General features: G+C 45.2%; 10 protein-coding genes and 4 long non-coding RNA genes across 31 annotated transcripts in view; 8 read left to right on the top strand and 6 right to left on the bottom strand.

Annotated features, from left to right (window-relative positions):
- PRKAR2A (protein kinase cAMP-dependent type II regulatory subunit alpha) overlaps nt 1-65,000 on the bottom strand; it is an 80,043-nt gene extending 15,043 nt beyond the window's left edge. The window contains exons 1-6 of the mRNA XM_083426340.1: nt 64,223-65,000; nt 40,007-40,042; nt 14,342-14,394; nt 13,130-13,213; nt 4,882-4,988; nt 129-282 (exon numbers count right to left, since the gene is read on the bottom strand). Of these exons, the coding sequence (XP_083282466.1) occupies nt 129-282; nt 4,882-4,988; nt 13,130-13,213; nt 14,342-14,394; nt 40,007-40,042; nt 64,223-64,487 (699 nt within the window). The 5' untranslated portion in view covers nt 64,488-65,000. The remainder of the gene's footprint in view (nt 1-128; nt 283-4,881; nt 4,989-13,129; nt 13,214-14,341; nt 14,395-40,006; nt 40,043-64,222) is intronic.
- Nucleotides 65,001-65,108: 108 nt separating this feature from the next.
- Nucleotides 65,109-69,533, top strand: LOC310671024. 3 transcript variants are annotated; one of them, XR_014507681.1, is made up of 5 exons: nt 65,109-65,328; nt 66,952-67,064; nt 67,985-68,142; nt 68,855-68,897; nt 69,272-69,533. It is a non-coding gene; the product is annotated as an uncharacterized lncRNA (long non-coding RNA). The 3 variants fall into 3 exon arrangements; XR_014507682.1 differs by having other exon boundaries at nt 68,855-69,242; nt 69,276-69,533; XR_014507680.1 differs by lacking the exon at nt 68,855-68,897.
- Nucleotides 69,534-86,641: 17,108 nt separating this feature from the next.
- Nucleotides 86,642-107,112, bottom strand: SLC25A20 (solute carrier family 25 member 20). Of its 2 annotated transcripts, XR_014507634.1 has the most exons (10): nt 106,822-107,053; nt 100,405-100,497; nt 98,457-98,584; nt 94,420-94,510; nt 92,627-92,744; nt 91,942-92,014; nt 90,577-90,979; nt 89,919-90,328; nt 88,617-89,566; nt 86,642-88,518 (listed from the first exon to the last, which is right to left on the bottom strand). XR_014507634.1 is itself a non-coding variant. In XM_083426558.1 (9 exons), exons 1-9 carry the CDS (start codon nt 106,936-106,938, stop codon nt 88,456-88,458), a joined length of 918 nt encoding a protein of 305 aa, XP_083282684.1. In that variant the 5' UTR covers nt 106,939-107,112; the 3' UTR covers nt 86,642-88,455. The 2 variants fall into 2 exon arrangements, 1 of the variants encoding a protein (XP_083282684.1); XM_083426558.1 differs by lacking the exon at nt 89,919-90,328 and having other exon boundaries at nt 88,617-88,741; nt 90,870-90,979; nt 106,822-107,112.
- Nucleotides 107,113-118,308: 11,196 nt separating this feature from the next.
- ARIH2 (ariadne RBR E3 ubiquitin protein ligase 2) lies at nt 118,309-164,735 on the top strand. 4 transcript variants are annotated; one of them, XM_083426091.1, is made up of 15 exons: nt 118,309-118,399; nt 129,070-129,415; nt 139,710-139,777; nt 141,670-141,733; nt 144,007-144,154; nt 144,841-144,962; nt 145,949-146,058; nt 152,320-152,437; nt 153,566-153,616; nt 153,735-153,756; nt 154,670-154,821; nt 155,679-155,822; nt 157,088-157,156; nt 159,281-159,364; nt 160,527-164,735. In XM_083426091.1, the coding sequence occupies exons 2-15, from the start codon at nt 129,167-129,169 to the stop codon at nt 160,596-160,598; spliced, it is 1,473 nt and encodes a 490-aa protein (XP_083282217.1). In that variant the 5' UTR covers nt 118,309-118,399; nt 129,070-129,166; the 3' UTR covers nt 160,599-164,735. The 4 variants fall into 4 exon arrangements, with proteins under 4 accessions (XP_083282217.1, XP_083282218.1, XP_083282220.1 ...); XM_083426092.1 differs by having other exon boundaries at nt 118,339-118,562; XM_083426094.1 differs by having other exon boundaries at nt 118,346-118,399; nt 129,070-129,507.
- Nucleotides 164,736-165,832: 1,097 nt separating this feature from the next.
- Nucleotides 165,833-192,030, top strand: P4HTM (prolyl 4-hydroxylase, transmembrane). 2 transcript variants are annotated; one of them, XM_083426118.1, is made up of 11 exons: nt 165,833-166,522; nt 168,424-168,505; nt 181,073-181,263; nt 181,857-181,953; nt 184,480-184,642; nt 186,141-186,326; nt 187,028-187,118; nt 188,954-189,077; nt 189,493-190,261; nt 190,673-191,618; nt 191,979-192,030. In XM_083426118.1, the coding sequence occupies exons 1-9, from the start codon at nt 166,208-166,210 to the stop codon at nt 189,708-189,710; spliced, it is 1,467 nt and encodes a 488-aa protein (XP_083282244.1). In that variant the 5' UTR covers nt 165,833-166,207; the 3' UTR covers nt 189,711-190,261; nt 190,673-191,618; nt 191,979-192,030. The 2 variants fall into 2 exon arrangements, with proteins under 2 accessions (XP_083282244.1, XP_083282243.1); XM_083426117.1 differs by having other exon boundaries at nt 189,493-191,618.
- LOC310671004 (secreted frizzled-related protein 5-like) lies at nt 170,090-177,454 on the bottom strand. Its single transcript, XM_083426900.1, has 4 exons — nt 177,059-177,454; nt 173,234-173,403; nt 172,376-172,465; nt 170,090-170,689 (listed from the first exon to the last, which is right to left on the bottom strand). The coding sequence occupies exons 1-4, from the start codon at nt 177,400-177,402 to the stop codon at nt 170,373-170,375; spliced, it is 921 nt and encodes a 306-aa protein (XP_083283026.1). The 5' UTR covers nt 177,403-177,454; the 3' UTR covers nt 170,090-170,372.
- Nucleotides 192,031-197,949: 5,919 nt separating the features above from the next.
- WDR6 (WD repeat domain 6) lies at nt 197,950-212,096 on the top strand. 4 transcript variants are annotated; one of them, XM_083424751.1, is made up of 8 exons: nt 198,009-198,517; nt 198,747-198,816; nt 199,489-199,600; nt 200,301-202,698; nt 203,633-203,728; nt 204,272-204,388; nt 204,504-204,622; nt 205,766-206,930. In XM_083424751.1, the coding sequence occupies exons 3-8, from the start codon at nt 199,489-199,491 to the stop codon at nt 206,251-206,253; spliced, it is 3,330 nt and encodes a 1,109-aa protein (XP_083280877.1). In that variant the 5' UTR covers nt 198,009-198,517; nt 198,747-198,816; the 3' UTR covers nt 206,254-206,930. The 4 variants fall into 4 exon arrangements, with proteins under 4 accessions (XP_083280876.1, XP_083280877.1, XP_083280878.1 ...); XM_083424750.1 differs by lacking the exons at nt 198,009-198,517; nt 198,747-198,816 and adding an exon at nt 197,950-197,977; XM_083424752.1 differs by lacking the exons at nt 198,009-198,517; nt 205,766-206,930 and adding an exon at nt 210,571-212,096 and having other exon boundaries at nt 198,746-199,600; nt 200,301-202,204; nt 202,343-202,698; nt 204,504-204,626.
- Nucleotides 208,955-212,096, top strand: LOC310670832 (uncharacterized protein; the record flags this gene model as incomplete). Its single annotated transcript, XM_083426616.1, has 3 exons — nt 208,955-209,218; nt 210,567-210,675; nt 211,030-212,096. The coding sequence occupies 3 exons, from the start codon at nt 208,955-208,957 to the stop codon at nt 211,506-211,508; spliced, it is 852 nt and encodes a 283-aa protein (XP_083282742.1). The 3' UTR covers nt 211,509-212,096.
- On the bottom strand, nt 210,499-224,016 carry DALRD3 (DALR anticodon binding domain containing 3). The gene is made up of 13 exons (XM_083425653.1): nt 223,764-224,016; nt 222,558-222,856; nt 221,576-221,844; nt 220,587-220,645; nt 220,370-220,492; nt 220,007-220,077; nt 218,965-219,023; nt 217,857-217,939; nt 216,918-217,041; nt 215,510-215,568; nt 214,422-214,535; nt 214,231-214,299; nt 210,499-212,682 (listed from the first exon to the last, which is right to left on the bottom strand). The coding sequence occupies exons 1-13, from the start codon at nt 223,950-223,952 to the stop codon at nt 212,563-212,565; spliced, it is 1,638 nt and encodes a 545-aa protein (XP_083281779.1). The 5' UTR covers nt 223,953-224,016; the 3' UTR covers nt 210,499-212,562.
- Nucleotides 224,017-228,999: 4,983 nt separating this feature from the next.
- On the top strand, nt 229,000-233,828 carry LOC310671126. Its single transcript, XR_014507809.1, has 3 exons — nt 229,000-229,273; nt 229,588-232,578; nt 233,687-233,828. It is a non-coding gene; the product is annotated as an uncharacterized lncRNA (long non-coding RNA).
- Nucleotides 229,886-244,905, bottom strand: LOC310671045. Of its 4 annotated transcripts, none has more exons than XR_014507707.1 (5): nt 244,682-244,905; nt 236,963-237,391; nt 234,903-236,734; nt 232,482-232,589; nt 229,886-230,943 (listed from the first exon to the last, which is right to left on the bottom strand). It is a non-coding gene; the product is annotated as an uncharacterized lncRNA (long non-coding RNA). The 4 variants fall into 4 exon arrangements; XR_014507708.1 differs by lacking the exon at nt 229,886-230,943 and adding an exon at nt 231,220-232,049; XR_014507709.1 differs by lacking the exon at nt 229,886-230,943 and having other exon boundaries at nt 231,220-232,589; nt 244,682-244,904.
- On the top strand, nt 244,158-259,581 carry NDUFAF3 (NADH:ubiquinone oxidoreductase complex assembly factor 3). Of its 2 annotated transcripts, XM_083426810.1 has the most exons (7): nt 244,158-244,173; nt 248,226-248,339; nt 252,254-252,427; nt 254,350-254,542; nt 254,778-254,844; nt 256,815-256,915; nt 258,017-259,581. In XM_083426810.1, the coding sequence occupies exons 3-7, from the start codon at nt 252,351-252,353 to the stop codon at nt 258,107-258,109; spliced, it is 531 nt and encodes a 176-aa protein (XP_083282936.1). In that variant the 5' UTR covers nt 244,158-244,173; nt 248,226-248,339; nt 252,254-252,350; the 3' UTR covers nt 258,110-259,581. The 2 variants fall into 2 exon arrangements, with proteins under 2 accessions (XP_083282936.1, XP_083282937.1); XM_083426811.1 differs by lacking the exons at nt 244,158-244,173; nt 248,226-248,339 and having other exon boundaries at nt 252,298-252,427; nt 258,017-258,119; nt 259,393-259,581.
- A 1,766-nt stretch (nt 259,582-261,347) lies between these two features.
- Nucleotides 261,348-281,669, bottom strand: IMPDH2 (inosine monophosphate dehydrogenase 2). 4 transcript variants are annotated; one of them, XM_083425781.1, is made up of 16 exons: nt 281,325-281,544; nt 280,130-280,183; nt 277,114-277,162; nt 276,759-276,860; nt 275,578-275,652; nt 274,305-274,511; nt 272,576-272,663; nt 271,205-271,404; nt 270,902-270,992; nt 270,046-270,141; nt 269,524-269,595; nt 265,003-265,146; nt 264,325-264,469; nt 263,832-263,975; nt 263,025-263,108; nt 261,348-261,665 (listed from the first exon to the last, which is right to left on the bottom strand). In XM_083425781.1, exons 1-16 carry the CDS (start codon nt 281,420-281,422, stop codon nt 261,644-261,646), a joined length of 1,671 nt encoding a protein of 556 aa, XP_083281907.1. In that variant the 5' UTR covers nt 281,423-281,544; the 3' UTR covers nt 261,348-261,643. The 4 variants fall into 4 exon arrangements, with proteins under 4 accessions (XP_083281907.1, XP_083281908.1, XP_083281909.1 ...); XM_083425782.1 differs by lacking the exon at nt 280,130-280,183 and having other exon boundaries at nt 281,325-281,601; XM_083425783.1 differs by lacking the exon at nt 269,524-269,595.
- LOC310671057 lies at nt 265,153-267,927 on the top strand. The gene is made up of 2 exons (XR_014507724.1): nt 265,153-267,177; nt 267,530-267,927. It is a non-coding gene; the product is annotated as an uncharacterized lncRNA (long non-coding RNA).
- Nucleotides 281,670-284,509: the final 2,840 nt, after the last annotated feature.

The following is a 284,509-nucleotide window of genomic DNA, read 5'->3' as shown; positions in this document are numbered from 1 at the left end:
TAATAGATAGCAAGCCCTGCCAAAACCAGGAATAGCATAAAGCCATTGGAGGGGGACAAACATAATGCCTATAATAGTACAACAAACAAATGGGAGTAATTTTCCCACCACGCCCCAAATAAACTTACCAATCCCCAAAGGGATCCTTCTGTTGTGGCAACAATTGTCGCAGCTCTAGGAGTGTTGTACATCAGCGCCAGTTCCCCAAAACTGCCATGATTATCGTAGCGGCCAACACAGCGAGTTTGGCCATCTCGTGTTACAAAAATATCATACAATCCCCTAGAATGATGGGAAAACAAACACCATGGGCATTAGACCAAATATAACACTGCTAAAAAAACTCATCTTTGGCAAGAACACAAGGAATAAAATAAGATGGTTTCTGAATCTCTCCTCTGTGGTTTGGAGAGAATATACCCTGCCAACATGTATCCTGATCTGCCCTCAAAATAACTTGGCTATTTCCTTTTCACTGTGTTAGGTCTTTATTTGGAATTCCTTTTCTCTTGCAAGTGCTATATATATATTTATAATTTGCAAAATATTGTACATTTTTTATTTACTGCTTTCGGAATAATATTTTGAAGTGGGTGACTGTTATTTCTGTTTTACAGATGAGAAATTTAAGCAAATAAAAAAATTACCGTATTTTTCGCCCTATAGAGCACACCGCTCCATAGGGCGTACCTGGTTTTTTTTCTGGGGGGGGGGGATAAAGAAAAAAAAATTATTTCCCCCCCAGGCGCGGGGCTGGGGCAAGGGAAGCCCAAGCTTCCCCTGACCCCAACCCCCAGAACAGGCTGCTATCCGCAAGCCTAGAGAGCCCGGCGGGAACTCCTGCCGGGGTCTCCAGGCTTGCGGATATCTGCCCGAAGCCCGGGGCGCACTGCTCAGTGCGCCCCAGGCTTCGGGATGCAGGCTGCTATCCGCAAGGCTTGCGGATAGCTTCCTGAAGCCTGGAGAGCGAGAGGGGTCGGTGTGACCCCTCTCGCTCTCCAGGCTTCAGCAAAAGCCTGCATTCGCCCCATAGGACGCACACACATTTCCCCCTTCATTTTTGGAGGGGAAAAAGTGTGTCCTATAGGGCGAAAAATAGGGTACTTCCTCAGAAGGCACACATTAAGTGAACAGTTGAGATGGGATAGTGATATATGCTTTAGAAGGAAAGTGTTAACATATCTCAGTGTCTATCAGTGATGCAGAGACTTTATTTTTTCATGGAAATACTTCTGTTTCATAAAGTATGAATGCCAACTACAAATGGCAGTTTCAAAGCTTTTAGTTTTTTGAAATAATACAGATATGCAAAATTAGATCACAATCTATGCTACTAGAGAAATTTCTGATGCAAACTGAAAACTACCCTAAGCAAATTACCCTGTACTCAAATGACTGCAGTCGTCCATGAGACTTAATTTTGACCCCTAATGGTTAAATTTTCCAGTTACTTAATCATTCAAAATACTACTAATTATGATAAGGTGTTCTCTTTATCTCAAGTGCCAGTCTAGTCAACCTCTGTATGTACCATTTGAAAAAACCTGCACTGGGAGCCAATTATTTATATCCTGCTATCACTCCAACTGCCAGGCTTACACACACACACACACACACACACACACACAGTTACAATGTCTTGAGATATACTGAAGAACATTTTGTAATCTGACAACCTTAAATCTGACCTGTTCCCCAAGGTACCATGCTATCCTAATAAAATGCACTAGCACAGAAAGGATTATGATCTATTGCTACAAAAAGAGCACTGTTACTACTGAGCCCCTAGAGGATTTTGTGTCTTCAAAGGGTTCTGGGCTTAAATGAGCATGAAGTTGTCAGAGTTTATTTATTAACTAAAACTTTATTTTAGAACAGCAGTGTTCTAAACTTTAGTTGAAGCCATGTTGCAACTTCCAAGACACCTACAACAGTTTTATAGCTGGTCTAGTTCAGTGCGGCTGCTACTGGATAATACAGATCTTACGTGCAACTCTCACAACTCCAAGTTAGGATTGTTGATTTCTATGTATTAAACTATAGAATAGAGGGAAGAAAGCATGCTATCCAACTAAGTTCAACTTGGAGTAGACACACTGAAATTAATGTCTCTGCACGACTAATGTTGGATACAACCTTGATACTACAATATTGCCTTATGCTAATTGCTGAAGCTTTAATGCCAAAGACATTAACATTTTGGGAGAGCTCTACTTTAAAAGGCTATTTCGTAAGTGACAATCTAAACAATACCAACTGGTTACATTTTGCCCACAATTTTTATTCCATAAGAATATGAGAACAGTGGTGCCTCGCAAGACGAAATTAATTCGTTCTGCGAGTCTCTTCGTCTAGCGGTTTTTTCGTCTTGCGAAGCAACCCCATTAGCGGTTTAGCGGCTATTAGCGGCTATTAGCGGCTATTAAAGGCCTAAGGGATTAGCAGATTAGCTGCTAAAAGGCTATTAGCGGTTTAGCGGCTTAGAAAAAGGGGGTGGGGAGCGAAAAAAAATCTCAAGACTCGCAAGACATTTTCGTCTTGCGAAGCAAGCCCATAGGGAAATTCGTCCTGCGAAGCGCATCGAAAAACGGAAAACCCTTTCGTCTAGCGGGTTTTCCGTCTTGCGAGGCATTCGTCTTGCGGGGCACCACTGTATGCAACGTTTTCCCTTCATAACAAAGTTAAATTATCACATATTTTCAGCAAAATGCAAGAAAAGGAAACACGTGAAAGTTGTCATCACTGGAGAACAATACATAAATTGGCTCTTGAGAAACATGTCTTAAATATATCACTGATTACATTTGTACATCATGCTCAACCATAACTTAGCAAGACATGCAAACCTAGAGGTTACCAGAGCAGAGACAACAGGCTATCCCTGTCCAGATAGGAGTGCAGCTGGGCCACCATCTGAAGTTGATGGAAGGCGTTCCATGCCACTGAGGCCACTTGAGCCTCAAGCAACAGCTTATTTAATTAAAACTAACCATAGTTAATTAAGGTTAGCCACAGTTTCAGTTCCAGATGACTGGCAAGCTGTGACTAATCAAACATCGAAGCAAAAGCTTCTGAGCTCCTCCTTCTGGTCACGCAAGGGGAAGAAACCCAAGGCTCACTGTGATTTCTTTCCACTTGTGCATGTTGCACTGAACTATGGTTTAGTGTGGCATGCATAGACACTGTGTACTTATGATACAAAAAGCGAATCTCTATGTGGAACAAATTCTAAAACCCAGTGGCATGTGAACTAGCCAAGCAGTATTTGAGATTGATGGGACATACTGAAGTACAAGTTAATATCTTTCCAGTTTATTCAATCCAGTTACAGTCATACCTCGTGTTTAAGTTGCTTCACGTTGAGCATTTTCGGGTTTTGCTCCACAGCGACCCAGAAGTAACGGAACGTGTTCCTTCTGGGTTTCACCGCTCACGCATGCGCAGACGCTCAAAATGACGTCATGCGCATGCGCAGAAGCAGTGAATCACGACCTGTGCATGTGCAGATGCGGGTTGCGTTCTCTTCAGGATGCAGATGGGGCTCCGGTATGGATCCCGTTCGCATCCAGAGGTACCACTGCACTAGAACTCATTTTTTCAAAACGACCATATTTTTCCATGTATGACAATGTTTTTTGCTAAAAAAATATTTAGTCAAAAACTGGGGGTCGTTTTATACACTGATGGTGAAAGCACAGCGGTTTGGGCTCTGGCGTGGGCAGCCTGGGCTTGCATTCAGGCTCTGGCCCGATTTCTTAATTTGGGGTTCAAAAAAATAGGGGACATCTTATACACGGAAAATTATGGTACATTTTTATCTGCAAAACTCCAAAGAGGTACATCTTCAAAGTTGTTTCAAATATCTTATTCAATCTTTCAAATATCTTATTAAATAGCTGTCCTATCTGAGATTCTTATGTGCTCTTTTTAGATTTCAGATCCTCCCTTTTAACATTTTAAACTTTAAACTTTTAGCTTTTAAACATTTTATTGTATCTTTGATTTGTGCTGTAATACACTTGCAGATTCACTTGAATATATATATATATATATATATATATATTCCTATAGAAATGAATAAATAGATAATGCATATGCAAGTCCCTGTTAAAAATCTTGTGCCATCTTAAGACTGTAGCTGAGCTGAGCTCTTAAGAGACTTTATTCCCACAGCCATTTATCCATTGGTTCATCAGTCTTATTATCATCCTCATTCCACAGGAAACCATAAATGTTCATATTTCACTATTATCTGTAGAAGAATTAAGTAGGTGTTCATCAGTAAAACTGTCAGGATAATAATATTTAAGAGGGAACATTACATGACAGTTTTAGACACTTCAAAAATGATATAAACATATTTCATGACTAATGCACAAGCTTCACAAAAAGACCATTCTTCTTACTTGGAGATAATGTCAACATAGTTAGAGAGATAATGTACAAAATCAACTTAAGAGTTACTATAACTCTGACAAGACAACTGCCCCAAAGCTTCAATGAAGAATCAGGCTATGCACAATTAAAGCTGCTGGTGTTTTACAGTAGAAGCATTATAAATCCTATGAGTATTGTTGATGGTTAGCTAATGTAATGCGCATTTTGTGCACCTACACTCAAAGGGATCTTTTGACTGCATCTGCCATTGACAATTAATGAATGAGCCATACAATGAAGGCTGAAGTATTAGCCAGGTATCATGTGTGCTTTCCACCATATCATGTTTGTAGAACCCTCTTCTCCAGTATGCACCCTGCTTAGAAAATTCCATTTCCTAGCAAGGCACTCCTAGGTACTAAATTACATTTCAGAATACCATTTTCTACTCAGATAAAAAACCAAGTCCTAAACCCATGAGAAAGCAATGCTTTGGCATCTTACCGTTCAATTACATAAAAGTTGTCTCCATCATCTCCTTGGTCGATTACATGATCCTGAGGTTGAACTTTCATTTCAAACATGGCATCAAGAACCTGTGATAGTTGCTCCTGAAAGGACAATAACGCTTGGGTGAATACATTGGCTTATTTTTATGCCCCAAATCGTCCTGTTTGTGCCTACAGTCCCATGTTCCATGTGAGGAGAAAGGTCAAGTAGCCATTGTAAATAATGGCTCCTTGGAAAAATTCAAGCTTATTTGCACTTTCCAACATGGCAACTATCTCCATGAAGGGAAAATCTATCTTATGAAGCAATCCAGCTATTTAACTCTGAAAGCAGACATTTATCTTAAACATTTGCTCTGGGGATCAAGCAAGCAACCAACCAACTCAAGGCACTTGTACTAATGCAGTTCTTATATAGAAGTTCATTTTGCACGTGACCACCAATGCACAGGTCCCTTTGGACCCACAAGAGGGCAGCGCAGGGGCAGAGGGGCAGGAACAGAGCCTGTTGCTGCCTGTATTTTCACTCACTTTGCAACACACATGTGAGGATAAGAAGTAATCAAAGCACCTGCACACCAAATGCTTTATTATTAAATAGGAGTAAGTCTCAACAGACAAAGCCAGAAATGCTTTGTTACAAAAACCTGCTTCAAAAACCTGCTTCAAACATTATAGCGTAAATAGCACATGAAAAAGAATGAGAGCCTAGATGGTGGGCTTCATTAACACAGAGTACTTTTTTACCAAGGGACATGGAGTGGTGCTGTGGGTTAAATCACAGAGCCCAGGACTTGCCGATCAGAAGGTCAGCGGTTCGAATCCCCGCAACGGGGTGAGCTCCCGTTGCTCAGTCCCTGCTCCTGCCAACCTAGCAGTTTGAAAGCATGTCAAAGTGCAAGTAGATAAATAGGTACCACTCTGGCAGGAAGGTAAACGGCGTTTCCGTGCGCTGCTCTGGTTTGCCAGAAGCGGCTTAGTCATGCTGGCCACATGACCCGGAAGCTGTACGCCGGCTCCCTCGGCCAGTAAAGCGAGATGAGCGCCGCAACCCCAGAGTCGGTCAGGACTGGACCTAACGGTCAGGGGTCCCTTTACCTTTACCTTACTTTTTTACCACAGCTTGTATCTGTATTGATTCTGAAATTGTTTTAATTGGGTTGTATCCAACTAAATCATTGTACATGCAGCACTACTTTTGTGAGTGCAACAAAACTCCCCCCCCCCCAAAAAAAGAACTGTTTTAGGAGCTCCTGAAGCCAATTTGCAGATGGCTTGGGGGCTGCACAGGGAGCAGAGAGGGAGGAGAAATTCCAGTGCACTCATGGTAGACATTCAGTTGGCTAGAACCCATTGGTTTTATATATTGTTTTAATTGTTGATGTTTTTACAGTTGAATCACTTTAAGATAGGAAGCAATTCATAAAGTGAAATAAATAATTTCTACACATTTTAATCAGCTCTGAGTAGCAAGAAAGAAGTGGGATTGAGGACATTACTGAAAGGATTTTTGATTCAGAGGAAGGGATTCCCTTAACCGAAAAAAGGCTCCAGAGCAATATAACTTTCATTTAGTAGCTGTTATCTGGAAGTACTTCACAATATTGTGAATTACAAAATGAAATGGCACAAACTGTTTGGCAATTACAAAATGTAATTGCCAAACAATTACAAAAATAGTTACCGTATTTTTTGCACCATAACACTCACTTTTTTCCTCCTAGAAAGTAAGGGGAAATGTCTGTGCGTGTTATGGAGGGAATGCCTACGGGTGGCATGCTACGGATTTTCCCCTAAAAACTACATGCGTGTTATGGTCGTGTGCGTGTTATAGAGCGAAAAATACGGTAAGTAAAAATAAAGCATCTCTATGAAAAATCAATTAAAATCAATGCAGTTATTATTTCTATCACAGACACGAAACAGTTGTAAGAAACTATATTTTCAACCCATAATTTTATTTAATTCATGTGAGAAACATAATCATCCATTCACAACTTGCAAAAGTGTTTAACTGTAGAGAATTAAAATACTGTGATGACACTGAGGCCAATTTTGTATTACATTTTATGTTCTCACAGTTGTCATCTTATTCATCAAATAGGACACACAAATTTCTTATCATTAACATGCAGAAGCAAATCTGTTTATGTCCCAATGCAACCTTTCAACTTTGAATGATGCTTGCTAGGCAGTGAGCCTGCAAATACATCCTTTATTATCTTAGTGTTGACCAGCCTACTTAATAACACATATTTTCCTTTCTTCTATAGCAAGTGCTGTTTAGCGACTAAGAACCACTTTTCAGCCTGAAGGCCCCGCAAGCAGTTCGCTGTTACACATACTCCTAAGTCTGTACTATCAGTTACTAAAATTTTGTTTGATACTGACACATATGAACTCTGTTCTCAGTTGTAGCTTGTTTGCAGTATTACTGCTTTTTGAATGATTAAAGCTGAAAGTGCTACAGTAAACATTTTGAAAGCACAAGGGATTATCTCAGAGCTGCTGAAAAACCGCAAAACAAACTCTGGACCACCTTCAGTGCGAAGAGGGGGTGGGATTTGAAAAGGTTTCAGACTACAGCAGTTTGGGGAGTTGACATTCAGACAAAAGGTTGTTCCTCCCTGTTCAAATCCTATCAAAGGACGTTCTAGGGCTTTCATCATACCAGGATTCCCGGTTCATGCAGCGTTTCTGAATCATCATTAAAAGGATGCAGATAGTAGCTAAGCAACCTATTAACAAAGCAAAGAAAACCTAGAGAAATAAAGGTTTCAAAAGGTTTTACAATGCCTCTATAATCATACTTTCTAATAGCGGGCCAACAGATGGGGCAAATCAAGCTGGGTCACAGGATGGAATGAATATCTCAAGGGCTTCCATAGGTTTGCGCAAGAGAATAAACTCCTCTACTTCTGATTCACCACTCTGCTCATCACCACCACCATCATCCTCTGGCAGATGATCAGAGTCAAGGTCTTCAGGGGAAGCAAAGTGTCTGGGCAGGCACAGTGTTCCCCTATCCTGAAGTGCAGGGGCAGCAGAAACCCTGGGTTGGGAGTGAGGAGCCCTGTGTGAAGGTCACACTCTAGGCCAGGGGTAGGCAACCTAAGGCCCAGGGGCCGGATGCGACCCAATCGCCTTCTCAATCCGGCCCGCGGACGGTCTGGGAATCCATTTGTTTTTACATGAGTAGGATGCATGCTTTTATTTAAAATGCACCTCTGGGTTATTTGTGGGGCATGGGAATTCATTCATCCCCCCCCAAAAAAAATATAGCTTGGCCTACCACATGGTCTGAGGGACGGTGGACCGGCTCACTGCTGAAAAAGGTTGCTGACCCCTGCTCTAGACTGCCTGTTGGAGCTGGAGGGAGGAGCAGGAGCAGCAGATAAATATAGTTGATGAAGATTTAGAGGCTGAGATGGCATTGAGGGCAAAACTACTTCTGTAGCTAGATCTGCTAGTAGAGCCTCCTTAAGGTGGTGCAGATCTGGATGAAATTCAGGAGTTAATAATGCTGTATTCTGAAGCAGAGACTGCTGCTTGATTGTTATGGAATGATGCTGAAACATTTGATTCATGTTAGGCCAAACTGCATGAACACCTTGACTCAGAGAGGTTTCCAGGGAATGAGGAAATTCCACTAAGTTCAGCTGAGGAAGAGCTTCCCTGTTAAGTGATCTAACTTGTGAACTGCATGCTCTCCTTCACCAGGAATAGATTGTGTTGCCCTCCTCTCTTTGCCTTGTGCGTGCTCCTAAACCAAAGCAGAGGTACAGTCATCCCCCTAATAATTGCAGAAGGACCTGATCTCTCCCCACCCCGCCAAGAGGGAGAAGGAGAGGCTGGCAAACCAGGAAGATCTGCCATAACTGAGCTGAAAGTGGTAAATACTGCTACTGGATGGCAGCTAGAGCTAAAACTTGAGTAGAAGCAGAGCTAGCTGTAATCATGTCTAGTTCCTTTATCGCGTGTGGATTTCTTCTGTGTCTTGATCGTTAGCAAAAAAATGCAAAGAAACTGGCTAGCCCCCCACTGAGCTAAGGTGTAGTGGTTTGAAAAGCCTTAGCTGTACTGAGCAAAAGGCTGGAAGCAGGAAGGAGGCTAACTAAAAGCAGCAAAAATGCAATAAAGAGTCTGAAGAGATTGTAGATAAGGAAACCAACAACTGAATTGGCCTTAAAAAATGAGTGGGGAAACACCAGAGTGCTGGATGGAGCGCTGAGAAGAACCAAAATGAGGCTAAACAGAGAGAAATTCAACAAGAGGTAGAAGAAACAAGGAAAGAGCCAGCCTGAAAGAAGTTTCAGGAAGAAAGAACCGCTTTCTGTGACGCAAAGTAAAAAACCAAAGGAGGAAATTGCGGGGAGGAGCTAAAACAGCAACTTCCTGTTTGAATTCTTTATTTTTATAAGCTTGCAATGTTACCTATTGCCCACCAGGCAGTTCCAAACCTAAATCTCAATCTAGCCACAGCTTTTGTGGGATTCTCCAGAGTACACATCCATACTCTCAGCTAACTAGTGGAACTGCTCAATTATGTAGGGTTGACATACGTCTGGAATTTCCCCGACATACCCGGAATACTGCAGTCGAAAGCAGTGTCCGGCGGAAATCGGCTAAATGTCTGGACATATGGCAACCGCTGTCAACAGTGACGTTTTTCCCAATATTCCTCAAAAATAGCTCTAAAACATCCAATTTCTTTGCGGTTTTGCAAAAAAAAACCCTCAATAATATGGCACTCCTAAATTATGGAACAGCTTGGATAGGTGCTACCAGGTTTGTTCCAACCACCAGTACACTTGGTTTGGTTTCTGACTTCCATGATTAAGACTTGCAAAAACACATCAGCCCGAACATTTTCAACAGGTGAAGGAATGTGCCCCAGGCAGTACTATTTCTTGTTCCTTCTCCCAGCAAAACTACCACTCAGGCATTCTGCTGCTCAGGAAGGGAGAAGAAATCTGACAGCACCATAAATACAGCCTCTGGTGAGAGCTCACTTGTCTCCCTTCGTTCAGCCTCACTTCTGCAAACATCTGACTATGAATTCCCCTTGTTAGAATTTAATGAATAAAGAGCAGTCACATGTAATTTATGAATAACCTTGAAATTATGGCTACGCTTATAAGAAGTTCAGCACAATTAAGGCGACTGAATTAAAAGACAGCTTGTTCCAGTTAGGTTAAAAAGCTGTTTCACAAAGTTGAAGCTAGAATGACAATCATTCTTCTTGGGTGCATCACAGAACAGAGTGGCAAGAAATGGTGAAGAACATTATAGACCAAGACTGAATTGCTGTATAAACAGTAATGCCAGGGCAATATATTATCCAAACTTAAATGGCAATTAAGAGCGGATTGAACTGTGTGATTGCACAAAATGACGGAGAGATAACCGATGCCGCCTGGATTCTTCATTTTGGAATGGTGAAGCAGAAAAAAAGCTGTCATGGCATGCTAACCTTGAAACAGGAAACTATGTTTTCGCCTTTTATCACTGCACCATCCCAAAGAATACCTACAGATGGGTTTGCTATCTTATTGAATTCTAAACTGTCACTGCTCACTGACACTTGCTGATCCTGGACTGCCTCTATAAGTAGCACAGGCCAACCTTTCATAACCTGCCCAAGTATCAGGTTCTATACTGACTGCACTCATAGCTTCCTTGCACTCTCTTCAAGGACTGTCAGGATGTTGCGGAAAATCTGAAGTGCCCAAAGTGGGTCCCCATGTAACAGAGCAAAGCAAACGTGAGTGTTATGGCACTGATGGAAAATCACTAGTGTTATAGAACAGCCCTTTTTTGGAGCCTGTGGTGCATCACTGAGAGCACAGGGGGAGAATCTCTTCATCTCTCTATCATTCTCAGGCTGAAGAAAGAGGGATATGTCAAAATCCCTCTCCCAGGCAGAGAAAACAGGAAGAGAATACTAGGGAAGAACAGATCATAAATTTTTAAAAAACTTTTAAAGCAGCTCTTTCCTTTTCTTATTTATGTCACTTAAGACACCAGTACAAATGACAACTTAAATACTACCATAAATATCACTTTCCTGATGCCTTATAAGGTTATTTGTTAGTAGATGCACTGGATGAGCATCAACGCTTTTGCAAGAGCTTCAGCTTTGTTCACTGTTTATCCTAGGCATAAATATCCTTCTTTGGTTGCCTGATGTGTGCAGAGTAACAAATATTTTCTCCAAAAAAAGCCAACTGAAAAAATGTTTTGTGACAGAATAATGCATCAGTAATTGACTAGCAAAAATTAGCTGGTTTGCATAGTAATTTGGTCATTTGACTGGAGTGCTTTAACCTAAGGATTGATTTGCTTTTTTATTCTTTTCAATTAGTGTCCCATTATCCTATCCATTAAAAACTCTGGGAGTTCCTTAGTTAATTTATATTCAATATTTGTAAATTCCCTTAGATGACAGTGTTCAGAAAGTAGAACGATATAATATTTCTCCCTCTGCCATAAACTAGAACTTCCAGTGGAATCAATTAGCAGTAGGCTCAAGACATAAAACAAAGGACTTTGTAAGACAGTGCATAATTTAAGAAATTCACTTTCACAAAATGTCCCCAAAGACTGAACCAAGTGCTATTAGCCATGGAACCACTATGCTGTGAGGCACCATGGTACCTACAAGCCCACAGTGGACAAGAGTAAGAAGGACTAAATAGACCTGGTCTGATCTGGCATAAAATTATAGAGTTGTAGAGTTGGAAGGGACCACAAGGGTCATGTTCTCATATACTTGGTCTAAGGCTGAAGTTCTATGTACAATTTACTAGTGATTAAGTCTACTGGACTCAAGGGGCTTACTTCTGAGTAAACAGGAACAGGGACTGGGCTGTGGCATTCCATTTTTTTTCTTTCCAACTAATCTATAGCAGGTGTGGGGGATCTTTCATTCTCCAAATGTTGCTGAACTGTAATGCCCATTATCCCTGACCATTGACCATGCCTTCAAGGACTGATGGGAGTTGTAGTTCAGCAAATATCTAGAGGGCCAAAGTTTCCCACTTCTGCTCTATGTGGAAAAGCACGGACAGTCATATGCTAACTGATTACTTAAAAAAAAATACTGCATTTGATGGGTAAGAGAAGAGCAGTTCACATTAGCTGACTTCAGGCGGATTCTCTGCATTGTGAGGTTAAAGCCAGAGGATCAATTTCGAAAGTTTTCTTACAGATTTGTGGAGAATACCTCTTAAGACTGCAGCACCAGAGTGGTTACTTCCTGCTAGCAGACCAACTATTTAAAAATGTCAAAAAGAATAACAGAGTTTTGGTCTTTAACAGCTTTTGAGCAGTTTGCTAAACCTTAGAGTTGAATTTTTAGGGCAGCTGGCAGTACAGTGGTACCTTGGGTTACAAACACTTTGGGTTACAGACTCCGCTAACCCGGAAGTAGTACCTCAGGTTAAGAACCTTGCCCCAGGATGAGAACAGAAATCACGCGGCGGCAGCACAGCGCCCCATTAGCTAAAGTGGTATCTCAAGTTAAGAATAGTTTCAGGTTAAGAACGGACCTCCGGAACAAATTAAGCTCATAACCAGAGGTACCACTGTAGCTTGAAATTACAGCAAAAAAGACCATTGGCAATGCTGCTGATAGTTGGGCTGAAATGGCTTCACTGTGCCACGTTTTGTGGAATAAGTAATAAACCAATTTTATAGTACACCTACTTATACCAGATGAAAGTACAAGTTTCTAGCAGCACCAATAGAATGAACAATGCCTGAAAAGTGATTTTTCCTCTTCCCAATCTCACTTGCCAAGGAAGGACTGATACTGACCTTCAGTGAGAGTTCAAGCTGGGCCCAGGGGTAGCAACTCATACCAAAGTAAGTGAGCAGAGGCATTTAGAGTTACTGTAGGAAGGTCCAGCTTTCCAGAACACAAGCTACGCACTCCTCCTTTCAAATACTGACAATAGACAAGGCAACAGAATACAGCACAAGGCCTTAATACAGCAAGGGGAAAGAAGGCACGAAGGTAGCTGAGGCAGGTACATCCCCAAGTGGTACCAACATGAAGCACTAGGCTATCGCTATTGCCAAGGTCATTCACCTAACGACAAAGGCGCAAGAATTCTTGTGAATATGCTGCTCTTGAGGAGGAAGAACAAGGTGAACCTCTGAGTCAACAATGATTATGTTGCAAAGAACTAACAAGACAAGACATCAAATAAAAGTAGTAAACACAACAAAAGCAATGCTACCTGATCTAGATTTTTGAAGAGGAGGATATCTTTGCACGCTTCTTGCAATCTGCATCTCTGCTCATCTGTTTTGGGATTTACTACCTGCAAAACATAACAAAGGGAAAGAATTATAGGGGAATAACCCAGTTTAAACTTAGAATATACCATCTTACTTTAAATCTGAACAGTGAAAATTCAAACATGTGTACAGAAATAGGTACCAAATTTGATCGATAGATGGGTGTGTGGAAATTCCACTTGTGGAACAGGGCTTCCCAATACAAACATGTGGGACCACCACCCCCGCCAAAAAACCCCAAACTCATCCAAGTGTCAAAGGACCTTCTGGAATGAGTAAAATGGGAGAATTTGGCAGGGTTCCCTTGTACAAGTGGAACTGTATTTCTGTTCACACAAAACATCTCTGTTTGGTATCCAATGATTAAATGGATACCTTTAAGTGCACCTCAGAAAATTTCATGCTCTATGTTTGTTGGAGAGTACTCTGAAAATACCTGTGCTAGGGAGCAAGTTTTCCCATTGCTATCTAGTTTGCTATTCATTTTAAAAAACTTTAAATAACTTGAGAAAATGAATGAAAGAGAATGCTTGTTTACAAGTGTAACTACGGTATATTTGCTCTAGAGATGTTTTCCCTATGTGAAAATATGGACTTATCCCATGAAAGATACGAACATTTGAGAGTATGAACGGTTTGTTAAGTAATATTGAGCATTCTCTAAAAATAACTGCATCTGAAATCCCAAACAAGCCTATCCATACTTTTAAAAATGGTATAAAACAAATGTCTCTGCTTTTTACAGCATGTGGAATAATGCTGGAAGTTTTTAGGGGGGATGATAGGTATCTCCTACTATTAGTCAAATTCTTGAAAAAGTAATGCAAAGAGGCATTAAGAGACGTGAGGAAATCTGGGTATCAATTTTACTAATTTTTACATGCCACCACAAGTAGTATGATCAAAGTCTCACAGATAAAAGGCCTTCAAGTATAATTGTGAAAACTCTTTGCTCTTCAGTCTGTAACACAGCTGCAATGCCCTACAGAACAAAGTGTCGCTGCATCACTTATGACTTTACTTTGTAAACACACAGATCCATGTTATAAGGAAGGCAGGTAGCACACACAGAACTGCTTATTGCAGAACCAACAGTATCTGTCCCATTAATCTGTGCAAAAATCAGATACGATTTGTTCATTCTCCCTTACCCTTGGTTCTGTGTCTTCCTCTTCTTCATCTGGGTTGAATGCCTCTGCACAGACTTGAAAGAGAAGAAAATATATTTTAAAAATTATAAACATGCAGAGAACAAGGAACTCTGTGTGTGTGTGTGCGCGCGCGCATGTAAGCTTGCCATGCTGCATTGCAACCTATTTATTGTGTATGAGGAAGATGTACTGGTATCTTCAATTATGTTATCGCTCCCAGTTCTGGCTAACTGTTCAGTAGAAAACACACTATTGCCATTGTCTAAGTCAGGCATGTCCAAAGTCCATTTCGGGGCCCTAATCCGGCTTGCCAGTCAATTTAATCCGGCCCCCGTGGCAGTATATGTCCTGGGGTAAAATCCTAAAAAAAAGTTCAGCAACTTCAATCCTTGATCAGTTCACTTCATCAAATCAGGCCCTCTTTGAAAAACGTTTGGACACCCCTGGTCTAAGTAAAGCAAAGGCTTCTTCCTCAATTGCATAACCCCCAATGGCTGGCTTGGTTTAGCCCATTAAGTCAAAGTCACTCAGCAGAAAGCTAGGAGGGGGGAACTGAAAGCTTTTTCTGTTGAGGAGCTGAATAATATTTCTGTGACCTTATCACCTTCCATAGGGTAAATTCAAATTATATATATGCATGGGAATTAACAGGAGGATGAGGAATTAGTTCTTGTATATCTGTCACTGTTATATTTGTATGGTGACTGCAGGGCTATGCCGTTCAAGCTATAAATTATAAAAGTGTCATTTACTGTAGTTGTCTTGTTGCTTTGGGACTAAAGCTGTTTGCAAAGAAGCAACTTTGCAATATCTAGCACCTTGGCACATTAGAAGAACATTTGGACTGGTTGACTCTACAGTTTGCAAACCAGAAATGTCTAATATTCTGTCAGACTATTGTGTTGTTCACGTGTTAAAAACGAATTACTTATGCATTAAACTCCTTTTTTGTAAATAATTTTTTATTGATTTTACAATTTCAACTTCAACAATTATTTTCCATCCAAAGAGAAAAAAAAGAATGAGAAATACAAAATATCCAACATGAAGTATAAGAACTAAAATAAAAAAAAAAACATCTTTTTGGGGGTTCTCTTTAAGGTCCTGACTTCCCTCCATTTCCTTTCCTGGTTCATTGAATATATATATTTTCTGCATAATTATACTTAAACCTCTTTTTTCTTATCCTTATTATTTTATTCTAATTACATACCATCAGTTTTTATTGTTTCAGTTCAAATTTCCTTCCATAAACTTTATCTTATTTTAACTACTTGCAAGTGTTTGATCAAAGCCTGCCAATGTTTCTACTTGTTTACAATATTTTTGTACATATACAATAAATTCCTCCTATTTTTGCATTAAACTCTTTTTAAGCATCTGCTGTATTGCATAAATATGGCTGCATCTAAAGAATTTTCCCCCACTTTAACTATTCACAAGCTTTATGCCACCTAAGTCCCACAGCCAGAAGTTACAAACAAAGCAAGTGTGCAAACACAGATTACTGCAATGAATGTTACATAAAATTGGGATTTGGTCTATATAGAATTATTTCATTAAGTGATGTTGATGCTGGAGATCTATGAAGAGGTTTAAAATGTTGTGGAACTGAATGGTACAATAGTTAAAATCCAAAAAATAAAGGGAAACGGTCCGGACTCCTGGTGCTGTTTGGAGAATAGGAAAGCAGCGCAGGAAGCAGAGGCTGCATGGAAAGTGGGACATATATATGTCTGTGGATGAAGAGGTCACAACATTCCTTTGGGTGGAAGCAGATACTATTGCTCAGGGTTACACTTACACCATCCTATACTGCCCCCATATAACAACTGGGCTTACAGGTACGTATCATGATTAAATCTTTGGTTAGCAGGATTGCCTGTGGGCCTGCTTAAAGGGGAAAGGAACTAGAGATACAAAAATCCTGTTTTGAGAGAGAGAGAGAGAGAGAGAGAGAGAGAGAGAGAGAGAGAAACTTCATCCACACTGAACATGAATGGGTACACTCTGCATCAATATAACCACCAATACTAACAAAATGATATTGTGGATCTGTATTTGCTATCCAGAAAGAATAAGGGTTCCATATACTGTGAAACTAAATATTTAAACTGAAGCATGTGAGATTTTATCAACCCAATCTGTATTAAAAGAAGCAAATAAATTTTATAGCTAAATTAACTCATATGCAGAAAGATTACTTGAACAGGATACATTAAGTCAATGATGCCTCATTTTCTGGTGTAGCATAAAGCTCCTAGGGAAGTCAATAACCAACTCTAAACACAAATTAGTAATCCATGTATCCCCTAAAGCAGGCATGTCCAAAGTCTGTTTTGGGGGCCTAATGCAGCCCGCTGGACGGCTTAATCTGGCTCCTGTGGCAGTTTATTTCCTGGGCTAAAATCCTAAAAGAACTCAACAACTTCAACCCTAAAAGAAGCTCAACAACTTCAATCCTTAAAAAAAAGTAAACAACTTTGGTCGGCCTCCACGGCCCTTCACTTCATCAAATCTGACCCTCTTTGAAAAACGTTTGGACACCACTGCCCTAAAGCCTTCCAAAGACTTAGAACAGTCATTTCAACTTTGAAGGGTCATTTTATTCTACTACACCATTATACTGAAACAGAAAAGCAACTCAAATTTGTATTCAGAGCAATTAAATGTTGTTCCCAGCTATTCTGAATATACAGTTTAGCATTTTAAAAACTGGTGTGACTGTCTGCAAACACTGGGCTGTAATCATCTAAATCCTTTATCATTCTCTACAAACAAAGCCAAGTGCTTTAACTCTCCAACGGTTTGACTTTACCCCCTTAGGCGCACGCTTCCACAAACAGACGGGTGCCAGCATTAACTTCAATAGGTCTACTCTGAGTAGGACTAGCATTAAATGCCACCTAAGGGGTTTCATCCAATGCCAGTCCTACTCAGAGTAGATCTAGTCAACTTAATGAACCTGACTTTGCGCTCAATGCACCCAACCAGCCCGGTCTGTAGAAGACCTGTGCAAGAACTTCCGCTCGCGCAACAGGGCTTTCCCCCTACTCTACTCCCGCTGTGAGCCCCCCAAAACCACGGGGGGGTCATTTCAGCTAGGAATCAGGAATATTTGCACAGACTGGAAGAAGCTGTTACAGCTTCAAACAAAACAGTTGTCTTTTTCTATCTAATTTTATCTCTCCTTGCTTATTCTAAAAATTTTATGTAAACGGGTTTGTGAGGCCCACCTGAAAAGCAATATATACCACATTTCACTGCGTAATGGTCGCCACTGCGTAATAGTCACACCCCCTTTCTTTGGTCCCTAAAATCGGTCCCCAAAGCATTCATCACACAATAGTCACAAGGTGTAACTCTCATCGTGTGCATTCTCAGTACCAAAAACAAGTACCGTATTTTTTGCTCTATAAGACTCACTTTTTCCCTCCTAAAAAGTAAGGGGAAATGTGTGTGCGTCTTATGGAGCGAATGCAGGCTGCGCAGCTATCCCAGAAGCCAGAACAGCAAGAGGGATTGCTGCTTTCACTGTGCAGCGATCCCTCTTGCTGTTCTGGCTTCTGGGATTCAGAATATATTTTTTTCTTGTTTTCCTCCTCCAAAAACTAGGTGCGTCTTATGGTCTGGTGTGTCTTATAGAGCGAAAAATACAGTACACCTATACTGAAATACTACTGTAGTAGAATCTCAAATTACAACTAGGAGAAATGCATCTTTTCTTACCTTACAGTTACAAACAGCTGAGAGAATTGAGATCCTATGTCACCTGTCACATGGCAAGGTTGGAATGGTGTTGAGTCCTCCCTTCCTTGCCATCCTGCAATTCATTTTACTGTAAGAGATTCACCTGCTACTTCTTCCTTTCTAGCTGGAATCTATGTGTTTGGAGCCAAGCCAATCCCATTAGTTCCTTGTTCAGATCTGAACTTTAATTAAGGCTCCATTAAAAGATGAATCTATAACTTCTACTTTGCTTTGATTGCAAGACTAAAGAGAACAAGTCTGAAGGGTGGGGGATTCTCCTATGCGAGAACCAGTTGTAAGGTTGTTTTGAATGAGCTGATATGCGGTGAGTGAAATTTAACTGCCCCTCCCCCACCCTACCACTCATCCTGAAACCATTCACAAAATTTAAAAAAGTCCTGGAGGCAGTGAAAGGCTCCATGCAGCCCTAAGCAAGAACAATAAATTATTTATAAAAAGAAATTATGACCAGTATTGACAGCAAATACTCTTTCAAGAAAATATATTATGGTATGCTCAAGTCATTCAGTGAAATTGATCAGGAGAGGGTTCTTGCCCAAACAATTCATTCAACACATTATGTGGAATGCACTGCTGAAAGGTGGGGTCGTAATCACCAGCTTAGACAGCTTTTTAAAAAGATATGTCCTCTGTGGATTTGTCTGAATAGATATTTAAACATGACAGCTGAAGGTGCTGTTCCATATTTGAAGGCGATATACCTCCAATTACCAGCTACTGAAGACAAATTGGCACAGGATGCTTATCACTGCACCATGCTGTGTGTTTCCCAGGAGCACACAGCTAGCTACTCCAAGAGACAGTGCTGGCCTAGATGGTTCATTGGTTGGATCCAGAAAGGCAGGTATTGTAGAACTGACCTGGAAAGTGCCCTCAACTTTATTTATAATTTGTCCCCTTCTCACCTTTCTATAGCAACACTCAGGTCAGTATACAATTAAAAGAAGCACAACAAAATATACACTCAATTATCCTTCAAGGACAAGATGTTTCTGGTCTTTTTTTATTCTTCTCTTTTGTAAGTATGGTTGCTTTCCAACCAGAAATTTCTTGCCTTTTTTTGGAGTCCGCTTACATAGTGAAAGTAAAGATGCCTAACAGCAAAAGATTAGGAGTCAGAATTGTTTTAACCTTACTTTGTTCCTCTTCTGTTTATGTTTTGCTGGAGTCTACACCATTAAGAATTTTACAGAGACACTCATTTGTACTCTATTCACTAGCCTGACAGTACAAAACTCTTGGAACATTGCCCAGCTTATTGAAGTGAATAAACCTGAGCAGAGAGAGAAAAGCAAGCCTTTTATAAAATCTGAAAGGAACCCCAGAAGCCTGCAAGTCACTGGAGATCAAAGGTTTATGCAGTTTCCTAGCCACATTATGCATAAATGCAGCATTAGCTGAGATACTTATTTGTACTCTCCTACAGAGAAAAAGTACTGTGTAAGTAAAGCATTGTCACTCTGCTAGTTAAGCATTCATTCAGGAATTAACACAACGCATTCTAACATTAACAAACATTAAGTTGAGATGAACAGCACTACAAATATCATGTCTTCTTTTTTTCTATTTCCCCCCACAATTAAGCAAAAATCAAACAGATGAAAATGTGCTGTTTTATATATAATGTCAGGCAGGATTTGAGATAAAAGTGCTCTTAGACAAAAAGTCACAGCATCTAGTCTTGTAGAAATACATTCCACGTTTTACTTTGCATTTGAGTGAAGGAAAGACACAGAATGCTAGACAGAAGCAGCGTTATCCTCATCTGAAGAGAAACTCATTAAAAAGTGGAACAAGGGTTTAAAATCTCCTTAACAGTGGTAAAACAGTAAATGAAACAAAAGAGTACCCTCCACTCAGAAATGAGTTGCTACTGTATTTTGCTTTCTTTATAGTCTTCCTAGATGATACAACAAGGTCTGAACTGAACTACAATGACCGTTTCGTGGGGGGGGGGTTTCTATTCCCGGCCCCCTGCATGCATCGGTGGAGCACACATGAGCACACCACACCCCGTTACACTCTTTTAGTGACATGTTTAATGATGCTTTCATGTCACTTCCAGGTTCAGCTCTGTGCACGCAATCGCGCATCATTCTGACGCACGTTAATCGGTCCTTGCCAGTACTTTACATTATTGCTCACATGACAGCTGTGGTAAATGAGTTCAATAACTGAGGGGAATTGATGATATGAAGGAAGGGACACAGGTGGCGCTGTGGTCTAAACCACAGAGCCTAGGACTTGCCAATCAGAAGGTCGGCGGTTCAAATCCCCGCAACGGGGTGAGCTCCTGTTGTTCAGTCCCAGCTCCTGCCAACCTAGCAGTTCGAAAGCACATCCAAGTGGAAGTAGATAAATAGGTACTGCTCTGGCGGGAAGGTAAATGGCATTTCCGTGCGCTGCTCTGGTTCGCTAGAAGCGGCTTAGTCATGCGGGCCACGTGACCTGGAAGCTGTCTGCGGACAAACGTCGGCTCCCTCGGCCAGTAAAGCGAGATGAGCTCCGCAACCCCAGAGTTGTCTGCAACTGGACCTAACGGTCAGGAGTACCGTTGTCAACCAGAGTTGTCTGCAACTGGACCTAATGGTCAGGAGTACCTTTACCTTTACTGATATGGAGATTAATGTTCTTGAGCTTCAGTTGCAAGTTCCTGTAAGTTACTTGTCATTTCTCTAGTTGGTTACATGAAAATAAAGCTTGGAGGCCTATTCCTTCTCTGTTGCTTGTATTGGTGTTTCATGCAAGATTGCATTATCAGTATTACAGCTATGGTTATTGTTACCAACCATTGATATCAGCTTTGAAGTCAGTTCACATGATCAAACAACAAGAAATCTGGGTTCCAGAACATATCCCTACAAACTGCTATGCATTCAAAGTGACATGTTCGACAGCCACATTTTTGTAATTCTACCTCACCAGTACGGCAGAATAGTAAGGAATTGGTTATTGTACACTGACCTGCTGAATACACTGGGCAAGTTCACAAATCACAATAAACCACAGTTAAAAACAAAGTATGGTGTAATGTCAACAAGCAGTATGCTACTCAAAAGTGTACTCGTTCTCCATTTGTCCTACTGCTGACATGTCATGGTTAAAAGAAGCCCAAGCATCTGGTGGGCTGTATGATCCAGAACTAGACTTACATTTTATTGAGCATATGGGATTTCTGTTTGGTCAACCGTGGGCATCAGACTTCCAGACAGAGTAATGAGACCCACCAAAATGGTATCTCAACTTAATTCCCTTGGTGTCTAAAATAATCTAGTTAAGTCACTAATGAGATACTAAGATACTACAGCAGTAGCATGATTAAAGCTGCACAGCCTCAAATTCCAACCCTTTTCACTGCATTTAATGTTTTAATTCCCTTGTGTAGCCTCCAAGACTAAATGTTTTCCCCCAAGCTCTACAATAGTTATTTTCCACCCATAATTGGAAACACACTCCTAAGTATCTTAACAGTCAACATAAATATAATTTTATGAGCAATGAAATGAAGCTTTTAAATCATTCTGGTCAATATTTTAAATTTTCATTATATTTTCATTGGGTTCTTCTTTCAACAGCTTCCCTCACTCCCAGGGAAGTATTTCAAAAACTTCCAAATTAAAAAGCACCACCAGAGTCTGGTGATTCAGAGAACAGAGCATGAGATGCTGATAACAACTGGAATAAAAAGCTGGTGTTAATGTGACCTTGCAAACTGCAGGATCAAACAGGTTGCAGATTGCATATTTCATCAATATGTTTCCAAGCAAAGTATTCTGAGTCTACACTTAGAATCTCTCATTATTATTTTTTAAGAATATATATGTTGCTGCAGAAAAAGCAGAGCGTTGAATACTACATTAAGGAAATAGTAGTTGGCTCTCCATGGGAACACAGAGAGAGAAAAGACTCAGTATAGGACAGCACATTCAGCTGAGGCTGAAAGCAAAGTCATTGCTCACCATTGTTTCTAGACAGAATGAAAGCTGGAAAAAGCAAGTCCTGTTCCTCCCACTAACCTTGTAACGCTTGCAGTCAGATAAAGCACCCTGACAGCTACCCATATGGCTTGGATACATGGGCATAGCCAAGGGGGGGAGCCAGGCCCCCTAAATCAAGCAAATCAATAAAAATACTTAACTGAGGTTCTGCCCACCCCACTCCCCGCAACATAAAACCTGCCCCCCCCCAAACTAATCCAGGCTACGCCCACGCTTGGATATTTACTTTACTACCCATTCTTAAGGTGGTTTACTGTTACTGCAGAATTTAAGTGTTATTTTTAAGGGGGGAAATGTGCAATGAAACCCCTACATCTATACTGCAGCCTTAGGCTCTTTCCAGACAGCAGTATGTCTACTAAATAAAATAAACATCAGGACATCTTTCCTCAATGAAATGCTTCTCTTCCAGATCTGTCATATTTTCCTCAGCACTCAGTTTTATTTTCTCAAAGGGAAACATGTGCAATCTCATCTCTCTCTAATGCACCCACTGCTACTGAAAATATTTGGTTTTATCCAACTAAAACATGTGTGAACAGAGCGACTTCCACAAGTGCTACAGAACTAGCCCCCCCCCCCCCACTTTTCTCCCCTTGCACACCTCCCAAATCTGCTCTGGGCATTCAAATTCTCCAAAAATTTGGGTATGGTGCAGGCAGTGCACAGGTGGGAGGAAATTCTGTTCTGTTCATGAAAGTTCTTCCATGCACACAATGATTTAGCTGGATACAATTCCAAGTAAAATCTATGCAAATAGCATTGACCTTATTGCACAACTTCTGTTACATCACTTGTGGCAATGCGTGATGCCCACAACACTTTGGGGTCTTCAAGTTTTAGGTTAAGAAGATTCCCACAAAGCAGAACCTACCCACAAAGCAGAACCTACTGCTGCAGAGATTTCATGAGCCTTGAGGTGTTTTAGTTTTGAAGACTCTGCCCTTTTTAACCTCAGTATAGGAGAACACATCAGCTCTTTTCCCCCTCTGTATTTAAATATTAGTACACTCTTGTCAAAATTAAATAAAAAATACCATTTTTTTAAAGCAAGAATGGGGAACCTGTGGCCTGTTACTATACTACAATTCCCAGCAGCCCCAGCAGCATGGCCAATGGTCAGAGTTGAGAACTGTAGTCCAAGAATATCTAGAGAACCACAGGTTCACCACTATCCTTTTAAAGCAGCTACTGATTGTCCCTGGGTGGCACTGTGATCTAAACCACTGGCCTAGGGCTTGCCGATCCGAAGGTCGGCAGTTTGAATCCCCACAACGGGGTGAGCTCCCGTTGCTCAGTCCCTGCTCCTGCCAACCTAGCAGTTCAAAAGCACCTCAAAGTGCAAGTAGATAAACAGATCTACGGGATCTGGCGGGAAGGTAAATGGCATTTCCATGCGCTACTCTGGTTTGCCAGAAGTGGCTTAGTCATGCTGGCCACATGACCCGGAAGCTGTACGCCAGCTCCCTCGGCCAGTAAAGCAAGATGAGTGCCGCAACCCCAGAGTCGTCCACGACTGGACCTATCGGTCAGGGGTCCCTATTTCAACAACACAGATAACCTATTATTTTGTGGAGCCAGGGTATCAGATCTTACATAAGTTTAGCATATATTTTTTAGAATAAAAGGCAGCTTTATTTTTACCAGCGAGAAATGCCCTTATTCTAAAATACAAGCATACTGGCTCTGTAAGGTCCCCATGTTCAGAGCTACAAATCTCCTAATAGGAATGTTCTATCAGCACCAGTATCCTCAAATCAATTAGAACAGCTGAAGCACAAACATTCATTCATTTATTCATTCATTTCACTTTAAAAAAACGCTTGCCTTTGGTATTGCGTGGCATGTTACAGGCAAAGCCTTAATCTCGGGCACGTCTGGGTATGTCAGAGCCGTGCACCTGACGAAAAAAAGCTGATACAAATATAGAACACACAATGGCTGTTGCACTGACTATAAAGAACACATAGTCTTTGGTCACAGAATTTTAGAGTTCAAAAAGACCCAAGGGTTATCGAGTCCAACCCCCTGCAATGCAGGAATCTCAGCTAAAGCATCCATGACAGATGGCCATCCTACCTTAGCATAAAAACCACCAAGAAAGGAGTCTACCACCTCATGAGAGTCTGTTTGCCTGTTAGGTATTTTGACAGTTTCCTTTTCTTACAATTGCTATTTTATCCAAACTCTCAGATTGTCCTTTATATTTTCAGACATGCACTCATGAAGCAGTCACTAAGATTTATCACTAGATTGTTTCCAATGGAAAATTGCACAAAAGCATTGCACTGTTTTCTCCCACTTTCCCCTTGGAACAAGTTCCCATATCAAATCCCCAAATTTTGAACATTTTACTTCACATGTATTTAAGCTGCTTTCTGTTAACACCTTTAACACAGAGACGTGACAGTCAGAACTAGTTGTTTGAACTTCATGTTCCTCAAAATATAACAAGGAAAGAACAGTGGAAGGTAAACATGTGAGTTGAGCCTATGCCAAGTCACTGCACAGAAGGAGAATTTCTGAAGAGGCTTTTGGATAAGATACCTGCCCTAAAAAAGATCCACTGGAAAATATGAGTCATTCACAGCCACTACTTTACAATTCAAGGCAAGGCCCCCACTTTTAGGAATATCCAATGTTTTCACATTGTTTACTTACATAATAGTTTTAAAATATCAGCTCTGTGTAACTAAGGCAAATTTAGCAAGGCACTGAGCACCAAATTATGTCACTGTCTCAAAAATAAGCAGTAGCGTTTGTCATGCTAAGAGCAGGGGTGGAGAGAAAAAGGATATATGAATTTTACTTTAAGCCTTTTTTGGTACAATGCTTCAGGACTCCCAGCAAGTTCTAACAAATGACTCAGGCTGTATTGCCACAATCAGTATGCAGTTTTTACAAAGGTTGTTAATCGCAAGTACTTGGCAGGAAAATACTCTTGAAAATAGACACACACAGGGAGAGAATTATATTCTACAAATAGGGAATCTTGTTTGAAATACAGTTTCAAATTAAGCTGTTCCTGTTTCATTTAAAAAAGAATTCACTGAGTGGTTTATTTCAGTTATGAATGGAGCAGAAAGAAAACCATACTCCTTGTTCTGTGATGACCAGCCAAAAGCATACTTTTGTGCACCTATTACCCAACAGATTTCCCCAACCAGTGGAAAATGAGAGGTTGTTCCAACAGCCTCCGGAGAGGCATCTGTCATATAAGTACTGGTGCTTTGCATCCCCCACCTGTTAAGAGTGTTTGGGACTGGAGGAAATCAGGATCCAAATGGCTATCACCATGCTAATTCATAGTTATTAACATCACACAAAATTATTATTTCTGTCATGAAAGAATTATGATCACACATGTGAGCTATATTTTAGGAGGCTGCCCTGGAAGGCATATTTCACGTGCTCTACGAACTTGTAGTCTTATAAAGATTATGCGTATTTCATTCTATTGAAAGAGCAAAAAGTAATATAGTCGTACCTTGGAAGCCGAACAGAATCCGTTCCGGAAGTCTGTTCGATTTCCAAAATGTTCTAAGGGGCAGCTTCCGAAGAACGTTCACAAACCGGAACACTTACTTCCAGGTTTGCAGCGTTTTGGGAGCCCATGCATTCAACTGCTAAGGCGTTCATCAACCAAGGTATGACGGTACGTACTGGGAACACAAACCAATTTGCAATCAGAACCCACCACTAATGAAATCTGCAATGAAAATAGTCACTTGCAAACAAAAAATACAGTTCTGCATTTGCCCTCTGGCCTGTAAGGGATGCCACTAAAACATCAGGATATATTGAGACTTCCCCCAGCCACACTACGGAAGGAGACAGGAAGCCTGGTCACACATAAATCAACTTGATGAATTACTGAATATATTCAGTCGCCATTGAACGTCTGGGTTGGTTTGCTGTGAGCAAGTGATTAATAGAAGAATGTTGGTTAGTGGTTTATGAAACAACGCATTAGCAGTTTAGACACAGCTTGTTCTGTATAGGTAGCTAGAACAAAGTCTATCTTTGTTGCAGCAATGTTCATTGTTAATGGTCCTTGAAACTCAGAATAAAAATTAGACACAAGCTGAAGCTGTGTAATATATGGGTCATAAAACCCTCAGGCAAAAATTATCTATACTGGATTTTAGAAAAAAAAATGAGCTGGTCAGGTTAAGCAGGTCAAGCCATTTTGTTTTTTTAAAGCCTCATCCATCCTCTTCTCCAACAGCCTGTTTACTGATGTGTATATGGTTTATTACCTTATGTGCATTGTATACCACAGTGAGCATGCAGCAGTTGCACCTTGTTAGAACTTGTCAAGAAATGCATATTCTGATAATCTGTATTACCATCTTAAAATCCTCCAACCCAAAAACTGAAATATTAGAAAAAATCCCTGACTATAGGCATAACCTCATTCATGCTTTATCCTTTTCTGATGTGTTTTAAATGAGCCATTCTTTTCACAACCTCTGTCAACTATTCATCAATACCCGTTGCCAATAGTGGTGGTTTCTCCAAAGAGATGTCTCCCAAGTTCAATTCTCCATCTCATCAGTCACTTTTAGAGGGCCAGATGTTGCATTTAACTGGAGCTCCAAGAACCCAGGTAATATGCAGCCAACTCCATTTTGAAACCCTTCACATTGGCTTAAGGCAAACATTTCTTGAAGTCTTAGATCCTAACTGCTATTCCAACATCTTCAAGCAATATAGAAACAACTTGCCAATGGAAACTTGTATTTTACTATTTGGTACTGTTCGGCCAGCTTAAAATATTTGTTCTTCACTTCTAGGTTTAAATAAATACAATAAATTTATTTCAGATTTTGTGGCAGGGGGTGGTGGGGGAGAACCCTGCTTTACCCCACAATGATGCAACACATGATTGCCATGGTTATTTATTCTTTAATATTTCTAAGTTGCTTAATATTTAAAAAAAAAATTCAAGTAGTGTATGCAAATAAAACCACAAAACCAATATCATACATGAAAATGCCATACAAAAATCCAGTGGTACATGGTCCATTCTTATGGAACAGGGAAAGCCTACACAGGAGTTTAGTTTGAAAACATAATGGCAAAGGAATCATAGAATCATAGAGTTGGAAGAGACCACAAGGGCCATCGAGTCCAACCCCCTGCCAAGCAGGAAACACCATCAGAGCACTCCTGACATATGGTTGTCAAGCCTCTGCTTAAAGACCTCCAAAGAAGGAGACTCCACCACACTCCTTGGCAGCAAATTCCACTCTCGAACAGCTCTTACTGTCAGGAAGTTCTTCCTAATGTTTAGGTGGAATCTTCTTTCTTGTAGTTTGGATCCATTGCTCCGTGTCCGCTTCTCTGGAGCAGCAGAAAACAACCTTTCTCCCTCCTCTATGTGACATCCTTTTATATATTTGAACATGGCTATCATATCACCCCTTAACCTACTCTTCTCCAGGCTAAACATGCCCAGCTCCCTTAGCCGTTCCTTAGGAGTTAAAAGGAACAGAAGATGAGACAGGGAAGAAACCCAAAGACTTTAAAAGCTATTGTAATTATTTTAAAAGATAATATTTTTAAGAGCTGACTCAAGTTCCACATTTGAGGTTAACAAGTATGATGTATACACTAGCTGTCATTTGGCCCCCACCAAGCTCATTGAAATGCTGTGCAAAACATAATTAGATGCAGGCAGATATGCAAGTTTCAAGCTGCTCCTTAGTCCATGAACCTATCAATGGGGGCCCTCACAACTGAAAGAGTTACCCACTCCCATTTTGCAGTGACTTTTCCAAGTAGGTATTAGAACAAGATGCAGCTTTAAAACTGTCAGAGGAAGAGTTGTTCCTTTGTGAAGCTTCCCAAGCTGTTAATCTATTACAGCCTGAAAACAAGCACTTGCTATAGCTCAGCTAAACATCCATTTGTCTTTCGAACTGGAGCAGGTCACAGTGTACCATCTGACCCAGCCCACTTCTGCTAAACTCTACAGAAGTAATTGTGAAAAGGAGAACCACCCCCACCCCCCCAAATGGGTGCATAGGACAACACGGATCAACTGGGGTGACTGGGTAGCAGGAAGAGCTCTCTTTAATTATTATTAACCTCTGCATGGTTATATACATGATCTACATACTAAAAACTGAAATGCTTTTGTTTGTTCCTCCGTAACTGTCATAAATCTTTGCTTAGGTTACCATGACATTTAGAGCAGCCCTGGCAAGCCAGTGACAGGTACAATAATACACTGCTTTTATTCTTTGAATGCATACCAACTGCTAGTCGAGATATAAATTTGTTTCAGTCTTATGTATGTGAAAACCAACTGACTCATCACATGCCTTTCTGGAATGAAAGGTCATCTTATCGCTGCAACAGGATTGCCTACAGTATAGTGAGTGTATCCACATTTACATAACCTTGGCCTTAACAATGGAAAAGAATGTCAGTATACCAATATGTGAAGCAGAAATTACAGTGGTACCTCGGGTTACATACGCTTCAGGTTACATACGCTTCAGGTTACAGACTCTACTAACCCAGAAATAGTGCTTCAGGTTAAGAACTTTGCTTCAGGTTGAGAACAGAAATTGTGCTCCAGCAGCACGGCGGCAGCAGGAAGCCCCATTAGCTAAAGTGGTGCTTCAGGTAAAGAACAGTTTCAGGTTAAGTATGGACCTCCGGAACGAATTAAGTACTTAACTCGAGGTACCACTGTATTCTGATTTGTGAACAGCTAAACTTGAATTTGACATGCAAAACAAACCATTCTTACACTTGATGAAGGATCTTCCTACAGATGTACAGGTCCAAATCTATAGACATACCTCTGGAGCCCTAACTAGGCACATTCTATCTGCTCCCCCAAATAAACACATGAGGCAACCCAGGGTACACTGCAGCTTCAGGCATCAGCAGTGTCAGGGAGCCTAATTATGAACTCTATTCTCAGACAAAATATCATGAACACTCCAACTTATATACAGGACACCACTGACTGTCTGAAGAAGAAACTACAATATATACTACTGTATATTATTTGTACTTCTACCCCACCCTACACCACATGGGTCCAAGGGCAGATTATAAAAGTAGTACAATAAATCAGAAATAACTACAAAACAACCAATGACAAAGCAGCATCACAGAACAGCAATGAAGGAGGAAAGCCATCCACTTAAGTAAAGACAAAGAACCGTATTAAGAAGAGGTAGATGGAGAAACATCCGGGTCTCCCCATAATTCAAGAACTACTCTTATGGTGAGTGGAGTACCTGTGCATACTGTGAGCTGATCTGTGTATAATACTAAGCTAAACCATGACTTAGCATACATACATAATGAATCCCAGTGAAGAGATTGCAGCCGCTGTGCTCTTCCCCTAGCTCTCCTGCTGCAAGCTAAGACATGGTTTGGTTTGGGCCAGGGTGAATTTGCCTGTGCATCGTCTCTGCTTCCCCTCAGATGACCCAATGAAGCAGCTTTATTCCAGTAGGTCCTATATAAGGAGGATAGTATGAAGGGGGGGGTGAGGGGGAAGGCTATGTACACGGGTATTCTCCTGTAGCTTAAATCCGGGGGGGGGGGGGGCCTTATTGAAACTCATCTACATTTTGAAACTAACTTTAACAAGCCCCTGAAGTTCCTTGCATAGTTTAAGCCAGATTTCAAAGGTAATAAAATACAATACTATATGCAATTATACAATGCTCCTTGATCATCACATTTTGCCAAAAAATACACTGCTAGAGTTGGCCAATCAAGGAGCACACAACAGTGGCTGGCATAATTATGTTTTCTTCCAGACAAGACTTTCATCAAGCCATCTTTTGCTTAAGCATCCCACTGGCCAGGCCGGAATGCAGATGTTGACAGAGTCTGGAGTGTTCAGCAAAATACAGCCATAATATTCAACATCAAGTGTTGTTCAAAGCTGCCCACTCTACCAAGACCAACTTTTTGATCTATGTAGTTAATGCTTCACTTCAAAAGACATTAGCACTTGATGAAGTGTCCTAATGCTATAAAGAAAGACCACATGTGCTCTCTAGAAGTTCAAGTTGAACAATAAGGCCATCATACCTGAGCAAACACAGGGGAAATGTCACGTCTCAGTCCACTTCATTTAAAATGCACAATTAACCTTTTGTTCAAGAAATGCCGGAAGCAAGTTCTCTTCATCGTGTAGCTATGTAACTAAGAAATTTTGCAGGGCAATTATTAATGGCTTCAACCCTTCCTTCATGAAGAAAATACCCAAGTACCATTTGACAGTTTTTAGTCTACTAACCCACTAGACTGATTTTTGTAAGCTTGCTATAATAAAACTATGTTTATTGGATCCTAAGCCTAAAATCCGTTCTCTTACAAGACTGTATGTACTATGCATTCTAACACAGTTGTCTAAGATACTGACAAGTCTATTCTTTCTATACAAAAACAGGAGCTATTTTCCCTTTATGCTACTACTACAATTCACTTACAATATCATGGTAAGGATACAAAAGTAGCATATGGAGAACTGTGAAGAGCCTTGCATCCTTTGGTGTGAGGGGCAGAGAATATAACCCTTTTCGATAATTATGGCTGCTTCCTTTATTTCTTTACAAGTCAGTGGAAAGATGAAATACGTAAGTTTGAAACGGTGGGCGTCTGCTGCACAGCATGGGCAGTCTCTGCACTGCCTTGAGACCAGCAGGCCTAAACAAAACACACGCAACCTCTGTGTGTAGCAGAGTAGATGGGGAACTACGCACACTACAAAGCAATGGGCTCAAAACCTGTTGCTTCAGATATATAATGCAGATGAAGAAAGAACTCTTTGTGACCTGTGCCCATTGCAACATATGCAACAGATCTGGACTACGGAGCAATGTGTAAAGATCCTCAGCTTTTTGTTAAAATTTCAAGAATGGAGGATTATTCAACATTTGTGGCAAAAGCTGCACCCTGGTGGCCTTCAACAAAATATTTGCTGAAAGGTCTAGAAAAACTATTTCTACAAACAGCAATTACCTTAAGAAGGCTCAGTTACACTCTTATCCTGACTGCATTGGGTGGACGTACCATTAGAAAACTGAAACTGGTTAAGCATGGATGGGTTGGCTCTTTGCTACGAAGGGCCACTGGCTACAGAGGAAAGTCAATCAAGTCCCAAGGGAAAGGCTAGACCATAGGTAGGCAAACTAAGGCCCGGGGGCCGAATCTGGCCCAATCGCCTTCTCAATCCAGCCCACGGACAGTCTGGGAATCAGTGTGTTGTACATGACTAGAATGTGTCCTTTTATTTAAAACGCATCTCTGGGTGATTTGTGGGGCATAGGAATTCGTTCGTTTTATTTATTTATTTTTCAAAATACAGTCTGGCCTCCCACAAGGTCTGAGGGACAGTGGACCAGCCCCCTGCTGAAAAAGTTTGCTGACCCCTGGGCTAGATCAAGGGGAGCATGTGCTGTTAGGTGCTTTCAGGCAGCTCCCAGCACTATGGTCCCATGCAGTGTTTTTTTGTTAGGAAGACTGGTATATGCACTAAACATGGTTAGCCAGATGAAATTCTGCTATGGACCCCCCCCCCTCCCACAGACCAAAGGTTCTCCCCTCTCAGTGGTAAATGATTTCAAGATCTACCACAGGGCATTTCGCACGCTGAGGAAAAAGTAAGCTTGGAAAATCTTTGGAAATTTAAATTTTAGGTTTGCCAAAATGAAAATGATGGAAAAGTTATTCAAGGAAGTAGATGATTTATTAGTTATTACTTATTATAAAGGATGTTTTGTTTTAATTATGTGAATTTCATACTTTTATCTTGATTTTAGTAATTTCAAATAATGTTTATGGATAGATTTGTAATTTCCAGAGATTATAAAAATTTTGTTTCACATTCTAGTAAAGTGGGTTAGATAAAGTAGATAAATGTATTAACATCACTAAACAGATGAAAAATATAATCACTTTTCATCAATAAGTAAAACATATTGAACTATAAAAAGGTAAAGGTAAAGGTACCCCTGCCCGTACGGGCCAGTCTTGACAGACTCTAGGGTTGTGCGCTCATCTCACTCTAGAGGCCGGGAGCCAGCGCTGTCCGGAGACACTTCCGGGTCACGTGGCCAGCGTGACAAGCTGCATCTGGCGAGCCAGCGCAGCACACGGAACGCCGTTTACCTTCCCGCTAGTAAGCGGTCCCTATTTATCTACTTGCACACGAGGGTGCTTTCGAACTGCTAGGTTGGCAGGCGCTGGGACCGAACAACGGGAGCGCACCCCGCCGCGGGGATTCGAACCGCCGACCTTTCGATCGGCAAGTCCTAGGCGCTGAGGCTTTAAACCACAGCGCCACCCGCGTCCCGGCATATTGAACTATATAATACACTTAATATGTCAGTATGACAGGTACTTAAATATGCTATGTTACTACTAACAGTATTTGGGGCATGTGCAACAGGAGAGCCGCAGAGACGCTGCCTGCATATGCAAGGAAATTCACTGTTGAGCATAAACATTTACGGTAAGTTGTCCTTTGGATCAAAGGTTTGAACAAAAATGGTCTCAATAGCAATTTTAACAGCTTTAAAGATTATCTTAGACTAAAGACAGCATAGAAGACTGAAGAAATCCACAATGTACTGACTCCCCCCCAAAGTACTGGTTTCATATGCGTAACGTTCATTCTGACTTAGGTCAGTACTGAACACAAACAATGGCAGGATTCTTCAATTAGCCTAAAATATAGATTTAGTCTAGGCGGAAATTCTGGCTCAACTTAACTCCCTACTTTTATGACACCAGCACACCTTGTTTAATTCAATTTTGTCCCAATTTAGTGTTTCTCAATTCATCTTTGTTCCAGCAATGCATACAATCAGGTTTGAAAACACTCTGTTCCCTTGAACTATTTTAAAAATAGTGTGCATCTGAAAATAGACTTCACCATAAGTAAGTGTGATAGTTTGGGGCAATGAAGTAGTTAACATCAATTTTTAGCAGGAAAATGGGAAAAGTAAAAGCTACATAGATATTCACAAGAACTAGTAGTGCAATGTCTCATCTCCACCAGATTTATGCAAATACAGTGTGACCACACTTAGAATACTGTGACATTTCTGCCCCACATCTAAAAAATATATTGTACAGTTGGAAATTGTTCAGAAAATTTCAATGAAAATTATCAGGAGGCTGCAGCTACTCCCGTACGATGAATAGTCTTGTTGTGTCGACTTTTCAATTTTCCATTTGTGTCCTGTCTTTCTAGATTGTCAGCCTGAGGGCAGGGATTGTATTTTTTGTGACTTTCATGCTGCTCTGAAAGTCTTTTTTGGCTGAAGAGAATTAAAAAAAAAAATTATGTAAAAAATCACATGAAAATTAGCTGGTCCAGACATAGCAAGTAGTATTCAACTACTGCATCTCGTCAATGCAAGGATTTTCCTTGCGAAATGGGTATATGTGCACTCTCCCCTAATCTGCTCCAAAGAGCTGGGGGAACCCTTAGGACAGTTTTTGGGACGCACAGGGGGGGAAAGGAGAGGAGACGGGGAGCATGTTTCATTGTACAAGAGCAAATCCTTGCACTGATGCAACTAGAGTCTTAGTGCTATGTTGATTCCTCCCACCCTGTCCAAGACAACCCTGCAGATTTTCTCAACTACAATAAGTTACCCTTCATTCTATTTATTTATTCTATTTATTGTTAGCTTAAATAAGGAAATACAAATTGTGGAGGTATGTAGCCACAGGTATTGCTATTGCTGTACAGTATTATTGCATCTTTGCAAACACAGAACTGCAAAGTTTACCTGAAACAGACTGCAAAGATGGAAATCTCTTTTAAAAGAAGTCAATTTAAGTACCAAAGAGGAATACATTAAATCAATTTATCTTCCTTGAGTTGTGCCCTATTTTACCTTTACTGTGCGGGGGGGGGGGGGGTCATGTTTTTAGAAGACACAGATTAAAAGATAACATGATTTTTTACTGCATGTTTAACAAAAGGCAAGCATCTTTGTAAGAAAGTGAAACGATCCTAATCCTAAACACTATTGACGAAAGGCAGCCAAATTAGGCGTTCAAATCCCAGAAAGCAATTAACTTGACAGCTGAGGTCTTCTTACACAGCAGGGAGACACGCACAAAAAACTGAGGGAGGTTTCTGAAAATTTCTAAGCATTGCAAGAAGAAGAAAAGGCGCTGTGCCTTCGTGACTGCTGGCAGCCTACCCAGCCTAAAAGATTGTCTGATAATTATGCTATATACAAGACATGCAAATACAGCAAGGATGGAGAGCGTTTACCTTATGAAAGCATACAACATAAAAAGAGTTCACATTCTGGTGCCAAACTCATTATAATGCTACACTAGTTCTGTTTAAACCACTGTCATGTTGAATAGATATATAAAAACAATATTTGATTCCCTCCCCCTCTTTCTTTTTTCCTTTCTCCTTCTGTGATGGAACTCCTATTTGGGGACTTCCCAGGCTTTTTTCTGGCCCATGTAGGACCAGTCTGGATAATTAGTCTTGGTGAAGACTTGACGTTTTCATCCCCCCAAAAGTTTTTGATTTGAGTTTCCATTGAAATGAGGGTGTATTTTAATGTTGTATTTTAATCTTGTTTTTAAGTTGTATTTTAATCAATTGTTTTTATATCGAGTGTTAGCCGCCCTGAGCCCGGTCTTGGCTGGGGAGGGCGGGGTATAAGTAAAAAATTATGATGATGATGATGATGATGATGATGATGATGCAACTTGTCTTGATGGTGTCACAAAATGAACTTTCAAGGCTGAAAAGAGAAGCCAATTCAACCAGGATAGTACCAGTATTGGTCATGTAATGACCCTGACCTAGCTTTGACATAGCTACTTGACACTTTCATAAAATGTTCCAGTTCCATTTGGGAAATGAAAACTTGCAAAGCAAGCAACCAGTTCAATCTGAAGTATGTGTATGCTTAATATCCTGTATCTGAAACCTGTTCTGCCCCCTCCCCCATACTTGTGCCATTTTGCAGACTGTCTACTGGACCCTCATTTCTCAGCTTAAATGTTAATAAGGCCTCATCTACACATGCAGCAGAGTAAGTTGACCCATAATAGTACCAATTCAGATGGCAGATGGGAGAATGACAGTGCTGAATGTTTTCCCATGCAGAACAGTCCCTGCAAATAAAAACCTAGCATATTTGGAGGAGGGATGCTAGCCTAATCATTATCTTCTATGCTATTACTATATATTATTATTATTATTATTATTATTATTATTATTATTATTTTACATAAGTAAAAAGTGACCTTCCCCATATGGCATGATACAAGCCCATTCTTACAACTCAGAATTTTTTCAACTCTTTCAGCTACATATGTAGAATATGCCTTCATTTGTTACTAGGCAGAGATGTAATTACCCATTTCTGATGCATGCTACAGTTCCCTGTTGTTTGCTGGCACTTACTGACCTGGAGGCACAGAGAATTGATCCTGTTATAAAATGTAGGAGAAGTGTTGTTTTAAAGAGAAAGAGGCAGGAGCATTAGCTTTCTCCTACTGCTGAACTGGAATGCAGTACTTAGCTGGAGTTACTTCAGGCTAAAAGCCCGATTCTGAACCCAGATTTTATTAAAATATCTGCCAATGTTGTTTACATACTTTTCTAAAAAGGGTTTCATGCCCTTTAGAAAGAGGAACCCAGAATTTGCCTGGGGAAAACAGAATGCCCTTTTCAAGCACTTGTTCCCAGCAGCTTGTAATTGTTTACAGTAGTCTTCTGGTGTCTGGTAGCAGGCACCAGGTTGGGGGAAGCTGGTTTAGGGGTATGCCCAAGCAGGCTTGATAGCAAAAACTGTTTCTCACGAACTTAACAGCGTATACAGCCATTAAGTGACAGTGGCCTTATTAGGCAAATCACTGCCAGCCCTTACAATTACAATTTGGGGACAAAATATTGAACTTTGGCAGCGTCAGTCAAATTGTTCTCTCTGAATTATCCTAGCACCACGCCTCAGTAAGAGCTTGATAGTCCAAGAGCAAGGACAAAAAAATCTTACCATGTGTGAAGAATAATGCTGACTGTGATTTCTGCATGTTAATATTGAACTACCTTACAGGGTTATTCTAAAGTGTACATGAAGTGCTTTGAACTCTCAAAAGTCTTATGCAAATGCTAAGTATTACTAATACTATAAGGGTGTATGGGGTGTTAAAGGAGGGGTAGTACCTCTGGTGAGGGACACATTGTGCTCCTTCTGGGGTTGTTTGCCCATCTTTGGTCTCCACCCTGCACTCCAATCTCACCTGTGGCTCCTAAAAGCTGCCAGCATACGACAGCAGCCACACCTCGTGAAACGGCTTTGATGGCTGGCTAAACCAGGTGAGGGTAGCCAATGGGTCTCAAACCCTCAGTGAGTTAGGGATGCGAAGACAGACTCTGGCAGATTGAGTGGATAAGACCAATAGTGGGTCCAACGGTCAAGAAGGCAGTTACTGCACATGCTGTAGAGGGAAATGAGGGGCAGACAGGACTCATAACCTGGGAAGGTAGCTCTTCTGGGAGAAGGAAAACTTAAGACTCCACTGCCTTGTGGCTATACTCATTCACAAGAAAGTCTTCAGAAGTAAACTCTGAGGAAAAATCCATACCCACTGCCATTCAGGACATCTTTGGCGGGGGGGGGGGGGGAGGCTAAGGAGCAAAACCTAAACAAATCTGAAGTGGAGTCCCTAGGGAGGGTAGGTGGGTGGGATCTCATACACCACCTTCTGGCAACTCCTGCAGCCAAGCTGGTGCCAGATGTATTGCTCTGCTTTCCTCTGGAACACAGTAGTAAGGCCAAGGGGGGCGGATCTTGTTGTCTGGGCAGCCCAGGACCTCCATACACACTGCCCAGGCTTGTGCCCCAGAGAGGTCACTTGAGTGCTGCTAATGCAGCAATAGCAACATGGGAAACAACAGTTAAGAGTTACTGGTGTCTGCAACCATAACAGGTGCTGTGATTCTCCAGCGCTTTAACAATGTAACATACAAAATCATAAAGAAATATGGCAAACTAATCCAACTATAACTAATATAAGGTTACATCATGATATACATAAAAAGTTAAACAAAACCAGAAGATACTGTAAAATCTTAAATAATGCTTTGAGATTGACTGAAGTAATAAATATAATTAAACTTTAACTTTGGAATATTTATATATCTATAGCATCACCTAGTGGTATAAGAGGTGTTATTTTTTCCACAGGTGAGCCTAGTTCACCAAAGAAGAGAGGGTTAGCAAAGTTATGTCAACCATACAATACAAAGAGTTGGTGACAGAAGATTACATTGTTCAGCTATACTCATCAAATCTATAAAGTCAACTCATTCTGCAGTGAATTTGTCTTTTTTAATTTGTCTGCATGCAGGTCTCAATTTATTTGTCAATTTTCCAAATACTTTTTCAAAATTGTTTAGGGCAGTCAAATATGAACATTTACTTACTTTCTCTCTTGTGAGAAACATAATGAGGCCAATAACTACAGTCCACTGCCTCTGGAAATGTGAGTAAAATAGAGGTTTCCTGCACCTTCTAAAGAATCTGTGGCATAGATGGTATCTAAAGAACTGTATGTTGAATGTTCCTACATCAGAACTCCTTGCTTGGGGAAGGGGAAGCATGCCCGGGAACAGGATCAGAGTCAACCATTCTGTTTAACTTATGTGTTCAAATCTTTCTATTCAAATAATATTCATCAACTGCATTTCTGAAGATTCCTAGATTTTAAATGTTCAATATAACTGAGTATTCTAAGCAAATTTATGTTTTGCTAGGCCACTGTGACTCTAACAGTTAAAAACATTCCAAACACTCACATACGCTATCACAGATAAGAGATTAAAATAGTTTAGAGGACAGGTTTTGCCCCATAAAACTTGGTGTAAAAGTTTTATCACTTACAGCAATACAAACAACAGCTGTAGTAAAAGAAATTCAAGGCTGCAGAGTGTGGTTTATTTTGGAACATGAACATAATAATCCCATGAAACCAAGACCATCCACTCACTGCAGCTTAGATCCTAAGAGACAGGCTTGTGAAAAGCCAATCCAGGATGCTTATACAAATAAGGGTTTCCATTCTGCATGTTAAATGTTAACTACATGCTCTTAACTGCACTAAATCCCTGTACAGACATACATACACCATATTGGGAACAGCAGAGCTGCCTTACTGCATGTCCCCTGCTGACTGTGTCTTCTATGCTTTGGGACGGAAGGTCTGAAACAGGGAACTTGCTCTACACAAGTACTCTCCCGATATAGTTTAGAGCCCTGATTGCACACATCACTGTAAACAGTCCCCCTCCCCATAAACGCATGGCCACTTTGGGGGTGGGGAGAGAGCCAGCAAAGACACGAAGGCAGAAGGACACTATAACAGCAAGCATCACCTGTTCTTTGCTCCATATGATGGTGAACATTAGTGCAGGCAGCAACAGCATACATACTGTTGGTCTCCAGATAATATTTAACTCCCCCAAACCCAAAGAAAAGCAATAGGCATTGAAAAGCCACCAGCTAGGGGAGACAAGCACATTTCTACAGTGAAGGAAGTCCATATAGTACATACTCTCTTGGGAGTTGGATGTCCCTGCTATACACCATGAAGTAGTCTGGATATGGCTTCCAAACACTTTTCTAGAGCACATATAAGACATTCAGAATAAATGACCAATAACCAACTGAATTGGTGTTATATGAGTGTTGCTCCATGACATAATTTTAGACTGCCCTTTGAACAGTTCATATCTATTGGATTGGGCCTTTTTGGTTTTTGCATTTCATTTATGTATGTAAAGTGCTTCAGTAGAATTCTGCCCTGAAAGATAGCACAATTTATTTATTTTTAGATAATTAGGTAGATACAAGCCTATTTTGCTGGCATTCCATCATGGATTCAACAGCCCTCACTGAGCTATACTGAAGGAAGCTAGGCAGCAAGCAATTTCTCAGCTGCATTATAAGATGCTAGTTTCTATGTCTGCTAGTCCATACAGCCATTCAACTCAGCCCTCTCAAGGCCACTCCGCTGCTTCATAACATTAAATATCCCCCTCCAAGAGCTCAGTGACATATTGCAAAAAATATGCTACTTTTAATTCTATTTTGAATTGATTTTTTAAATTAAAAAACAAAGTATAAAAGCCAACTAACAGACTCCCTGATCAAAACCTCCAAGTCGCAAGCACTCCAAAGTTCATCTGCCCTGCTATCTGCACTCACAGAACATTTAACATTTTTACTAGGAGCTCATATTCTAATTGGCCCTTTTCCTTATTCTCCCTCCATGCCACATGATACCAGTTCCTATTAAAACTGTAAGCTAAGCATCCAGAACAGAGAATTTGAGTTTTTATAGAAAGATGGTACATGCATATGCTGCCCTTAAGCTGGCAACTTTTCCCCCCTAATTTTTACAATAGTTAAAGCTGCCTATTAAAGAGGGAGGAGGGTACAGCTTAGTGATGGAGAACATGTTGTGTATTCTAAAAGGTGCTGTTTAATTCTTTCAGTTTAAAAAAAAAAAAAACCTGTCCTGGACAGCACTCTCATAAATTTTGCCTGGTTTGAATGAGAAACATTCAGTATAAAAACCCTTAATTACTTGGATAAATAGTGTAAAATACAATATTGGTAGGGTATAAAAATAGAGAGCAACAATACAGCACTACACATATGGTTGCTGCAGTAAGATTGTAAGACATTAAGACCAAACTATTAAAAATATTACCTTTTTAGGATGGCATATAAAGACATCACTGCTCTCAAAGCATGCCCACAGAATTTGCCAACACAATATAAACATATATGCACACTGAGCTGTTTTTTAAAACAATTGACAATTGTTTTGAGTTGCGTTAAAATATGGAAAATCTTACCTGATACTCTTCTGTTGAATCTGTTGATAACAGGAGCTGCAAAAAGAGAGAAAAAGTCCAATAAGCTAGGAAATACTTGGTTGCTGAAACTACTAAGAACACAATACCATACTCCAGTGGTTTTCAACCAGTGTGCAGTGACACCCTGGGGTACCTTAAATCAGGCTTCCTCAAACTCTGCCTTCCAGATGTTTTGAGACTACACTTTGCATCATCCCTGACCACTGGTCCTGCTAGCTAGGGATCATGGGAGCTATAGGCTAAAAACATCTGGAAGGCAGAGTTTGAGGAAGCCTGCCTTAAATGGTGGTGAGGGGTGCCATGATCAACATGGGCCTCTGCCCCTCTTCTTTTCCCTCCCTCCTCTGATGCCCTCTTGCGTCTCTGCCTCCCAAAGGCTTGCACTGCTGTTTATTGCAGCACCCCTGGCTATAAGCTCCACAGGCAAATAGTGCCTGGGAGGTACCTCTCTTTGGGGCTGGGGGGAATGGCAGCTCAGAGACCAGGGATGGTAGCAGCAGCTGCCCGGAGGACTCCCAAGGAGAGGAGGCTGAGGGAACTCCTCAAGGGAGGGTGTTTGAAAAAGGGTGAGAGGCTGCTAGCTCTGCAGACAAGGGGGGGACATAACAGGGCTCCTGAATGAGCCCCACAGGGGTGCTGCCAAAAGAATGTAGTTGCTTAAGGAAGACCTGGACTCAAAAAGGTTGAAAACCTCTGCCAAGCTCTGAAAATGGCATGCTGAGAACAGGAAAAGGGAAGGGTGCATAAGCCTTTCCCTGTTCACCACTTTTCTGCTCAAAACTGAACATCACATAGGACTGCTTTTTCTCATGCAGGATACAAAGCTTCCGTTTCCCTCACAAATACATGAGCAGCTCAGAGAAAAGAAATGCCATGGTGCAGCAGCACAACCGGACACCTTCATCTGCACCAGCTGCAACAAAACATGTCTCTCCTGTATCAGTATCTACAGCCATAGCCGGCACTGTAATTCTCCAACAGTTTGACTTCACTCGCAATGGCACATTCCTCTATTGTATCCTGAGACAGACAGATGCCAACAACTGACATGCTTAGATCCCCAAAAGGGAAAAAAAGTGCCTAAGGGACTCTTGAGTATAATCATTATTTAATCCATAGCCCCTTGATCATTTTTCTTTTGTCAAGATTTCCGTATGCGTAATGGAACTTAAATGCTTTGCAAAGTGCTAGAAGTTATTTTTTGTTAAAAGGTAATCAGATGTGCACACCCGACTCTGCAACAGAAATATGAGAACCTGTTAGTAACTAGGGTTGAAGGCATATTTATCCCTTCTGTTAATTAACACACTAATGGGGTGTTCTTTGTAAATTTTGATGTCCGTGTTCTAAACATCCCAATCAACATCCCATACAAGCACATATTAATGGTATTTATAGAAATTCTAATTATAGATTTCAGTTGTTAAAAATGGGCTCTCAGTGAAGTAACTGAACGTATCTGTTATTACATGTTACTCTTCCAATCAGGCATCCAAGCAAGCATTTGATCCTTCCTCAGCATTCTCAGAACTTAATGCCTTGTTTCCATAGCTTCGGAATTTACATCGTATATCAGTGGCAAACAAACCCGTATTTTCAGGAAGACGTGTGCAACAGCTCGCACTTCTCAGTGCAACTGCACTAAAGCTACTACCATCAAGCACAACCTTAAATACTCACAAACCCTCCAACCAATATATAGTGGATGCACAATTTAGAGTGATCCAAAGCTTATAATGGGACACACTTCCCCAGTCCTTTATTCATTTCTACATATATTGAGTATTCACATGGGGATGCCATGCTTGAAAGCATCTTGGTCTCAGTGTTGGACTTCATGCAATACTATGATATGTGGTAGACACAACTCCTGGAAGTTTGGGAATTATATTGGGTGGCTCAAAGCATATTGTGGGGTCCACACCCTATTTTGTCCCAACTGGGCATTGTGTTATTTGTTACACTGCCCCTTAGTCTCTGCATTTAGAATGATCAGGCTTTGTTGTCTGCTATTATGCATTTATAGGTTGTTCTTATGTAGACTCCTGCTTAAACTCAATTCCCTCAGAAAAGGAAGTCTCTCCTCTGGGCTTGTTGCCTGACATTCTGAATTGCAGCCTGGAAGGCCTGACATTTATTTATTTATCTATCTATCTATCTATCTATCTATCTATCTATCTTTGCTTCACCTCAACCATACACTCTCTTTACGTTAGATTCAACCTTCCTTTAATCCTCCTCCTACAGCTACGTATTTGATCTTTTACATTTGCTAGCTGTTTGCTATTCAAGCTGCATTAGCAATAAAGTTGAAGATAAGATCAATGTACTTGAAACGGTGAACTGGATCCAAGTTTAGTTGCCTGGATAGATATACAGTACAATATAATGTGTGTTGTAGGAAAGAACATACCGTTGTTCATTGGGTGTTACTGGCATGAATGTGTTATGCTTGTGAAGTGTCTTGTGCCCCAATGAAGCACTTAACTAAAAACAACATTTCAGTAACTTTTACAAGACACAACTCTGGAAGTGTGAGTGACAACACAAAGCACCCTCTGTCTTGGTGAGGTCATAAGCAAGTCACTTCTCCTTGCTGCATGGCAGAGTTAGATTTATATAAACCATAACAACACACAAAAATAATTTAAGTGCTGTAGATCTATAACCAATTTTCCTTGCCCAAAATCACATTCAGCATTATTATTCACATATGGTAAGATGTTTTTGTCCTTGCTTTTACTGCAGCACAGTCAGAGGACAATTCAGAGAGGCAAACTACAATCTGACTGAAGCTGCCAAAGCAAATGTTAGCGATACTGTTCTAAATCTTGCATGTTTAACAACACAAAACCACTACAGAAGATAGTAATGAGGAGAAATGCATAGATCTCATCTCAAGAAGAAAAAGAATAACCATCGACAGATCAAGAACTGCCAGCTTTCTGGGGGAGGGGGGTCTGCAATAGCTCAGAAGCAGCCACCACTCTCTTCCCAAGTGGTAGTAAATGAATGTAATAACCTTTTCCACCAGACATATTTAGAGGTATGACTGACTTGCAGAAGCAGTCCCACGTCAAAGAACTGGAGTGCAAAACTGCCATTATGACTGACAGCTCAGAACAACAAACAAGTTAATGAACAGCTATAACACACTAAGGCCGTTCCGAGAAAATTTTACTCAGCAAAGTGAGCTACGCCTGCTTTCAAAAAAGGGGGGAGGGCAAGCAACTTACAATATTCCTTAAGAAATTATATTCTATTTTTAAAACTGAATATTATAAGAATAGGAATCAGAAACAAATGGAATATGAATGCACTGATATATATTTGAGGCTTACATTCTTAATTCCTCATGCAAATACTTCTAATCTATGCAATCAGGATTTTTTTCCTAATCTATACAATCAGGATTTTTCCAAATGACATAGGGTAGCACAGAGCACAAAACTTGACAGCATCTCTGTCAAATCAAATGCCCTCAGTGTGCTTGTGGTAGAGGGTGAATGGAGCCAAGTGAAATGGCAATGCTACAAATTTTAACATGTAATACAGTGGAACCTCATGTTATGGACGGGATCCGTTCTGGAGACCCGTCCATAACATAGAACTGACGCAAGCTGAAGTGCCATGTCTGCGCACGTGCATGGCACGATTTAGCACTTCTGAGCATGCGCAAGCGGTGAAACTCAGAAGTAACCCATTCCGGCACTTCCAGGTTGCCGCGGGACGCAACACGAAAACAAGTAACCTGAAGCTGACGCATCATGAGGTATGACTGTATAGTCCCAGTGGATCAGAGAGAAGATTAATCTAGTCCAGCATCATGCTTCCCATACTGACCAGCTAAATGCCTCCAAAATACCAACAAGCAGGGCAAGAAAGCCAGGAACAGAGGTATACCACCTCAACATGGAGGATACCCAGAGATTTTCATGCCTGCACAGGGATATAAACATGGTTTCCCACTACAGCAGGCATAGGCAAACTCGGCCCTCCAGATGTTTTGGGACTACAACTCCCATCATCCCTGACCACTGGTCCTGTTAGCTAGGGATGATGGGAGTTGTAGTCCCAAAACATCTGGAGGGCCAAGTTTGCCTATGCCTGCACTTCGGCATACCTGTTTTCGTGATGTCTGTGAACCAACCAGAATTTAATAATAATAAGAATTTAGAGGGTAAGTACACATTTGGCTGCCTCTAATATGCCAGCAAAAGTTCAATCAAACCTTGAATAAAATAATTGAACTGGAGTACCCATAATGAAGAGGGAAGGGGCTGACTTGTTGAGAAGGAATAAAGGAATTGTCAAATAAGGAAAAATTAATAATTTTCATTTTAGACATGTAAATTCAAGTGATATTTCTGAAAAGCTGCAACCATTCTATTCATGCTGCTGTTTGTTTCCTTCAAAAATGTTGCTCAAGAACAATACCAAAGGAGGAACAGTGTGAGGAGAATACTAAATTATGGTTGAATGAAGTACATGAATAACACATTTGCAAATCAGCTGGTACTGTCAAAGAAGAAAGACAAAACATCTCCACTTTACCATACTGTCAAATTTCCTTAAGTGCTCCTTTACATGAAAACATGCTAAACTGTGAAGCAAAAAAAATTAAACTGCAAATTTATTTCAATACCTACTTTTTATGATATCTAACAGTGCCAACTTTAAAGCAGTCATATTCATTTAACTTTTCTATTACTGTCTTGGGTCGTTGTGTGTGTTTATTTCTTTGCTTTTGGTTCACAAGTAAAACTGGAAAGGAAATTTCTGAAGAATTAGACATTAGTCTGAAAATCCTATCAGTGATTAAGGAATAAAATGCCACTCTAAGCTGGACAGGGGAGAATTATTTAGCAGGGAATAAAAACACTTCAGTGGCTGTCACCACTTGATTTCACCATCTTCTGATGTCTTATATACTTCACTTTAGCTAATTCAGGCAAGAAAGGCATGACATGCAGAACAGGCTTTGTCAGTAATCCTCTCACTTGAGAAATGCCCTCTCAAAGCTCAGTGCCACAGTACAAAAAGACTGCTTCATATATGAAGCTTCATATATGCTATTCTGTAGCTGTGGAGAATGGTCAAGGACTGCAGGTAGAATCAGGAATCTGAATATATTTTCAACAAACTGTGCTGCAATTTCTTTCTGACTTCATTCATTTCTTGAACAAGGCTATGTTGCCCACAGTTTTTGTTATTAGCTCTAGTGCTTTATTGTGAAGTCATTACATATCCCAAAGTGTGTCACATTTCTCTTAGTGTGGAAATCAATCAACACTCTGCAAAATTGACAGTTTGTTTGCCTCACCATCTCATTGTATCCCTTCTTTCCTACACACTAACCAGAACTACGCCATGGTTTGACTTACATTAAAAACTAACAAACCACAAACTAACTAATGTTTCTTCTTGGTTTACCATTCATGGTTTATTTGGGGGAGACAAACCATGAGCCAAATTTGTTTTGATAATTGAGGGAACTGCCATACTGAACGATGCATCGGTAAGTGATAAGAAAGTGAGAGTGAACTATGACTGTCAAATGATTTCCACATTCCAACAGGATGATAAACGTCCAACTGCACACACTGAAGAGGGTGAGAAAATCTGACAGAGAAGTTAAGCAGCTCCCAGATACCAAATGAACAGTCCAGCCAGTTCACACCATTTCCTTTCAGAACACACAGCTCTGCCAAGAAGAGCAATGAAATCTCGCTGAAGAGCTCTTCCAATCAAGTGCAATGTATAAACAATCCACGTTCAGTTTTAAGAACAGCCCACAATATAGACAGAAAAAGACCATTCAAATTAGCAGCCTGCAGTTCAGGTGAAGACCTTTGTTGCAGTAATGACAAATGTTGCAATACCAAGCTACGGTTGCACGCAGTACTCAGGGTGAAAGTATCAAGACAACCAAATTCAAGCAGTGTTATTCAGTTCAATGTCATATCCTGTCTTGTGCACCCTTCAGAGATCTCTCCTTAACATTCTCCTCAGAATCTACAAGAAATACCGGTACATACATTTATTTGTATACTGCACTGCTACAAAGTTGCTGAACTTCTGCAGTTTGGAGATCATGTTTAGATAATTTTTGCCTGACCTTACTGTTTCGTTATCAATGTTTTAAATATATTTGGAGTTTCTTAAAAAGCAGGAAGGAGCTGCCGTGAGCCTTTCGTTTGCATGTTCCCTTCCCTTTCCTCCTCCCACATGACCAGAATGATAATTGGCATGGTTTAGTTTCACTTTTCATGAAGCCCCACTAGTTGTTACATAAAACAAACTCTGGTTAGTTTCTATATAAGCAAATGTCAACCACAGGTTATGAAGCTGGTTTGTTAAATTAATCCCAGTATGTTTCGGAGCACAATTCCAAGTGTTGGTGCTGACCTTTAAAGCCCTAAACGGCCTCAGCCCAGTATACCTGAAGGAGCGTCTCCACCCCCATCGTTCTGCCCAGACGCTGAGGTCCAGCGCCGAGGGCCTTCTGACGGTTCCCTCACTGTGAGAAGCAAAGTTACAGGGAACCAGGCAGAGGGCCTTCTCAATAGTGGCTCCCGCCCTGTGGAATGCCCTCCCATCAGATGTCAAAGGAATAAACAATTATCTGACGTTCAGAAGACATCTGAAGGCAGCCCTGTATGGGGAAGTTTTTGTTGTTTTTTAAATGACTGATGTTTTAATGTATTTTTAATTTCCTGTTGGAAGCTGCCCACAGTGGCTGGGGAAACCCAGCCAGATGGGCGGGGTATAAGTAATAAATTGTTCTTGTTGCTGTTGTTGTTATCAGAGTTCATTTTAAACCACATCTATGGTTAGACAAGCCACATTTTGTGTCAAAATCTTTCCTCTGGCCACAAAGGAAGAGAAGGGAATGCATGCAAGCTTCTTTTCTGCATTTGCACATAGCATTAAATCATGGTTTAGAGTTACATGCAAACTGTAGTTTCTTGTAGTTTCCTTCAAGCCATTTTTCAAATGTAAAACAGTATGCAGCTTCCAGCATGCTTTGTATGCTTTGTATGCTTGCCACTCCTGCACACGTTAAGAAAATTGCTTTCACTGAACTGTCGAAGATTCTGGAAATGTCACACTGTCAACTTTCTAATTACCAACTATTACAAATAGCAAAGACATTCTCCTGCACACTTTCAAATCTTTCATAAGCCATGTTTATTTAGTGAGTTTAGCATCCATTTTACAAGTGCCCTACTCACTTTTACAGCATGTCATGAAACAAAATGTACATACAGAAAGGAAAATTATTGTAGACAATTATATGCAAGGTTTACATTTCTTATTTACACAACAGGGCAAAAATCCAGTTCAATGCTGAACGTAACATTTTCCTAACCCACCACCAACACTGTGTTAACACTGCTGAGCATGCTATGTTTATGGCAGGGTTGTAACATTTAACTTATTAACTCAATTAAAAAACACTTTTAATCAGCTAAGGCATCCCCAATTAGCTGGGCAGCATACTTTTTTAAAGTGCTAGCACCATCTGAAAAGGCATTCTTCCTTCTCTCAAAACAGAGGGAAATCTCTCCTGATCATGCCTCCTAAGACACACACATGTACACCCCTATAATATATGCTTTGTTTCAATCACACATGATCAACTGAAACTCTCATGATTAATCAATTAAAGTTCTTTCAGATTAATTGTGGTCCTAAGGTTAAAGGAATCCACAGTTTGAATGTTGTGTGCATCAGTATTCAAAAGAAGTCTGCAATGTAACTTTGGAATGATGCCATAGCCATCACTACACAGCAGTGTGAGTGTGAATACTAGACACTAGCTGTTGGCATTTACTCAAGTGGCTTTGTAATAAATGTCCAGCTGAAAAATTGATGATCTATTTAAATAATATAATGTGAGGATCCAGAGGGCAGGCAGAAAATTAAACTTTTAATATCCTGGAGCAGTTCTGATCCCATCTGCTTCTAACATGCTGTTTGCCAGTGCTCAGTGGTTACAAGTAGTCAATTTTATATTGTATTTCCAAAGCAAGCAGGATGATGCAATGACTCAGTACATAGCCTCCATATTTACGTGGACAATTAATACCTATTGTAATTTTTATATGAACACCCTGTGATTCCAATGAAAGACAGTATATTAATATTTCACAAAAACAAATAAAAATAAATATTTAAGGAAACAGGTTCAGCTATCAGAAGAGTAGAGCTGCACTATAGCAAAACCCAACTATATTTTTAAAATCTTAATACAGAGCTACATACTGCAAACACAATGACCATTTATGTATTTATGAAAGTATCCATATACTGCCCTATCATGCAAAGCGACTAATGTTGGTGGGCATGAAAATGACATCTGCACTGTCAGAACACACAAGGAAAATTAAAGCTAGTTTCAACAGCTTTTGTACTGTGGAGGATATTGATACGTTTAAAGAAAACTATTTAGGTGATTATAATACTTTGCTTCTTAACTCAATTCTTTCCATTGTTTTCCTTACAACAATGGTTAAACAAGTGCCAGGCAGTTTTTCTGCAGCACAAAGCAGGAGTTTGATGCAAGGTTTGGTTGCGATGTGAATGAGGAACTTGCCCCACTCACATAAGTGATAGCCATGAGAGAGGCCCCTCGAAGATTCTGAACATTGCTCTGCATAGGTGCAGAACCTATAAATGACACCAAACAGAGGCCATGAAGAACATTAAGCCTACTGGGTGACCTTTGGTGAGTCACTACATCTTAGCTTAATTCACCTCACAGGATTGCTGCGAAGATAAAGCAGATAAACTAGGTATGGCGCCCTGAGAGAGTGGGAGGAAGGGTGAGATAAAAGTGAAATGAGTAAATAAATATCCAAGCAGCAATAAAAAGACTCTTTCCAATTAATCCCTATGCCTCAAGACAGACCAGCTGTTTTAAATCTCAGCTAAAGCATCCATGACAGATGACCATCCAACCTCTGCTTGAAAACCTCCAAGGAAAGAGTCCACCACCTCTCATGGGAGTCTGTTCCACTGCCAAACTGCTTTTACGGTCAGAAAGTTTTTACGAATGTTTAGTCAGAATCTCCTTTCTTGCAACTTGAGGTTCAAGTCCCACCCTCCAGAGTAGGAGAAAACAAGCTTGCTCCCTTTTGCTAGTCTACTAGAAGTTAGAAATCGCATGTTGCTGGTGCCATGTGGTGGAAAATGCTCCCAGCAGAGGTTCTGGATTCTGACTTTCTGAAATCTCTTGAAGATCTCTTTATGCTGACAGGCCTTTGCAGCTGTTGAGTGGTCAGTCGGTTTAGTGATTCTCAGTATTGTTTCTTCTCGTGCTTCACATTTTATTGTGAAAAGCTACATAGACATTTTATGATATGATATAGAAATATTTTTATAAATAAGTAACTGCCAGGAAAAATCTAACTATACCCACACATTACCTGCTATCATTCTAAGAAAACGTTGGTGCCAGCCTATTCATCCACTAAGTAAGGCCTACTGGTCGATCGTGGGACCCTCAGCTAATTACTCCCCCCCCCCAAAAAAAAAAAGGTCAACATCTCTGCATCTCTGGCCTAAAAAAAGCTCAACAACTCAACAACTTTGGTCAATCCAATGGGTAGTTCACTGAAGTTTTTATACAGCAGGAGTAGATCACAGTGTCTTGGAAGTTGGACGGCCTGAACTAAGTCATCAATATAATACACAAGGAAAATTACAGTGTGTGAAATAAGCCATCCTGTTTTACATTCAAAGATCCAGGGTAGCTTTTGATCACATAAATTGCAATGGGGAACACTGATGATGGCAAATGGCCATGGCTCAATAAAGACAACCTGTTGCAGAGGTCAGTATGGTTAAGCAGCTGCCAAAAGCTTGAGAGCTTGAAAGGGCCCATCATCAGGGGTTCTCATCTGGTATCCCCAGTGCCAATGAGTCTCTGACCATGGATCAGATCCAGGTAGCAGCTCATCTTCCTTCTATTCAGAAGAGTCGCTGTCTGCATGTAAAACACATCTAGAGTACACAGGTGTTTGATGGCTACAAATGTTGGTACCGGCAAACCAGATTAAAAACAAAGGATTTTTGACCAGCAGTGTGGAGATTTCCCACAAGCCAGTATTTTGATCAAGAGCAAAAATTTTACTTTAATGAAGAAAACAATGTTATTAATTTCTGCATTTAATTTAAAATTTAGTTAGACTTTCAAAGTCATAAACAGAGGAGACTGGGAGAAACAGACTGCTTGCTAACAAGGGCCTGATGGTTTCCCTAAGCAACAATCGTGTTCAAGTGGAATGCATTGGGGGGGGGGGGAGAAAAGAGAAAAGAGAACAGACTCTGCTTGCTATCAAACAGAAGCTGACTACACTTCCTTTTCCAAAACTGAATACGATAGTGTAATTGATATGTGATCAAATAACCAATCAGAAAATTCTGTTGAATGTTGCTTTGCTAGCTGACATGATTCACTCAGCTTGGTGAAGTACCAAAATGACCGAGGAAAAAGCAGTCACAAATGTCTCTCCAGCAGGCTGCAAACTCACATAAATCAGCCATGGTTTGGCCTAATGTGGTATGAAAATGGTACAAATTCCAGAATAAGGAGTAAAAGGAAAGGAAGAGGTTTCCATTTGCAAAGAACTCACATATGAGGGAAAGTGTGTTTGGGGCTTGTGACTATGGGAGAACTTGCTAGAAATGCTCTGAGTCTGAAACAGTGAAGAGAGGGGAAATGTTTCTTTGTCTGAACACCACATTATTGCCCTGCAATAAATCTGATAGGTATTAGAACAAAATACTTCTTTTATTTTCACTTGAAATTCATAATTTACAGGGAATTCCACTGCAACTAGATGTAACAGCAACTTCTTTAGATGGCCTTACCAAGAGGATTAGACAAATTTATTAAGAAATGATCAATCAATGGATAATAACCACCAAAGGGTGTGTATCTATAAACTCTTTCTTCAGAAAACTATAGCCCAGCGACCAGATGCTGAGGACGAATCACATGGGATCAATTATATACAGCACAAATGCATATTAGACAGTTTATAAATAATACATGATGATGGTCATTGCTAGAGACAGAATGCTGGCCTAGATGGATCTTTAGTCTGACCCTGAACACATTTCCTCAGGATCTCTTGGGAAGAAAACAAAAGAAACCACCTCATGTATAACTAGCATACCATGCGGCCTGATGAAGTGGCATAGACAGAAAAAGGCAACAAGCTCAAAACACTAGGGAACAGTTTAAGCAAGTTTTAAAATCTCTTTAGCTTGTCTACACCACACAATAGTACAAGATAAATCTCAAGCAACAACTGCTGTCATACGAAGCACTTATTCATGGCACAAATGCTAGAGCAGCTTTCTAGTGAGATGTATGTGGTCACCACCAATCTCATTCCCAGCAACCTCTGGGATGCACAAAGGGCTTGGGGGTTGGATAGGGTTTTCTTCCTTTTGTGTGGGATATGGAGAAAGTAAGAAACAGTGGCAGTTTCTACTGGACAGGACTTCTGGTTCTTACTTGTTCAAAATCTGTTCTGGAGAAGAGAATTTGTGGGCTGCTGGGTTTCATAGCAATGGTGGAGATGCATTCTCATGCCTGATTCTGAATGCTCCATTTTATTTTTGAAAAATAAAATTTCTTGCCATTTTGACTTTATAGAGAATGAAACACAAATAAGCAGTGTACTACCCAAGTGCATAGTATGTAGGAAACCTACTCCTACCTTCTAATATTCTGAACAAAAAGGAAATGTGGACTTGGTAGTATTTTAAAAATTACATACTCCATTACAAGTACAGTGGTACCTCGGGTTACATACGCTTCAGGTTACAGACTCCGCTAACCCAGAAATAGTACCTCAGTTTAAGAACTTTGCTTCAGGATGAGAACAGAAATCGCACAGCAGTGGAGCGGCAGCAGCAGGAGGCCCCATTAGCCAAAGTGGTGCTTCAGGTTAAGAACAGTTTCAGGTTAAGAACGGACCTCCGGAACAAATTAAGTACGTAACCTGAGGTACCACTGTATTTAGGTTTTCAATGCAATGGGTTTATGATTTTAACTCTTCAGTCCTCCCCCCACTCCAAATCCTAACTCCGCTATCACCACACAAAAGGCCTGCCAAGCTGTCTGCCTACACAAATTTAACTGACAGGATAGTTTTAATAACTGGCCTAAACTACTTACTGAGAAGGAATTGCTACTTGCCCTACTCACATGACAAACCCTGACTGACAAATTGTAGGGAAGGTTGTGTTGGGGCGCTTAGAGCTCTTGGAGACAGAAGGGCAAAATCCTGAAGTGGTTTCTCTGCCCCATAACAGAAGATCCTGTCATTCCCCTGCAAAGTGATTTGAAAAGAATAAAAAACCAAAGATGATTTCTTCTTGTGTTTCTCTGAACAAGGTTGGGGGGCGGGCAGCTGCAACCTCATTACATGCAGCACCAGGCTGTCTGTACACAACTACATGCAAGGTTCTCTGCACTTTCAGCTGTGGAACACATGACTGGTGATGCATTGGGGGGTGGGTCAGGGAGTAAGCTTGGGGTGGAGGCATCCAGGTTCAAAACATGTAAAGAAGCATTGGGCTAAATGCAAAGTTGGTATAACACAAACTTACAAGTATAATTCATAGGGCTAAAAACATCGGTGAACAAATGCAGGCAGGGAAAACCAAAGCCCGTCAATTCTGGCATTAAGACAGAAGAATAAGCAAGGCCAAGGAGGATTTTGAGGAATAGCTATTTTAAAACCTTTAGAAACTGGACGATTGCCAGCTGCTTCAGTAATAGGGAGCAGCATGCATAATAAGTATCGCGTATATTGTTGGTGCAGCAAGCACACATTCAGAGCCACTTTGCTATAAAAGAACCCAGAATATTGGTGTAACAATATTTGTCTTTTATATTTCAAAATCAAAAGTTAAGAAAATCTTCATCTAGTGCTCCAAAATAAAAGGTGACAGTAAATGTGGTACAGATCAGGGGGATCTAAACTGATTACTTATATTCAATCATACCTGTAGTTGGAAAGCAAGATGGTTTTAATCGAAGTTTCAACATTTTGCTCGTGAGTCACCAAGTTCTCCCAGCAACAACCCAGCTTTAACAGAACATTTTGTCCCAGATTTCCTATAGGTTCTATGAAACTTTGGGTGCTTTGAAACAAGCAGTAAAAAACCAAACAGAACTTGATTCTGAAGGGAAGAAAAGAAACACTGATCTCCCAACTTTCCATCACAAAAACATAGTACACTTACTTTTCTAAACACTGCGCTTTAGGAGTCAAAATACTAGATCACACATATATGTATATGGATTTAAGATGTTATTCCTCTCCCCTCTCCTTTTCAGCTCTGGTTAACAGTGTCTTTATTCTTGTGTAGACAGAATTTTATAAAACTGGTTGGTATGCAAGAACTGACTAGTCATGTATATTTAACCAGCAAGCCAAAAAAAATCCCTCTTCAGCTAACAACAGCTATTATTTCTTGGTAATTAAGCAGCTTTGTATTCTAGGAAGATAGCACCTATCTTGCATAAAACTACAGAGGTCAGCTCTTCTAATGAGATGAGAGATTAGGACAGAATACTGCCATGCAAAAACAGCTGGGTATCTCGTGTACTTCAGGAAGCTTGTATATTCCAAAAGAAACAAAACAAAACAAAAATCCCACAATTTTGAATACTTTCCCAGATCAGTATTATAGAAAATATTTAAGAACCAGGAGAAAGGTATCTGAATAGTCAAAGAAAAAGACAAGTGGTGCCCTTATCACAGGCCGTTTGGCATAATGCAAAGATATATAGCCTTCAAAAAGAACATTACAAAGAGCCTTGTGATGCCCTAAAGACCAACAAATTTATTTTGACATAAGCTTTCTTGGGTCAGAAGCAACTTTGTCACACTTCTGGCAAAGTACACTTTAATCCTTCACAATCTGTATACCCTCACTGCATCAGGCTATCAGAAATATGTTGTAGTTAGCAAACACACATAATTGTGTAGAAAAAATACATACAAATGCCAATGTATGTAAATAACATTCTAGGCATATGAAAATGACCTGTTGTCTTCAAACTAAAAATACAGATATAAATAATTATTATTCAGAAGGAAAGAAAACTATCTTTCATGTATGATCTGAGACCGTATTTATCCAATTATTTTTTTAAGTCTCACTTTTGTTTATAGTCACACAAAAAACCTAACTTGGACATTCATATTTTCATTATACAATTTATTTTTTAAATAAATACCTATAACAGTTTCATATGCCGCAGGGAACACTGATAAAATTGAGAGAGTAGTTCCATACAAACATAGAAGCAAGTGCCCATTTTGTGCATGACTCTGGTAGTTTAGAACCACAGGAGAAAGTCTCAGCAAGCCTTTGCTTTGTGCACTTCTCCCACCTGGCTTTTTAAAAACATTATTTGAACTTTAAACCAGCCTTTCCCAACCTTAAGACCCCATATGCTGTTGGACAAAAATATCATTACCACCAGCCAGTATGATAGTCAAACAACATCTGGGAATACAAGGTTAGGGTATCCTCCCCAAAATTTTTGATCGGCTTAACAATCCCTGCTCTCTGCAGCTGTTTGGCCTGCAGGTAATTGAAAGGAAAGGGGAGCACACAGGAGAAAGTAGTAGTACTTAATCTGCCACACTAAAGGTTTTTCACAGGGCACTGAATTAATGGGAAGTGCCGATAAAAGAATGAGAGCAAGTCATAAGAAAGTATGAATCAAACTGAAGCTTTAGGCCAGGCATGTCCAACGTCCGTTTCAGGGGCCTAATCTGGCCCACCGGTCGGTTTAATCCGGCTCCTGTGGATCTTGGGGTAAAATCCCAAAAAAAGCTAAACAACTTCAATCCTAAAAAAAGGTCAACTTCATCAAATCTGGCCCTCTTTGAAAAAAGTTTGGGCACCTCTGTCAAAATGGGAAGAAGAACTTGCATTCACTGTTAAGATGCAAATACCAGTGTCTTATCTGCAATGCATCACTCACAACAAAGGAAACTATTTGAAACACTGTTAGGAAAGAATCACAAAGCATATTTAATCAGAATACCAGAATTAAGGAAAAATAAATTAAACTACATTAAAGCAGTCAAACACACTACTTTCAGCAGTCACTAAAGAAGATGACTCAAAGACTAAAGCCTGTGTTGCTATTACATGGAACATCACTCATGCTAAACAAATTCTGATTGAAAAATTGTCAACAAAATACTGCAGAAATGTTGTGATTTTAGATTCAAACACAGCAAATTCCAATACGGCGCCACGCTACAGAGACGAATCTTCCAAATCAGTGCTAATCTTGCTGACATGATGCATAATTATCTGAAGAATTCTCTAGCAACCAGGAAACAAGCCACAGTAGTGAAGCAAATAACGCTCATGAAAAGCACTGACAATGACAATGTACTACAGGATAAACTTCAGAGTATTGCAGCACGTGGAAGACCTGTAAGAGTAGAAAGAAAGGAAAGTTCCTATTGCTATAGTTGGCATCCATATGTCTGAAGAGAGACAATGGAAGAGTGCACCATCAAGGGTAAAGTCAAACAGTTGGGAGTTACAGTGCCTGCTGTGGCTCTAGAGACCAATATAGGCTTGGGAGAGCATATCTTTGCTTGAGACTCTGTTCTGCCCTGTGGTGCCCAAAATCTTCCTGATGCAGTGCACATGGAAGGTGTTGTGGCATCGCTCCTGGTGGGTATAAGCTGCCCATGACTCACTTACATAAAGCAGTATACTCAACATGCAAGTCTGACAAACCCTCGTCTTGGTATTGGTTGCTAGCATCACATTCTCCCAGACCCTCTTGGAGAGGTGAGCCATTGCCATAGCTGCCTTACCAGTACATTTGCCTAGCTCAGCATCAATGGAAAGGTTGCTGGTTATGGTAGAGCCCACATAGGCAAAATTGTCTACCACCTCCAGCGTGTGGTCACCAAAGCTGATACATGGAGTGCTGGCAAAGTCATGACCCAAGATGTCTTAATGTACTCCTGAAAAGTGGTCCAGTTTCCAGATTTTTCCCATGTTGGTTGCATCATCCACCATGAAGATCTCATTTGTGGATATATAAAGTAGGAAAACAGTGCTGGAAAATGTCAGTTTTATCCATATGATTGGGAGCACTCATCCCTAGTTCACTTAAGAGGTGGCTCCAGAAGACAAACCTAGTTATGTTTCTTTCCACTGTGTTGGGACATACAGATCAGTCAGCAATGCCTTAAATAAATTTGTTGAACTGCTGAAGCCTAGCAGTACCTTTATTTTTTTAAAGGAAAAGTCATTATCAGCTAGAGGGTAAAGAAGAAACACAGGATCTGACGTTAACTCAGTATTTGCAGAATCTCCATTTCGCATTCCATGGTAAAGACAGAATTATTTCTGTCCTTGCACTGACACACTTCATGCTTAAAGCTTTGGCTCAGAGCCACAACATCAAAAGGCTTCAAACACTTTCCTTTTTCCCCTGAAGTGGAAGTGAAAAATCACAAAATTTAGGAAAGTGAGATCCTGATTTGCCTTTCCTGTAAATCTATTTATGAATGATATAATCAGTGGTGGCTGTCAGATTCACAAAACCATGGCCATAGAAACATGAATGGAACTGCTGGAACATCAGGAGGACCAGGCTCTATGATGCATAAATCAGTGTCAACAATCATGTTCTGGGAGCAAGTGCCAAGAGTTAAGTATCATCTAATTAAGAATGCTAAACCGTGGTTTACCATTATGTGCAAATGCAGCCATGGCTGGCCTTGGGCATCTCTCAGTCTCCATGATCCTCACCTATAAAATACAAAATTTTAATTGACTGCCTTTGAGCCGTTGTTGAGCTCTGCCATCATGTTGCGTAGTGTGATTTGATGCTAGAATCCCCTTATTTGGATTAATTCTAGATTAATGTTTTCAAATAACCTATCATCACAAAAGGATCTAGTGATTTTGTATAATTTAATTTTGGGGAAGGTTCATCATATGTGGTAGAAGTAAAAAATAATCATATTTTGAGTGTACCACCAGCATTGAGAGCTATTGTTCTAAGCAGTCAGTCTCGGTTCAAATATCAATTACACATTATTTTATAATTATTCTCCCTTAGGTTTTGACAGATTCCTCAGGCTTCACCTTTTATAAATATGCAATACATTTAAATGATTATTTAATTTATGTTACACTTTGCCATTGTCAGTGAATTATCTTGAAATGTTGCTATGTTTTATTATGTGCAGTTTTCTGATGTGATGAGCCACTTTCAGCATTGTTTACCATGTTAATGGGACATTCAAATAAAAATGATGATCGGATATATGAGGAAATCATTTCCCGCCACCCACAAGCTTTTAAAAAAACACTATCACAACTGTCATCAACATTTAATAGTAGACTATAAATTTTGACAAATTCTTTAAATTAATCTGAAAAAGGAAATACTTAGGAGGGATGATAATGTTGGGTAACTTAGAGGTGTGGGCAGGTTTTTCAGTTCTGAATGAATTGAATTATGGTTCTCCTTGAACCATAGGTAGATCACACAAGCCTGAAGTCTGCCCATCCCTGATGTATGATGAAATACTTGCCAGGGACATAGGGGCAATGTTTTCTACTTTTGAAGACACATGCAGGGACTCATGTCTTCTCCTCTATAGGTCATTCTCATAAATTCTGTGTGGGAAAGGTGGGACAGTTTTCTACTTGCACTGCACTGTTGAAAGGGGAAAAAATTCTGCATGTGCTCAGAGAAAATTTTACTACTTAGCGTATAATGGAGATAATTATTGGCTATGAAGCCTGGTCACAACTTGGCAACTTAAAAGCATGACTTGAACAGCAGAAGATGACTGAACAATATTTCAGCAGTACACATGCTTAAATAAGTCTATAAAAGTACATGCCTGTGCTAGTTTGCTCAGAAGTGAGCCACACTGGGCTCAACAGAGCTTACTCCCAGGTGAATGCATAAAAGATGGTATCCTTCATACTGTTTGCCTTTTCTCCCTATATCGAGTTTGGATAGATTCTGAAGTTTAGATTTGTGTGATATCGAACCAAAGCTACATCATTTGACACTGCCAATTACCAGAGGCTGTGCTCAACATCTTTGGCTGGGTGCTCCCCTCTAAAAAAAAGGCAACAAATTCTGGCACCTCTTTTTCTAGAAAAAAAATGAATACACCACTCAATTGTAAATACAATTGTATACAAAGCAAATAAGCCTTTAAAGAGAAATAGAGTGTATAGCAAGTTATCACCAAATGAATATTTAGGGGGAAGGGAAATAATGCATACTGAGTAACTGGCAAACCCTAGAGCGGAATGCCCACACAGATAAACTCTGACATGTAAATGGGACATTCTATGGCATCATAATGGCATCAGATGATTGACATCTGTCAAAGTTCAAAGAAAGTTGCTGTAACAGCTGACATTGACAGATATAGTAATCACCTTTGGTGCTAAAAGTGTATCTTTAATCAGTTAATTAGCAATGAGAACACACTTTCAAAGAAGCTCCCTGTAACCGCTGGGTTATAAAAAAAAAGATAGGTGCCAAATGGCTTCTGGGACCTGGGTTGTGGGCACCAAAACAGAATGTCTAGTCACCACTGGGGGGGGGGGGTGTCGGCAACACTTTTTATTTATTATTTTGAAACGCATGAACTCATACGCAATTCATGTAAGTGACACATTGTTAATATCACATTTTTTAGCAGAAACTGTTAATACATGTTTAATTGGGTGCAATAAAAAATTGTACCATACTTCAAGTTTTCAAAACACCCTAATCTTTATTTTTAAACTCCTTAAAATATTGTCTATCCTTAACATACACTTCGAGGCTTCAAAGCATATACATTTAAGTAATCCTCGAGTATCAGCCAGGCAGAAAAATAGCACCCAGAGTTTTTGAGGTGCTCACAAATGGAGAATCTTTAGATGCAAAATGTGCCTGGCACCCTGCTAATTTTGAACCCTGATTGGGGATACAGAACCTTGGGCCCATAGGCCTGTCTTGGCCCTGCCATGATTCCCCATTTGGCCTGCAAGGCCTTTTTGGGAAAGGCACTTCCCTCAATACAACTAATGCCATACAGGTAAGGACAGGGCTTGTCAAAAGCCTATTTTCTGTAGTTCCCAAAGCACTTGACAACCAGCTGGTTGTCATGAGCCTTTGAAGCACTGCACAAAGCAGGAACTCAAGAGTGCATGAGAGAACAAGGCTGCTTGAGTTCAGGTGCACCAGAAAACTCCCTGAAAACTTATTTCACACTGCATATTTAGTTATAAGACTAACCTATTCCACATTTCCATATATGTAGTGCCTTTAAGGTGGGTAATGAAGTCATATGGCCACAAAAAAGATTTAAAAGATTAAGAAATACCTATGTGGGGGACTAGGAGGTCAAAATTGATTATTTCGTCTGTCCAGATATGGTGGTATCTTTGTTACCTATTCTCTCGTACTTTAGGATTTTGTTATGTATTGTAGTTGCTCACTCTGTAATTTAAACTATTTCTGATTTTATAGACTTTCCACGGCCTCTGGCTAGTACAATAAACTTATGAACTAAAAAAAGTGGTAAAATAAGATGTTTCACACACAAAATAAAATTGTAGTGACAATTCATTTTGGGCTGAGCCAGACTTACCTTCAGTTGGAGGATAAAATATGTTGTGTTAACATGACTATATCTCCTTTCAGCCAAAAGGCCCCCAGTAATTAAACCACTGATGAAAAAACAGTAATCACTATATTATACATGGAAGAACAACACAGAAACTAACCTTAGAAAAGGTGGTATGGGGAATCAATCAAACCCCACCATTGGAAAATACAGTATTCATGAGAAAATGAAAAAACCAAAGGAGCCAAATACATCTCCCACAGCCTAGGTACCACCACCAAAACAAGCCCCACCCCTGTCCCACTAAATCATCAAGACAGTAGTGAAACAAAGAACACGCCCTCATCTCAATAGAACAGGCTACATTAAGTGTCTTGGAGAAAACCAAAGCACAAACTATTAAGAGTTCTAAAAGGTAACAAACTGGGTTCTGAAACAAACCAGGAGACTGACTGAATAATACTCAGTAATATATTCTGAGTAACCAGCCTCAGGTAAAACCTTGATGGCAATATTGTAAACCATTTGTGATTCCCAAGGTGTCTTCAAAGTTGGTCCCACATAGTCTCAAATATATTCGCTCACAGTTTGGTCACAACTGCTCTGAAGATGGGGAAACTTGATTGCAGTTACAACATTAACTGCTATATAAACCAAAGACCACCACAGTGACCCCAATACAAAACAGATTAGCAGAAAATTATTTATAATAAATCTATACTTACTACATAAACAAATCTAACTGCTTATTTTATTACAGTTGTATTTCACCCTTCCCTGAAGGAGCTCTGACCACTACACATATGGATTATCCATTTTATCCACACAGCTCTTGAGATTGTGACTGACAAGGTCACCAAATAAGCTTTGTGGCTCAGTCAGGATTTGAAATGGAATCTTTCTGGTCCAAAACTGTAGCCATTAAACTCTCAGTCTTAAGCAGATCGTTGGCTCAAATAGGAACTTGGGAGACAAAACACATTAGCTTGGAACCTAAATTACTCTGCCATTAAAGTGGGGGGGGGGGAGTTTTAGCCAAAAACCCTACATGTCCTTGTACCACATTGTACCTCATTTCCAAAGGTCCACCAATCCCCTGGAACAGATTTTCAAGGGACAGCAAAGGGAAGGGGGAAGCTAGAAATCCCTTTCCCGTTAATGTTAAGTCTGGTCCGTTCATAGAAGGAAAGTTAGGAACCAAGTTACTGAGTATTAACTCAAAATTCACGATTTAGTGTTAAGGAGTATTACATACAAGGACAGAAGAGCTTGGGCTGACTAGAAACATCTAACTATGATGAAAGAAAGGTAAATTATATATAAAATTTAAATAAGCTTACGCAATGTTCAAAATTAGCTGGGCGCCAGTCACATTTTGCAACTGGCAACCAGCCTTTTATGACTGGATGGAGATATCCAGGTGCCAACTTTTTGTGCTTAGCATCTCCACCTGCTTGGTTGCAGTCAGTTGGCAGGGCACTGTGTGCTGCCCTGATTTGCCCAGCAACGAACCAGCAAAAGATGCATCTTAAAAAAAAAAAATAAATGCTTCCAGGTGAATCACCTGGTCTGGTACCATGGCAAGGGGGGGGAGGCACCTGGACATGGCTCCTCTCTTTCCTATCCCAGTTTCTAACACAATGCTAGAGGTGAAAGTGCAACCTGACAAAGCAAATGGATCACTTGAGAACCCCTTCTTACCTCCACAGCTTGCACTGCATCTTCTGGGGGAAAGGGAATGAAATTTATTTGAAGAGATATTTAGCTCAGGAAGTTAAAGGAATTAATTTAAGAGATACTTAACTTAAACTTACTTGCATTTTTAAAATTTCAACAGCATATGTCACGCTAAGAAATAAATCCTACATCATTTCAAGTCTTCACCATGAAAACTGGTTAAGCTTTACTACTGGTTTCTGTAACACCTAATTAACTGATCTAAAACTCAACAGAAAACAATTTTCCCACAACCCCAGCATTCCATTCAACCCTATTTTCTCTTACAGCTACCTCATGCATATTCCCTCGTTCATCCCCACAATGCAATACAACCCTTCTTTGCTCACAACACTCCCTTGCTTCTTAATCCAGAAACTGAATCTATATTTAAACTCACCATTTCATGATCCCTAAACTTCAGAATGTCAATTCCCTGTAAGATTTCCCTTTCCTGCCTGCCTTTTATCATACAGTATTCTGAAATTAAGAACAGAGCGACTCACATACAAAGAAGGTAAAGTATCTGTCATGGGAATAAGGCACTCCAAGGCTGCACTCATACCAGCGTTCATAATTATTGGGGGAAATGAAGTGTGTGTATGTGGTAGGTAAAGTATATGAGAAATGATCAAATTGGGTATTCACTTACATAGGAAAGCCACCTTCAACTATGCAACTGGTAGAATGGTTGAGGGATTAACTGCTTAGATCAAGGTTTAATATTCAAGTACAGTGGACGCTCAGGTTGCGATTTGGCGCTTCTGCAAATGCTTTATTTTTTATTAGGAGACACTTGGTATTTAAGAGTAATCACACACAGTCTTAACAAATTTAGTCCTGGAAAACCATAGTAATTTGTTAGCTTTTAAGGTAGCACAAGCTCTTTGCTGTATTTGCTGCAACAAATATCCTCTCGGAATTTTCTATTTAAAAAAAAATAAAATACCTGATTTTAAAATCTGTAATCACTGACTGCTTTTGATCCAGCTAGATATCATTGTAAAGGGATGAGGGAGCTCTCATGATAGCATGACAGTCCTGGCCCAGACTCGTACATAATCTTAACAAACACAAGCCTTATACAGCCCAAACTCTCACCCCCAGCAAAAGTGTATCACAATTCAGGAAGTTACAGTACCTTCTATGAATGTTTAAAAAAAAAAAAAAAAAAAAGGAGACTAGGGAGGGAAGAAACCTTCCTTACTTTTTCCCTCCTCTCAAGCATGGCAAATTCTTCTCCAACATATCCAGAGTGTGTCCAGTCTAAATGCTATTGTGGGAATCTCCAAAACGTTACCTACATCTACACAAAGAGAAAGCCTTTTACCTCACTCCAAAAGTTAGGGTCATCTCCAGGGGTTCTGCCTTCTCATACCTCACGAAAGAACCTACTACTTGCACAAACAGCTCTGCTCCAAGAATGATGGATTCACTTCATGCTCTTCTCGTCCTTCCAGAAACATAGCTGAAAGGCTAGGATCACACTACCACACACACAAAAATGGGTGCTGTAAATCCTCTCCACTCCACCTCACATCCCAGAATGGAGAGGAGACTCCTTCAAGCCCCTCCCTCCACCCTCCTGAGATTTCCTTGAAAGCTTTCTTCCTTTCCAGCCGTAAATCCCTCCCTCCCCCTGCTCACAAGAAGGCTCTCATTCATTTAAGACTGACTCAAGCAAGGCAAATTACTCCCACCCATGCAAAATGCTTTTATAAAAATGTTTATATACCACAAACTTAAATAGAAGGCATGGCATAGTAACATCAGGACTCCACAAGCTTTGCTTTCACATGCCTTATCTCTTTGCCAGGGGGCTAAGATTCAACTGCAGACATTCTAAAGCAACTGGCACGTCTTCTGAACAATTAACTTCAGTTCCAGTTGTGTGCAAGTACCCTGGTACTAGGGCAGACAATGCAATGGCTGGGGACAAGATTAAGCTGCTATTGCAACCGCACTGTCAACAAACCCATAATAATTAATAACCCACTTTGGCAGGCGGAAAAGAATAAAGACAGAAAGGCTCTGTATCTTATACACTGCACCTTCTTTCACTACACACGCAAGGTCACACCTACTCCGTGTACGAGAGAGCCACGCACACCCTTGTGCACTCGCTGTTATCTGCAGATCCTTTCTGGCATGTTTATCTGTCGGGCACGTTTTTATGTCTCGCCTTTCTCCCGTCGTGGAACTCAATAAACCTGCGCTGAGGATCCTACCCACCCCCTTGGCGCAGAAACAAGCCGTGTAAAGCAGCGAGGGAGAGAGAGGATTAAGCCCATCTTTCGCTGATCAGACTAACAAGGGCTGTAATGCGAGCTGAAAAGCGCAACCAGTCCCGTGTTAAGCGACCCTTTTGCTGAAGCCGCAGGCGCATGGAAGGGCAACTATAATAATAATAATAATAATAATAATAATAATAATAATAGATGGGCGGGGTACAAATAAATAATAATTATTTATAAGAATTATTATTATTATTATTTATTGATTATTAATTATTATTATTATTTATTTGTACCCCGCCCATCTGACTGGGTTTCCCCAGCCACCCTGGGCAGCTTCCACAAAGACCAAAAATACACTAAGGTATCACACATTAAAAACTTCCCTGAACAGGGCTGCCCCTATTGTTTCCTACAGTTCCTGGAGTCTGGGGGCAGTAATAATAATAATAATCTTTAGAGCCTTTAAAACACAACCCCCCAACCCACCCCCACTTGCAGGCCAGGCAGAGGACGGGGTGGAGGGCCACCCCCCCACCACCACCAGCACGCCCCCTGACCCCGCCCCGCCCCTCACTCACGCTCGAAGTCGGAGTCGGAGTCTTCGTCCCTGCGCTCTTCCTCGCCGTTGGACTCTGTCTGCATGGGCTCCGCGCCGAAGTTGACCCCTTTGCCCCTGGCCCCCACGCCAGCCTGAAGCTCCCTCTGCTGCTGGTCGCGGGTTTCCCTCAGGCGGCCGAAATATTCGGCGGCGAAGGCCAGCAGGTCCGGCGGCCGGTGCCGCAGCACCTCCACCGTGTAGCCCTGCAGCAGCTCCGTCAGACCCGGCGGGATCTCGATGCTCATTTTGCCGCCGAGGCGCGCGGGAGACTCAACGGAAGGGCCCGGGAGACAGAGAGAGAGAGCGGGAGTCCCTGCTCGGCGCCGCCGCTACAACTACTACTGTGGCGGTGGTCGTGATCGTAGCCGCCGCCGCCGCCCACCTCTATCTCTCCACCTCAGCTTTCTACGCGGGCCTGGAGCCGGAGGTGGGGGGTGGCCGCCGCCGCCGCCGCTTTCTCCGCCTCCACGTCCTGCCTCCTCCTCCTCCTCCTCCTCGAGCCCTCCGTCAGCCCTGAGGGAACCGCCGCGCTCGCGCTGCCGCCGCCGCTCTCTGACACGCGAGAAAGAGAAAGGAACGGAGCGGCGGGGTAGTCGGGGGAAGGAGGGGCCGGAACGGAAGCGCGAGGCGAGCTGCGCATGCCCAGCAGGAAGCGGCGGAGAGCGCCACAGAAAGAGAGAGAAGCAAGGGAGGGCGGGGAGTGGGCGGGAACACGCTTCATGCGTCACAATAACGGACAAGAGGCGCTCGAGGGATAGATTAGGTGGATAGATAGAAATCCCCCCACACCTCCGCCCGAGGTGGGCGGGGTGGGAGAAAAACGAATGGGGCGCGTGCATAGAAGGGGGCGGAGACTAAGGTTCGTCCTCGCGCTCTCCCCTCTCCATATTTGGCATGAGGGCTTCGAGGGAAGGGGGCGAAATGGGCGCGAGTTCGCCATCATTCCCTCACATTGACTTTTTTTTTTTACTTAGAGAAATATAATAACACTGAAAGTTTCCCTCCCATCTGGGTTTCGTGTGGAAAACATGGCTCTGAATGCCGGCTGCTGGGGCCCACGCAGGTGTGGAGCAGTGGCATAGCAAGGTCAGGTGGTACCCGTTGGGGAAAATTTCGTGCACCCCCCCACACACACACACAACATTGAAATTATTAAAAGAAGGAAAAATAGGATACAGTTGCAAGTGTTATTTTCTGGTTTATTTACTTAACATTGTGAGCATAAGCACTTAAAACCTACCCCCCCTAACTTTGTTCTCTGCAAATTTTGAAATTACATAGTCAAAATCAATTCCTTTCGCTACTTTCTTTTCAGTCGACAAGATGGCTAAGCCAGAGAGCAGAGCTTGACTCATAGCAGCCACATTTTGTTGCGTTTGTTGACTGAACTAAAAAGTTTCGATTCGTATTATGTTGACTTGTTGAGGTTAATTAATTGTCGGATGAAGTTATTAAACTCATTTTAAATAATATTTAATAATAATAAATATTTTTTTAAAAAAAGTGTTGCAAGCCCAAAATTTTTCTTGAAAACAAAACATATTTTTACCAATTTGTCACACACACCCTCAGTGATGACACCCAGGGCATCCCGCACCCACCGCACCACCCTTCCTACGCCACCGGTGTGGAGAAGGCTGTTAGGCTCATGTCCTTCAACACAGATTATTGCACCGCTAAAAACACAGTATTTAAAACAGAAGCATAGCGGGTCCTGAAAATAGGCAGCTCAAGCGTCAAAAGCCTGGGGCAAAGAGGTGCATCTTCAGCATTCTGTGTAATGAAGGCGTCAGGCTACCTCTGTATCCCACAGCTTAGGGGGCCCTCCATGGGGAAGGCCCCCTTCCAGGCCACTATCCCCTCAGCCTCTGAGGGCAGAGGAACAACCACAGGGAATCCCCTCTGCCGATCTCAGCACCCAAGAGTGTCTGTGGAGAAAGAGACAGCCTTCCAGATATTTGGGCCAGATACCTGGTTGGCAGCTCATACAGATAGGCCTTTGGCCTGATCCAACTGCATAGTTGCAATCATAGAATAGTAGAGTTGGAAGGGAACCCAAGGGCCATTTAGTCCAACCCCCTGCAATGCAGGAATCCCAGCTAAGGCTTCCATGACAGGTGGCCAACCTCTGCTTAAAAACCTCCAAGGAAAGAGAGTCCACTGCCTCCTGAGGGCGATTGTTCCTCTGCTGAACAGCTCTTACTGTCAGTTTTTCCTGATGTTTAGTTGGAATCTCTTTTCTTGTAACTTGAAGCCATTGGTTCGAGTCCTACCCTCCAGAGCAGGAGAAAACAAGCTTGCTTCATCTTCCACAATTCAGGGGTAGGCAACCTAAGGCCCGTGGGCTGGATGCGGCCCAATCGCCTTCTCAATCCGGCCCACGGACGGTCCGGGAATCAGCGTGTTTTTATATGAGTAGAATGTGTCCTTTTATTTAAAATGCATTTTTGGGTTGTTTGTGGGGTCTGCCTGATGTTTTTACATGAGTAGAATGTGTGCTTTTATTTAAAATGCATCTCTGGGTTATTTGTGGGGCATAGGAATTTGTTCATGTTTTCCCCTTCAAAATATAGTCTGGCCCACCACATGGTCTGAGGGACGGTGGACCGGCCCATGGCTGAAAAAGGTTGCTGACCCCTGTTCCAAATGGTGGCCCTTGAGATCCTTGAAGATGGCTATCATATCTCCTCTCAATCTTCTCTTTTCCAGGCTAAACATACTCAGCTCCTTCAACCGTTCCTCATAAGGCTTGTTTTCCAAGCTCGTCTCTGTGTCCATGAGCATGCCCTCTTCAAAATTACCAAGACAACAGTTCAGCAATTGTAAGTGAGTCTGTCTGTTGTTGTTGCTTTAATTACCTGTTACTACAGTTGCGTGAAACTTCCAGTGTTTTCTGGGGCAGGGCAAAGGAATGTATTTCCACCTCAGTTGTTGTCCTAAGGTAGCCTACTTTTGGGAATCTGTGTTCAGTGAAATAAATTCAGCACAGGACTTATTACTAATGCCCTCATTGGCACTACTAAGTATCTGGGACAACCAGAACAAGGATAGAAAAAGTAGAACGTCAATCATATTTTGGGGGCGGGGGGAGGGAGTAATGTCTGCAAGGCTATAAATCCCTAGACATTGGTGGGCATCCCTACAGAGGCATTGTAATCATAATGAGAAGGTGTGGTTCCTGACTGTCTTGGAGAAGTGTAACTATTTAGGGGACATAAAAAACAAAAACACAAATTACTGTATACAATTTGGTTTGACTTTTTTGAATATATCCAGGATCGGCAAGTATGCACTTATTTGAAACCAATGTCAGCCACCTCCTCTCTTCAGAGTTCAAATGCACTGGATGGGCACAATGAGTCATGATTTATCAGACATTTCTATAAAGCAACAGACAGATAATAATTATACTTTTTAATTTTAAACAATTTCATGAGGTTTTCTTACATAGCCTTGAAAGCGGAAATTACCTTTCTAACTAAAATTAAAGTTATAATTGTGGACATTTTAAAAAATCGTTTTGTAATGTCATGCTGGTGTGTGTAGATAAATGCTAAAGTCAGTTTGTATTGTCCTAATAAGAGATGGACATTTCTATCACTGCTTAGTAACCAACAACTCATTATTGCACATGGAATAATACTTAGAGAAATTAGAATTATTATTTTAACCTTCACCCCACTTTTCCTCCAAAATGCTGAGGACAGCCTATATAGGTCCTCCCTCCTATTTTTTCCCACAGAAAACCCATCATCCTTGACATGCTAGCTGAGGCCGAAAAGAGTTGGAAGCCAACAACCCCCGGAGAACCACAGCTTTCCTTATCCCTGCATTAAAGCAACATTTCATAGCCTTGTAAATAGAATTATGAAGCATATTAGACCACTTATGTTTTACAAGGTCAGTTATTCATACACCTATTTCATTCATTTGTGATACAGTTGAGTGATACAATTGTATCCCAGTTAGCAGAATCTCAGTTTGGTTGCCTGGAGACAACTCTGGCTACCACATTATAAGTACCCTAAAACCTGAGATTCAATAGGTAGGACTTGGTGATGTCACAATATTCAAGACTTGTGATGACACATAGTGCCAACTATTTTTTCCCCTCCTTTTTATACTCATACTTGACATTACTTAGGAAACCTAGTAGCATATTGTGTATTATTATAGTGATGTTTTCCCCCTAATTAGATAACTTTAAAATGCAGTATGTAACATATGTAGATTTCTTTCCCTAGGAGTTAATATTTTCTATACAGGCAAGCAGAGAGGCAGGTATTTAAGTATTTACAGCTCATGGGTAAATGGGAGTGAATGTGCATTTGCACAATCTGTGGCTTGTGTCCTCAAGTCTTGTTTTTAGTGCAAGATCTTATTCCTGTGCACAGCATTAGAAATTAATATCTAATATTTCTAAATTTGAATACAAAAGTCTAGCAAACAAGCACTTGGCACCGGCCTTCCTATAAGACGTTAAATCACCAGGTGACGTACAGGCTGTGGGTTTGGTGACGTCACTCTGTGTTGCCAGTGTAAATGTTTATGTGCTGTTACTCTGGTTTCAACAATAGAAAGAGGAAGAAATCAATATTTATTTGAATTGCAGGTTCTACTCACTATTATGGCTTGGGCTGAGCTTGTCAGATACAGCATGTTTTTTATTCCTTGCTTAATGAAGTTTTCAACTGCTTCTCCATTCCCATTTCCCAGTCATTTCCCTAAAATAAATACTTAACTCTTTTATGCATATTGATTGAGAACAATAAGTTCCCTCATTAATAATATTTGTTGAGATTGTATGTTTCTGCTGCAAGAGGGGCTGACTAAACGTTTTCTTGGTTTTATTGAAAATGAAAAGGGAATGGCTATGTGTATTACTGTAAGCTTTAACATGGAGGTTTTCCAAGGTACTATATCAATGCCAAGAAGTGCTCTCTGAACTCTTTAATGAGTTGATAATTAACTATTGTTGTTTCCTGCTGGCTAACACATGAGTATTGAATTGCTAATCATAATTTTGAAGGGAGTTGCTTTTGGTTCTTTTGCTCCCAGGCTCCATGAAATAAGGACGTAAATGAAGCTCTCTAGGAAAACAGCTCCAGGCAAAAATGGATGCTATAGGAGAGAGACCTTTGCTTATAGATCTGTTTGGGTTATTTCATATTTTGTAAGGTGCTGAGCCTATGCCTTGGACTGGCATATGTCTTGTGGAGCTGTTTAGATGACTCATTTGATGTTTTCACTCTGTTATGAAGAAAGTTCTGCAAGTAAAGTTTTGAATAATATCTAATGGGTCTGAACAATGCTTCATTCCAAACAGACTCAGTTTTCATGCATCCAGTCACTTCAAACTGCACACTATTAATATCTGCAATAGCACCACTATCTCTTGGCATTATGTTCACTAGCAGCGTTACTTTCAGAGGTCTATGTGCAGTACATTTTCTGCTGGTGTACTTTGGAGGCTTAAAATTGACTTCTACTGGCAGCATACACATCCTCAAAACCCATTGGCTTAGTTGTTGTTATGTCATGGAATGTTTACAAACACTGTAGCAATTGAGAGAGATGGATCAATATAATACCACCAGACAGTGAAACTGCAGTCTGGGTATGTCATGAATCACTGAAGGAAACTATTTATATGGGACCAAGCTCATATGGTTTATTTTTATACTGTTGGTGAAGAGGTCAACAATCAAGGGAGCTTGGAGAGCCAATCGAAATGTGAGTCATGGGGCCAAGAGGCCAGAAAGCCACATGAAATATTTACATTTTGATTGGATATAATCAGCCATATATTTGGCTACTGTACATCATTGATTAAAAGAAGCATAAACACAAGATAAAAATAAACTTTTAGAAAATATAGTAAGTACCTTGGAGGATGCAATTTATAAAGCAGAGGGAATTGCTTTGCCTTTGTACCATTCTGAATGTTTTACTATCCCACTGAAAATGGAAGATGTGGGGAGACAATTTAAGAAACTGAAGAAAAGGCAGGTTCTTTACATTCCGCCACCCACCTCACTGTAGCCATGTTTTTCCGCTGTGCAGGTAAGCTCATATCAAACACAGAACTTCACGGCTGAAGGGGTCAATGTGTGATACAGAGCCAGCCCACTCATGTTGTGGGGTGAAGCCAGCAGTGAAGAAGCCACCTTAGGCAGATGAAACACCTCTGGCCACCCGCCCCACCACTTCTGCCACTAGCGGAGAAGCAACCCAGGTAAGGGAGCAGTGGCATAGTGTGGGGGGTGCAGGGGGGGCCGGCCGCACCGGGCGCAAATCTGGGGGTTAGGGGGCGCAAATCTGGGGGTTAGGGGGTGCAAATTGCTTGCCTTGCCCCGGGTGCTGACAACCCACGCTACGCCACTGTAAGGGAGACAGTGGTCGCAGAGCAGCACAGTGTTCTGCTGGTCTCTGGAACACCACCTTCTAACCAACTTTCAGCAAGAGGGAGGTCTCCCATCACTCCACTTGGCCACTGGTCTCCCCCTGTCCCTACCTTACACAGAGTTAGACCATCTAGCTCAATGTTGTGTGCACTGACTGGCAGAAGCTCTCCAGGGGATGTGGGGGACTGCTCTTATATATGTCCATGGCTGGCTATAGAAAGGGCATATGGGATTCTACCCAAATGGTTGCAGGGAGAAAAGGAACAGCCAAACCAGACCCAACCACTTTAAGCTTCAGTGAATTCCTCTGCCCTGTTTCTCAAGAGAGAGAGAATCAGTTGACATAAAGATTTGAAAGCACTTGTGTTTATCCAGCCATGCTGCAGTAGTGTTGGGGATGAGGTTGATTATCCGTGGGTCTGAGGCAAGGATTTCCCAGCTCTCCCATAATGAGATCCCCTAAGTCCCCCTAAGACCCTGTGCCCACTAAATGCCTGGCAGATAAGCACAGAGCTTGCACATAGTATACATGTTTGTCCTCAGTTTGAAGGAAAGGAGGTTTAAATAAAAGAGAGAGAGCGCGCACATTTTGGGAGGAGTGTTTTGTAATCATTGCTACAACTCTGAAGCCTGTGCTGTCACCTTACTAAGCCCCTGATGATGATAAAACACTCTCTGAGAAGTCTGATGAACACACACACAAAACAAAGCATCAGAGCCAAAGAAAACAATTTAGAAAGGTGGGGGAGGTCAGGGTACAAGCTCTGTTCTCTTGACATCGTCTTTGAATTCATATATTATGTTTGTGACCAGGGGTGTTGCTAAGGCAGCTGACATGCTGCCTTGCATATACTTTTGGACTCCAACTCCTATCATCCCTGACCACTGGCCATGCTGGCTGGGGCTGATGGGAGTTGCTTGGTTGGGGATGGCTAAAAGCAGCAGCAGCAGAGAAGTTCTACAATGATGAAGATGCTTAGGTTCTCCCTCTGGGACCAGAGAGAGGAGAGTTTACTGAACAAAGGACTGAACCCCATTGCTTGCTTGCTTGCTTGCTTGCTTGCTTGCTTGCTTGCTTGCTTGCAATGTATTGTAACATTTATCTTATTGTAACTAGTATGTAAAGTTGTTCTGCAGTAAAGCTTTGAAGCACATTCTTGTGGTGGAGAGAATTCATTCCCACACAAGGTCTTGATCAGGGATTCTGCTGGACAACTCTTAACAGTCCCCAACCTGAGTCCTTTGCACTGGGCCCTAATCCTGCTGCCCCTTCCCTCTTTTTAATCAAAGAATAAATACATTTTCCTTGCCTGGCATCTGTCTGTCAACCACAATGCCAGTGACCAAACTACTGTCCATCTTCATTTGCGGGGGTGGGTGAGAGAGTGATGATGGTGAAACTTTTTGGGGAACCATAGGTCAATATAGGTCCTGTACCCTAAGTCCACAGCAATGCTCCTGTTTGTAACTAGTTTGCTGCTGACATTTTAATCCTAAACATCTTAATACTGCTTGTTCCGTGTAACAGCATCGTCAGGCGCTTATCTGTAATATTTGATATCTTGTGGAAATTCAACAAAAATACTCCTTGTGAAATAATAATAATAATAATAATAATAATAATAATACTGCTTGCTCAGAAGCCTTCGGGGAAGTACCCTGGAGTTTTCAACCTGAGCTTGCTGGAAGCATTTTAGTCTGCAGCCTCGGGGAAAAAGCAGAGGTTTTCATTCTAAAGAGAGCAAATTGCTTTCTCCATCCAAGTCTCTTACACAGCAGCCAGACACTTGGCCAACTCTAGTGCTTGGCACCGGCCCCGTCTTGGTCCAGTTTTGCATGTTTGTTGATTATTTCTATTTGTATTTTGTATATAAATCTGGTTATTTATACAGGGAAATAGACATGTTGCCAGTAAATATGAGAAAGGCTCTGAAGAACTCTGCAGTGTGCTCTTTCTGTGTATATGTCCATACATGGAGAACAATGAGGTGCGCTAAAGCAAAAGGCTAGAGCATAAACATCACTTTTTCTGTTGTGTCCTTGAAGGTCATTTAAACACAAAGCCAAGCCCACATTTTATTCCTCTCCTTTGGTCCCCTTGTTAACAAGCATTACTGCAAGGGTGCTAGTGATGTGCTGAACTCTGTCCTCCAGTTTCTCGTAAGTTTTCCCCCCGGGGAATAAAAGACTATTTTTTTTCTGCCACATTCTCAGAGCACTTTAGAATGTCTTCAGAATTTTACTGAGTGCAGAAGTTTGAGCTTAGCTTATCCTTGTGTAATGGCCGTGGGCAATTTTTTTCTTTCCAGTTAAAAAAATTAATAAAAATCCTTGGCTGCCCATGCTTCCTGGTTTGAAAAAGTTCCACTTGAGGAACTATCTTATGATATATTCACCTAAGTATTATTGAAGCACAAGCCCCCTGGAAGGCTCTAGAGTGTAGACCACTGGTGAGATGATTTGCAAAATGCAAGAAAGGATGCTTGCAAACACCTTTCAGACTCCCCAGAAGTAAGGTAGGCATGAGATGAGATTTTGATCAAAGTTTTCTCTCCACTTTTGTAATTTTTGGATGTGATTTCTTTTATCGATAGACACGCACAGAGAGAGAGAAAGAGAGATGAGTAAAGGAGGGAAGGAGAATAATTTTTTTTAAAAAAGGTTTTATTACATATTTTCTTGGGTTACAAAAGTACATACAGCGTCTCTATTTTCAGATCGTAAAGTCCATTCAACAAATCAGTTATATTAGATGTGAGTCACTAATGTTATAGACAATATAAGGTTGGGGAAGAAGAGAGGTGGGGAGAGAGAAGGGGAGATAGTAAACTTTCATTCTTTTACATAGTGTAGTAGTGTCAGGTTTTTGAGTCAGCGTAGGTTCTATTTCTATTCATTTATTAGTTTTCCTTGGTGGTGAGAGAGATTGGGGGCCCCAGAGCATGGTTGGTTGACTTCAGTTGGCTGCAATGAATTTTGTTTCCCTGTGTGAGATGGAAGGGTTGTTATGTCAAGTTAGCCATACCCTCCAACTTTTCTCCGATGAAAATAGGGATGGCCCATCCCATAATGAAAATTTTACTATTTATACCCCACACATCTTATTCGGTTGCCCCAGCACTCTGGTCAGCTTCCAAAATATAAAAACAGAATAAAACATTAACATTTAAAAAAAAAAATATCTTCGCTATACAGGATTGCCTTCAGACGGCTCGGGTTGGATAACTCCATACCCTCTAGCATTTCTCCAATGAAAATAGGAACATCCCAATGAAAAGTGGGACATTCTGGGATCAAATCAGAAACCAGGACAGCTTCTCTAAATCAGGGATGGCCTTGGAAAATAGGGACAATTGGAGGGTCTAAAATTAGCCATATCAATTCATATGCTCTTGGTGGGTTCTTCTTGTTGTTGGGCTGTGTATATAATGAAGGGAAACATGGGTGAAAGTGTCCTCTTTTGTATGTCCCCATGATAGTTTCAGTTTGTTGCCCAGGAGCAGTCAAAGCAGCTTAACCCCAGGCAAATCTCCCATCCCAGCAATTTATGGGACTCAACTTCCTTAGCTTCAGCAACAGAAATGGGTGTACTGTTATGCCACATGCACAAAAATTACACCTTTGCTTGCCAGAATAACTGTCACTTGATTTCATACTCAAGTCACATATGCAACCAAGCATCCTCACCTATGTATTCTATTGGGGGGGGGGGATATACGTTTTTTAAAACACTGATTTTATAACAGTAGCAAAAAGCCATTATGGGGTAATGAATCCCTGTGTCCCTGTGTATGGATTCCTGGAAATGTAATTCTTAAATCTCCAGGCAGGCCTTGGTTTTAGCTCCAGGACAGGCTGCCTCTGCAGTGCAAGCAGGTGATGATCTGAAGAGCAATAAGCATTGTCAAAATCAAGATCAGGTAACTGATCTGGCAGGCAAAGAGCCAAGGGCCAGAAGCAACAGAGATGGTCATAGATGAGCTTCAGATCGGGCAGACAAAGAGCAAAGGGCCAGGAGCAATGTAGTCAGAGTCATACAGGTTAAGCTCCAAGACAGCAAGAGCAGGCTGAAGAGGAAAACCTTCATACTCAAGACAAATTGGTCAAGCTGGTAAGCTGGCTTGGCTGCAAGGGCTTTATAGGGCCTGTTGTGTCTCAAATGGGTTAGAAAGCTGATTATCCGGCTGCAGCCTTGAGGGCACTGTTCCCCTCAAGACCTTGTCTGAAAGTCCAGAATCGTGGGAGTGGAAGAGGTGAAGTGCTGGAGACAATCTGCTGGAGGCCTTGATTCAATCCCCTTAGCATGTGGTTAGAATGTTGACCTTGAACCTTTGAGAACAGGCTTATTATCTCAGCTGAGTGACAAGGCACTACGATGCTATGCAGTCAGTTCTACACAAGGTCAAAGACGGAGGCATACTTCCCTCAGGGCTATGTGGAGTCTATTAAGAGGACTCTCTCTCTCACTCACTCACTCACACACACACACACACACACAGAGGGGGGGGGAGTGTATATAAATGTTCCTGTTGTATCAGCTGAGGAAAGAGCAGAGACAACAGTCTAATTGGAAGGGATCCACTAGTGGGAGGACCCAGATAGAAAGAGTTGTTGTACAGTCAAACGCTAAATGAACCAACCACTGTAGCCCAGGCAAATGTGAGAATGGGGAACAAGAATGGAGATGCACATGCAAGAGTGGAAAAAGTCAAGTATCCTGTCTTGCTCTCCCAACCATAAGGGATGGCTGGCAAACATGTTGTACCATCTTCTGAGTGCTCCTCCTCCATGATCTGCCTATGACTAGCCTCCATTTCCACCCATGTTGTTATGTACTGAAGTTCTCACCCTGGGCCAGCAGGGGGATACTGTGGATAGTTTTCACTCAGGTCCACATATGCAAATAAGGGATTGAAAGTGACGTTCAGTGATTGGATAGTTACAGAAAGTTGTTACAGTTGTGTTGTACTGGAGCTCTATATAAGCAGGCTGGCTGAACCCTTCAGTTCAGTTCTGTTCTGGCCTGTGATTAAACAAGAGCTGTTTGAAGAATCACTGTGTCGTTTGATATGTTCACCGACAACTTAACACATGTGCTCTATTATTTTGTTGGTTGATTTAAGTTATCCAAGCTCTGGTCTCATTCAGACTTTATTTCTCCCGTGTTGCCCGTAATCACTTTGCTATTTACTACTTTCTGCTTGCACTTCATCAGTTTGCAAGAGCAGCCTTGAACTCCCTCTTCCATTTCTAATCTGTAGCACATCAACTGGCAATGACAGTAATCTTGGACAAAGTTAGCCTGCTAAAATCCCCTTGAGTCCACTGGAATTTCATTTGCCTAACTATGTGAAGGGTTATAAACAGACACCCCAACACAGCAAAGGAATTCTGCCCACAGAAGCAGACTTTCACACATGCATGTATGTCAGTATGAATATATGGATAGGAATTAACCGTGATTTCTGCATTGCAAGATGTTGGACTAGATGGCTCTTTAGTTCCCTTCCAACTCTGCTGTTTTATGATACTATGCATACTGAGTCAGACCATATAGTCCAGTACTGTCTATTCTAATTGGTAGTAGCTCTCCAGGGTTTCAGACAGAATGCATTCCCACGCCTATTTGGAAATACCAGGGATTGAACCTGGGACCTTCTGCTTGCAAGGCAAATGCTCTACCACTGAGCTGAAGTCCTTCCCCACCATCTGATCAACATTCAAAATTGCAGTTCTGTATGCCTCACTAAATTATTGCTTATATCCTTTAATTCGTTGGGAGGTTTTCAGCTGGAGATTATGCATTGCAAAATTCCAAAAAGCACAAATTTCAAAGGATAGCTGAATTTTGGTTCAGAAAGAGTGCATTAGGTAGGTATATTTAGCATTATTTCCAGGTCCATATTTCCCGTCTACTCTGCCTTTTGGTTCCCATGCTTTAATCATGAAGCAGGAGACACTGACTCATTTCTAAGAGGGAAACATTAATAACCTCTCAATAGCCAATGGAAAATTGGCAAACATGAAGCAGACTCAGTATAAAGCGCATTCTGGGTGTTGTGTGGAGATTGTGTCAGATCAGGAAGAAGAAGAAGAAGAAGAGGAGGAGGAGGAGGAGGAGGAGGAGGAGTGTGGACTTGATATCCTGCCTTTCACTCCCCTTAAGGCAGGCATATCCAAAGTCTGTTTTGGGGCCCAATCCAGTCCATTGTCAGTTTAATCTGGCCCCTGTGGCAGTCTATCTCCTGGGGTAAAATCCTAAAAAAAGCTCAACAAGTTCAATCCTTAAAAAAAGTCAACAACTTTGGTCGGCCCTCACGCATGTTCACTTCATCAAATCCGGCCCTCTTTGAAAAAGTTTGGGCACCCCTGCTAAGGAGTCTCAAAGCAGCTCACAATCTCCTTTCCCTTCCTCCGCCACAACAAACACTGTGAGGTGAGTGAGGCTGAGAGAAGTGTGACTAGCCCAATGTCACTCAGAAGCTGCATGTGGAGGAGCAGGGAAGTGAACCCGCTTCACCAGATTACGAGTCCACCATTCTTAACCACTACACCATGCTGGCATGTGAGGAGTTGTTGATTTGTCAGCAGTTCTGTCCCCACTATTTCCTTTGAGCCATAGCCCCCTGGGAAGCTCAGTAGGAAATCCCACAGAGAGTACCAGGGTAAGACAGATGAGGGCGGAAGCATCTGCCAGCAGCAATTCTCTCTTTTCTGAGACACAAAACAAGCCCTCCCTTCTTTAGCTTGCTCACAGCCTATGCATGCAGCATGTGAAATAGGCAGCCTAGCACATGAGCGGACAGTTCCCCTGTGCAAAGTCCACCCCAATTAAGGAAGATTGATTTAGGATCAGAAAAGAGGAGTTGCATCCAGTTTAAACAGGTAATAAGCAAAAATAAAACAGCATAAAGGCTTAAATTCCTTTTTTTATTTGTTGCTGTTTGTAAAATGTTTATTCATCTTTAAACTGTTTAACAGTTGCATTGATATATATATTTGTTTACATTAGAGCATATGACATGCAGCAATTACATAAAAATAAAAATAAAACAGTAAACATAAAATCTTAAATCCTAACTAGCCCAGAAGAGTTACAAGCAGCATCTAGATCCCCATAATACTCACACACATGCTGTCAGGCAGGGTTCCCAAAGGGGTTCAGTTAGATGATCCTCAGGGTCCCTTCCAACTCTACAATTCTATGATTCTATGATTCATGTGGGTGGTATTTTAAAATACAATTTTAAAAATCATACATGTGGCACAGTGCATTACCATTGCTACAACAGGCAGAAAAAATCCTTAGGTGGTCCTCCAAGACACTCAAAAAATTTCAACTGGTCCATTGGTAGGGGTGGAGTTTGGGAACCAGTGATGTAAGGGAAAGCTTCAGGTATTCAGGAAAGTTGAGAGTCTGAATGTGGGAATATTCCAAAAATTGGAAGAAGTTATAGGGCCAGTTGAGGGGGAAATTGATGGGATGGAGGAAGGACCTATCATCGCATATTGAATGGGAGGCAGCTTACCCATGATCATGTGGCTTCTTAAAGGTTTGACTCCTCCTCTGAGTTGGAAGGTAAGGTCAAACAAGAACAAGCTGGAATTGTTGTTGAGCCTGAAGGGGATGGAACCTCCCACTACTTTTGACTCTGCCTTCAGGGACAGAGTGAGAGTCAGGTTTAAGGTGCTGGTTTTAACCTTTAAAGCCCTATACGGCCTAGGACCCTCGTACCTACGGGACCGCCTCTCCTGGTATGCCCCACAGAGAAACCTACGGTCTGCAAATAAAAACATCCTGAAGGTCCCAGGCCTCAGAGAGGTTAGGCTGGCCTCAACTAGAGCCAGGGCCTTCTCGGCCCCAGCTCCAATCTGGTGGAACGCTCTGTCACAAGAGACTAGGGCCCTGCGGGACCTGACATCTTTCCGCAGGGCCTGTAAGACAGAGCTGTTCCACCAGGCCTTTGGTGGCCTGGTGGCCTTTGGGCGCAGCCTGACCCCCTCCTCTGGCAATCTGCACAGAATCTTGCTTAATGATTGCCATCAATTTGATTTTAATTAATTTTTATAATGAAAGGTTTTTAGAATGTTGGATTATTTTGATTGTTGTTAGCCACCCTGAGCCCAGCTTTGGCCGGGGAGGGCGGGGTATAAACAAAATTTATTATTATTATTATTATTATTATTATTATTATTATTATTAATTCCGGTTATGGTATGTCACTCCTGTGGGTGCAAGGTTAATTTTTTGTTTTTTAATGCAGGCAAAAGTGGCTTCTTTTATCCTCAGTCATCAGCTGGATTTTCAACTAGGCTTAATATTTCTTAAAATTCTTCAGCTAGTCCCCCCTCTATTCCTTATGTTGTTTTTCAGAATTTTCCAGCCAGTTAAGTGATTTAAGTACCTGCTTTTCTTCTCCATGCTTCAGCTACATTTCTTAACGTTGTTTTCTATACTTTAAAACAAATGTCGATAAAATGGATGTTTGTTTGCTTAAAGCAACTTCAGCCACCGAATTTCGTGCACTTCTCCTTTGATTTTGGAGGGGCACATATCCAGTTCCAAGCATCAATTCCAGTATACCTGTTAGTACTTACTTTAATTACGCTTGTGGCACAGCATGCTGTTCTATTTAATGATAATTTAGGAAGCACTTTTCTATCATTATAGCCATCCCCACCCTACCCCGAGAATATTAGCAAGTGTTCCCTGGAGCTTTGCTTCCAATAGCCACCACCTGCTGCGTTTTTAGCATACATAATAAATTAGGAGTATCTGTAGGTAAATGAATGGCTCAGAGGTTTTATAATGGAGCATGGAGCATGGAGCTTCTACTCCTTTGAATGCAGCTCAGGTCCCTAGCTAACAAACATCATTTCCATCCATCTATTATTCAAAGAAATGTGTTTAGAATCTAATTAAGTTACCTAATGAAGGAGGTAAAATATCAGTAACTACTGCTGATTGGCCACAATAGTCTGGAAACAGAAGCACAGGCTCGGAGCATCTCCAAAGCCATGAAAAGCCGGGAGAAAAGAACAGGGAGATGAATGAACTCATTTATATCCTTCCTCGTGTTCTGAACAGGCTTGCCATTATTAAGATGCAGAATACTGAATTAGACAGACAGTAGAAGTGATACTCAGGGACTGTCCTAGTGTTGGAAGCATCAGTCAAAAGAAAATGATGTTCACACAGAGCACAGTAGGACCGGTTCGTCCATTGGATAAGCTGGTATTGGGGTTTGCAAGTACCACGCAAAGCCTGGTGTTCTTGTTGTCTTCAACAGCCATAGGTGATCCATTGGCCTTTTCAAGGTTCACAGGATAAGGTTTCTTGTGGCTGTTACGTAAGTGTAGAGCATGTCCCCAAACATTTCAGGTAGAGTGTAGGGTGAAAGAGGAGAGCACAAAATATGGTTTGAAGCTCAACATCAAAAAAACGAAGATCATGGCCACTGGTCCCATCACCTCCTGGCAAATAGAAGGGGAAGAAATGGAGGCAGTGAGAGATTTTACTTTCTTGGGCTCCATGATCACTGCAGATGGTGACAGCAGCCACGAAATTAAAAGACGCCTGCTTCTTGGGAGAAAAGCAATGACAAACCTAGACAGCATCTTAAAAAGCAGAGACATCACCTTGCCAACAAAGGTCCGTATAGTTAAAACTATGGTTTTCCCAGTAGTGATGTATGGAAGTGAGAGCTGGACCATAAAGGAGGCTGATCGTTGAAGAATTGATGCTTTTGAATTATGGTCTGGAGGAGACTCTTGAGAGTCCCATGGACTGCAAGAAGATAAAACCTATCCATTCTTAAGGAAATCAGCCCTGAGTGCTCACTGGAAGGACAGATCCTGAAGCTGAGACTCCAATACTTTGGCCACCTCATGAGAAGAGAAGACTCCCTGGAAAAGACCCTGATGTTGGGAAAGATGGAGGGCACAAGGAGAAGGGGACGACAGAGGACGAGATGGTTGGATAGTGTTCGCGAAGCTACCAGCACGAGTTTGACCAAACTGCGGGAGGCAGTGGAAGACAGAAGTGCCTGGCATGCTCTGGTCCATGGGGTCACAAAGAGTCGGACACGACTAAACGACTAAACAACAACAACAACAACAGAGTGTAGGTACAGCCTGGAAAATCAACTCTCATCAACCCTTGCTAGCATAGACAATGGTCAGAAATGATGGGTTGTAGTCCAACGGGAGGCTCAGGATAGTGCCACCTTGCACTGGAGCATACCAAGGTTTTTTCTCCCTGTTCTTGCATGTTCTTCCCTGAGAGCTAGGCTTCCAGAGAACTGGGTGAGTAACTGGAGCAATAAAGTGAAACATCAGTGTAAATAAAAGTGGAAAACATGGGACAGTGATGCTGTTGTGTGGTGTGTCTGCTTTGCCACATTCCCCAGATGTGACCTAAGCAAATGAGTTCAGCCTCTCCAGCTTTTTAAGCGTTAACAAATAAACCAAAATCGTGACATATGAATGTCCCCCTCGGAACAGAAAGCTTTTGTTACCTTGATGATGTCTGGGTGGCGCCTCTCCTTAGATTTAATAAGGAACTCCAGTCTCCAGGCTTATCGGCCAAGTACGCTCTGCTGCCACAGAAACAAATACAAATAAATCCCTGTTTCTTCTTCTTCTCTTCTTAATGGTGTTGTGCGCAACCTTTAGTGATGCAGTTTCAGTTTGTCTCTCTGTTGACATCTAGTGCCCTGTGCTGAAAGAGCTTCATTGAGGCATGTCACCCAAAGGCATTCCATTGCATTTGGCTTGGTTGTAATTTACTTTTGCAAGTCTTAGTCAACAACTTTCCTTCTCTGTCACCTTCTATAGGTTTTTGTCACCAACAGTATAACAAAGGGTTATCTGTATAACCCTTCTTGTATGGTTGGCTAAAAATTATAGATAATCCACTAACACAGGAGTAATGTAATAGGAGTAATAGAAATAGGAGTAATGTAATAGGAGTAATAGAAATGTCAGCTGAATTGGAGTTCTAAATTCAGGAAGTTCTAAGTTCAGGAGTTCTAAACTCTGGAGTTCTAAATTCAGGAAGGGGAGAAGGCTTCGGTTTAGCAGGAGTTTCAATGCAAACCCCTTGGCTTGATCATGAACTGAATTCATGCACTGAATTAAATCAAGCTGAGCAGGATCGAACTCCCTGCTCTTCAGCAGATGAGTGCCAGTTAAATTCTGCCGCATTGACAGCATGCATCAGTTCCCTGTGAGGAACTGCTGCATACAATCAACACAAAAATTATTCCCGCCTTGCCCATTAGTTGACGTCACCTGCCCATTGGAGTATTATCAGCTGATTGGCAGGTGGGCCTGGTGTTGGGGGAAATGGCCTAATGGGCCAAATTGGAACCTCTGGTAGCCAAAATTAGCCTGTGGGCAGGAGGTTCCTTACCCATGTACTAATGCAGGGATGTCCAACCAGTAGATCGCGATCTACCGGTAGATCTCCGGCTGATCCTGGTAGATCACGGGATCCTTATCATGTACAAAAAGTTATGGGGGGAAAGCTAAAAAACTCTGTGCAATCCTCTCCCCAAAAAGCTTAACAACTCTGGGCAATCCACCCACCTCATGCATGCTCCTCCCCCCCCCCAATGACAATGGGTAGATCACTGCCAGTTTTCTTATACTGGGAGTAGATCACAGTCTCTTGGGAGTTGGACATGCCTGGTAATGGATTGCATAATGGCTGAACCTAATACATGTCCCAATCTACTTTGTGCATTAGGGGGGTTGTTTTCCTTTCTGCCACTCAGAATATATACCGGTCTAACTACAGTGTCCTCTGACGTAGGCTTGGTTGTTTGGAGAAGCATTTCGCAACACCTTCAATCTGTCCTGCCCCAGTCTTTCCTTAAGCAAGCTTTTCCTGTTTTATTTAAGATTAAAGCCAAACTAGATACTAGTTAGACCTTACACTAGGGATGGACAATTTTCTCTCTCTCTCTCATTTTGCTAAGATTAAATTCAGTTTCCCACATCTTCACATCAGTTCAAATTTGTACGTGTTTGCAGGCACCTTTCTCCTAATACAGGCCTACACATTTTTTTTCTTCATAAATGCCTTTCTGCAAGGAAACTCCCAAATACACTTTTTCATTGTTTCCACAATATACCAATATACACATTTTTTTCTGTGCACTTTCTTGTAATATACACTTTTGTGCATGCAGCTGATCCACAGATGTTTAGTGGAGATAGGTGAATAACAAGAAAGCTGAAATCTGAATAGCCAATTGGATCGTTCTGAACTCTGGGTGACTTCCTTGTCATTAAAGTCCTATGAACACAAGTCCTCACCACATTTTTCCAGACTGGCGCTACCTCTCGTTTTTCTCCACCCCACATTCCAATATAGAACCGAAAGATCCCAGCAGACACTTATTCAATTGACTGTAGCAGCAAATAGTCAAGTACATCGTGTTGCCATGCAACTTGTCTCGGCTTCCCTGTGGATGGGTTTGGTTTTTTTGGTTGTTGTTACCTTGGTGACAACCAGCTGAATAGTCGTGGCACACGGAAATTGTCTCTTTCCTCCCTAAGAGTGAGCATGGGCTAATTCTGTTCTTCAGGGGGGTTCTAGAAGTAGCAAAGGTGGATGGGATTTCCAGCACAAGATGATAGCTAGGTACTTTGCTTCCCAAGTCAAGGATGTCTGTGAGCCCTTCACTCTCCCCTCCCGCCCTTTGAAATTGCGTGTGGAAGCAGCATTTGGTGGAAAGAAAACTCTGCAAATCTTTTGAGCTACCGGAATCTTTCTCAAGGTCTGGAACGAACAACTGCACTGGAGAGCAAATTTCCCAGAGGCTATGGATGATGTAATACACGTCTGAGTGGAAAGAGCAGGCCTTTGCAAACCATTCCATCTGTATCACTGACCTACTTGGGCTCAGCCGAGTTCTCAGTGACCTGGGAGGAAATAAACTAGATGTAATGAATGCGCAATCACACCTGACTGGAGGAACCAGATGGTGTGAGGTGCTTTAAATTATTCACATCCATGCTACAGAAATGTGGGCTAAGTGACTGCCCTGGTCTTTCCTTGTTTTATCATCTAGGGCTGCTCTACCAGCGTTTTTCCTTTGTGGCAGCTGTCTGCCGCACAGCACAGTGCTCGCTAATGGTGCTGGGACTTCAGCCATCAGGGCCACAATCTTATTATGGACTTTTGTGAGCCTGCTATGCGGGCATCCTAATGCTTACTGGCAGATGATGCATCATAAATGGCGCTTGGGGTCTTGGGCATCCGTTGAACAGAGCAGCCGAAACCCAGAACACATGTCCCTCAGGCTCTGCACATCACATCGCTGAGCCGGCAAGACTGCAGACAGTACCTTGTTTTAACTCTGCCTGGCAGTCTGAAGGAACAAAATGTTTACAGCGTGGAAACAGGACCTTGTTCTCAGAAGGCATTTGCTCCTCCCACATGCAAAAATAGGAGCAGCACCATGTTTCCTGGCAGAGCCGCAGGCAGAAACCAGCCAGGTAAAGCTTACCTTCATCTTTGTTTCTCAGTTGCATCTCACAACTTCTCCACCAGAGGCAAGGTTTTTAAAAAGGAAAGGAATCTCTATGCGATTTGTACTTTCATTCTGTACTTTCCTCATTGAAAATCACTTTCATCCATCTCCAATTTTAGTATGAACATATGACTATAGGAAGAACCCTGGTGGATCTGGCTAAAGTCCTATCTTGTCCAAAATACTGTTCCTACAGTGACCAGCTATATGCTTCTGAGAAAACCCCAGGCAGGACAGGAGTGCAATAGTTCTCTCCTACTGTTGTTCCCTGGCAACTGCTGTACAAGAACACACTGCCTGTAACCCTGGAAAGAGTACAATAGCCATTCTGGCTAGTAGCCATTGGCAGCCTTATTCTCCATGAATTTGTCAAAACCCCATTTAAAGCCATCCAGTTTGGTGGCCATCACCAAGTCTTCTGAAAGCAAACTCTGTAGTTTTAAAGTTGCATTTAAGGGGGGGGAAACATAATTTGACTGGTGGATATGAAAATTAAACTGTAATGTCAATTCCAATGCATTTGTTCATATCCTTTACAATTCCTTTCTCAACTGCAGCATTAAGGAAAGACTACAATTTCAGCAAAACAAGAAGACTGAACCAAGAAACCATAATTTCTATTAGACATTTGGAGAGAGGTCCTGCTGTCCAAGCTTGCAAATGATTTCGAGCACGTCTTAAGAGACTGTACTAACAGGCACAAAAACCTTATTAACAGGTGCAAACCAGTTAACAGTATGCCTGTACTGCAAACTGTTTATTTCTCCACCCGCCCGCAGTGGTGAACTAGTACGGAGTTACTAAAATGGCATGTAAGAAATGGATGTAATTGTAATGAATGAAGCCTTAATGGGTTAATTTCATCAAAACAGAAGTTTTATATTCATTCATTCACCCAGAGTGCGACACCAACAGCTCTGCCATAAAGTGAGTGAGGCGACAACAGCAGACTATTTAGAGAGAGGGCTGGAGGTTAGCACTAGACAACCTGTTATCGGGAGCTAATTATGCACAGTTGGTTAATTTACATGCCTTTCTGGTTGATGTGCTTCCCACTTCCTTTTCCAGAATTCTAGAAATGGCTATTAGACTAATACTACATACAAAATGATGGGATCAGAATGATCTGTTGTCACAGTGGACAGTTCTTTAAAACCATAAGGGTGGGGAGCATATTAAATGCCAGGAGAGAGAGAAAATAAAACAGCAAGCACCATTATGCCACCGTATAATAAATCTATAGCATGGCTACATTTGAAGCACCTTATACAGCAAGGGGTGGCTTTACACTTGTCATTAAACTCCCAATTCTTATCAGCCCCAGCCAAGATGAGAGTCCAGGCATAATGGGAGTTCTGGTTCAGCAACATATGGAAGGCGACAGGTTAGGCACTTTTGGTATACGATACTGGTCACCCAACTTGAAACGAGCACAGAGCCGGAAAAAATAAACTAAAATTATCAATGGAAATGAAAAGCTTCACTATAAACATTTGGGGCTTTCCATTTTTGGGGGGGGGGGGCGGGGAAGAAACTTAATGAAGATTATGAATGGAGTAGAGTGAGAGAATCCTTCCCACCACCATCACTTGTAATCCTAGGAATTTAGGGTCACTCAATGTGGTTGACTGGCAGTAGATTCAGGACAAACAATGTTGCCTTCATGTTCTGCTTGGGAGCTTGCAGGAAACTGTGACTGAGTGCTTGCTGTCAATAGCAAGGCTGGTGTCAACACCTAGCATCCTTGGGCAGGTGTGCCAGGGCCATGGCTTGCCATCAAGGCCCACAACCAATGCCTGCTCTAATCCCACATTAAAAAGAAAATCCTCCTGGTGCTCCAAGCAGCCATTTTAATCCCTTCAATGCCATATTCCAGAGCAACAGCGCTAGTAGAAAATTCAAATGGCAGCTCAGCTCTCGATGTCTGCAGTTGTTTCCTGCTGCTGCAAGGTTACCGGTAAGTGCATTAAGGCCTGCCAGGGAGCATTTTGAACAGGGCTTCCTCAACCCTGAAGCCTGCTTTAGTTGGAGCTTTGGTTTGATGCAGCAGGGCACAGAATCATAAAATGGTAAAGTTGGAAGGGACCCAAGGGTCATCTAGTCCAACCCCCTTGCAAGGCAGGAATCTCAGCTAAACCATCCACAACAGATGGCCATGTATTGTTTTAATTAGTAAGGCTGGTTCAAGGACTAGCAACCCTGAAGAGGGGTTGCGTTTTGCAAATGTTCTGAGAAAACTCGCCCCTTAAAGCCCCCACCCCCCGAAAAGTACTGTTCCGGGGACAATGAATTACTAATATTTAACCAGATGACCTAAGCACTGAATGATGCAATATACTGCAAAGGAAAGCAATCCTTTGTCTTAGATACGAAGGAAATGACCAGCTTAATGTGTTAATGATAGGCATCATGAAGTAATTTATTAATGTTTTACATGAGATGAAACCACCATCATGAAACTATGCACATGATCTTTATTTTTTTAAGGGAGCAGTTACTTTTTCAAAAGCTCATAGGCAGCTTGTGCAGGCTTAATTATCTTACTTTGGTAGAGGAGTATATTCCAGAGAGAGGATTTCTCTTTGGAATGCCTCAAATATACAAGACGCAATGAGAAATGAGCAGAACGACTGACAGCCAGACAGCCAATTTTTAGTTAAAGCAGGATCTCAACTGTCCTGAGGGAGACCTTCAGTCCCAGCAGAGTTAAAGTTCAATTTGTGTGTTTAACAACAGATTCTCACAGACAGCAACAGATACAAAACTATACACCAAGAGAACACGAGCAGCCTTTTGGGGTTCCCTGGAGAAGCTAGCATAGGATTTGCATTCCAAAAGAATCTCAGCCCTTAGAACAAGACTCTGGTGCTCATGATGGCAGAGGCTATTTTTAAAATAGCCTGGCTGATATCTATGAAAAGGAAGACACATCTCTGCCAATGGTGTAGTAACTCCAAAACGGAAAGTAAACAAGAACCACCAAGACCAAATTCCGGCTGAGACTCAGCAAATGTATAGTCCTGAACAGGATAATTTTATCCCACTGAAACACTTTACAGATCAATAGTCCTGCCTTTACTGCCTGAGCATGGGATGTGCTTCAGCTAAAACACACCAGGCATGCAATAAAGTCCTCTTGAGGAAAAACGGCAGTGGAAACAGTCACTCTGAAGTTGTCCTATTTCGGGCTCTTTCAACTTCCAGTTTTAAAACCTCTCTTGACTTTGAAACCACCACAATACAAGCACAGGTACCATATGTACCAGAATTCATCATTTGGCACCTCAGATATAACCATGAGGTTGGCAGTTGTGAAGCTGGTATCACCGGTTACCAGAAAGCACCTATTGAAAGAGTATTTTAGGGGGAAAGGGGGCTTGAAACGCCTGTGTTTCTGTGCTGACTGTGACAGGATCTCTGAAGAAACCTGGAGATTACTCCCTTATACCTGTAATTTATCAGTTTGAGTTTATTAGACATTCATACAAGATTCTGATGCTCTGTTAATTTTATATCTGTTGCGTCCAGTTCTTGAGCTTTCAGTGTGTCAACTAGTTCAAACCAGCATGCCGCGCCACAGTGTGGGTCATACACCTCAAGGTAACAAACAAGAGACTTAAAACCAGTACCTGCCATGACTAAGTAATGCACAAGCCCCACTGAAGTTCCTGGGACTGCTGAAGTAACATCTGTGTTCATGTGCAAGCCTCATTCATTTCCATGCTGCTTACACAGGAACTTTAGTGGCAGACTGTGTAGTGTCTGTAAACCAAAGCTAAACAATCTTCTTACGTGCTTGCATGCACTTAAGTGTGAAGTTTATCCTGAGAATAAAATGCACAGTGGCTAGATCTCCAACCCCACCCTCCACCTGGTACTATCGCCACCATCCACGCAGTTCTTTACTAAGATCAAAAAATGGGAAATTAAAATATTCCTTCTTTATTTCCAAAAGAGGCAAATAAGAAGAAATTTGACACCTATTAATAGCAGTAAGGTTTTCTACGAGCAGCTTTACCCCTATGGTAACTTTGGGTTCAGAAGGCAGGTATGCATCTCAAACTCCCAACGGGGATGAGAATTGGCTCGAGATTCCGAATGGCAACAACAGCCTCCTCCAGAGGGAGCGAGTAAGGCAAAAACCAGTTATTAAAAAAATAAGTCATTTATACAGCTTATTTTGCTTCATCGTTCCATTTTGCTCTTCTAATGTGATTGCCTCCTTCCTCTTGTCCTCAGGTTCCCTTAGGGCCACGTCCTTCCGGTCTTCATAGACTTGGGGCAAGCCAGTTAAGGAACTTCATGGCGACTTCAAAACCAAGGAAGCAGGCCTGGAGGAAAACACACAGAAAAGAATGAAATGATCCAAATGGAAACAGGACTAAAAAAAAAAACCTACCATCTGCCGATGAGCCCACTGTTCACTTACTGCGTTGGCTGGGAAAGCCCTGATCATCACAGCGGTAAATCCCTTGTAGAGTGACGCCACTCCTTCCTCTCGAATCAGCTCCCGCAAAACGTCTCTGAAGCCATTGGGATACTTGCCCGGAGGAGCTGTTGAGAAAGGTAAAAGCATGCACGTTATGGTTTAAGTCATCTCATGAGCCCCAGTCACTGAGAAGCCCTGGCCTGCTAAGGCAGCCTTGTGCTCCACCTTCCTCCCTGTTTGCCCAGCAAGCACTCTCTCTGATTTCTGCACACCCTCAAATGGTAACTACTGCTGTGGGAGCACATTTTCTGCAGTGATAAGTACTGCATGGAGTTGAGGGTTAGGGAACCTGGCTCCTCCAGCATGGCCAGGAATGACGGAAGCTGTAATCTAGCAACTCAACATCTAAAGGTTCCCCATCTCTCATTAGAGACCGTGATGCGAGCGACAATGTCCTTGCCTTGTGGGGTGGAGAGAAAGGGAGCTGTTCCTTGAAATCAGCCTTGAAATTAACCACTTGCCACTCACTCAAGGGCGAGTAACTTGCCAGATCCACTATACAAGCCACACTGTGACAGAGAGGCTCAGGCAGGCAAAACTTTCAGAACTTATCTGAATGGCTTGTTGAGAAGGCATGGCTGCTGTGAAGATGCTGAACCAGCTTTACAAAGGAGTCCAGGAACATTCTGGCCCACTTCCCACCTGTCCCACTGACTAACCCAATCTAATGAGAAATCATTAGAGGCATACCAATGGCCTGAAAATATCAACTTCCTTTATCAAACAGGGATGGGGAAACTTGCGTGATGCAGCACTACAACTCCCAGAAACCACACTGGCTGGGGCTGATGGGAGCTGTAGTCCCCAAAGTGCCACAGGTTCCCCTCTCTTTGGATCCCTGCTCTTTGTTTGCGGGCAATTATATTCACCACAGATGACCAGGCAAGCAGCTACAGTGGTGCCCCGCAAGACAAATGCCTCGCAAGACGGAAAACCCGCTAGACGAAAGGGTTTTCCGTTTTGAAGGTGCTTCACAGGACGAATTTGCTATGGGACGAAAATGTCTTGCGATTCCTGGGGGTTTTTTTCCGCTCCCCACCCCCTTTTTCTAAGGCACGAAGCTGCTAATAGCCTTTGAGCAGCTAATCCACTAATCCCTTAAGCCTTTAATAGCCGCTATAAGCTGCTAATAGCCGCTAAACCGCTAATCGCGCTAATCCGCTAATGGGCTTGCTTCGCAAGACGAAAAAACCGCTAGACGAAGAGACTCGCGGAACGGATTCTTTTTGTCTTGCGAGGCACCACTGTATTTGCCTCACCAGAAAGCCAGCACAAAAGTTTCCTCTGGAAAAAACTTAACAGAAAGCCTCGAGGAGGCTGCAAAATGGGACCATACCCCATTTTGGTTCCAATTCCCATAGTGAATAGAGTTGCAGCTGCAAAGCCAACAATTAGGAGGGGAGAAAAGTGAGAATTTGTGCCGCACCAGCACCCCAATGGCCACAGTGGGAAAGGGCAGTCATTGCACAGTGAAGAAAGATGCAAATGTCTCATCAAGCTCCGGATTAAACCAGAGAGTGTGGCACGGGCTGTTGCCCAGGAATGATGCTCAGAGGAACTCACTGAAGAAGACAATGTGCAAATGATACCTGAAAGAGCTAATCCTTCAATGTGCATTCTTATCCTAAGAATATTGGGGAACTACAGTGGAACTGAGAAGAAGAAGAAGAGTTTGGATTTGATATCCCGCTTTATCACTACCCTAGGGAGTCTCAAAGCGGCTAACATTCTCCTTTCCTTTCCTCCCCCACAACAAAAACGCTGTGAGGTGAGTGGGGCTGAGAGACTTCAAAGAAGTGTGACTAGCCCAAGGTCACCCAGCAGCTGCATGTGGAGGAGTGGAGACGCGAACCCGGTTCCCCAGATTATGAGTCTATCGCTCTTAACCACTACACCACACTGGCTCTCAGGGTCGGGAGAGCCATGGATAGTGTTAGCCACACCTCCATGTTTTCTCTAATTACTCTAAGGTGAAATTAGCAATGAGTCACTCAAGATGCACACAATTTTACTGAGCGCTCATTGTTCCAATTTGGTTTCCCTGCTTCATTCTCAGGCAGCCACCTGCCCAAAACAATTCTGACAGGGGGAAGGAGTGGATCTCTTTGAATCATGCATTTCAAAAAGTAATGGAAGACAAAAACAGCAATCTCCCAAGAGCCCACCTTTAGGTTAGAGACCAAGCTGACTCACCCGTCTGGAAACGAGACTTCAACACATCTGGAGGGATCGCAACAGCCCAGTTAAAAATCCCTGCCATGCCACCTGCAAACAGAATCCTGGGTACACTGAGGTCACGGACACTGCAGAAAAGATTAAAAAGAGGAAGGGAGAAAGAGAGAGAGAGAGAGAGATTCTTCAGTGTCTTCCATCACCAATTACTTCTGTTGTGAATGATCACAAGGTGCTTATTCTGCATAAATTTAAGCTTTATCTGCATTGGCAAAGATTTATTTATTTATTGCATTTTATCATTATTTGACACTACTGTTCACAGGGTGGTGGTTGTTCTATGTTTCTGCATTCCGAGGGCAACATTTCACATATCTGTAACCCCTGAAAGTGCAAACCGTAGACTTCAGGGTGCCACAAGACCTACTTTTCTTTTCAGTTCCTATTTATGAAGATCACAACTTCTTGGGACCAGAAATGCAACAGACACCAAGGCAGAGGGGACAGGAGGCGGGGAAGTTGGCACAGTGCAAGGGCACCAGCAGGGCCAATTCGGACTTTTCCGTTGGTGCAGCTGCACCGCACCAGGCTCCCCACTGCTTCACCCCCTGCAGTATCACAGCTCTGCTCCACCCAGCAAGCTGCTTTTGTTGTTGAGTTCCTGCAGTGCACTGAAAAAAGGGAAAGTTTCCTGCTACAACTCAGGTCAGAGAAAGACGTTCTGTCATAATTATTATGTGGATTCCTGCACTCTGCCCCTGTGTCATACTACAAGGCACATACGACGACAAAGCCACTTAGGCTTACTTTACAGTAAAGTTTACTGTAACAGAACATGTTAAGGGCTTTGATCACTTCAAATCCTTGATAGAAATGTAATCTTCTTATTAGCAGTAGTGCATTTTTTTAAAAAAAATGGCTTTCCTGTAAACAAATGCAACAAAACTAAAGAACACATAACCAAGAATTTGAGTATTTCCCTGGAAACACTTGTCACTGGTGTTTTTGATAATTAAGCACACAAGATTATCCTTACTCAGCCTCAGGAAGAATTTCTTAGATGTACTGGTGGGAAACGTAGGGTTTTACTCACCTCTGCCCTTCAGGTGTCAGAATATATTTAAGCCACTCATAGGTCATGAAGTACATCCCACTGGCTGGAACATCTGGTAAAACAAACACAAATTCAGACTTAGAGAAACCAGAGGCGCAACTGGGGCCTGACTTGCAAGGAACGTTCTGCAAGGAAGGAAATGGCACAGAACATTCCGCCAGGCCCCAAAGCAGAACAAAAGGGGCTTGACTCCTTGATTGAGACAGGGGCAGAGCTGGGGAGAAGGGGTGGGGAGAGGATGGAAAGACAATAAAATCTGTGATTATAAATCAGATTATAAACCAGGCAGAGGGCCTTCTCGGTAGTGGCGCCCGCCCTGTGGAACGCCCTCCTATTAGATGTCAAGGAAATAAGCAGCTATCTTATTTTTCAAAGGCATCTGAAAACTTCAGGGAAGTTTTTAATATTTAATGCTGCATTGTTTTTAACACTTGATTGGAAGCTGCCCAGAGTGGCTGGGGAAACTCAGTCAGATGGGCAGGTATAAATAATAAATTATTATTTATTATTATTATTTACAAAAGGAGCCATTCGGTCCCAACCTCCCCTCTCCCCCTTTAAAAATCTAGCTACTTTTATTATTATTTTAACAAAACTTTAAGAAAAAAATAACATTTACAACATTCCACAAACAGGGCTTTAGGGGCGCTTGACCAGCAATTACCTCTCATGAGGGTGAGCACCGTTCCTTTGTAAACACCTCGAATGCCAGCCTCACGATAAAGCTGTTTGGCACAGTCCAAAGGGCCTCCATATTTAATTTCACCAGAGGCCGCCTGGATCTAAGGGAATTAAAGAATGGTTTTCTCATCAGCTATAACTACATGGTTGCACAAATGTCCCTAAATCTAGTACTCCTGAAAGGCAGCTCTGCAAATTTGATTCCTTCCTCAGAAGTCGACTGTGAGATGTGAGCCACAGGATGTCAAGGGATGACTGCGCACTGAAGTGGCAGAAATTGAAATCCACTTGATATACGGTAAATATTTATTCCATATATTTATTCCATAGGCCATCACAATTGCATAAAAATACACAAACGGGAAGGATAAGACAAAGTCAGAATGAAAATCAACTTCAAAACTTCTTGTGGTTGCTCTTAATTTTAGCTTGCTCAAATTAACGAGTCGCTTCTGCAAGCCTGGTGTGAACATTCTGTTCAAAAATTCACACTCAAATTGAAATTGAACAAACTATCAGCTGCTCTGCCTGTATCCTTCTTCCCCTTCCAGCTCTTTAACATCTAATTTCCTTACCTTGTCCAAAAAGAGCCTGCAAAAACTTCCGCAAAGCATATCATTCAAAACAGTAATCAAATGCAACATTTAGTGACTTCGCCTTGGGGGGGTAGTCAAGCTGTAAACGGATGTATACATGGAAATAAACAGGCAGGGGAATGAGAAATGAACCTGCACATTCAATATGTTCAGATAACCACAGGCTGGATAATGGGCGTGTTACTATGGGGAGCTTTCAATAAGGTCTGGAGGTCCAGGGCTCTTGGAAAGCCAAGAGCAGATATGCCTGGTGTGAGCTACCCCCATTTCCCTCCCTGATCCAGGGAAACTGATCTTGGGGGAAGGGGAAGAGACTATTCTGGTCTACAAGATAGGGCCCACCAGAAGTGAGAAGTCCTCTGGAGAGTGTTACTTGACAGCCAGGAAAGTGTCAGGGTGCACAGCAGTTCCCTGACTGTTGCCTCTCCAAGAAGAGAGTTCAGATGTAAGAGAATTTCACCGCAAGGAACTCCAGCAGGGGGGAAGGGGGCTGTAATAAAGTTGAAAAAGTGCTGTCACTGACACAGAGGCAGGTTGCGTCTTTAAGAAAGGCCACAGGCCAAAGCTGAAGCCTGAGGACCAAGGAGAGAATTACGTATCAGTGTCAAATAGGACAGCAGTAAGTAGAGGACCCTTGCAAATATTGTAACAGGCCCGTCAACCCTATTGGGAGAACACTGTCCTAACCAGTTCAGCGTAAACATGCTAGGAACCTCCTGCAAGCTATTGCAGGATGCACAAGCCTCTGGCCAGATGACTGGACCTCTGTTCCACCCGTCACTCTCCTCCTGCTCCTGCACTCGTCACTGCACCCCACTTGTAGCACTCATATGAGCAGTATCATTAAGAAAACAATGCTGGTGGGAATGTGATGTGCCAACGGTTAGTAGTTAAAGGCAGGGCATAGTTTCCTGGCAATTTTAGCATCCCCTCTCGTTCATATCTATACGCACTTCCGCACATATGTCTTTTTACACACACACACACAAGTGGACTGGGGAACATCCAAAACATTTAGAAAACTTTATATTTACATGGTGTCCTGCTAAGCTCAGACTGCAGGCTAGAGGAGGACACCCAGTGATAAGAAGGAAATATAAGGATGCAAAGCTTTTGCTAGGGTGCAATGGCCACACAAGCTTCCTGAAAAGGTTGGGTGGCTTCCTGAAGCCCCTCTTACCTGTAAAAGGCACTTGATTCTCTCTCCCGGAGCCATGATTACGGTGGTGAACACCCCAGAAAGCATGCCTGCAGCAAAAAGCTGGGGGTATCTGCATAGGGATGAAAGGACATTAATCACGGGATTTGCATTTTCCTAAACACAGAGTCAGGGAGAGATGTAGTGATGACTCCCAACGTGGATGGTTTTTTAAAGTGAATTAGACCAGTTAATGGGGGTAAAGGCTAATAAATTAATTTATCAGACTACTGGTCATGATGGCTGTATCTAACCTCCAGGATTAGCGTCAGTAGGCCTCTGAACATCAGTTGCTGGGGGTCAGAAGTGGGAGAGGGCTACTGTGCTCATCTCCGGCTTGTGTGCGTCCCAGAGACATCTGCTTGGCCACTGGTCAGCCACCCGTAGGGTTCTTGAGTCCTTACTAGGCCTTGCCATGCCACCGTATTAAATCAACAACTGCTCAGCATCACGACATTTTAGACTCTGCTCTTTCAAAGCCCCTTCCATTTCCAGAACAAAAGAACTAAAAATGCCAGCCAACTATTAAAAATACCTGTGCATATTATTGAAGGGGTACAGTTAGGGTTACCCCAGAAAGCCCTAAAAACTGTTTGTGAATCCCCCCCCCAGCCAGGCCTCGGCGTACGCATTTTAAAAACTGCAATTTCCTCTAAGACAAAAAGCACAAGCTAAGCAGTCCTCTTTGTAACAAAAACGCTGTAACAAACCTAGAGCTGAGAACAGAAAACCTTTCGGTTCCCAGATCTAAGCAATCTTGTCCTGGTACATTGATTTGCAACATACTTCCGGGAACAGAACCAGGGAACGAAAAAAGCAACATTCTATGTAAGAATGTGTGAAGGGGGAGAGGGGAAAAGGGGTTTGGAAAAAGGATAAAACCTGCTTGTAAAATGTTTTCGGTGCGGCCTGTCTTTTGTGAACTGAATCACACAGGTGCCTCTGCCCTTCCGGATGGCAGAATAAAACGCTCTTTCTCTGGATTAACCCCTTGGTGTGGTTTGGCTCCTTTTGTCTCTGCTCGGGTGCAACAATTATTCCTACCCATGGATTAAAATCAGACTCCAGGCAGTGGTAGAGATTGTTGCTAACACAACAGCCACGGCCCTTAGGCTAATTGCCACGCAATTGGATGAGACACGCAATGCGTTTCTCTCAGTCCGATTAGCGTTGGACTTTCTCCTGGCGCAACATGGCGGCTTTTGTGCAGCCTTAAATCTCACAGGTGGGGCCTGTTGCTTTAACATCTCTGATCATGGTGAGGCCATTCGCAATTTGGCAGCAGGACTTGAAACAGTGGCCCATATTCCTACCCAAACTTGGGAGGGATGGGACATGTCATGGCTTGACTGGTTGCCAAAACTAGGATGGGTAAAAGGCCTGTTTTTGCTGCTGCTTGGCCCACTTTTCATTTTGCTAATTTTTTGCTTTTCTGTACCTTGCTTGCTGCAGTGCTTGCATACAATGACACGCAATATGATTTCTCGCATGCTTCGCCCCCAGATTATAGCTCTGACCCGAGAATATCAGCCTGTGTCTTCCTGGGACGAGCCTTTTTGAGAAAAAGGCTGTCCAAAATTGAGAGGTATGGAATGAAGGGGTACAGTTAGGGTTACCCCAGAAAGCCCTAAAAACTGTTTGTGAATCCCCCCCCCCAGCCAGGCCTCGGCGTACGCATTTTAAAAACTGCAATTTCCTCTAAGACAAAAAGCACAAGCTAAGCAGTCCTCTTTGTAACAAAAACGCTGTAACAAACCTAGAGCTGAGAACAGAAAACCTTTCGGTTCCCAGATCTAAGCAATCTTGTCCTGGTACATTGATTTGCAACATACTTCCGGGAACAGAACCAGGGAACGAAAAAAGCAACATTCTATGTAAGAATGTGTGAAGGGGGAGAGGGGAAAAGGGGTTTGGAAAAAGGATAAAACCTGCTTGTAAAATGTTTTCGGTGCGGCCTGTCTTTTGTGAACTGAATCACACAGGTGCCTCTGCCCTTCCGGATGGCAGAATAAAACGCTCTTTCTCTGGATTAACCCCTTGGTGTGGTTTGGCTCCTTTTGTCTCTGCTCGGGTGCAACAATTATTCCTACCCATGGATTAAAAAGGCTACATTATCAGGGCTGTTCCCTGTCAACGTTAAAAATTCCAATTATGTGCCAAGAAAACCAACGTTCTGAGCAAAATGTAATCATGCAATTAAATGATAATTTCGTCGTCTTTATTCCCCCTCCCCCCAATTTACATCTCACCAGGTGCTTCAGAAAGAACCTCAGAGCAGCTAACAACAATTTTAAAAAATAACAAAAGCCAATTAAAAATATAAAGGCAGCATGAGCAGTCATTACAGAACCATAGTAGCAGCAGATTCAGATAGATCGCTACAAATTTGGAACAATATTTGCATATTCTCCCACTTTAACGCAGGGGTGGGGGAGCTGCAGGCCTCATGCAGGCCTCAGTCCAGCCCTTGGGACTCTATCATGGTCACATCTTCTCTCTCAAGATCACATACAGTGGTACCTCAGGTTAAGAACTTAATTCGTTCTGGAGGTCCGTTCTTAACCTGACACTGTTCTTAACCTGAAGCACCTCTTTAGCTAATGGGGCCTTCCGCTGCTGCACCGCCGTGTGATTTCTGTTCTCATCATGAAGCAAAGTTCTTAACCTGAGGTACTATTTCTGGTTTAGCAGAGTCCGTAACCTGAAGCAGTGTATAAATAAATATGGGCAAGGGTATAAATAAATTATTATTATTATTTGGGTGGGGTTAAGTCCTGCAGGGAATGTGCTAGTGAAGGAGACCTCTTTCCCCCGCCCCTGTGAGTCCACTATGAAGAAGAAGAGGAAGAGTTTGGATTTGATATCCCGCTTTATCACTATCCTAAGGAGTCTCAAAGCGGCTCACAATCTCCTTTCCCTTCCTCCCCCACAACAAACACTCTGTGAGGTGAGTGAGGATGAGAGACTTCAAAGAAGTGTGACTAGCCCAAGGTCACCCAGCAGCTGCATGTGGAGGAGCGGGGAAGCGAACCCGGTTCCCCAGATTACGAGAATACCGCTCTTAACCACAACACCGCACTGGCTCCCCAGAAGGCTAGAACCTCCTGCCTATCCATCACCTGATATCATCATGACACCAGAGGATTAACAGGTGGGCAGCTGCACCCAGCTATCAAAACTGGCCCATGGGAAGCAGGGAGAGAGAAAAGATCTGGCCCACCAGGCCCAAAAGGTTCCCCACCCCTGGACTGGACAAACTCATGGAGGAGAAAATTTACCAATGGCTACAAGCCATGATGTTACCTCCAGGGTCAAATGATCCTGTGTCAGAAGACCAGTCGTTGGGTAACAACTATAGAGGAGGGCAACTGCCCTCACATCCTGCTTGTGGGTTTCTCATGGTCATCTGACAGACCACTGTGGGAAACAGGTGCTGGACCAGGTGGGCCTTTAGCAGGGCTGTTCTTACGTAAGTCTGCAAAGAGCTGAAGTATGAGACAAATTCTGGGAATCCAGCATGATCCGGATGCACTTAGCTATTTGAAGAACTGAGGGCGTACCAGAAAGATGTATACGTCGTGGGAAGGTCGGGTTATATACATCACCAAGTGTAGGCTCAGTGAAACAGTCGTCTCGGCATATAAATGGGGTTTATGTGCTCAGGCCCACTATTACGAGGTGTTACGAGCCTGCCATTATGTAACACACACCACACTAATCTAAAATATAATCCTTCCTAAATAGATGCAAGTTTTGCCTGGGAAGGAAACTATGCAGCAACAGCCCACACAGTGTCTGTTTTCAGCCGGTGCAATCAATCCCACGCTTCCAGGAGCCTTAAAGCTTGCCAGATTTATTCATTTCGCAAAAAAAACCACAAAAAACCCTATGTATATTTATAACGGGGAGGGAAAAAATAACACGGTTCTTGGCTGCAGTGGCGGAATGTGCAACTGTATACGTCACAGTAGCCTGGGATGCCTCGACAGCCTGTTGCTAGATTATCGGAAGTCACTCACGTCAGAACGTCATCGGGTGTCCTCTGCTGGAGTTTTTTCCCCAAGCCAAATCCAAAGAAACACACAGCAAACATGGGGGTCACGCCAACAATCGGAGCTGCCATCCCTTTGTACAAACCACGGACTCCCTGCAAGACACAGCAAGGCAGCGGATTACTTTAGCTTTTCTGCAGCACTTCACAGGCGATGCTATTTCACCATCGGATATCAGCGGCAGACCCTATTCAAGACAGCACAAGTAGCTGCTGGGTTATTGTGAGGATGAAGAGAAGCCGAATTCATCTGCAGCCATACTTTCTTAAGAAATGTGTCAGAGGCTCTGTCCACGCATCATGGTAAGACATAAACCATGGTTTTTCATGCATGAGCCGATTACATCCGCTTTGTCCTGGGCTGAACAAACCGCACTATATCTGAGCCAGGGGTGGTGGTTCCTTTCACTCAAACAAATCACAATGGCGACCTAAGAACAAGGTTTGGCAGAAACAACTTCTCCCATTCCCAGTCTTAATCAGAACTTGGCATCCATCTTAACAAGGATTTGAAACAGATTAAGAGGGAATCTAGTTGGCATTAACCACGGCTAGAGGTGGTGCAGATTTAACATTCAACCACTGTTAAAGAGGACAGGGGAAAAGAAGGGAAAATTTGCCGCAGAAATTGGAAGAGGGAAGAGGAGGAAGTAGAGCACGGAGCTATAGATTTCAGAACTATAATTAATAACAATGCAGTAATGTAAGGGTTACGATATTCTTCCCTGCTTTCTTTAAGGTAAATGAATGGCAAAAGGATCCTGGGATATCATCCAGAAAGCCCCTAAAAGCACTAGTATAAATTACACATAAATAACCACACATGGCTACAGAATAACCATTATGTGTACACAGATTGTGTTGAATGTAGCAGCCATATTCACACATCAAATAAACCATAGTTTATCATGATGTGCACCAGCTGCAGTGAGCTTTAGATTTCTGCACTCCTCCTTCCACCTTCTGTGTTGCTGGAAAGAAGCATTCAGGAGCATTTCATTTCACTTTTAGGAAGCCATAACTTCCCATTCCAGCCAAACCTGGGATTGTAGATGGACACTACTGTTTCAAAACAAGCCAAATCCATAGGCTATGAAGCTGGTTGGTTTAATCAAACCAGAGTTAGCATAATCCATGATCCCCCGTTTGGACAAAAAGAGGAAGTTGTGTTTTACCAAAAGCAAAATCCTTGTTCCAGTCACGGAAGACAAGGGGAGCAGGGAGGAGCCTAAGGGTCACTATGGTTTGGGCACAACACAATAAACCTTATCATGAAGTGCAAACCAGGCCACTATGCAAACAGCCCCCAAATGTCAGGTATCACATCTTCACAATTATATGTGCTTAGGAGTTGGACAGAGGGACGCGGGTGGCGCTGTGGGTAAAGGCCTCAGCGCCTAGGGCTTGCCGATCGAAAGGTCGGCAGTTCGAATCCCCGTGGCGGGCTGCGCTCCCGTTGTTCGGTCCCAGCGCCTGCCAACCTAGCAGTTCGAAAGCACTCCCGGGTGCAAGTAGATAAATAGGGACCGCTTACTAGCGGGAAGGTAAACGGCGTTTCCGTGTGCGGTTCTGGCTCGCCAGAGCAGCGATGTCACGCTGGCCACGTGACCCGGAAGTGTCTTCGGACAGCGCTGGCCCCCGGCCTCTTTGAGTGAGATGGGCGCACAACCCTAGAGTCTGTCAGGGGTACCTTTACCTTTACCTTTAGGAGTTGGACAATTACCTTTTACCTTTACAGTATAGCTAACTAGTTCTCCTGTCAAAAATAATTTCCCACTGAGTCACTTGAGCATGAGTCATTTGGTCTGATAACCCAAGAAGCTCTCCATCTTCAGCAAGACATCATTCTGACACAATTTGATTTGGAGAAGCAAGGGATGTTTCTGACAGGCATCACAACTGAACTGACACAATACCTCAGCGACGAGGGTCTTTCTGAAGCAGTCAAAGGTCCCAGAGTAGAGTGGAGGCTGTCCAGGCAAAGGTTTCGGTTGAGTCTGTAGCCTGACCTGCAAAACAAGTTGAAGGGGGGAGGGAATGCAGTGAATCCAAACATTCTCTCTTATTACTGGGCCCTTTTTATTAGGAAATTGGTTTCTAATAGAGACGGCTAGCCACCCACCCAAAGCTCCGATTCCCTCAAGCACCTTTCTCCTAACCCATCACAATCCTCGTGTTTTCCATCTTCAAATCCACCCCTAACCTGATGAAATAAGAGTGCTGTGTAATGGGACTGAGGGGTGGCAGGCCTAATAAATTGGGACTGACAGGCATTCGGCTAATTATATGGCCGAATAAGAGCTGCAGAGATAACGTACAAAATAAGCAAAAGTAACAGCCTTCCTCTGTCAAGGTTGGGCCAGAGCCTAAGGGCAGAATCTCCTGAAACTCAGACCTGGGAGATTAAGGATTCATGTAGATTTATTTCTGGATGAGGCGGCTAACATGCTCTGTTTTACTGAGTCCTAAGGTGGGATGAGCTGGAAGGAGATGATCTTTCTCAGCTGTGCTCACTTGGGCAGTCAGTTCAATACCAAAACAGGCTCAATGGTCAGTGAGAACCTAGACTCCCATCTGTCTCGCTCAGCTTCCTGTCAAGATGAGCGCCATCTTTGAATGTCTGATGCAGGGTAATCAGGGCAAATTAGGATTTCCACTGCTGTACAGCGGTACCTCGGGTTAAGTACTTAATTCGTTCCAGAGGTCTGTTCTTAACCTGAAACTGTTCTTAACCTGAAGACCACTTTAGCTAATGGGGCCTCCTGCTGCTGCCACGCCGCTGGAGCACGATTTCTGTTCTCATCCTGAAGCAAAGTTCTTAACCTGAGGTACTATTTCTGGGTTAGCGGAGTCTGTTACCTGAAGCGTATGTAACCCGAGGTACCACTGTACCAACAATCACTACAGGTTCTGAGTCTCCCAGCCTGACCTGATGCGGGTTAGTGCTGAGGACCCTAGGAAGATTAATCATCTTCATCATTATCATCAGGGCCTTTTTCTGGGGGGTACGCATACCCCTAAACAGAGCTGTTCCACCAGGCCTTTGGTCAGGGCGCAGCCTGACCCCCTCCTCTGGCAATCTGCACAGAATTTTGCTTAATGGTTGCCATCAATTTGATTTTAATTAATTTTATAATGAATGATTTTAGAATGTTGGATTATTTTGATTGTTGTTAGCCGCCCTGAGCCCAGCTTCGGCTGGGGAGGGCGGGATATAAATAAAATTTATTATTATTATTATTATTTGTGAATCTAAGTTTGGCCTCATTGAGGGGCAGTATTTCAATATGAGTAGGAAAATGAGAGTACCCCTAAACATTTTTTTAAGAAAAAGAAAAGCACTGATAATAATAATTTTATTATTTATACCCTGGCCATCTGGCTGAGTTTCCTCGGGTTGTCATGGGCAAGCTTGACATCCTCGTCCAGGCTGCCTTAACTTGGTTTTTGGAATCCCCACAATGCTTTCTGTTCCTTGCAACCATTGTAAGAAATTAGCTCATTAAAATGCCTGACTACAGTGGAACCTCGGGCGGAGGCACGTCTGCAACCCGCAACATTCACATCTTGAAGTGCCGCGTCTGCACAGGAGCGATTTGGCGCTTCTGCGCATGTGGCGAACCCAGAAGTAACCCGTTCCAGTACTTCCGGGTTTCCCGTGGTCTGCAACCCGAAAACACATAACCTGAAGCGGCCGTAACATGAGGGATGACTGTACTTTTGACCCGTCTGTTGAAGGAGCGTCTCCACCCCCATCGTTCTGCCCGGACACTGAGGTCCAGCGCCGAGGGCCTTCTGGCGGTTCCCTCACTGCGAGAGGCCAAGTTACAGGGAACCAGGCAGAGGGCCTTCTCGGTAGTGGCGCCCGCCCTGTGGAACGCCCTCCCCTCAGATGTCAAAGCGATGAACAACTACCTGACATTCAGAAGACATCTTAAGGCAGCCCTGTTCAGGGATGTTTTTAATGTGTGACATTTTAGTGTATTTTTGGTCTTTGTGGGCGGATGGGCGGGGTACAAATAATAAATTATTATTATTATTATTATTATTATTATTATTATTATTATTAATGAAACCCCCCAGAGAAAAACTTCTTGAGAAAACAAGAGCTGAGGTTTTACACTTTCACTGGCCAACCGCACTGGGGTTCCTGAGACTCATCCGCCACCCACCTGACGAGGTTATGTTGGGCAAATTCCAGTGCTACTACTAATCACTACTCTCAGCAAAAGGACTTGCAGCTCAATGCTTTGATTGCAAAAGGCCCCACGTTTAATCCTTGGCATCTCTGGGTAGGGCTGGAGAAAAACTCGTGCCAGAAAAGCAATTAATTAAGAAGCCTGCAAATGCACTGATAAAGCAGCATGTTAAGATTCTGTAAACCCAATTATCAATGCTAATAAACCAGGAAGTTGAGTGGAAAATAAAATTGATAAAACAGGAAAGCTTTGAATTTGCTAACAAATCAGGGAAAATAATGTTGTGGTAATTAAAGAAGCAGAAAGGTCTAATTTACTTAAAAGACCACTGTAAACATACGCTTTACATACGATTCAGGTTACATACGTTTCAGGTTACAGACTCCGCTAACCCAGAAATAGTGCTTCAGGTTAAGAACTTTGCTTCAGGATGAGAACAGAAATCGTGCTCCGGCGGCGCAGCAGCAGCAGGAGGCCCCATTAGCTAAAGTGGTGCTTCCGGATAACAACAGTTTCAGGTTAAGAATGGACCTCCGGAACGAATTAAGTACTTAACCTGAGGTACCACTGTAAAATCTTTGGCAGGGATGTAAGGACACTTGTAATGTGGGATCGTTTTAATGATAATTATGGTTATATAATAGCTAGATAAGGGTAAAAGATGCAGTAAACTTAATCTTAAAGAAGGAACCTATGGAAGGAGGGAAGGTGGTCAAAGGGTTTGAAAGAACTCGGTATTTTAATGTTTAAAATCATTATGTTTTATATGTACAAAAATTTCTTTTTAAAAAATTTAATACATATATTTTTTGAAAAAAAGAGAAAGTCTCGTGCCAGAAACCCTGGACAGCTGCTACCAATGGTCTGATTCAGTATAATGAAGCTTCCTTTGTATTAAAATTCTTGATTTTGCCTGGGCTAGGGCAATGTATCAGTTCAGTTTGTGGAAGTTCTGGGGTACAAGAACTCCTCCACTGATCACATTCGTCTCAATTCTGTGTGTGACCAAGCCAGCATACAAAGGGCAAGTTCTCCACGCTCCTTTTGATATCTGCCCTGTTTAAAACAGTATGCTAGAATCTCCTGGTCTAATGATTAGCAGGAGGGCGCATACAAAGGCAAAGTCCATTGTCCTTGGTTTCACAAGAACTTCCAACTCATCCGACTAAGACATAAGATACATTGGAAACGGGACTATCAAAAACAGGATTAAAGAGGTTTCATCCAGGTTGCAAACCTGCGAGGAGGAGAGACAGAACGTTATAAACTGGTAGATGAGAAGACATCGTGACATTGCAAGCAGAAATATACTGTATAACAATTCTGCTGTCAACACAAATCTGGACTAAAAAAAGCTGGAAAAACCCATTTGCACATATTTGCTTTGTGCACACAGCTCATGGGGAAGGATGCCGGGAAGCTATGGAGAGCACAGCCTGAAAATCCTACTTATTAACCACTCATACATTTATCTCCTCTAGAGACCTCAAGGCTGTATGTGCAGCTCTTCCCTGCCCCATCCATTGTATCTTCACAACAATTAGGCAAGGTTGTATGGCTGAATGGGGATTTAAACCTGGGTATCTCCAGGTTTGTGGGACGCAGGTGGCGCTGTGGGTTAAACCATAGAGCCTAGGACGTGCCGATCAGAAGGTTGGTGATTCGAATCCCTGTGACGGGGTGAGCTCCCGTTGCTCAGTCCCTGCTCCTGCCAACCTAGCAGTTCGAAAGCACGTCAAAGTGCAAGTAGATAAATAGGTACCGCTCCGGCGGAAAGGTAAACGATGTTTCCATGCGCTGCTCTGGTTCGCCAGAAGCGATTTAGTCATGCTGGCCACATGACCCGGAAGCTGTATGCCGGCTCCCTCGGCCAATAAAGCGAGATGAGCGCCGCAACCCCAGAGTCGGCCACGACTGGACCTAATGGTCAGGGGTCCCTTTACCTTTATCTCCAGATTTAATCCTGCACAAACCATTATATTAGTCTTCAGCTGCCCTCTCCCAGTTTCTGTGATGTCACCAAGCATTAGTCATATACTTTCAAAAGCTATTTTCACAGCTGTAAGGGTTAGAACTTTGCTTTAAAAAAGAAAGTGAACTAAAATTCTTAGAAGATGCTGCATTCAGTACCCTGTACCAAACTCTCCTCTAGTGTAGAAATCCCAAGGGCTTGCAAAATGACTGGCAACAAATATCTTTATCAAGATTGGCCTCCCTAATGCTTCTCCTCCCAAGGCAGGTCATGGTATAACCCATGACCACATTTCAGAGAACAGGTATATCTTGTTCTACTTCCATGGTTTGGAAAATAACTAGAACCAAGCTGAAAGATTCTGTGACCCAAAACAATTCCACCATATGCCCCATGCACCCAGGCTACATGGTTAAGAGACCTCTAGGGACGCGGGTGGCGCTGTGGGTAAAACCTCAGCACCTAGGACTTGCCGAACGCATGGTCGGTGGTTTGAATCCCCGCGGCGGGGTGCGCTCCCGTCGTTCGGTCCCAGCACCTGCCCACCTAGCAGTTCGAAAGCACCCCCGGGTGCAAGTAGATAAATAGGGACCGCTTACTAGCGGGAAGGTAAATGGCATTCCGTGTGCTGCGCTGGCTCGCCAGATGCAGCTTGTCACGCTGGCCACGTGACCCGGAAGTGTCTGCGGACAGCGCTGGCTCCCGGCCTATAGAGTGAGATGAGCGCACAACCCTAGAGTCTGGCAAGACTGGCCCGTACGGCCCGTACCTTTACCTATTTAGTGCAATGCTATGTTGAGCCATGCAAAACAGTTGGTAGGGTATTTTTTACTAATTTTTATTGATCTGCCATAAAATTATGTACACACTAACACATAAACATGTGAACAGAAACAGAACCACACACGAAGCAGATTCAGTGTGTGTGTATATTAATAGATAGCAAAGTTTTCAAGATCAGTCTGCATAACCCAACCACTTAACCTCTGGTGTTGCTGTTGCCAGTTCACAGTTGCAGTGTTCAGCAGTATTATTATTATCTATTGAATCTGTATACCACTCTTTATCCAAATATTACAACATAAAAATACAAAATGAGAATACAAAACGCACAATAAAAACTCATGCTGTATCTGCTGGGAAGTAAGGGCCCATGAATTCATTGGAACTTACTCCCAGGTCATTGGGGGAAAAACTGCAGCCTAAATGAGGGAGGAAGAAAATTAACTATGAATATGGACCAGAGATCTTTACTAGTTGCCATTTTTATCGCTTTTTATGACTCAGGCTTTCACAACGTTGCCACCCGTCCTATCACAAATAACCAGCTTGCAACATTACAACTGGCATGTAGACAAGGCCCTACCTGTGTGCAATTAAGCTGGTACTCCTAGCAGAGGCCAAGACCCATCTTCCCTCCCCCTTGCAAAGGGCACAGCAACACAAACATTTCCACTGCAGTTCCCAACACCAGCAATGCTCCATTACTCTTCTAACACTTTATGAACTTTAGGAAACGTCAGCAGCAGCAGCAGCAGCTCATACTGTCCATGTTGCTTTCATAACTTTTTATTTAGGTACTTTTGCATTTTAGTTACTGAATGCACGAGTTTTGTAAGCCGCTTAGAGGACTTGTTTGGTGGTACAAAAAGTAGTCATACATTTAAAAAATAAATTTTGCATTGCGAGGAGGCGAGCCCGAAAGCCAGCACATTGCAACATCCAACATTCCCCTAAGAACTCCCTGTAACATCAGTGCAGGGCTCTCTGAGCGAAATTCGAAACTTCTCCGCGGTGCATGCTGGGAGTTGCTTCCAAGTCTTTCCCCCCCTTCTGCTTCGCGCGATGCATGACGGGGGCTGGAGTTCTTTTGAGCCCGCGCCATTCGAAATGCCATTCATCCTTGGGGTGGGGGTGCAATACCGGGGGTGGTAGTCCATGGACCAGTCTATCCGAGCCTTTCTCCAACTTGCATCCCTAGACGTTGTTGTTTTTTATGGACTACAACTCCCATCATTCCCAGCCAGGACGTCCAGCGGCCAAGGATGATGGGAGTTGTAGTTCAAGGGCACGGGGTTTCCCCTCCCGCGCGAGCCTCAACCCGCGCGGTGCGCCCTGGGGCTTGTAGTCCCCAGGTCCCTCTCCTTCGCCCCGCTCCTCACCTTGATGGTGTCCAGCGGGTGTCCCACGAAGACCAAGCAGACGCCCCCGAAGCCGCCTGCGAAGAAGTTCTTCAGGGGGCTGATGGGCGCCTGGGAGGGCCCCTTCTTCTCCGCCATGGCTGCTCCGGAGGCGAGCTCGCCTGTCCTGCCCCGTCCTGCCCTGCCTCTTGCTTAACTACTCCGAGCGACCTTTACCCTCCTTTTTCCTCCCGCAACCCGTCCGGACTCAGAGTACAGAGAGAAGCCTCCGGCGCGCCTAGAGAGGCCGCAACTTTTGGCTTCCGTCGCCAAAAGCAGCAGCAGTTGAACGTAGAGATAGCAAATGTAGAGTAGGCGGCCTTCCCCCCACCCTGCTTACTGGCGTTGTTTTGAACGCCCTTTTATCCCTGTGGCGGTTTCGATTCTGTATTTTGTAGAATTGCTATAGAGTTCAGTAGGATTACTGCTACTACCACAGAGCCCAGGGCTTGCTGATCAGAAGGTCGGCGGTTCAAATCCTGTCCCAGCTCCTGCCAACCTAGCAGTTCGAAAGCACATCCAAGTGCAAGTAGATAAATAGGTACCGCTCTGGCAGGAAGGTTAACGGTGTTTCCGTGCGCTGCTCTGGTTCACCAGAAGCAGCTTAGTCATGCTGGCCACATGACCCAGAAGCTGTATGCCAGCCAATAAAGCGAGATGAGCACCGCAACCCCAGAGTCGTCCACGACTGTACCTAACGGTCAGGGGTCCCTTTACCTTTACTACTACTACAACAGCCCTGTTTAGGGAAGTTTTTAATGACTGATGTATTAATGTATTTTAAAATTTTTGTTGAAAGCCACCCAGAGTGGCTGGGAAACCCAGCCAGATGGGCGGGGTAGAAATAAGAAATTATTATTATTATTATTATTATTACATTTATGTATCCCACCTTTCGATTGCCACCTGTCCTGTGTAATACAGGATTGTCCTGTATTTCAATGTAAAATGCTGCATCCTGTATTGATAGAGTTTGTCCTGTATTTCAGGTCTTCTCTCTCTCCCTCCTCCAAGTTAGGGGTCCTCTCCGAATGCATGGGTTTGAAAGGATGTGTAAAAGATCATGTATTTCTTTTTATTTGGTTTTATAAACAAGAATAGTGTTATACAAATAAGTATACCAGAGAGCCAGTGTGGTGTAGTGGTGAAGAGCGGTGGACTCATAATCTGGTGAACCACACTGCAGTGGCCTGTAATTTTGCCAGAATAAAGGTGGCGCCCTGGCATGCATAGTTCCCCTCATCCCTCTTTCAAACACACCACAACCCTGTGAGGTAGATTTAGGCTGAGAAACAGTGACTGTCCCCAAGGCACCCAGCAAGTTTCATGGACAAGCCGGGATTCAAACCCTCGTCTCTCGAGCCGTAGTACAAAACTTTAACCACCGCAGCACACTGGCTCTCAGTATTCTGTAGGTATACATAGGACTGCAACTTTGTAGCAGGACAGCACAACACAACACACACTTACCACCCTCAAAAACATAAGGGTTGCTGAGAAATGTAAATGTTGTGAAGGGTAAACTAGAGTGCCAAAAATTATTTGAGTAAAATAAATGTACTTTAAAGGCATAATGTGTACGTAACCTTTTGCATGGTAAGAATATGCAAACTGTATCATGTATAGAAGTGGCTGGGGCGCAGTTCCCATGAATCACTCTACCTCTGTCCTAAGCTTTCTCCTCCCACTCCCTGCACAACCACACCCCACAATATGAACATAATAACAGACAACTTTGCAAGGAAACCCATTCACTCCCGGCTCCAGGCCCACTTCCCACAGTTTAAAATGTGGAGACAGTCCAGTGGTGCCTTGCAAGACGAAAAGAATCCGTTCTGCGAGTCTTTTCGTCTTGCAGTTTTTTCGTCTTGCGAAGCAAGCCAATTAGCGGATTAGCGCTATTAGCGCTATTGACAGTTTAAGGGCTATTAACGCCTATTAAAGGCTTAAGGGATTAGCGGTTTTGCTGCTAAAATGCTTTTAGCAGCTTAGCGCTTCAGAAAAAGGGGTTTTGGAGCGGGAAAAAAACTCATAATTTTTCGTCAATTTTCGTCTTGCGAAGCAAGCCCATAGGGAAATTCGTCTTGCGAAGCGCCTCTGCAAACGGAAAACCCTTTCGTCTTGCGGGTTTTCCGTCTTGCGGGGCACCACTGTAACACCTAACAACATTACAGAGTTGTCGTAAAACATATCAGTCTTGTCACTCCTCCAATTTTGGGGAAAGGCCGTCATGGTTCCACACATACGGTAAATTTCCTCCGCATTTTCTTTAGCACAGTCCACACTTTAAATCTCCATGTCCAAGTGCTTTTCTTCTTCTTCTTCTTCTTCATTTTTGCTCTGGAGCTTTTCAAACCTGTTATTTGCTGCTGAATCAGAGCAAATGACAATCTACAGAAATCCCAAATTGCCGTTTGTTGTGCTTCAGCTTTAAACAGCAGGTGTTTGTAGAAAAAGCTCTGGGGCAGGGGTCAGCAACGTTTTTCAGCCGTGGGCCAGTCCACCGTCCCTCAGACCATGTGGTGGGCCAGACTATGTTTTGAAGAAAATTTTAAAAAAGAACAAATTCCTATGCCCCACAAATAAGCCAGAGATGCATTTTAAATAAAAGCACACATTCTGCTCATGTAAAAACACCAGGCAGGCCCCACAAATAACCCAGAGATGCATTTTAAATAAAAGCACACATTCTACTCAGGTAAAAACACACTGATTCCCAGACCATCAGTGGGCTGGATTGAGAAGGCGATTGGGCTGCATCCGGCCCCCAGGCCTTAGGTTGCCTACCCCTGCTCTGGGAAGAAGAAGAAGAAGAAGAAGAAGAAGAAGATACAATACGATACGATAGCTTTATTGTCATTGTCCCTTGCGGAACAATGAAATTGAAAAACTACATAAAACTACATAAAAACTACATAAAACTACCACAAAACTACATAAAACTACATAAAAACTACATAAAACATTCAAAAACCCCTAAAAAAACTCTAAAACCCCATTTTAAAATACACTATACTACAGAGACCCCTTATGCTGCGTTTAGAACCAGAATTGCATTAGAGAAGAAGAAGAAGAAGAAGAAGAAGAAGAAGAAGAAGAAGAAAGCAATAGGACTCGAAGCAGATCAGTTCCTGGAAAGTGTGGGGCAAAAGGTAAATGTGGATAAGCCCTCAGTTGCAGAGCACATGCTTTTGCATGCAGGAAGTACCAGGTCTGATTGAAGAGGAAGCTGCTCCTTCTCTTCTTTGCTCCTGCCATGGCTTGTTCACTTGGACAGGGCAATGAACAGGCAACAGTGGCAAGTGGGCATAGCAAGTTGAAGGGGCTCAAGAGGTCACCCTTAAGACTTTGGCAAGTGCCCAACAATGCATTGTAATCTCTGGAAAATTGGGAACTGTTTTCCTTATACTCCCAATATTTGTTTTATTTTATTTGGAAAGCATATACCCTCCCCAACCCTTCCAGGGCATCTGAGTTACTCAGAACAGCTTACCATAACTAAAAACAAAGTAATCCCATAAAATAAACGAAACAGCATAAAAATGGAGGCTCCAGAAATGAAGCTGCAAGGCAAATGTTTGCTGGAACGGGAAACTTTTAAAGAGTTGGCGGAAAACAGGAATTTTTCAGGCTGCACAGCAAGGTTCTGGTTTGTAAAGCTGACTGCATATTTTATCTCCTCCAGGGAGTCTTTCCCTTCCTCATTTCCATGGGTGCCAGCTGTCCCTGCACCACAAAATACTCCTATAATATTTTATGCAACTTTAATTTGCACGGCTTAACAGAACACATGCAAATCATTTGCCTGTTGCATTTATTGTGTTGGTATCTGCCGTTCCACAAAGGAGTTTAGGACGACAAAAAATCTGTTCCTTCAAAAATGGGGTAGATTAGAGATACTAGACAGCATCTTAAAAAGCAGAGACATCACCTTGCCGACAAAGGTCCGTATAGTTAAAGCTATGGTTTTCCCGGTAGTAATGTATGGAAGTGAGAGCTGGACTATAAAGAAGGCTGATCGCTGAAGAATGGATGCTTTTGAATTATGGTGCTGGAGGAGACTCTTGAGAGTCCCATGGACTGCAAGAAGATCAAACCTATCCATTCTGAAGGAAATCAGCCCTGAGTGCTCACTGGAAGGACAGATCGTGAAGCTGAGGCTCCAATACTTTGGCCACCTCATGAGAAGAGAAGACTCCCTGGAAAAGACCCTGATGTTGGGAAAGATTGAGGGCACAAGGAGAAGGGGATGACAGAGGACGAGATGGTTGGGCAGTATTCTCGAAGCTACCAGCATGAGTTTGACCAAACTGCGGGAGGCAGTGAAAGACAGGAGTGCCTGGCGTGCTCTGGTCCAGGGGGTCACGAAGAGTCGGACACGACTAAACGACTAAACAACAACAGAGATACTAGCTAGGCTAGCATTCCCTCCAGGTGCCCTCCAGATGTTCTGGACTCCAATTCCCATCAGCCCCTGCTACATGGCTAGCAGTCATGAATGATGGGAGTTGTAGTCCAACTACAGCTGGAAAGCACCATGCTGTGGAAGGCTGATAAAAGGCAACTTTAATTTAGATAAATGTAAATGCAAAAAAAGAGGACACTGACTCCATTTCTGTTAGATTATCATGCATCTAGTTTTCATTTCAGTTTTATGTTCTGACAATGCTCTGCTTTAACTTCTGATGTAAATTGCCAGTTGTGCGGAAATACAGTTCATAAATGTTGTAACAAGAATGATTGAAGATAAATATATTTTCCTCTGGGATCATAGCTATAGCCATGCTAGGAGGATGTGGCAAGTCTATGAACTATGTAATTTTGGCTAGAAGAGGTACATAGGAAATATGTTTATGTGGGTACTTATGCTGAAGGGCCTCTTATTGGCAGATAAGAAACATTGTAGTTGGCACCTGTAGGGGAATAAATTATAGAGTGGGAACCAAGGCCAGCCCGAAACTTTTTGCTGGATGCTAGCAGAGCAGTGAATTTTCTGGTTCAATGCATCTCCAGCTAAAATGATCAGGTGCCGGTGGTAGGAGAGGCTTCTCTGTCTCTAGAGAACCACTGCTACTCTGGGCGTATAGCCCTGGGAGGTCTTTCTCTACATTGCTCTATGAGGAATCATATGCATAGAACGGGCCTTTTTTGTGTTGGCCCCCTGGCTTTGGAACTCCCTGCCCTAGTCTGCAATGTTGTCATTTTGATGGCAGACCAAAACATGGTATGTGTTTTTTCTTTACACAGGTTTACAGATATTGAATCTGTTGCTGGTGTTCGGTGGAGATATGAAGAAGAAGAAGAAGAGTTTGGATTTGATATCCCGCCTTTCACTCCCTTTAAGGAGTCTCAAAGCGGCTAACATTCTCCTTTCCCTTCCTCCCCCACAACAAACACTCTGTGAGGTGAGTGGGGCTGAGAGACTTCAGAGAAGTGTGACTAGCCCAAGGTCACCCAGCAGCTGCATGTGGAGGAGCGGAGACGCGAACCCGGTTCCCCAGATTACGAGACTACCGCCCTTAACCACTACACCACACTGGCTCACTACGCTGTAGTTTTTATGTTTTTTAATTGTGATTTTTTTTAATTACTGCCCTATTTTAATGACAATGTTGTTCCCTTGTCTGTGATCTTCAGATTAAGGGATTAAGGGATATAAATAATAATAAACAAACAGACAGACACCACTGCCTAGATCAGCCTTAACCAACTTGGGGCCATCCAGATGATTTAGACGGCAATTCCCTGCAGCTCCAGCTGACTAGGATTGATGGACATTGTAGTCCAAAATATCTGGAGGCCTAGACAGACAGATAGTGGGACCTGGTTGGCAGAAAGCAGCGCTCGATGTTCTCTGTTTTAACTTTTTCAAAGGTGCGAGTGCTTCGTTTCAGCATGGCCCCAACTCCAGAACTTACAAAACATGCTTGGCCATGAAACGTCTGCACAGAGAAATGCACTTAATTTCTAAGATTGGTCTCATGGACATTTATCACTTTATAACAAGTGAAATGCCAGGCCTCAAGCTGAAAGCCACAAACTTAGACCTGGAGGTTCTATGCCTCAATAAATCACACAGAGATGTGTTGTTCAACAGTAAGGGAAAAGCACTTCGTACGTGCTTAGAAATTTACTGTATTTTTCGCTCTATAAGACGCACCAGACCACAAGATGCACCTAGTTTTTGGAGGAGGAAAACAAGGGGGGGAAATTCTGAATCCCAGAAGCCAGAACAGCAAGAGGGATCGCTGCGCAGCGAAAGCAGCGATCCCTCTTGCTGTTCTGGCTTCTGGGATAGTTGCACAGCCTGCATTTGCTCCATAAGACACACACACATTTCCCCTTACTTTTTAGGAGGGAAAAAGTGAGTCTTATAGAGCAAAAAATACGGTATTTATTTTATCCCCCGCCCCGTTGAAAAATGCAGGAAGAGACACAATACTCTTTAAGCCTTGCTTCCAAAAACAAGATTAGCAGCTGTAGGGCTCTCCACTAGCTGTTCTAAAATTTATCTCCTCCCAGTCACATTGGGAGCTGGTAGCAGCAGGAGGAATCTACATGTGGGCAAGGCCCCTTCTGCTTTCTCCACTTTAGGTGGATTTCCAGGAAATGCTCTTCCAAGCAGCTAATGCTGTTGCAACTCACAGCCTACAAGTCAGGGGGGGAAAGTTCCTTTCCAAGCACCAAGTTGAGCCTCTTACTAATGGTGGCTTTCCCCACCTGTTTAGTAAACTGCTGCAACCAAAAGGCAACCGAGAAATATTTTCAAAACACCACGCTTTGAACAGATTGGTTAGACACAAGAGGATAGAAACTCTGGAATCTTTTATAGTTTGTTTCTTAAAAGCTTCTTTAAAAAAAAAAAAGTTAAATATATTTCAAAAAAATATTATACAGTTGAGGGTTGGTTGTTTCTTTTCTTTCCTTTTCTGCTGAGATTCCTTCTTCCTGCACCCATTAAAAGGTGCAAGAGTCCCGTTAGCCTTTCAGGGCCAGTCCTACCATTAGGAAGGTGGCAATAATGGCAGCCTCCCCGGCAGTTTTTCCACAACTAATTCACCACTTCCCTAGTTCTAGTCAACGTTACCCCAAAATTGTCATTTTCCTAACCGCAAAGTCTTTTTCTCTTTTTAAGGTTTGTTGCACTAGAGCAATGAGGTAAATCGGTAAGAGTTACAAGATGGTTGAGGAATTCAGTTTCACGAGTCAAAAGTGTGGGAATGGTGCACCCAAAATACAGTGGTACCTCGGGTTACATACGCTTCAGGTTACAGACTCCGCTAACCAAGAAATATTACCTCAGGTTAAGAACTTTGCTTTCGGATAAGAACAGAAATTGCGCAGTGGCAGCAGGAGGCCCCATTAGCTAAAGTGGTGCTTCAGGTTAAGAACAGTTTCAGCTTAAGAACGGACCTCCGGAACAAATTAAGTACTTAACCCGTGGTACCACTGTACTATGCAAACAGTTAATGCTGTAGCATAGAATCATGTCATATACTGAGGCAGTCCCCCCCCCCCTTATTTGAGTTTTCAACTGTGAGTGAGTTTTAACCGTGAGAGCAGCGAGTGTTAGGTGTTGTGCTGCTGCCTGCCTCAGAGCCAGTCTGTAAATATTAGTTGGATACAAATTCATGTAGATATGCTTCAGTAACATAAGTATTACATACCTTTCTTGTACATTCAATCTGACAAGAGCAAGTACGGCCCATAAAAGTCATATGTTATTATTAAACTTTACAAGCAAGTGTTGTGTGGTTTTTCTAGGGGGAAAAGAACTATTAAAAGGGGGCAACTTCTGCACAACTCTTTGAAGTACAGTGGTACCTCGGGTTAAGAACTTAATTCGTTCTGGAGGTCCGTTCTTAACCTGGAACTGTTCTTAACCTGAGGTACCACTTTAGCTAATGGGGCCTCCCGCTGCTGCCGCGCTGCCGGAGCACAATTTCTGTTCTCATCCTGAAGCAAAGTTCTTAACCCGAGGTACTATTTCTGGGTTAGCGGAGTCTGTAACCTGAAGCGTATGTAACCTGAAGCGTATGTAACCTGAGGTACCACTGTATAATTACCACACACACACACACAAACTCCCAACACTGTCCAGCTGACCGACTTCCCTTGGGCATCTGGTTGACCACTGTGAGAACAGGATACTAAATAGACACCAACATGAGCCAGCAGGGCTCTTTTTATGTATTTTAAAAAATTGATACACTCCACCATGTGGCGGAAGCAGAAAGTGCAGAGAAAATGTGGTATCTGAACCCGGCAGACTGCCTTCATTTCCATGTTGGATAGAATCACACTTTATGGGGAGGAAATAAACGTAGCTCTATGGAGATCCTTCCATTGCCGCTTATTTAATGGAGTGATTGCCTCTCTCCTTTGTATGCTTTTCTGGGGGGTGGGGTGTCTCTAGACTCCCCCACCAAGGTGGTTGTGGGGCAGAGCAGAAGGAAGTGGAAGCCCCATGGCGCTAGCAAAGGTCCTTGCACAGGCTCCCACTAGTGCAGGCATAGGCAAACCCGGCCCTCCAAATGTTTTGGGACTACGACTCCCATCATCCCTTGCTAACAAGACCAATGGTCAGGGATGATGGGAATTGTAGTCCCAAAAAACATCTGGAGGGCCGAGTTTGCCTATGCCTGCACTAGGGGGACCAGTTAGTTGAATCTGGGCCTATGTTTTACTATTAACTGTTGGAATAAGTTAAGGAACAGACGGTTGCCTGGGCTGTACTTTTTTGCCAGCTAGTTACCCTCAGTAAATGCTAGATGCTGGTTTTCCCCAAACACAAGTGGCCTCAGAGCAGTGGTCAATATATGCAGTCAGGGAGAAGGATTCCTTTTCTCTTCGCAAACAGGGGAGAAGACTGGAGAGCTGAACTTTTTCTGCAGAATGCTTGAAAAGGGCAAATGGCATATTCTCGCCTTTCCACCCTTTGGCTATTAGTGAATATACCAACGAAATTGGAATGGCAGGCGAAATTATCGGATCACGTAGAATTGGCAAAAAATGACAGGGAGAATCAGGAATCAATCTGATCAAAGGTTCAAAAGAGAATGGGATAAATACAGATTATAATTAAAAGAACATTGTAATCATATGAAATCTTTGGCAGGCTTGGAATGACTCCTGCAAAGTTATATAAATTGTGGATATTGTGGATAAACGTAAGGTAGATAATAAATAATATGCAGTTGATAAAGAAAACTTGGAACCCGTGATGGGGAGAGTGGAAGTCATTATAGGTGGAAGGAATATTTTATGTATAGAAATGTTTTCTTTCATGTATGTTATTTGTTTTGTTATACTCTTGACTGCTGATATTAAAATCAATTTAAAAGAAAAAGAAAATAACAAATAGCCAAAGCACGGGTGGCTAAAATCACACCTAGAAGGAGAAGTGTCGGGCTTCCCATAGGACCTTAGACTTGTCCAAGTACAGTGGTACCTCCTGTTAAGAACTTAATTCGTTCTGGAGGTCTGTTCTTAACCTGAAACTGTTCTTAACCTGAAGCACCACTTTAGCTAATGGGGCCTCCCGCTGCCGCTGCGCTGCTGGAGCACGATTTCGGTTCTCATTCTGAAGCAAAGTTCTTAACCCGAGGTAATATTTCTGGGTTAGCAGAGTCTGTAACCTGAAGTGTCTGTAACCTGAACCGAGGTACCACTGTAATTTGCATTGGCTTAGAGCTGCAGAGCCACAGTAGCCTCTCTGCTGCCACCTGCTGGAGTTTGCTCTTGCAACGCACCAACTGTTGCCGCTGCAGCCTCTCTGCTGTCACCTGCCTGGGGTTTATGTATACTTCAAATCACTCAAGAGAGCTGCCAGTTAATCCTGATCTGCCACCTGCTACCTATGTTAGAGAGAGAGAAAGGAAGGGTGCAAATGAGTGACAATTCGAAATAAGCTTGGTAAGGAAAGTGCAGCAGGTAGCCAAGAGCTCACCAACAAGGCTGTTGTACCAGCTCAGTGTTAATGCAAAAAAGGTAAAGGTAAAGGTGCCCCTGCCCGTACGGGCCAGTCTTGCCATACTCTAGGGTTGTGCGCTCATCTCACTCTAAAGGCCGGGAGCCAGCGCTGTCCGCAGACACTTCCGGGTCATGTGGCCAGCGTGACAAGCTGCATCTGGCGAGCCAGCGCAGCACACGGAAATGCCGTTTACCTTCCCGGTGGTAAGCGCTCCCTATTTATCTACTTGCACCCGAGGGTGATTTCGAACTGCTAGGTTGGCAGGCGCTGGGACCGAATGACGGGAGCGCATCCCGCCGCGGGGATTCGAACCGCCGACCTTTCAATCGGCAAGTCCTAGGTGCTGAGAAGTACAGTGTGGATATTATAATATTCTGGGTTGCTGGGTAAGTATCTAGGGTGAGATCTGGGGGGGACAGGCATGGGATACAGTCCTTTGTACACGTTCTTGGGAGAGGGGTTGGCAACTTCTTAACAGCCCCTGTTCCTGTGCCAGTAAAGGCCTTATACCAAGTCAGACTATCTAGCTAAGCGTTGTATAAACCAGTGGCAGTCAATGTTGCGTGTGCTCCAGATGTTGTTGGATTACAATTCCCATCAATCCTAGCCAGCCAATGGCTCAGAATGATGGGTGTTGTAGTCCAGCGACAGAAAGGCACCAAGTTGGCTGCTCCTGGCCTATTGTGACTGGTGGTGGTTCTCCAGAATTTCAGACACAGAATTCTTCTAGCCCAGGGGTCAGTCAGCAAACTTTTTCAGCAGGGGGCCGGTTCACTGTCCCTCAGACCTTGTGGGGGGCCGGACTATATTTTGAAAAAAATATATATGAATGAATTCCTATGCCCCACAAATAACCCAGAGATGCATTTTAAATAAGAGCACATATTCTACTCATGTAAAAACACCAGGTAGGCCCCACAAATAACTCAGAGATGCATTTTAAATAAAAGGACACATTCTACTCATGTAAAAAACATGTTGATTCCAGTACTGTTTGCGGGCCGGATTTAGAAGGTGGTTGGGCCGGATCCAGCCCCTGAGCCTTCGTTTGCCTACCCATGTAGCCCTATCTGGAACCTTCTGCACGTGAACAGATCCTTAGCTATTGAGCTGGCCATCCCCATTCCCCTCCCACGCAAGTCAAATAAAGATGCATAAATTTCAGGGATCTATCTATCATTCATATATATATAGTGTCTCCCAGAGCAGCTTACAAATCACTAAAACAGAAAGTGGCAGCGGTGGGAATTGCAGAACTGGTGACCCTCCCATGTTTGCAATTCGTGGAGGATGAGACCAATTTATCACGAGGAAAAATTGGGCGAGAGTGGAGAAAGCGCCCTCCCCCACAGCCACCCACTCTAATGGTTCAGCCCGCGGACAACCCCCCCTCCTGACTTCGCACAATGGCTCGTTCCCGCCTTTAGTTTTTTTAAATCCCCTGAGGGACGCTCCTACGTCACGGACGCTCGGCTCCGCCCCCGCCCCCTTCTTCCCCGGCGGCGGAAGTGACGCCAGGCCGGAGGCCGGGGCTTCCGGTGCGCAGGCCACAGTGGCCCGGCTACCAATGGAGGAGCCCGCGGGGAGGTGATTTTCCTTCTTCTTCTTTTGCTTCTCCTCCCCATTTCCCTCTCCCTCCCCGGCTCTCTTCCGGCGCCCCCCCCCCGCCTCGCTCGCTGCCGCTGCGGGAGCTGCTTTCCCCCGAGTCCGCGGCCGCTGCGGCCTCTACGCCGCCCTCCCCGCACTCTGGGTGAGCGCAGAGGAGGAGGAGGAGCGGGGGGGGGGGTGAGCCGGGCCTTGTTTACATGGAAGGGGAGGGCGAGCGGGGAGAGGTTCCGCCTTCCTTTGGGCGGGGGGGGGGACTAAGGGTGAGTTTCAGGGCTTGGGGTGCGGGTTTTTTTTGGGGGGGGTCCTTTCCCGTTAGACCCACAAGGGGTGGGAACCAGCGAGGGGGTCCCGGCGCTCTCCCCACTCCCACAGGCAGGCGGGTGGGTGGTTGGGGGGCAATGTTGTGGGCGATACCTTCTCCCACCCCCGCCTTTGGGACCAGCCCACTTGGCCCTGCCAGCTTCATCATATTTTAATGTTGTATTTTAATCTTGTTTTTAAGTTGTATTCATTCAACTTTTTTATTATTGCTTCTTAGCCGCCCTGAGCCCGGCCTTGGCTGGGGAGGGTCGGGCTATAAATCAAAATTATTATTATTATTACTATCCAAAGAATGTCGGCTATGCGCTCGGGCGCTTCCTGAGCCTCCCTAGAGAAAGGGAAAATGGGGAGGGGGGTGGTGGGAGAGGTCCGTTGTAGGTTATTGGTGCCGGAGCTGCTTCTTTGTCCATGCACTGTGTTCCTTCCCACCACCACCACTCGCATGCGAATTGATTTACACACCCCCTCCCTGCACCTGCCTCAGCATCAGAGTGGCTGCTCTAGCGTTAGGTATTACTGCAAGTGGGTGCTAAACGTTTTAAGTTGGCCTCCCTCAACCTACCGTAGTCACCCACGTGTGTCCAAAACATCTGGGATGGCAGTAGGCTGAAGCTTAAGTAGTGCCACCTGCGTGTGAGTCTGCGTACAGGTTATGCAAATACAGTGGTACCTCGGGTTAAGTAATTAATTCGTTCCGGAGGTCCGTTGTTAACCTGAAACTGTTCTTAACCTGAAGCACCACTTTAGCTAATGGGGCCTCCTGCTGCTGCCGCGCCGCCGGAGCATGATTTCTGTTCTCATCCTGAAGCAAAGTTCTTAACCTGAGGTAATATTTCTGGGTTAGCGGAGTCTGTAACCTAAAGCGTATGTAACCTGAAATGTATGTAACCCGAGGTACCACTGTAATATCTTTTGGAAGGAAGCAAAATGTGTGTATTGCAGTAGACATACAGTCTACATTTAACTGTTCATAAGACGGGGGAAGGGTATCACCACAGAGTATTTAGCAGCAGATGAGGTCTGTGGGGAAAATTATTTAACTTTTATCTTTTGTGTGTACAGGTAGCATTTGCAATGTGGTACAGAAGGCACTTCTAGGTGGAAGCTTTTGCCTAGGCAGGTTTGAATGTGTGAGCTTCGCTTCTTGAGCATAGTTAACTGCCATACAGGCGAGACGTCTTTGTCAACTTCAACTAAGTCTGTGGTCCCAGCCATATTTGCATAATTTGCTGGGACTTGGGTAGTTAAGGGATAGGTTGCTACAGAGCAGGCTACTTTGCTTTTGTTATGTTAGGTGGTCCCTATTATGAAAGGAATACTCTTGATTTAGTGAGGAGTTACTTTACAGAGCGGGGGTGGGGTGGGAGAGAATCTGTGGGTTTCCAGGTGTTACTGGTCTGCTACTCCCATAATCCCTGCCCTTTGGCCATGCTGGCTGGAAATGATGGGAGCTGAAGTCCAGCATCATTTGGAGAGTCACAGGTTCACTGTTTATTCTCAAGAGTTATGTAATTATTTGCTTCTGATTGAAATTTTCCCTTGTGTGTGGATATTACTTAAAGTAGCTTTGGACTAAGGCTCATAATTGTAGCAAATTATTTCTGGATATATATAGTATTCATGGGTAGTTCTGTCTCCTGAAGGCATTGTATAATCTTCTTTTAAAACTGGGCATTTCATACTGTAGATAAGTGCTCAACACAAATTTCTTACATTCTCCATGATACATTGAGCTGATCTTGTATGTATCTTGTAAGGACCAGTCACCTTTCAAAAAACGAAGTTTCTCTGTAGTTGTTTCACTATCCGAGTCAAGTTGTTGTAGCAAAATAATTGCAGTAGTCTTAATGTCCTAATCTGGCATACCTAGGTTTGGGAACAGATATTGAACTACTGTTACCCATGTGGATAATAGAATTCCTTGGTCCAATTCATGTCCCACTACAGTTTGCCTAAGACAACTGAATCTAGTACAGAGTTAATCAGTTCCTAGCGGCTACTGTTGACAGTAATGAAAACAAACAGGTGCAGGACAAGAGACTGATTTGGAGCAGGGGGAAGTGTCTGATCCCAGAATTCAGGTGTGAATGTATTGGGCATCCTTCTCCAATCTGGTGCCCGCCAGATGTTTAGTATCACATCAGGTTGGAGAATGCTGGTACAAGCAACCCCTGATTTGAGTGGGAGTTGTGTTCCTGGCCCCTGTGTGCATCAGGGGAGTGCACATAAGCCTGTTCTGCCCTCTTCTGGGTCCAAAACAACCCCTGTGCCAGTGGTCACACATCAATTGAATGTGTGCTAAATAGTTGCCACCTGTATTGGGCATCTGTGTCCCCTTACACTCTGTTGACTGTCTCTCACGTAAATAAACATTGGATGTAATTTTTAGTAGAATCCCGTGGAATCTACAAAATCTGTAGAATCCTGGAAATTGACCAGTTAATTCTTATTTTATTTACTTGAGACATTTATTCACTTCCCTTTAGCCACAAAGGCTCTTAGAGCAACTGACTTAACCAATGATAAGATGATGCCTTCCCTAAGGCTTGCAATCTAAAAAGACATGGCATAGAAGGAAAAAAGAATGTGAGAGAGCAGGGAAAGCAGACTCAGGCACAAGCTCTTATAATTCACTTACATGGTTCTGTCTGTGAAGATTCTGGATGTCCAGAAGAGCAGCAACTTCTTGCCTATGCCAGCTGTCTTGCCCTTGATAAAGAGGAGTCCTTCCCTTTTCCTCACCCAGCTCAGATGTGGGAGCAGAGCAGGCGACAGTGTCCACGCCAAAAGATATGGATGGCGCACAGTTCCTCAAGCAGCTGACTTAATGGCATTGGAATCTTCACATGAGAGGGCTTGATGGAGCCACCATCCTCGCTTGCCAAAGGCGGTGGCAGTTCTGGCTGTCTTGGCCTCAACAAACAACAATCCCACCTTGGCAGTACCTGCCTCCCAGATCAGATCTGGAAGCAGAGCAGCAGGAGACAGTGTCCAGGCCAAGAGGACGGGGGCTGTTCCTGCCACACCATCCCAAAGACTACAAAGACAACGTGGTTGCTGTAGTCATGTATGGGTAGCACTCTGCAGTACTTCAGCCATCTTAAATGTATTACCATTCCAAGGATCAGGGCACTATATGAACTAAAGAGTGTGGCATAATGAGTTTTTATACAACAGACTTTTATTCACCAACAAAGGATTGAAAGAGGCTTGGATTCTGAAGGGAGAAAGCATCCAAATATTCTTTTACTAGAAAATGAGGATTGTTGAGGATTGTATTAAATACTTGTTCTCCCATGTAACTGACCTTCCCACATAATGTTTCCATGTTGACTAGTTCCTCTGGCAGTTGCTCTAATTTTTTTCAGAGTGCCTGCCTCTGGAAAGCATATGTAAGTTGGCCTTTTTAGTAGTGTGTTAAAATTTCAGGTATAGTATTGCCGTTGTTGTATGCTCTAGACAAAAAAAATAAATCAATATTCTACAGCAGCATGAAGCCTGAATAGAAATTTCTCTCATGTTTCCCCTTTATATTCCATTAGTTTATACCAGGGGTGGCCAACTCCCAAGAGACTGCGATCTACTTGCAGGATTAAAAACTGGCAGTGATCAGGGCGAAGTTGTTGAGCTTTTTTTTTTTTAGGGAGGAAGAAAGCCCCGTGCTTTTGGGAGGAAGAAAGAGGAACAGCCACTCGCCAACAGATCGCTTGGGAGTACAGTGGTACCTCGGGTTACATACGCTTCAGGTTACAGACTCAGCTAACCCAGAAATAGTACCTCGGTTTAATAACTTTGCTTCAGGATGAGAACAGAAATCATGCTCTGGCGGCAGCAGGAAACCCCTAAAGTGGTGCTTCAGGTTAAGAACAGTTTCAGGTTAAGGACAGACCTCCGGAATGAATTAAGTTCTTAACCCGAGGTACCACTGTATATTCTTTCTGTGGCTCCCCTCTGGGAAAATGTGCTCTGAGCCTCAGAAGCCCAGTTATGTCACCCCTTGCCTGCAGAGCTGGCAGCCCCATACCCATTTCCAAACCCTTCCCCTTGTGGAGTGTTCCCTCAGCCTCCCCATCTCTCCTCACCCTTGGCCAGCCCTGGGGGCACCATTTGTCTGGGGACCTTGTAGCCAGGGCTGCTGCAACAAGCAGCCACTCCAGCCTTTGGAAGGCAGAGATGCGAGAAGGCATCAGAGGAGGGATGGGAGGAAAGAGGGATGGAGGCCAGTGTTGCCTGCGGCACCCCTGACCATCATTCAAGGCACCCCTGGGCGCCACAACACACTGGTTGAAAACCACTGCTGTAACTAATGATTGCGAGTGATACTAAAAGCTAGTGATTATCCATTTTCTTCTGCTTTCTGACAAATATCTACTGCCACAGAGAAAGAGTAACATATGCGCTTGATGTAATGCTGCTCTCCGATGTGTAGTTCTTACCTATGTGTAGTTCTTTAGCCTTAAACCACGGGTGGGGAACTAGCAGTGGGTAGAACAACAAGTGTAAATGTGAGGTCTGTACAGTAGGCCATGCTCTCCCTCTGCCTGGGGGGAGTCCTGAGGACCAGATAGGGAGGCTTGGAGGGCTGCATTTGTTCCCTGAGCCTGAGGTTCCCCACCCCTGCCTTTAAACAGAACTACCGTATTTTCCGCTCTATAAGACGCACCAGACCACCAGACACACCTAGTTTTTGGAGGAGGAAAACAAGAAAAAAAATATTCTGAATCTCAGAAGCCAGAAGAGCAAGAGGGATCGCTGCACAGTGAAAGCAGCAATCCCTCTTGCTGTTCTGGCTTCTGGGATAGCTGCGCAGCCTGCATTCGCTCCATAAGACGCACACACTTTTCCCCTTATTTTTTAGGAGGGAAAAAGTGAGTCTTATAGAGCAAAAAATACGGTAGTTATTCCTTAAAGTCTAGGCGAGAAACAGATCTGTGCTTTTAAAAAAGAATATTGTAGAGCTGGGGAAAGTTCAGAAGAGGACAACCAAGATCAAGGGGCTGGCGCAACACTACTATAACGAAAGGCTACATACAACCTTTGGGGCGGCTTTAGGAAAGAGGTGTACAAATCAGACACAATGCGTAGTCTTCCCCCCCACTTTCATTACGCTAGAGTCCCCAGATTAATCTCGGCAGCTAAATGGTGGAAGATTCCAGGCAGGCAAAAGGAAAAACGACATCACACCACGCGGTTGAACTGTGGAATCAGCTGCCACAAGATATAGTGAAAGGGGGAAAGCTTTAAAGGGGGATTAAACAAATTTATGGAAGATAAGGCTATCTGTGGCTACTAAGGATGATGGCGGTGCACTGCCTCCAGTCTTGAAGGCAGTACAGTGGTACCTCGGGTTAAGTACTTAATTCGTTCCAGAGGTCCGTTCTTAACCTGAAACTGTTCCTAACCTGAAGCACCACTTTAGCTAATGGGGCCTCTCGCTGCCGCCACTGCCACCGGAGCACGATTCCTGTTCTCATCCTGAAACAAAGTTCTTAATCTGAGGTACTATTTCTGGGTTAGCGGAGTCTGTAACCTGAAGCGTATGTGACCCGAGGTACCATTCTATGCCTTTGAACACCATTTGCTGGGCTCACAAGCAGTGGAGTGCTTTTGCACTAATGTGCTGGCTATGAGCTTCCCATAGGTGCCTGGCTGGTCATGCTGAGAACAAAGCTAGGCTAGATGGGCCTTTTGACCTAATCCTCCAAGGCTGTTCTTAGGTCGTTATAGGGTATGTGTGTGGACTTTTCCCTCTTCACCTTTCTCACATGGAGTAAGTCCACAGTTTTATTCCTAGGCAGGTATATGGGGATAACCCCATAGGGAATGGGTAGGCGAACTAAGGCCCGGGGGCTGGATGCGGCCCAGCCGCCTTCTAAATCCGGCTCCCGGATGGTCCAGGAATCAATGTGTTTTTACGTGAGTAGAATGTGTCCTTTTATTTAAAATGCATCTCTGGGTTATTTGTGGGGCGTAGGAATTTGTTCGTATTTTTTTTTCAAAATAATAATAATAATAATAATAATAATTTTTTATTTATACCCTGCCCTCCCCAGCCAAGGCTGGGCTCAAAATATAGTCCAGCCCCCCCCCAAGTTCTGAGGGACAGTGGACTGGCCCCCTGCTGAAAAAGTTTGCTGACTCCTGCCATGGGGAATTGATTAATGGCGGTTGTAATAATGGTGTGAAAAAGAGAAGGAACTTGGATGAGTGGGAGTGAGGAAGGGGACTGATAATCTCCTTAGTACTGTTTGCAAGACTGATATAAAGGATTTGGCTGTGGCACATTTTGAGGGTACTTGAACAAATTTGTGGTCGTTTAGCATTTATCTTTTGATCTTCATTCTCTTAAGCTGAAGGAAGCTGGCGGAGCTCAGGACAGGGCAAATCAAAATGCATGTTGGAGTGACCGCAATACCTACCTAACATACCGGTACTATAAAATTAAGGGATGGGAAATACTATGAGTTAACTGAGATTTTTCTCCCCATGATTTTTGTATTCTGGAATTTTATAGTTATATTTCTCACCGTTACTGGCTAATTTACAGTTGTGAATTTAAAAGAATCATTAAAATAGAGGTGCAGGTTCTAATGTGTGTGTGATGGACTAGCTTTTATTTAGGCAAATATAATAGAATCTTACTGCCTTGTATAGGAAAGTCCCTGCTATGGTTTTATAGTCAGATGGGTGCATTATGTTCTCCAGTGTAACTTGTTAAGTTGCCTTGAGGATTATTGGGGATCAGAAGCCAAGAAGTAATATGGAGTTTAGAGAGTCTCTGGAAGCAATCATAAGGACATTTTCCTGGTCTGATTGAAATAGCTGATATTTATTTCCAAATAAACATGCATAGAATCAGATTATGTTTGATATTTGACTGTGTTTTCCTGCATTTAAATGGTTTATTTTTTTATGGATGTAAACCAACTCTGAGGCTGGAGCTGAGTGTATACTCCACTAGACCAGTGTGAGAGAAGTGTATGTAGTATTTAATTCTGGCCTATTTTATGCACCTTAATCAGTAATTCTGATTTACTTATTGTGTTGATTAGAAGATGTAAGTTGCAGCTTGCTAAAGCCGTGATTTGCTCATTTTGCTGATGAGCTCTTTAGAGAATGCTTCTAGTCATGGTTGCTAGCAGTAATCAAATGTAAATAGACAAGTAAGTAAATATAGGTATAGATAGAATTCTGCCTTCAGCTATTCTGATAAGGATTAGTGTGCTTTTAAATAGATAATATTAGGGGCTAAGCCTGTGTCTTCATTAGTTGCTTTGCTAATAATTTCCTGCCTTCTGAGCTTGGAATATTTGATGTGTTAATGTGATAACTTTTGGTATGCTTATCTTTCAGTCCTTGGGCAATAGGCAGGCATATCTCTCCATTTCACCATTCAGCTATTAATTCAGCCAGCTTGCTTTTCGGCTGTGAAGCAAGGGGATGGTGACACTTTAAAAGGTCATGGGAACCTGAGTTATGTACTGTCACTGCTTCTGCGTAGAATTTAGTACCATTAGTTATACAGAGGTGCAGTTTTTGCCAAGAAAGGTTATCATCCGGATGAGGCAAGTATATGGCAGATGCAAAAGTTTGGGGAGGGTAAACGGGGCGGTACTTCGGAGAGGCCTTTGCAGAAAAGTGACTTTTGGAAGCAGGAGGTAGAGAACAGACGTATGTGTACAGAACACCATGGAGTGGAGGTGCAAAGAAAGTAAAAATGAATTTTATTTGAACAATTGTGAGATATTGGAATCCTTACATATAGCAATATAGAAAGGTGGTATACAAATTAAAAGTGAAATTTAAAAAATGAAAAATAAATCCTGGATCCAGCCCTGTGGTCACATCCAGTTTCCCAATGCTGCATCAAACTGAAGTTCCGGCCATATGGATAGGGGTGTAACCAGTCGACTTGGAAGCATGTGGACAACCTGTCCTGGGTAGAGTTGCCTTCCTCCTAAAGTACAAGCCATCTTTGACTGGTTCCCTTATCTCCTCTCAAGTAGGCATCAACAGGTTTTCAGCTTGGAGGAGCTCCTTGGAGTCTGCGTTTCTACTTGATGCACACTTGGCAGCTGTCATCAGGATTTCCTTATTCAGCTACACCAGCTCTGCCCCCTAGGAAGAGTCAGCCTGGCAGACTGTAATGGACTTGACGCAGGGCTGTCTTTGAAGGCTGTTGAGGAACTTCGACTACTCCAGCATGCAGTGGCTAGTTTGTTAACGAGATTGAGCCAAATGTGCCATATTGCACTGATTGTCAGTGAGCTGCACCACTTATTTTTGAAGCACTACTCAAAGTGTTAAGGGACGCGGGTGGCGCTGTGGGTTAAACCACAGAGCCTAGGACTTGCCGATCAGAAGGTCTGCGGTTCGAATCCCTACAACGGGGTGAGCTCCCGTTGCTCGGTCCCAGCTCCTGCCAACCTAGCAGTTCGAAAGCACATCAAAGTGCAAGTAGATAAATAGGTACCGCTCCAGCGGGAAGGTAAACGGCGTTTCCGTGCGCTGCTCTGGTTCGCCAGAAGCGGCTTAGTCATGCTGGCCACATGACCCGGAAGCTGTATGCCGGCTCTGTCGGCCAATAAAGCGGGATGAGTGCCGCAACCCCAGAGCCGGTCACGACTGGACCTAATGGTCAGGGGTCCCTTTACCTTTAACTTTACTCAAAGTGTTAATTTTGATCCATAAAGTTATGCATGCATGGCCTGAAGGAATGCTTTCTCCGTTGTGTTCTCGCCCCATTTTTGCAGGCCTTTTGATGAGAGAGGGACGCGGGTGGCGCTGTGGGTAAAAGCCTCAGCGCCTAGGGCTTGCCGATCGAAAGGTCGGCGGTTCGAATCCCCGCGGTGGGGTGCGCTCCCGTTGTTCGGTCCCAGCGCCTGCCAACCTAGCAGTTCGAAAGCACTCCCGGGTGCAAGTAGATAAATAGGGACCGCTTACTAGCGGGAAGGTAAACGGCGTTTCCGTGTGCGGCTCTGGCTCGCCAGAGCACTGATGTCACGCTGGCCACGTGACCCGGAAGTGTCTCCGGACAGCGCTGGCCCCTGGCCTCTTGAGTGAGATGGGCGCACAACCCTAGAGTCTGTCAAGACTGGCCCGTACGGGCAGGGGTACCTTTACCTTTTGATGAGAGACAGCTGAGGGTGCTGCTACCTTCAGACGCATGGCCCCCATTGTGCCTCTGGTCATCCCTCTCCACTCCTTTAGAAGGATCAGAAGTGGAGTTAGGTTTAGAAGACCTTTAGAAAGACTTTTTGTGCTTTGTGAAATAATTTAATGAGAGCTGAAATACTGGAAACCCATAACACTTCTAGGTGGGCAATTTGAATGTCTGCTGCTAAGATTTGTTATGTTTTGATTATTTTAAATTGGGCTCTTTGCATCTGTATGGTGTAGTGTACGGTTTTTAGTTTTCGTAAGCTGATTTTCTCTCTCTCTGTTAGAAAACAAGGTACAGGCTGAAACAAATACAAATTAGCACAATTAAAACAGAAGATGGATATATTTCTGTGGCACATTTCAGAGTACAAAGTCTGTTGCAGTTCTTTTCCCACTCAGATTTGCAGCAGCAGGAGCCCTGTGAGGTAGACTGAACAGGGGGAGTGAGGCATGGAGCAGGAATCTGAACATGACTCCTGAAGCGACCTGGGCATAGGAATAATAAGCATTCAGTGTCTTACAAAAAAAGTAGTCTGCCTTCATTGCGTATGAACATTGCTACTTACTATTTTAACTTTCTTGAATTCCCGCCCTGCCCCCCATATGAATTCTTTTTTTAAAAATAATATTTATTACTTTTTGAACAATTTAAACATTACAAAACCAAACAAAAACAGAAAAATAAAAACCAATACAATACAATATAAAGACACTACATAACACTAAACACATTAAACTAAACAAAATCAAACAAAACAATTTAAAACACTCAAACAATTTCAATATCATATCTTTCATTCACTTGTTTCACCGACCTCCTCACACCTCCCTTTTTGTATTCCACTTCTGTCAAATGTTTCAGCAATTCCTTTCCATCTTCCTCTGTTATCCGTCAAATAATTAGCTTAACACATTCTAACCTTATTTTACTTTTAAAATTCAATTAATCTATTTATACTTAAAGCCTTATAACATTTCTACTAAAGCCATATAACTTCATTCCAACATTTTAACATTCATTAATTTTGCAGTATTTCTGTAAATAATCTTCAAACTTTTTCCATATGAATTCTGTTGTTCTTGTCAGGCTATTTGCAGGCATTTTGTGGGCATTAAACTTACTCATATATTTTCCTTTCCCCCCTCTTCCCCTGCCCCAAATTCAGGAGGCAGAGAAGTCAAATGAAGTCAAAAGAGCGATAAGAGTTGCTGAAAAAGAAACGGACGTTACTCTCCTGCTCCGCAGTTTGGCTGAGCACTAAAATGTCTGTGGACATGAACAGCCAGGGCTCTGACAGCAACGAAGAGGACTATGATCCAAACTGTGATGAGGAGGAAGAGGATGAAGAGCCCGGGGACATTGAGGATTACTATGAGGGGGTGGCAAATGACGTGGAGCAGCAGGGAGCAGATGCCTTTGACCCTGAGGAATATCAGTTTACCTGCCTGACTTACAAGGAATCGGAGAGTACCCTGAACGAGCACATGGTCAGCTTGGCCTCTGCATTAAAGGTGAGCAGCACTGTGGCATGCGATGAAGGTGCACCTTTAAGGCTGCAAAACGGACAAGGAAAACTTGAACCGCTTGGTCTGCCATCAGAGCTGTAAGTGAAACACGACCAAAACTGCTGTGGATCTGGGGTGGCTGTGTTTCCAGTTTCGCTTTGTGTGTGTGTGCCCCTTTTCACAGAGCACAAGTGCTTTAATACTCGTAGGCACCAAATATGGCCGAACTCTCCTTTACTGACTTCCTAGTACTTAACACAGGCATAGGCAAACTCGGCCCTTCAGGTGTTTTGGGACTACCACTGGTCCTGTTAGCCAGGGATGATGGGAGTTGTAGTCCCAAAACATATGGCGGGCCGAGTTTGCCTATGCCTGACTTAACACTTCTTGTCTAAAAAAGTTTCTAGTGCTCAGTGGTGTATATTTTTGTGGTGGTGACTGTTCCAGGCTTAAGGTCAAATGGGATTTGGGGTAGGATTTCTCTCCCTTTTAGTCACTGTTCATACTGTGGCTCCCCTTTCTTCCCATGATCTTTTAATGCTAATCTCCTTATCTGTAGTAACATCTTTGCAAATGCATCTCCTCTTCACTTGCCACTGCCGTTTCAGTCCTTTCAAGTATGACTGCTGTAAAATGCAATATTGCAAACTCTGGTGAACAATATGCAATATTAAAATGCAATATTATAAGCTCTGGTGAACTGCTTATCTCTTTCATAGACCCTTTTCTTTTGCAAAGCATCTCAAAGGATAAAGAAAGTCAATTGCACCTGTCCTAAGAGATCAGTCAAACCAGGCTCCCACATTCGCCATATTGCATGGAGAAGCTGGGGCCAAACCAGACTGAGAAATCATTTATAGGGGCATTAGGAAAATGGAAGGATGATGTGTAGCTTGTGAGCCTGAAGTTACTGGCTGTTTTCTTCTTCTTCTTTGGTGATCACTCATAGCCGAGTAAGATTGTCTTCCATAAACACGGTTTTAACAGTGAGTCCATAAGTGACTGTGGAAGCCAGTTCTGGATCAACGTGTCAGGGATGCCCATGCTGCTTCCCCCGGGATGAAATCTAGAATAAATAAGGCAAAGTGTTTTACTGTGCTAGCTTGCATTAAGCAAAATGGTAGCTCTTGATCTGAGCTTCATTTTGGGTTGCTTAAGACTTCTCAGTGCAAGTGGAATTTGCACTGTATTTGTAATTCTTTGTTGCATCATAATTGGGTCTTACTTCTGCAATGCACATTTGGCCCCAGAAGTTATTGCAAAAGAGGAAGCCCAAGATGATATGCAAATAACTGAGGAGCTAAAATAGATTCCAAGTGAGTACATGGAGAAAAGACACATTAAAAGTTCCAGTTCAGCAATTTGATAATGTGTTGTGCATCTAAAGGAGAAATAATCATAGACTTCAGGAGAAGCAGACTGGGTCTCCTGAAATCCTATAATTACCATGACAAATGGATTGTTAGAGGTAGGCGCTGTTGCCTGCTGCTGTGCCAGTGACTAATTGCTCCTGGGGGGGGGGGGGCAATCTCTATGCGTTTTGAAGGGAAGAGAACAATAATCTGTAAGTATTTGGTTAATAATGCTTGGGCAGTAGCCTTAATCTAGAAGCTCTCAAGCCCTTTTGCAGATGCTCAGAGCTCAATTTCTGAGCAGAAGCCAGCATTTGACACTTGATGCAAGCCATCTGGCATAATCGTGACACAGTAATGGACTGCCGTGAACTTAAAGCCACTAACAACTCTTATCACCAAGAAAGTAATGCACAGAATAGGTTTCTGTTGCACATCTTTTAACAGCATTATAGACACTTGAAACCTCACCTAATATTCACCAGGCTAAGAGTTATGAACCAGATGAAACTCTGGACACAATAAATTCTGTGAAGCTTAAAGGTAAAGGTACCCCTGACGGTTAGGTCCAGTTGCGGATGAATCTGGGGTTGTGGCACTCATCTCGCTCTATAGGCCGAGGGAGCCATCAAGACGTAATTGAGAACGGCGGTCTTGTTCTATATGCGCACATTAAGTGCCTGATGTTCCTGGAAAGGACAGTGGAGCTCTGAATTCTCTGAAGGTGTGCTAATAGATGCATGGCCCACTTCCACACTTAAAGTTCATAGCTTCATTGTGGAATCTTACTTGCTCTTTAGAAGCTGTTTTTTCCAGGGGTCTCCTTCCTCAATTTTTGAACTGCCATCTAGATTTGGCAGCGGAAATAACCTAGATTCTTAATTGGCATTGTGCTCTTTAAATGCATTGTCAAGCTGCATTCCCTTCGGCAGGAAAGAGGATATATTTCTCGGCTAAGCCAAGTTTGAGGCAGTTCACGGTGAAGAAATCAAGCAGTTGTAACTCTGGGAATGGTTTTAGTGTGCTGTCTTGCTTTTCTCCAGCCTGCCCAAAAGAGGTGAAGGCAAAGCCCCTATTAATTGGAGTTGGTGCTTTTTAGCCAGGCTCACTTCCCATTTTGGTTAAATCATATTCTGGATATCATTATATGAGCAGCCTCCACTGAACCCAGGGAGCCTTCTAATTACAAACGTGTCATGCTTTGCAATTACCGCTATGTCACCTTAGATACCTTGAGCAATTATTCTTAGCAGTGCTTAAACCGTGCTGTGATTATGGCCACCTAAACAGCTTTGATAATCCTGAGCTAATCCTTTTGTGACTGCTTCTAGTGTGTTGTGCTGCCAAATTGGTCCTTCAGAGACCTGCCGTGGTTAGCTGCCGTATTTGTCACGTTGGAAACAGGGTCTGCATCAGCATCTTGGCAGGTCTGGCCAGCGGCTGCCACCAATGCTTCGCTGCTGCTGCTGCTGCTGCTCAATGCCCTCCCTATCTTTCTCTTTGCAGCGACAGAGCCAGCTCATTATTCCCCCCAACACTGCATCCCAATTCCTTTTGCTCTCCCCCCCCCCCTTACTTAAAGCAACGTGATTTGTCACTGCAATTGTGGTAGCCATGCTGGTGGCTTTTCCTGCCTCTTCCTCATAACCTGGACTCTGAGAAAAGGCCAAATAAGTTTTCCTTCATAGCAAGGTGTTCTGGGATAGGTGACCACAAGAATGTTTACTTGGGGACTAGGAAGACTTTTTAACCTGGAACTTTTAAAGCACAGAATGCAGAGCCCAGGCAAGGCAGCAGGAGAGAAGGTCGATGGCCACCCAGGCTCTGCCAGGCTTCCCTCACAAGCAGTGAGCACATATTGGAGCTGGAGACACTGTGTTTCACTATACTTTTTAGGCAGAAATCAAGTTAGATAAAGTTGCTTAAGGGTCCTTGTCTAGTTGGCCTCCCCTAAGGTCTTTCCTTTTTCCATTATCTTAGCCCTTGTTTTGGTATGCTGTGGTCATTCTGCATAAAGGAAAAATTAATGTCTCGTAAAGCAAAGTATCAGGATGTCCTGGTCTGTTTCCTTGGCAGCCTGAATATAGTGCTATCGGGAAGACCTGAGCCTCTTCCCCGGGGTCACCACTTACCGGGCAATCTTGTGTAGCTTTATTTGCACAAAGGCTACTTTGATACCTTTCACTTCCTCCTTGTTTGACTGGGGAAATGAGCCACAAGTGTACAGAGGCAGCTCAAAATCCATCCTACTTCTCTTTTGATTCATGGATCCCTAAGGCGGCTACTCTTGTGGATTTGCAAGAAGTAAAAATCTTGTCTCACAGCAGTTGGATCTTTGCAGAATGTGGAGAGCGGGAGAAGCACAGGAACATATTTTTTGACAAACCTGGGAATTTAACTTGATTTTATGGCTAGGTAAATGGAGTATTGATAACTGTGTAACACAGTTTCCAGAGGGGTAGCTATTTTGGTCTCTTGCAGCACTACCATAACAGTCTTATGGCACCTTTAAAGTCTAAAGGGGTGAGATCAGAAGGCAGTGGATTCAGTTCTTCCTCCTCCCCCTGTAGCTTCCACAACTGGCTCTGAGCATCTCTACAGAGCATGTTGGGGGGGCTGCAGGAGGAAAAGGAAGGGGAAATCCTCCATGCACAAGCAGAATGCCAGCCTTAGACTGTATTGCCCTAGCTTTCGTAATGGCACAAGCTTTCTTACACACACACACACACACACGCCTGGGGGTTTTTGTAGTGGAATGCAGAAAATGACAGTGTTAATTGTGTTATTAATAGCTGCCATTCACAGAAAGCAGCGTTTAACAACAGGCATCTTTGGCATTGGTAAGCCAATTAACACATGCAGTGTGGTTTCAGTCCACAAGTGACAGGGTTGAACCTCTTGATGTGTTGAATTCAGTGGTTTCACATTGCAGTTTCCTTTTGAAGTTCCTTTGTTCAGCGCTGGCCACCTTAAAGTTACCGAAGCTGAAATGTTCCTCTGTTGGGTTTTTAAAAAGTATTTCTGTTTAAAGATTTGTGCCCATTCATGCTTTTACATAAAGTGGCCTGGTTGTCCTATGTAGAATACAGAGAGCCATTGTCAGCAGTTGACATATTTCATGTCATTTTTATTTTATTTATTAAATTTATATTCTGCCCTTTCTCCCAAAGAAGCCCAGGGCAGTAAACAGATCCACAATTAAAAAACTAAAGCATTCTCAAAAAAACACATATTTTTCCTGCTGTGTGTCAAGTTGGGGTGTACAATTACATTAAATACATACACTTCAAAGGCAGCAGACCTTTTGTGCATGAAGCAAAACTGGACAGAATGGACCTATGATTGAATGCTGATGAGACTGAAACGAGAACCCATCTCTACTCTGAATTAATAGGCTGATGAGCATTTGTGCCCAAGTGGTCAAACTGCAGAAATGGTTGTCATGCTGACATTTAATTTGTTCCATGACGTATGGACTTGGGCTCAGGAAGAGTTACACTGGAGTAAAAGCATCTCCATCCCTGTTTGTGGAGACCAAGTGATCACTTCATTTTTTGCATTTTTACTATAGTACTATACTCAAATACGGTTTACAACCCATAGAAATAGGCTGTACTGCCTTTAAAGTTTATTTTAAAAATACTGTTGTGATGTTTTGTGAGAGGGTGATGTAAATACTCCCGTAAGTTAAAATTATAAAATTGCATTTTGTTTATTTGTTTGTTTAATATCCCACCTTCCCCCAGGGCAGGACTCAAAAGCAAGGCAGCTCACAGCATACATTAGTTTAAAACCAGGCACAACTGAAAACATGCAAGAAATATAAATGTTTAAAAGCAGGTAAATAATTAACCCTGCATAATAAAATACATGGGACGCGGGTGGCGCTGTGGGTAAAACCTCAGCACCTAGGACTTGCCGATCGCTAGGTCGGCGGTTTGAATCCCCGCAGCGGGGTGCCCTCCCGTTGCTCGGTCCCAGCGCCTGCCAACCTAGCAGTTCGAAAGCACCCCCGGGTGCAAGTAGATAAATAGGGACCGCTTACCAGCGGGAAGGTAAACGGCGTTCTGTGTGCTGCGCGGGCTCGCCAGATGCAGCTTGTCACGCTGGCCACGTGACCCGGAAGTGTCTGCGGACAGCGCTGGCTCCCGGCCTATAGAGTGAGATGAGCGCACAACCCTAGAGTCTGTCAAGACTGGCCCGTATGGGCAGGGGTAGCTTTACCTTTAATAAAATACATAATACAAATGTTGCCATCTTTTTTAACAATTCAGAATGGATCTAAAAACAAGCTAACAAAATTTTGCCGTTCACTTATAAATAGTATTTGCAGATATGTTGCTGATTTTATCCTCTAACAAGAAAACAAAGCCAACTGCTATCAACTGCAAGAAACCCAAGACAATCTCAGCAAAAATATCATGCACAAATGCCACGGAAGCCGTGCAAAAAGTGCAACTGCTGAATCCTGCCCTATGGAACCTGTCTCTGCACAAGAGCACCCAACCACCAGACGAAGACATTTCTATTTACCCAGATTTTTGGTAGTTAAGGTAGCCTCTAGGGTGGGGTAGAACATGCCCTCCTTTTATGTTGTTGCATGAGCATTTTAGGAGTTTTGTTATTGAACATTGTGTTTAAATTCTTCCAGCTTTTAACTGATTTTATCTATTTTATCTAACTGATTTTATCTTAAGTTGCTTTGAGCATTTATTTTGTATAAAGCAACTGACAAATGCTGATAGTAGTAGTAGTAGTAGTAATAATAATAATAATAATAATAATAATACCAACATGTGTCCAGTCCCTCAGCTGCTGCTCATCTTTATTGCTGCCCTTTTGCCACATGGTCAACAGTTTGCAAGTTAATCTCTAGTTTTGAATTGTGAATTGCTGGTGATAGTGGTTACAAGTAAAAAAAACAATTCATACCATTGGGTTGTATTAAATGGAGTAATTTTTAGTTACTCATTCTTCTGAATGTTGCAACATCCGGAGAAACAGGGAGGAATGGCTTTGAGAGTGAAATTGAGGTGCAAGTTGTGGGGTGCTTTTCTGTAAGGAGCCTGAGGAACTAAAAGAAGCCACAGTGACGTTTCTCAGGGCCCTGTTCCTGTTTCAGTGCATGAGGAAGAACCTGAAGAAGCAAAAACTTCCTCCATTGCCTATTAATTCCTGCTAATCGGTTTTGCAGGCACCTACCTCCTATAAGAGGAGCTGGTTCCCAAATCTGTGCAGATACAACCCTGCAGGTACACTTCGATATGAAGCCTGTTTAAAACCACCCATTGCAGAGTACTTAATTCTCCCTTGAATGTCACTGGAATCAATGGAGTCTTGGGCAGAGCTATTAAGCTTGCTTGGCACAGTCAACCTTATGAAATGCATTCTTCTGCTTGCATAATTCTTCCAATATTTCAGTTATCAAATCTGGAGTAAGGATTTCCCAAACTTGGGTTTCCAGCTGTTTTTGGACTACAACTCCCATCATCCCTAGCTAGCAGGATTGGTTGTCAGGAATGATGGGAACTGTAGTCCACAATCAGCTGGAGACCCAGGTTTGAGAAACCTTGCGCTAGTGGGACCCGTTAGTTGAATCCCTCCCATGCTTTTGTTCGTGGTCTTGAGACATACCGTATTTTTCGCTCTATAATACGCACATAGTTTTTAGAGGAGGAAAACAAGAAAAAAATATTCTAAATGAAACAGTGGGTGTATGATTTTTGTGCTTCATGCTGTGGCCACAGACGTGATCTGACGGTGAGTTTGGGGTAGCCCAATGCAAAAATCCTGAGGATCGATGTGGATCCATGCTTTGTAACCACGATTTTGCGCCATTGCAGCCCCATGAAACAGTGGGTGCGTGTGTGTTTTTTGGTGCAGGCTGTAGCCATGGATATGCTATGTGATCTGATGGTGAACTTGGGGTGACCCAGTGCAAAAATCCTGAGGATCCATGTGGATCCGTGCTTTGTAACCACGTTTTAAGTGGGGAGGGAAGGAAAAGCATTCAAGGCACAAGGAGCACGTGCGGGGTGTGTGGAGAAGGATGCTGCTAATAACGCAGGCGAGGGGTCTAAGGGGAGAAGGAACACGCGTGGGGTGTGTGGAGAAGGATGCTGCTAATAATACAGGAGAGGGGTTTCAGGGGAGAAGGAACACGCATGGGGTGGGTGGAGAAGGATGCTGGTAATAATACAGGAGAGGGGTTTAAGGGGAGAAGGAACACGCATGGGGTGGGTGGAGAAGGATGCTGCTAATAATACAGGAGAGGGGTTTCAGGGGAGAAGGAACACGCATGGGGTGGGTGGAGAAGGATGCTGCTAATAATACAGGAGAGGGGTTTAAGGGGAGAAGGAACACGCATGGGGTGTGTAGAGAAGGATGCTGCTAATAATACAGGAGAGGGGTTTAAGGGGAGAAGGAACACGCATGGGGTGTGTGGAGAAGGATGCTGCTAATAATACAGGCGAGGGGTCTAAGGGGAGAAGGAACATGCATGGGGTGTGTGGAGAAGGATGCTGCTAATAATACAGGAGAGGGGTTTAAGGGAAGAAGGAACACGCATGGGGTGTGTAGAGAAGGATGCTGCTAATAATACAGGAGAGGGGTTTAAGGGGAGAAGGAACACGCATGGGGTGTGTAGAGAAGGATGCTGCTAATAATACAGGAGAGGGGTTTAAGGGGAGAAGGAACACGCATGGGGTGTGTAGAGAAGGATGCTGCTAATAACGCAGGCGAGGGGTCTAAGGGGAGAAGGAACATGCATGGGGTGTGTGGAGAAGGATGCTGCTAATAATACAGGAGAGGGGTTTAAGGGGAGAAGGAACACGCATGGGGTGGGTGGAGAAGGATGCTGCTAATAATACAGGAGAGGGGTTTAAGGGGAGAAGGAACACGCATGGGGTGTGTAGAGAAGGATGCTGCTAATAATACAGGAGAGGGGTTTAAGGGGAGAAGGAACACGCATGGGGTGTGTAGAGAAGGATGCTGCTAATAATACAGGAGAGGGGTTTAAGGGGAGAAGGAACACGCATGGGGTGTGTAGAGAAGGATGCTGCTAATAACGCAGGCGAGGGGTCTAAGGGGAGAAGGAACATGCATGGGGTGTGTGGAGAAGGATGCTGCTAATAATACAGGAGAGGGGTTTAAGGGGAGAAGGAACACGCATGGGGTGGGTGGAGAAGGATGCTGCTAATAATACAGGAGAGGGGTTTAAGGGGAGAAGGAACACGCATGGGGTGTGTAGAGAAGGATGCTGCTAATAATACAGGAGAGGGGTTTAAGGGGAGAAGGAACACCCACGGGGTGTGTGGAGAAGGATGCTGCTAATGATGCAGGCGAGGGGTTTAAGGGAAGAAGGAACACCCACGGGGTGTGTGGAGAAGGATGCTGCTAATAATGCAGAAGAGGGGTTTAAGGGGAGAAGGAACGCGTGGGGTGTGTGGAGAAGGATGCTGCTAATAATGCAGAAGAGGGGTTTAAGGGAAGAAGGAACACGCGTGGGGTGTGTGGAGAAGGATGCTGCTAATAATGCAGAAGAGGGGTTTAAGGGGAGAAGGAACACGCGTGGGGTGTGTGGAGAAGGATGCTGCTAATAATGCAGAAGAGGGGTTTAAGGGGAGAAGGAACACCCGTGGGGTGTGTGGAGAAGGATGCGGCTAATAATGCAGGCGAGGGGTTTAAGGGGAGAAGGAACACCCGTGGGGTGTGTGGAGAAGGATGCGGCTAATAATGCAGGTGAGGGGTTTAAGGGGAGAAGGAGCTCGCGTGGGGTGTGTGGAGAAGGATGCTGCTAATAATGCAGAAGAGGGGTTTAAGGGGAGAAGGAACACCCGTGGGGTGTGTGGAGAAGGATGCGGCTAATAATGCAGGCGAGGGGTTTAAGGGGAGAAGGAACACCCGTGGGGTGTGTGGAGAAGGATGCGGCTAATAATGCAGGTGAGGGGTTTAAGGGGAGAAGGAGCTCGCGTGGGGTGTGTGGAGAAGGATGCGGCTAATAATGCAGGTGAGGGGTTTAAGGGGAGAAGGAGCTCGCGTGGGGTGTGTGGAAAAGGAGCTTTTCGGCGAGCTGAGGGGGGAGGGAAAGAGTACTGTTGCTTTAAAGGAGCCAACCGGACAGCAGCCACTTACAGCAGTGTAAGCAGCTCTTTTCCTCTCCCCCTTTGCTCCTTCTCTCCCGCTTTACGCAGCTAATGGCGAATCCCCTGCAACCCAAGTCCTGCTCAGCGGATCAGCTGAGACGCTGGGAGAATCGTAATTTCCCCCTCTCCCTCATCCCGTGCCCTCCTGTCCCCAGCAGCCTTTTAAAAAACTTTTTTACTGGTTTTCACTGCGCTCGTGGCTCAGAGCCCTCCTGTGTCCTGCTGCCCCTCTGCAGCCTCATTGCTCCGTTTAGAGAGCGCATGGACTTTTGCTAGCTGAGGCTGCAGCAGCTGTTGCTGGCTACAAGGCGCTTTTTGCAGCTCGCTATGGCTCCCTTCTGTCCCTCCTCCCATGTAAGCGGCTGCTGCCCGCTTTGCTCCATGGCTCTCCTTCCATCCCTCCTCCTCGGCTCCTCCCCCTTCTCCTGGCTGTAAAGCAAGCAAAGCTAGAGCCGTGCAAAGCCCTGCAAGCGGCTCCCGCTTTGCTTGACTGACGGCCGCCATGGATCCGGTCGAGTGCATTCGCTCCGTAACACGCACAGGCATTTCCCCTTACTTTCTAGGAGCAAAAAAGTGCGTGTTTTGGAGCGAAAATTACGGTAAGTGGAAAACTAAGTAACATGGTGGCTAAGGGGAAGAACATTTGAGAGAGGTAGTTATTTGCTTTTCCTGGAGAATGTTGGTAGCATTGTGAAAATACAAATTGGCCTTGTTTTGTAGATATGGGAGGTAGATAGGTCCTTTCAGCAGGTATGTTTGACATGTTAATTTAATCTGGTTTCTCCCCTTCCTTTCCTTCTTTAGGTGTCCCATGCAGTTGCTAAGCTTGTATTAGTTAGCTTCCACTGGCAAATCTCAGAAATTTTGGAAAGGTAAGCACATCTTCAAGCTGTGGAGCATTACTACTGTGGTTTTCTTTTCACTGCCCTTGGAGTATCATATTTTCTTTTTCTTTGAGCCATTTTCAGAGTTGCAATCCTATGACCACTTGGTATTGCACACTGGGGTTTAATTTTCAAGCAAGCAGATGTTGGCTACTTTGAAAATTGAAAAAAAGGGATAATGATCCATGGCTGATGAAGAATATGGTTCATTGGCTGGCCTTGGTTTGGACAAAAAACAAGGGGCCCATGTGTAGGCTAAAGCAAAAAAATCAAAAAGGTGCACAAAAACGCTGATTTGAAAATTCAATTTCTGTGGATAGTAAGGTAAAGGTAAAGGTACCCCTGCCCGTACGGGCCAGCCGTGTCCGACTCTAGAGTTGTGCGCCCATCTCACTTAAGAGGCCGGGGGCCAGCGCTGTCCAGAGACACTTCCGGGTCATGTGGCCAGCGTGACAAAGCTGCATCTGGCGAGCCAGCGCAGCACACGGAAACGCCGTTTACCTTCCCGCCAGTAAGCGGTCCCTATTTATCTACTTGCACCCGGGGGTGCTTTCGAACTGCTAGGTTGGCAGGCGCTGGGACTGAGCAACGGGAGCGCACCCCGCCGCGGGGATTCGAACCGCCGACCTTTTGATCGGCAAGTCCTAGGCACTGAGGCTTTTACCCACAGCGCCACCCGCGTCCCCTAAAACACCCATTTCCAAATATATCCTTCATCAGTGTATATAGATTTTGCTGTAAGGCCAAACATACAAAACAATTAACATCTGTTCAGTATGCCACCTATAAACATTTTAAAACCACAAGGCCCTGCTGATATAAATAATAAATTTCATTAATACAATAAAAGTTATATAAAAATACTCCAAAAGCTACTACAGCCATAATATAATCACTTCGCCTAATAAAGCACATAAATAATTGTTGCTTACCAATCTTACGATCATACAAGCCTCACTGGGGGAAAAACAACTTCCCTGGTGCCCTGGTCTTAATGCCAAATCCTTTTGTATCTCAAGCTATACTTCTACACAGATTTAATTGGCTGCAACTCTGTCTGTTTTTGCGCATTAGCATTTGATGCTGAATACACTACTATACACATAAATTTTTCAAATCAGCCTTTTCGTGCATAGCCTTGGTTTGGGACAGGATTTCCCCCCAACCTTATACTTTGTTTATCATAATGGCCTGCCTTCCTTGGTGGCTGTGATGCTGAATAAAATAATGAATGTTATAATAATAATAAATTTTATTTATACCTCACCCTCCCCGGCCAGAGCCGGGCTCAGGGCAGCTAACACCAATAAAATCACAGTATTAAAATACAAGTTAAAATGCAGCCTCATTTTAAAGTAGCCGATAAATCAAGACCACAAGGGTAGGGAAACATAAGAGTCAGACTGAGTCCAAACCAAAAGCCAGGCGGAACAGCTCTGTCTTGCAGGCCCTGCGGAAAGATGTCAAGTCCCGCAGGGCCCTAGTCTCTTGTGACAGAGCGTTCCACCAAGTTGGGGCCAGTACTGAAAAGGCCCTGGCCCTAGTTGAGACCAGTCTAACCACCTTTTGACCCAGGACCTCCAAAATGTTGTCATTTGTGGACCTTAAGGTCCTCCGCGGGGCATACCAGGAGAGGCGGTCCCGTAGGTACAAGGGTCCTAGGCCGCATAGGGCTTTAAAGGTCAAAACCAGCACCTTAAACCTGACCCTGTACTCCACCGGGAGCCAGTGCAGTTGGTAAAGCACTGGATGAATGTGATCCCGTGGCAAGGACCCCGTAAGGGCATTCTGCATGTTTCCCGCTGAAATCTGTAGCTCTTCTTTCATCAGCTCTGCAGCTGTGGTTCTGTGCTGATTTGAAGTTTTAACTCTTCCTTCAGGCACAAGTCCAATTCTGTCCAGTTGCTAGTGGAAGCACGAGTTCAGCCTGCCTCATCCAAACACGTGAGTAACGGACTGTTCCGGCATGCTTGATGCTAAAACTCCTTGTATTGTTCCCCAGAGACTGGTTCTTGCCTCCTTGCCTGCTCTCTGCTGGATCATGCAGTGCTGCTCTTGTGGGTTCAGTAATAAAATTCTGGCGTAAAGCTATGATCCTGACCTTTTGGATCTGGTCGGATCTCTCAGATTTTGCCGCAGAAAGCAGTCAGATGCACTTCAGCTGCCGGTTGTTGTATAGCAGTGCTGGTCAGGATCTGTAGGGTTTAATCTGCATAGTAAAGGATTAGTTCTGTGGTATCATCAACAATTCTTGAAAGTTACCCTGAGCTGTGTTGTTTTAAGAGTATGGCTAACCAAGCTACCAGCTCTGGAAAGAGGTTGCTTTTTCACTTTCAAGCAGAAAGGTCTTGTGTATCCAGAAAGCTCTCTCTGATTAGGAAAAACCTTGCCTAGTTGACTTGGAAAATGGATTAGATAAGCTTCTGGTTCATAGATTTAACCTTTTTACAAGTGTGGTTGGGACATTTGCACATCTTTGGGATCTCTGTGAGCAGAAAGGTATCTCTCTTACGCTCTAAACAGGATGTGCAAGTTGGAGGGTTCTTTTGAGCTACATTCCAAACCATAAATGAGTTTGCTGGTAATGTATGTAATTGCCCTGAGATCAAAACCACCCTCGCTGCCCTACTGTCTCACAGAAAGCACCCAATACTGTGCTGAGCAGCTTGCTATCCAAAAGATCAGGCCTTCTATTGCTTCTCCCCTTTTACTTGAAATATATTTAGTTGCCCTCAACATGTCTTACCCTGTAGAGATGGGGGGGGGGGACCTGTGAACCTGCATATGTTGCTGTACTACAACTCCCATCATCCCTGAACATTGTCTGTGCTGGCTGGAGTCGGTGGGAACTGGAGTCCAAAATCAGGGAGGGCCAAAGGTTCCCCAACCCTGATGTAGAGCAATATATATATATATATATATATATATATATATATATATATATATATATTTTAGAATAGGGTGGTATATAGTTATTGCAATAGCTGATCTATTGTCCACTTGCTACCCTGCAGTGTTGATGTAATTAAGGTAACTGCTGAAAACTGCAAATCCAGAGACTCTTGAGAGGAACAGCTTCTTTTGCCATTGGCAGATAAGTGGGCCTAACTTGTCCAAGTGTCTCCACGGATCACAATTAGATTCCATATACTTAAGCTCACTTAACATACATTGCTATCAATAAAAGTGTATCAATATGTAGAACCCCATGTATATTATCCAATGCTGGAGATTTGTTAACGTTGTTGGTAGATCAACAAGATATAACTGGGCACAAAGTGTCTCAAACGTGAGCTGGAGTTGTGTGGCTAATAAACATGCATTTAATATAATATAGGCCACATAACTTTAATGAATGAGTTGTCAAATGAATGAGTTGGTGGCTCTGTTGATATGCTTGCTTACAACTGTTTCTCCACTGTTTTTATCTGATCCAATTATCACTGCTGCAATATTCACTCTTTGATGACCAAGTCTGAGTTTGAGAATTAGCTAATACAGTGGTACCTCGCAAGACGAATGCCTCGCAAGACGAAAAACTTGCAAGACGAAAGAGTTTTTCGTTTTCTGAGTTGCTTCGCAAGACGAATTTCCCTATGGGCTTGCTTTGCAAGACGAAAACATCTTGCGCCTTTTTTTTTAAACCGTCAATGCATTCCTATAGGAAACTGTCAATACACAGTGGTGCTTCGCAAGACGAAAAAAATCACAAGACGAAAAAACTCGCAGAACGAATTAATTTCGTCTTGCGAGGCGCCACTGTAAAGGAATACCCCCTTCTAATCATTCTTGCTGCTGATTTATTCTGTAATATGAGCAGCGTAAAGAAATGGCTCCCTCTTTGATCTGGCCACAGAGTGAAACCTAGTTTGTCCTCCTCCCTGGTTTTAATCCATCCTCCCATTTGGCCAAGGCCTTGGGGGATAGCCGTTAAATCGATTCTGAAAAGAACAGTGAGAAGCAGTTGTCAGAAGCTCAAAGTGACATGTGAACAGCATAAATTAAATGGTTGCAGTAATCTATGAGCCAGCGAAGTGCGAATGCATCCCAAGAAACTACAAGGTGTTGCATTGCGTTCCATTCTTGCTGCCAGTTCCCACGTAGGATGAAACGAGAGACGTCGCAACTCATCCAGACTGTTTGCTGCAAACTGCAGTTTGGGCTCTTGTCAGTAATTTTAGCTTTCTCTCCCTCCCTTCCCCCTTTTTGAATCCCAGGCCATGGTACATTCCTCCCAGCACTGCGCGGTGTGTATGCAGTTTGTCCGAAAGGAAAATTTGTTGTCTCTGGCTTGTCAGCACCAGTTCTGCCGCAGCTGCTGGGAGCAGCACTGTACAGTTCTCGTCAAGGATGGAGTTGGAGTTGGTGAGCTCAGAGCAATGTACCCCTTCTGTACCCCTTCACGTGTCTCTTCCCTCCTATCTTCTTTCAACTTTAAAATGTTTTCATAATCTTACGTGAGCAGAGGTGGGGAGCCTGCTACCCTCCAATCCCCGATACATGGAGCGTGGCTGATCCAATGCCTTAAGTTGCATTTATTTAAGTTTTTCACCCCAGCAGTTACAGAACTTGTTGTGGGACATCGGTCAGTCCCACGCAGCCTTTTCTGTAACTTCCTGGTCTCCACCCACAGATTCAGTCATACAGTCAGCTGTCTCAGTCTTCTCTGTTCTCTTGGTTCAATACTTCTGGTGACAGAGAGATAGAGAGAGAGAATATAAACATAAGCCAGTATGGTGTGGTGGTTAAGAGCGGTGGACTCGTAATCTGGTGAACTGGGTTCGCTTCCCCGCTCCTCCACATGCAGCTGCTGGGTGACCTTGGGCCAGTCACACTTCTCTGAAGTCTCTCAGCCCCACTCACCTCACAGAGTGTTTGTTGTGGGGGAGGAAGGGAAAGGAGAATGTTAGCTGCTTGGAGACTCCTTCGGGTAGTGATAAAGCGGGATATCAAATCCCAACTCTTCTTCTTCATCATCATCTTCTTCTTTGTCGCTGGTGACACAGTAATGAGGTCGTCACATGCAATAGCTCCTCTGGCTTTTTAAACAGGTGTCTCCTGCATGGCTCAGGACTGCCTGCTCCGGACTCCAGAAGATTTTGTGTTTCCATTGCTACCTAGCGAGGAGCTGAAAGACAAATACAGACGCTACCTCTTCAGGGATTACATTGAGGTATGGTTTGCTCTTTTACCATCAGGGTGTTCTGCGTGTTCTTCAATGCCATGGAAATGCACGTACAGTGGTACCTCGGGTTAAGAACTTAATTCGTTCTGGAGGTCCGTTCTTAACCTGAAACTGTTCTTAACCTGAGGTACCACTTTAGCTAATGGGGCCTCCTGCTGCCGCCGCACGATTTCTGTTCTCATCCTGAGGTAAAGTTCTTAACCCGAGGTACTGTTTCTGGGTTAGCAGAGTCTTTAACCTGAAGCGTATGTAACCCGAGGTCCCACTGTAATACATTTCTGTGAATTAGCATCATTTCACTAAAACTCATTGTCCTCTATCCTGACAGATTCACTTAGCTGCCAAATGCTCCAGTTTTACTCAATCACTATATAAAGTTAAATAAATATACAATAAGATATAAAGTTATCCAATCTTTTTATTTTATCAAGGCTTCCTTATATTTTAAAAAAAATCCTTGTTTTTTTTCTTAAAAAACCCAAACCACTGATATACATGAAAAAAGCAAATACAGTTGATCTATACCCCCACAAGAGATTTAAATACGATTTCTTGATTATTTCTTCCACTTGATAAAGAGAAGAATTGCAGTTGTTTAAATCAGTTTAATTTCTTGAATGAATTTACAACTGACCTGAAGAGATGCTATTTAAACAACTGTAGCAAGAAATAAGGGCATAATATCAGTTTCATAAAGCAGTTAGAAGAAAACAGTGAAAAAATAATGTATGGATCAGACTGGCTGCCAGGGCACATTAAAAAGCTTTTTATCTTTCTTGGAAGTCTGCAGGAGAATTTTCCATCCTTTTTTTTCTCACAAGGATACGAAAGACCTACATTGGGTCTTCCATAGGTTAGATTTCCAATATGATATGATATGATGGGCCTTTTTACACGCGATAAATCAGAAGTAATGTTCTTTCCCTCTCGCTGGGCCAGTTTCTAACACAGGCTTGTGGTGGGTTTCTTTGCAGAGCCATTTCCAGCTGCAGCTCTGTCCCGGCGCAGACTGCCCTATGGTCATACAGGTACAGGAGCCCAAAGCTCGCAGAGTGCAGTGCAATCGATGCAATGAAGTTTTCTGGTAAGAAAATTAAACTTGAGTTGTGAGCAGAGGACAACAAGGCATGAGTTTTCCTTAGTCAAGGGACCGGAATAGTCCAGAGAGGGAGACTTCAAAAAAGCTGCTTAGGCCATCCAATGCAAAGTATATGAAAATAAACCTTGGTGAGATCAAATTACCCATGCCAAATTGCTTCTCCAGTCGAGCTTTGGAAGTGTCCCTCGTGGCTGAAGAAGCTTGCAAACACAGCTATACACAGCTACCTCTAAGGCAGAATTGTCAATGGTTGGCCAAATTAATTTATTAGGGTTACAGGAAACTGCCTTACACCAAGTTGGACCGGTGGTCCTTCTAACTCTGTTATTGTTGACACTGACCGGCAGCGGCTCTCCAGAATGGAGTCCTCCTCAGCCCTCCCTGGAGATCCGTGGATCGAACCTGGATCCTTTTTCATGCCAAGTATGTGCTCTGCCACTGAACTACAGACAATCCCCATTAAAGTTGTGAGCGTTGAATGAACACCCAAAGGAGATGCTATGGACCTTTTCTCAGCTCAAGGGCCACATTCCCTCATGGTAAACCTCCTGGGCAGGGCCAGGAGCAAAAGTGGATGTGTCTCCTGCCTTTTGTACCACATCGACTACGTTCCAGCCCCGAAAACTCCACACATCTTGTCAGCCTCCATCCAGACAAACCGGAGGCATTATTGCAGCTCAGTAACACATTGTAAGCAGGCAAAAGCACTCAGAAAAAGCAGGCAGAAGCCATGGAGCAGGGCTGCTGAGGGGTGTAACCTGGGAGAGTCTTGAGGACCAGGTAGGGCTGTGTTTGGTTCTCCAGGTCTGAGGTTCCCCATGCCTCGGCTACAGTAGAAATAATTTGCCAGGAGTGCATGATGGCTATTCACAATCAAGCCTCCCTGATTGGATGGCACAGTCTGCAAATAACCTATCCTGAGTGAACTGTCACCAGAGGGATGGAATAAGGTAGGGAAAAGAAGTGCTTATAAGGACTTTGAGGAACACACAGTGGCATAGCGTGGGGGGTGCAGGGGGGGCCGGCCGCACCGGGCGCAACATCTGGGGGGGGCGCGCGCTCGCACTCGCAGCTCTCTGCCCCTACCTGGCTCGCTCACTCTCACTGCAGTGCTGGCTGTGCGAATCCGATCCGAGCTGCCGGGTCGCCACCCACTGTGGAGGGAGGGTGCCAGGCGTGCGGTGCGGTGCGGAGAGAGAGCGAGGGACTATCTAGGGGAGGGATAGTGCAGCGGGGGGGGGCGCAAATTACTTGCCTTGCCCCGGGTGCTGACAACCCACGCTACGCCACTGGGAACACAGCAGTATTTTACTACAATACAGTCGTACCTTGGATCCCAAATGCCTTTTTGCTTGGATGTTTTGGCTCCCAAGCGCCGCAAACCCCGAAGTGAGTGTTCTGGTTTGAGAACGTTCTTTGGAACCCAAATGTCTGACGGGGCTTCCGTGGCTTCTGATTGGCTGCAGGAGCTTCCTGCAGCCAATCAGAAACAGCGCTTTGGTTTCCGACCGTTTTGGAAGTTGAACGGACTTCCGGAACGGATTCCGTTTGACTTCCTGTACGTAGTGACAAATGGGTAAGGCTGTGAATACACTGCAGAAAAAAACCAGAACACTGCCGTCAGAGGATGGGGTAGGGGTGAAAGGACTTCTGCTATAATAATAATAATAATAATTTATTATTTGTACCCCGCCCATCTGGCTGGGTTTCCCCAGCCACTCTGGGCGGCTTCCATAGAAACAAAAAATACAATAAAATATCACAGATTAAAAACTTCCCTGAACAGGGCTGCCTTAAGATGTCTTCTGAATGTCAGGTAGTTATTTATCGCTTTGACATCTGCTGGGAGGGCGTTCCACAGGGCGGGCGCCACTACCGAGAAGGTCCTCTGCCTGGTTCCCTGTAGCTTTACTTCTCGCAATGAGGGAACCGCCAGGAGGCCCTCGGAGCTGGACCTCAGTGTCCGGGCAGAACGATGGGGGTGGAGACGCTCCTTCAGGTATACTGGGCCGAGGCCATTTAGGGCTTTAAACATCAAGACCAACACTTTGAATTGTGCTCGGAAACGTACTGGGAGCCAATGTAGGTCTTTCAAGACCGGTGTTATGTGGTCTCGGCGGCCGCCCCCAGTCACCAGTCTAGCTGCCGCATTCTGGATTAGTTGTAGTTTCCGAGTCACCTTCAAAGGTAGCCCCACGTAGAGCGCATTGCAGTAGTCCAAGCGGGAGATAACCAGAGCATGCACCACTCTGGCGAGACAGTCTGCGGGCAGGTAGGGTCTCAGCCTGCGTACCAGGTGGAGTTGGTAGACAGCTGCCCTGGATACAGAATTGACCTGTGCCTCCATGGACAGCTGTGAGTCCAAAATGACTCCCAGGCTGCGCACCTGGTCCTTCAGGGGCACAGTTACCCTATTCAGGACCAGGGAGTCCTCCACACCAGCCCGCCTCCTGTCCCCCCAAAACAGTACTTCTGTCTTGTCAGGATTCAACTTCAATCCATTAGCCGCCATCCATCCTCCAACCGCCTCCAGGCACTCACACAGGACCTTCACTGCCTTCACTGGTTCTGATTTGAAAGAGAGGTAGAGCTGGGTATCATCTGCATATTGATGGACACCCAGTCCAAACCCCCTGATGATCTCTCCCAGCGGCTTCATATAGATGTTAAAAAGCATGGGGGAGAGGACGGAACCCTGAGGCACCCCACAAGTGAGGGCCCAGGGGTCTGAACACTCATCCCCCACCACCACTTTCTGAACACGGCCCAGGAGGAAGGAGCGAAACCACTGTATAACAGTGCCCCCAGCTCCCAGCCCCTCTAGACGGTCCAGAAGGATGTTATGGTCGATTGTATCAAAGGCCGCTGAGAGATCCAGCAGAACCAGGAAACAACTCTCACCTTTGTCCCTAGCTCGCCGGAGATCATCAACCAGCGCGACCAAGGCAGTTTCAGTCCCATGGTGAGGCCTGAATCCCGATTGGAAGGGATCCAAATGGTCCGCATCCTCCAGGCGTGCCTGGAGTTGTTCAGCAACCACGCGCTCAATCACCTTGCCCAAGAATGGAAGATTTGAGACTGGGCGATAGTTGGCCATACTGGCCGGGTCTAAAGATGGTTTTTTAAGAAGCGGTTTAATGACCGCCTCTTTCAGCGGATCTGGGAATGTTCCCTCACAGAGGGAAGCATTCACCACCCCGCAGAGCCCATCGCCCAGCCCTTCCCGGCTTGCTTTTATTAGCCAGGATGGGCAAGGATCAAGGAGACAGGTGGTTGGTTTCACGCGTCCAAGCAGCCTGTCCACATCCTCGGGGGTAACGGATTGAAATTGATTCCATGCAACTTGACCAGACAGAGCTCTAGCACTCTCCCGCCCCGGCCCTGCTCCCACGGTGGTGTCTAGCTCCTTCCGAATATGAGTGATTTTATCTGCAAAAAACTTTGCAAAATCGTTGCAGGAGATCTTGGGGTCTTTACAAGGCCCCGGTGGTAAAGGTGGTTCTGTTAAATTGCGAACCACCTGAAAGAGTCTCCTGCTACTATTTTCTGCAGATGCAATAGAGGCGGTGAAGAAAGTCTTCTTCGCCGTCGCTATCGCCACTTGGTAGGCTCGACGTTGAGCTCTAACCTGTGTCCGGTCAGATTCGGAGTGAGTTTTCTGCCACCGACGCTCTAACCGTCTCAACGATTGTTTCATCGCCCTCAGCTCCGAAGAAAACCACGGGGCTGTTCGGGCTCCATGCAATCGGAGAGGGCGCTTCGGAGCCAGACAGTCGATAGCCCTGGTTAACTCCGCATTCCAGCGGGCCACCAGGGAATCAGCTGAAAGGCCATCAACATGGGCTAAAGCATCCCCTACCACTCTCTGGAAACCATTTGGATCCATTAAGTGGCGGGGGCGGACCATCCGAATTGGTCCCACCTCCCTGCAGAGGGGAAGGGTCGCGGAGAAGTCCAGTTGCACCAGGAAGTGATCTGACCATGGCACTTCTTTTGTTTCACTTTTACTTAGTGTCAGATCACCCACGTCACTAGAGGTGAACACCAGGTCTAAGGCATGTCCATGACTATGAGTTGGGCCAAACTTATTCAGGGACAGCCCCATGGAGGCCATGCTTTCCACGAAGTCCCGAGCAGCCCCTTGTAAGGTCGTGTCGGCATGGATGTTAAAATCCCCTAGGACAACCAAACTAGGTGTCTCCAGGAGAAAATCCGCCACGACCTGAAGCAGCTCGGACAGGGAATCCTTGGTGCAGCGGGGAGGTCGGTACACCAAAAGGAATCCTGTACTGCCCCTATTGCCCAACTTCCAGAACATGCACTCAGAGAGCTGGATCTTCCCAGTAGGACGCCTGGTGCAAGCTAGTGACTTCCTAAAAATCACTGCAACCCCCCCTCCCCGCCCACATGACCTGGGTTGCTGTGCGTAAGAGAAACCTGGTGGGCAAGCAGCGGCAAGGACAGGCCCATCTGCTTCCTCCAGCCAGGTCTCCGTCACACATGCCAGGTCAAATCCTCCATCCACAATCAAGTCGTGGATGGCAGTGGTTTTATTCATCATTGACCTGGCATTGCACAGCAACACTTTCAGGTCATGTGGGTTTCCCCTGTTGATTCCAGTATCCATCCGGTCAAGGCCAGACCCGGAGGCAGGGATAGTCCTCAGACAACGACTAAACCTGCCTCCTCGGTAATGACATGGTCTGGTCTTAGCGTAACTCCGCCTCCTGCCCATGATCACCGAGATCGGATGTCCCAGTGCTTTCCCCCCTGTGAAACTTGTCCCAGCCATTATGTTGGCTGGGGAGCCACTCCCAGGCAGCCCTGATCCCACCCCTTAAAAAAAAAACACAAACTATACAGAACCAATAAAACAACAACAAAAGGAACAGAACAATTGTACTAAAATTAATCCCCAACCAACTATCCATCCCACCCACCCACCCCCAACAAAGGAAAAAAGAAAAAAAGGAATAAAAACCTAAATTGCCACCGACTGCTTGAGGACATTTTAAAGCACAATGACCACCTGGAACAGGGAAGCAATGGCAGAACACTTCCCACACTTCCCCAAAAGTTTGTTCCAGATAAGGGCCTGGGCCACGCCCCCTGGGCCAGTTGGAAAAGGCCCTGGAAGGGAGCAGGCCCTGCAGTCCTCACCCAGCCGATGGTCCGAGGCTTTCCTGCAGCAGGAGTCCCTTTATAGCCGGGAGAGAGGGCCTGGGCCACGCCCCCTGGGCCAGTTGGAGAAGGCCCTGGAAGGCAGCAGGCCCTGCAGTCCTCACCCAGCCGATGGTCCGAGGCCTCACTGCAGCAGGAGTCCCTTTATAGCCGGGAGAGAGGGCCTGGGCCACGCCCCCTGGGCCAGTTGGAAAAGGCCCTGGAAGGCAGCAGGCCCTGCAGTCCTCACCCAGCCGATGGTCCGAGGCCTCACTGCAGCAGGAGTCCCTTTATAGCCGGGAGAGAGGGCCTGGGCCACGCCCCCTGGGCCAGTTGGAGAAGGCCCTGGAAGGCAGCAGGCCCTGCAGTCCTCACCCAGCCGATGGTCCAAGGATTCCCCGCAGCAGGAGTCCCTTTATAGCCGGGAGAGAGGGCCTGGGCCACGCCCCCTGGGCCAGTTGGAAAAGGCCCTGGAAGGGAGCAGGCCCTGCAGTCCTCACCCAGCTAGTGCGACAGGGCTTCCCTTCCCCCCCCCACAAAAAAATTCCTTGATGGGGGCTGCAGGTGAACCCCTTGAACAGTGCTCAGAGTGAAGCGAGGTGGAATTGTTCCATCTGGCAAGCTGAAATGCTTGCACAGACTATATGATTGCCATAGCGCTGCAATGAATTCCTCCCACTGTTTTTTCCTAATTGGTCAGGGTGGAGTGAAGAGGGTCATTGCAGCCCTGTTGTCTGGCTCCTGGAAATTTCACTCAGCCCTTCCCCAAAGCTTACATGATACTGCTCACATAACCTGCCCCAAGCTTACCTTGCCATAAACAAGAGCTAAAGATGTGTTTTGAGTTTAGAATCTTTCATTTTTTTAAATGGAGATTTGCAAGATGCTAAGTTTTGTTGCATTGCCAAATACAGGTCTTTCATGGGATATGTGTGTGTTTGCATGCACCCTACCAGGAGTCCGAACAGTGCTTGTGCAGCATTACAGAGAAAACATAACGCTGTGTATGAGTCCCTTCTCTGCTATTTTTTTTCCCGTTGCAATATGATTTCTGGAAAGTGGACATGCCTTTCTCTTTGTTTTAAGTTTCAAGTGTCGGCAGATGTACCATGCTCCCACAGATTGTGCCACCATTCGAAAATGGCTCACCAAGTGTGCAGATGACTCTGAAACAGCCAACTATATCAGTGCTCACACTAAAGATGTAAGTGTGTGTGGGAGTGACCTTTCCGTTTATAACTTTGCTCCTTTTGAGGTTTTTTCGGTGGGGGGTCGCAGCAAGCTGCTCTTACATGCTGGATGTTTGTTTATAGTTTTCTCTCAAACTGTTTTCAAACCAGTTTCTATAGCTAATGTGTGCTGTGTTCTAAACAGAGAATGATGAGTATAGAACATTTCACCCCCTATCTAGTGCTGTCCCTTCTTTTATTCTCATCTCCATCTCCTCCTAATACATGACTCACCAGTGCCCACCAAGCAGACTAAAGGCACAGTTACACAAAATGGAAAGAAGGTGAAAGGGGTGGGTGTAAAGTATTGGTCTAAACTTCCTGTTGGCATACCTGATGCCTATCACTTCGATCTCCCAGAAAGGAGAACCAGATCTTATTTACGTGTTTCAGATCACACCAGAGAGGAGTTGGACAAGTTAGAACAGGATTTTCCAAACTTGGGTCGCCACCTATTTTTGGACTACAATTCCCATCATCCCAGATCACTGGTCCTGCTAGCTAGGGATGATGGGAGTTGTAGTCCAACAACAGCTGGAGACCCAGGTTTGAGAAACTCTGAACTCTAGAAGAAAGGAAGTGTGAGCAGAAGGTAAAAGGAACCTGAAGGCATCTTAATTGTAGTGCTGGTGAAGAATGTGTGAAGTGAATCGAATGTAAGGAGAAACTAATGAAGAAATATTGGGCAGCATGGGATAGCACTGAAAAGCTGCAAAGTAAAGAGATGTTTTATAGTCTATCCATTGGTCCAGCTGGGACCGAGCAGCGGGAGCTCACCCCGTCGCGGGGATTCGAACCGCCGACCTTCTGATCAGCAAGTCCTAGGCTCTGTGGTTTAACCCACAGCGCCACCCGTGTCCCTCAAACCCTAATACCTGCAGGCAAAGCTTGGTTTAAGGCAGCTTCCTATGTTCCCAAGAAGAACAAGACTGAAATATAATTGCGTCCAAGCAAAGAGAGGGGAAAGGGATTGACGACATAGGCAGGCCTGAGAATTCTTGTGCAAGAGAGGAGTACGAAGAGTTGTCAAAGACCAGACTCCTGATTGTTGAAACACATGGGACAATCTAAGGTGTGTTCTCTCTTTTCCTCTCTCCCTCCAGTGTCCCAAGTGCAATATCTGTATTGAAAAGAATGGAGGCTGCAATCACATGGTGAGCAGATTGTGGACAAGATCAGAAATCCTATACTGCTTAATTATAGGCGAAATTTTGCCTGCTTCTTATTAATGCCTTCTCTCTCCCCCCCCCCCCACCTCTCTCTCTCCTCCAGCAATGCTCCAAATGCAAACATGGTAAGTAGACAGCACCAGTTTTTTTGTGTTAAAATTGGGAGAAATGTTTATCCTTCTGATTTGACTATTATCCCAAACTACCGTATTTTTTGCTCCATAAGATGCACTTTTTTTCCTCCTGTAAAGTAAGGGGAAATGTGAGTGCGTCTTATGGAGTGAATGGCCTGCGCAGAGAGGTAGAGCTGCGCAGTGCCCCTTCAGCGAAGTGGCAGGAGGAATGGAGCCCCTTCTGTTCCTCCTCCAGCTTCATGCAGGAGAGGCGCTGCGCAGAGAGGGAGAGCTGCGCAGTGCCCTTCAGCGACGCGCCTGTCCTGGGAGCCGGAGGAGGAACAGAAGGGACTCCTTTGCAGGAGAGGCGCTGTGCAGAGAGGGAGAACTGCGCAGCGCCCCTGTCCTGGCTTCTGCCTTAGCCGCACGCAGCCTCTTCGGGCAGGGGGTGCCTTCATCCCGCTGCCCGAGAGAGGCTGCGTGCAGCTATCCTATAAGCCAGGACAGCAAGAGGGATCGCTACGCAGTGATCCCACTTGCCGTCCTGGCTTCTGCCTTAGCCATGCGCAGCCTATTCCGGGCAGGGGGGAGCCTTCATCCCGCTGCCCTTGAAGAGGCTTGGCACAGATATCCCAGAAGCCCGGACAGCCACACGGTATCCCAGAAGCCAGATCCCTCTTACTGTTCTGGCTTCTGCGATTCAAAATATATTTTTTTCTTGTTTTCCTCCTGCCCAAAACTAGGTGCGTCTTATCGTCTGGTGTGTCCTATAGAGCAAAAAATACGGTAGCTCTTCTAGTTAATGTGCAAGCTCTTTGGTAGCATCTTTGCCCCTTAGGGGAAGAGGTGTCGATCTTGTTCCTCAAAGAAGCATTGCTTTATTCATTGCCTTGTGCAATAACGTTTTCTCTCCTGTCCTCTGCAGACTTCTGCTGGATGTGTCTAGGGGATTGGAAGACTCACGGCAGCGAGTACTATGAATGCAGTCGGTACAAAGAGAATCCTGATATTGTAAACCAGAGTCAGCAAGCACAGGCCAGGGAGGCCCTTAAGAAGTACTTGTTCTATTTTGAAAGGGTAAGAGACACCTCCTTGGCTGGAGCTAACCGTAGTCTTTTTCGTGAGCCCCACCTTCTGCAAAGGGCAATGCTAATGATGACTGTGAGAAAGCCCTCATTGAACAAAACATTCTGTAGCCACAGATCAAGATCATTCCTCAAGGTTATTCTTCCGGAAGCAAGCTCCTTTTCAGTGATAATCTCTGCCAGTCCTGTAATGAGAGTGCACTTTCCTTGAAGCCAACAGCAATAGGTTGCTTTAAATTTTCTGGTGCCGAACGGTGCTCTGCAGTGGAATCTTCCTACAAGTGCACAGTTTGCCTTCTGTAAATCTGCATAACTCTGCACCAAAACTGCTTAAAGCTGCCTCTTGGCTTGTAATTCTTAATCTCTATATAATAAAGTATGTGCATTGTGTAAACACCTAGATTGTCCCCTCCAAAATACATTTTGGAAATAAGATTTTTGCATATATGTGTGTGTTCCACATAACTTATTAAAAAAGAGCATATATGAAAAGCCTTGCTTTCTTCAGGCAATGCTTCAGGAAGTTTTCCTATTTAAAACGTGGCAAAACCTTGCTCCAGTTTGATATCGCTGCAGATTTGAAGTGGGAATGCTAATGTGAATGGAATTGTCTTAGCTTTTTTGGAGTCACTTACCGAAAGATAATGTGGTAATATTTTTTAGAAAGCTGCAAGGCTATGTTTGCTTTCTGGTACATCTTGCCTTTTCTGAAGGAGGGACTTTGCATTCTAAGGTGCTTCTGTGAAGTCTTTTCCAATGCGTTGCTGTGGCCTACCGGTTCCCAGCCTGTCTTTTCCTCCCCTTTCTTCTCGTCTTATCGTCGTCTTACACCTTACACCATTTTCACAGTGGGAAAACCACAACAAGAGCTTACAGCTGGAGGCACAGACATACCAGCAAATTCAAGAGAAGATACAAGAAAGGGTGATGAACAACTTGGGAACGTGGATAGACTGGCAGTATCTACAGAATGCAGCAAAGCTGCTAGCTAAGGTGGGTGTGCCTAGCTGTTAATTGTAAGATGCTTTCTACTGTGTGCAGAAAGAGGATGGGTTGAGATTTGGGGTGCTGGGGAGGGTGGGCAATGGGACCTGCCGGTCTTAAACTGTGTTGATTGTGAGGGCTTAAATAGTAATCAGGTGCCTGGCATCATCTGCAAGCTATTGCCAAGGAAGGTGCCAGATTGTCTTAGCACTCTGGGTTGATCTTTGCTGCATTATAGATCAGGGGGTGGGTTGTTTTTACCCTGCTAACACCACTTGGAGCTGCTTGGTGGGGAGGTTAGGGTAGGGGAGCATATTGTGGACCTTTCCCTTTTTTCACACAGCCTGCTGAAGCTCTGTGGCTACTGCATCCCTTGGGAAGCTGCACTCTGGCATGCCGTTCATATTGTGTATAGAGTGTATTTTATTTCAAAGTGTTGGTGCTGACCTTTAAAGCCCTAAATGGCCTCGGTCCAGTATATCTGAAGGAGCGTCCCCACCCCCATCGTTCTGCCCGGACACTGAGGTCCAGCCCTGAGGGCCTTCAGGCGGTTCCCTCTCTGCAAGAAGCAAAGCTACAGGGAACCAGGCAGAGGGCCTTCTCAGTAGTGACACCCGCCCTGTGGAACGCACAGGGAGAGAAAAACAACTACCAGACTTTTAGAAGACATCTGAAAGCAGCCCTGTTTAGGGAAGCTTTTAATGTTTAATAGACTACAGTGGTACCTCAGGTTACATGCGCTTCAGGTTACATACGCTTCAGGTTACAGACTCCACTAACCCAGCAATAGTACCTCAGGTTAAGAACTTTGCTTCAGAATAAGAACAGAAATTGTGCTCTGACAGCGCGGCGGCAGCAGGAGGCCCCATTAGCTAAGGTGGTGCTTCAGGTTAAGAACAGTTTCAGGTTATGAAGGGACCTCCGGAACGAATTAAGTTCTTAACCCGAGGTACCACTGTATTGTATTTTAATATTCTGTTGGAAGCCGGCCAGAGTGGCTGGGGAAACCCAGCCAGATGGGCAGGGTATAAATAAATTATTATTATTATTATTATTATTACTACTACTACTACTACTACTACTGTCTGCTCGCCGTGTTGCATGATGGCATTGTATATCGCACATTGGGCAGGTTTAGCTGCTGAAGGTGGGCACAGTCTCCACAGAACTGACAAACGGGCGTCTCCGACATTTGGAAGACACATGGAGAACTTTTGTGCAGGCACACGACATTAAAACACAGCTGTCTTCCTTTCATTCTCTTTTCATTGTAGTGTCGTTACACGCTGCAGTACACATATCCATATGCCTACTACATGGAGTCTGGCCCCAGAAAGAAACTGGTAAGACCTGTGGCTCTTTGTTTAATGGTCATCTAAATTTCTTGCAGGACTGAGCTGGGAAATGTCAGGCCTCCTGCCGATAGCTGGAAACAGTCCAGAGTCACGTTATGGGAGCGGGTTCTGACTGCAGGGTTGGCATGAGAGACCACCTGGGTACCACATGTAAACCACTGTTGAGTTCTGCAGAGGAAGAACAGTACAGAATGTAATAGATTAAGTAAGGGAAAGGGAAAGGGACCCCTGACCATTAGGTCCAGGCGTGACCGACTCTGGAGTTGTGGCGCTCATCTCGCTTTATTGGCCGAGGGAGCCAGCGTACAGCTTCCGGGTCATGTGGCCAGCATGACTAAGCCACTTCTGGCAAACCAGAGCAGCGCATGGAAACGCCGTTTACCTTCCCGCCGGAGTGGTACCTATTTATCTACTTGCACTTTGAGGTGCTTTCGAACTGCTAGGTTGGCAGGAGCAGGTACCAAGCAACAGGAGCTCACCCCGTCGCGGGGATTAGAACTGCTGACCTTCTGATCGGCAAGTCCTAGGCTCTGTGGTTTAACCCACAGCACCACCCGGGTCCCAATAGATTAAGTAGTGTATGCTTAATTACTTAGTGAGTTGTTAGCTACCATATGCTTTCGACAGTAGTGGTGGGATATACATTTTAAAAACTATATAGATCAAACCTGCTTTCCATGGTTATTTTTATTTACAGGGGGATGACTCGCTAATTCAGACTCTTCCTAGTATCTGTTTCAGCTTCCTAGTTTTGTATTCTCCTCTTCTTCAGAGTTGCATAGCTGCTTCTTTCAGCTGCTTTGCTTTTGTTTTGTAAGGAGGGGATGCAAAACAAACTGCATTCGGCAAGTAAAAGATGAGTCAATGTGCTATTTAAGCTTTGTTTGTAAATCTCCCCAATTTTACCAATTTGGAAAAGCAACGGAGACTTCTAAAGGGGGCAGGGTGTTCTGTGCTGGTGGAGATGCTGTGCCACTTCAGAATGGGGATGGGGAAAGGCGGCAGCAAGGTCAGGGGAGCTCCAGGTTGGTGGCAGAGGTAGCCCCAGTAGCTGCCACTCCACAGCTCCATCAAAGCACCGCTGCCACAGCCCTATAGGAAACCTTAAATTACTAGCACATCTTATGTAGCTATCAAGTAAGAGCCGTCTTAATTTTGAACAGCCTTCAGCGCTTGATTGGTTCTTACATCATTGCAGTCTTAACTTATGAAAGTCTTACGCCCTCTATGTGAGGTTACCTTTGAAGGTGACCCGGAAACTACAACTAATCCAGAATGCGGCAGCTAGACTGGTGACTGGGAGCGGTCGCCGAGAACACATAACACCGGTCTTGAAAGACCTACATTGGCTCCCAGTATGTTTCCGAGCACAATTTAAAGTGTTGGTGCTGACCTTTAAAGCCCTAAACGGCCTCGGTCCAGTATACCTGAAGGAGCATCTCCACCCCCATCGTTCTGCCCAGACGCTGAGGTCCAGCGCCGAGGGCCTTCTGACGGTTCCCTCACTGTGAGAAGCAAAGTTACAGGGAACCAGGCAGAGGGCCTTCTCAATAGTGGCTCCCGCCCTGTGGAATGCCCTCCCATCAGATGTCAAAGAAATAAACAACTATCTGACGTTTAGAAGACATGTGAAGGCAGCCCTGTTTAGGGACGTTTTTAATGACTGATGTTTTAATGTATTTTTAATCTTTTGTTGGAAGCCCCCCAGAGTGGCTGGGGAAACCCAGCCAAATAGGCGGGGTATAAATAATAAAAATTATTATTATTATTATTATTATTATTATTATTATTATTATTATTATTATTCCTGGATTCCGTCGTCCATGTAACCATTGATTAATATCGCTCAGGTTTTACATAGGGAACTGGGAACTTGCCCAGCTTTGAATCCATAAGCTTTCTGGTGCTCTTGTACTGTTGCACATCAGAACACTGTGTTGTTGTGACTTTGCATCTATTGAACGTGCTTCGGTTTTTGCTTGTTGTATTTCATGCTTTTTCAGAAGCGCCTTCTGGTGTGAACGGTACTAGCAGATGTAGGGTAGAATGAGGATGATGAGAAGCTGCTCTCCCTGTATCTCTTTCCCTCAACAATCTGTTTCATGTTTTCAGTTCGAATACCAGCAGGCTCAGCTGGAAGCGGAAATAGAAAACCTCTCATGGAAGGTGGAGAGAGCAGATAGTTATGACAGAGGGGTGAGTAAACAAGCCTTGTTCAACCTCCTGCCACCTCCTCTTCTCATCCCAGGAGCTTATTACGTGCACAGAAGGGCTTAAACAAATCCTATAAGGAAGCAGAGGAATTGGCATTGGACCGGAGGAGATGGCACTCCAGATCCCTTGACGTCATTTTTCTTGCCGCCTGGAGGTTCTGTACAGTTAGCGGGAAATGCCCACATATTTTTGGATCGATCACGGCAACTGAGATAGGCACAACCTAGAGCAGGGGTCAGCAAACCTTTTCAGCAGGGGGCCGGTCCACTGTCCCTCAGACCTTGTGGGGGGCTGGACTATATTTTTTTGGGGGGGAATGAACAAATTCCTATGCCCCACAAATAACCCAGAGATGCATTTTAAATAAAAGTACACATTCTACTCATGTAAAAACACGCTGATTCCCGGACTGTCCGCGGGCCGGATTGAGAAGGCGATTGGGCCGCATCCGGCCCCCGGGCCTTAGGTTGCCTACCCATGACCTAGAGTGCTCCTTCCATGAATGGGAGGCCACTTTCTGTTTAGAGACTGAGATCCACTGCAACTTCCGTTCTGAGGAAAAAGAGGGGAGACAGTTTTCACCAGTTTCCCCCCCTACACAACCTTCCCAAGTGCACTGGGGGGTTCCCCCAACTATCTAGACCCCCAACTATCTAGACCAGCTTTTCAGTAGGCAGACTCCTTCTCTATCTTCTTGGCGGAGTTCCAGTTGTTGGAATCCTAGATCCAAGTTGGCGCATGTGAATTTTTCAATGGATATTCATTTTTGGCTTCTATAAGGACCACCAGTTAGGTGTTATTTTCTTAACTACTTGATGTAATTAATGGAGCGAGGCACTGGGACTAGGAAGTTTTGAGTTCCTATTCTAAACCACACACATTTTTCTCACGACCTTGGCCCTATTCAGGTGTTCATTCTGGAAATGCCCCCTGACTCCTGACTTTTGCTTATCAAACTACCACACTATTCCTGATCTAGACTTGAATACCTGAAGAGGGCTCGTTTCTGTGAGGAGACTGGGACCAAAAGGGACGGCTGGTGTTCCCTCCTTCCTGCTGATCGTTCAAGTCTGTGGGTCCGTTTCCCTGCCACCACAAACTAGAAACAAACCTGATTTTACGCCCTCTTTCTCTCCCCACCCAGGACTTGGAAAATCAGATGCACATAGCCGAGCAGAGGAGAAGGACCCTGCTGAAAGACTTCCACGACACATAAAGTAGCAGGAGATGTCAGGGCGCAGGGGTGAGCGCAAAGAGCGAGGTGGCGGTGAGAGCAGCAGCAGAAGCAACACGAGAAGCTGGCCCCCGCCCCCACCACAGAGAAGGGCTGAGGACAACACTGCTGCCTCCCCTTGCAAGCCAGACACGAGCCAGCACCACAGCTTAGTCTTCTGTTTTCTCTTCTCTTTCTGCTTTTCGTTTTTGCCAGGCTAGAGGCTGGAGTTCAGATTTGGCACCTTTTTTTTCTGGGACGTTTTCCTCCCCGTCTCTTGGATTATTCTGGGAAGGAGTTCTTTTATTTTATTTTTCTTCTTCTTCTTCTTCTTCTTCTTCTTCCTCCCCCCGAATGGCTGTTAATAGTGTTAGATCATTACAAGCATATGTAATTTTCAAACGGTTGTACAATTATACAAAAACAAACCCTAGAATAACACACAACCCTTTTTAAAAAATAAATTGGAATTGGAGTGTTTCCTTTTTAATAAGCTGCTTGTAAACTAAATGGCTGCTTTTCTTCTTTTCCCTCCAAATCCTCTTTTGCGCTGAAAGCTATGAAATAGTCCAGCTGTCTGTTTGGCACCTCTTATGTGCGCTCTGCTGCTTGCCCTGTGACTACATGAGGTGAACCGTGCTAGCCTAGGAGACAACAGCAGCGGCCAGAGTTCAGCGTACGGTCGAGTAGCTCTCCTATTCTTCCCTAGCTCTGCAAGGGCAGTTGGGCAAAGTTCAGGCCAGCATGGGAAACAGTCGTGGTCCTGCTGTCCCATCAGCTTTAGGTTGTCTCCTGCGTGGATTAGTCGCTTTGTTTCTCTGGACTGATCTCATCTGCCAAAACTAAAATCATTTGAGGGGTTATGGGAACACACAACCTTGCCTCTCGATAGCATTGTAGCAGGCACTGGCTTTGCTTGGAGGCAAAAGGACAAGCCACGTTCCATCCATGCCTTGCGTATCTGTGCAGTCCAGTCATACACAACCTGATCCTTGACATGGCTGTAAGGTGATACGTCAAGTCTGGCCCCGTCTGGCCCTGACAAGACCAGACTTCCTCACGGTGTATTGAGGGAAAGCTGTTACACTTAACATGATGCTTGGTAAGGGGGGGTGGGGTGGAGGGGGTTAACAAAAACTTGGCAGCCTAAGACAAGTCCTGAGAAACATGTGCCAATGGTAAACTTACACCACTGTCCTAGAAACTGCGGCTGGCTGAAAAACAGCTAGCAGAATTGGTGAGAATGAAGCTTAATGAATATTAAGGAGTTGTATCCACCACTAGTCCTGCTTGAAGTTGACCATTCAAATTGATGGGCCTGATTTAGTCCCATTAATTTCAGTAGGACTTGGTCAGGTACAAACCTATGTTCACGGGTGGCTTATTATTAGTACACTTGAATGTGTAAAAGGTCAATTTTTCCTCCATTCATGTGGGAGGTCAGCTTCGAAACAGTAAAAGAACTGCAGTGTAGGTTATGTACAGCGCATGGTCAACATGGTTGCCTAAGTTGATTATCCACCTAGAAAAGAAGACGGGACAGCTGGCCCTCTCCTGAAGTTACTCTGATTCGATTTGAAATAAGAACACCTTGCTACCTGTTTACAAAAAAATAATAATGTTGCACTGAACTTTTGTTTGTACATTGATGATCTTTTTGGTTTGGACAAGGGAGGACTGGCAAGCTAGGATCATTATTCTGTGCTTTATGCACCTACCTTTCTGGCCTTTCAGCGGGAGTTTTTTAATTAGCATTTCTGGATGTTGACCTAGCTCTTGGGGGGGCAATCTGCCATGCCACCCTTTCGCCCTTCACGTGCTGCTAATACTACCTCAAGCACTCCAAGGAAAATGATTATACCCACTACCTGCTTGCTTCCTTAGTAAATGACCCCAGGACCTTTTTAATATTACTCTCTTCCTACCCCATTGCCAGTTAACCACAGATTACGCAAGCAGGACCTTGAAAGGGGGGGTGTACCAGGCTAAGAAAAAGTACCGTGAAGAGAAACTCTTCTCTCCCCCCCCCCCCCATTTCCTGCTCTGTTCACCTTTTCTCTTCCATTGGCCATTTTATAGGTCTCTTGTAGCTGATGCGGCACGATGACTTCATCAGGCTTGCTCCTTTTAACCCATGTCTTACCTGCTGTAAGCGGAGATCATGTGATTGTGTTCTCTTGGCTGTAGATGTTTTCCATTTCTCTGCATGAAGTCCAATCTGGGCCTTGATATATAGAAACAGACGAAAATCTTTTAGCAAAGTGCAAGAAGTTCAGCGTGTGTGTGATTTTAATTGCACAGTATGTTAGCCTTCATTTTGTTATTGTTTTGATGAGATGTGGTCCGTAAAGTGCTAGCACGGGATTATTTCATTAACCCAGCTGCAGTTGGATACAGATAAGCCTTGTGGCCAGAAGAGCTGTGGGAAGGTATGGCTTTCGACTTATTCCTGTGAAATGCTGACCTGATCTTCCTTGCTAGCTTAACACAGTGTTCAGCCTTTGAAGGACACGAGGATCTTTTTATCTTTAAACTTTGCATTCAGACTGAGCGGTCGGTCTCATTGAATCAGAGAAGTTAAGTCACACATGTTTTCTGTAGCTCAGAACTGTCCAGTGTGAAAGGGAAGTGATATGTGGCTTGCACTTACACCTGACATCCAGTTGTAGCTGGTCAACTTGATGGTAGCACATTGACAACTTTCAATGTTAAAAAGTCATGTTTTCTAAACTTGTAGCCTCCACATGGCTGGCACCAACCCCGTACAGTGCTTTTAGATGTGCTATATTAAGCCAGCATTGCATCACGTATTAATAGCTGCCTCCCAGTTTAGAGCAGGTAGCATTCATATATGTACAAACTAACACTTTTAAGTCCCAGACAGTTGACAGATCGGCATTTTTATTCTTCCCCCGATACAGGCTCCCTGTATTAGAATTCCATCATGTTCAGACTTTGCCAGAGAGGTTTTGCCACTGATAAGAATAGGCTGTGCTATAGGAAAGTGTCCTCTTCACTCTGGAAAAAGAAGCTAATGGTTCTGAAGCAGAACTCAACAGAGTTTGTTGCCTCAGAAAATCCTTGCCGTTCTGCAACAAGCTGGTAGCAATAGCAAGACAGCAATGAAGAATTAGCGGCACCTGAGCTCAGAGTTTAGGTGCATTTCCCTCATACCAGGTGAACATCCTAAACTGGGAGCTCTTTGTCTCTTTCTGTAAGGCTTGACTCTCAGCCAGCCTGGCAGCTGTTGTCATCCTATCACTCTTACTTTTTAAAACTTGGCTTGATTCACCTTCAATGCTGACTTTGTTTTGGTTTTCGCTTACATTTAGTATTACCTGCCACAGTTTTCTATATAAAAGAGATACAAAACTGTCTTTGCACAACTTCTGATACTGAACAAACCGAGCTCTCAAGTTACACCACATCTCCTGGCAAACAGAAGTCTCTGTAACTCCAAAGCTTGCATACATACACCAAAAGAGGCTGTTCAATAGGAGAGAGATCCTCTAATCCAGAGATGGGAAACCTTTGACCTTGCAGATGTTGCTGCTCACACCATCCCTGACCATTGGCTGTGCTGGCTGAGACTGATGGGAGTTGGGAGTCCAATAGCTTGTGCATGGCCAAAGGTTCCCTATCTCTGCTCTAATCAAGTTTTATACTTGCTCTCTCTATAGCACTCCTTCCTCTGCAGCAGCGACCAGTTTTCTGTTGACAACCTAAATTTATGTCAGCTGTGTGCCATGTGACTTCTTCAGGAAGAACTGGAGAGTTCTCTTATTATTGCACTGTCTCTCAATTCATTCAAAACTTGTTTTTGTTTCAAAAACCAGATTTCATTTCTCAATAGCTTTTTCTAGGAAAGTTCTTATGTGTGCTCACTCAAGTCTGGACTGTTCCAAGTTTTCAGGTAGTAGCTTCTGCTATGGGAGCTTTTTATTATTATGCAGAGTGCTACATTATCATGGCTGCCTTTGCTCTGTCCCTCACTGAGGTATGGGTGGGGGGGAAGCAACCTCAAGAAACTGCCAACACTTTTCCGGCATTAGGAGGGGAAGGGGCAAAGGAAAGAGCCCTTGCAGTTTCCCTCTTCTGAAATTGTTTATTTGAAATAAATTGTGAATTTCTAATTTTAAATGTGCGTAGTGTCTTTTTTTCCTCCCTCCCTTACTGATGCAGCATTTCCCATTATACAACGAGAAAGGGGGTGAGGAAGAGAAATGTTTAGAGTTTTAGTATAAACTGGGAGCTGCTTGAACAGTACCACCGATTTCCAGCAACCTATTAAAATAGGTTCGGCTTTTCACATGCAAACAAGTCAGTCCCTCAATCCAGTTTTTTGTTCTCTCCAAAACATGGTTTTGTGTTCAACTTCCTCATTTATTTATTCAAAGCATTTATAGCCTGCTCACTAACTTAAAAAGGTTCGTAGAGAGGCTTACATGTCAAAATAGCAAACCTGAAGGCATGAAATGTGCTCTGTAAAAAAGACACTGGTAGAAAAGGAAAAGGGAATGGAGAGGGAAGTTCTTTACCAGCTGCCATGTTCTCTCATTTAAAATAAAAAAAAAGCCTGTGAAGTTGGATCTCCTTGAAAGATGTACAAGTTTTTGAGGAAATAATATGGGCAAAGGTGTTGCCCTTCCTTTTTTAAAACAAAATCTGACTTTGTACTGTTGGATCTACTTCATAATCCTGAAGTTAATAAATTTCACAGGTAGAGAATTATGCAAAAGCTCCCAGTAGCTCCCAGGCACTGGTTTCATAAGGTGTGGGGATGATATCAAATGTTGGTTTTACATACTCAACATGGGCTTTACATGCTGTCCAACTGCCTTTCATCACTGAAATTGAAAGCAGCTGTTCTGTATTCCATTTTATACATATTATTGAACGGCAGGAGCTTTTAAACCTTTAGAAGTGTCTCAAGAACTAGGTGGTGGCCTTAGCCTACCAGCTTCTTTAGCAAAACACCCTAGACCTACGAGGATTCATTACGTTCAGACTGAAAAAGGCACTCTGTACATGTCTAGGAGCACTTTACTCGAGTTCCAAAAAAGGGGGGGAAGCTCAGGCTAAAATGTCATGTGTGTTTTTTAATAAAAAAAGTATTAGTAGAACTAGCTAATTCACTTCGTTTAAAATAAGCCTTCAAACCAGCCACTGCTCTGTCAACAAAACAACTACGTCAGGACAGCGGTGGACGTTCTGCCCTTATCAAAAATGGCTGCAGTTTTATATTCATCCGCAAGGGGGGGAGCCGCTGCCCTTCCTCAAAATGGCTTCCCATCACTGCTAGGGGAGGAGAGGCAAAGTTGCCAGGACCTAAAATGGCCGGCAGAGCTACTGAAGCCAAAACACTTTTAAAAAAATCCCTTATACGGGCCAGCACCCTCTCGGACTTCGTCCCGGCCAGCGCCGTCCGGTCGCCTTCCCTCCGCACTCCTCCCCCCACTCCTCCAAGCCAAACTAACGGACCCGGCCGCGCGCTCTTTTGCCGTGCGTGATGACGTAAGAGGAGCCCGCCCGGAGAAGCCGCTGCTGTTCGCGGGGTGGGTTGCCGTGGTAACGGTGCCCAGCTCCCAGGCCGGAGCGGGCCGGGCCTAGCCATGGCTGCTGCGGCGGGGGCAGCTGTGGCGGCGGCGACGGCGGACGAAGACCCCCGCCCGCTGCCGGGGCCTTCCTTTGGGCGGAGGGCCGTGTGCTCCCGACCCTACTTCGTGGTGCTGATGGTGTTCGCGCACCTCTACGTGCTCAACGTGCTGGGCTTGCTGCTCTTCGTGCACATCAGCTCCGACGACGGGGAGACGGAGCCCGGCAAGGAGGGACCCCCGGGCCCCGCACAGGACCCGCCCGCGCCGCCCTTCTCCTCCCCGGGAGGAGGCTCTCGCCCTCACAGCCTGCCTCGCCTCGAGGGCATCAAGGCAAGTAGCGTCCCGAAATCTCCTTTTTGCGCGAGGAGGGAAACAAGCACTGTTGTTCTCGGGGGGTCATTCAAGAGGGCAGGTCTCCCTTTTGCGGCTGTTTTTAAAGTTTCAAGGGTCGGGGCGAGTTTCCCCCTTTCCTCGACCCTTCAAAAGAAAAGAAAAAAACTTCCCTCCTCCCAAGGCTTCTGTGCAAAAAACAGCAGTTTCGGGGGCGATTACCCCCAAATTATTTCTTGCCCTCCCAGCTTTCAGCTGCCATATATCCGTATTTGGAGGTGTGCAGCAACATCCTCGTCTCATGGTGATTATTACAATCTTTTTGCCTCCTTGGCTTTTTTCTAGAGTTGCCCCTTAGGGTGTTGTGGGTGTTGTTGCTGTTGTGTTTCTGTTTGTAATGGGGCTGCAGTGGCAATTTTTTTTCAGGAAATCGACCGAGGGGTGTCAAGTCAACTTTGTTCCTGTAGAAAATGTTACCCTACAAAGGAGGGGGGGGGTCTGGAAATATACATTATTTTATATAATATCCCTGTCCTCTGCTGCTGCAGCCGGCTCCTTCTTCGGCGGCTGCTAGTTCTGATAAGTGGCAAGCCCTCGTGGATCTTTAAAAGAAGCATAATGGGCTAAGTGCCGTCTAGCCCCTCCATGGTGATGCTTTCCCCAGCACGCTGATGCAGTGATATGAAAACTTTTTGCACTTGCTGAGTTTCTGATTTTTATGCGGCTCTTAACTGTGTCAGGGGAAGGAAAGTTTTGGCCCTGTCCCCCGCCCCATCCCTGTTACTTACCCCCCCCTCCAGTCTCAAGGGACATCATTGCACAAGTCATTTAGGGATAATAGGCATAGCGGGGGGGGCAGTCCCCCCCGTATTTTATTTTATAATGGAGTTATTTTATTTTAAAAAACTTTTTATTGCCTTTGCCTTTAAATAATTTGAGCAGTTGTGCATTATTGAGAGAAGTACTTAAACTGTGGGTTGAGTTTGTCTATTTGTCACGGCTAGGATTGATCTACATTGGTACATCTTGGTACATAATGTGATGTACTATAGACTGGCCTGATTGATGTGGTCTGTATTGATGTTGGGTTGGCCTAATAAGATTTAGCGCAGTATACTAAATTCTAGAGTGGTATAGTAGGATTTAATATGGGCAACATCAATATGACTTCATTGTAAATTCACTACGCTGCAACTTTGTCTGTTCCTTGGTCCAGATTGGGATTGCCTGCCTTTTAAAACAAAACGCATCAGCAGCAGCTAGAATTAACACAATAATTATCGATGGACACGTTCCCTATGCTGTTGCAATGGAGGTTAATTTTGCTGCCAATATCCATTCTTTAAAGAAATAAAGCTCCTATATTCAATTTGCACAGCAAAAGAATTTCAGTAATTTAAAAAGTAAAAGTTTTAAAAAATACTTTTAAAAATCATATCACCTATGCAGGTGGGTCAGCAGTAACCATTCTTTTGCAGCCCCTTGTGAAATTTTCATATGCCAGGGAACAGAGTGGCAGTTAATGAATTTTGAGTGCTAGCAAGATGTGTTATTCTCTCGTGCACACACTGTGACGGCAGATGAGTAAACTGTGCATTTATTGTGCAGAGAAGTGATAATGCAGAAGAACCCTAAACCTTCTTTGATGAGTGCTGCTGCCACACTGAGCCTAGAACTATATCCTGTATTTGCTAGTAGCTGATGTCATATAGTTTTGAACCATGTAGATGAGATTTGTGGTGTTTTGCATTTCAGAATTTGCCATGTCATGATTTAGCAGGCCATTGTGTATGTAAAGATACTGACCACAGGCCTCCAACGATACCATATACTGGACTATATATACTAACTATATTTGGTGTATAGCAGTTAAAATTAATTTATTTTACTTTCTTTTCAAGGTGGGCCATAAACAGAAGGTGGAGCTGATTCCTAACAAAATCCATGTCATGAAAACACTCAGCTTGAAACCACTCCTTTTTGGTAAGAAACAGAGGCTACTGGAGATATATTCAGATGACCTATTGGTAGAAGAGGAAATGAGATGTACCATATATCTAACTTTGGTGGCTTCTTATTGCCTCATCTTTAGTTGCCTTTGGGCACAGAAACTGTCCCATTCATGACAGTAATTATTACTGTGGCTCCCGAGCACATGTGAACATCCTTTACAGCAGTAGTCTGTTAATTTTTCAGACCCAGGATCTATTTCTTAACCCCAACTGATATTGATTTTTTTTTACTATGTACTATGGTCTTTCACCTGCTCTCTCTAGAGTAACCAGGTGCAAAAGAAGACAAGATTCCTTTGCCTTTAACCGCTGTGTAGAAAAGCAGATTTTGCCTCTTTCTCATGCAGGAATGCACAAAGTGTCAACAGCTGAAATTTCGTAAAAACTCCACAGTTCTCATTGCCCCTCCCTTCTTTGCTCCTTAAGAGAAAGTGGGTGGATGGGGATGGGTACAAAGATAGAAAACGGTGGTGTGACACATGCTTGACTCCTCTTACATTGGTGCCTGACTAATCCATTTCCACCAGTTGTAGATCAGTCTTTACTGGATTGAACTGGTTACGTCAGGGAATAGTATTAATTGAGGGTTTACAAATTGCAGTTGAGCTTGATAGGCAACAAAAATTTCTGTAGCCGGCAAGAAAATACACACACACACACACATTTTTCATCCTCCTCTTGGAAGTTCTGCTGTTGTCAGCTGTTGTCAGCATTGCCACAGCATTGCCTGAGGTTCAGAACCAGCAGCAATATGACAGGCACTCCACAAAAACACATTTAACTTGAAGCGGGAGCTCCTAGCAAGAACAGTTATATTCCACAGGTTTTGTTTTTGTTTTTGTTTAAAAAATCTGTATAAAAGATTCCCGTGTTGTTAATTGTGTTTTTTCAAAGGAAAGTCTTAATGAGAAACTAAACAACTTTCTTGTTAAATCCTTTTAATGCAACCAGCATTTTTAAGGAACACACACACTGCTGTCATTAGTTTCTAAATACATAGTATTCATAGCTTGCAGATCGCAAGGGTGTCCCTCAGGCAGTGTGTGGGTTTTGTTTTTTTACATATTTTGTGTAAAACTGCAAAACAAAATGTCCTGGAGTGAGGGAAGGATGAGTGATGGCAAAATCCTGATGGGTAGAAGATGAAGGGGAGTCAGGAGCCGCTTGACAGGTCAGGTGGAGCTGCCACAGTAGCTTAGCCTGTGGCAGCTCAGCCTAGTCATTGCCATTTACCAGTGGTGGGAGGAGGTGAGGTAGCAGCAAGGTCAGGGCTGTGCAGGCAGACTGCTAAAGCCAATCGTGCACCCATCAGCGTACCCATTCAGCCCCAGCCTAGCTGCCACTTCAGCTCTCCCAGGAAGCCATTGCAATACTGCTGCCACAAGATTATTGTTGAAGCTCTGGTTCCACCGGGTGAGCCATTCCTGCATGGTATGGATGAAAGAAGTGGTCAGGAAAGGGGGTTTGCAGGAGATGAAGTGAACAAACCAGCCTATTACTATAAATACTTGTGATTTGTTTCCTGGTTGCTGTGCTTCCCATGCAGCAAAGAATCCAGCACTGCAGAATATCTGCAATGGTGGACAAACTGTCTTTCAAAGAAGCTTGTGAGCCATTACTGACTTTCTCGTTGAGAAACCCCAATTAGGCTTGTAGGAAACTCCAGGGCTCCTCAGAGCGGTTTGAAAACTACTTTCTTGGTGCAGTGGTGTATGATTTTTACTAAGTAGACTATATCTATTACTTTTTAAACTCTGCTCCAGATATGCTGAAGAAGACCTTTCAGATACAAACAAGAGAGCATCTTTCTATCATTTCATACCAGAGCTATAAGCAGTTCAGGCCCGGCACTTGTAATGTTTCCATCGCCGCACAGCAGCCTGTAGATTTCGGTTCCTCTTGTGCCATGCATAGGCCTTGTTCACCACCACAACTTTGTCATTCTGCACCTCACCACAGATCAGATAGACACCTGTGTTTGTGCCTCTCATAATGTTGTGTACACAGGTAGCATCTAGGTTCAGCCACTGCTGGAGTTTGGAGTGGGTTTCAGTCTTCAGAAGGGGGCCATGCTTCAGAACTTCCAGCCTGGAGTCAAGGTCAAAGTCAGCAATGGTGGCGGTCTTGTTCTTCCTGGAAATCCTTATTTTCACAGCTGGAACAAATGCACATTAGACTAGAGACATCAAACGGCCAATAAAATAGGTAACTAGCTGCTTTCTCACTGTTTTAGTGATCCACTGTCTTGCAACCTCCACTAGGGGTAGAAAACTTTTGACCCACCAGCAAGCATGGCTAATGACCAGGGATAATGGGAATTGTAGTTCAGCTGGAGAGCCAAAGGTTCCCCACTCCTGGTGATGTACACCTTTGTTCCACACTTCGTGTAGCAAGCTTAGACAACGGTTCTAGTCCAGTGAAATTCTCATATCTCCAGAATTTATTACCCAGTTTCTGTTACAACGACAAGTTCATTTTAGGAAGATTACTTTAGCTGATGATCACTGATAACAAAGATGCCCAAGCATCATCTCTCTCTCTCTCTCTCTCTCTCTCTCTCTCTCTCACTCAGACACACATATACTTTGATAATTTGCTTGCTTTTTTAAAGCACTATGTAAGATTGCCCCGTGTTTTCTGTGTATTAAAATAGCGCTAGACACTACAGTGGTGCCTTGCAAGATGAAATTAATTCGTTCTGCGAGTTTTTTCGTCTTGTGAATTTTTCATCTTGTGAAGCACGGTTTCCCATAGGAAATACATTGACGGTTTCCCGTAGGAATGCATTGACGGTTTTAAGAAAAAGGCGCAAGACGTTTTCGTCTTGCGAAGCAAGCCCATAGGGAAATTTGTCTTGCGAAGCAACTCAAAAAACAAAAAACTCTTTCGTCTTGCGAGTTTTTCGTCTTGTGAGGCATTCATCTTGCGAGGTACCACTGTACCACAATGCACTTTTAACTTCAACCTTTAACTTTTCATATTCATGTTTTAATAGGAAGCAGGTGGGTGTTCTGCTGAAATTTAAGGAGCCTGCTAATTTTGTGAAGGTTTTCTGGTTGTCCTTTGCTTTAGTCTGCATAAAGGACCAGCTTGCCATTTCTCCATAGCTTTAAGGTAGGGGTAGCCAATGTGTTGCCCTTAAGATGTTACCGGACTCCAGCTCCCATCATCCTTGACTATGTTGGCTTGAGCTGATGTAGTCCAGCAGGCTACTCCTGCTTTAAGAGAAGAGTGGGTGCAAATGACAGGGGGCAGGTGGAGAACAGGTCTGAACAAGGAACTCATTGTTCCAAACAGATCCTGCAAATTTCAGAGCCGTGCTAGACAACACGCTAGAGATCCAGAATCATACTCCCCACCTCTTCAAATTTTAGCAAGTAGAAGTCAGGTATCGAGGGAGTGATCCATGCTCAGATTGTGATGCTGTGAGAGCTAACTCTCCCTACCCCATGTTCCCACTGAAAGTCCCCCTCCAGCTGCTATTTCTCTCCTGTTAGATAAAATGTGTGTGTACACAGCCTGTTCCCATAGCTTCTCCCTAATGTAGAAAGTTTTAGCTTGTGAGGAGTGCACATTTGCATTAGGAAAATGACATGGGGCCAGAGACTTAAGTCTCGCCCTCATCTGCTGCCACTGTTGTAATTCCCTCTCCCCTAGCAACTGATATTTGCCAAAATTTATCGAGAGAGGAGAACCAGTCACGGATCTTTGTTCTCTCATCCAGTTTTGCCCTTTCTTCTATAGCTGAAAATGTGGTGATCCGATGGACTTGTATTCTGAGACTAGAGGACTGTTTTCTCAGACCAAGTGGTCAAGAGGCAGAGAGCAGTGGCTTACTCACCAAAATCATTGGTGCAAAGGTTTTCCAGGATCTCCTTGGGAGAGTTGGGTTCTTCAAGTTCACAGTCCCTGCAGCTGGCCTGGGGCACTGCTGGAACACATAGCAAGTTGCTGAATTCATTTGAGCCTAATGTAACCCAGAGGATTTTGGGTTCTCAGGGTTGCAGATTTTGTGGGATTGGAGTGGATGACCCTTGTGGTCCCTTCCATCTCTGCCATTCTATGATTCTAGAACAGGCATAGGCAAACTCGGCTCTCCAGATGTTTTGGGACTACAACTCCCATCATTCCTAGCTAACAGGACCAGAGGTCAGGGATGATGGGAATTGGTGTCTCAAAACATCTGGAGGGCCGAGTTTGCCTTTGCCTGTTCTAAAAAATAGGTCAGTAGCTTGCTATCTTGGTGGCTTCATACACCGTGTTCAACTCAGATGTGAAATAATTAGTGTGACTTTGGGTAAGTCTTTATCTCTCACTTTAAATAGGTAATATTTTTTTTTTTAAAGATATAATTATTACCTCCCTAAGGTGTCTGCCAAGAGCCTTTGTAATAGGGGAGGCTATGAGGAACTAACTTCAGAGGTTACTTTTCCAGCTCTAACTGTAAAATCTATGTTCAAAACCTCGGTACAGTTTTGAATGGTTTTTTCTCAGTTTCCTGATTAAAAGATGTTGGTACTTCATACGCTTTTTGGCTCTTATGGGTTCCTCTGAATTGAGAAAAAGCCAAACTTAAGCTTTAACACATAGAATCCAAACACCCTCCCACCTTCCCAGCTTTGTGGATTTCTGTCCAGATTGTGCGGTTGTGACAGGGTAAATGTGTTCCATGACAAGTACAAACAGCAAAGAGCCTTACTTCTCCTGCTCGGAGCACTTTCATCAGTGATTGAGGAGATGCACAGCTCATGATCTTCAGGGAATTTGTTACAGTTCAGGATTTCAGGCCAAGGGTAGCCGTAGCAAGCCATGACTGGGGCACAGCTGTTCCTGACAGCTTTGCACAAACTTTGGCACGGGTAGATGAGCCTAGGAAGAGAAAGGTGAACTCGTTTCAAAACTTGGTGAGCAACGTTGGACGAGAAGACCCTCGGGGTGCCATCCAGTTCTACAATTCTATGATTCCAAGTGCCTTTTAAGCTACCCCAGAGCAACCACTAGCAGCTAAGGGCAAGCCAGAGGTTCCCCACCCTGCCTTAGTCTCTGTTTACCATCACTGCTTCCGCAGTAGTGCAGGCAGGGCTGAGCTACTGACCTGGCTTCCCGACACTTGTGTCGCTGCCACTTACTAGGGACAGGGAGGCAACAGAGAGTGCAGTGTGGATGCAGCAGTGGAGACAGTCTGATGCTTCTTCCACTGCGCTCATACCGAGCTCCCCACTGCCTTCCCTTCTCCCTCTCAGTAACCTGCTGTGACGTGTGACTTTGGGAAGCTAGGTTGGTCACACAACCCTCCCCGCGTTTATAGTAAAACAAGAACAAAATTGTTTGCATTAAAAAAGGTAAAGGTACCCCTGCCCGTACGGGCCAGTCTTGACAGACTCTAGGGTTGTGCGCCCATCTCACTCAAGAGGCCGGGGGCCAGCGCTGTCCGGAGACACTTCCGGGTCACGTGGCCAGCGTGACATCGCTGCTCTGGCGAGCCAGAGCCGCACACGGAACGCCGTTTACCTTCCCGCTAGTAAGCAGTCCCTATTTATCTACTTGCCCCCGAGGGTGCTTTCGAACTGCTAGGTTGGCAGGTGCTGGGACCAAGCAACGGGAGCGCACCCCGCTGTGGGGATTCGAACCGCCAACCTTTCGATCGGCAAGCCCTAGGCGCTGAGGCTTTTACCCACAGCGCCACCCACGTCCCACGCGTTTATAGTAAAACAAGAACAAAATTGTTTGCATTAGTTAGAGAGTATTTCAGTGTCAGCCTTGATGGGTTTGTTTCGGAGAGCAAAGCATTTTAATAAAACAGGTTTGAACATTAGGACAAGTTTCTTCATGATTAACAGTAGGCCAACACTGGATCCAGTTACCTACAGCAGGTGGGAGGGGCTCTCCGTTGCTGGAGGCCCTCAAGCAGAGGCTGGACAGCCACCTCTGGGGGATGCTGTAGCTCTGGATGTTCTGCATAATGGAGCAGAGATTGGAGCAGGCCCCATCTTACTCCATGATTCTGAAATCATTTGAAAACTTGAATAGTTTTGTATTTTCTAAAAAAATAAAAAAAATTGTCCAGTAGTACCATAGAGACCAACTAAGTAGTTCTGGGTATAAGCTTTCGTGTGCATGCACACTTCTTCAGTTTCCCCAGCCACTCTGGGCAGCTTCCAACAAAATTCCAACTTTTAGAAGACAACTGAAGGCAGCCCTGTTTAGGGAAGCTTTTAATATCTGAAGGACTATTTTATTTTAATATTTTGTTGGAAGCTGCCCAGTGTGCCTGGGGAAACTGAAGAAGTGTGCATGCACACAAAAGCTTATATCCAGAACTACTTAGTTGGTCTCTAAAGTGGTACTGGACAATTTTTAAAAATTTTTTTACTGCGTCAGACCAACACAGCTACCTGCCTGTATTTTCTAAAATTAGCATTGACTGCTTGACCCACTGCAATGTGGTATCATTGTTGTTCATTCTGATAGCAACATTCTGTTGTTTACTACTATCTCAGCTATGCTCAGATTTGAGTTAAGGGTTACTCAGGTTCCCCATATGTTTTGTAGACCATCCCTGTGATCCTCATTGTGATTACCCTTGTACCAATTTGCACTGAATGGAAACACTTGGGACATATCAGATGCCCTCAAGCTTAGAAATTTAAGGAGCAGGCACATTGCTTAGTGTATTGAAGGATGAAGCCAAATTCCACAGTAGATGGGGATAATTCTTTCCCCTATCTTCCAGCGTTATGCGTTACGTTACATATTCCAATGCAATATTGTTGCTGAGTTGATAAATGTTCATTTTCTTCCAGAGAGGAGCACATTATTCTAGCTTTTGGTGTCTGTCACTCTTGTGCAGGCAGAGAAACAGAGCAATTAAGTATTACAGAGTTTTAGCTTGGTTTTGCTGCTGTAGTGCTTGAACCTTTAGGAAGGTGCCTTATGTCCAGTCATACCATTGATCCATATAGCTCAGCACTGTGCACTGCCTGGCAGTCCATCTACATCTGTATAAGCATTTCTGAATTGAAGAATCAGCATCTGAGGCCTGCTCTTTGGCCTGTTGGTAAGATGCATAAAGTTGCTGGTGTCGTCACATTTATGGAATTCTCTCTCTCAGAAATAGGTACATCCCCATCTTTGTTTACCTTTGAGAGAAGTCTTAAGATTTTTTTTTTAAATTTTGACTATGTTTTAAATTCTTGCTTTTCCTCATTTTAAAAGGAGCAAACCGCTTTCTAAAAATGCCCCCCATCCTGGTGTTATATAAAGATGTTTTGTTTTGAATCTCTTGTACACCACCTTGTTAGAGCAATGTGTCCTTAGTGGGGCTTTTAAGTCCTTTTCTTACTTACTTACTTACTTACTTACTTACTTACTTACTTACTTACTTACCAAACAAACAAACAAACAAACAAACAAATCTAGCTAAGTGTTGTCTGCAATGACTGGCAGGGTTTCAGGATTTCCAGCTGTGTGTGCATGGATCTTTGGAATCTGTTTTTTCAAAACACATTTTTCTCTTGTGAGAAAAGCTTGCTCATCTAACACCATTCCAGATTTGACTGATTGATCAATTCAATGATCGAATCCTGGGCAAACTGATCGGTCTTGTCTTGGTGCCAAAACAATAAAAATGTTGGTGCAAATTGCACTTTGGGTATTCTTCAAGTAGTAATCTATTGTAGAGCAGACAGCAATGTCTTGTGCTTGTCTTAGATTTATTGAGTTAGCTGATTGCAAATCACACTGTGATTTTGAGAGGAGCTGAGTCATCAGCAAGGCAGTTGCTGGCTCTATTCACAGAGCGGCTGAAGTGTTTACATATAAATTACACACAAGCATTTTTACACAAGGCTTAAATGCGCTTATCATTATCCATGACTTATTATGCCAAATACTGCAAATGTGGAAGAGGTATCAAATGTAGCTAATACTGCATTTACAGTTTCATTGCAGATTGCTTAAAGCCAAAACTGATTGAAGTCAGTGTATGGGAAAATAGCCAGAGCATATAAAGGTAAAGGTAAAGGGACCCCTGACCATTAGGTCCAGTCGTGACCGACTCTGGGGTTGCGGCACTCATGTCACTTTATTGGCGAGGGAGCCGGTGTACAGCTTCCAAGTCATGTGGGCAGCATGACTAAGCCGCTTCTGGCAAACCAGAGCAGCGCACGGAAACGCCGTTTACCTTCCCACCGGAGCAGTACCTATTTATCTACTTGCACTTTGACATGCTTTTGAACTGCTAGGTTGGCAGGAGCAGGGACCAAGCAACGGGATCTCACCCCGTTGCAGGGATTCGAACCGCCGACCTTCTGATCGGCAAGTCCTAGGCTCTGTGGTTTAACCCACAGCACCACCTGCGTCTCTGGAGCATATAAAGCAAAGGGCAAAAGGAAGATTCAGGATTGGGGATGTGGGAGATGGGATGTCCATGCAGCTATCTCAAGGTCAGAAGCTGGTTGGGGTAGAGGGACAAGATAGAACAAGAGCAAATGAAACTTCACAGTAAACTCTGAAATGCCCTTACCTGTCCAGGCAGATTGGGGCAAAGAGGGAGCAGAGGAAGATCCTGGCATCCGGATGGCACTCTCTGGCTAACAAGGGCAGCCAGCTGGTGGATTGTTGGATTGCTTCAGCCATAGTCTCATGGTCCAGCAGGTTGGGGAGTCTCATCTCGGTGTACCCAATGTCATAACACAAAGCCATGCTTCTTGGAATCGAGGTGCATCTGGAAGAGCTTCTTCTGTAGTTTCCAAAAACCCCCGGGAAGTCCCAGATTAGCAGATAACCCAAAAGGACAAGAAGCGGCTGTTGTGCGCCCAGCATCATGGGATGGTGGTGATGTGCTGTTTTCCTCATCTCTCCGAACATTGCCCCTCCCCAGCAAAATGTGGCCGATTAAAATTCTGCCTTCCCAAAGGGGAATCTAGACTGAGGGGTTTCCTGGTCGGGTTGTGGTTTATTATAGCAGAGAGGCCACCCCTGTATTCGGGCATTCTCATTAAGCTCCCGTGTCACTGGGTTTTTGTTTTCTTCTCTTTGCCAGTGGCCCCTGATTGTTTGCCTTTTTTCAGAGGTTTTGGCTTAGGCTAGCAGGTGTTGAAATGAGGGCAGTCAAATCAGCTTGAATGGTTCCCCCCTACCAATATCTTGGAGTTCTGATTGAATCATTGTTTGAGACTCCCTCAGGCCCACCCCCTTGCCCCTACCCAGGGATTAGTCATTATTTTCTAAACACCGCTTGTTTTCCTCTCTATTGTCTTTTGTGGCAAAGCAATCACAAAGTTAATTAAGAGACATTTGTTGAGCTCTAGCCATTGTTTAAAGAGGCAAGGGGGTGGGGAGTGCCAGCCCCACGGATTCTGGTTGTTAGCTGTTTTGGAGGCATTTCCCCCCACTTTGGGTAGTTTTAACATTGGGGGTCATTGTTTACACACAGGATGTAATTGGCAAACTTTTTTATCTTCTAACCATGCCACAGGAAATTAATTGTGGATGGTGGTGTACTTCTTATTTTGGCATGAAGTGAGCTGCTGTGAAACACGAGTGGATAGCTCTATTCCTGGGTAATTGTCGAAAACGTTTATTGTCATCTCATTGGAGTTTAATGTAGGTCTCCTAGAGCCTTAGGGGGCATTGCTTGTTGTGTTGGCTCATTGTTAATTTGTTTTATGCCACTCTGACTAATAGCTGGGGGTAGCTGAGGAGAGGATTACACACTCCTTGTAACAGAAAGCATTCTCTGTTAAGGGTTAACGTGGCCATAGCCAGTTGCGTGCTCTGCTTTTCTGTTTCCCATGAGGTAGGTAGCAGACTTTCAACTTTCCTAGCTCTGTGCCAAGTAAAATCTCAGTTAAATTTTTTATCAAGATGCACGAGGAATTCATCTTTGCGCATCTCACTTCTTCGAATATAGATTAGGAGATAAAATGCTTGGTTTAGATCTGAGTTCAATTTCTGCATCCATCAAGGAATTGCAAAAGTTGCCACCCGCAAGCCCCGCTCACCAAGTGGGAATACAGTCACACCTCGGGATAAATACGCTTCAGGTTGAGCGTGTTCGGGTTGCGCTCCGTGGCGACCTGGAAGTAATGGAGTGCGTTACTTCCGGGTTTCGCCACTCGCACATGTGCAGATGGTCAAAATGACGTCACACGCATGCGCGGAAGTCGTGAGACGCGACCCGCTGCCGTGTCTTACGTTATGTTCAGGATGCGAATGGGGCTCCGGAACAGATCCCGTTCACATCCCGAGGTACCACTGTAGTTACAATCAGGGGTCAGCAAGATTTACCTCGCCTGGGCTGGTTCACTCCAGCGGAGATCCCTCTGTGGGCTGGATTGTGCACGCGTGTGCGCACAACCTCGATTTCAGGCATTTACGTCTCCACAGATGTTATTTCCGGCACCGCAGAAGTGAGTCCCTGCCAGTTTAGCGCAACATGCCAGTTTAGCGCAACTGGGGTGCCAGTTTAGCGCAACATGCGGGGACTTGCTGAGCAGGCAGCTCAGATCAGGGGCGGCTTGTGGGCCAGTTAAATGACCCCCGTGGGCCACTTGTAGCCCATGGGCATAAGGTTGCCTACCCCTTGTTAAGATACATTTCATGGGATAGTCTTGAGGATGAACAAAATAAAGACAGCAAAGCAATAAAAAGTGCCAAATTTTAATAGTGCCTCTTGTTTAAATCTTAATACCAGGCAGAGGAATTCTGTATATGCCAATCGTGGGAGTGGAATTGAGGGAGAGAAATTCCACCTCCCCCCTCTTAGAGCATGCGGTGTGTCTTGCTCAGTGTGAGAGGGGAAAATACAGAACACAGGATATACAAAAATGGCTTTAAAATTCCAAGCAAGCCCCCAGTATTCTTGGAAACACTGCCAAAGTTCATCGGTGAGCTAGTGATGATGCCCACATGCTGCCTACACAGGGGGAGAGCCAGAGAACCCCTTAACATACTCTTGCATTATGGAGTGGTATTCAGTGGACGTTTCACCCAGACCTTTTCTGTTCATTAATTTCAGTGGTTCTCTCTGAGTAAAACATAGCTGAATACCACCCACAGTGCAGCACCCATAATCCACCAGCCCTGTGACTCAGGCAGTAGCAGCAGCAGCAGCAGCAGCCCTTTCCACTGCCAGTCCTCAGGCATCCCTTCCAGAGAGGAGTCGGATTCCTCTCGTGCTGCTTACAACAACAGCTTGGGGGCACAAGGCAAGGCTGGGATGACGAACCTTTTCCAGCGTGGTGCTGCATTCCTTCATGTGTGGGGTGGGAGCAGCTTGCCAATGACGCACATGGCCAGAGGCAAAACACTGGGCAGACCACTGGATGTGGCTGTTCTCTGTACAGCAAGTTGCATTCTTCCAGCCATACAGTAGTTAGAAGGTTCTGTTATCTCTCCTTCCTTCATCCAGGCAAGCAAAAGGCATCAGAGTTCAAGAACACATTCCAGCCATGCCAGAGCCCTAGAGGAGGATGCTGAGCACAGCTAGGAATGCGTGCAACTTGCAGAGAGGGGCGTGTGGCCTGGGGGAAATCCCATGGGCTAGACAGGCAGGCCTGGTGGACCACCCTGGACCTGAGGATCCCCATCCCTGCATTACCAATCAACATTTATTTGCCGTCAACGGACCATTAGAATGTTTTATAACATCTCTGGGTTTTACAACATCCTTGTGTTGAGACCCACCCACAGAGCAGACAGGGAATGCAACCCTCTTGGGACAAGGACAATAATAGACTTTTGCCAATGAACTGAAGGAGCAGCACACGTAGCAAGTGGAGACATTGACAGCAGCCACCTCCAGGGGCTCACTCAGGGCAAGAAGCAGGGAAGCAGGAGAAGGAAGTTTGAGCCCCGCCAGGAGAAGCAAATGTAGCTCCACCCCAGTGGCGTAGCGTGGGGGGTGCAGGGAGGGCCGGCCGCACCGGGCGCAACATCTGGAGGTTAGGGTTAGGGGGTGCAAATCCACGGGTTAGGGGGCGCAAATCCACGGGTTAGGGGGCGCAAATTACTTGCCTTGCCCCGGGTGCTGACAACCCACGCTAGGCCACTGCTCCACTCACATGCTTGGTCAAAAGCAATTGTGTTAGGGGCAAGAGAGGTTGAGACTCCAAACCCACAGGCAGTATAATCACCACAGAGCACTTCTCTTCCCTATCCCCTCAAGCAGCAAGCAGTTGGACACATCATGGAGCAGTCATATTCCCCAGCCCAAAGCATAGATACCAGGAGCGGCTCTAGCCAGGTGGAACAGCTTACATTTCATGTGCAGAGGTACTAGGTTCAAATCAGGGAAATAATCTTTAGGCAGGCCTCCTCCCTATGAATTGAAAACGTTTTTGTTTGGCAAGCATATGGTTTAGTTCCCTGTGTCTGTTTTTTAAATTTTTCATTGATTCTATCAAAGATGGCGGTGATATGTGTATTAGTTTCTTTTTAATATTCTTCCCTTACAATGCGAAAATGCTAAGAAAGCTGCTTGTGTTTTTTTGGTGTTCACCTTTTGATAAACAAATTCATTTTTCTCTCCTGGTAGAAATTCCAGACTTCCTGAGTGAGGATGAATGCAAGTTAATTATCCACTTGGCTCAGCTGAAAGGGCTGCAGAAAAGTCAGATTCTGCCCACAGATGACTATGAGGAAGCAATTGAAATGATAGATATCAGCCAGATGGATATATTTAATCTACTGGACCACAACCAGGATGGACAGCTGCAGCTCAAGGAGGTATTGAGAAGAGCATGGGTTGATATTCTTGATTCATAATGCCGAACATTTATTCTCCTTATTGGCAAACTCTTAACTGTCGTATCACTGAATCCCAGCTTTTCAGCATCTGTTCTTGTTTGTTTAGGTTTCTTAGATGCGCTATTAACTTCTTGCTCCCGTCATTTCTTTGCCAGCTTTCTTGGTTTTCAGTTACTTTTCCAAGTTTTTGAATATTAAAGTTGGACAATTGTTAGAATATATAAAACTTACGCTCGCTTATATGTGGATCTTAAACCTTTAACAACATTTAATTAAACACAGCTGGATCGATTGCCAAATCAGGCCGAAAAATATAATTATCTGCGCCCTTACCATTCTCCAGTACTTTATTGTCCTTCTGGAAACCCACCGCATATGGCCAGATGTAGTGCTAAACCATAGTATAAGTTCTATGAGAATAAGCATAGGCTTCCCCTGGACTTTCACCCACCTACCCTGCAACACAGTACAAGTTCTCCCAAGTACAGTATTTGTATGTGTGGATATATACTGGATTCAGTTTTACATTCTCACCCATAGTTACCAAGAAAGCAAACTCTTTGCAATTTCAGGTACTGACACACACCCGTCTAGGAAACGGCAGGTGGATGACGCCTGAGAGTATCCGGGAGATGTACTCTGCCGTGAAAGCAGATCCAGATGGCAATGGTGAGATTAATGCTGCCTTCTGATAGACTGTGCATTGTAGCTGTCCTAATTGTTTGTTTGTTTTGTTGTGTATATTAAGGATGCTTAAATGCCCCAATGGATGTGTTGTTGTGTATTTTAATGATGTGTTGATTGTATAGTTGTAGGCTGCTTAGAAGCCGTTTGGGCATCTAAGCGGTATATAAATTAATAAATGATTATAGGCACGTGCAGATTGGGGCTTTGGTTTCTGCATGAAGGGGGATTCCGTGTCATTGGAATTGCGACCAAGAAGGCCCTGCTGCATCTTTCCACCCCGCCCCATAAAGGTAAAGGTAAAGGGACCCCTGACCATTAGGTCCAGTCGTGGCCGACTCTGGGATTGCGGCGCTCATCTCACGTTATTGGCCGAGGGAGCCGGTGTACAGCTTCCAGGTCATGTGGCCAGCATGACTAAGCCGCGTCTGGCGAACCAGAGCAGCGCACGGAAATGCCGTTTACCTTCCCGCTGGAGCAGTACCTATTTATCTACTTGCACTTGGATGTGCTTTCAAACTGCTAGGTTGGCAGGAGCAGGGACCGAGCAACGGGAGCTCACCCTGTTGCAGGGATTCGAACCGCCGACCTTCTGATTGGCAAGCCCTAGGCTCAGTGGTTTAACCCACAGCGCCACCCCGCCCCATAACACACCACAAATAGAAAGAAGCTTCATATGGAGGGAGAGAGGCATTGCCTGAGGCAGGCTGGGCAAGGTATAAATGCAGCGGTAATGTGTACAGTGTGCGTACAAAATCATATATTTGTTTTGCTTCAATAGTAAAAGAGTTGCCTGGAGATGTAGTATGCTTCTCAGCATGCACTCCACCAGCACTGAAGGTCCACTCTTTTGAGACAGTGCCTTTTTGTCTGCTTCTTGCTGGGCAGTTGGAAGCAGAGCTCAATTTTCTCCATTAGATTTCCCTCCAGCCCCTCAGCTTCAGGCTAGTGGTTTGGTGGTTCCAGGAGCCTTCCAAGCATCCCGCTGGCCTCTTCAGACCTCCTGCTGCCCGGATGTGCGCTGCGATCTCTCCTGCTCTAATTAGAGTGCCTTCAAGTTGAACGCCTCTCCGTTTCCTAATCAAATTAAGTCAGCGGGCAGAGTGCACCCGCTCACTGCCAGGTTGCCTGATGATCTGCACGGCCCTGGAGAGGTTGCTTTGGAGTGGGAAAGAGCACTTTGGTGAATGGAGGACGGGGCTCCAAATCCGGTGTGTAAGCCCTCGCCCTGGTGCCCTCTGGGCTTGTGACGTCTTTGGCAGAGACCAGGGAGGATGCACTGTATGATTTTCTCAGCACTGTAAACACCACTGAACTAAAGAGCTTCAATTAAGGTCTCGGTGCCCCGTCTAGGGTGTCCTCACTTTCTGAGGGCTGCTGTTTCCATTGTAAGCAACGTGGCAGCAAGAAAGCCAAGGGTCATAACCTGGATGTGGTGATAGATCATGGAAGGCTGAAGCTGATGATGGAATAGTGGGTAGAAAATGTGTGCGTGCACTGGAAATAAAGGATGATCATGGCTGTCCTAAGCTGACCTCTCCTCCCAAATCTATTCCCTTTGCTTAAGGGAATTAAGTGTAGACTAGGACTGTTGTTATGTTGGTGTTTGTGTGTACATGGCAATTTGCTTAGAATTTAGCGTCTAGAACAAAATTGGGGTTTATGTTTGTTTATAAAACCTTTAGCCTTTCTGGTGGGGAGGAGGCTGGAACAGAAACATGGAAATGTCTGTAGGACTCCAGCGCTCAAGGGCAGTGCTGCTATAACGTACATTGCTGTCCTGTCATCTAAGCCTCTAATCATGTCTCTTTTTCTCCAAAATATCTATTGTGCCCCCAGTATTCCCTAGAGAGGCATATTTGTTTGCCCAGTACACAGAAAAAGCATTTGGGTGCTCCCTATATTTGATGCTCCAATTTATTAATGCACATACAATGGTAGTTAGTTAGTTAGCCAGACTTGAAGCTTTCAGTGTTTCTCATTCATTGTTAGACTTGCCAGTTTCCTATTTTAGTTACTCATTTGTGCACAGCATTTGGTTGCTAGAAGGTTGGCTCTGATTTGGCGTCAACCGTTGCAGCATGTTGAGAAATACCTGAATGCTCTGCAAAATAATAATAATAATAATAATAATAATAATAATAATAATAATTTTATTTATTCCCCAGCCAAGACCAGGCTCAGGGTGGCTAACAACCAATAATAAAAACAAGTTGATTAAAATACAATTTAAAAAACAAGATTAAAATACAACATCAAAACATTAAGATGCAGCCTCTTCACAGGAGGAGAAAGCAAAAAGAAAGAGGGGAGGGGGAAATCAACCTGATTCTAAGCCAAAGGCCAGGTGGAACAACTCTGTCTTACAGGCCTTGAGGAAACAAATCAGATCCCGCAGGGCCCTGGTCTCATGAGACAGAGTGTTCCACCAGGCCGGAGCCAGTGTTGAAAAGGCCCTGGCTCTGGTTGAGGCTAATCTAAGCCTGTGTTTTCTTCTCATTCTTCCGTTAGGTGTGCTGAGTTTGGAGGAGTTTAAGCAGCTGAACATTCGGGATTTCCACAAGTATATGGGCAGCCAAAAAGTGAAGATGAGTGACCTGGTGCGGAACAGCCAGCACACGTGGCTGTATCAAGGCGAGGGAGCCCACCATGTCATGCGCTCCATACAGCAAAGGTAAGAGGGACTCACAGATATTTAAAATGGAGAGAGGTTCGCCATTCCTTGCAGCCATACTAGGATCCCGCTCGGTTTTATTATATTAGAGAGTTCTCAACTGATTAAAAAGTGTTTCTGTATTATGAATTGCCTGGGTTTTTTTTAGTTATCAATTAAAATTTAAACACACATGGGCTCCTTTAAAGGTGCTAAAAGAATGTGATTACTGATAAGGGCATAGTAACTTGGAAATGCTCAGTTACACTTTGAAAAGGCTTTTTTAAAAAATATCATTCCCTGACCACCTAACCCCGCGGTGATGCAGCCAAAGTGAGGCAGTGATGCAGCTCAGCGCCAAACTACTAGATAGTATGATAATGTGTATGTGCATTCAACAGGTCTTGTCTTTACTTTAAGATAAACTAATGTAGGAGGACGGTGGTGCACAGGAAAGGTTTTAACCCTTTCCTTCTGTGCTGCAGTTCCTGTGAAAATCTCCCCCCACCTCTGCCCAGTAGGCTTTTGCCCTGGGAAGAAAATTGGCACTAACACCAGTAGAACCCTCTTCCTACAGAACTGGGAGTGCAGTCCTAAGCATGTTTATGCTAAAGTAAGTCCCATTGACTTCATTGAGACTGCCTAGAAAGCCTGCTTAGGACTGCAACCTGAAAGCATCTGCTCCTTTTGGTTTTTTGGGTCGTTGGTTTTTGTTTTTTGCAAAAACTGCTTAGATGATAGTGAAAGTGACTGTCCTTCCTGAGGTTAACTTCCATGCTTCTTTATGTGTGAGGCAGGGTTTTCTGCATTCAAGAGTGACAGAGAACAGAAAGATGCTTCTCTTCCATTTGATAATACGAGTGATCAAATCCATTGTCAACTGGCAGTTCTTATAAAAAAGAATCCTAATTATGTTTTGTAAATAAACATTGAAAAGATCTCTCTGTGTGTGTTTACACACACACATGCGCGTGCACACACACACACACCCAAACACACACACTACAAGGAGGAGCCAATGTAAATATGATGATGATGATGAATTCAATTTATATACTGCCCTTTATCAAAAGATCCCAGGGCGGTGTACAACATTAAGAACTCATTTTTGGAGCACAGTAATAAGAACATAATAAAAAGCATAATTATATTCTATATCTTTGACTTAGATAGCTGCTGTGAATGTCAGTTGCTTACCATCTTGAACTTGTCGAGTAAAACATTTCTGTCCCTAGAGGTGTTCACATGTTACATTCAACAAGTGTATGATCTGTGTTGAGCTGTGCATTTGTACAGTTAGTAACAGTCTGTGTACTTAAGTGCACAGTGACAGCCGTACAAACCCACAAGCGCGCACTCTTACATGTGTAGCGACAGCTTATACCTATGTTCAGTGTAATGTGTGAACAGGTACCCTATCCCAGGGCAAAGGGGATGACAGCGGCATGTGGGGACATTGGTTTAGTAGCAAGTATAGTTTAATAGTTCAACGGGCATGTCTTTGCTTCTCCTCCTTTAGGGTGATTCACTTAACCCGTCTGCCCTCTGAGATTGTGGAGCACAGTGAACCCCTGCAGGTGGTGCGATACGACCAAGGCGGGCACTACCATGCCCACATGGACAGTGGACCGGTGTTCCCTGAGACTGCCTGCAGTCACACCAAACTGATTACCAATGAAACTGCTCCATTCGAGACCTCGTGCCGGTTAGTCTAGAGCCTGAAGAGGAAACTAACCGTCTGTAATCTGTTCTTTCCCTGTTACTCCATGTTTTGTTCTGAAACAGAGACTCCATCATGTTTTTAGGGACATAAACATTCAAGTGCAAATCAGCTGGCCTCCCTTAACCATGGAGAGGTCAAAGAACACAGCATGCATGTGTGCCTTCCAGTTATAATTTAGTGAAGAGCAATGCTCAGTCAGCTATTCCTCCAGAACATCATGCTTCTCTATGTGGAGGCTTTTTATGCACCTGAAGACTGTCGGCGATAGGCAGGGGCAAAATTTCTCTGAGTCCTACTCTGCCTGTGATGGTATTATTTGAGTCTATAGCTATAACCATGGTTCTGCTTTAAACCTGACGTTTGTTTTTCTGTACCCTCAGTTGCTTTGCTGTTTGTTGTATACATTTGCTCAGGGTGGGGGCACAGAACAGAGCATGACCTGTGAGTTGGCCCGAGAGACTGATGTAGGAATTATGGGATGTCAGTCCCACTGAATTCATATAGGATTGCAGCCTAGGTCACAAAAATGGGGGATTAACTTGTGAGTAGATGGGCACGAAATCGTAACTTCCAAGTAGATGTGCATAGTATTTTACTGTTGCATTGCAAATCTGAAGGGGAGGGCTAAGCGATTTCAGTAACTTTGAAGCCTAACCCGTTCTAATGGCCCCTGCCTTTCACAGCTACGTGACAGTTTTGTTCTACCTAAATAACGTGACCGGAGGAGGAGAGACCACTTTTCCGATAGCTGACAATAGGACCTATGAAGAGCTGGTAAGGTTCTGTCCTTCTTTGTGGCCTGTTTTTCTCGGAAAACTCTGTTTTCTTTGAGTACTTGTGTTAATCATGAACACCTGGTAGATGGCTGAGAAACCGTAATTTTCCGTGTATAAGACGCCCCCATGTAAAAAAACTCCCCCTGTTTTGTGGGACTCAAATTTAAGGAAGTGGGGGGAGATGGAGAGTTGTTGAGCTTTTTGGGGGGAGGATTGCCCAGTTGCCGCAGCGTCAGCCAATCAACACCAGCTCTTGATGCAGCAACCAATACCACGCCCAATAGTTGCTGACAGCCACAGCAGCAACCAATCAAACATCCACCCTATGCACTACCCATGTATAAGACGACCCCCACTTTTTAGCATCATTTTAAAAGAAAAAAACCTAGTCATACATGGAAAAGTATGGTAATCTGCAGACCTTTTGTTAGTGAATGTGTTACAGGGGCATCTTCTGCTGTTGCCCCTGTTTTTTGAAATGCTCTCCCTGATACCATATAGGAAACACCAGCAGTTACCTGCTTCAGACATCTTTTAAAGATGTTTCCCCACTCCCAGGTTCCCCTGATCGTTAAATTGGATCCTGTCTTTTTGATACTACAATGCTTGTTGCACTTTTGCTGCTGTTTTAATGGTTTTATGGTATATTTTTAGCATTGCCCACAGATAAAGATCAGAGCTTTCCAAACTGTGTGTCGTGACACGTTAGTGTGTCGGTTGCAGTGTGTAGGCATGTCACGTGAACGCTCCCCACGCTCATTCCAGGGCTGGAAAGGGGTTAGTTTAACCTCCGGTTTGCTATTAAAACTGAATTACTGTGTCGCAAAATGCTGTAAAACTGAATTACTGTGTTGTGAAATGATGCAAGTCTGAAAAGTGTGTCACTAACATGAACAGTTTGGAAAGCTCTGCTATTAGATATAGGGCACCTTTTTAGTCAGTTCAAGATTATTGGAAGTTTTTAGTCTGATAGGGGAAGTCCAAGGATGCCTCCAGGTGTGTCAGTTCATGGCACAATCATTGTGCTGTACTAATGTGTTGTAGGTGGGTGGGGATCCACATGGTTTTATTCAAGATAACACCCCTGTTACAAGGAAATCACTTCCTCTCAGCATTCCGTTAACAACATTTTGTTTCTAGAAAAAATGCAGCTTATTATATGGCATATGGTTGCATGAATGTACTGGCTATTTTGTGCTACAGATTTTGGATGTGCAAAACAAATCCTTGCTCCACCCTCCTCCCCACCAGTCCATGTTATTTTCTGAACTCCTAAAAGATTCCCACCCCTTTTTTTATTCTCTGGAAGTTGAGGTTAATGCTCCCTTACTATACCATGCAAACGTGAGAGCACTGAAGTAGCGCTTCAACTGCTGAACACCACCAAGCACTGTGTCTTAGCACTGTGAAATATATATATATATATATATATATACTCACTCTCTCTCTCTCTCTCTCTCTCTCTCTTTTTTTTTTTTTTAAGGCCAGATGCTTTATTTCTTATTTCATCTGCAATGCACACCTCCCCATTAATTTCAGTGGAACATACTTCAAAATATATGTACTTGAGCATGACAGGTGAAGTATGCAAACATCCTATAGCTATAAAATGTTCCATATGGTTTGTTTCATTTCTGAGGGTTTTTTTTAAAAAAATCCCACCTCTCCTTAAAATCAAGACGGCTTGAAAAAATATGGAACTGTTCTATGTAAATGGGAACATATGTAATGCTAGTATAGGAGGTCCTGTGCCTTGATTTATTTATTTGTGGTTGATTTGTTGAGTTCCTGGTATGCAGCACAATAAGCATTATTTCCCTTTTTCTCTTCCAGTCTCTCATCCAGAATGATATTGACCTACGCGACACTCGTAAACACTGTGATAAGGGAAACCTACGTGTAAAACCCCTGCAAGGCACTGCTGTTTTCTGGTACAATTACCTGTCAGATGGAGAAGGTAATATGTCCTCTCGTGGCAATTGTCTGCCAGGATGTCTGAGCTGCATTGCCCAGTGGGGTGGAGTGGTTAAGAGCGGTGGACTCGTAATCTGGGGAACCGGGTTCGCGTCTCCGCTCCTCCACATGTAGCTGCTGGGTGACCTTGGTCTAGTCACACTTCTCTGAAGTCTCTCAGCCTCACTCATCTCACAGAGTGTTTGTTGTGGGGGAGGAAGGGAAAGGAGAATGTTAGCCGCTTTGAGACTCCTTAGGGTAGTGATAAAGCGGGATATCAAATCCAAACTCTTCTCTTCTTCTTCATGCCAATTTGCCAGCCAAGGGTCAATAATTGGAGGAATCCTGGGGGTTGAGCTGTTGTCATGTGAAACCTGGCTTCTCTCAGGAGTGGTTCATGGGTTCTTATTTCCTTGCAGGCTGGGTTGGCGACCTAGATGAATACTCTTTGCACGGAGGCTGCTTGGTCACTGAAGGAACCAAGTGGATTGCCAACAACTGGATCAACGTTGATCCCAACAAGAGGCGACAGCTCCAGTTCCAAGAGGAGATGGCTCGATATACAAACAGTGCGGACGAGGACCAAAGCGAGTGGACCGTGGACAAATCCTACAGCAACGTACATGTGGAGCTGTAGTGCTTGGAGATGCCTTTTCGTGGACTTGGAAGAAACTTTTTTGCACTAGCCATTTTCAGCCCTCTAATCTCCCACTTTCCCCCCATCCCCGCATATCTCAGCAGAGATAGCTAGCTGCGCTCCAGCCTAGACTGGAGAAAACAAGAGACCGGATAGGGAGGTATGGTCTGGAATGCACTGTGAAAGAGAACAGGTGAGGCAGGAGAAATGACCGTGGCTGGGTTGTTAGGGTGCAGTTCTCACTTGCATCTTTTTTTTAATGTCTTGCTTTGGTTCTAGGTCTCTGAGCGAGCCTTCCCCATGGCATGTGCAGTCAGTTAGCCTCCAGGTTTGTTGCTCTTCTTCATCCTGAGCCATTCCCCCCCGCTGGAATGCAGTTCTTCTCCTTGAGCTGGTTTGCAGCTCTGTTCCTGGTCCCTTCCCACCTGCTGTCACAAGATCTCCTCGTAAAGCAGCAAAACTGATCTCAGAAAGTGTCTCTTCTCATTCTAGGTGGTTCTCTATGGGGCAAAGCTGTCGCTCCCAGCACTCCCAGGCACAGGTCATCATAAGTACATAATAATAGGTAAACTTTATGTAAGGGGGTCTTGAGCAGCTGTATGATAAGGAAGTTTCAGGGCTGAAGGTGCTGGAGTCATTCCGGATGATTTCTAATGCTCATCATGGAGAATTTTTCTCAGGGTCAGACTCGGTTCTGAATAAGGACATGGTTCTGAAATATTTATTGTGTTGATTATCGGGGACGGGGGGCGGGAAGGGAAGTGTTCAAGTGTGCAATAGCAGCTGGTGTGCTGTATTTGTTGAGATTTTCATTTCAGTAACTTGATTTGTGTGCTTGGTTGGGTTTTTCCCCCTCTGTGAGTCTGTTTGGAAGGAGTTCTCTCCCACCCCCAGACATGTTCCACTCCATTTAGTGTCTGGTTTGGGCCAACAGCATACTCACATCATGTTCCTTCTTGCAGATGGATATATACAATCATGAACGTAAGAAGATTCCTGTTGGATCAAACTAAAGGCTCCTGTATACCAGCAGCCTGCTTTCCACAGTGGCCAATCAGATTCCTCTGAAAGGCAGGGCATGAAACTGATCAGGACATGAAACTGATAGTCCTTTTCCATTGTTGCTGCTCAAGAGACAGTAGGGACGCGGGTGGCGCTGTGGTCTAAACCACTGAGCCTCTTGGGCTTGCCAATCAGAAGGCCAGCGGTTTGAATCCCCACAACAGGGTGAGCTCCCATTGCTCGGTCCCTGCTCCTGCCAAACTAGCAGTTTGAAAGCACGCCAGTGCAAGTAGATAAATAGGTACCGCTCCGGCGGGAAGGTAAACGCCGTTTCCGTGTGCTCTGGTTTCCGTCACGGTGTTCCAATGTGCCAGAAGCAGTTTAGTCCTGCTGGCCACATGACCCGAAAAGCTGTCTGTGGACAAACGCCAGAAAGTGAGATGAGCGCCGCAACCCCATGGTTGCCTTTGACTGGACTTAACTACCCAGGGGGCTTTCACCTTTACCTTTTTGCTCATGAGACACATGGCATCTGAACATGGAGAGCGGGATTCAGCTAATGAGTCCCATCAAGGGAAGGGCTGTGCAAGGACTGCCGCTTTGCACCCTCTGAAATTAGTTCTGCATGCAGAGGGAGAAAAAGGGGGATTATTCCACGAGGCAACCCAAAATGCTTGATGGAGTAATCACCTAAGTGCAATGTTGAATTCCTCCCTTAGCTTTCATATAGCCATCATGGGCAGTTGTTGATTGCCTTATCCTGCATGAATTTGTCTAATCCCCTTATAAAACTATCTAAACCAGTGGCCATCATCTTGAATGCCATAAATGTAGTCATTGTGTCCAGAGGTACTTCCTGTCCAGAATCTCTTCTGCACCATGCATAATTTTACAAACCTCTTTCATGTTTCATAGAATCATAGAGTTGGAAGAGACCACAAGGGCCATCGAGTCCAACCCTCTGCCAAGCAGGAAACACCATCAGAGCACTCCTGACATATGGTTGTCAAGCCTCTGCTTAAAGACCTCCAAAGAAGGAGACTCCACCACACTCCTTGGCAGCAAATTCCACTGTCAAACAGCTCTTACTGTCAGGAAGTTCTTCCTAATGTTTAGGTGGAATCTTCTTTCTTGTAGTTTGGATCCATTGCTCCGTGTCCGCTTCTCTGGAGCAGCAGAAAACAACCTTTCTCCCTCCTCTATGTGACATCCTTTTATATATTTGAACATGGCTATCATATCACCCCTTAACCTCCTCTTCTCCAGGCTAAGTCCTTTCCCCTTACTCAATTCCCTGCTCCCCAAACTAAAAAACAAACCAACCCAAGCAACAGTCCATTTCTGCACCTGTTCCAGCTCTACAATATATTTTTTGAGATGAGGCTAATCCGAGAGGCTTTCCCCCTGTAATTGAACTTGAAGCATGAGCCAGAGTTGGCCCTTTTCCCTTTTGTGTTGGCCTGAGGATATATTTCTTTCTAATAGGTGTCTGTAATAAAAAGGAAGTGGTGTTGGAAAAGGAGATTGGAATTGGAAAGATACAGTGGAACTTCAGTAAGACACAGAGAAGTAGCATTCAATGAGACCACAGGAAGCTTGCGGCTGTAGACAAACACTTTCATCGCTTTTAGGAAAGCTGGGATTAATTGTGTGGTGTTTTTAATATACAATTGAAAGATAATTTGCAAAGATAATTTACAATTACAAAATCCCTCACTGTTCGACATCTTGACATAGGGCAAAATGCAGGGTTTGTCTGTAGCCATCACTGTAGAGGCTTTGGCCTTGCAGCTCATAGTTTGTAATAAGTTTAGGAAAGCTATCCACATTTAACCCAAAATATATGGATCTATCTGCCATGTAGCTCTAAATGCTGGTGTTGGAAATCCTAGACTGGCTGCTCAATCCTGATGAGCAAATATATAATTGTCTTGTCCCCCCGCCTGCACAAATACTTTTATTTTGACATGATTGTTTCCTCCTGATGCCTTGAGGTTTGTGAAGTAGACAAAGCTGCCTTTAAGGTGGCCGTCCTGCAGCTAGTTACCTAGCCGGGTGCCTCCATTGCTGTCCAAAGGATGCTGAGTTGTATGGCATTTTCCTTGCTTTGATAAGTTGCCATTCCTACACGGTAGGTCTCCCTGAAGACAGAAACTGATGTTATTGTGGAATGTTGATTGTTGTATATATTGAATCAGTTGATGTCGGCAGCAAGGGAATTTCCATTCCAAGGAATGAGTGCATCCCATGCATCCCTTTTTACTGGGGTCCTTGTTGATTGCCTTAGTTAGAGACCTGTGCAACCTGTGACCTTCCAAGCCAAACACAAACAACCCACCAACCTGGCAGATATGCATAAAAACTTCCCCACTCTGCCACCTTATTTTTGTAGTCCCAGGCAGGTGCCGGTGGCTTATAGTCAGCTTGGTGGGTCACGAGTTGTGTAGATCAGCCTTAGTAGTGTGCTTTATAACGCAGAAAGGTTAAGGCTTGTGACCACTACATGGCCCTGCCAGATGAAAAAATGTCACCCCAGTCCTCCACAATATCCTTGTAAGTTTCATTGATTTTGGTGCAGGTTATTTTAATGAAATAATGAAACAGGGACGCGGGTGGCGCTGTGGGTTAAAGCCTCAGCGCCCAGGGCTTGCCGATCGAAAGGTCGGCGGTTCGAATCCCCGCGGCGGGGTGCGCTCCCGCTGTTCGGTCCCAGCGCCTGCCAACCTAGCAGTTCGAAAGCATCCCTGGGTGCAAGTAGATAAATAGGGACCGCTTACTAGCGGGAAGGTAAACGGCGTTTCCGTGTGCGGCTCTGGCTCACCAGAGCAGCGATATCACGCTGGCCACGTGACCCGGAAGTGTCTTCGGACAGCGCTGGCCCCCGGCCTCTTGAGTGAGATGGGCGCACAACCCTAGAGTCTGTCAAGACTGGCCCGTACGGGCAGGGGTACCTTTACCTTTACCTTTTTATTTTAATGAAATAGGCCTAAGGTTGCGACTTTACTGCAGTCCCGCTGCAAGGTTTTGTGGGGTGAGAAGAGTGACGTAGGTGTTCTTCTGATAGGATACAACGAGGATTCAGTATCCCTTGAAGCATCTCGCTTTCCCTGGTATGACTTTGGAAATTTAACCGCTTAGCAGATAGTTTACAAGCCAATTTAAAGATCTTAGAGGTCCCCTTTAGGAACTGTTTAATAAGAAGAACCTAGACTCAGCTCAAAGGTCCTGTCTCATTTACTACTTATGAAATGCCAAAAGGCTGGACATGAAATAGACCTCCTATTTTGCTGTTCATTCCAAACTAGGACTTTGCAATATTGTTTTGAGTGTGTTTGTGTGTGTGCTAGAGAGGCTATTCACCTCTAACTTGAGATATTTATATTTTACTAGCAGAGACTTGAAGTGTAGAAGAATGTAGGGCTTTGATTCAGGTTTAAGAAGCCATGAATTGGATGAAGATGTGATGCCACCTTTTTCCAGTTTGCAATCTACAAAACCAAAAACCCCTGGGCCACGAATGGGGAAGCGCTGCAAGCAGTTTCATGGCCTATGGATTGTGCAGTATCCCACACCCAGGACCGCATGGCTGTTTGCCTGGGCTCAGCTACCTGTACTGGAGTGGGGGGAGGGTGGTGTTAGCAGAGAGGTTTGCTTTGTGAATCATGTCCTGAATTGCCCCAAAGGCATGACATGCGTATCCAAGCCCACAGCTGAACCCTTTGCTAACCTTAGCTGATTTTAAGTGACTTGATGTTGCCGGTTGCATTGATAGGTAACTGGTCAGCGTTGGATTTTGTATTTCTGTGTGTTCCCTACACTTGTGTGTTTTGCAAAAAGTTGTTTTTCCCCTTATTATTTAATATTTATTTTATTTATTGTTTTCCACACACAGATGTCAGGTAGCTTGTCTATCCTGCAAATAAAAGTTTGAAACCTATCTGTTACCTGTACATTTTCTTTGCGCCTCCCATCCCTCATTGGGGTATGAAGTTATGCATTCCACAGATTACTATGTTCTACTGTTAAGAACTGGGGCACCATCTAATTTTGTAGTGGGGCCCAAAGCAAGTCTATGTTCATTAGTCTCTCGGTGCCTAGAATTTCCAGGCTTGGCGTTAAACTGCAAACAATCCCCCCACCCCACTCATCTATTTACCGTATTTTTCGCTCTGTAAGACGCACCAGACCACAAGACGCACCTAGTTTTTGGAGGAAGAAAACAAGAAAAAAAATATTCTGAATCTCAGAAGCCAGAACAGCAAGAGGGATCGCTGCGCAGTGAAAGCAGCAATCCCTCTTGCTGTTCTGGCTTCTGTAATAGCCGCGCAGCCTGCATTCGCTCCATAAGACGCACACACATTTCCCCTTACTTTTTAGGAGGGAAAAAGTGAGTCTTATAGAGCAAAAATACAGTATTTTCTGCTCTCTCTCTCTCTAACTGTAAGTGATTAAAATGCTTTTTCTATAAGCATAAGAGGTTTTTTTTAAAAATAGTGATGATGTTCTTGCCCGTTTTCCTTTATATCCAGTGGTGTTATTCCTAAAGCATTTAAATTACAAAAGTAAGATAAAGCCAGCAGCAGCTTTTTCTTAGTGAAGACCTCACTTGGAAAAACAATATAGCTCAGGAAGGCCCAAGAGAGACTCCATTTTCTCAGGGTCTTGCAGAAGAACGATGTTGAAGAACAATGGATGACCTCCTTCTACCGGTCCACAATAGAAAGTGTTCTCTCATATCGTATCACGGTGTGGTACATTAGCTTGACAACCACAGACAGAAAGTCTTTACAGAGGGTGGTGAACACAGCACATGATATCATGGGCTGTCCCCTGAGCCCGCTAGATGACATAGCAAGGGATCGTTGCCTTAGGAGAGCGAGAAAAATTCTCAGGGACAATTCACACCCCAGCCAGCACCTCTTTAATCTTCTATCCTCGGGCAGGAAATATAGAAGTATAATCAGTCATACCAACAGGCTAAAAAACAGTTTCTATCTGTGGGCTGTTAGGCTGCTGAACAGAAAATAATATAGTGCAACTGACTTTTGGGGTTGGTGTGTGGTGCGGGAGGCTTGGTTAATTTCATTGTACACAGGTTGTACATTGACAATAAAGGTATTATTATTATTATTATTATTATTATTCTCATGAAGGATAAAATCTCTTGTATGTCTCTTACACCATGATCCACTTTTAGGAGCAAATGCTCCATTTATAGACCTTTATTGTGAGCCATTTCCTAGTGCTTCAAACACAAAGTTAAAGCAGGCTGTAAATAAAAAAAATAGCCTTTGATTATATTGTGGAGATGACAGGTTGACAGTTTTTCAACCCTGGTCCCACTTTTATTAGCTCCAATCTGGTCACAATCTTGGTTATATTCTGAGAATGCATGTCTTGATATGAAAACTGCATGGGGAATGTTTTCATGGCTTTTTACACAGTCAACTGGGTCACCTTTTTGATAAGTAACGGCCAGATAAATCCTGTATTTAAATTATGTCAGTATCAGAAAGATACTGACTCTGCACTATATCCAATGTGTGTTCCACCCAGAACGGGAGAGGAAAACACATACAGCTAAGAAAACTAAAATCAACCTCACATGTCCCTGGAAACTCCTTCAGTACAAACCTATCAGGGACTGCTGGAAGCAACATCAACACGCCACTCACATGTGGAGGAAGTTAATGAACTCAGTGTATTGGAGATGTGGCTGCAGTAGCGACTGCTTCATCACATGTGATGTGATGGCCCAGCAACAACCCTGCTGCACCTGGTTCTCGGATAGCCTAAGTTCCACTCAGAGGAAGACCCGTTGAAATGAATGGACTTATATTAGGTGCGTCAATTAATTTCAATGGTTCTACACTCTGAATGGGATGGTATGAGCTGTTCAACAGTGGAAGAGAATGTCTAGAAACCTTAAGAGGTTTTTAAGCAGGGGGTAGCTGCCCACTTTTGAAGCATGCTAGAGCTGTTGATTTTCTTGCATAGGCTGGTGGTTGAGCTGGATGAACTCTGGGAGTTGCTGGAGAGTTCTGGAGAACTCAAAAACTTGCTATCTTGTGGACCTTTTGGTTGGTCTAATAAAGGCATTGCCTGAATAAGAACTTTGAGAGCTTTGGGTGGGGGGGAACCTGCGGTGGTGGCTGAGGTATACCAGAACGCTGGAAGAACAAAAACAACAACAACAACAACAACAAAAAACCCCACCATCATCTACTCAGTAGTCTCAAGATCATGGCGCCCTTTATACATTTGAAAGCACGGCTTGCCATCGTCAATCTCATTTAGATAGCTATTTGGACACATGGATTGTCTACCTATATGTTTAAATTGGGATTGATGGTAGGGCTGCCATACATTACCAGGATTTTAAGGGCTGAAGAGACATCCCAAGGGAATTTCAGGAAGGCAGCAGCTTGTTCTGGATCTTTGGCAAGTTGTGGGTTTTTGGCAACCCTAACTGATGGAAATTTTTTTCAAAAATCATTTTCACATCATACACAAATCATAATAATTTTACAAATAGGATTCTCAGAATCCCCAAACTTCCCTCCACCCCTCCGTGGTTTCCCCATATATTCTTTTCAAACTGCATCGTATCATATTTTCCATATTTTCTTAAATCTCAATTTTTATCATGATTCTCGCTTTATTGCAAGTGTTTTTAAAAACCTGCCAATGTTTTCAATTGTTTACAGTGTTCTTTCAAGTAACTTAACCCCCCCCCCCCAGCTGATGGGAAATTATCACTGTTAATGTCAGCTGGTAACCTTATTTTTATTTTCTTCTTGTTTTGGCACATATATGCACATACTCTGTGTGTGTAAATACATACATATTATGTGTACTGTGTATATAGCTATAAAGGCATATACCTTTCTATTTACCTTTTACCTTAATATAGCTATGTATAGCTATAGTTATCTATTTAGATCAGGCATAGGCAAACTCGGCCCTCCAGATGTTTTGGGACTACAAGTCCCATCATCCCTGACCACTGGTCCTGTTAGCTAGGGATGATGGGAGTTGTAGTCGCAAAACACATGGAGGGCCGAGTTTGCCTATGCCTGATTTAGATAGAGCTGTGCCTTTAAGAAACTATCTTCCTGCCTTTGCCGGCCTTTAACTACCAATCAGTCTCGGCGTCCTGGGAGAGAACAAGCGCTGGCCAATAGCATCCCTCCGTGTCTTGGGAGCTCGGAAGAAGCCTCCCAATTGGTTCATGGGGTCTGCGCCCGCGCGCGAGAGAGAGCGAGGTAGGGCGACCTGGTTTCTCGCGATATGGTGGCCGCTGCTTTGCTTCTCTCCCTCCCGGCGCTGCCATGTGGGTCTTGTCTCTCCCTCTGCGAGCGTGTGCGCGCGCCTTCCCTGCCTCTTCCCCAGGCTGTGCATTAGGCTGGAAGCAGCCCCGCGCATTCTGTGGCTTAAACCAGGACGGGGTCCTTGGGGGCGCCCAGGTGTTGCTGGGTCAAGACTCCCCCCCCCCCCCGCATCCCTGACTTGAACCTCATGCAGCTGCCAACTATAGGTAGCCTTCCTCGCCGCTGCCGCATGCATGCCCGCTTTCCCTCCTGCAAGCCCTGGTCTGTGGAAGTTTGTGCCACAATGAGTGTGCTGCCCTTTCCACTTCGGGCAGTAACGTGTCTCAACAAATGTGCAGTTCCTCAAGCTTAAGCATCCCATTCGTTCTGTGCCTGCTGTTCCTCCACGGGGAGTGGGCTCTTTTATTCAGTTGTTCTCCCATTTATATATTCAACGGCCCTCCCTGATTTTGTTTCGTATCTGCCAATACAGTGGTATCTCAGGTTACATATGCTTCAGGTTACACAGACTCCGCTAACCCAGAAATAGTACCTGGGGTTAAGAATTTTGCTTCAGGATGAGAACAGAAATCGGGCTCCAGCGGCACAGCAGCTGCAGGAGGCCCCATTAACTGAAGTGGTGCCTCAGGTTAAGAACAGTTTCAGGTTAAGAACAGACCTCCGGAACGAATTAAGTACTTAACCCGAGGTACCACTGTATAAGAAGCTGACCAAAGGTTTGCCACACACAAAAATACTGTCACGCAGCAGCATTCAGGAGCTTCTCAGAACGGGCAAGTACACTCCTGTTCAGACCACTTTTATTATCAAATAAAAAGCCCCGTCGTTCACCAAGTGCTTCGGAGGTTAAATCATTTCATTGTCATAAGAAGTGAGCAAAGTTGGCTTGTTCCCATTGTACAGATTGGGGTTAGAACCAACAAAGCATCTTTCCTCCGAGACTTTGGCTGAGGTGGGATTTGAACAGAGGCCTCTCAGGTCTAAACCAAGAACAGCATTTACATTTGCTCTCTCTCTCTAGCAGGTGGCATCTCATCCCTGCATACCAGGGGTGGGGACCTTTTTTATTGTCAAGGACTGCATTCCTTCAGGGGTAGTTTGGGGGGGGGGCACATTCTGGTGGTGGTGGGTAGGATTGGAACAAAAAGTGGACAATGCACTCCCTTCTCTGTCTACCAGCTCACTTCCTTCTTGGCTACCCCTTTTTCTTCCATTTTCCCTTCCTATCTGCATGAAATTAGGCCAGGAAATGAGGTTTCCCACCCCATCCCTAGTTCTCAGTGAAGTGAGTTACCTGCTAGCTAGACCATGCTGACTTTTATCTTCCTGCAGCTCCAAACAATTTCTACCTTCCAAGCCAAAAGGCAGCTTACTTCTATATCCATCACCTCAAGCTGTGGAATATCTGCAGCATTTATTGCTCTTCCCACCCCCTTCTTCCTCAGATGTCTTACGTAGGAGGAAGCGAATCAACAGAAGCCCTCACAGCGATGGAAACAGAACTGCTGCTGGCTCCTATCACAGCTCTGGAGATTGTGGATGATCACCTTGTTGCAGGTATGCGGTAGGGCCAGAATATCCTGGGGCAATGGCAGCCCACAAGGTAGCCTTCCCGTGTTGCTGGAGTCCCAACTCCCAACAACCGCAGCTGTGGTCAGGGGCGGTGTGAGTTGCAACATCTGGTGAGCAGAGTCCTTTCCGGTGGGCAACGGGTAACATCATGTCAAGTGTGTCAGATACCAAGCCATGGCACTGAACACTTGGTGAAATGAAACATGATAATGGAGGGCTTGTTTCAAAGCCAGGTTCTACCCAGCTGAATAGCCAAGCAAAGCAGGAATCAAGGCAAGATAGTGCATTACAGTGGGACAGGCAGGCACCAAGTAGGGGAGGAGCCCAGAGCTCCTGCAAGCTGGTTTCTTGGATTTCATAAGTCCTGTTGCTGGGGAAATGATGCTCCTAGAGATGATAGGAAGTGGGGGACCTATCAGAAACCTGTTCCCATATCAAGCAAGGCAAAAGTTCTGGGTAACGTGATTCTACAGGGATGGTTTGACAAGAGGCCGTCTGAAAGCTGCATCAGAAGCAATACTAGATTTGGTCTCGGTGTGTCTTTCATATTGGGACCAGGTGCTGCTGAAGGTGTACCTGGGCTGGTATGGAGGTTGTGTGTGGATCGTGTTTGTGAGGATGGATGCTACTGGAAAGAGTACGCTATATAGATCAAATGAGGTGATTCTAGCCTCTTTTCCTCCAGGTGAAGGACCCTACCTTGCCATCTACTCCCTGGAGCCTGACGCCAGCCAGTCAGCAAGATGCCGTAAGAAGGTCCTTCGCAACCATAATGTCCATGGTATCAAGGAGCAGCAGGATGCGGCCCCAGGACCAACCGCCCTAGCTGTCTTTGGAGGCAAAGGCCTCGTCGTTTTAGAGCTCAGCTTCCAGGGCGGCACGGCAAAACTAGCCGAACTCTTTCCTTTCCGTGAGCTGCACGACTGGATCTGGGACCTGCAGTGGTTGGAGGCACCCGGCTGTGTGGCTTTGGCCCTGGGCCACAACTCCCTAGCCCTGTACGACTGCGCTGGCCAGAGGACCCTTCAAGAAGTGCACTGCCAGGAGAAGTGCATCCTCTACTCAGCCCACCTGGTTGGCAGCAGCTGGGAGACGCTGGTGCTGGTGGCTGGCACAGTCTTTAACCAGCTGGTGGTCTGGTGTGCGGCCGACCCACCAGACGACACAGGCAGGGTGAAGCCCCGGAGCAGGATCAACGGCCACAAGGGCGTCATCTTCAGCATCTGTTTCTCAGAGAGCAAAAGCATCTTGGCCTCGGCCTCAGATGACAGGAGCCTGAGGCTGTGGGGCGTCAGCGACCTCAGGTCACCTCCTGACCCTGTCCCATGCTTGCTGGTGTGCTACGGGCACCAGTCTCGGGTCTGGGCGGTGCGCCTGTTCAGCAGTTACGTCCTCAGCATTGGAGAAGATGCCGCTTGCCTTGTGTGGAACTACCAGGGCGAGATCGTTCACCGTTTCAAAGGGCACAAGGGGCGTGGCCTCCAGGCAGTCGCCGCCCACGAGAGGCGGGGCTGGGTGTTCACAGGCGGGGCCGATTCTGGCATCAGGCAGTGGCTCCTTAAAGGGCAGGGCGATGGCGGGAACAGCCTCGTGCGGCTGGACTTCCCCTCACCTCGCCGAAAAGGATCTCCCAGAGCGGTGAAGCTGGTGGATGTAAACCACCTCCTTGTGATGACGGACACTGGGGCCGTCTATGCCTATGACTTGACCTCCAAAGCCTGGGCGTTGGTCCTCGAGGATGCTGCGTATCGGTCCTACAGCCTCCTGGAAGTCTCTGTGCTCATCAGTGGCGTGGTGGCGTGTGCCATGGGCAACCTGTTGGGACAGGTTAAAGTCTTCCCTCTCTGCAGCCCCTCAGAAAGCAAGGAGCTGAAGCTGTGCGAGGGGAAAGTGCACAGCCTGAGTTGGGCCTCCTACGCAGGGCAGGATCCCGGCGCTTGCAGCCTCTTCGTTTCCGGAGCAGCCGGTTCCCTGCTGTGGCTGGAGGTCTCTCTTGGCCCACCCGAGGGAGTCGCTGTGGCGGTGAAGCGATGCTTCCGCCTGCCGCTCTGCAAGCAGCGATGGCACACGTGCGCCGCCTTCACGCCCCAGGGAGAGCTGCTGCTCTGCGGCGACCGCAGGGGTTCCCTCATGCTGTTTGAGTGCAAGCCAGCTCAGGACTTGAGCAGAGGAGCAGGAGTCGGCTCCTCGGACCCAGAGGAGGTCTCCGGTTTGCCCGGCCCTGCCTTTCCTCTCGCAGGGGAAGAGCCGCTCGCCGATGGCCCCGTCTCTCTGCTCTTCGGCCTGCACGGAAAGCTCGGCGTCACCTCCATCACCTGCCACCAGGACTTCGTCTACAGCACCGGCCGGGACAGCTGCTACCGCCAGCTGCAGGTGCAAGGCCGCCAGCTGCGCCTGCTGAGGAAGCACAGGCCATGCAAGGGCCTGGAGTGGCTGGAGGAGCTGCGCTTTGGCCCCGATGGGAGCATGTGGGTGCTGGGCTTCCACGCTGACTGCTTTGTTCTCTGGAGCGCCAGCAGCAACGAGATGCTGCTGTCTGTCCCCTGCGGTGGCGGCCACCGCTCCTGGAGCTACGCCCACCGCCTCCAGGCGGGAACCTTTGCTTACGTCAAATCCGGGGATGTGGTGGTGCACCAGAGTTACGATGCGCACGGCGGGCAGCGCATCCTCAAGGAGTCCCTGCACGGGAGGGAACTGACATGCGTTTGCCACATCGGGGTTTTGCAGGCACCCGGGCAGGAGCCGCTGAGCACCCTTGCCACCGGCAGCGAGGACGGTACGGTCAATATTCTGACCTACAGGGCGCAGTCTTGTACGGTTACCCAGCTTGCCGCTCTGGGCGACCACATCTCGAGCGTGAGAGCTCTGGCTGTGGCTAAGGACACTCAGCCCAAGGCAGGAAGCATCTCTGCCATCCTCTTCTCGGCTGGAGGACGGGCCCAGATTGAGTGTTACCGGATGCATATCGGCTCTAGCGGTGGTGTGGCCCATCAGCTGGTCCACGTGGCTTCTCACCGCCTGGATGAGCAGTGGGACCGCCGGAAGAACAGGCACAAGCTCGTCAAAATGGACCCAGAGACCAGGTAAGTAGCTGTGGGCCTTTCCTAGGAATTTGTATTCTTAGGCAGGGTCATGGCTTCTCAAAAAGCAGGCAGCCTGCACAGGGGATGTTATTGATGCTCATATAGGGAATGTAAAATCTGCACCCTTTCTTCCTAACCCTTTTATCCACCAAACACCCCCCCCCCTCACAAGCACACATACACACACAGGCTTTTCCTATTGTCACACAAGTGGGCACAATATTCACATCCAGCCTGGAAGACTTAGATGATAGATAGATAGATAGATAGATAGATAAGACTTTAGATAGATGATAGATAGATAGATAGATAGATAGATAGATAGATAGATAGATAGATAAATAGATAGATAGACAGATAGATAGAGACAGACAGATAGACTAGACTAGACTAGACCCTACCCTGTTATTTTGGCTGTAATTTGTATTAAACTTATTTTAACATATTTTTAAATGGCTGTAACCTGCCCTCAGATCTTTCTTATTTTATTTTATTTATCAAATTTGTATGCTGCCCTTCATCCACAGATCTCAGGGCAGTTCACAGTATTAAAAAGCACAAAATCCGATGATGGCAGGCGGGTGAGAAATCAAACAAATAATCTAAAATACGCAGGTGGGTCTAATGATATTGTAGCAGCAGGAGTTTAAAAACAAAACCAGTAGGATAAAACAATGTGAATAACAGCAGCAAAAAAATATAGAGGTTTGTTTGCTTAATTTTCCAGTCTCAGAATCTCCCCCCCCCCCCCCGGTTCTGCTGCACTCATGCTTAAGAATACAGAGTACAGAGAGAAGAGGGAGGACCTTGGCTGCCGAGTCCATAGCAGGCAACACATGCCACTTTCCAGCTTGTGTGTGTGTGTTACTTTTTCACTGCTCTGGGTATGGATTGTGTGTCCCAGAGAAGGTAACTGATAACTTCTGTGTTCCAGGTATATGTCTATTGAGGTCCTGGCTGGTGTGGAGTACCCAGAGCTTCCTGGTCCCTTGCTCTTCCTAGCCGCTGCCTGCAGTGATGGCTCTGTGCGGTAAGGAAGATAGTTGGGCTCTCCCTTTTAGGGGCCTGTATAGCTGGAGTAAGGGACGCAGGTGGCGCTGTGGGTTAAACCACAGAGTCTAGGACTTGCCAATCAGAAGGTCGGCGGTTCGAATCCCCGCAACAGGGTGAGCTCCCGTTGCTCGGTCCCTGCTCCTGCCATCCTAGCAGTTCAAAAGCATGTCAAAGTGTAGGTAGATAAATAGGTACCGCTCCGGCAGGAAGGTAAACGGCGTTTCCATGTGCTGCTCTGGTTCGCCAGAAGCGGCTTAGTCATGCTGGCCACATGACCCAGAAGCTGTACGCCAGCTCCCTTGGCCAACCCGAGTCGGTCATGACTGGACCTAATGGTAAGGGGTCCCTTTACCTTTACCTTTTTACGTTTCCCAGAGCAGCACTTTCCCCAAACTAGAGAAGGGAACATGAACAGAAAGAAAACTGTAGCGCTTGGTACAAAGGATGTGGCCCTTTCCCCCTCTTTAAAGTCAGAGACTCTTTTCCTTGGACTGACTTCACTGCTCTCATGTTTGCACAGCCTCTTCCTGCTGCTTGAGCGTGCCCAGAAGCTGCAGCTTGTGGCAGAATCCTTTCACCATCAGCACTGCGTCCTGAAGGTCCAGGCGTTTGCATGTAAGACAGCAGATGGAGAAAGGTGAGAAGGGAGTGGCTACACCCCACCCCCAGGGTTCTTGAGATGCAACTCCCCTGAGTTTACTACTGCTGACCCATTAGAAAGCTAATTTTACCCATTCATCTTTCTTTTATAGAAGGCACTTGTTGAGCAGCGCTGCCACCGACGGGAACATTGCATTCTGGGATCTCGCCCCTACCCTTAAGCGTGCTGCAGAGGCCTTGAAGGTGGAAGGCACAGAAATGAAGCTTCTGGGTAGGTGGTTGTGTTGACTGCCCTGTTCGTGCACCCTTAAAGTTGTTGTTGTTGTTGTTGTTTATTGTATAACCGGGACAGCTCAGTGGGTAGAGCAGGCTTCCTCAACCTCGGCCCTCCAGATGTTTTGAGACTACAATTCCCATCATCCCTGACCACTGGTCCTGCTAGCTAGGAGTCATGGGAGTTGTAGGCCAAAAACATCTGGAGGGCCGAGGTTGAGGAAGCTTGGACCAGAGCATGAGACTCAATCTCAGGGTTGTGGGTTCGAGCCCCATGTTGGGCAGAAGATTCCTGCATTGCAGGGGGTTGGACTAGATGATCCTTGTGGCCCCTTCCGACTCTGTGATAGCATGATTCTATTTCTTATACTCAGCCCATGTGATTGGGTTGTCATAGCCACTATGAGGATGCAGCTGCCAATGAAAGAATGAATAAAGCAAAAATAAATACAATTCAAATCTTAAAGCCTTCCCGAACCAGGGCTGCCATCAGATGTTTAAATTTATATATTTGCTTAACTCTTTGACATCTGCCGGGAGAGCATTCCACTTTACACAATGAGGGAACCACCAGAAGGCCCTCGGTGCTGGACCTCAGTGTCCTGGCTGAACGATGGGGGTGGAGACGCTCCTTCAGGTATACTGGGCTGAGGCCGTTTAGGGATTTAAAGGTCAACACCAGCACTTTGAATTGTGCTCAGAAATGTGTACTGGGAGCCAATTTAGATCTTTTAGGACTGGTGTTATATGGTCCCAGCACCCGCATTCTGGATTAGTTGTCATTTCTGGGTCACCTTCAAAGGTAGCCCCACATAGAGCGTATTGCAGTAGTCCAAGCGGGAGATAACCAGAGCATGCACCACTCTGGCGAGACAGTCTGCAGGCAGATAGGGTCTCAGCCGACGTAACAGATGGAGCAGCTAGACAGCCGCCCAAGACACAGAGTTGACCTATGCCTCCATGGACAGCTGTGAGTCCAAAATGACTCCCAGGCTACTCACCTGGTCCTTCAGGGGCACAGTTCAGAACCAGGGAGTCCTCTGTACCTGCCCACCCTGTTTGTGACCCTCCTAGGTATACCTTCTTTTTCAAGTGCTTCCTCCCAGCCTTGTAACTTCCTTTGCCTGTGTGTGTTTTCCAGACCTGGGTACCCCAGTCCTGACCATCCGGGCTCACAGCTGCGGAGTGAACAGCCTCCACATCCAACAAGCAGCTGACAGGCATTTCCTGGTGGCCAGTGGCAGCGATGACGGCTCCATCTCTCTCAGCGCTGTTGAGGTGGATGCTGGAAGCGACACTGACCAGGAAGCCATCGCTGGGACCAGCATCCGCCTTCTCAGAAACTCTTCGAGGCTCTGCGCCCACGCAGCTCACGTGACGGGGGTGAGGCTCTTGCAGCCGGACTTCCTCCTCTCTGTTTCGGTGGACCAGCGGATGACGCTCTGGCACCTTCGCGAGGACAGCCTGTCTTTCGTCAGCAGCAAATTCTGCCATGTGGCCGATGTGGCTGGCCTGGAGTGTTGGGAGGCTGGGGCCCGTAACTGCCACAGCGTGATCTGTGGGCAGGGGCTGGAGATCATCCGCTGCAGTCTAGATGTGCTAGGTGCAGAAACAGAAAATGGTGTATGAAGGAGTGTGGGCTGTGCAGCCGCCTTATTCTGTTGGGGTGCAGAGGAGTTTGAGTGACCAATAATAATAATAATAATAATAATAATAATAATAATAATTTATTATTTATACCCTGCCCATCTGGCTGAGTTTCCCCAGCTACTCTGAGCAGCTCCCAGTCGAGTGTTAAAAACAATATAGCATTAAATATTAAAAACTTCCCTAAACAGGGCTGCCTTCAGATATCTTTTAAAGATAGGATAGCTGCTTATTTCCCTCACATCTGAAGGGAGGGTGTTCCACAGTGTGGGCGCCACTACCAAGAAGGCCCTCTGTCTGGTTCCCTGTAACCTCACTCCTCGCAATGAGGGAACCGCCAGAAGGCCCTCGGCGCTGGAGCTCAGTGTCCGGGCTGAATGATGGGGGTGGAGATGCTCCTTCAGGTATACAGGACTGAGGCCGTTTAGGGCTTTAAAGGTCAGCACCAACACCAACCAGGGCACAGAGGGCTGTCATGCGAAAGCAGCAAAGGCAGTAAGAAATATAATAAATAATAAATTTTTATTTATACCCCGTCCTTCCCGGTTCAGAAAACCGGGCTCAGGGCAGCTAACAACAAATTTTAAACACTTAATTGATGCAACAAAAAACAGCATAAAATACAGTATAAAACGGGAATAACAATAAACAAATAAAAACACTTTGCCCCTCTCTTCAGGGAGAGACTGCTTCCGCCATAACCATGCAGATACTGTCCCTGATACGATACAGCTTGCTTGCTTTTCTTTGCCTTGTGGGCAGTCATACTGGAGCTTCGCCAACCTATTTTGTCAGAGGGTCTGTGATGAGAAATGCCGTAATAACTCAAGCCAACCCTCTGCCTCTGCTGGTTAAATGGCTTAAAATGCCTTTTCCTTGCAAATATATGTCCTGGATTTCAGCCTCCTCTTCTGATTACCGCGGAGAAACGTAGGAAGCTACTTTATACCAGGACAGACTTCTTTGTCCAACTTCCCCAGGGTCTCAGGCAAGTCTTTCCCCTTGCGCTGCCTATTTGATCATTTTAACTGGCGATACCGGGGATCGAACCTTCTCTGTGCAAATAACGTTCTCAGTCTCTGAGCTGTGATCCTACTCCTTAAGGAGACCTAATCCCAGCCTGCAGGATGGCCAGATGAATCCCATTCACATGGATTTGGGGAAAAAGCTGATCATCCCAGAGGAGGGCAACCAAAATGGTCAAAGGCCTGGAAACGATGCCTTATGAGGAACGGCTAAGGGAGCTGGGCATGTTTAGCCTGGAGAAGAGGAGGTTAAGGGGTGATATGATAGCCATGTTCAAATATATAAAAGGATGTTACATAGAGGAGGGAGAAAGGTTGTTTTCTGCTGCTCCAGAGAAGCGGACACGGAGCAATGGATCCAAACTACAAGAAAGAAGATTCCACCTAAACATTAGGAAGAACTTCCTGACAGTAAGAGCTGTTCGGCAGTGGAATTTGCTGCCAAGGAGTGTGGTGGAGTCTCCTTCTTTGGAGGTCTTTAAGCAGAGGCTTGACAACCATATGTCAGGAGTGCTCTGATGGTGTTTCCTGCTTGGCAGGGGGTTGGACTCGATGGCCCTTGTGGTCTCTTCCAACTCTATGATTCTATTCTATGATTCTATCTGGCGCCTGCAGTGCCCTGGGCCCACAGAACTTAAAGACCCATCCTCCCATTGCGGAGGTGGCTTTCTTGTCGCACTGCCTACAGGCTCAGAATTGCCACAAACTCACTGGAGTGTCAGGTGCTAATCAGTTCAATAGGCAGCGACATTCCTGTGTGCATCTGCTGAATGACATCCATTTAGACTGTATCACTGATAGAAGAGGATCGCGGAGGAGTGGGGATGTTCACAGAATGTCTACCCAGGTGGGAGATGGTGTTTTTTTAAAAAAATAAAATAGAGTTGTATACGTACTGCCCTTCCACTGTAGATCTCAGGGTGGTTCACAGCATAAAAACGCAAGATAAAAACGCAAAACATATGGAGTAGAATTGGAGTGGGAAGTTCAATCCTATGATCCCTGTTTGGTGCAGGAATTGGGATGCAATGAGAATATCCTGGAGGAACAGACTTGCAGGGAAATGGTTAGCTTTCTGTCCGTCCGTCCCCCCAATTACAATAGGAAATGCTCTTGAGTTTTCTCTGATCCCCCTAACACAATTTATATTTCCTCCAATCGAGACTCCTCTTCCGAGTCAGGACTTTTCACTTTTCGGCTGCTGCGGCTTGTGGCACCTGTTCAGAGGGATTTGCTCGGTTGTGCAAAGTCCTGCATTCAATAATTCAGCGGTTGAGCCCTGGAGTGGCTGGGGTTTCTGGCCCCCCAGCAGCGCCATGCATATTTCATGGTCCAGATTGCAGCAACGGGGAGGTCACACCAAGGCCCCTTTGTCTGCAAGTTCAGCACGTGGGCGCTGCTGTCACGCACTGCCGATTCCCAATGGCCTTCCATCTATTTGGCTCCTGGATGAACAGCTGAGCTTGCTGCAAAACGAGGCGATGCCGTCCCAAGCTGCACCGATCGTGGGATGCACCCAGTGGTGTAGGTACCAGAAGGACGCCGAGTAGCAAGCTCTCTAGGCTGTTCCAGACCTCTCCAGGCGCTGTGTGGACCACCTTGCTTCCTTGTCATTGCCACCAACAAACCTGGGATGCTACAGTCCGGTCCGCTCAAAAATGCCGTTCCAGCCGCACTTTGTCCCCAAAGCCAGGCAGAGAGGGGCTGGCTCAGAGCAGCCACAGCAGATGGCACCCCTGGAAGCAACAGGCCTGCTCCCTTCGGTGGCTCAGCGAGGTTCAGCCCTGCCCACTGCGAGTGTCACCACCCACCCCGGCTGCACCATGAGGATGAGTGTGACCCCCGGCTTCAGGAGGTGCCAGGGCCATGCAAGGACCAGAGAAGACCCTCCCAAAAGGAAGTGCACAGGCTGGCTGGAGAAGGTAGGGAAAGCCCTATTGGTGGGGCAGGGTGGAGATATCGGTATATTGCCAGGGATAGATAGATATGTAACTCTGCAGCAATGGTGGGGAATTAAACTCAGGCAGGTCAGAATTCAGGATGGCATTGATGCAGAGGACCAGCATCCATGAATATTCCTGCCTTCACAGCACAGCTGTGTTTGCTGGTTTGTGCAGCGTGGATACCTGGCTCCAGGCCACCGCTTGCCAAATGTTCACTCCTTCCAGTGCCTTCCAGATGTTGTTGGCCTTGCAACTCCCAGGCAGCCAGACTTAATGGTCAGAGGTGATGGGCGTTGCAGTCCAGCAACTTTGGCTATGGTTTCCTTAAGAAACCTCTCCATTCTGAAGGAAATCAGCCCTGAGTGCTCACTGGAAGGACAGATCCTGAAGCTGAGGCTCCAATACTTTGGCCACCTCATGAGAAGAGAAGACTCCCTGGAAAAGACCCTGATGTTGGGAAAGATGGAGGGCACAAGGAGAAGGGGACGACAGAGGACGAGATGGTTGGACAGTGTTCTCGAAGCTACCAGCATGAGTTTGACCAAACTGCGGGAGGCAGTGGAGGACAGGGGTGCCTGGCGTGCTCTGGTCCATGGGGTCACAGAGTCAGACATGACTAACGACTAAACAACAACAGCAACAACTTTGGCTATGCTTGTCATTAGGCAATTGGGATACACGAGGGATACCCTTAGGGCTTTGAAATCCACAGCGTCATGGGGCTAGCCCTGGTACAGAGTCTGTGCAGGAGAAGGAAGCTGCCTGGTGGCGCTTATGCATCCCTCCATGCTGGTTTATTGGTTTCAGGGCAGAGGAAAGGACTGGCCATTGACAAGGCTGAACAAGGGGTGTGTTAGCTGAGGCTGGGATGTACTTGCAGGACTGTATGCGATGTTCCAGCTTTACTGAAGTCCCATTACAGAGTTGCGAGAATAGATAGAATGATCAGGATTCTGGATAGTCCTCCCTGCAACAGGGCAATGCATGCTTTCTGTTCATGGTGTTCTTCTAAGACTTTTGACCAGCAGTACAAAACTCCACTGCTGTACATCAAAACAGTTGCCCACCAATAAGAGAGTGTTTGAGGTCCACATAGTCCTGTTTACACCTGCCCAAGACTCACAATAGCTGCATATTGGGACTGAAACTGAATAGAGAGCCAGTGTGGTGTAGTGGTTAAGAGCGGTAGACTCGTAATCTGGTGAACTCTTCTTCTAGTATGTGCAGGTGTTATACCCCAAGAGTCACAACCCGTCTCTCAGATTGCTGTTTGCTTTATTGGGCTACAAAACTTAACCTCCTTTTTCTCTTTCCCCCTCATGTCCAGGTAGGAGCTGCAAACAAGCACCAGAATAAAACTGCTCCCAAGACTCCCTTAACCCCAAGGCAAAACAGGATGGCTCTTCCCCAGATTCCCAAAGGAGGCAAGGTCTTTGGTGAGGCTCTGGTGTCTGACACTGCCCCACCTGCCCCTGGCAGGATTGCAGAGAGCCTGGCGCTGGGCTAATGCTCTCTAGCTGGTAGCTGGAAGGAGGCTGGGCTGCTGTGGGGGAAACGCAGCAGGTTCTAGGGCTGCTTAATGTTGGGGCTTCCATTGGGTCCCTGGCCTCTGTGGACGGCACGGAGATCATATCAGGGCTTTGCAGGGAATGCAAGCCAGAACAGAGGGAGCAGGCAGCACCTGTGTTTCTCAGAGGAAAGGGGTGAAGGCTGAGACTTGAGCCCAGGGCTTGAGTCTCCTGCCTCGCGCCTCACTAACACTTGCTCTGCTCCCATTTCTCTTGCCTCAGCGAAACCAGGCCAGAAGCTGCCAGGCCTCCCCCATGCCAAAGCAGCCCCTTTGGGCACTCCTGACATGGCGCCCTGGACTGGGCCCTCTCAGTCCGAGACCTCCTTCCATGCCCTTTTCAAGCCTGTGGTGTCCTTCTTGCACAGTGTCCCTTTCTCGGCAGCAGGAACACCCAGCTCCTGCAGCTTCTTCCAAGACCACCTGGGAGAGAAGGCGCCGGCTGCCGAAGGGGAGCAGCGGCCGAGGACCCTGCTGCTCCAAGGCAAGGCGAAGCAGAAGGCAAGCCGGAGCAGAGGCTCGCCCAGGCACTTCCGGAGCAAGTGGCAGGGGGTGAAGCTGCCGCCCGTGCCCAGCATCACCAACCTCAACTTCAGCCGCAATTTCACCTTCTCCTTCTTTGAGCTGCCTCCGCATCAGGGCCCCCAGTACTGGGTGCAGCGACAGCAGCTCATTCGCCTCCTGATGAAGCAACTGCAGTAGTAGCGACCCCTGGCCTACCTCTGGGGTGCCGGGTGCGAAACAAGAGGGGCGGCCGCCAGGTGCAATGGGTGGAATGGGCAACTTGCACCACCTCTCATGGAAAGATAGGCTAAGTTCAGCCTCGAGCCTTGGAGAAAGCATCCTCCTGGTTACAGTGGGGCCCACAGAAATAAGATACGCACAGCCCCCATTCAGTCAGCTTGCCTCTCTGCTCCACAATGAAGCTGCTGACAGGAGACGCTGGACAGTTTGTCAACGCTGGCAACATCTGAGTTCTCTTTCCCTCCCTTATCCTTGTCCTAAGCCGCAAACTGATGCTGCAGACATGAGCCTCTGCCCACCCTGGTATGCACAGAGCAAGTCTTTGCAACTGCCATGGACAACAAACCCCTCCCTGCTCTGAGCAACAACTTTGCCTTCTGCCCAAACAGCAGACAGACACCTGTGTTTGTGTGAGGCTATGCAACTTCGTTTACAAGGTTTCTTTTCTGATACGGGTGCCAAAGATTTTCCGTATGTGGGTAGGACATGGGGTAGCTGGGGCGTCAGTCAGCTCAGAACAGAATAAAAACAACCAGTGAACCACCATTTGCATCCATCATCTGTGCTTTCTTTTGGATTGCTCATATGCCAGCATTTGTTGTGCCTTCGATCCGCTGTGAGCAAAATGGGAGGGATAAAAGCAACGGAAGCACTACAGTGCTTAACCTGTGTGCTCGCCCCCCCGGGGGGAGTTTTTAGCCTATATGTTCCTAACTGGAATGTCGCAACTTTGGCCCCACAAAGAATTTCAGCAGGCCCCCACCATCCAGAATGCAGGCGAAGTCTGTGCCCTCTCTCCTCTCCAGCATCGCCATCAGGTCACTTTGGTTCAAGTCCAAAACATTGCATGTATCTGGGCCAGGCTGAGCTGTGATGGGTGATTGTCCAACAGCAACAGCACGCACCCTCCCCATTCTTGGTCATGTGACTGTGCTGTCCATCGCTCCTCGCAACAGAGCTGGCCAATGGGAGGGCCGGGGCAGGTTGCCTGTAGTCACCCCTGCAGGCTTGCTCAGACCTGGCTCAGAGGAGGCAAGTGGAGGGTGGCCAGGGCACTGCAGAACACTTCTCTCACTGCTCTCATCAGCTGCAACCGGGCAAACATCTGACCGAATAAGTGGGGACGTGGTTCCTGTTGGGAGCAAAAACAGGATCGTCAGAGGGGCCTGATGCAACAGCTCTGAGGGCTGAGTGGCGGGTTTGTGCCTTCCCTTCATGGGTGCATTTCTCCATTAGTGCCCATGAACAGGCCCCCCTTCATCGTGCACAGGGCCCTGTGTAGACCTGAATTTCGTGGGAACAAAGGCTAATGTGCTGGAAATTATGTGATTGACAACTTTCTATGTTATGACAGCGGTGTCAGTGACGGCATCAGCTGACTCTGAGTTATTAAATTGATGCCTGTCACTCTCACTCAAAGGCAAATTACACTTGTGGCTTTAGGCTCATAAAGCTGATCCTTTTGTCTACCTCTTCACCTTAGTTAACGTTTTGAAAATATTAGTACATCCTAAATGGAAGCTTCTAGCTAGCAAAGCTTCAGAAATGAGCTTCACATGGTGGGAACAGAAGTCTTTGGAGCCTTCTGCTCCAAAACTAAAGGTAAAGGGTAAAGGGACCCCTGACCATTAGGTCCAGTCGTGGCCGACTCTGGGGTTGCAGCGCTCATCTCGCTTTATTGGCCAAGGGAGCCGGCGTACAGCTTCCGGGTCATGTGGCCAGCATGACTAAGCCGCTTCTGGCGAACCAGAGCAGCGCACGGAAACGCCGTTTACCTTCCTGCCGGAGCGGTACCTATTTATCTGCTTGCACTTTGACGTGTTTTCGAACTGCTAGGTTGGCAGGAGCAGGGACTGAGCAACGGGAGCTCACCCCATCGCGGGGATTCGAACCGCCGATCTTCTGATCAGCAAGTCCTAGGCTCTGTGGTTTAACCCACAGCACCACCTGTGTCCCTTCCTCTTTATCACGATTCTTGCAGAAAAAATATATGCAGAGGATATAAAATACAGCGGGGCTTCTTCTCCCCCCACTAGGTATAGTACAGCCTTAGCATGGGTGACTGAAGATGCCAACACAGCCTCCTGACTCAGAAATAAATAAAATATGCCAAGTTATGCCCAAGCTGCACCTCACTCTTCCCTTTATGAAAATGGTTAAACAAACAAGGAAGCCAAAGTTCACCATAGTTTCCTGTTCTGTATGAACCAGGAAACCATGATTTATGGTTTCTAAGCAAGCAAAGATGTGAAGCTGCTCAAAGATGGGTTACAGATTGTGGCTTATTTGGAAATCATTAACTGTAGTTCCAAGTTCAGACACAACAGGAAACCACTGTTAATTTCAGTTTCCTGGCTTAAAGGAGCAGCGAAATAGCTGCTAAGGAGCAGTCTGCAGGTGGAGAGAGCTCAAGACCTTTTCTGGCATACGAAGTCAGGGAGCTACAAACCTGAAGCTGGCCGCTCCCTAGGCTTCGCAACTCTACAAAGCCAAGCCTTGAATCCAGATTTGAGGATTCAAGATCAGTATGTTTCAAAACAAGCCTATTACAAGTTTACCTGACTTGTAGCAAATGCACCTTTCGGGCCAGATGTTCATTATGTGGAAACAGCCTGAGCCGATGCAGTGTGGACTTGCAACTCAAAGTATACCCCAGCGACTCTCCTCCCAGAGCACTTACCCCTAGGATATGCACCCGGTTGTAGTAGGAACTGAAGTCCATGCTCAGCTGGATCAGGAACTTGCAAATCTGCAACGCAAAGCAGAGCGATGCCAGATTCACCTATGGCTAAGAGGAAGCCAAGCTGATAAAGGGGAGGGGGGAAGGCAGCCCAACAGCCCCACCTCACAGTATCTGAAAACTCAGCTCACCGACTCCGTGCTGGCTGTGACTCTGAGCCCAGCTCTGGAGATGGGCACCTGCATGACTTGGCTCAAGATCTCCTGGAAAGGCAGGATACTGTTGAACAACAAAAGCCATTCGCCCTGCAGAAAGAGAAGAAACACGTGGGAGTCTCAGTAGGCCAGCCTTCCCCAACCAGATGTTTTGGACTACGACTCCCATCATCCTTGACCACTGGCCGTGATTTCTGGGGCTGATGGGGGTTGTAGTCCAAATCATCATTAGACCTATACTCATCCCCCAGTTTGTTAATTGGCAAGAAGGGAACCAATTTTGGACACAAAAAGCACAAGCACCTGACTGGTATAGAAGCACACGGCGATCTGGATTCCGTGAGCTGATTTGTGCAAGGCAGGTGTCTTGAGGCCTGTTTTGTAGCAGAAAGTTTGGACAAGACAAATGCTTTCAGGAGCGCCCTGAGATGCTTTGGCCCCCGAGGCAAAACGCCTTCCTGCTGCACCCACAATGTTGGGAGGGCATGAGGCTCTGCAAGGGCTTCCCTTCGAGGAAAAGCCCTTGCAAAGCCTTGCCACCCTACCAGGCTGGGGGGCTGGGGGGGGGTTAGATTCGCTAGGGGCAGCAAAGATGGGTAGTGGAATACTCGGCTGCTCTGCTGCGGCCAAAGCCTCCCTTACCTGGGTTGCTCCTGCAGGGGGCAGCACAGAGCCTCTGTAGGGGAACCGCTTCTTGCCTTTCCGCTGCCTGAAGCGGTTGCTCCACCCCGCTTCATGGGTGGGCCGGCTCTGCATATTTTAGACCCCCCTCCATGCTTTCTAGCAGTTGCCCTAACTTGGCTCAACCTGCCAAATGATGTTTGTGTTCCCAACAAATCCAGCTGATCCTACAGGAGCAGCCCTGCAGGCCTGGATCGTTGTGCAGGTGGTGACCGTTTCGCACAGGGGTTCCATTTCTGGCCCCTGTGCTTGTCAGCGGAGCATGTATACAGGCCCGCTGCCCCCGTTCTGCCTTCTTCCAGGTCCAAAAGGATCCACGCACTGAAAACCTCGCATCAATTGGATGTGCCTAAAATGGTCGCCGACTGTATGCTTTTGTTTACCTCTTCCCTGAGAGATGCGTAGTTCAGCTCCGAAGGCTGAGGAAAGGCTGGGTACAGACCTGGAATTGGATGGGAGAAATTTGTTACCATAGGAGCATCTTAGGCAAAAGCCTTTTGGGGGACGCAATGATAGCCATACCGGGGGGTTCACATTTCCTGCAGCAAAACTGCATACCTGCCAATTACAGATAGCCATGCAGATTAAACCAACATTCCTAAGTTTGCTCAGTTTTTTTTGTAATGGATTCCAACTGCAACTAAAAAGTGGGTGGGGAAGCTGCAATATTTAGGAGTTCTAAAGGGCAAAACAAAGGGCTGCGTGGCAGTTTGGGAGAGCAGCAATAAACAATGCGTAAAAGGGAACAGGAGCTTGGACCGTGGAGAAAGACATAAAGGGTTATAGGCAATGCGAGCTCTGCTCTAGAGTAGACCCACTGAATTTAATAGAATTGACTAACCTAAATTCACTCATTCCAGCAGGTCTACGCTGAGTAGAAATGAGCTGAAGGCAGTGTGTGGGCACACCATCCCTCAACCGCTAGAGCTACCACTTTGCCCTTCTGGGTTCTAAGTCTGGGAGACACTGCGTGCAAGTTTCAAAGTCTGCCTTTGTAGTCAGGAGGGGTGTGGGGATGTGTGTGTGTGTGTGTGTAAGGGGAAAGTGTCACAATTCCACACATGGCGAACGTTTTAATATCATGTACCTTACTGAACCGGGACGCGGGTGGCGCTGTGGGTAAAAGCCTCAGCGCCTAGGGCTTGCCGATCGTAAGGTCGGCGGTTCAAATCCCCGCGGCGGGGTGCGCTTCCGTTGTTTGGTCCCAGCGCCTGCCAACCTAGCAGTTCGAAAGCACTCCCGGGTGCAAGTAGATAAATAGGGACCGCTTACTAGCGGGAAGGTAAACGGCGTTTCCGTGTGCGGCTCTGGCTCGCCAGAGCAGCGATGTCACGCTGGCCACGTGACCCGGAAGTGTCTCCGGACAGCGCTGGCCCCCGGCCTCTTGAGTGAGATGGGCGCACAACCCTAGAGTCTGTCAAGACTGGCCCGTACCGGCAGGGGTACCTTTACCTTTACCTTTCTGAATGCTTTTAACCAAGCCAAGGATCCATAGTTTCTGGCCACCTGCTACAAATCACTGGCCAGTGCAAGGGAACCTCTCTCATCCAGAAAATTCGTTATGTTAACAGCCATGGCAGGCTGGCTGCTCCTAGTCCCAGGACCGACGGGGCCCCAGAAGCACGAAGCACGACAGCTACACAATCAAGTTGTTTCCTTGAATCCTGAATCAGGCGACTTAAGTACCGCCCCAGCTTCTCAGGGAAGGTCCAGGTCCAGGCCAATTGTCAACTAATTCACAGAATCATGGCCGCCGTGGCACAGCCTGCGTGAAGAGGGGAGAGCTCTCACCTTGCTCTACTGCCCGCTGGTACGTTTCAAAGAGTGTGGCCAGCCGAGCGCAGTTGTACATCACAAAGGCTCCACTCTTGGTCCCTTTGGTGGAGATGCTGGTCTCCTCCACATCCAGGAGAACCTGAGGATGATGCAAAAATCAATGCTGGGTGGGGGGAGTGGAAGCAGGCGCAGAATGTCAGGTCTAGCCCTGTTCCCAAGAAGGCCCTGGCCTGCCCTGCAAGCTACCAAGGTGCTCCTCTCCAAAGAAAGAAAGTGAAGGGAGCACCGGCCACCATCTATCTCCACTTTCCAGAAAGGGTGGCCTTGCCCAGGCCAGCCCAGACTCCCTCCTCCTGGGATTCTGACAAATCTGCCTGCATAAGGCTAATTTTGTCTGTTCATTTGCAACTGTCCTTTATTCATGGCTCATCACATCCACATCTGTCAAGGTGATGATAACCACATACCCATTCCCTTGGCCCAAAGTTGCCTGTTGCATTCTTCCAGTCACTCCAAGCCAGTTTGATATTTTCATATGTCCCCAAATTCATCTACACTCCCCAGTGTTGCAATGCCTCTGCCCACTGTCCCCATACCTGTGCACCTAATTACTCTATTAAGAAAGGGTTATGGGTTTTCTTTTGTTTTGTTTTGGAGTGAGACATTCCCAGCTGTTGTAACTTGGGACAGTAAACTGAGGGAGTGGTAACTGCTACAACATGAAGCATGAGTCACGTTTCAAACCAGGCATAGGCAAACTCGGCCCTCCAGATGTTTTGGGACTACAATTCCCATCATCCCTGACCACTGGTCCTGTTAGCTAGGGATGATGGGAGTTGTAGTCCCAAAGAAAGCAGTTCCACGCAGCTGAAATTATACCACTTCCACCCATGAGCAACCCAATCGCCTCCTGACTGCGAACGCAGCACACCTGAAAGGGACTCCTCCGCTTACCTGGTTCCGATGGGTCGTGCTCAGCATCTCAAATCGGATGGCAGCTGATGTCAGGACACTGACTGTTTCCGTCCAGGTGTCGTCTAAAGGAAGGAAGCCAGAAAAACGGACCAGCAGTTACAAAACCATTGATAATTGAAAGCATTCCTTTTTTTAAAGAAGCTTTTGATTCTACTGCCACTTAAGGGCTCTTCTCTTTTGCTGCTGTTTCTTAGTTTGATATGTTTCAATGATTGGGTTAACCGTTGTTTTAATGTTTGCTTTCATTTCTGTAAGCTGCTCTGACTGACTCCTTTATGGCGGGGGAAAGCACGGCTATAAATTTGTTGGATAAGTAATTTATAAATACTGTAAATTGTCCAGAGGAGGGCAACCAAAATGGTCAAAGGCCTGGAAACGATGCCTTATGAGGAGCGGCTAAGGGAGCTGGGCATGTTTAGCCTGGAGAAGAGGAGGTTAAGGGGTGATATGATAGCCATGTTCAAATATATAAAAGGATGTCACATAGAGGAGGGAGAAAGGTTGTTTTCTGCTGCTCCAGAGAAGCGGACACGGAGCAATGGATCCAAACTACAAGAAAGAAGATTCCACCTAAACATTAGGAAGAACTTCCTGACAGTAAGAGCTGTTCGACAGTGGAATTTGCTGCCAAGGAGTGTGGTGGAGTCTCCTTCTTTGGAGGTCTTTAAGCAGAGGCTTGACAACCATATGTCAGGAGTGCTCTGATGGTGTTTCCTGCTTGGCAGGGGGTTGGACTCGAAGGCCCTTGTGGTCTATTCCAACTCTATAATGCTATGATTCTATGATTCTAAAAAGGAGCTCAGTAGAACTGGAGCGTTTGGTGGAAGAGACCACTTGGGAGCTGCGGCGCATCCAGGAGGAAATGGTTATGGTTCCCCTGTCCGATAGGGTAAAAGGAAAGCCCAGTAGACTCATAATAAAGCCTTTTCAAGCAGTTGGGCAAGACATCCAACTGAAGTGGGCAAGAAACTCAGAATAATAGGAAGAACAACTCCCAACGTGCCAGCTGTAGGACACATCTAAACCTCCCAGAAGCAGAAACAAGGAGACAGAAGAGCACGCGACAAATGAAGAGACAAACTTTTACCTTGAGAGAGGTCTCCATATTTCAGCACTGAAGCCTCATACATCTGGGAGTTCCGCAGCCTGTAAGCAAGGAGATGATGCAGCCCCTCAGAAAAGAGAACATGTCATACCTACAGTGCCACGGGTGCAAAACCAAATGATGAATAATACTAGTGCTGGTGGGAAAAGGTGGGGAGAGAGACCCCGTCCACATGTGCAGGCTCAGTACAGTGGTACCTCTGGTTGCGAACGGGATCCGTTCTGGAGCCCCGTTCGCAATATGAGCAGAATGCAACCTGCGTCTGCGCGGGTCGCGATTTGCCGTTTTTGCACATGCACACGACATCATTTTGAGCATCTGCGCATGCATGAGTGGCGAAACCCAGAAGTAACCCTTTCGGGTACTTCCGGGTCGCCACGGGACGCAACCTGAAAAGACGTAACCTGAACCGAACGTAACAAGAGGTATGACTGTACCGGCAAAGTTTCTCAATGCATCCTTTTGGACCACAATGCCAGGAGACCCACCACACTCAGGACTCTGGAAACAAAGCTGTTTGTCCAAAGTCAAGAAGGAGTGCTTGAGACAGCATCACAAACCAGCTGCTTATTATTAAGCAGCTGTAATGCAGCGATTTCCGTGAGCGACCAAAAGATAAGCGCAGAAAACCCAGAAGGTACCGTATTTTTCGCTCTATAAGACGCACCAGACCACAAGATGCACCTAGTTTTTGGAGGAGGAAAACAAGAAAAAAAATATTCTGAATCCCAGAAGCCAGAACAGCAAGAGGGATCGCTGCGCAGTGAAAGCAGCAATCCCTCTTGCTGTTCTGGCTTCTGGGATAGCTGTGCAGCCTGCATTCGCGCCATAAGACGCACACACATTTTCCCTTACTTTTTAGGAGGGAAAAAGTGAGTCTTATAGAGCAAAAAATACGGTAAGCGCAAGCAAGAGCGTGCTTTCATTGGCAGCTTGTCCTTGCGGAAAAATAACCACTCCACTGTTATTAGCGAAGCGGAAGGGTCCTGTGTGGGAAGGGTCCTGGCAGAGAGAAGCAACTTACTGGAAATACTGAAGAGCACCCATGGGAGAGGCACAGCGAGTGACTTTGACAGGCCCACAGACAAGGTGTTTCTAGGGGGAAAATAGATAACAAGGCATTAGTTGCCCGCAACCACCACATGCCTGCTTTTTGCAACAGAAAGAAAGCTCCCCAATTGGCATAAATGGGAGCTTTCCCCCCCTCTTAAAAAAGAAAAAAAACGGAGGAGGAAATTCCAAATGGAGCTGCAGTGAGGTCAAAGGTAAAAGTCCCTTCCCCTAAGCCACGGTCCCAATCTGACCCCGCAGCAACCCAACGTAGCAGGAAGAGCTTTACACACAGCTTGTACCGTAGGCCGTCCTGGAAAGAAAGGGCACTCCTCACCTGTGAAACTGTGAGCACTTGTGGGGCTAGCAGCCTCAACAGCAAGTCCACCTTCTGCTGGTGGAAGGCCTCCTCACTGCTCACCACATGCACAATGCAACAGTGCTTTTCTGGTGCAGCCACCTGCAAAAGAGCAGCAGCTCACATGAGATGCAGAGACCACACAAGGGGGTTGCTCAGTTCAACCCTGGCTGAAGGTTTTCACCCGTCTACTCACCATGCACCGCAGGGCCACATGCTGCAGCTCAGCCACATGGTGCAGCTTTTCCTCTGTCACTGAAAAGGAATGAATTATTATTATTATTATTATTATACATAGTTTTATTTGCATGCTGCCTTTCCACAATTCAAACCACACTCAAAGTGGCTTACAACATATAAAAAAAATACATAACTATAACGTAAGAAAAGTACTCCTAATCCGATAAATTTTAAAAATGCAAAACCAAGCTGAAAATTTTCCATGCCAATCACAACAAAATATAAAATGAAAATACAAAAAAAAAGCCCCAACAGCAACAACTCCCCCCCAAACAATGCCCCAGCCCCACCTTTCCTACAGACAACTCAAGGTGGGATACATGGTTGTCCCCATGGGCCCCCCCAACCCCATTATATCCTCACAACAACCTTGTGAGGTTGGTTGGGCTGAGGGTCAGTAACTGGCCCAAGGTTATCCAGTGATCTTCATGTCTGAGTTAGCACTTGAACCCAGGTCCAGGTCCCAGTCCAGCGCTCCAACCACAATGCCACAATGGCTCTCAATAAATATTGTGTGGTGGAGGTTCAGTTTCTGCTCTGTCTGCTTCTGCAGCTCTAGAGCTCTTGTTTCCTAGGGCTTAGTGCAAGCAAGTGGAACTAATTTAACCATGATCCAGGCACAGCTATTTCCTTGATAAAAACACCCGTCAGGTCACTAGACTTGGTATAACGGCATTGGACTGGGTTTCCAATTATTTTATATAGGTTAGGCTAAGTGAAAGTGACAGGCCCAAGGTCACCCAGTAAAAATTAAAACCTTTTTCTCCCAGGTCCCCTAGTCCAACACTCTAAGTCTAAGCGTTACACCACAGTGGCTCCCATATTAGCTTGGCAAATCATCTTCTCAATCCTCAACATACACTGTTGTGAAGATAGATACAAAAAGATCCCTGTCATAGGGATAAGGCAAGCATCTGTTTAAAAACGATAAAATAAAGCGCCTACCAAGAAAGATGTCCGCATTAGGGTCATAGCCCTCCAAGTCTTCCTGCTCCTCCTTAAGGAACCCTTTCAAATGCACTTTGCACACAAATGCATTCTGCTCCGTCTGGTCAAAAGTGGCATGAGAACATTGGCGAAGGTTTTCCTTCATGGCTTGAATATCCTCAGGGCTTTGGGAGGCTTCCAAACCTGAAGGCCACTCAACTCGTAGCCGATGCAGGAATCTGTGGATTTCCTCATCAACCGAAGATGGGACCAGGTGTACATCCACCCTGAAAGGCAAAGAACCACACATAACATTGGCCATACAACTGCCAAAGTGAGCAGAAGAAAAACTCTCCATATTCTACACAAAGAACAGCTAAAGGTCCAGTATGGACTGAGTGCTGTATTTAAAGGCTTGACGGCAGAGCACTGCTTTCCAAAACTGAACTTCTCCTCTACAAAAATGAAGGTCAGAACCAAGAGCTCTCTTAAAAAGCAGGTAAGATTCTCAGAATGTTGCCAAAGTCCTAGAAAGGGCAATACAGTGGTACCTCAGGTTACATACGCTTCAGGTTACAGCCTCCGCTAACCCAGAAATATTACCTCAGGTTAAGAACATTGCTTCAGGATGAGAACAGAAATCGTGCTCTGGCGGCACGGCAGCAGCAGGAGGCCCCATTAGCTAAAGTGATGCTTCAGGTTAAGAACAGTTTCAGGTTAAGAACGGAACTCCGGAATGAATTAAGTACTTAACCCAAGGTACCACTGTACTGTTCTCTCCAAAACACAGCACATTCACAGCTATATAAGCAGCTTTGAACTGTGGGGAGGACAAATGCTGCAATCGTCTGCATGCCTACTTAGAAGTCAGCCCCACTGAACATTGTTGCATCTACTTCTCATTGTGTGTAAAGTTGTAATAAACACCTAAGAAAGCCACACATGTTCCTGGATCCGTGATTGACAATTAGAATAGGTCCATCGAGTTGCATCTACTAACCCTTGAGCTCGGAGTGTGCCTGCGAGGTGGTCAGTGACCAGGATGGCTCTCAGGTGACTCAGACTCAGCGAGTTCAGGCCCTTGCAGTTGTGCAGGGGCACACAGTTCAGGAGGATGCTTTGCCCATGGGCAGTCTGAGGGGGCTCCGCATACACAGGAATGGCTTTCAGGATCTGCTCAAAGACAGCAGGCCTCTCTAACTGCACAGTCAGTCCAGCTGGGCTCTTTTGGCAACTCCGGATGCGTGGCAACCCTGGGCGTTTAAGTGAAGACACACTCTCAGCAACGCCATCGGGAACCTGTTGTGATACAAGAAAAGGGAGAAGAGTCAAGGAGTTTCGGCTTCCTCCTGGTTTGGGCTGTTCAGGAGCAGAAACAAAGCAGTTCACCATGTAGTTAGATTTAAAAAAAAAAAGACAACCCAAGTTTCAAGCACAAATAGATCACAGCTGGGCTTTCTAAGCTAAAATGCTGTGGGTGACATATTAAAACCTGGTCTCTAGATCACTAAAATAATCTGTTGCAGGGAAAGAATTAGTAGGTGACTTCTCCAGTCAAGTCTTCTCTAAGATAACTGGAAAGAGGAGTATAAATAAAATATGGAGTGATAAGTGTTGGTGGTGACCTTTAAAGCCCTAAACAGCCTTGGCCCAGTATACCTGAAGGAGCGTCTCCACCCCCATCATTCAGCCTGGACAGTGAGGTCCAGCTCTGAAGGCCTTCTGACGGTTCCCTCACTGCGAGAAGTGAGGTTACATGGAACCAGGCAGAGGGCCTTCTTGGTGGTGACGCCTGCCCTGTGAAACACCCTCCCATCAGATGTCAAGGAAATAAACAACTATCTGACTTTTAGAAGACATCTGAAGGCTGGGGAAGTTTTTAATGTCTGGTGTTTTATTGTGTTTTTAATATTCTGTTAGAAGCAGCCCAGAGTGGCTGGGGAGGCTCGGCCAGATGGGCAGGGTATAAATAATAAATTTATTATTATTATTACTATTACAACCATGGAATTGTTGTACGAGGCCCCTAGGGTCATCTAGTCCAACCCCCTGTAATGCAGAAATAATAATGATAGTAAATCACAAAGCACCACCTGACAGCTGGAGGTGGCAGGTACCTCACAGGGGAACTAACTATTTGCATACCAATAAATGAATACAGGCAAGGCAGCCCCGCCCCCTTTTCGCGAAGGACACGCCCCCTTACCTGTCCGTCCGCGAACATCGCCATCAGGGCAGCCTGCGGAGCCAGGAAATCCCTGCTACGTAAGTTCCGGGCGCTGCTCTCCTTGAACCAGACCGGGCCGCGAGCACCGACCCCGGCCTCTCCTCGGAGAGCAGCGTTCAAGGCCTCCAGGGTCTCGGAGACAGACAGGCGGCTCTCGAGCGTCTCCATGGCGACCGCAGGCGCCGGCGACTCCGGAATTCCTGGAGGGCGGGGGAGGGGGGAAGTCCGCCCGGTTTTCCAGGATGTGATGTCATGATGGAAAATAAACATAGAACTATAGTATAGACTGACTTCCGGGTGGAGCCAAAGCCGGCATGGGCATCGTAGGAGTGGGATTCTGCCAACCTTGGTGTTGTCGAGTCTTTGGGCACTTTAAATGACAGATTTTTATTTTTTTTATATGGCATAAGCTTTTCATCAGAGAAGCGGACACGGAGCAATGGATCCAAACTACAAGAAAGAAGATTCCACCTAAACATTAGGAAGAACTTCCTGACAGTAAGAGCTGTTCGACAGTGGAATTTGCTGCCAAGGAGTGTGGTGGAGTCTCCTTCTTTGGAGGTCTTTAAGCAGAGGCTTGACAACCATATGTCAGGAGTGCTCTGATGGTGTTCCCTGCTTGGCAGGGGGTTGGACTCGATGGCCCTTGTGGTCTCTTCCAACTCTATGATTCTATGATTCTAGGTCCCCCGAGGCTTGCGCCATAATTAGTTTCTTACAGCACATTGTCATAGCCATGTCTACTCAGAAGTAAGTCCTGTAGAATTCAATGTAGTTTACTCCCTGGCAAATGGGTATTTTATTATTATTATTATTATTTATATATTGCCCTATGCTCGGAGGTGTCAGAGGGGTTCACAGAACAAAATCAAAATATATTATCAAAATAAAAACAGCAACCCAATAACCCCCTAGGATTGTAGCCCCAGGCTGTATATACATACGTAGCCTTTGAAAACACACATGGGTCATAGCATTTTTTGTACATAGCGGTTTGCAATTCTGGATGCCTTTGCACGATAACGTAGTTTAAAATGGCAGTTGCTAGCCATGTTGTCTGTACGCACAGGTGGGCACGTTGAATTGCATTTGCTGCTTTACTACCTATTTGAAAAGGTTCTTTGGAGCTCTTCGCAATCTCTCTTTGTTATAATGGACCTGGACAACTGAATGTCACCAGCAAACTTGGCTACCTCACTGCTCACCCCTCACTCTAATGATATATGAAAAAGTTAAAAGCACAGGTCCCAATACAGTTTCTTGGGGAAACTCCACCTTCCACATTTCTACATTTATTCCTGCTTTCTGGTTTTTGCTACTTAACCAATTCCTAACCTACAAGAGTACTTCGCCCCTTGTTGCATGGGTGCCAAGCTTACTCAGGAGTCTTTTGTGATGTAACATACAACATTTTTGGGAACTATATTTATAGTTTTGAATCTATCAATGCTTAATTGTTGTAGTTTTTTGTTGTTTTTTTCATCCCTATGTTTTTAGCTGGTCCTGTTTTATCTGTAAGCCGCTAGGACTGGAGTCCCTTTCAGGGGAAAAGATGAAAGAAATTTTCTTCTTCTTTGGTGATCAGTTGTATCCGAGTAAGATTGTCTTTCATGAACACAGTCTTAACAGTGAGTCTGTAAGTGACTGTGAAGGCCAATTCTGGATCCACATGTCCTTCCACAGTGGGGACATAGGTTTCTGGGCGGGAACTGATCACAGTGAAGGTTTGCCAAATGTGCCTTCCTCTTAACATGTTTCCCTTTCGTCCTGCGTTTGAGCGTCTTCAAAGCCCACAACTGATCTCCAAAGGCTGTTTTCCAATTGGAGCACTCGCAGGCCAGTGTTTCACAATTGTCCGGGTTTATCCTACATTTTTAAAGATTTGCCTTGAGAGTGTCTTTAAACCTCTTTTGTTGTCCACCAGTATTTCGCTTTCTATTCTTGAGTTGGGAATAGAGTAGTTGCTTTGGAACACGATAATCAGGCATCGGCACAACATGACCAGTGCAACGAAGTTGATGTTGAAGTATCATTGCTTCGACACTGGTGGTCCTTAAGAGTAATTTGGAAGCAATCCCACTTAATAGGATCTTGAAGGGCTTGAGTGTTCATTTTGCGCCTTGGTTTCCTTCCTTGAAGCCTGCATTGAGGTATCTTGATAGCCAACATAGAACGCATTAATCAGTGATCTGTCCAGCAGTCGTCGGCACTCGTCATAGCTCTGGTAAAGACCACATCACTTGTAAATAATAAGTGTGCCTGGTATGAGAATCTCTCTTTCAGAGACTGTGTTGAAAGCTATAGTCTGTTTGCATTTTTATTTATAGCCTGGGTGGCACTATGAACAATGGAAACTGTTTGAAATAAATGAGAAGCAGAAGTGAAACATCCCCAAGCAAATCCCCCTGTCCAGGCCAACAGAAATGCAAACAAAATGTAGACACTGAATGTAATATTTCTAATGGCCAGTGGAAGCTAGTCCATATGGGCAAATGAATCACTGCTCCACCAACCTTAGTCTGCCCTCAGCCAGCCCCCACCAGCCCATCTTCCAATGAGCCCAGCGTGGTGGAACTGCCTATCATCTCCCCCATCTGTAGTCTCAGTGTTGCCCTTATAAAACACAGCAGAGAAGAGAACAGGAACAAAGCTTAAGATGAGTTGGCTCCACTAATTATTGAGTGTACTGCTGTCTGGGCTCCTTGCCTTCTGCTCTACCAGTCTCAGTGGACAGTAATCTCTGCTGCTGATGGCTATTTTGCCATCAGCAGGTTTCCCTAGAAAACAGCACATTTGCGGTTTCTAACCAGCTATGCCAACAAGATTAGGTATTATTCCGGGAAGTACTGAAGTTCCAGGGCATTGATATTCATGCTTTCTGAATTTAAGACATAATCCAACAGCATAGACTACAGCATGGTAGTTCATTCATACTGTTGTTTATTGCGGACAGTAAGCTGCTTGTACCTGTGTTAATTCTCTGTTGTCCATATGATGTTCTCCACTGCCTTCCTGCACTTACTGCTCCATATTTTCTCACATCCTCTCCCTCTTGGATTCAAAAAATCTGGATTGAAGAAGAGGAAAGCGCAGGAAGACAGCGATTTGAAGGAGGACATCATACAGACAATGAAAATGGATGGAAGGGCAGGATGCTGCCCACACGCAACAAAAGTATGAACCCTTTATTTAGTTAGAAGGTGGTGTTTTTGTACTGTAAACCACCCTTTCACTCCTCAGATGAAGAGCAGTGTATAATATTTAATAAATAATAAAGATGTCTATAGGAGCACTGGGCTCCTTTGGGAGGAAGCAAGCGTCAGAGAATGAATGAATGAAAATGCTGCTTAATGTTTTTGCCAAAATAATAATAATAATCCCTAAGTAGTTTACAAAAGTTATAAAATCAAAATATAGTAAATTTGATAAAATATAAATAAATATCAGAATAAACAAAGTCTATTGTTTTAAAGTGCAAGTCAGCAACTCAACAGACTTGCCAAGGCCATTTTGTGTTAGAAAGGATTTGAGGTCACCTGTTTCAGCCCCCTGCTCAGTACAGGAATATTTATTTATTTATATTAGTTAATTTATATTAGCTATGATATTGTAAAAATTTATATTAGTTGTAAACAATGCTTGTATAAGGTAAAGGGTAAAGGGACCCCTGACCATTAGGTCCAGTCGTGATCGCCTCTGGGGTTGCGGCTCTCATCTCGCTTTACTGGCCGAGGAGCCGGCGTTTGTTCGCAGACAGCTTCCAGGTCATGTGGCCAGCATGATTAAGCCGCTTCTGGCAAACCAGAGCAGCGCACGGAAACGCTGTTTAGCTTCCCGCCGGAGTGGTACCTATTTATCTACTTGCAGTTTGACGTGCTTTTGAACTGCTAGGTTGGCAGGAGCAGGGACCGAGCAACAGGAGCTCACCCCATCGTGGGGATTCGAATGTATAAAAGAAAATCACATCTGCTGTAGCATGCTTGACATGACCATCCAGTTTCTGCTTAAATACCTTCACTGAACAGGATCCACCTCCATCCTACTTTTCTATGTGCTACAAAATTAGGTTTTACTATCCGTTGCAGGGTGTGTAATATTGCAGTGGATTCAGGCTTGTGTGTGTCCTATGCAGAATATAACATGTGACTGGGACACATATTTATAGGGGGTGTATATGTCGTGCTTTAACAGGATGCAAGGTGAAAACGTCACAGAGATTATTTGGACCCTGATTCTCCACATATCTTCCAACTTTGTTTTCACATCTGTGAATGAGAGATGCAGAGTTGAGTTATATCTTCCTCATTATCAGGCACACGGGAAAGAAGATTAGATTATGCCAGAGAAGGCTCTTTGATCTAAACAGACATCTTTCTCTCTGTTTTTTTTTTCTCTTTCTTGCACTGTTCTGGCTACATGGGGTTCCTCTTTAAAAACTTAACCATGTATACAAAATTAATTTTCGCACTTAGCGACTTAGTTGGGGCCAGTGGGTCCACTTAGCTGAATACCACCAACTGGGTAGAAATCACAGGGAAACAGATTTCACCTCAACATTAGGCAAAACTTCCTAACAGCGAGAGCTGTTGGACAAAAGAACAAAGTGCTTCAGGAGGTGGTAGGCTCTCCTTTGCTGGGCAGCTTTAAGCAGAGGCTGAATACCAGTGGATACTGAAGTTGTTTCCTCCATTGGCAGAGAGGGTTGGACTTGATGCCCTCCAAGAAGCCCTCGGCCCTATGAGTCTATGAAACCTATGTTTATTTGAAAAAAGGATAAAGATAATACCTCAGCCCGCTTTCACATAAGCATATGGGTCGGCAAACTAAGGTCCACAGGCCAGATCAGGCCCAATTGCCTCCTGGATCTGGCCCACAGATGGTCCAGGAATTGCCGCGTGGATCACCAGCACACATATTATTTTCCCTCTTCATCTCATGGCACCGGTGGCACCTCCCCCTCCCTCCTGACTTCTCCCCGCCCTGCCTAGAGGAGGAAGGCGGACAGGCTTTGTTGGTGCCAGCAGCAGCAGCGCTCGAGCGGCCGCCATTTTAAGCAGCCCGTCTCCAGAGCCCTTTCAAACATTGCTCATTGTCCCCCTGCCTCCACCAGCCCGTCGCTCACAAGACACAGGTAAGCAGCCACTGGGACTCATGCATCATTCCCCCCCCCAAAAAAAATATAGTCCAGCCCCCCATAAGGTCTGAGGGACAGTGGACCAGCCCCCTGCCGAAAAAGTTTGCTGAGCCCTGCATAAGCACATTAAAACCACAGCATTCAGTAACCTGAGTTTGCTTGCTTGCTCTTCTCTTTCTTTGAATGTCATTTTCAGCTCTTGAGACTACAGTCTTACACATTAAAGCAGGGAAGGAGACCTTCTCTGGCCCAAGGGCTGCATCCCTCTGTGGGCAGCCTTCTGGGAGATGCAGGAGAGTGGTGGGCAGCACCAGAGGCAAAAGTGGGCAGGACAATGGATACGACTCTTTCATTTGTGCTTGTTGTTGTTGTTTAGTTGTTTAGTCGTGTCCGACTCTTCGTGACCCCATGGAGCAGAGCACGCCAGGCACTCCTGTCCTCCACTGCCTCCCGCAGTTTGGTCAAACTCATGCTGGTAACTTCGAGAACACTGTGCAACCATATTGTCCTCTGTCGTCCCCTTCTCCTTGTGCCCTCCATCTTTCCCAGCATCAGGGTCTTTTCCAGGGAGTCTTTTCTTCTCATGAGGTGGCCAAAGTATTGGAGCCTCAGCTTCACGAACTGTCCTTCCAGTGAGCACTCAGGGCTGATTTCCTTCAGAATGGATAGGTGCAGTAGGCTACATTTCTAGCTATGCAAACCTTGAGAGGCTTCTGTGCCTCAATTTCTCCATCCTCTTGTCCATGCAAGCTGAAGGCGTTATCACTGTTCAAAGCCCTCAAGGAGACCTTGAAGCAGAGACAGCAATGGAGTGTGGCCTGGGGAGGGTCTAGTGGGCCTGGAGCGTCACATCCAACCATTCTCTGGCCTGAGATCCCCTACCCTCTGCCGTAAGTGTTCATTATTCAAACAAAGGGCACGTGTAATTTTGATTGGATCTGAGTAATCAACAAGTCAGAATTCAATCTTTTCTTTTTTTGTGCAGTTGCATGTTTTATTTCTCAGCAGAGAGCGCAACACACCTCACATCAGCATCTCAAAACCCGTTCTCATCCGACACCCTGGTGCACCCACTTCTCTTTGTTGAGGTGGCAGAATCTAAAAATGGGGGCCATACTCTCTGCACTACCCACAGCCAAGAGATGATCTGAGAATTCCTTCTCACGCCAGACCAACTACTGACTGTCAGCCGTGGCAGAAGATTCCCCCCCCCCCAAGCCCTACTACGGTTGCCTTGGCACTCCATTGCATGCCCACAGAAATTAGCTGCTTTGCATCCAGCCTGGGGGGGGAATGGATAGCCGGGAATACTATTATCAAGGGTGCAGCAGCAGCAAGCCTAGCCCCTTGCACTGGTGCTCCTGCTGGAAACCCTATTGTAAGCAACAAGGCTGTTGGTGTTCTGAAGCTTGGGCACTAAAATATGTACTTAACAGTTCAAAATTCAAGGCCTGTTAATCTTCAGTCCTATGTATGCTCACCCGTTGCTTACCTCCGAATAAACACACAAGGGCTTATGCAGTTCATCTCCAAACTAGAGCCATCTAGTCCTTCCAGATGCAACTGGAGACCTGACAGAACCTTAGTCACTGGACTAGACTGCTAAATCGCTTTTGGCATGGCTCATACGGCGAGCCGAGACAATGTTCTTGGGCTCTATTGACATGCCCCAAGCAAGGCTGCGCTGGAAGCTTCCAGCTAAGGAAAAATGCACTTCCGTGGCAGCTTTTCAGTTTTGACCCTTTTTTAATCCAGTGGAAGACCTCAGAGTTAAATATGCCAATATTGAGAGACTTTAGCTCAGTAGTAAAGTGCAGGTACAAAGGACCCGGGTTCTATCACTGACTTCTCCAGTCTTAAAGGGAAATTCTCCGCCTTAAGATCATTCTGGAGGGACCTTGCCAATAACCTTCCTCAACCTCCTCCAGATGTTTGTGGGTCACAACTCCCAGCATCCTTGATCACTGAATTTGCTGGCTGAGGCTGATGGGAGATGGAGTTCAACATTTGGAGGCACCATGTTGGCTGGAGTAGATAATAACAGAAACTGTAGCAATTGTGTATATTCAGTCCTAAGCATTTTTGTGTGTTTACTTACCATTTGAAGGTTGACACAGAGGACCTATTTACATGTTCAACCATTTGAAATGTGCTTGATTCTTTCCCTCTAGTTCCCGAGAACTTCTTTTTTAAAAATCTTTTATTTTACAATATGTGCTTTGATTAGCAAACAATTATATCAACATTCCCATTTGGGCCTGTACGGCAACCAGAATAAGGAAGGAGTCTTGGATGCAGAGCTGTTGTTTGGGGAGTTGGTTTATTATGTTATCTGTTTGGCTCTTAGATTAACGTCCTTTTGGCTTGGCATGCAAATAAAAGAACGAGCATCTAATTTGTGAGTTCCTTTCCTCCTTACACGCAGCATGACTCACATGACATCTCACATGTATACTTGTACCACACACAATAATTTATATGAAAGGACTGTCAACTTGCATGGGCCAGATCCAGTGCGGTAGAAACCTCATGCATTCACTTCTCCTTTCACTTCCTGTGCAAGATTATGCAGCTGTAGGAAAAATACCCTTGAGAAACTAGAAGCGCCCACCCTTGATGAACCAGAAGCAGCTATTTACTCTGTGTGCAAGGAGGACATGCTATGAAATGAATGAGTGAATCTGTGCTATAGACAAGACGCATGACATTGCATGAAATGTCTTCTTTGGGACTGGAAAAGCTGCTGACTCGTTCACCCTGCTGTATTTTTTTCATGGGCCCAGTTGGGATCCTTGAAAGAGCTTTGGACAGACACGACATCCCCGTGGCCGTTGTGTCTGCTCGCTCAGCGGGAGTGATCGTGTCATTCCAAAGCAATTTCTTCTCCTGAACCTCCCTGCGCATGTGAGGCTTAAGATATCTGAGCCACTCTAGGTGCATCAACACACACTGGTCTCTTCATGCCTGGGCACCAATAATTTTTGTTGTTGTTCTTGGAACATCTTGCAGGGAAGAGAAATGTCTCTTAGAGAAACTGGCTGAATACAGGAACATCGTCTTGAAGCCAACCAGGCTCTGTTCCAGTGGGTGCCTTCTGCAATTTGACGTGACCAAGTCCAGCCAGTCACCAGCTTGGGGAGGAGAGATTTGCAGGTTAAGAGTGATGGTGTCCTAGGAACATTCCTGGGCATCAGCAGTGTTAAAACATTCATAGGGAAGGGCTTGGAAAACCCCCTGCTTGAGACCCTTCCCCTGGCCCTAGGGTCCTGTTCATAGACCTGAGCTGGATGAGCTTCCATAGGAACACAATAAGAACCTTTTGGATTGCCCAGAGGCCCATCTAGTCCAGCATCCTGTTCTCACAGTGGCTGACCAGATTCCCATTGGAAACATGCAAGGATCTAAGCACAAGAGCATTCTCGCCTCCTGTGGTTTCCAGCAACTGGTATTCAAAAGCCTTACTGCACAGCCATTGTGGATAACAGCCATTGACGGCTAGCAGCCATTCCACTATAAGGCAACTCCTCCTTGGATAAACATGCTGGAGAAGAAGAGTTTACTACCTGTAATCTCTCTGGTCAAAAGAGCAACCGATTGGGAAGATGTGTCACTCCTAAGGCTTTCAAATATTCAGCGCGTCACTTCAGTATGTGCCCAGCTGTAAATTACTTCTGGCGGAATCAAGAAACGGTTTAGGTCACAGGTTAGTCTACGGTGAAAACTGAAGAGTTATTTATAACAGTTACGTTCTGATAATGGAGACTACAGCAAAATGTTGCAGTGCATAACCTTGCATCCTAACAGGAGTGCTCCTGTTCAGGGTTCCAGACAGCAAGGCAGCTGAGCATGCTCAGTTCTCATTAGGCTTGCTGTTGTTCTTTAAGTGGGGTGGGGCTACCCGTTTAAGTGTTTTTTCAAAAATATTTTTGTACTGCTACGAACACCAGGGTTCTCCCAAGCAGGTTGATACTTCACTTTTCTCTCAGTGGCTCCCCTTTTAGCTGCTGTATATAAGTCACCATATAAGTCTGCTGTTAGGAGCAGGGGTGTCCTACAGTTCATAAATGACCTCCAGAGCTACAACTCTCAGAGCTCCCAGAGGAGAGGGATTGACTATTAAATCACTATGATAATTATAGCTCTGTATCGGGTGTGTGTGTGTCTCCCAATGGCCCTCAGCACCACTAACAAACTAGTTTCCATGATTCTTTAAGGAGGGCATGGCAGCTCAAAGTAGCACAACACTGAAGCTGTGACCGTTTAAAATGTTAGGATACGAAGAGCTACCAATAACTGTCTCTGACGTGAGCTGAAGACTGATATGATAGAAAAAGGAAGCCCTCATCCTTCTCTCTTGAGAAGGTATATCAATCTTTAGCCTCAGTAGTCAATGATCTTTCAATGTACAGTGGTACCTTGGGTTACATACGCTTCAAGTTACATACGCTTCAGGTTACAGACTCCGCTAACCCAGAAATAGTGCTTCAGGTTAAGAACTTTGCTTCAGGTTGAGAACAGAAATCTTGCTCTGGTGGCGCGGCAGCAGCAGGAGGCCCCATTAGCTAAAGTGGTGCTTCAGGTTAAGAAGTCTCAGGTTAAGAACCGACCTCCGGAACGAATTAAGTACTTAACCCGAGGTACCACTGTACCAGCTTCCCTTCCCTCCAACCATGCTGAAAATCCTCACAGTCTTAGGGATATATCTCTCCCCCCCCCCCTTACACCACAAGAGACAACAGCAGCATCCGTGCATTTTTAGCATTAAGAGCCACGTCATATTTTTATGTGGCTATTGGGTGCACTGGTTTCCTCCCCCATTTTGTTGTGGTAAACGCATAACCCGCTTTCAATCCGTTTCAGAATGTTGTTGTTGTTTTTCGTTTGGTTTCCATTTTTAGATCATGTCTGTTTGCTGTGCCATGGGGAGGAAGGGCTGGGTATAAATAAAGAAAACATAGGATGAGAAACAAACCCCAAAGTCATTGGGGGTGAGGGGAATCTCATGCACAGGGAGCAACTTCAGTCCTCCAGGCTTCTCTGCCTGGCCTGTGGAAATCTCCTCAAGGGACAATTCTTCACCAGGCCTGTTCTGCATCCTCCTCAAGTGGTTCTGCTTGGCTGGGAAGTTTCCCTGAACTGTTGACAACATATCTTGCTCTCTCCTATGTATGGATCGGAGAAACCCCTGGCTTGTGTGGCTGGAATGTGGCCTACTACAGAAATTTAAGAGAAGGGGGTGTCAGAAGGTGGGTGGGAGAGGGAGAGAACCTCGAAAAGGATATTGTAGAGTTGGAAACGGTCCAGTAACAGATACATGATCAAGGCAATGGAGGAACTCCCCCACAAGAGAGGTTTCAGCGTTTGGGACTGTTTTGGTTCAGAGAAAAGGTGACTAAGTGGTGACATGATAGAAGTTTAAAAGCTCGTGTGTTAAGTGAATAAGAGAAGTGTTTTTCTCCCTCTCTCTCGCAAGACTAGAACTCATGGCCATACACTGAAGCTGAATGCTAGACAGATAAAAGAAGCTACTTCTTCACACCACCAAGATACGGAGCTCGCTCCCAAACGAGGCAGTAATGGCGCCCAACCTAGATGGCTTTAAAAGAGAATTAGAAGAGAGGGCTATCGATGGCTATTAGCCACGATGGCTTTACTCTGGCTCCACAGCTGGAGGCAGCAATGCTTCTGAATACCAGTTTTATGGAAGCCACAGGAGGGGACACAGCTCTTGCTTGCTGTTTTCCCACAGGAATCTGGTTGGCCACTGTGAGGATGCTGGACTAGATGCAGCCCTGGCCTGATCCACCAGGCTCTCCTTACGTCCTTTATGGAAGTGTGTGTGTGTGTGTGTGTGTGAGAGAGAGAGAGAGAGAGAGAGAGAGAGAGAAGGAGTAGGCCTGCCCACTTTGGTTCCAGCCCTGTTTCGGTTCGTGACCAATGTCCCCTGAGGGAATGCGGTCCTTGACAGAAGAAAGGTTGCCCACCCTTGTCCAAAGGGCCTATATTCAACTGAAGCTGGTCTTTCAGAGCCATTGGGGCATTGCCTCACCAATCTCTGTCTGCCTTCAGCCAGCCCCCACCTGCCTGCCTTCTTGCATACAGCCGGCGGGGGTGCGGGTGGCAATGCATGCCAGTTTCCCCCTCCTCAGTGCCAAGGCTGCCCTTGCAGAACTCCGCTGTGTGGAGGGAGAAGACTGGGACAAAACTAGAACTGAATCGGTTGGCTCTGACTGCCATGAACTGTGGCTCCACCCATTACTGGGCTCCCACTTTACCAGTCACCACTGCCCCTACTGTGAACCACCCTCCCAGCTTCTAGATCTGCTGAACCCTGGGATTCTCAATCCCAACCCCGCCTGTGCTATACCCAGAACAGGAAGTTCATGCCCACATCGCGTGATTGGGCCCTTCCTGCCGCAGATCGCAGATGGCCTTATCCACTTTGTGGCTGGAAGTGCTTGCTGACTGTAGCATATTGACAGATCCAGATCTGGTGGTTTTCTCCCCAGGAAACAAACCACTATCTTTAGAGAACAGAGACGTGAAGAAACCCAGAGCATACCCAACTCACCTCCACGGTGCTGCCGAAACAGCACACCATTCCAGCAGTCCCTCCTTAAGCCTGCTCCCTTAAGGACTTCTACCTCAAACCCTAGCCGCCTCTGGTGGTCAAAATATATCCTCTCCCATGCTGTGAGAAAGCTCCCTTTTTACAGGTACATACACCAGTAACTTGAAAATTGTGTTTCCAGACTGGACTCCTCGAGATATTGCTGGACTCCCAACTCCCATCAGCCTCGAGCCAGTATGGCCAATGGTCAGGGATGATGGGAGTTGTAGTCCAACCACATGCGTGGAGGGCCACAGATTCATCTCCCTAGACCGTTCTAGTTTTCAGATGGGATTTTGCATGTGAAGCTGATTTAGTGCCCCTGCTTAACAAACTCGCTTCCTCCAAAAGATAGGGGGCTTGTGAGAAAGAAAGCAATTTGGGAAATGCTGTGGGAAATGCTGGGTAACCCTTGTTTTTGCACAATGCCATCGAACCTCCCCAACTAATAAACCAGAGTGAAGGCTCATGAAGCAGCCAGTGCTGTCTATTTCCCCCCAAAAATGATTCAGGATGAATGCTCAATGAACAGGCTGTTTGGAAAAGGCCCCTATTGGAGACACCAAGATCCAGATAGTGCAGCAACCCAAAGTGGCCTAGTTAGATGCATTTTGGAAACCCACGTGGCAGAAAATATCCAGGCCCCTCTTGTTTATTCTGGCAATTAGAGGCTTCCTATATGTGGAAGTTCTGTTCCCATTTTTTCTAGCAAATAGCCGTTGATAGACCTATTTGCCATCCATTGGTTTAATATGTTTTTTAAAACAAAAAACCATACATAGCAGCTGTCATCACAACACCCCTTTGTTAATAATTCCATAAGCTGATTGTGCAGCAGATGAAGAAAGGCGCAAACAAAAACCAACACAACACTTTTTTTTAAGCTACTCCTCAGAATGGCACCTGCCTATTTTATCTAAACAACCCAGGATTTCCCCCCCGCTTGCTTTAGGTTTTTCATTTGCTACCTGGCTATTAAAGTTTCACCGTTGCCTCAACAATTAACCAGTTAAGGACCCCCCCCCCCGTCACAATCATTTTGCACAGCAATCGCGTCCGTTGCCACCTAGGGAGTCGGCTGCAAATGGAATCTGCATCCCGTTTTCCTCTTCTATATAGCTCAAATGAAAAGCTAGCTGAGCCAATTGACAGCAGATGACATCTGCAAGACCCTGAGAAACTTTGCTGTGATTTGGATTTCTAGCTCTCATTACAATGGTACCTCAGGTTACATACGCTTCAGGTTACAGACTCCGCTAACCCAGAAATAGTACCTTGGATTAAGAACTTTGCTTCAGGATGAGAACAGAAATTGTGCTCCGGCAGTGCAGCAGCAGCAGGAGGCCCCATTAGGTAAAGTGGTGCTTCAGGTTAAGAGCAGTTTCAGGTTAAGAACGGACCTCCGGAACGAATTAAGTACTTAACCCGAGGTACCACTGTATTAGGGAGAGCAGAATCTTTGCTCTGTGTGCAAAACCCCTTGTTCCTTTTCCTATAGCCCCACCGCCAGAAGCCGCAGCCTCTTTTCCCATGTCTCAAGTTAAGGAGGAGACCAAACCAACTCCAGAAGAGCAGAGCAGGAGAGCAGGGAACGAAATCCAAGCGCAGCTGGAATGCTCAGAGAAAAACAGCTGCTTTTGGGATTCCGTTGCCCGCTAACACGCTGTCGTCATCACTGAAGAAGCTGGCTGGCCGCAGAAGGAAGGCAAGGTGGAACTGAGGCCTGGGCAAAGAGGCAGGCTCCATCGCTGAAGGGAAGAAGGTCACACACTGTCAGCCCCCATGAGCTGAGATTTATGCAAGGAGCGCGAAGACAGTTCCAAGAGCAGCTATGGCTTCTGCGCGGAGGAGCTGCTACAGGTCCTGTAAGGAGAGAAAGCCCAGCCAGGGTCAGTAAGTCCTTCGGCAGATTCCTCAGCAACACAGCACACGTTTTTCCAGAAGCCCCTCTTTAGTGCAAGTTGCTGTTGTGTCCTGACTTGGTATCAAATGCTACCTGCCTGATTGTACTTATTTACCAGACTTTATTTGCCTGACTTTACTACCTCCTCTACTGGAGGCACTGAGTGGCTGATCCAGTGAGGTTATGTTCTTACACTTTCTCCTGTATTTGTCTACAAAGGAAAATCATGGGCACCCTGACCTTTTTACACAGAAGCTAATTTAACTGCAAGTGGAACTTAAGCACATGCAATCAAATAATGATGCCCTGGTTGAGAATGCTGGGCTTTGGAGACCTCGGGTTCCACGAAGCTCCCTGCGTGGCCTTGGACCAGTCTCCATCTCTCAGCCTAATCTACTTCGCAGGGTTGTTGTGAGGATAAACAAGAGAGGGATGCCGCCTCGAGCTCCTTGGAGGACAAAAGTATCAAATAAGATAAAAGGGTTTAGGTTCATTGAAGAGACTGCTTAAGGAGATTCCGGTGGGTGGGGGATTTAACAAATTGGGCCGAACAGCTCGAAGGTTTTGCACAATGCTTGCTGTCCTTTGTGCTGTTTCTCCTGTGTCATCTGCACTGATCCTGCAACTCTGTTTGGACTAAGAATATGCAGACGGGTTAGAATTATTATTATTTTTGGATTAAGCAGTAAACAGATCTTGGTATATAAAATAAACAATATATTATTATTATTATTATTATTATTACTATTACTATTTTTACTTTTATTATTGTTATTGCTATTATTACTGCTGCTGACGCTACTGCTGACGCTATAGATTTGCATTTATAATATAAGGAGAGCACTACAGGATCAGATTAAAGTTCCATCTATTCCAAATCTCCTGCTTCTACAGGGGTGAACCAGCTGCCTCTAGGGAGCCCGCAACCAGTACCTGAGTGCAATAGCCTTCCGCTGCTGTTTGTCCCCGCAACACCTGGGGGCTCTATTTAGAGAACATGGCTCATGGCCATGGGCAGACCACAGACTTCTGGAAAGAAAGAAAAATCATTTGAAAGCCCCCCATCCTATGCCAATCAGTTGCTGCCACATCTGCTCTCTGCAATTTCTTTAAAGTAATTAATGTGTTGTGTGAAGAAGCACTTCCTTTCAGGAATCAGCCTAGCCCAGGTGAGACTAGCAAGGGGGGGGGGAGAGAAATGAGAACACCTGCCAGCCTACAATGCACCCTGGCTTGTGAGTGCTGCTAAGCAATGCAGGAAGGTGGAAGGGAGTTGGTTGTGAATGGGCTCTGCAAGGGGAGGAAAATGCAAATCACAAACAAAACCCCAACCAATTTCAACATCACTTGTGCAAACAGTATTCGCTGGTAATTCTGCCTGGCATACATTAAATACTTTCCCTATTACCATGCCCCACCTTGGCAGGTGTCTATTTCTCCACCCACTTCCTAGTCCCTTGCTGGCACACACACTCCACAAGGAAAGGTGCCATTCCCACCCCCACCCCCACCCCCACCCCTTGATCTTCCTTCTGGCTGTTGTGCCACACAACTCCCCGCTGTTATTATGCCCCTGGGATGCAGCCAGGCTTAAAGCTCAAACAAGAGGAGGTAGATTTGCCAGGGTCAAATTTCAAATCTTTTATTGTTATTCCACTTCCTTGTAACCCTTTCCTCTGCAGAGCAGATGCATGCATTGTGCTAAGAAGAAAATTAGAGAAGGAGAGAATCAAAGTGGGGGGAGAGACTATCATAGGAAAAGGAGTGGAAGGAAAGGACCATCTTGCATTAGAGTGGGGGGGGGGATTTTGCAACCCGCCCTGACCCCCCCCCCAAAGGGTAGAAGCAGTGCATAGGAGGGCTGTTGTTCGTGCTGAAAACACGAAGGCCAACCATTAAAATAATCCGCAGAACAAACTGCCTTCTCTCCCATTTTATTTTAGAACCTCCTACAGGGCGCCACACAACAAACCCAGCATCTATACTGCACACTGGTTAGACTGGACCCAGTTAGCAGTGCAGGAGGGAGGGAGGCTGGCCCCCCACCCCTTCAGGTGATTCTGTCCAGCAACTTTTCTCTCATTCACCTCCCTGGGGCCTTTTTTGCAAGTCTCATGCCCAGCTGGAGAGGAAGGAGAAGAGGCTGGTGGGTAGAAGGCCGTCCCTGCTGCTGAATGTCCCCTGCAGGTATTCCTTGCCCAACAGAAGAAGAAGAAAATGGTTGCTTGTGAACAGCAATTCAGATGCACATTTCCAGTTGAGACCCACATCACCCACAATCCCCATCTTTTTCTAGATCTAGGTAAATAAGCCCAGATGGACCAGCAGGGAAATAGTAAATGGGCAGACCAAAGTTGGCGCTGCCAGCTAGGGCTAAAGGAACGTGTTCTTCTTCCCCTGCTCTGTTCCCTCTGCTGCCTCCTCTGTGCTGAATCCTAGAATGTAAGCTGCGTGGGGCAGAGACCTCTCTTCTTGTTGTCCCTCTGTAAGGGCACATGGATGGAACTAGCCAACTAAATAAATAGGCAGGTGGTTTAGACCACAGCGCCACATGGAAAGTGTAGTACAACAATATCCACAGGGTCACATAGATTCCCCCATCTCTGTTCCAGCTTGCGTCTGTCAAGGGTCCTAGGCTTCCCTACCCCTTAGGGCTTCTTCCCAGACCTCACTCAGGCTGTGCCACAAAGACACTCCTGTCTCTAGGTACTGGAAGAGATGTTAATCCCAGATAAAATGACAACTTTCCCATTCTGCAAACAATCCAGCATCTTTATTCTGCAAGCAAGATAATGGACTGGCAGTAATATAGAAAGGGAAATGGAATCTGCCTCATCTATCTAGCTCATTGTTGTCTACACTGAGGGCTTCTCTACACCTAGCTTTTGCCCCGTTCTGTCCAGGAGCTCTGGACTTTTCCCCTCGGAAACCTGTTCTTTAAAGCTGAAATAGAACCAACAGCAATTTGGGTTTTCTGCCATTGGCTCCGATTCAACTTTAAAGAGTAAGTTTTTGCGGGGATAGCTAGCAAAAAAGGGGGGTGGCACTCAGATACATGGCTTAAAGCATGGACCATGCCTGGAAAGTGCGGACGAAAGGAAAGTATGGCTAAGCCTGACTGTGAGTGGCTCTCCAGGGTTTCAGGCAAGGAACCACCCCAGTCCTACCTGGAGACACCAGGGATTGAACCTGGGACCTTGTGCATGCAAGGCAGAAGCTCTGCCACTGAGCTACGACTCTTCTGTACAACTGGCTTTAGCAGATACCACAACTGGCCTTGGCAGTGGTGCCTGGTGGACATCGATGCTGATGGGGTGGCCATTGAAAATAAACACACACAGGTTTTTCTGTGTAAAGGCAGTGCAGCCCCGTGGTCTTTTAAGGCAGGGCAAATGTACCTGCACCGTTTATGCTGTTCTCATGTGACCACTGGTAAAGTACCGAGCACGCCAGCCATGCTTCTTACAGCGAATAGGCTCTTCCACCACCTCAGAAAGGCAACTCTCTTCCAGCCAAAGGTCCAACTTGTGGTTCCTCAACAAAAACTGACCTGACACCTTCAGGGAACGTTTGGCCACAGTAACTTCACAGCACCTCCTTTTCTCTCTTCCATTTTGGACTAGAGCAAAAGCCATCCCTTCCTCCATAGTCCCTAGGAAGTCAGTTTGTTTTGTGCTCTACATGCAGTATCTCCTGGTGGCAGTCTCTGGAGTAAGTCAACTGTCCCTTTTCTACGCCAGGAGATTCTAACACCTCTGGAGCCTGCTGATTTATATTTTTTACATTGATAAACCACCTTTTTTCCTCCAAGGAGCTCAAGGCGGCACGCATGGTTCTCTCCCTCATCGTCAAATCGCCACAACAACCCTGCGAGGTAGTTTAGGCTGAGAGGCAAGTGGTCGGTGGCCCCAGGTTTGCCCAGTGAACTTCACGGCCGAGTGAAGGGATTTGAACTCAGGCCTCGCCCACTCACAGCAGGTCTGTACTGGTGCATGATCTGTTGCTGTGCTGGTGCTTGCATGCTTTCAGGGGATACGCTATCATTTGGGGCCGCCTCACAACTACGCCCTTCCTAATTTAAGTGCTACACCGCACACCACAAGCCTCCCTTCTGTTTCCTACTGCGCTGGAGCCGTGGTTTCCGCTGGGCGCAGAGGCAGCCTAACTCGAAGAACACAAAGGGTGCTGCAATCCTGTGCAGGGTTATTTGGGAGTGAGTGCCACTGAGCAGCTCAGCCCTTTCCCCTGAAGTAAATGTGCACAGGATGAGGCTGTAAGTAGTGGATGGATCAAAGGACTGATAAGGGACAGAAAGGAACCCAGTCCTCATCTTTCCATCCATCGCTCCACCTGCAGAACCATCCACTAGCACCCAAAGCCATCTCAGACAGTGCCCAAACAGCTCTTTAACTCCCCCAAGGTCAAAAGTTAATTTTGGTTGTGTGTGTGTGTTCCAGTGTGCGCAAAAAACCCCAAAAAAACTCCAGAGAGACAAAAATACACATGTCAGCAGAATCACAAACGCCGATTCCCCATCCCCCCATTTCCTCTTTTTTTAAATAAATAAATAAATCCATAGCAGATCTCTAAACTGCTTTCTGAACCTGCGGAAACACAACCAACGTGTTGCAGCCATTGTCCTCAAAACCCACAAGGTCACCTCATTTTGTTGCTACAGATCGAAACCGTTGGCCGCACTTCTGAAAACATAAACCACCTCGATCGGAAGTCTTGGTTGTGCCTCTGAATTCTGATTCAGAGAACCAAGCATGTGATCCAAATACAAGAGTCACAATGGACTGACTGCTCTGTAGGTTTGCCGCTTTTTGCTACAGGGCTCTGGTAAGCTGAACAGCCACCAGATACTGAGGCATTGTTTAACAGGTGGAATTTCCCCTTCTTCCTCTCTCTTTCTGCTGGACATGTTTCCCCTCCTAAATTCCTGTGTGTCAGCCTGCCACTGAAGGCACCAGAACAGATCCAATTAAAACAGGGGGAACCCACCAATTCTCGATTGGAAAAGGAGCAGCTCACCAATATTTGAAATCCAGCCTCTCTAGCAAGCGGGTTGCTGAAAATAATTGGGGAGAGGAACCATCTCTCTGTGTGGGGGGTCCCAGCTCATCCAATGGGGGCTTTCCCAGGGAGCAAAGCAGTCCAAACGACTAGGCAACGAAGGGTGGTCTTCAACTCTGAGCAGACGCGTTGAAATTAACAGAGCTAACTTAGTCATGCTCATTAGTTTCAGCGGGTCTGGTCTGAACAAAACAATAGCTGAATCCCACCCTAATGCATCAGTCATGGCTGAAAGGATCTGCGCCATTAGCCACTGCATGCCCATGGTATGGTCCAAAGGTGCAAGAGGCAGGTCCAAGTCTGGTCAGTGACTGAATGAGAGAGCATGTGGGAACCACATGCAATGCTGCCTTGGGTTCCACAGTGGAAGAAAGGCAGGAAGTAAGTAAATAAGCAACAACCTCAAACAGCGAAGCTATTAAAAACAACAACAAAGAAGCAGTAACAGCTTTTCTTGGCATGGAAACTCCAGGGTGGGGGAAGGTTCACCTGTTGATTTCTGCCTGCTATGCGGGTGTTGAAAAGCTCCAAGACCTGAATGCATTATTTTTTTTAAAGGACTGGAAAGTTTACCTACGTAAATGGGGTGCAAACAGCAGCTTCGAGGTGAAGCAAGCTCCACCTGAAAACAGCAGAGAGGGGGATTTTTAGGGCCAATCCAGGCTTTTCCTTCAGCTACAGCTGTCCCACTCTTTCTCCTCCAGAGATTCCCTATGCTCTGAAAATCCTAAAAGCAGAGCTGCATCGAAGCTCTGGATTTGTTTAAGTGTGGAACAGCAATACTTGGAGCAGAAGGCCACATGGAACTAAAGGGGGAAACTAAAGGAGGAACAAGAGGTTCACAATCCACATTAAGCCCGAGTTATGAAAGGGGGACCCTTAGTTATTCTTTTATTCTATGCTTCGGTGTAATTTCAAGATTCCTGTGCTGTGCATGCGGTTGGGCTTAATCTTCTCCCGGGAGCACCCCTTCCCACCCCTAATATTATGATCCTTATGAAAGGGCAAACCTCCCTTTCCCCACAGTCCTGGTTCAGATCCTCACCACCCCTCAAAGAATGCCGAGAAAGAAATATAGAAAACCTGATCATCCGAAATATAGAAAACTTGATCATCCGTCTCTCAACATATTGTTTGGCCTTCAACTCTGAAAAGTATGGAACAAAGAGGACTTGTTTTTTTTGGGGGGGTATACCTTCAATTCTTGCAGAAACTCAGACTTGGCCCAGAATATTTCCTGTTAATTTAGATACCTTGGAACATCTTGCGCCACGGGGGAATAAAACACACCTTAGGAGCTGTACTAACATTTCCTTCTTCCAGTCATCTTTTCCTCAAACCCACTGCCACTATCCCCAGTTTTTACAGATGGATGTTTGGGGGGGGGGGGTTGCAAAAGGTTGTGGCCTGCCTGAGACCACTCAGCAAGCTTCTGGCAAAATTGGGATCTCTCTTTTCCAAGCAGAGATGCGGATCCCTGCTCTCCCACTCTTGGCACTAGTTTGGGTTAGGGAGGGGAGTATTTTGCGGCATTGAGAAATGCAAGGAGGTTCTTGGGAGGAAAGTGCCCCTTGCTTCCTAGCCACCACACCCAATTCCTTTTGCCAATTTGCCAATGCCACCAGTTGAGGACACCTGGCTTGATGAAACCAGAGGCAGTGACAAGGTAAAGGATCTACCTGTTGCATTTCTGCCTGTTGCATTTCTTAAAAGCACAGTATACCCAATGCGGGGGGCGGGAATGGTGGTGGCAGCAAACTGGGTCTTTGGCTCGGATGAAGTATAGCCTAGTTTTGCCCCTGTTTTCACGTTGATCCTGCTCTCTTCCTAGTTCTTTGGCCTCACTGTGTGCACTGCTTCCTTAGCACAGGCCACACCCTGTCTGTGGGGTTCAACGCAACTGCTTTCCTCCACTCGCAACCCCCCCCCCCCCGATCAGCCACACCATCCTGTTACCTGTGTATTTCTGGCCTGACCATTAAAACGTTGTGATGAATGTGCAAGTCTTTTGAGTTACTCCGGGTAAGAATAATGTGTGGAGACACTCCAGTGGAGTTTAACCTACCTCTCTCTCTCTCCCCTATATATCTATACCTGTGCAGAAACAGGTGTGAGGTGCCAGCCCTCCTGATGCCCCCTCTCTCCCACCCAGGCGCGCATCACCCACCTCTCACCTGCCAGTCTGTGGAAGCGGGGCGACCAAGTGCCCTCGCTCAGCTTTGCGTGCCGCGGATCCAGACCAGGGCACAAGAGCCAGGCACGTCGGAAGGGAACCTGCCCGCCCGCCTAATGGGCAAGTCGAGGCACGGCCCGGCCAGGCTGCGTGGGCACAGCTCTGAAAAGCGTGCCAGCCTGTGCGCCCCGGCCCTTTCTGCGCTGCTCCTCGCGGAGGCTACTTTATGCAGAGAGGACCAGCGAATTACCCCCTTCCGTCCTCTCCTGGGAAGGCCGCCGCAGCCAATCAGGGCTCGGGAAAGCCTGGAACCCCCCCCCCCCCGCGCGCGCGTACACACATACAAAGACACACTCGCCTCCTCCAAACGAACTTCTCCTTTGCTCTCGCAGCCGTCGAGCCACTTTCGCTTTTGGTCTTGCTATGCTCTGGCTAAATCCCTCCCGGGCCGGGCCTGCTGCTTGCTCCGCCTCAAGTGCTACTGGTTTCTCTCACCCATTTCCAGTGCTCACCCTACTCCAGAGTAGGACAGACACTCAGACGCGCGAGCGCAAACACACTCCGTCCCCAAGACGTCTGGCACTGCCTGCATACCTACCTGTGTCAAAAGTGTCTTGTGCTCAGGTTCTTCTGATGCAAACCAATCCAAGAAGCACCGCGCCGCGCCCCCTCCCCCGAAATAATGACTGGAATCGCAAACCATTTGCTAGCTTCTCACCAGGCCCCAAGCCAGCTGCCTGTGGCTGTGTGGTGGTTGTCAAGACTAGGGCCTGGGTTCAAATCCACACTCCGCCAGGAAGGTCAATGGGTGGGGCTAGGTTGGGTCTGTTTCTCAACCTAACCTACCACACAGGGTTGTTGTGAATATAAAATAGATCAGGAGAATAATGAAAGGCACGGTATAAATTGTAAGAATAATTGAAAATAGTAATGGTAAGGCCTGTCGTGCTTTGGTGCAAACCCCAGACAGTTGGTGCCAGAGGATTAGGCCTCAGTCTGTCAGTTTGCAATGTTATTCCCCACTAGATGGGAATGAGCCCTATTGAACTCAGCAGGACTCGCTTCTCTGGAGGCATACACAAGATTGCCGCAGTGTTAATCACTTTGCCATGCAGTGGGAGTAAGCTGGAGCCAGAGAAAATGGTAATAAATGTAAAGTGGTACCTCGGGTTAAGAACTTAATTCGTTCCGGAGGTCCGTTCTTAACCTGAAACTGTTCTTAACCTGTAACACCACTTTAGCTAATGGGGCCTCCCGCTGCTGCTGCTGCACTGCCACCACACGATTTCTGTTCTCATCCTGAAGCAAAGTTCTTAACCTGAGGTACTATTTCTGGGTTGGCGGAGTCTGTTACCTGAAGTGTCTGTAACCTGAAGTGTATGTAACCCAAAGTACCACTGTATTTAAAAGCCTTATTTAAGACACAGTCCTATTCACACACCAGGAAATATGTCCCACTGAGCAGTGTCTGTTCCTGGGAATGGGAGTTCACCCCTTACAGAGCTATGGTTCCCAGCACCCTTAACAAACCACATTTCCCAGGATTCTTTGCAGAAAGCTATGTGCTTTAAATGCATGGCAGTCTGTGACTGTGTGTAAAGTCAAATGGCAAATTCAAGTTCAAGGGCCGGCCTGGCCTGGATATCAGGCTCAGCTGCTTTCATCAAGCTGGTGTTAGCTTATTGGGCTGTGGTTGCCTCAGTTTGTGACCAAGCTCCTAGTGGTGGGTGTCCCCCCCCCCCCGCACTGCCGCCCAGTTTATTATCCCCTTGCTGTTTGGGTTGCCATAGGATCCTGATTCCACACAACGGTTTCCTTATTCCACATCCCTGGGTTTCAGACATCACAGCTGCAGGGAATCAGAGCAGGCACAACAAAACAGAGCTCGCAGCTCTCGCAAACACACCTCCATTCTGAATACAATACAGCAGACCCCAAATAAATTAGCGGAAAGGTGGGGTGGGGGGCTCTGCTTAATTGCAGCTCCTGGTTGTAGGTGGGGTGGTTCAGCAACAAAGCCTGTGGGGGGGGGGAGAAGAGGCGGAGACGAGAGGCGCCAAAGTGACTTCAGCATCCAGATGAGCCCAGATGGCTACAAACGATGCCAAGTGGGGAACAGAAGGCCTGCGCGTCCTTCCCACCCTATTAACGTAGAGAAGGAGGGAACCCAAGACCCTCTCCAAGCAGCTTATTGGGATTGGGTTTCACCTGTGGCTCTGACTCAACATGCAGGTGTGCAGGCTGCTTCCCCACCCGATCAGAGATTTGTTGTTGGGTTTTGTTTTTTTTTAAGCCTACGAGAGGGATTAAACAGCAAACCAGGGAGATGTGTCCCCTCATCATCAACATCAAGTGATACCATGTTATCACTTGAGCTGTTCTCCCTGCGCACAAAATCCCACTGGGAAAGATTATTCTTGCTTGTGTTCTTCCCAGCTGATTGCCTTTCAGGTCTTGATGCCTGAACATCCTGAATGCCCACTTTTATGTACACCACTTAGAGAGGCAGATTGTTAAGTGGCATGTTGTTGTTGTTTAGTCGTGTCCGACTCTTTGTGACCCCATGGACCAGAGCACGCCAGGCACTCCTGTCTTCCACTGCCTCCCACAGTTTGGTCAAACTCATGCAGGTAGCTTCGAGAACACCGTCCAACCATCTCGTACTCTGTCGTCCCCTTCTCCTTGTGCCCTCCATCTTTCCCAACATCAGGGTCTTTTCCAGGGAGTCTTCTCTTCTCATGAGACATATAGATGTCTTAAAACAAAACAAAAGGGCAGTTCACAAAGTTGCTTCAGCTGATACTACAATTGCGACTCTGTGGGGGTACTAAAACTGTATGTTGCCAAATTAGTGTTTCATGTTGTGCCTTCCTTTTTTTTAACTGGGCACTGCTCCCTTTTGAGGCCCTTATTTCATTATTTATTTCTAAGTACAGTGGTACCTCGGGTTAAGTACTTAATTCGTTCCGGAGGTCCGTACTTAACCTGAAACTGTTCTTAACCTGAAGCACCACTTTAGCTAATGGGGCCTCCCGCTGCCGCCGCGCTGCCGGAGCACAATTTCTGTTCTCATCCTGAAGCAAAGCTCTTAAGCCGAGGTACTATTTCTGGGTTAGCGGAGTCTGTAACCTGAAGCGTATGTAACCTGAAGTGTATGTAACCCGAGGTACCACTGTATCCTAATAAGCATGTCCTTCAGTTTAAAGCAAAACTTCTAGCTGACAGTGTGGCTTCTTTCTGATGCGGTTAGACTACAACTCCCATGATTTCAGACCATGGATCATGCTGGGACTGATGGGAACTGGAGTCCAACAGCACCTGGAGGGGACCATGTTGGATATATCTGTTCTAGGGGGTCTAACAGCACAGAAAACAATTTCAAAACAGCAACACAAAAATTACAAAAATAATGACTACAAACCAACTGTGCAGGGTATAAAGATAGCAGGAGCCGTGTTCAAATCTGAAACAGATGAAAGGTTTTTTCTACGTTAGGCATTCAGTGTGGAACCTGCTATGCTTCATTTACTCAGGTTTTTTTACAGGGCATCCGCACATCAGCAACTTCAGGTCATCCTGTAACTCTCCTGTGATTCTTCTGTCTTTTCTTGGACTGTTGTTTTTTAAAAGCACAGAAATGTAGAGTGATCTCCATAGGTGTAGGTGCCTTTACCATTACTCTCCTGACTCAGACTGCATAGGGCAGCGACTGGTGAGTAGAAGGAATGACCTGTGGCCCTCCAGATGTTTTGGGACTACAACTCCCATGATCCCTAGCTGACAGGACCAGTGGTCAGGGATGATGGGAACTGTAGTCCCAAAACATCTGGAGAGCTGAGTTTGCCTATACCTGCTCTAGATATTGTTGGACTCCAGCTCCCATCAGCACCAGTCAGCATGACCCCTGGTCAGGGATGATGGGAGTTGGTAGTCTGGCAACTTCTGGAGAGCTACAGGTTCCCTACTGCATACGGCTTTAACCAGAACTTCAAATTGTACTTGGATCTTACAGCTGTTTGTGTTTTAGTATTACCAAAAAAAATAAAAATCCAGCATTTCTGACAAATCATTGTGGCACCTGCCTGTGTGTGTGTATGTGTGTGTGTACACAAAGGGCAAGCAGGAAGCATCCCTGGGTTCAAGGAGAGATTGCAATTGGCCCTCGAACCTTCAGTTGTTTCTCCCTATTTTGATCTTCTGATGCTAGGAATGTCCCCGCAAACAGGAGATCACACAGAGGTGGATTTTGGAGTCGGAAGGGGCCTAGATTCAGGTGGGAGGAGGAAGGCTTTAGGAGAAATTGGCTCTGGTGAGGGGCTCTGTTGTCTGCAGGACACATGCAAGTTCACGGGCTTGAATTTCTTGCCCACCCCTCCCTTTGCTGACACCTGGCACCTCCCCTGCCCCTCAAAACATACCCTCTGGCACCTGTTTTCCCTCCCCTCCTTCAAACTTGAGCCAGAATGGCTGGAAAACACCGGTCTTTGGGGACATTGGGGTCTTTCCACAAGCACCTGCATGTTAATTGGAGACAAGGTGAGATACTGGCAGATTTCCCCATCCTGCCCAGTGGCAGATGGGCAGGATCATATTTGCCAAACCACAAGCAAATGGCATCCTTTTGCCACCCTAAGAACAGACTCTGTGTGAATGTGTGGCCATGTGCGTCTTGCCATTAGTCAAAGGCACCCCGCCAAATATAACCCAAAAGCTGTCAAATTAATAGCCAGAGTTTTGTTTGCTTGTGTGGCAGGTGATTCCATGAAAACATCAAACTTAGAGAGCCATTTTCCATCTTCACATATAGTTAACAGGTTATATATGGAATCATAGAATTGTAGGATTGGAAGGGATCCCAAAAATCACAGCTAAATCTCTGGCAGAATAGCCATCCAACTTTTGTTTAAAGACCTTCAGTGAAAGAGAGTCTACCATCTTTGGAGGTAGTCCGTTCCAATGTCAAATATCTCGTTAAATTTAATATGATTTTAAAAATAATTTCCCAAAGTTTCATGATCTGTTTTTCAAAATGGCATTTTAGATGTGAGTAAAACAACCAGAAGCACCACATGCAAGATAACTCAGAACATCTCTATTCCACCCCCCCCTCTAAAATTCAGATAAAACCCTCTCCAAGAAAACAAACAATAGGCTTTCTTATTTGCTGAACTGACAATTTTATGCTAGGAGCAAGATCGGTTGTGCATGTTACATTGGTCACAAAAAAACATACTATACCCAAACCTTGGGGAGTTTCCATCTCTTAAGATCGCAGCAAGATGGGGCTTAAAAGTGAAGGAGAGAGACTTCTCCGCTTCCTTTTTAGTGCTGAGTTTGGGTGCACCCCCAGAGCTCCCGAAAGAGTTTCCTCTCCCTTCATATGTGAAGGGGGAATGATTCTGCTTAGCGCCGGTTCCTGCAGCGCTTTGAAGGTTTCTGGCAAACCAGCTGTTTGTCAGGGGCTTTGCAGACTGTTTCTGTTGTAATATTTCATGTCGCTTTATTGCTTTGTGAAGCATCTCGGGCGTTATTTGGAACGGAAGGCAGCATACAGTTGGTTTTAAATAGTGCAAAATAAAACCAGCCGCCTGTCAGCATGGTCATGAGTGATAGGCGTTGGAGACCAGCAATAGAAGGTCCCTGGGTCTCCTCCTCTATTTTATAGGGATGAAACAGAAAGCTGGTTTTCCTTAGATGCGTCATGCTTTGGCTTGTAATGCAGACTTGAACCCTCAAAGACTAAATCACAGAATCATGGAGATGGAAGGGACTGCAAGGGTCAACCAGTCCAACTCCCTGCAATACAGGAATCTCAACTAAAGCATATCAACTAAAATATTAAAAAAAGAAGACAAATTTTATGTATGGAAAAGCTGAAACCCCTTACTCCAGAGTAAACCCCATGGGCCTTACATCTGCACAGGAGTGTGCTTTCCATCTAATAAAGTCTTCTCACTTGTAGCCGAGTAAGATTGTCTTCCATAAACATGGTTTTAACAGTGAGTCCGTAAGTGATTGTGGAGGCCAATTCTGGATCCACACATCCTTCCACAGTGGGGACATTGGTTTCCGGACGGGAGTTGATCATGATGTGGGTTTGACAAGCATGCCTTCCTCTTAGCACGTTTCTCCCTTGTGTCCTGAGTTCGAGTGTCTTGAAAGCCCATGACACCTTTGGTAAAGGCTGTTCTCCAACTGGAGCGCTTGCAGGCCAGTGTTTCCCAGTTGTCAGTGTTTATACTACATTTTTTAATATTTGCCCTGAGACAGTCTTTAAACCTCTTTTGTTGAGCACCAGCATTACGCTTTCCATTTTAAAGTTTGGAATAGAGTAGTTGCTTTGGAAGACGATCATCAGGCATCCACACAACATGACCTGTCCAACGAAGTTGATGTTGAAGAATCATTGCTTTAACTCTGGTGATCTTTGCTTCTTCCAGTACACTGATATTAGTTCGCCTGTCTTCCCAAGTGATGTGTAAAATTTTTCGGAGACACTGTTGATGGACTTTTTAGAGGAGTTGGAGATGGCGTTTATAAGTGGTCCATGCTTCACAAGCATATAGTAAGATTGGTAGTACAAGAGCACTGTAAACAAGCATTTTGGTTTCCCTGCGAATGTCCTGGTCCTCAAACACTCTGCACTTCAGTCAGGAGAAAACTGCACTCGCAGAGTTCAGGCAATGCTGGATTTTGGCATCAGTCTTGGCCCTTGTGGAAATATAACTACCTAGGTAGGAGAAGTGATCAATATTTTCCAACATTACACCATTGAGTTGGATTTGTGGCGCTGCAGAGGGGTTATTTTGTACTTGTTGGTGCAACACTTTGGTTTTTTGGATGTTGAGTGACAGCCAAGCTTTTCATAAGCTTCTGCAAAAATATTTAGGATGGTTTGGAGGTCATCCTCTGAGCATACGCACACTACATTGTCATCAGCATCTGAAGCTCTATGACGGAAGTTACAGTAACCTTACTCTTTGCTTTCAGCCTGCTCAGATTGAAGAGCTTTCCATCTGTTCGATACAGTGTTACCTCGGGTTAAGTACTTAATTCGTTCCAGAGGTCCGTACTTAACCTGAAACTGTGCTTAACCTGAAGCACCTCTTTGGCTAATGGGGCCTCCTGCTGCTGCCGCGCCACTGGAGCACAATTTCTGTTCTCATCCTGAAGCAAAGTTCTTAACCTGAAGCACTATTTCTGGGTTAGCGGAGTCTGTAACCTGAAGCGTATGTAACCTGAAGCGTATGTAACCCGAAGCGTATGTAACCCGAGGTACCACTGTATATGATTTCTACTCCGGTGGTTTCTAATAAAGTCTAATAAAGTGGCTATCAACTCACTCGCAAAGGCTGCGGCATCATAGAATCGTAGAGTTGGAAGGGTCCCTCGGGTCATCTAGTCCAACCCGCTTCAATCCAGGAATCTTTTGCCCAACAGAGGTTGCGTGATGCTATATGTTCACGGAGCCTACCCTCTGGAAGGGAGAAAGATGTCACCATCTAGTGGGGATTTTTCTCAGTGCAGTTTTATATCACCGCCTGCGCTCTCTCTCTCTCTCTCCCTCCACCAGACAACCTCCGGCTCCTCCTCTTCTGGCTCCGCTTGCGAGAGTTCCGCTGGCGCCGCTCCGGGTCTGGCGCGCGTTTTCGCTTCTTCCTCCTCCACGGATGGCTCCGCTCAGGCTGCTCGGGCCAGCCCTGGGCTGGAGGCTCGCTGCTGCGGCAAGGCCCGTTTATCTCAGCAGGTAAGCGGGATCTACACCCCGCGGAGGAAACTGACAGTGCCCTATGGCTCGGGGCTGCCCGCCGCCCACGCCGTCACCGTGACTTGGGTTTCTTGCCAGGCAGAAATCCAACTGGTCGAGCCTATCCCTTCACAGCATTTTTGGGCGGGGAGGATCTAACGCTCCTGGCGTGAAGATTTTAACTGCACCGCTTTCCTGCCAGTAAGAAAAAACGGAGCAAGGAAGCAAGCCCAGCTTCTTAGTGTTTTATGTTAGTGACTGAGCCTTGAAGCGGGGTGTCTAACATTTTTTGCCCTCCAGGTGACATTGGGACGCAGCCCATGCCATCTCTGACCATTGGCAGTGCAGGCCGGGGCTGATGGGACTTGGAGTCGCCACTTGCCCGTCCTGCACGATGTCAGCTTTTATTTACTTGAAAAGCATATACCCCACCTTTTTTCACCAAGGGAAGGCTTACAAAACACAAGATCATAGCAATACAGAAGTCATCCCATTTCAAAAGCTTGGTTAAAAGCAGCTGCTTTGCAGAAATATTCCTATTCTTGCTCTTGGCTTCCAAGCATAGCACTCTGAATTTCATGGGTATGCTTGAGCTGCCTACAGCAACTCAGTGGTTTCAGAAATTAATTATGCAGAATAAAAATATACTCTGCATGTACTTAAGAGTAATTCTTCATTATTATTATTATTATTATTATTATTATTATTATTATTATTATTATTGTGGTGGTGGTGGTGGTTTCAGAAATTAATTATGCAGAATAAAAATATACTCTGCATGTACTTAAGAGTAATTCTTCATTATTGTTGTTGTTGTTGTTGTTAAACATAACCTAAAGCAAGCTCAGGCAGCCTGGTGCCTTCCAAATGTCCAGCACCCTACAGCCCTGTCCATCTGCTGTGCTGGCGGGGGCTGATGGGAGTTGTAGTCCAAAACAGCTGGAAGAGCTAGGATGAATATAAAATGGAAGAATGGTTCGAAGAGGTGTGGGATATAGCTATTAATGATAAATCAATGTGTGCTATCAAGGTAAGATGGGGAATAGAGAGGAGAAATTATTTTGAGGTGATATGGAAGGTATTTATAGTACAGTGGTACCTCAGGTTACATACGCTTTAGGTTACATACGCTTCAGCTTAAAGACTCCCCTAACCCAGAAATAGTGCTTCAGGTTAAGAACTTTGCTTCAGGATGAGAACGGAAATCGTGCTCCGACGGTGTGGCAGCAGCAGGAGGCCCCATTAACTAAAGTGGTGCTTCAGGTTAAGAACAGTTTCAAGTTAAGAATGGACCTCCGGAACGAATTAAGTACTTAACTCGAGGTACCACTGTATATAAAAACATAATAAAACGTCAAACATTTAAATCTTCCCGATACAGGGCTGCCTTCAAGTGTCTTCTAAAAGTTGTGTCGTTCTTTATCTCCTTGACATCTGACGGGAGGGCGTTCCACATAGAAGGCGCCATTGCCAAGAAGGCCCTCTGCCTGGTTCCCTGTAGCTTTGCTTCTCGCAGTGAGGGAACTGCCAGAAGACCCTCGGAGCTGGACCTCAGTGTCCAGGCTGAGCGATGGGAGTGGAGATGCACTTACAACAGGGATGAGGCCTTTTAAGGCTTTAAAAGTCAATGCCAACACTTTGAATTGTGCTCGGAAACATACAATTTTATTGAAACTTTCCAGCACGTTATGAAAACGAAACTAATCTAAATAAAAATAAAGAGGAAAACCGGAAACAAAAAATAAAGAAAATGAAAAAGTGGGATATGAGAGAGAGAGAGCTCTATCAGGGGTAGACTTTAACCCTTATATCACACAGAAGGAGGTAGACCCTCTGAGCTCTCGCCTCCCAGCAGTGATCCTGAGCGCGCTGTGATTTAGATACAATCTCAAGTGTCTTCTTCTCCCTACCTCCACCGCCAGGCCACCCCAGCGAGACCATCGCCTGACACCTTCAGATGATGAGCTCTACCAGAAGACCACCATCCAACACCTGGAGAAGGAATCCCAAGACATCATGTACATAGAAGGCTACAGTGAACGAGGCTTCAGCATCAGCGGGAACAAGGTGGTGGGGCCTTGCGCAGTCTTGCCACGAGCCATCCTGCAGTGGAACGTGAGTGGGGCCTTTCGACTCCTCAACATCCACCCCGATGCTTGGAAATGCGGACTGCGGTGCTAGGAAGGAGATTCCAGGGCAGACAGGACTGTCAACCCTGGAAGATATTATTTCCAAGTCCTGAGATCTTTTGTTAGATCATTGATCTCACAACCATATCCTGAGCTGTGTAGCCTATTTTTTCTCTTCTAAAGTAATTACAGGACTTCCTTTTTCCTCCCGTCCTTTCCAGGTTGGCACACATAAGGACATCACTGCTGAGAGCCTCATCCTGTTCCGCCTGCTGGAGCCTCGAATAGGTACAAGTGCTCTAATTTCCCTTACGCCTGGCATGGGGAACCTCTGGCCTGCCAGATGTTGTTGGATTTTATATCCGATCATCCCCGACTTTTAGCTATGCTGGCTGGAGCTGGTGGGGAGTTCTTCTGGTACAGCAATATGTAGACGGCCACAGGTCAGCCAGCGCACACTTACTGTGCTCTTGTAGGGACGGGAAGGAAGCAAAAAGCAGGGAATAATAATTATTATTATTATTAATAATAATAATAATAATAATAATAATAATTTATTTGTACCCCGCCCATCTGGCTGGGTTTCCCCAGCCACTCTGGGCGGCTTCCAACAAAGATGAAAAATACACTAAAATGTCACATATTAAAAACTTCCCTGAACAGGGCTGCCTTCAGATGTCTTCTGAGTGTCAGGTAGTTGTTTATCGCTTTGACATCTGATGGGAGGGCGTTCCACAGGGCGGGCGCCACTACCGAGAAGGCCCTCTGCCTGGTTCCCTGTAACTTGGCCTCTCGCAGTGAGGGAACCGCCAGAAGGCCCTCGGAGCTGGACCTCAGTGTCTGGGCAGAACGATGGGGGTGGAGACACTCCTTCAGGTATACTGGACCGAGGCCGTTTAGGGCTTTAAAGGTCAGCACCAACACTTTGAATTGTGCTCGGAAACGTACTGGGAGCCAATGTAGGTCTTTCAAGACTGGTGTTATATGGTCTCAGCGGCCGCTCCCAGTCACCAGTCTAGCTGCCGCATTCTGGATTAGTTGTAGTTTCTGGGTCACCTTCAAAGGTAGCCCCACGTAGAGCGCATTGCAGTAGACCAAGCGGGAGATAACCAGAGCATGCACCACTCTGGCGAGACAGTCCGCAGGCAGATAGGGTCTCAGCCTACGTACCAGACGGTTTGTGGGCAACCTGGTTGTAATCATCCAGTTTTACACCTGGATATTGCCCCAGAACGTGCTTCAAGCTTGCCGCCTGCTCTTCCTCTGAAGAGCAGCTTGCCTTGGGTTCCCAGGTGATGTACACAGTCCACCTGACTTGCCTTGAGCAGTAGACCCCTGGGAAGACCCAGGGGAGATGGTGGAACTCCTGCAGGGAGTGGAAGTTCAGTTGTGCAGGAAAATGAAGTTTCATTGCACAGATCGAAGTCCTGGCACTAATGGGACTTCTTTTTTAAATTTCATTTATACCTTTCAGAGATATACATTTCACTGATTTTACATTCATTTTGACATTTTAAAACTTGACTTCCTTTCACCTCTTTCTGCGGTTCCTTAAATTTATTTTTGTTACCTTCTGCATATCCAAATTAACTTGCTCATTTATTTATAATATATATTACACACACACACTCTCACACTCTTATATAGCTGCAGGTTATAACAATAATCCTACCAGTGTTTTTATCTGTTTACAGTTTGTAAATATTCAACAAACCATTTCCATTCTTTTATAAAAAGAAATTTGTTATCTTGATTTCTTATTCTTCCGGTATGTTTTGCCATTTCTGCATATTCTGTAAGTTTTTGTATCCATTCTTCCTATGCTGCCATAATGGGACAACTTCACGGGGGGGGGGGACCCCATTGTGTTTTTATTAAATGATGAAATTAAACTTAAGAGTGGCAAACGGAATTTCCCATCCCTCTCTAAGAAACTGAGAGCATCTTGCTGCTTTGACTTGTATAATTATTATTTTTTAAAGTGTTTTTGTGTTAGCTTTTATTACTGGGGTGGGGGGGGGGACTGCATTAAAATATTTCAGGGGAATGTTTTTTTTAAAAAAAAGGGGAAATGGAATAGAGGCTGCAAATAGGATTCCTAGCAGCTGATCGGAGCCAAATGAAGCGGCTGGCATGCCAGTCACAAACTGACCATCTTTGCCTCTCGCAGGCCATACCACTGAAGAATGCTCAGGAGGAAGGTTGAACTGGTGTCCTTTCTAATCGCTTTCTGTGGTTTCATCTGTTGGCTGTCCTAGAAATCCTGGTCCTGGGGACGGGAAGCAAGGTGGAGCGGCTGGATCCTGCGGTCCTGAAGTTAATGCGTCAGTGTGGGATTGCTGTGGAGGTACAAGATACGGTAAGAGGCCCAAAATGGGGACGAGAAGCAAAGGAGACAATCTTCTCCCTCAGTTCTAGTGCTTGCTTCATCTGAATCTCTCACCTCTGTATTTGAAGCCTCTGCATTTAGAATCTGGAGCTGGACGGAACATGCTAGCAGCATGGTGTTCTAGGCTTAAGAATCAAATTTGGGCCTAATGCTCCCAGTCCTGCTGGCAAAGAAATGTTGGCAATATCTGCCAACAACTTAAGGAAGAAGAAGAAGAGGAGTTTGGGATTTGATATCCCGCTTTATCACTACCCTAAGGAGTCTCAAAGCGGCTAACATTCTCCTTTCCCTTCCTCCCCCACAACAAACACTCTGGGAGGTGAGTGAGGCTGAGAGACTTCAAAAGTGTGACTAGCCCAAGGTCACCCAGCAGCTGCATGTGGAGGAGCGGGGAAGCGAACCCAGTTCACCAGATTACGAGTCCACTGCTCTTAACCACTACACCACACTGAAATTGTATGGCGATGTACTTTATTTGGGGCAAATCTTATCTCTAGAGCTCCTTGGCTATTTGTTCTTTCCAACACCAGGTTTCTGGCTGCGAGGCCTCTGGTATAAGGGGTATTTTTTACCCCTTAAGAGTAGGAACTTCTAGGTATTGATCACTACACTGGTAACATGAGCAGTTTGCTGCAGTGAGATACACTCTGTTTTTGCTGAGATGCACTTTTATCGTTAGATTTGCACTCTGCCTTGATCCATGCCTTCCCCAACCCAAACTTCTTCTAGCTCAGTTGGTAGAGCATGAGACTCTTAATTGCAGGGTTGTGGGTTGGAGTCCCACATTGACAGTAAGAGCTGTTTGACAGTGGAATTTGCTGCCAAGGAGTGTGGTGGAGTCTCCTTCTTTGGAGGTCTTTAAGCAGAGGCTTGACAACCATATGTCAGGAGTGCTCTGATGGTGTTTCCTGCTTGGCAGGGGGTTGGACTCGATGGCCCTTGGGGTCTCTTCCAACTCTATGATTCTATGATTGGACAGAAGATTCCTGAGTTGCAGCAGATTGGATGACCCTCGCAGTCCCTTCCCAGGTCTACAATTCTGAATCTTTTTCCGTCTCATTGCTTCCGCAGCCCAATGCCTGTGCAACGTTCAACTTCTTGACAAGTGAGCGGCGTATGACTGCTGCCGGCCTTATCCCGCCTCCTGGTGTAACACGGGGCTGAATCTCTGAGGGTAAGACCCAGGGGAAGGAAGAGTCTTTGGCAGGGCGAAGAAAGAAACGCTGTTGTCACACCTGCCATGTTCTTCGTTGCTGCGTTTGAGGGACCCTCCTGTTTGAAAGCAACACAAGCCTTTGTGCCCCAAGGCGCAAATGTGTATGAATGAGTGACAAGTCTTTTTTTTAAAAAAAAATACAAGTACACCAGCATGGCTAATTCTAAAGACAGCTTACTTAACACCCACTTTTGGGATGAGGCCCTGGGGTCTAGAAATGTAAAAAAGAAAGAACCGTATTCAGTTTGATCCACGTGCTAAATTAACTTCATGTGGCAAGCTGGATTTGAGGATAGAGAGGCAGTCTTTCTTGTGGAAAAAAATCTAGCACTGTGGAGTTTGCACATTAGATCAGCTGATCGATGGAGATTGTTAGTTTCCCATATTGCGGTCTAGATACTATAGTACCAATGAGTGCTGGATATAGCAATATTTTCAGTTATAGCGCTCCTCGGTGTCTGTTTATGGTCTGCCTGCTTTGAGGGCTGCAGACTCCCCCCAAATAGTTGGAAGAAATAATTGGATATTCACACACACAAAAACCCTGTAATTATTGAAAAGTAGAAGTTCAGGAACTTAGGAAAGAATGGAAACAGGGAGTTAGAATGTATTGTACAACCTAGCAATAGAAAATATATTGGAATATAATACAGAATACTTATTTAGATTTGAGATTGATTCAGCAAAAATTGGCTTTTTGGATATACTGGACTCCACAACCACTCTACAAGAAGGTGCTGTCAAACTCGGACGGACATTTGAAGTGTAATGCTGGAAATAGCTGCTTAAGGCATATGATGTGGTATTGTTCAATGCAACTGGACTTTCTGAAGTTGTTGTATGTAACAACTTTGCATGAGCAAAATCCTTGATATTCATGGATGTTCGTGTGCTTTTAAATTATGTTCCAGTTGTATGGGATTGATGGCAGGACAACAAAAATTGATTTTGCAAGCCTTTAGAGAGTCACCGAGTGATTTATACTTCAAGCCTGGAAGGGTAAATATTCACCACCTATTACAGAGTTGTCTAAAGACCTTAAATCCCTTGCTGCATCTGAACGTACTTTCTAGAAACATCAATTTCATTTGATATATGCTACCCAGCCGCCCAAGTGGATACCCAATCTCTCTATATAAATCACAGCAGATGTAATTGATGTAAGCTGACAGGTGTTCCTCCTCCTTTTTGTCTCCCCCCCTTAATAATCTTGCAATAAAAACCAATTAAGAATGAAGACAGGACAAGCCAATGACAGACCTTTGGCAATATGGATGGCATCCTTGAGCGAAGTGTGTAATCTTAGCATTTGAGCGTGGACTAGCCCAGAGTGGCGAAGATCCAGAATATACTTGAAACAGAATAACGTGGAACCATGTGTGTGTGTTTTCCCAGTCTGTATAAAGGGGTTAAGGACCCACCTGTTACGTGGCTCTTTTAAGAAGCTGTTTTTACTGTCTTTTATGGGTTGGAAATTTCTGCACAAAGGGAAGAAGTAATGGGGACCTTCAAGCCCTGGTGTGTAGGCTTTGAGCCAGCCATCCAGCCTCTCCTCACATTGTGTGCTTTAAGAAGCATTTTGTGCGGAACCAGCAGCGAATTGCATTTCTGTAGCCCACCTTCCAAGATGCCACAGAACTGGCAGGCGTGCTTTTAAAAAACTATTCTCACAACAACCTTATGAGGTGGGGCAAACAGTTTATTTGAACCTGGGTTTTCTCCAATACCCCCCCCCGAACATGCCCATTTTGTTTGTGTGTGTGTGAGAGAGAAATGAGTGTGGAAGCCAGGGGGAGGAAGGGAAATGGTGTGATCATTAGACTCAAAGGAGATCTTGGAGCCGTTTCAGGCACACACACCTCTCAAAGTTCAAATATGTCACAAAGGGGAAAGGAAACACTTATGCGAGTTGTTCTCTGCAGGGCTGGCACTCTTGATTTGTAATGTCTTAGTCCCAGCAGCTCCCTTGCATGTTGCAGTTCTCTCCCCCAGATGAAACATGCGAACCCACTTGGCATGCTGCAGTAGCAGCAGGCAAGAGGAGCAGAAATTCCTTCTGCCAATGATGCATTCTCTGCATGCCCTTTGCTTGTTTTGGTTTATTCACCAGAAACTGCAGGTCCTCTCTACTAAGTATTATGAACAGAGTGGAAAGAGGTTTAACCACCTTGAACTACATACTTGCTTCTCTGGAAGGAACCTTCCCGGAAAGATTAGAGTGCCTGTGCTTCCTTAAAAGGCTTGACATCTAAGCATCATTGCCTCTGAACAGGTGGCCCCTTTTAACAAGCCGCAGATCTTTCCACAAGTTCTGGCAAGAGCAGGCCCGTTCTCCTCAAAGGTCAGACTGCATGCTCTTGGCAAAGGCTTGGCAAAAGCACACAAGTCCAACTTTACTTGACCCCTTTACAGTGGGGGTGGTCATTCAGCAGTAAGGTAAAGGGACCCCTGACCATTAGGTCCAGTCGCAGACAACTCTGGGGTTGCAGCACTCATCTCACTTTACTGGCCTAGGGAGACGGTGTACAGCTTCCAGATCATGTGGCCAGCATGACTAAGCCGCTTCTGGCAAACCAGAACAGCGCACGGAAACGCTGTTTACCTTCCCACCGAAGCGGTACCTATTTATCTACTTGCACTTGACATGCTTTTGAATTGCTAGGTTGGTAGAAGGGCCGAACGACGGGAGGGATTCGAACCGCCGACCTTCTGACCGGCAAGCCCTAGGCTCTGTGGTTTAGAGCACAGCGCCACCCGCGTCCATTCAGCAGTTATTGAACTACAACTCCCATCATCTCTGATTATTGCCCTGCTGGGCAGGAGTACAAGAACAGTTGGAGGATGGGCAAAGGTTAGCCACACCTGTTTTAAATACCAGCTACGTTTGGGGCCAGAATGGAGACCCTTAAGCCATAATTCTGAAACTATAGTTTGAGGAATGTATTAAAGGCATTGTCTTCTGACCTGTTCATCTGGGTAGAAGCAGCAAGTGGAATGTGACTTTAGCAGAGAAATAATGTGCGGCACAGCACAGGCTGGGGTGGGCTTCTAAAAATAAAAAGGTATGTCTGGATGTACCTATGTAGAGGCCCAGCAGCACACAGTTGGAGGGCTATATACTCTAATCCACGACTGCCAAAAGAAAAGACACTGAACCCTGCCAAATAGCTGTAACTGCACAAGGAAGAAGTTGGAAGAGGCCTTCTCGCCTCTTTGTTTTATTGTAAAAAAGAAATACAGAGACAGAGACACAGGACCCCTTCTCCAGAGCCTCGTTCAGCTGACACTTCTGGAATAGGCTGATGCGTTTTATCTTCAGCCCCTTGGTCAAAGCGGCTGATAATGCGAAGGGGGAGCAGCAGGCAGCTCCACCCCTCCGGCAAAATGGCACTTCTGTGAAGGGAGCAGTTCATGATCATGGCAGCAAAGGTCAGGCACCACAGGGCAAAAATGAGGCTCAGGAAAAGCGCAAGGGACTTTCATCAGAAAAGGCGTTTTTCATACCTAGGCAAGAGAAGGAAAAGGAAGCTGAAGTTGCGCGCCGTTCACCGGAAGTAGCAAATTATTTACTCTCTTTTACCAAACAGAATTAGATAGGGGCTCTCCTGCTTAATTCCACTCCCCTGCTCACAACCTCAGGAGCCATTTTTAAGTAAAGGAAGAAGTGGACGGCAGTTTTGGCCCTTGGTCCTCGACCCTCCATTCACAATGTCAGCTCGAACCCAATGATTTTAAAATTTATTTTCTGCTCGGAACTAATTCCTGCCATGGGCTCCAATCCAGAGCAGAAGCATGCTCCAGATTCAGACTCTGCAGCTGCTGCTGCTGCAAAAGAAAGAACCCCACTGTTTTTACTACCATACATTTGCATGCTCGCAGCATGACCATAGGCTTGTTTCAGTGCAATGAACCTTGACTGTATCTTCACGCAGTCTCCACCTCCAATTGCGTACTAGTATTGGGTGTAAGAAGAACACCCTCACAGTGGTACCTTGGTTTGCAACCATTTTGGATTACAACCACGTCAAACCTGGAAGTGCATGTCCCTTTTTGGGGACTAAAACTCTTTTTTTATTATTATTACAACCCCCACTCTTTTTTTTTTGGAGGCCCCACTGGTGAAAGCACACCTTGGGTAACAACCTGTTTTGGTTTACAACTGGACCTCTGGTACGGATTATGGTTGTAAACCAAGGTACCACTGTATATTAGAAGTACAGCGGTACCTTGGTTCTTGAACTTAATTTGTTCCAAGAGTCTCTTCCGACTCCTGAAACCGTTCGAAAACCAAGGCACCGCTTCTGATTGGCTGCAGGAGCTTCCTGCGCTCAAGCGGAAGCCACGTCAGACGTTCAGCTTCCGAAAAACGTTTGCTAATTGGAACACTTATTTCTGGGTTTGCAGCGTCCGGGAGCCGATTTGCTTGACAACTAAGCCGTTCATGAACCAAGGTACCACTATACTCCACAATTCTAAAAAATCCAAACATAAGAAGGACCTAGCTTCAACAAGAAATAAACTATCTGGCCCTCTCTGATCAGTTCAGGGTGTTTTCTAACAAACGCTGCCCCTTTCTGCTTTGGTATTTGTCCATAGGTTCAAACATGGCCTTGTGCTAGTTCTGCTTCAGAAGCTATTAAGAAACATCAGAATTGAAAGTAATTGCTGGGTTAGTTCCTTCTTGGAAGTGTCTAAAGCACCTCAGCCACTTCCCTGTACTCAGGATACTTTGGGATCCTAATTGGTTCTGGCCACAGGCTGCTTTCAGCCTGGCAGCCAGGAGACACACTTTTCTTTTTTAATTTCCCTGTTTGCCAAGTGCTCTGCTTACTCAAGATGGATCAGTTGCACATAAAAACTTACGAATGGAGGCCATGAATCCCTCCTTCTACTTGGGCAGATGCTGTCCTCTTTTCAAATTTCAGCTCTCCAGAATACATCATGGCCCTGGCAATGAAAGTCAAGAAAAGGGTGAGAGAGTGTTCCTGTTCCCCTACTAAGAGCCACATTCTTGCAATAATACAGGATGGGAACCGTGGTGTGGGTGGACCAACCCATGTGGGCCAATCATGGAAGTGAGGGGCAGGCATGAGCTGCCTGATAGATTGTGTGTGGCCTATAGCAGAAATGACCAGCAGAATCCAAGACCAGGGAGAAGAGATGGTGGAAAATGATTAGAAGAAATTTAAAGATTATTTACAGAAACAATGTAAAATTAATGAATGATGGAATGATGTTGGATTGAAGTTAAGGGGTTTATAGCAATAAGGTTTGAAATATTAGGGAAAAATGGAATGCTAAACAGAGGGAAAGGTAAAGTTAAAATATCAAGACAAAAATTAAGATAAAGGTAAAGAGGGAAAGGATTTGCTGAACAAACAATCGAACTGGAATACAAAGGGGGGAGGTGTGGGGAAGTCCAAGAAACAAGCTAATGCAAGATATGTTTTGAAAGATGGAATTGTTTTTAATTGTTGTCATTTTTTTGTATTTTTTCTGGTATTGTTTTTTCTTTTTTTCTGTCTGTCTTATTTTGTGAAAACCTTAATAAAATATTATATATATATAAAAAAAGATAGATTGTGTGTGGCCTGCTCACATGCCTTCAACATACATTATCCCAAAGTATACAAGATTGGCTGGGGGGGCGGCAGCGCAGAAAGCTCTCACCTCACTTGCGTTAGACTCTTGGCTCCAATATCCTGGCAGGAGTGCTGGATGCCAGCAATCAGGTACGGCATGAACTTGTGAATGGAGCCCTTGTCTTGCACAGCGCCGGAGACTCCCTGTGCCACTTTAATTTTATCTGTCTCGCTGAGAATCACAAAGAACAAGAAAAGGCTTGTGAGAAACGCAGAACTGGGCTTGCAAGCTTTTTCCAGAGATGGCAAGAAATAAATGTTTATGGTGAGAACAAGGAAGGGTGCACTGCAAATCTTCCGCCTAAGTCACCAGATGCCCGCCCCAGATAGAAAAATCTGGGCTTGCTTCTGAAACGCAAGAGTCTGAAAAACCTCCAGTGGGAGAAACTTCCATAGAGGAGAATCGGCAGCGGCAAATGTCGGTTTTATTATCTTCCACAATCTGCATGCATTATTTTGTTTTTGCAGCCCAGCCTGGTACCATTCAAGCAGTCCCTCTGTTAAGAATGCACATCTCCTACCTGAAGTATCTATTCTGGCTGCCCAGGTTCTTATCCATGGCATCAAGTGACCCCATGCCCCGGTACTTCTTCAGCCTGATCCCATCAGAAAAGAAATACTCCCCAGGGGCTTCAGTTGTGGCGGCCAGAAGGGAGCCCATCATCACTAAAGCCAACAAAGAGAGCAAGAACAAGTGGTGTGACGTTCCAAGGAAAGCCTAGCTAGCAGGGCCAGAGCTCAGGGATGATGGGAGTTGTAGTCCAACAACATCTGGGGACGCAAGGTTGAGAAACACTGCCATAAGGCATTACAATCACTGGAGGAAACCAAGTGTCGCACAAGCCTCTCTCACAGTGAAAGTGTTTAGTTTATTTTATTTATCACCTGCCCTTAACGCTAACATCCCGGGTGGACCTTATACGGGCATTCACACACCTCCAAGCACCGGGAAATCTTGCCCAATCTGGTTTCCCAGAGGTACACACAGGTTTGACACCAGTATTCCCCACAGCAGTGCATTAATGCAACACAACCTATAGCTGCTTCACCTGCTCTACCTAGTAACCACTTGCCCCATGCAGGACAGATGTGTCTGGTACAGCACATCTGGAGATACTACTGTGGCAGAGTTCCCTGGTGCACAACCAAGTTTTGCAAGCTCTCAGTGAAATCCAAGTCGACCGCCATTGCCATCTCACCTGTGGAAGCGCCAAGCGCCAGAGCCTTGGCGATGTGCCCGACAGTCTGGATGCCGCCATCCGCAATCACCGGCACGCCAAACCTCCGGGCGTACTCCGACACTTTGTAGACTGCTGTGGCCTGAGGCCTTCCACATGCCAGGACTAAATCCAGAGAGACAGAAAAAGAAGAATCATAAGAACAATCAGAGTCTGGTCTGAGGCAGGCCCTTTGACGGAATCCCCATCTTCAGCACGCAAAGTTTTAGAAAGGCACATGGCTTCTTTCAGCTACTGCCTTTAAGTATGAGACAGAGTAAAGCAAGTCAGCCTGCAGGGGAAGCACCTTCCAGATTTTCTTCCCAGAATGCAACTAAAATTGAGATGTTAAGAGCGGGGCTGGGGGGGGACGACCCTGATGTAACTAACATATGGAGCACATGTGTGCTGCTCCAATGGCCAGGGAAGGCTTCTGGAACAGCCCACAGGGCGATAGCCCATAGAGCATATAAAAATCCATGCAGTCTTGAGTCCCACTGACCTCGCTTGCATGTGGCATCCAACCGGAATACTAGAAACATTCGGAATATAACAAAAGCCCTGTTTGTGCTTGGTGGAGGGGACATGAGGGCTCACATGGGAGTTATTACCAAGCCAGCTATCTCCTGGCACACAGGGCGGCTGTGTATAGGCCTCACTGTTTCCATCTAAAGCACAAGATGGTACAGGAAGCGAACATTCCTCAAATGAAGGATTCCGGCAGAACACACCCCGTGTGTCCATAGGAGCTCTTCTGTGCTCAATTTCATCAATTTGTCCCGGATTTGCTAGCTGTTTCCACCCCACGTGCCACTTTGGATGTGCATTCTGGAAGCGATGCATACTGCACAGCCAAGGACATGCAAAAACTCTTGCCAGAAGTGTACCACCCTTTCTTCCAAAGAGGGCTTTCTTCCCCCCCCCCCCCCACACTTCACAAATAACTGGGAGGCTTTTCTCTGCCTTGATTAGAAGAGTGTACCAGATGAGATTGTGACCATGCAAGATTAGTCAAAGAGTGCAAACTTCCCGTTGAATGCAGGGTTTCAGGGATGCTATCTGCACCGCCAAAGCTAACTCAGTGCTTCACCAAGAAACCGAGCCAGACACAAGCCACTTTTTGCACCAGCTCATCTGTCGTTTCATCCATTCCCCTTCACTTTCTAGGGCTCAGTACAGGCAGCCCGGAAAGGGAATCTCCTCCATTCTAGGAAATGCGAGTTTCAAATTCACTGAAATCAACTGCATTGAACTGGAACTCAAATCAATCATGAAATGGGCTGCCAAAAAGATGAAACGGTGTTAGTGCTAAAGAGGTGGTCTCGCTTTTGCTGAGGCTGCCTAATGTTGAGAGCAGCGTTTCCATGTTATGGCCGACAAGCCAATGAAGCAGTTTGTTCCGTACATAAACACCCACCCTATACTCTGGTCATAGGAACCAGGTCATGTGCGTAACTGACCTTTGCAACAATGGTGTACATTGTACACTGAGACCAGCCCTTTATGAATTAACATGTTGACACCAGGGAGCAAGACACAGTCCTACAACCTAGTGCCTTGCACAGGTGTTGACTTCCAAAGCAGGGTTTGAAATTTGCCGTAATAATTTGGTACGGTAGCGTCGCTGCCATTCTGAATTCCACAGAATAAGATAAAACAAAAAATGGGCAAGCCTGGTCTGACAAACTCTTCATTGTCATAAAGCAGGGGTGGGAAACGTTTTTGAAGCTGAGGACCATAATCCCTTGGAGGAGTTCCAGGACCACATACTGGTTGTGATCAGGTCTAAAGCAGATGCAAACACCCCTTTTCTCTCTCTCCCTTTGAAGCCTGCCACCTCGCTTAAGAGAGTTGCCTGGGAATATATGCTCGCAAACTCTTACTGCATTTAAGAACCATAACAGATTAAAATGAGATTGTTGTGTTCCTGGGTCATCACAAACCAGCTGGTAACCCTGTTAGATAACTGGTTATATTATCTTAAGGCTGCACCAGCCTTTCCTAGCCCGTTGGTTGTCTATTATTATTAGAATTTATATACCGCCCTATGCCCAGAGGTCTCACTGATCTACACTGACCGGTAGCAGTTTTCCAGAGTCTCAGAAAAGGTTCTTCCTAGCTCAGCTTCTCAAGACCCTTTAATACAGAGATACAGTGGTGCCTCGCAAGACGAAAAGAATCCGTTCCGCGAGTCTCTTCGTCTAGCGGTTTTTTCGTCTTGCGAAGCAACCCTATTAGCGGATTAGCGCTATTAGCGGTTTAGCAGCTATTAAAGGCTTAAGGGTTTAGCGGATTAGCTGCTAAAAGGCTATTAGCAGCTTAGTGCCTTAGAAAAAGGGGGTGGGGAGCAAAAAAAAATATCGCAAGAATCGCAAGACATTTTCGTCTTGCGAAGCAAGCCCATAGGGAAATTTGTCCTGCAAAGCACATTGAAAAATGGAAAACCCTTTCGTCTAGCAGGTTTTCCGTCTTGCGAGGCATTCGTCTTGCGGGGCACCACTGTATAAAGATTGCAACTGGAACCTACAATATGAAGGTTCTGCTACTGCAACTAGCAACTTCATTGTATAGCTATTGCTCCGTATCCTGAACTTTGACAGTTATAATAATGCAAAAGCAATTGCAGATTTGAGGAATACTCTCCCGGGGTGGGGGTTGCTTGCCTGGAGCCTTCATTACATCTTTGGGCACCAGGTGAAATTGTTTCTCTTCAACCAGGCTGTTGGCCAATTAACATTCTATGACCTTGTAAATGTGTTTGTGGGAGGGTGTGTGTATGTGTGTTATTGGTCTGTTTCTGTTTCATTATGTACTTTGTGGTCTCATTTTGTATTTTTATGCTGTGAACCACCTTGTTATCTTCGGATGGAAGGGTGGTATACAAATTCAATAAATAAATAAAATTAACCAATAGTCACTTTCTGGGCATGTGAAGTGGACACAAACGTTTAAACCGTAACAAAAAAAACGGTGGCTTTATGGCACTACAAGTCTCTCTGCCGCTTTCACGTTTGTCAAAGTATCCAACTTGGAAGCAGGTTAATATTACACCATGCATGTATCAGACATTTGTTGCCATATTGACCTTAAAGAGATAAGAGGTCCAGAGTGGGCGATGCTGAATTTTTACTGGACTAACCTGCCCAAAGCCCTGATTGCAACTGTGTCAAAAACCTCAAAGAGACATGTCAGGGATATAAAGTCCATAACTGTGTTGACTACCACAGCTGGGATCCAAAAAAAGTACACATGCACATGGAAAAGAAACCTGAAAATGCACGTGGGAAGCTGTGCTTGCTGTCTGTCAGGTGAGTAGAGATCATAGTTCTTGGGCTGCTACAGAAATCTGGCACCAAATGCTTTTTTTCCAAATCAGGCCAATACCTGAAATGACTGTTTTTACTTTTAGAAACAGCAACTTTGACTTCATAACAGATATAGCTCTCTAAAAGAGAATGAGCTAGTTCTGTATGGGACAAGAGAATGACCTAAGTCCTCTCACGGCAACCAATTGCAAGGGAAAATAAGCATATCTCCCTTATGGAAAGCCAAGCAAATGGCTACTGGCATTCCCTGTGGCAAGCAAACAGGAGAGCAGCTGGTGTTATGGGCGAAAGGCTATCCCCACTTCCCACGGAGAATCTCCATGCTCAAAAAGGAAGCTCTCATTCATCTGTGTGGAACGGTAGCTAAAGCCCTTTTCCACGTGGCTACTTTGGGGGCACTTTAAAGCTGCGTGGACAAGCCCGTAAGTAGGAAAAAACAACTACCATGGACTAAGGATGGGGAACATACAGGACAGGGACTGCGGTTTTCAAATACTTAAGAAGCTGCCTAGAAATGACCACCTGATTTACTCACAATAAAAGCTTAGAATTGCCTAAAGTAGGCTGAAATTGAGCATCGTTAAAAAGGTTTCCTATCCATTATCAATGCTGCAATATGGATATGGTCATCAGTGCACCACAAAATCCTTCCATCATTATAAAGGAAGATACTCAGGCCAGCTCAGGCTACCCTGCATGAAACTGGGGGCTTCCTAGTAAATGTAAACAATCCCTGCCAACTAATTAAACCCCTAAAAATCACAATTTACTATTTTGTATATCTGGTTGGAATTTAGTTCATTTAACTTGCAGAATCACAGCTGCTGCCGCACGTGCCATCAATTATGGCACCTTCGCCCACCAAGAGAAAGGAAGCAGTCAAGGTAATTAAAAAATAAATAAATCCATATAGTCCTGGATTTAAGAAGAGAGAAAGAACTCCGGCTAGTACCATTAAGGGCAACTTTGAAACCCTGCTTTAGGAAAGGCTCAGAATCAAAAGAGTGTCTCAGCTTTTAACAACCAGTATCCAAAGCCACAAAACCCCAAGTGCGTCTACAACTAGATTATTCTCAAAACAAGCAGGGGGGGCGGGGGGAGGGGCAATGGGCAGCCAATCAAAGCCTTGCTCCAAGGCACAAAATTAAGGGGTGAGGGGAAGGGGGCAATGACTTACTATAGGTGCCAGTGACTGTGGAAGGGCATTTGGGGCTGTGGGACTTTAGGTCTGGAGGGATCTTTGGAGCAGCTGAACAAGACAAAAACACATAATAGTTTAGAGGTAAGAGGTAAGCAGCTCAGGAACCAGGAGGACGCCCTGAAGAGTTGATGCAACGCCAGCATGCTGGCACTGTGCAGCCGGGCTGCACTCCATTAGTACAGAATTGGCCCTGGCCAGGCAGCCCAGCACATCACTCCTCTCTGCTCCGTTGCTGACTTTATAGACAATTAATTTGCTGCATGCTCAGAGTCACAACTGCTCTGTCCTGGTTGCTCACAGGGACAGCCTCTGTACTACTGGCATGGCAAAAGGGCAGGAGCCCACCTCGGTATCGGAACGACTCAATGGACCAGATACAATTCCCCTCCTTTCCAGGCACTGTACAGATTCTGGGCTAGTGCTTCTGGAGGGCTAGGTTCCTTAAACAAGGCACTGGGGAAGAGAATGTGTTAATGATCTGCAGCGGGAACGGAATACCTTCTTGCGTGATGCAGATGGAACCGCTGCCCATGCCGACCCTCAGGGCATCGGCCCCGGCGTCAATCAAGTTCTTCGCCTGAGCTGCTGTCACCACTAGAAAAAGGAGGAAAATATTACGAAATGGGGGAAGGGAGGGGGAAGAGATAGAAAACCGGTCTCCGTCATCCTGTGCTTGCGACAGTAACGTTTTCCCTTCCAAAGAGATAGGACCGGCTTTGCACAGAGGAAGCCACTGAAATCTCAGCTGAAAAGGGCAGGCTCGGAGTCCAGTTCTTGCTGGCTGACCGGCCTTCGGCCATCTCACCAACGTGATGGTGTTAACAAGAGAAGGGAACAACCTGTACAACCAAAGTGCCTTCTTTTGTTAATTCAGAGGAGGAGGTTAGCAGTTAGGGCATGCTGGATGTTTGACCTCTGGTTAGACCAGAGGTTTTGTCTGGTGTGAAAAGTGTGCCTTGCTGAATCCCATGTTTTTATTTGTGGCATTCTAGCAAGCTGAGGATTTGGAAATGTCAATGGTTGCACTCGTGACTTTAAAAAAAGGGCTTGGAGCCTATTCTTTTGTCGAGGGCTGCATTTCCTCAGGGGCTGTATGACAGCAGAGAGTCGATCCAGAGCCAAAAGCCAATGGGGAACCCCCTTTTTTCTGTCTATCACTGCCAGCTCGTGGGCTGTTAGAGAAAAGCCCTTCATCTCTCCTCTGCCAGCCTCCAGCCAGCTAGTGGGAGGTTTTTTTTTGGGGGGGGGGGTAGCCAAAAAGCTAGAAACTTCTGTAGATTTATTTACAAGTCCGTTCTACAACCCAAAGAACACGACCACATTTTAATGTTTATATTAGCAAACATCTTGTTACCGTTGCCTCCAATGACCTGCAGCTCAGGGTATTTCTCCTTGATGTATTTGATCATGTTGATTTGGAAGATGGAATTCCCCTGAGAGGAATCCTGGGATTGAAAAGAAGAGGAATGAGGTCTAGAAGCTTGCTCTTCATCAGAGAGCATAAAGAGATGTAACAGCTATGGGAGATTTCCAGACAAGACCCCCTCTGCACATACTCAAACGCAATCAGCTCCACATAGAAAAGTCCAGATTCTATTAACAAGGCATCACCCCTACTGCATACTACTAAAACTCGCTTACCACCCCTAGGACTCACCAGCACAACAACGTCCACGCCAGCTTGCACTAGTAAGTCGAGACGGTATTTGTCATCTTCATGGGTCCCAATGGCAGCCCCACAGAGCAGCTGCTTCTTGGCATCTTTTGACGCAAGCGGGTAGTCCCGATTCTTCTTCAAGTCTGTGCGTGCAATTATGGCCACCAACTCCCCCTTCTCGTTAACGATGGGCAGTTTTCCTGGAATGCCAAAAGTTATCTCTGAGTTGCAATTTTAACTCTTCCCGAAGGTTTTTCATCTGCTTTTGTTTTTCATTCTCTTTGATTTTTCAGCGGCAAAAATAAGGATCAGAGTAAACTGGAGCAATAGATAAATACAAAACCTGATGTCCATAAGCCCATTAATCAGTCTGCATTGTCAGGCACCAATTCATATAATATTCAAAATACAGAGAAAGAAAAGGGAAAATGCTGCCCCTTATTGAGAATCCAAGCCAGAAGAGGTCATGACTTAACAAGGCTCTTGAACAAGTCCACTGTGGAATAAGGGTTTAAGCCTGGAAGCTGCAGCTCTGTACAACTAACTACAGTGGTGCCTCGCAAGACGAAAAGAATCCGTTCCGTGAGTCTCTTCGTCTTGCGGTTTTTTTCGTCTTGCGAAGCAAGCCCATTAGCGGATTAGCGCTATTAGCGGTTTAAGGGCTATTAGCGGCTATTAAGGGATTAGCGGCTATTAAGGGATTAGTGGACTAGCTGATAAGCGGCTTAGATCAGCTGATAAGCGGCTTAGCAACAGCTGATAAGCGGCTTAGGGGCTGGGGGAAAAGGGGAAGAGGGGAAAAAACCCTGCAGAACTCGCAAGACATTTTTGTCTTGCGAAGCAAGCCCATAGCAAATTCGTTTTGTGAAGCACCTCCAAAACGGAAAACCCTTTCGTCTAGCGGGTTTTCCGTCTTGCGAGGCATTCGTCTTGCGGGGCACCACTGTACACTGATGTTTTGATTTCCCCCCACAAGGGGCAGGACAATTCTTTGAACTTTTGATCTTCTTCACTTAAAGCAAACTGGGCTTAGCTCAACGTACTTGGGAGACACCTCTGGATCACATTATATTCAATCAATCAATTTTTATTACGGTCCAGAGACCCAACAAATCATTACAAATCAATACACGATTCATACAGCCTACCTCCAGGTTAAACAAGCATTTTGTTTAGAATATAGGGCTCATTTGTTCTTGCACATTATAAGCCTTTGCTCAAGACACTGGTAAAATTAATGCCCTAGGAGTGGAAAGTAATTGTGCCATTACCATTGGCACATCAAATTACGAGGTTAAAACGTGGGATGAGCCACATGTTCACTGATTTACCATCGTATGCACGGAATACCACACATCTATTCCCACTGACCTTTTTTACTCCTCTGCAAGATTTCATTAGCTTCTTTTAATGTAACTCCTGCAGGTGCTACAACGAGGTCTTCCCGCGAGGTCATGATCTAGGGAAAACCAAAGAGCAAAGTAAAGACGCTGTCCTCTGCGCCTGAGCCAACCTGAGCTGTTCTCAGTAGCAGAAGAACAAATGTTCAGCTGGGGTCTCAAGAAACGAAGAGAGCTGCAGGAGAGTCTCAAACTGCAGCAGAAATTTTATTTTGCTCAGAATTAAAGGAAGGTTGACAGCATTTTGATCAGACTAGGCACAAATTGCTAGAGGGAGAAGGGCAGTGGTCCCTGAGAACATCATAGTGCAGGTCAGAAATATTATTTATAAAGCATTTGTATGCCATGCAGTAACCGTGTTCTCTTGGCAGCTTACAACAAGAAAGCATTTAAATACAGTAACAAGGGTACCCCCTGCCCGTACGGGCCAGTCTTGCCAGACTCTAGGGTTGTGCGCTCATCTCACTCAAGAGGCCGGGAGCCAGCGCTGTCCGCAGACACTTCCGGGTCACATGGCCAGCGTGACAAGCTGCATCCGGCGAGCCAGCGCAGCACATGGAACGCCGTTTACCTTCCCGCTAGTAAGCGGTCCCTATTTATCTACTTGCCCCCGGGGGTGCTTTCGAACTGCTAGGTTAGCAGGCACTGGGACCGAGCAATGGGAGCGCACCCCGCTGCGGAGATTCGAACTGCCGACCATGCGATCGGCAAGTCCTAGGCGCTGAGGTTTTACCCACAGTGCCACCCGCGTCCCAGTAACAATACAGTAACAACCAACCACCTAAAAGCAATGTAATGTCAGTGGCAGCAAATAAAAATGTGTTGTTGTTTTTTACTAACCAGTTTTATTGCTATGTTATTAAAGCCTAGTATTATAGTAGCAGTGTTTTTATGCTGTGCCCTGCCTTGTTGTATTTTCCACGAAAGTGTGGTTTATAAGTATTTAAATAAAGGAAATCACACAATCCTCCAACTGCAGTCTGAAAACAACCCACAAACATTAGCAACCTCAGTGGCTCATGTACCCTACCTTTAAAGTATGAGCTGTTGAGCTATCTGCCATTAAGACTTAACAATTATTTTCTAGGCTTAATTGTATCCGTGATCCCATGGCAAATCCGGTCCTCAAACTACTTCCTATCAACTTCCACACATGACTCTTCCAGAGTAAGAAATCTGAGAAGAGTGGCCTTAAAGTGTCTCACCCAGACAGGAGCAACAGAAAACAAAAGCTTCCAGCCTTGCTCAGCATCTCTCCCCCTCCCCGAAGTTCACATCTCTCCAGAGCTCTTTTCAAAGCATGTCACTCGCACCTCCCACTGGAGGGTAATCAGAGATGATTTAAGGCCGCTCTTGGGCAGCGTGTATACTGCTGGTTGTGTCAGCACAGCCTAAAGATAGCGCAGGAGAGCAGAATGGGCTCCAAGGCACTGCGGAACGTTGCACTGCTGAAATCCGATGCCCAGCTATACAGCGGTTACACTAATGCTAGCTCCAGAAGGCTTACATTATGCAATGCGAGGGGAAATGAGCCAAGCAAACAGGAAAAGTTGCAAAAAAACCCATAAACCTGTGCTATGCTCTAGTGCTTCAAGACATAATTCCTTTGGCCAGTGCAAAAGCAATAGTGCTAGCAGTCCACACACTGCCCCAGCACAAGTTCTAGTCCTGCTTACTGATCCCACAATAACCCCACTGACCTCGCTGAGAGGCAGGTCATGCTCTTCCTCCTTCAAAAAGTCGATGTCTCGGGATGAAATAATCCCCACGAGTCGGCTGCCCATCTTCCCATTATCTGTTATAGGGATGCCGCAGAACCCATGGCGGGCTTTCGCTTCGAAAACATCTCGCACGCGATCTTTGGGGCTCAGCACTACTGGGTCCGTGATAAATCCTTGTTCGTATTTCTGGAGCAAGACACGAATTCAGAAGGAGAATTTTGAGCCACATACAAAATAGTTACATAAAGATATGAAGTGGGGGAAGCAGATGTCTGCGGAGCCAGACAGGACTCTCCTGGGGAATGGCCGTCAGTAACTGCAGCATTGTAGTGCGTGGCTTTCAAACAAGATTAGGGACTCATCCAGACAGCTGCAGGTACAGAAATACAGTGGTGCCTCGCAAGACGAAAAGAATCCGTTCTGCGAGTCTCTTTGTCTTGCAGTTTTTTTCGTCTTGCGAAGCAAGCCCATTAGTGGATTAGCGCTATTAAGGGATTAGCGGCTTAGTGGATCAGCTGATAAGTGGCTTAGATCAGCTGTTCAGCGGCTTAGAGAACAGCTGTTAAGCGGCTCAGGGGCTGGGGAAAAAGGGGGGGGAGGGGAAAAACCCCCGCAGAACTCGCAAGACATTTTCGTCTTGCGAAGCAAGCCCATAGCAAATTCGTTTTGCGAAGCACCTCCAAAACGGAAAACCCTTTCGTCTAAGCGGGTTTTCCGTCTTGCGAGGCATTCGTCTTGCGGGGCACCACTGTAAAGAACAAGACAGGTAACCTGCTATGCCCAGTTCATCCGAATTACAGGGATCCAGGAGACCAAAGCATCTTGCCTGAATGTACTGAGGGCGTCAACAGCTACTATGGGTTCATGCCAAAACACCAGTCAGATCTTTCTGTATACCTCAAATGCAATAGGACCATCTTTTAAGAGTCCAGCAGCCAAGATTCTTAGTGAACAAACAGCACACATTTCAAAGCATGGCTACAAAGTGAACTCTGTTCCACATCCATCACCATGAATGTCGGCGCAAATGCAGCTCTTAACGTAATTAGAACCAAGGGAGGTGACGGGGACTTGTACACAGGAGGGGAGAGGGCACCTTATCATACAGCCATACGTTTGTGGTAAAGGCACAGGTGAGTAAACTATGTCTACAGCAGAATACCCACCTTACAAAGCAGTGCTGGGCAATAGCCAAACCTGTTATCAAACCCTTCTCCCCAGGGACATTTGTATACACAGAAGATGGTTTTACCTTAACTTTCCGTACTTCGTTGGCCTGGAATTCTGGGGTACAATTATGATGAATGAATCCAATTCCACCTGTGAGCTGAGAAGATATAGAAAGAAGTTTAAGTTGGAACAGAAATAATACCGTGCTACCTTGGCTTAAGAACAGCTCAGTATATGAACAACTTGGATTAAGAACGCTGCAAACCCGGAAATAGGTGTTTTGGTTTGTGAACTTTGCCTCGGAAGCAGAACATGTTCTGCTTCCTGTTGAGTGTGTTCCATTTGTAAATTGAGTCCCCCGCTGCTATGGAAAAGCACACCTTGGTTTAAGAACAGACTTCCGGAACGGATTAAGTTCGTAAACCAAGGTACCACTGTACTTCTTTGCTGCCTTTGACCAAGGACAGAGAGAAGGTTAGCAGGCAGGGCTCACAAGCCAAACTGTTGTTGTTGGGTAGCATAAGGCTCTGCATTAAAAAAAACAAAAAACAATCCCCAGCTAAGAACTGATATACTAAGAATTTTAAATGCTGTAGGGAATAAGCCTAAAAGCAGAATTGTAAGGGACTCTGGCTAATATTAAAAAAATGATTACAGGCAAGGCCATATGTTTTTAACAGTACAATGCCATGCATGTTTAATAAGAAGCAAGCCTTACTGTGTTGAACAGGCCTCACTCCTAAGCATGTGTGTTTAGGACTGCAGATGGAATGATTTGAGGGAAAATGCTCTTGATGCCCCATAGGGATTTACCAAGAAGTATTTTTCACACAGGGACGCGGGTGGCGCTGTGGGTTAAAGCCTCAGCGCCTAGGGCTTGCCGATCGAAAGGTCAGCGGTTCGAATCCCCGCGGCGGGGTGCGCTCCCGTTGTTCGGTCCCAGCGCCTGCCAACCTAGCAGTTTGAAAGCACTCCCGGGTGCAAGTAGATAAATAGGGACCGCTTACTAGTGGGAAGGTAAACGGCGTTTCCGTGTGCGGCTCTGGCTCGCCAGAGCAGCGATGTCACGCTGGCCACGTGACCTGGAAGTGTCTCCGGACAGCGCTGGCCCCCGGCCTCTTGAGTGAGATGAGCGCACAACCCTAGAGTCTGTCAAGACTGGCCCGTACGGCCAGGGGTACCTTTACCTTTACCTTTCACACACACACACACCACACTCCAAACTAAGGTAAGCTCTCTCCCCCTTCTGCCCTGGTTTCTTACCGCCATTGCAATGGCCATGCAGGCCTCTGTTACAGTGTCCATAGGGGAGGATACCAAGGGAGTCTTCAGGGTTATCTTCTTGGTCAGAGCAGAAGTCAGGTCCTTAAAATAAAGAGAATTTGGCTGAAACAGCAGGTGGCTTTATCTGCGATCTTTTCAAGCACCATTGTCATCATACCTTAACACACTTAGTGACCCATCAGAACTAAAACTGCAGAACTAACACTGCAGATTCCAAAACGCTCAGTTAGTACTATAAAAAGAGACAAACAGAAAGGAATCTCCTACAGTGCAGAAAGCACTTGCTTCTTGACACTGATTTTATATATTATACAAACTTTAGTCTCATACTCACCACTTGGTCTGCAGTAAAGTCTATGTAGCCAGGGAGTATAAGGAAATCGCTGAATAACAAAGGAAAGAAGAAAAAAAATATTTTTGGAAGCCTAATACAGAACTTTTAACAAGTAAAAGGCTTTATAACGTAATTTGTGGTTCGCCGCAGCATGTTGCTGAGATAATGACCGTACCTGTGTGTGGGGTTTTCAACTAAGTTCTATTCAGAGCAAACCCACTGAAATTAATGGAACTAACTTAGTCATGATCATTAGTTTCAGTGGGTCTACTACTGAGAAAAGTTCAGTTGAATACCACCTGGGGAACCTCCTGAAGTTCTGTGATTGGAACCCCCAACAAAATTTCCTCCTTTAAGAAACAGTGCCTACAAGGGGAAGATTTGGATCAGGAACGTGGCTCAGGTAAGAGAAAGGGTTTAAAAAGTGTAGGAAACCTTTGGGCCTCCCAATGTTGATGAACTACATCTCCCATCACCCAAGAACATTGGCAATGCTTGTCAGGGCTGATGGGAGTTGTAGTTCAGCAACTGATCTGGAGAGCCAAAGGTCCTTTACCCCCAAGGCAATTCCTCAAATCTCTCCCAAGCTACTTTTAAATTTGTAGAAAATATACAGTCACAATTTTAGTGTTCATATGGTTTCCCTTCCACATCTAACAGCACTCTTGGGAGGTTAAGGGATTTGAATCAGGGCTTTGGTGCAGAGGGGAAACATCAGACTGCCCTTGCTCCTGGAGCCCAACCTCACTGGCTTCATTTTTCAGAGGGAAATCAAGTAGAAAGTTCTAGTCATACAACTTCACATAATACACACCTCTGGGATGGCTATGAGTGGGAATTGCCTTCTGTTTACTGCTTCTGCCAACCAAGCCTATAACCTCGTTATTTACTGTTTGAGAGAGGGTCTTGTAGCTCAGCCAAATGTTTCTGATTCACTGCCAGGAACAGAATATTGGGTCGCTGTGATGGGCAAAATGTCTTGCTAGAGACCCTGGAAGAGCTACTACCACAGAGAGTAAATAAAACTGAACCAGACAGACCAGAGGTCTGACAATGTCAGATATGCAATGCAAAGATTCCCAAATCAAAACAGGAATCTTCCACGAAAATTTGAATCTTTGGCATCTCCTGAGTTTTAGGAGTTAGAACAACCCCCCCACCACATGCATGCCCAGCTGTATTTAGCTTCCCCCACCCCCAGAAAGTCTCCAAGAAAGCAAAGTTGTGAAACTCCCAAGCAAAATGTTCTACAGGAAAAAGTTAGCTGATGTTTAACGAATGCTATGTCCCCAACTTGGAAACCTTCCAGGAGACCTGTGAAGACCTTCCTGTTGCATTGACTACCTCTCTACCAGCAGCTATTAAGTCATGGAAATCTAAAGGGAATTTCCACATACCAGGGGCATCATACGGGAGTGCTGCTGGCACCACTTGCCAGAAGCAACTGAAAGAGACAATGCTGTTGCCCTCATGCCTTGTTTGTAAGCCCCACAAAAGCTTACTGCTGTTGGAAACGGAATGCTGGATGAGATGGGACTCTTGGTCTGATCCTGAAACATGATTCTTATGTCCCGATGTTGGTGGACCCGAGACACAGTTTAAAGGCATTGGTATATATGTGCATTAGGTAAAGGGACCCCTGAACATTAGGTCCGGTCATGACCGACTCTGGGGTTGCGGCGCTCATCTCACTTTACTGGCCGAGGGAGCCGGTGTACAGCTTCCGGGTCATGTGGCCAGCATGACTAAGCTGCTTCTGGTGAACCAGAGCAGAGCACAGAAACGCCATTTACCTTCCTGCCGGAGCGGTACCTATTTATCTACTTGCACTTCAACGTGCTTTCGAACTGCTAGGTTGGCAGGAGCAAGGACCGAGCAACAGGAGCTCACCCTGTCGTAGGGATTTGAACCACCGACCTTCTGATCAGCAAGTCCTAGGCTCTGTGGTTTAACCCACAGCGCCACCCGCGTCCTATGTGTGTGCACTAGCTTGTACTATTTTTCCAGGAAGCAATTGACTTTCAGGAAATGGGAAGAGCCATAAGCTCAGTAGCAGAGCATCTGATTTGCACGCAGGACTCTGGTTCAATCCCCAGCAAGGGCTGGGAGAGAGACCCTAGTCTGAAATGCTGGAGAACTGCTGCCAGTCAGTATATACTGAGCTAGATGGACCAGTGGTCTGATTTGGTATAAGGCAGCTTCCTTATGATCCCTAGCTTTGGTGAAGGGCTGTAGGCTCAGTGGTAGAGCGTCCGCCTTGCATGCCAAATGTCCCAGATTCAAACCCTAGCGTCTCCCAAATTAGGGAAAGACTCCTAACTGAACCCAGGGAGAGCCACTGATAGGGTTGGCAATGCTGGCCTAGATAGTACAAGGCAGAACCACCCACTCGCAGCACCTCCGTCTTGCCAAAATTCAGAATGAGTTTGTTTATCCTCGTCCTTTATGGCATACTTCACTGGGTAGAAGGTGACTGCTCATGTTCTTCCTTTAAAAAAAAAAAAAGCTGCTTCTTCAACTGCAAAGTTTGTTTCCAAACAGAAATAATTTATTTATAGATTGCTGTTCTCTAAAAGCGGAGGGGTGAGGGGTTGTGGCTGCTAAAAAGAGGGTCAGCTTTCTCGTGCAGGAATTATTTCCAAGTAAGTTTCTCAGATGGTTCATATTGCACGTCTAGTTAGGGAGGAACTCGCGGAGCCTGTGTGCAACCACAGATCATCTGGCATCACGTGAGTCTCCACATGGATAGGAAGAGACTAAGCGGTGGAAGAGACAGAAAAATGGAAATAAAAACCTCCTCTCGCCAAAAACTCACAGTATACAACTCTAACAAGATAGCAACTTTATACTGCCGATTCATGTTCTTAAGAGGTTGGATCAGGGGTACATTCTATGCTGCTCATGGCTTTCTTCTTATAGAAGGATTATGACTAAATGCGCTCAGACTTGTCATATGGACCAGCAGGTGGTTTAGGAACATACACCGATACACAAGTGTAATCAGAGAAACTGTTACATGATATTCTGGCTCCATGGTCTCTCACAAGGGCTGGGATCATCTGCGCAGTTACTAGATAAAAAACACAAAAGGTCTTGCTGGGTGCGGGATTCAACAGACCCTGAGGAGGACTGACTATTCTGTGGAATTATGTCAAAGGTGAAGTTTAAGAAAAGCAAGGGCCAAGGAGCAAGAGGAGAGATCCGCTAAGCAGAAAGGATTCCTCAAACATGAGCTTTCAGGGAACGTCTTGCACAGGAAGAGGGATACTTGGCAACAGTTCTACTTATACAGTACTAGGCAACAGACACATGCCTCTCACCCAATGAAGAACTGAGAAAGGTGATCTCATATAGAATCATGGAAGGGACCGTGAGGATCATCTAGCCCAACCCCCTGCAATGCAGGAATCCTTCATCCAACATGGGGCCTGAACCCACAACCCTGAGAATCTCATGGTCTACCGACTGTGCTATCTGCACTACAACGCAAAAAGGAATCTACCCCACGAGATCTTTCTGGAAGTTCTAGAGCAGGGGAGAAACAAGGTCTGCATGTTCAGGCGGAGGGTTTTGCCTCTCAGGTCTCTCTCTCTCTGAAGTTGCAGGCTGAGAGTCTCTGCTTCTCCATAGGGAGCAATGGGCAGAAGGATATTTGCCCCTACTACTGGAACTAGCACCACCCTCGGCTTCAAAATAGACAAAAGTGTGGGGGTGGGGAGAGAGAGGAAGGAGGGAATCTCCTAGGGGCTCGGGTAAATCCTTTTGTCAAAGCCTTAGAGGAACCCCCTGGGGTGAAAGGTTAATTCGAGCATTCATGTTTAGGGAAGCTTTTACTGTTTGATGTATTACAATATTTTAATATTTCTTCTGGAAGCCGCCCAGAGTGGCTGGGGAAACCCAGCCAGATGGGCAGGGTATAAGTAATAAAATAGTTATTATTATTATTATTAGAGCACCCACTTTCCTTCACCCCGTGCCAAAGCCATCATTATAACCTTCACTTTCCTCGGGCTATGATAGCATGTCGCGGGCGCAATACACACACACACCCCAAATTCCGCGTGCGGGGTCCAAAGGGGCATCAAATGCCCCCCAGCATGAAAAGAAAAAAGAAAAACCTGTGGCAATTCCTCGAGGCGGGTGGAGACGTAGCGCCGACCCCCCACCCCATTACCACCCCCGCCCCACGGCCTTCCCAGGCGCCTCCTCACTTGTAGGTGAGCCCATCTCCGCAGTTGAGCATCTGCTGCGCCGTGAGCCCGTCGTCGGGCACGTAGCCGGTGCCGCCGCTGATCAGGTAATCGGCCATGGACGGATAGGCGCGCGGGCCGCGTGTGCTCCTTCCCTCGCGGCCTCAGAAGCAGAAAGCGCGCGCGAGGCTCTGCCTCTTCTGCCACGCGCCCTCGCCGACAAGAGAGTCAAGCGTCGGCGCCGCCGGGTACAAGAGCGCGGAGCTCGAGCAAACCCCGCCCCCCAGACGACGACGCGTCCTTGCGTCACGCCGCTCCGTCCGCGCAGGTTTCTCTTCCTCCCCGCCCCCACCCTGCCTTGTGGGTGCGGGGGGGGGGAGCGGGCTACGGCGGCCGCGCGGGCTCATGCGCGGCAGGCTGGACGGGCTTCGCCGCCCTCCTTCCTCTTACCCCTCCCCTCGCTTCTTCTCCCGAAGTAACGAGTTAAGAGCGGGAAAACAGAAGACGTTCCTTTCCCCACTCATTTTCCTCGATTCTATGAGGTCATTTGGGCAGAGCAGCAATTTTATTTAGTAGCCCCTTTTGTTCTTTTTTTTTAAGAGCCCTTCTTATTAGCTGCGCTGTGTGCAGAGAAGTGGACCGGCCCCCCCAACACGGTGTGGCAGTGCCGGATTTACGTATAAGCGAAACAAGCTATAGTTTAGGGCCCCCAAAAAATTTAAAGGGAAAAAATCGATGTACATTTCCAAAATATAAGATAAAAAATAAAATAAAACCTACATACAGCAACAGTGTTTTGTGTTATATAGGCGCCTTTGAAGCTAGCCTGCTCCCTAAAATATCACTAGTTAAATACTTATTAGGTCTATAAATTACCATATAGCATATATTCCACACACGAAAACCGACAATTTGTTGTTGACAAAGGACAGCTGGACATATAAAGGGCCCTATTACCTTCAGTAGCTTAGGGGCTCATGAAAACTAAATCCAGCCCTGGTGTGCGGGTGCGTTTGGTGGTGGGGCACCGGCTTCTGAGGAATGAAGGTTAAATTCCTTATTTTTTAAAAAAAACAACCCAAGGCGCCAGATTCTCCAAAAAAACTGCCATGGGGTGCCAACACGTCAAGCAAGCTGTGCTAACCTGCCTTGGCAGCAGAGCGCAGGCGCCAGTAATCAGCCACTAGCTGCCTCCTTCCCTTCAAACTGGGGAGGGGAGGGAGGGTATCCACTTCGCTTCGCCACTACCCCACCCCGACTTTGGTCCAGAGGTCTTGCAGTGATCCAATACTGTGAACAGCTTTGACGGGGTTGTTTTGATGGATAGCGGGGGGGGGGGGAGAGATTTAGTGGAAAACCTATTTGCAGCCGTTTATTGAGGTACTCCACACTTTCTTTAAACAACATCGACTGTGTCCCCCCCCCCCCGCAAAAAAGGCTGCTGGGAGGGAGAGGTAAGGAACCACCACGAGTGTTTTGTTGCTGTTGCTTGAGTGCAATAGCCCCCTTTCCACATGGCTCCATATAGCCTACATGGCTCTCTTCCCATTTTGGCCTGCATATGCCCTTAAAGTAGGCTAGGCTAAGAGTGAGTGGTGCAAGGTCACCCTGGGAGCTCCACTGCTGGGTGATGTGAAAACCCTGGTCTCACAGTTCTTCCTGGAACAGGCAAACCACTACTCTAGCCTGTCTCACAGTTTTATTACTGAAAACCAAATTCATGGCCTGAGACGTGCTCAGAATTAAGGAACAAAGCATGTCCAAACACTGTTATGTAATTATTTTGGCCCACCTTAGCATTCTTGAAAAAGCAAGCAGCTCACAAAAGCTTATACTCTTGTAAATTTGTTGTCATTCAAAATGCCACAACTCACTCATCCCCCCCAAAAAAACACACACACTGGTCCAGAAAAGAACCTCAGAATCAAAACTTACCATATTGAAGCTGTAAGGAATTTTATTTTTCTCATGTGATTCCACAAGCAGCTCACATTTCCTTTCATCATTAACCACTCTGGGGTGAGCTGAAAGATCATGGGCTTCATAGCCATGGATATTCTCTTCCTCCCACCCCATCCCTAGCTAGATACACCTGTGTAAGTATGAAACAGGTCTTCAGAGTTCTCAGATCTAGGTATCTGTGCTGCATTATAATCTCCCCCAACTGCCTTCATTTGCTTGCATTTACACAATGTACTATATTCTATACCCCAATTGAATTGTGGAATTTGTTTATATCCAAGCTTGCCCACATAAATTATGTTGCTCAAAAGTTCAGGGAATGAAATTAGGCAGCACTTAGAAATTACTTACCCCTTTTCTAAATTCAGGGACTAGAGGTGCTGTTGAAATTGCATGCATGACAAAAAGTGTGGTTTGAAAGCACATCAGTGTTAAGTAGCTAGGTACCGCTGCGACGGGAAGGTAAATGGCGTTTCCGTGCGCTCTGGCACTCATCATGATGTCCCATTAAGCTTGAGGTGGTTTAGTCATGCTGGCCACATGACCCAGAAGCTGTCTGCGGACAAACGCCAGCTCCCTTGGCCTGAAAAGCAAGAGGAGCACTGCAGCCCATAATCACCTTTGACTGGACTTAACCGTCCAGGGGTCCTTTACCTTTTATTTCAAACATATGCATGAGGATGCTAGACATCTGTTTTGATCAAAGACAACTCCATGAGAACTACATTGACCCAGGAAAACACATCTGAGGGTCAGGTGTGAGAGCTGAGGGAGAAAAACCCTTTTCTGGGATTTGGGCTCTTGACCCTCCATGCAGGGCTATCTGTTATTCTTCAGGCTTCATGTACTGGCTATTTTTTCCAGGTCTAAAAAGTCCCCCCCCCCCATTCCAAATTCTTCATTAAAGGAAGGAGGGGCCAAGAAAACCTTTAACAGCTAGTAAAGCTGCCCTCTGCTGCAATCTACCTGCAACTGCAGCCTTAAATTTACACACTGTTCAGAAAATGTGGGGATTATAGTAGAGGATTAGAGACTTCAACTCGGGGGGGGGGGACCTCTGGCCCTCCTGAAATTGTTAGACAGTCCAGCCAGCATGGGCAATGGTCAGGGATAATAGCTGTAGTTCAACAGCAGTGGACCTAAATTTCCCCAGACCTGCCTTAACCCCAAGCCCAATCTTTATATTACACTTTGCCACAGTCTCTGCCAAGGTTTAACGCCAATTTGGATAAAGGAGATCTGAG

Source organism: Podarcis tiliguerta (assembly GCF_965153285.1).
Source record: "Podarcis tiliguerta genome assembly, chromosome: 2".
In the NCBI taxonomy this organism is placed as follows: Eukaryota; Metazoa; Chordata; class Lepidosauria; order Squamata; family Lacertidae; genus Podarcis; species Podarcis tiliguerta.
Note: the sequence above shows the minus strand (reverse complement) of the source record. Positions and strands in the feature narration are given on the sequence as shown.

Bases quoted from the DNA above. Each gene is read 5' to 3' on its own strand.
- IMPDH2 (XM_083425781.1), bottom strand. From the start codon at position 281,422: ATGGCCGATTACCTGATCAGCGGCGGCACCGGCTACGTGCCCGACGAC. The intron at 270,142-270,901 runs GTAACAAGATGT...TCCTTTTTCTAG, and splicing joins GCAGGTCATTGGAGGCAACG to TGGTGACAGCAGCTCAGGCG. The intron at 269,596-270,045 runs GTATTCCGTTCC...TGTCTTGTTCAG, and splicing joins CATCTGCATCACGCAAGAAG to CTGCTCCAAAGATCCCTCCA.
- ARIH2 (XM_083426091.1), top strand. From the start codon at position 129,167: ATGTCTGTGGACATGAACAGCCAGGGCTCTGACAGCAACGAAGAGGAC. The intron at 129,416-139,709 runs GTGAGCAGCACT...TTCCTTCTTTAG, and splicing joins GCTTGGCCTCTGCATTAAAG to GTGTCCCATGCAGTTGCTAA. The intron at 139,778-141,669 runs GTAAGCACATCT...CTCTTCCTTCAG, and splicing joins ATCTCAGAAATTTTGGAAAG to GCACAAGTCCAATTCTGTCC.
- NDUFAF3 (XM_083426810.1), top strand. From the start codon at position 252,351: ATGGCTCCGCTCAGGCTGCTCGGGCCAGCCCTGGGCTGGAGGCTCGCT. The intron at 252,428-254,349 runs GTAAGCGGGATC...CTCCACCGCCAG, and splicing joins AGGCCCGTTTATCTCAGCAG to GCCACCCCAGCGAGACCATC. The intron at 256,916-258,016 runs GTAAGAGGCCCA...TTGCTTCCGCAG, and splicing joins CTGTGGAGGTACAAGATACG to CCCAATGCCTGTGCAACGTT.
- WDR6 (XM_083424749.1), top strand. From the start codon at position 199,489: ATGTCTTACGTAGGAGGAAGCGAATCAACAGAAGCCCTCACAGCGATG. The intron at 199,601-200,300 runs GTATGCGGTAGG...CTTTTCCTCCAG, and splicing joins GGATGATCACCTTGTTGCAG to GTGAAGGACCCTACCTTGCC. The intron at 204,389-204,503 runs GTGAGAAGGGAG...TTTCTTTTATAG, and splicing joins AAGACAGCAGATGGAGAAAG to AAGGCACTTGTTGAGCAGCG.
- SLC25A20 (XM_083426558.1), bottom strand. From the start codon at position 106,938: ATGGCGGAGAAGAAGGGGCCCTCCCAGGCGCCCATCAGCCCCCTGAAG. The intron at 98,585-100,404 runs GTATTGTGTCAG...TGTGTCTTGCAG, and splicing joins GAAAGACCCTCGTCGCTGAG to GGAGTCCGTGGTTTGTACAA. The intron at 94,511-98,456 runs GTGAGTGACTTC...ATCCCTATGCAG, and splicing joins ACACCCGATGACGTTCTGAC to ATACCCCCAGCTTTTTGCTG.
- LOC310671004 (XM_083426900.1), bottom strand. From the start codon at position 177,402: ATGTTCGGAGAGATGAGGAAAACAGCACATCACCACCATCCCATGATG. The intron at 172,466-173,233 runs GTAAGGCTCTTT...TATGTGTTCCAG, and splicing joins AAGTGCTCCGAGCAGGAGAA to CAGTGCCCCAGGCCAGCTGC. The intron at 170,690-172,375 runs GTGAGTAAGCCA...CATTTGTTCCAG, and splicing joins CCTTTGCACCAATGATTTTG to CTGTGAAAATAAGGATTTCC.
- DALRD3 (XM_083425653.1), bottom strand. From the start codon at position 223,952: ATGGAGACGCTCGAGAGCCGCCTGTCTGTCTCCGAGACCCTGGAGGCC. The intron at 217,940-218,964 runs GTAAAAGTTTGT...TCCTTCCTTTAG, and splicing joins ATATGGAGACCTCTCTCAAG to ACGACACCTGGACGGAAACA. The intron at 217,042-217,856 runs GTAAGCGGAGGA...CATCATCCTCAG, and splicing joins GCACGACCCATCGGAACCAG to GTTCTCCTGGATGTGGAGGA.
- P4HTM (XM_083426118.1), top strand. From the start codon at position 166,208: ATGGCTGCTGCGGCGGGGGCAGCTGTGGCGGCGGCGACGGCGGACGAA. The intron at 168,506-181,072 runs GTAAGAAACAGA...CTCTCCTGGTAG, and splicing joins CTTGAAACCACTCCTTTTTG to AAATTCCAGACTTCCTGAGT. The intron at 187,119-188,953 runs GTAAGGTTCTGT...TTTCTCTTCCAG, and splicing joins ATAGGACCTATGAAGAGCTG to TCTCTCATCCAGAATGATAT.